Source organism: Notamacropus eugenii, chromosome 3 (assembly GCF_028372415.1).
Source record: "Notamacropus eugenii isolate mMacEug1 chromosome 3, mMacEug1.pri_v2, whole genome shotgun sequence".
NCBI classification, from domain to species: domain Eukaryota; kingdom Metazoa; phylum Chordata; class Mammalia; order Diprotodontia; family Macropodidae; genus Notamacropus; species Notamacropus eugenii.
The window spans coordinates 63,375,658-63,664,015 of record NC_092874.1 but is presented as its reverse complement, the minus strand read 5'-3'; the positions used below and the strand labels follow the sequence as shown (position 1 = coordinate 63,664,015).

At 37.8% G+C, this 288,358-nt stretch overlaps 1 protein-coding gene and 1 long non-coding RNA gene across 2 annotated transcripts; one reads left to right on the top strand and one right to left on the bottom strand.

Annotated features, from left to right (window-relative positions):
- Positions 1-73,542: 73,542 nt before the first annotated feature.
- Positions 73,543-76,296, bottom strand: LOC140532799 (uncharacterized). Its single transcript, XR_011976666.1, has 2 exons — positions 74,800-76,296; positions 73,543-74,010 (listed from the first exon to the last, which is right to left on the bottom strand). It is a non-coding gene; the product is annotated as an uncharacterized lncRNA (long non-coding RNA).
- A 421-nt stretch (positions 76,297-76,717) lies between these two features.
- Positions 76,718-282,376, top strand: PIP4K2A (phosphatidylinositol-5-phosphate 4-kinase type 2 alpha). Its single transcript, XM_072651701.1, has 10 exons — positions 76,718-76,946; positions 184,981-185,078; positions 186,387-186,483; positions 222,221-222,373; positions 245,639-245,785; positions 249,904-249,942; positions 264,478-264,591; positions 275,177-275,420; positions 277,165-277,268; positions 280,108-282,376. Exons 1-10 carry the CDS (start codon positions 76,803-76,805, stop codon positions 280,186-280,188), a joined length of 1,221 nt encoding a protein of 406 aa, XP_072507802.1. The 5' UTR covers positions 76,718-76,802; the 3' UTR covers positions 280,189-282,376.
- The last annotated feature ends 5,982 nt before the right edge of the window (positions 282,377-288,358 follow it).

The following is a 288,358-nucleotide window of genomic DNA, read 5'->3' as shown; positions in this document are numbered from 1 at the left end:
TATTTCCTCCAGTTTACTTTTTGACAACATACATGGAATCTGGGGTTGGATAAGGCAGTGAGGATGAAGTAGTGTTAATGTATAATTATGTAGACCTTCTGATTTACTCAACATCATATACAGAATTAGTGATGGAGCTAAGAAGAAAATGACTGACTCTTCTGATTCCAGATGAGTATTTTATCTATTAGACCTCCTCACTAATACGAAATTGGATAGAAATAGTTGACTTGCTAAGGAAGTCTAGCTGTTTTACTTGATATATAGACACTGGGGACACAAAGAAAAAGATCTTTTCCTTAAGGATCTTATGTCACAGCTGGGAAAACAACATGTACACATATTATTGTATTATAAGTAGAATCATATGGGTATATTTTTTTCCTGTTAGTAAGGTAACAGTAGTAACATTTCCAGTAACATCTGACTTTTGTAACAGGGCAGCAACTATTCCTCCCCAATTTTGTATATAGTAACAAACTCTAATGAAGAAAACATTCTTGGAGTTAGGAGACTAGGTAACGTGTGTGTGTGTGTGTGTGTGTGTGTGCATGCATGTGCATGCACTCTCACCTAATTCCACACCACAATATAAATCTTTTGAGGGCAGTGACAGTTTTGTCTTCATATCCGCAGTAGAATACTATAGAGGGCTCAGCAAAGGATATGACATATCCCTGATGCTTAATAAATACGTGCTGATTGCTTGGTCTTGGTATACGTTGCCCATTGTACTTATTAGGTTTCTTTTTCTCACACATACTCCCTTCTGAATATATCATTCTACAGGAATTATTTAGGCTTATTTAGTAACCTCTCAAACATTGACAGCAAAACTTAAAAACTACTTGCCTTCTCAAACTCAGGTTCTCAAAGAATTCAAATGAGTTAAGTGTGTAGGAAAAACATCTCAGCCCCAACAAACAATTCCCTAAAGAGGTAAAGTGGGGAATTACTAATCCAGGATAGGTGGATCAGCGATGCCCAGTGTAGGGCTTTGGTTATGTTTCCTTCTTCCAGATTCCATCCGTTGTTGAATTGAACTTTGATGTTAAGTAGAAGAGGAAGAACAGGATAATCTGCTGTTTTATTACCTAAGAGTTTCCAGTAAAATGAATTTAGCCTCAACCACAAAAGGTTAGGGGATAAACTAGAGATAAATACAAATGTAAAGTTAGGTATATAAAGAGTCCACCTACTGCCTGAATGTTGGGAATTTTCCTAACTAGGGTCTAGGAGCAATTATGACTGAACTCATCGTTCCTGATTTAAAATATGCTCCCTAAAGCCAAATAAAAAGGAACCATGTGGACCTTGAGAGCCAATATGTTGTCCCCAGGCCTAAAACAAACTATGTTGTTATTGTTGAGTTGTTTCATTCATGTCTAACTCTTCATGACCCCATTTGGGGTTTTCTTGGCAAAGATACTGGAATGGTTTGCATTTCCTTCTCTAACTCATTTTACAGATGAGGAAACTGAGGCAAACAAGTACAAGTGACTTGCCCAGGGTCATATAGCTAGTGAGTGTCTGAAGCCAGATTTGAACTTAGGAACATGAATCTTTCTGACTCCAAACCTGACACTCTACCCACTATGCTTCCTAGCTGCCCTAACAGGGTGTTCCACTTATTTCATTGGTTCTTATAACAATCTTAGAACTGAGACCTGGGAAACATCTTAATTTAAAAAGACCAAGATCACTCACCACATCCTGGGCCAGCACCAGTTGTCTTGACCTTTGTCTTGCCACTGGACTTTGATGACTCTGGAGGAGACAGTGAAACTGATGACCTTAGGCAACTCTGCCCCACTTGTCTCCAATTCACCCATAAGCCAAGACATCCCCCTCATGATGTCGTTGCGAATGAAGGGCCAACTACAGCAGTAGCAACAGCCAAGAAGATCAAAACCAAAAATATGACTATCCCATTTTATAAATAGGGGAAATGGAGCTTAGAATAATTAGGTGACTTGCCCCTGACCACCTAACCAGCAATTCCCTGAGGCATAATTCATATCTAGATCTCCATAATTCTAAGCCCAGCACTCTATACATTCTGTCTTGCTACTTTGAGCAAAAGAAAAGCATCTTTTCCTACCGTCAAACTCCCTTCCAACTTACATATTTCCCTTAATGACACCACAGTTCTTCCAATCCCCCAAGCTCGTAACTCCAGTGTTACCTTTGGCTCTTTCCTCTTCCACAATTGATTAACTGCTAGACCCTACTGAGTTCACATCCTCAGTACCTATTCTTGCTGTTATTCAATCATTTTTCAGTCATGTCCATCTCTTCAAGACCCCATTTGGGGTTTTCTTGGCAAAGATACTGGAGAGATTTGCCATTTTCTTCTCTAGGTCATTTTACAGGTGACGAAACTGAGGCAAACTGGGTCAAGTGAATTGCCCATGGTCACGCAGCTAGTAAATATCTGAGGTGACAGTTGAATTCATGAACATGTGTCTTCCTGACTCGAGACCCATGCCTCTATCCTCTGGGCCATCTAGTTATCCCTCAGTATCTCTTATATATTTCCAAAAAGAGAGTAAATATGTGTGTGTTGGGGGGGAAGGGAGAGGTTTGCTGCAAATATCTTGACAATTGAGATCTAGGTAACTGGGGGAATCAGATTATCCCTTTTTTCCCCTGGTTCTAATTTCTTCCTCAGTACTATACTAGAGTTTCAAAGCAATCTCTGGAATGAGGAAAATTTTGAAAAAGTCTAAAGGAAAGGATAAAAGTGTTAAATTACTTTGAATGAATTAGAAAAGGATTTAAAAAAGTGCTTGAAGCCAAGGCTGCAGTTGTAGGGTACATATAGTTGGATAGGATATGGAGAAAAAAATGCTTTTGTGATCCAAATCTGATGATTTGTCATGTGCTTATTATATATAGTCCGGAGGAAACTGAAGGAAGTGATGAAAAGGAAATTCCATTTCATTCTGACATTTGATTGTGATTACCATCTGTTCAACTATCTTACATTTTGTGGCAAACAACTAACAAACAACTTTTTTCTCTCCCAAGTTTATCCAGGCACTTTGTGCAAAACCAAAAAGACTGAGAATTTAAAACTCTGATCACAGACTGTTGGGCTGGCAGTATCTTCTAAAAAAGGGAGTGAAAGGCATAAAGAAGTAAATCATAAGGAGACTGAAATGAGGACTTTCCTAAAAGCAAAAATGAAATTTGTCCCTGTTTCAAAACCTGGTAAGATTTCATTTTGTGAACTTGATCATTATAGAATAACACTATAAAGAATCAGTAGAAATGTAAAGCTATTTGAGATCAGGGAACACCTCATTTTTGTCTGTATCCCTAGCAGCTAGGCTACTGTCTTATGCAGAATACAGACTTCCCAAATGTCTATTGAATTGAAGGAAGGAATGACTTTTGGAGATGTTATCCTTTTCATTTATCGATTAAAATACGTTAAATATGAAGTGATGAAGCAAGGCTGCTGACATATTGGGGACCAAAAATATATAAATCACAATTTTTGGTTTGGAGTGAATTGTTATCTTTTCAAATGTAATTTCAAATTCTATTTTCTCATTTTTTGAAATCTCCATATCCTCTGACACTTATCTGCCCTTCTCAAAATCATCTGTTGCAGTATAGACTAAATTTATTAGATGAACTTTGAGAATTTGTTCACTGTAGAAGTGCCAGTGTCTGACATACTACTTCCAATTATTTAAACAGGTTGGATTTTCTTTCAGATCATGGCTATAACTAGAGATTTTGGGTACCCAAACAAAAAATTCCAGAATGAGTTCCCTTATCTTATGCTAAATGAAAAATAAGATGATTTATCTGTGTTGGGATCATGTTTTTATTAATGTCCTCCTTTGATGCCTCATCGTGGCATGGTCATTCATGTGTGTCCTTGAAGGCTAACTGCAATGCAGTTCAAGCTCTAACTAGTTGTACCCAGGTTGGAAAGGTTTGACATACAGTTTGGCATCTCTCTTCTCTGAAGACCAGCCTACACAAGTTCTGTGCTATGAGAAATTTATCGTAAATGGTTCTGCTTTTTCCAAGTGACGAAATATTGAATGCGAGAATATTCATAACTTCACTTTCCCCCTTTTTAGAGGTCAGATTTCCACTAAATTTTAGTCATATAGGACAAAGTCATGACCCAAAGTAAGCAGAAGAGAAGGAAATAATCATAAAATTCATATACATTAAAGGAGACATGAAGGCATTATCAGGTTTAGACAACTGTGTATAAAAGAAGACTGTTAATTAGAAATGGAAAGTGGATAGCTGTGGGAAAGAACAGAACGATTACGTAAAAGGTTGAAGACATTTATTGTGAAGATAAATTGCAAGGGACACCTCTTGTCCCTGGGGACATCAAAGTGTACCACAGGAACGGGTCTAAAATGATGGCCCTTTTTCATAAAGAAAAAGCTTGAACTCTGTTTTGTATTAGTTTTTTAAGAAGGTAGCAAGATGTGAGAAATTTAAGAAAGACCCCATCAAGATAGAAAAATTAAAATTATTTCAATGTTTACAATGCTAAACTTTAGTTACTCAGAAAATTACCATGAGGAACACCTTATTCATCAATGAAGCTGAGAGGCATTATTGTATGCCATAATTAGTATAATAAATGAACATTCATTGAATTTTGTTTTTATAGCTCACCTTTCATTCAAAAACTTAAAGACCTTGCAAGACATCACCTAACACACCTATAAAGAAAGAAGAAGAAGCATTATTATTTCTCTCTTATTGATAGATAATTCTCTGACTGCTTAAAGTTAATGCCTTAAACTTAAGTCCACCAGACTTTTATGTCAGCTAGACAAATGTCAGTGACATATTAAAGATTTTGAAACTCAAGTATGCACCCCTTTCAGTTTTTTGTTTTGGCTTAAAATACCTTGAAATTTTGGGGCAGTGAGAATCATCATTATGACCCTGGCTATGTAATTCTTTTTTTCCTTCCTCAATTAGGTTGAGACTATCACATTTCAAAATTCTGAACATGAATTTATATGATACCTAAAGGTTATAGAAAATTTCCTTTGCTAATGGAGGTGGGTAGATTTCTTAAAAGAGAAAATTATCCTTCTTTTAAGGTATGAATAAAGGTCATTTCAGTAATTTCTGCATCCAAGTGTCTATTTTCTACATTTTTTGTGGGCATCAAAGTCCTTTTTTTCTTGGAGTGCTACTTGACAGTACACATTCTTAAATTCTTCTAAATGTCATTTCTACAGTTACTACTTTTGTTTGCAGTTTGATCTCTCAGTTTTAAGTTTTCCCAAACAAAAAAAAAAAATAAGTTTGAGGCAAGTTAAGGGAGAAAAGCTAGTATTAGACTTGTAAGAACTTGGAAAAGTGACAAAATAATTGAACAACTTAAATGAAAGTGAAATTATCTATCTTAAAAGCTATAGATTTTGGAAAATGAGTTCCTGCAAACCTAGAAATTGTACAATTAGTGTACAGAGGGTTGGCCCAGAAAATTAATGATGTTGCACAGAATGTTTAGAATGCTCTTCCATGTTAGGTTAATGTCTTAAATTTTTTTTCCCACTAGTGACTTCTGTCAAATAGGAGTTTGCAGTCAGAGAGGTTCTTGAAGAACTGGACCCAGCATGAAGACAAACTACTAAGATATTCTGCATCACTTAACAGGTTTGAAATTGCCTGGCCAGCCTTGTGAAAGGAGCTAATTAATTCTGACTAGACAATCTGCTTGCACTTTGGATGGCTGCCACCAGGGGATGCCTATTTTCAGATACATACGTCTGTGGTTAGGCTCTCCATCCTTAGACATAGAAAACCGAAAGAAGCAAACATGTATCTCCAAATCCACTCAAAGAATTACCTATAAAATATAACTATTAAACTATTATGGAGCACACATCTTTTGATTAAACTCTAACTTCTACCTTGCTAGAATATACAACTTAGAGCAAAGTACAAAATAATATAAAAATCTAAGCATATCTTAAGTATATCTGTCATTGAATGTTACTGTTCAACCTTCACTTGTATCCATTTTTATTTAAATGGCTTTTCTCACCTATTGGATTGTCACATAGCTCTTTCTTCCTCCTGGCTGCTTATCAGAGTATGGATGTTACTTGCCTCCTAAGGGTCTTCTCTAAACTCTGAGCAGCTCCTGCTTTATTTGCGTTGTCACAAACAGAATGCTTTCCTTTCCATTTTTCCTGGAGAAGGAAAGACTTTGAGTCTCTCACCTTTTCTGTGCTATCATGTTTAGTAACTCACCCAAGCAATTCCCTCAGGGGAGCCATTTCATATCTTTGCATCAAAGCTATGATTTCCCAGTATGATCAACAATTCTCTCAGCCTTTTATAACCTGCACCTGTGAATCTTAGGCAGCTACTTGACAGAAACATGGGACAAATAATTGAGAATCAGAAGGGATTTGAGAAGCCATTGGGTAATAAGATATATAAGAACTGAAAGTGACCAGAGTAGCGTAGAAAGTGACCAATCAGTGTAACGTTTGTTAAGCACCTAAGTGCTAGGCACTATGCTAAGTGCTAGGGAAACAAAGAAAGGTATGTGACAGTCCTTGCCTTCAAGGAGTTCACTACCTGATTAGGGAAGAAAATACATAAAAAAGAAGCAGCAAAGGAGGAGGAGGAGGATAACCATCTTGGGAGCATGGTAAAGTCCTGCAACCAGGGTGGGACATGATCTGAGGAGGTGTGAATTACAGAGATGTATATATAGCTTGCAGAATAATGAGTTTTTAGAGATCATGAAATCCAGGAGAGCAACTGGTAGGAAATGATGAGGTGAATTCCCTGAGAATCCTCCTTAAATGATGGAGGATCTGAGTTGAGCTCTCCAATGTCCTTCTTCTACTCTCACCAATTAGAAGGAGGGAGGACCCCAGAGGCAGAGGATGCTGAGGATGTTAATTTCATCTGCAAAATGCTGAGTTTCTCAAAATCGTGAAATCTAAAAACTGGAGCCAAGATAGGTTATGCCACAGAATCACAAGATTTCAGAACTAGAAGGGACCTCTGCCTAGCTCAAAGAATACCTGACTTAATGTTCCATCTACATATGGTCAAGAACAGCCTTTACTAAACACACTCTTGCAAGGGGCAGTGGGTGGAAAATTCTGCTATCTTGCAAGATAGTCAGCTGCATTTTTGGAAAGTTTAAGTAGTTAACTAATTAAGTAGTTAAGAATGTTTTCTTTTAAATCAGTCTAAAATCTGCTTCTGAACTTCAAATTCAATTCATATCTAAGTCTGAATTCATCATCTTCTACACTCTACCAAATCAAATCAGCTCCCCTTTCTGATCTGCCACTTCTGATAATGGCACAACCATTGTTTTGAAAACTTGTAATATCTTTGAAATATAATATTCCAAGGATGTTCATGTTTCCATGAAAGTATATACAAACAGAATTCTTACTCTCAAGTTATTTGTCAAAAATTAATACAGAATCATACAAATTTGACGTAAGAACCATAAAGATTGTCATTTTTCAAGTATTCTGTTTGTAAGAGTCTTTTTACTAGCCCTTCTGAAGGGTCATCCCACAGGGTGAGAAACAAAACTTTCTAATTCAAGAAAGAGCAGTATTACTGTTACATTGTTTTGAACTTCATAATAACACATATTTATAGAGCATGTTAAGATTTGCCAAATATTTATGTGCATTATTTCTTTTTAAACTCTCGTCAACTCTGTGAGGTAGAAACTACATCTATTAATATACACTCTTACAGAGAGGTAATGGAGATATGGTAAGGTTTAGTACCTTGCTCAAAGTCATGCAGCTAGTGGAGGTTGGATTCAAACCCATCTTAACTGACAGGACTAGTTTTATCACTAGAAGGGAACATAGACTCCTTCAAGGTGAACACCTTCAACTTACAGACAGGGAAACTGAGTCACAAAGAGATTAAGTGAATTGTCCAAGGTCACACAGATAGTATCCGAGTCAGAATTTGGAGGTCCTCTTGAATCCAAGTCCAGGCTACCTCACTAGCACTCTATCCATTATTATGTTATCATTCAACCTACATGGGAAAATGAGGAAAGCAGGAATATAATTTCCTCCACAGGAAAGCTGAAAAAATGAATTACAAATTCAATTCTTTTTTGTAGTTCTAAATCAATATGGAGATGCAGTTTTATTTCGTAGGTGCAATTATTTTACTTGCAATTTTCTCTACACTTACACTTTGGGGTCAGTCATATACAGAATCCTTTCAGTGTTCCTCTTTCATACTTCATTATATCTGTCAGTCAATAATCATTACTACAATTATTGAAGTTTTCCAGATTTTGTTGCTTTTATATTTATGATGGATCTGTGATTTCATCAATGTGGACATTCCCTCTGATTACAGATGGTAGGCTATCCATGATTTTGCATTCTGAGCAACTTTTGTCCACATTTTCCTAATAAAACTGTTATAAGCATGTAAACAATTTACTAAGAATATTTTTATTGATTTCTTGACAATTCCCATATACCAATAAAGCACCGATCAATCAGCACGCATTCATTAAATGTTTAGTATGTGGTAGATACAACACCGAACTTCCTCCCTTTCCCCCCGTCACACAAATTTGCCCTACTCTCAAGGAGTTGAACATGTGGGCTGTTCATCAATTTTCACTCAAGTTATTCCTCTTTTCCATCCTATTTTCCCCTTCAGCTTATCTGTGTCAATTGAGTGTTAATCATTAAAATCCTACTACAGGTTTTCTTATCAGTCTCATTATTGAAATAATAACTAGCTAATCACAGTTATAAAGATTTTGCTACTTAACTTGATGATTCAGTGTTGGCCTCGTGCTACTTATTTTAGATATCAAAAGCTCTCTTAAGATTTATTCTATCCTCCACAAATTGCTCAAACTCCCTTAAATGACTGTCTTGATTTCAGAAAGAATGCTGAGCTTTTCAGGAAAATAGATTTGAAGATGAAATTCTATGGGTATATAAAATGTGGATATACCATATTCCATCTTTTTAACAATAAAATCATCATGCAGTTTGAATTTATGTATCTTTTGAAAATATGTGCTGCTTTTTTCTTGAATAATAATCAACTATTTATCACTGAAGTCTTGAAGATAAACAAATGTATCTAGATGAATTGGATTTGTGATTCTTCTCTCTCAGCCTAATCATGTCACCCCTATCTTGTGCTCATGAATTTGATTTTTTAAAATCCAAATTTAAAATTTTACTGTCTTCCTTTTAAGTCTTTATATTTCATCTTTTTAAAATTCAGTCGAATATTTTAGCCTGTCAAGAGATCCTGAGATCCCAATTCCTTAATCCCTTCCACTTCACTTTATTATTAACTAATAAATCTTTAGCCTCTTTTCTAAGAGCCTAAAGAGTAGCAGAAACAATAGAGGTTAAGTGAGAAGAAATCCCTATTAACAACACCACATAACATAATGCAATACAATAAACATTATGCACTTACTATGATCCAGACCACTGTGTAAGAACTGGGGATACAAATAAGAAAAAAAAAAAGACAATCCCTAATCTCAAGAAGCTTGCAATATAATTGAGCTATCTAATAGGGAAAGACACACTAAAGTAAGTGATGTTCTCTGTCTGCTGTCTGCAGATTTGATTATTATGTCATCTATGCCTTTATCCAAGTCATTGGCCAAAAAAGATGTTAAGCAACTGAGGATCAAGGACAGGTCCATAGGGAATTCCACTAGGAATTCCCACTTGGAAATGCCTTTCCAAGTTAATATCAGACTATTAATGAGTTCTCTTTGGCTTCAGTCATTCAGCCAGTTCTGAATCTATCTAATCGTACTAATGTTTAGTCAACATCTCTCCACCTAATTGGTAATAATAACATCAGTACCTCTGTCAAATGCGTTGCTAAAATCTTGGTAACTTCCTTTCATGTCTATATTAAATTATTATCAATTTACCTTTGACTTCAGTCATTCAACCACTATGGAATCCACCTAACAGTACTAATGTCTGAACCAAATTTCTCCATGCCATCCATAAGAACAACAGAAAAATCTTTACCAAATGTTTGAAAATATTTGGATAAGTCATATATATTCTGTTCTACCTATCTGTTAATACTGTTATTAGAAAAGGACATCTGTTTAGTCTGGCATAACTTCATCTCCCTGAATCCATGTTGGCTCTTTGTGATCATGGCTTCCTTTGCTGGGTGTTCTCTAACCCCCTTTAATCCCACATTTCAGAATTTTTCCAGGAATTGAAATCATGTTTATGAACTATAGTTTTTACTCTATACCCTTCAATCTACAAACATTTACAAAATTTCAATGTTTTTCACTGCTCTCCTTTGTGTTACATTCTTTCATTAAAGTCATTGAGTATTAATGTATATGTCGGCTTTGTTTTGAAAGTCTTATAGAATTTCTCTACTTCACTCTCAGCTGCCTTAAGCTGCCACTTTCTGTGAATAGCTCACTATTGTGAATAGTTATTTGGCCTATTCTGGTCATGAGCAAGTTGACCAAGTCTCTCATGAGCTAATATTTCTTGTTGCTTGTACATGAAACTAACTCTCCCAATTCCTGTTCATCTCTCTGAAGAGAACTTTGAAGTTTCTCTTGTGGTTAACTGCAATTTCTTTATGCATTCCAATTTCAGGGGAAAAGTATAGTAGTAGTAGTAGTAGTAGTAGTAGTAGTAGTAGTAGTAGTAGTGGTAGTGGTAGTGGTAGTGGTAGTGGTAGTGGTAGTGGTAGTGGTAGTGGTAGTGGTAGTGGTAGTAGTAGTAGTAGTGAGCCTCTTTCCAAAAAACCTGAATAGTAGTGAAAGAAATAGAGGTGAATTGAGCAGAAATTCCTATTAATTTTATAATACAATACAATAAATACAACAAACATGTATTAAGCACCTACTGGGGAGTTTCCAGGGGCAGAGCCAAAATGGCAGAGTAAAGACAGCAGTCAGGTGAGCTCTCCCAAACATTCCCCTCCCAACAATTTAAAAATAATGTCTCAATTTGAATTCTGGAGAGGCAGAACCAACAAAAGGTTAGAGTGAGACACTTTTTAAACTCAAGACAAAATAGAAGATCAGAAAGAGAGTTCTGTGATATGTGAAACACCTGTGGTTGGACTCAGCAATGGTAATAGACACAGCAGCAGCTTCAAGAGCACTCAAGCTGGAGATGATAAGGGGACCTGACAAATGGTCAGAAAGACCACAGTACCCCTGTGATAGCACTGGATGCAAGATAAAATGCTGTTTGGCAATTCTTTTACCTGTATTCACTTCTGGGTCGTATTTCAAGTGTGGGGAGGAGCACTTTTGGTCAAGAGGGAGTAAAAACCCCTAGGGGCAGTATTGCTTCTGGTCCCAAGGGATTGGGGATCCTGAGAAACAGTATCATGTTTCGTTTAAGGGTGCAGGGGCTCTGAAGAGAAATATAAATTACAATCTCAAAGGATGAGGGGCCCTTCCAGGGTAAGGACCAGAGTGCAGAATAAGAGAGTAGTGACCACACCTCTCCTCAGATCACACCACAGTACCAAAAATTTCCATAACCCTAGAACTAGCTCTGAAAACAGCAGTGTGAAAAACCCTGAAGTTTGGGACAGGGTCCTTCCTATCCTCCCCCATGCTGAGAAAAAAATCCAACACAAATATGAAGTTCCAAATCAAGAAATAAGGTAGAAAACTGAGGAAATAACAAACAAACAAAAAAGAACTTGACCATAAAAAGCTACTATGGTGAAAGATCAAGATATAAATGCAGAAGACAAGGAAGTCAAAATAGCTGTAAGTAAGACCTCAAAGAAAAAAACATGTGAATTGGACAAAAGTATAACAAGAAATCTTGGAAGAGCTAAAAACATATTTTCAAAATCAAATAAGAAGAGTAGATGAAAAATAAGTAAAGAAATGAAAGCAAAGGAAGAAAATTAAAAAGACAACAGCTTGGTTGGCATAAAAACAGTTGTGAAAAAAATTACACCTTAAAAATATAATTGGTCAAATAGAAAAAAATGGAAAAGTTTACTGATGAAAATTACTTCTTTAAAAAACAAAAATGGCCATGCATAAAAAAGAGGTACAAAAGCTCACTGAAGAAAATAATTCCTTAAAAAATAGAACTGGGCAAGTGGAAGCTAATGATTCCATGAGACATCAAGAAACAATAAAACAAAGTCAAAAGAATGAAAAAAGGAAAAAAATTTGAAATACAGGAAAAACAACTGACCTGGAAAATAGATGGAAGAGAGATAGTTTAATAATTATTAATTACCTGAAAGTCATGATCAAAGAAAGAACCTAGACATCATATTTCAAAAAATTATCCAGGAAAACTGCAACAATATTTTAGAACCAGAGAGTAAAATAAAAATGGAAAGAATCCACTGACCACTTCCTGAAAGATATCCCAAAATGAAAACTCTCAGGAATATTATAGCCAAATTCCAGAGTTCCCAGATCAAAGAAAAAAATATTTCAAGCAGTCAGAAAGAAACCATTCAAATACTGTGGAGCCCTAGTCAGGATTACGCAAGATTTAGCAGCTACCACTCTAAAGGAGCAGTGGGTTTAGACTATGATATTCTGGAAGGCAAAAGAGCCAAGATTACAGCCAAGAATAATAAGATTTAATCTAATGCTAAGGAATGAGTGAGTCAAAGAATCATGGAAACAATAATTTTATGAAAGAAAGTAACAACAATGAGACCACATTCCAAAATTTGTGGGATGCAGCCAAAACAGTACTTAGGGGAAGATTTATATGTCTAAATGTGTATGTCAATAAAAAAGAAAGAGCAGATCAATGAATTGAGCAAGCAACTAAAAAGAAACTAGAAAAAGAACAAATTTGAAATAACCAATTAAATATCAAAACAAAAATCCTGAAAAATCAAAGGAGAGATTAATAAAATTGAAAGTTTAAAAACTGAACTAATAATTAAAACTCAAAATCAAAATTTTTATGAAAAATAAAATAGATTAGCCACTAGTTAATTTGATTTTTTAAAAAAAGGATAAAACCAAGTTATGAGTATCAAAAATGAAAATGGCAAATGTACCACCAATGTAACTGAAATTAAAGCAATTATTAGGAGGTATTTTGCCCAATAATATGCCAGTAAAATGAACAATCTAAGTTAAAAAGGTGAATATTTACAAAAATATAAACTGCTTAGATTAACAGAAGAGGAAATAAAATATGTAAATAACCCTGTCTTGGAAAAATAAATTGAGCAATCCATAAATGAGCTTTCTAAGTAAAAATCACCAAGATCAAATGAATTCGTTAATTCTACTAAACATTAAAGGAAGAATTAATCCCAATACTATATAAACTCTTTGAAAAAAAAAACAGGTAAAGGAGTTCTCCCAAATTCCTCTTATGACACAAATATGATTTTGATGCTTAACCCAGAGAGAGTAAATAACAGAGAAATAAAACTATAGACCAATTTCCTTGATGAATATTGAGGCAAAAATTTTAAATAAAATACTAGCAAGGTAAATATAGAAATATGTCACAAAGATCATACACTATGCCTAGGTGGAATTTATACCAGGACTGGTTCAATGTTAGGAAAAACTATCAGTATAATTGACCATAGCAATAGCAATAACTACAAAAATCACACGGTTATATTAATAGATGCACAAAAAGCCTTGACAAAACACTAAACACATTACTATTAAAAACAGCAGGAACCATAAGAATCAGTGGACCTTTCTGTAAAGGTCTGTAAAGTCCATAAATAGCATATCTAAAACCAGGAGCATTATCTGTAACAGGGATAAGCTTGAAGTTTTCCCAATAAAATCCGGAGTGAAGCAAGGATTTCTATTGTCATTACTATCATTCACTATTGTTCTAGAAATGTTAGCTATAGAAATAAGATGAGAAAAAGAAGTTGAAGAAATAAAAATAGGCAACGAGGAAACAAAACTATCACTCTTTGCAGATGATATAATGGTATACTTAGAAAACCCTGTAGAATCAACAAAAAAAACTAGTCAAAACAATGAACAACTTCAGCAAAGTTATCATAAGAAACCCATACCAATTATCAGCATTCCTATATACTACCCACAAAATCCAGCAAGAAAAGATAAATTCCATTTAAAATAACTGCAGATGGCATAAAATACTTGGGAGTCTACCTGCTAAGACAAACTTGGGGATTATAGGAACACAATTATGAAACACTTTTCACACAAAGGGAGATCTAAACTATTGAAAAAATATTAATTGTTTATGGGTAGACTGAGTCAATATAATAAATATTATTCTTCTACCTAACTCAGTTTACTTATTCAGTGCCATAATAATCAAACTAGGTAACTAAGTAGCACAGTGGATAGAATGCCAGTCTCGGAGTCAGAAGGACCTGAGTTCAAATCTAGCCTCAGACACGTAGAAGCTGTGTGAGGCTGGTCAAGTCCCTTCACCCTGTTTGCCTCAGTTTCCTCATCTATACAATGAACTAGATCAGAAAATGACAAATTTGTTATTTTTTCCAAGAAAACCTTAAACAGAGTCACAAGAGTAAGAAACAACTGAACAACAATAACAAAAATAAGAACAATAACAAAAATAAGAACCACAAAAAAATAGGTACCAGAGTTCTTTTAGAAAACTTTGTAACAAAATTCATCTGGAAGAACAAAAGATCAAGATTACCAGTCAAATCAAGGGAATAAAAAAAAAATAAAATCAAGGAAGGCAGCCAGTTCCGGATTTCAAACTATATTACAACATGGTAATTATCAAACCAACCTGATACTTGCTAAGAAATAGTGATGGATCAGTAGAATAAATTAGATATACAATACACAGCAGTAAAATAACCAAGGAAATGTAGTGTTTGATATGCTCAAAGATCCAGACTTTTAGGGTAAGAACTCAACATCTGATAAACATTTCTGGGAAAACTAGAAAGCAATCTGGCAGAAATGAGGCATAGCCCAACATCTCACACCATTTACCAAGAAAAGGTCAAAATGGACAAATGATTTAGACATGAAGGGTGACATCATAAATAAACTAGAGAAGCAAAGAAAAGTGTACATGTCACATCTATGGATAAGGAAAGAGTTTGTGACTCAAAAAGTGACAGAGGATTACAGGAAGTAAAATTGATTGATTTGATTCCATGCAATTAAGAAACTTTTGCACAAACAAAATTAATACAGCCAAAATTAGAAGGAAAACAAGAAACTGGGGGGAAATTTTTATAGCACGTTTCTCTGACAGATGCTTCATTTATTCAAATATAGTGAACTGAGCCAAATTTATAAAAGTAAGAGCTATTTCAGATTGATAAATGGTCAAAGGATATGAACAAACAGTTTTCAGAGGAAGAAATCAAAGCTATCAATGGTCACATGAAAAAATGCTCTGAATCACTATTTATTAGAGAAATGCAAATTAAAATGCCTCTGAGGTGCCACTTTATACTTTATTAGCTAACATAACAGTAAAGGAAAATGACAAATACTGGAGAGAATGTGAAAAATTGGAACAGTAATGTACTATTGGTGGAATTGTCAACTAGTCGAACTATTCTGGGGAACAATTTGGAACTATGCCCAAAGGCCTATAAAACTGTGTGCATAATTTGACCCAGCAATACCACTACTAGGTTTGTATCCTAAAGAGATTAAAAGGGTAAAGGACCTATGTGGACTTATACAAGCGTTTCTTGTGGTGGCAAAGAATTGAAAATCCAGAGGATGTCCATCAATTGGGGAATAGTGGAACAAACTGTGGCATATGATTTTATTTTATTTTATTTTTTGCTGGCAATTGGGGTTAAGTGACTTGCTCAGGGTTGCACAGCTAGTAAGTGTCAAATGTCTGAGGCCAAATTTGAACTCAAGTCCTACCGACTTCAGGGCCAGTGCTCTCTCTATCCATTGCACCACCTATCTCCTTCTGTGGCATATGTTTGTGATGGAATGTGTGTGTTCATCCTTCATTGCCAAAGAAGACCATGCCATCAGAGAAATAATGACATGACTATCACTTGGCTTTGTTTTGAGTGAAGAAGGGCTGTGCAGGTCACCAGTTTCACTTCTCCTCCAGAGCCATCTGAATCCAGTGACCAGATATTCATCAAGATGATTGGAGATGACCCAGGATAAGGCATTTGGGCTTAAGTGACTTGCCCAAGGTCACAAAGCTAGTGAGTGTCAAGTGTCTGAGGTGAGATTTGAACTCAGATCCTCCTGACTCTTGCACTGGTGCTCTATCCACTGTACCACCTAGCTGACCTTTGTGATGGAGTACTATTGTGCTAGAGGAAATAATGAGCAGGATAGTTTCAGAAAAGTCTGGGTAGACTTATAAGAACTCATGCAAAGTGAATTGAGCAGAACTGGGAGAACATTATATACAGTAGCAGTAGTATACTAAGGATGACGTAGCCACTCTGATTAAGACAGTGATCCAAGGCAATTCCAGAGAGAGAACTGATGAACTCTGAAGGCAGATTGAAGCATCTTTTTTTAAACTTTATTTTTGTTATTTTATTTTGTGTTTTCTTTTGCAACATGGCTAATATGAAAATGTTACATGCATAATCAGTATCAAAGGGTTTGCCTTCTCAAGAAGAGAGGAAGGGCTTTAGGGAGAGATAGAATTTGGAACATAAAATTTTAAAAATGATTGCCAAAAATTTTACACATAATTGGGAAATATTTAATGAAACAAAAATAATTTAAAATTTTTAAAGGCACCTATCAGTCAATTCCTGCCCTTAAAGAACTTATAGTCTAATAGGGGAAGACATTCAAAGGGAAGATCAATTAGTAGAGGGGAGAAGAAGGTACCTGACATAAGGGGATAATACCTAAATAGGGTAGCTGGCATGAAATGAAGAGTTGCTTGAGTTTCTGAGCCCTCATTAAATGGAGGCTTTGGGAGGAGTTTTTGCTCCAATTAAAGGAGCAAAGGCAATTCAGGCTACTGATGAGGTCTGGGTACATAAATAATGGTCTTATTACATTTAGGTAGGTTCGGGCATTCATTTATTCCTTTGGTAATATGGGCTGCATTTGTGAACTTGCCAATATTTCTATTTCTGTCCATGTCTCCTTTCTTCCCTTGGGGGAAACAGATCTACTCTTCTATGAGTCTGCATGTATCAGTAAAGTGACCCATGTTTCAAATGACACAGCACATTTTATCTGAAATCCAAATAAGAACCATTCATTTTCTACTTATATTCTCACATTTGATCTATGAATAACAAGAATTACTTGACTATTCCCACAGCTGTGGTGACTGGAGGTATCATAGAGTACATGTCACTGTTTTCATGGACCTATATATCAGATTGAGACAGGTAGGGACCACTTGCTGCTATCATAAAAAATAAAATGAAAAATGAAAAAGAAAATAAAGGCTGAGGTTTGAGAGACTAATGTCTTTAGACCATCAGCAGCCCACCCTTCTGGTGCTATCCATCCTGATCTCCTTATAGACTTCCCTTGCTTGAGAGCTCTACTCTCTAGTTGCCTGCTTTCTGCTTCTGTCTGGTTTCTTTGAATTGAACAGACCTGAGACACTCTGGGGGGCTGACCTTTTCTGCTCCTTCATTTGTGCTCACATTTTGAAGCCCTGTCACTCTTTCCCCAGGGCTTCTCCCTCAAACCTGGTGATTGCCCTAATGACTGGCCAATGTCAGCCACCCCCCATCTTAGTGAAATCTGACAGCACCAGGCAAGTGCTGGCACAGGAAAGGTCTAGTAATATTATGAAAGTGTATATTATAATATGTATATATAAAATTAATATATATAGTGATACATACATATGTATGTATCTGTATGTGTATGTGTGTATACACACACACACACATAAATACACTTATCAGCACTACCAGGAATGCAGGCCAAGAAGATAAAATTAAAGAGGCAAGTAGTCACCAGAGGAAAGTATCAGCAGTCAACCTTAAGCAAAAAGTCCCAAGTCCAGGTCAAGAAGCAAAGTCAGGTCAAGGTAGCAGGCCTCTAAGCATCGTGATCCAAATGCCAGTCTGCTTCATCAAGAGATTCCCTATGGAAAAGAGCTTTTACATTCACTGCAGAGACACCTTAAATAGCAGGACTTTTTGTCTTCCTGTTTTTGCTACATAATAAACAAAACTCAGAGTAGGGATATTGAAATAGAAAATACATTCGAAAGAGCCATTTCCTGCTACCCTTCAGCGGCTAGCGCTGCTCCCCCCATTATTTTACACACACACACACACACACACACACACACACACACACACCTATACATATGTATACACACATATATGTATATATATTGTATTTAAGTATACATATACATGTTCTTTCCCCCAACAGATTGCTTCTCTGCTCCTTAATAATAGATTCATTTTTGTCTTTGTATACCCAGAATCTAGCAGTATGCCTGTCAGTTGGGAGAAATTAGTTCCTAGGTAGGTCAGTGGATAGAGTACTATACCGAGAATAAGGAAGACCTGAGTTCAAATTCACCCTCAGACACTACATGTGTGACCTGGTGTGAGTCACTTAATTGCTATCTGTCTCAGTTTATTAAAACTGGGTGTTAAAATTATTTTTTACATGTAATTGGGAAAAAATCAAATATTAAATGTTTTAGCCTCATTTTCTAATCTGCAAAATGAGGGGGTTTTGCTCTCAAAGGTCTCTTCCAGCTCTAAAGCCAGGGTGTTATGACAACTTTGGGGCTGCTGGAAGCTCTAACCAGACCTCCAGAGCTAAGGAGGAAGGAAAAAGAAGCTTAAGTCTCTCAGAGGGTGATCAGAAAGGAAGACATGCTTAGCATAAGCACTAGCATCTTTTGAGTTAGTGAGGGAACATGGGCTACGAAGGGGCTTTGGTTCTGGAGGACGTCCTGTGATTACTGCTGAAAGGAAGAAAAACAGTCTTTATCTCAGGAAGTGAAAAACTGACATACTGTCTTGGCTTCCTTCCTGGGACATATGAAGAATCTGGCCTGGATTTTCTGGGCTCGTCTGTTGAAGTAGGGATTTTATGTGTGCCGAAAGTGTGTTCTTCCTCTGGGCCTGAGGTGACAGACAGTCATATCACATGCCATCTCTCTTTTCTTCTATCTGAGTTCCAAGCTGGCAACAAACGAAATCATCACCCAGTCTGTCTGAGCCATGTGGTTTCCTTAGCCAGCTGAACAAAATATTTTCAGAATGTGGAATGTAAACAAGGTTCCTACTGTTAGCAATCCCATGCAATTTACTTGTGGTTTATTTTATTTTACTTTAAGTCCAATTTAAATCCAAAAGATTGCCAGTCTGAATGTTGCATGTAAACAAATCAGAAATATAGATTAGAATTTGCAAGTGATTAGTTAGCTGTGAAAGCTTCTGTGTAAAGGCAAGGAAGGAAAACTATTATGCTCTTGGGATATTGCTTCCTCCAGGAAATTCAATTGTGAAGGTGGTTTTGAGAGCAACAGCTTTAGTCATTTCATGTTTTTGACACACTGGTTTCAAGAAATGGCCAAAAAGAATACTTGGGTAGATCCTCTGTTATTACTGAAAGGACAGTGCCTCACAAAGAGGCCACTACATGGTGAGAAATTCTTGGAAGAAAAAAATCCCTTCAAAAAGACATTAATCTGTAAGCACCAACGTATAGACTTGAAGGCATTGCAGTCCTTTTTAAAGACAACTACACAGTTTCCCATTTCCATCCCTTGCTGTTATTTGAAAGCGTCCACCCACAGGGTATGGTGCTGGGTGATCATAGTTGCCTGAATATCCAGGGTCCTTAGCTAAAACATCATCAATCAAATCAGGATCTGACTTTCTTTCTAAGTCATCTTGGAAGAAAAAAAACCATCCTGGCTCCCCACTGACAGAGAGCTGAATGAGGTATGACAATTCTCTCTTTTACTGACTGCCTAGTATTGCTACTGTTACTTGCGTAATGATAGGATGTTAACATTTCCTAAATTTTAATAGCTCTTTATTCTATCCCCACCTTTTTGTGCTGTCTGGAAAGTGATCACATTGGACTAAAATTACCACATTTCTTTGCATCTCTCTCTCTTTCTCTCTGTCTGTCTCTGTCAATGAAAAGTTCCTAGTGTTAGATACCAGACAACCAGAGGCAGATGTACACCTGTTAGCTGGTTTCATTCTGCCTAGAGTTGCGACTTCCTCCTTCATTCAAGAGTCCTTGGGTGCCAGATCAGCCAATTAGTCTCATCACACATTCTGAAGTGATACCAGCTGTATCTTAATTCAAGCAGGAATCTTCTTTAATAGAAACCCTATGGAATAATGCTCTATGCCCTGCTGGATTAGACACCTGGAGGATACGATGAACAATCATCTTGAACCACAAATCACTGAGTGATTTGGCAAAGGAAAAGCAATTTCTTCAACCTGATGAAACTTGAAAAAATAGTAATAAAAGAAGAAAGAAAAGAAGAAATAGATATCCTAAAAAAAAAATTTTAGGTCAAACTGTGGGTAGGGGAGGGAGGATAATCCATGTTTTGAGTTCAATTGAGTTTTAGGTTTATTCTACACCTATAAGCTTTGGATGAAGCATAACGAAATTTCATACCTAAAAATGCTGAGCCCCTTAAATTAGTCATAATATGGTCACTATGTGTACAAGTGGGAGTCTGCATCTTCTAATATCTTTGCATACCATTTTGTAATCACAATGATTATAAAATGTCCATTGAAAATGTTTGGGAAATGGATTTATGATCAGCTGAATTGTTGATGAAGTTTTTTTTTTAAAGGTTTCTCCTTTTTTCTATAGAATCTCAATTATCTGCTTTTGTCCTATCTGGTTTCCCACCCCCTCTCATATTATTCTACCTAATTTAGAGGTGGCAATGCTGGGTAGATAGAGGACTGGCCCTGGAATCAGGAAGAACTGGGTTCCAGGCCTGCGCCTGAGTGTGGTTTAGCCTGCTCAGATCTGCTCAGAAGAAGCATGTTCAATGTAAACAGATACCCTTGGAAATCAGCAAATGTTGCAAATCAGGACATGATTTACTGTTTTGTTGACTGTCAGGGATGTAGCCTCGAGGCCACATGTGGGTCTCTAGATCCTGAAGAGCCACACTCGAGGACCTAGAGGGCCACGTGTAGCCTCCAGGCTGCAGGTTCCCTTCCCCAGGTCTAGACTAGAGAGCATGATAGAGAAAATGTTAGTAACAGATTTAACTCAAAAGTTCTTTTGGCCATTTATTTCAATATCTAAATATGTGTGATATAAATTTCCTGGCTTCACATGAAAAGAATTTTTCCTTGTTCTATTCTTAGGGAAGAATTTTGCCTTTATACATATCCCTATGTGTAACTGAAAGCTATTTTGCTTTCTCCAAGACAAACAACGTCAGTGACTCAAGGATTTATTTCCCTTGGATCTTACTTTCTGACACTCTTAAGTGTCTTTAGCTTATCTCTGAGGTATTTGTAATTTCTAAAGCATGGACTTCAATACTAGACATTTGCAGTCCACAAAGATCTTAGTAATATAAAATAATTATTTATATTACATGATTAATACTTTCCTTTTATTGTATTTAAAAAACTACCGAGCGCTACAAAATTCTCCCCCTTCCCCATTCATCAGCTCATTGCACAGCAACCTACTCGTGTATTCTGCTGTCATCTACTTTCATACATTTTCTGGTGTAGCCAAGCTACATGGCTGCAAAGTAAACATACTGAGGACATTTCAGTATCCTAATAATCCCTTCTTGCCATTTACTGTTATAAGGATGACTCACAGGTCATAGTGCTGAAAATATGGAAGAAACCCTATTTGGTGTTTTTGGAGAGTCAAAATCTTACAACTCATAAAGACCATCATTGTACCCTACCATTGCTGTAGGTTTTTCATTCAGTTTTAGTCATGCTGACACCACATTCTATCAATTTCCTAAAAGAGATGCTGGTTTTCAAAATTTGGTTTTCAACTTCTTTTGCCCATTGACCAATTGGAAAGTGTGCTACTCAGGGAAAGTGGAAGAAATAAGTAGGGGTGTGAAAACTCTTTCAAATCCACAAGTTAAATAAGTTTACAATTGCAAAAATAAAAAGCAACTCATTTTGTGTTTCTTTTCCTTTGGGAAAGAGTCAGGGAGAAAAGCATTCTACTCATTAAATTTTAAATTTAAATTATGAATCATAAAACACTGTAATCAATAATACAACAAATAATTTTCCTTGAGAAAGATGCTCAGAGAAGGAGAAATGAAGAAGGAAAAGAATACAATAGAAAATGAAGAATGAAGGATACACAGGAAAAAATGGAGAGTGATCTACAGAGAAAACCAAATGTTCATGGACTAAAATCTCCATCCTATTGTCATTTAAAACATTGCTTCTAAAAACCTTTAAAATCATGTATCTTTGCAACTACAGACATAAATGGAGATTTGTCATTTGGTGATTTCTATACAAAGAGCTGTCCATTACCCTCTGAAACTTATTTTTAATTCCTTAGAGACTGTAAAGTTTTAGGACTTATAGAAATATACTGATAAGTAGAAAATTGGTTATAATTGGTGTTAAGATGAGCCATCATCTCAGGAAAAAGCTTATGATCATTAAAGGAGCTTTGTAATTTCCTGAAGGCAATTCAGTCCCCTCTGCCCTTCCTGTTTAGTTTTGGATCCAGATCATTGCTGATATATGATGCCTGTCCCAGGTGTTTGTACTGGAAGATAGATTCACTATCTTCTCCATCCAACTGCTTATCACAGTCTGGACCATAAATATTCTTTATCTACTTATTATTCTCTGTGTATCCAAGACAAATTTGGGTGTTGCTGGATCTGATTGGGAAAGATCTGTAATATTCCAGAGTTGGATGGAATGAACACAATGTTGTCCACAAACGTGAACATCAGGAAGATACTGGACTTCCTCTGCGTCCGTGGCAAATACCTTGGTGAATATCTATCCCCCTGTTGTTTTACATTACTTGATCATAGCAACCAGAAGATGTCAAGTGTTATTACATCTTCCAAGATCTATTACAATAGTTGATTCCTAACATATATCTCATGTTGTGAGTCGCCTTATGGGAATAGATACCCAAAGGTGGCATGTAGCTATAACATATTTGAACTATTTTTTAGTCAACAAACAGAAAATCTATTAGGATCTTTTGTTCTCCACATCTTTCAATTAATTGATTGCAAAGATGTTTTCTACTGTGGAATTAAAACTTGCAAGAAGACCTATGACATAGGTTATCAGAGGTGGAAGACACAGTTATATATATATATATATATATATATATGTATGTATGTATGTATATATATATATGCATGCATGCTTTTGCTAAAATTGATTTCATTCATTTTGAGGTCTTCAAACATCTCTGCTTTTTCGAATCTAATCATAGAGAAAGGAAATACCATCATGCAATTTTGAAAGGCCAGATTTATTCCCCTTCTATTCCTCCTTTTCTCCCTGTCTCCAATTTTCACAAGTCTCTCTCCACCTCTGAATGTTGTGTCTTGTCTCCTGGAAGTGGTAGCATTTCATTTTCAGAACTGATTTTTCTTAGAATATATATTAGATTTGGAAGGACTGCGAAGAAATGTCATTGCATGTACAAAGACCAACTCCAGAAGTGGAAGACCACTGTGCTCTGAGATTTTAGATCAAAAAGGGAACAGCATTAAGACATCCTCTAGTCCAGGGCACTCATTTCAGAGATGAGAACATTGAGGCGCCCAAAGATGTCATGACTTGTTCCAGGTTACACTAGTAACAAGCAGCAGACCTGGGATTCTAACCACAGTCTCCTGAGTGGAGATCCATCCAGCATTCTCTATCTTGCAACAAATGTTCCCTCTGTAATCCTTACACACTGCCCAAATGTTTTCCCATTTGTATTTTTGCATTTCTTCTCTAATTCACAAGTTAACAATAATCCAACTTAGGAAATTAGCCTAGACTCTCAAAATCAAGGCCTGAAAGAAACAAGACTGTGGATGAGTAATTTTTAAAAAAAGAAATGTGGACATAATCTCTAATTTCATAATTTGGTTTTGGTCAGCTCCTGACACTCACTTTATATCGCTTAGAAGACAGAGGCTGCTGAGCATTTTGAAGACAATAGATTTTTGGCAGGGCAGGAGACTTTCAAAAGCTCTTTGCCAGATTTAATTCAGTTTAGCCAACATTTTAAAGTGTCTTCTACATTCCAGGAAGGCTGAGGAAGCAAATCCAAAAATGGGACCATCATTGTTCCTTCCAGGACTGCACTTTCTATGAAGGGATAGTAAGAATTAATGGGAATTGATTAAATACTGTGTTACACACTAGGGATACAAATACAAAGAGACAATACCTGACCTCAAGGGGTATACAGTCTAACAGTGGGAAACAATACATATGGGAAGAGGAGGGATGACCAGGGAAGTGTATTTGGGGTCTGGGAAGTCACAGCAGGGTGTGGAGTTCTATGACATGCACACCAAGTGGCATGCGTTTTCCAGAAGCAACACTAGGGTTGATTTCACTATAGTCTTCTGAGAAAGAAGAAGAAAGCAAGGCATTGTGGGAGAATGCTGAGGATGGAAGCTCAATTCCATGTGGACAGTCTTGGGCGGGTAAAGGTGGGAACTTCTAAATCTTAGAGTTCTCACGAGACCCCCCAGGAAACGACTGGGAATCGAGGTGAACCGAGCTATCTCGTGTATTTCCGCCTCTTCCCGTGAGAAACGTGATGGGAGAGAGCTCTCCCCGCCCTCGAGATTGTCCCGGATCTGGGCACACCTAACAGGCATGGTATTCAGATGCAAACTATGCGGCTGGAGAGCTTAAGTAGGATCAGGAAAGCCTGAAAGTTCTCTTGGGCGGAGGGGCCACGTGTGAGGACAACAAGGCTCCGCTTTTCCTCTCTCCCCTCCCCCTCTCTCCCCACTTACACTTCTACTTCCAATCTCTTATTGTAAGATCTTTGCCTCCTTGGGAGATTCTTCGCTCCCTCCTAAGGAAGAATTCCCCTGCACTTGTAACTAGACCCTGAAATAAAGCTCAACCCTTGTTCGACTCTGGAACGTCCTTTCTCTCATACGAGCATCCGGTTTGGCCAGCCGAAGACCTCCGATAGAGGTAAGGGAAGACTCGGGTAGCCCACAGGCCTCTAGGCCTGGCAGGAGAAAGTGGTGGTGGTTATGAGTGTAATGACATGGTAGGAAGATGTCTGTGGAACAGGATTGGGTGGCTGGGCCAGCCAAAACATGGGGGATTCTCACCAATCCAGCAGGGTGATGTCAGGGGAGGAACCAAAAGTTGGGGTAGAGGGGAAGGGGCAAGGGGGGGATGGACAAGATAGGTATAGCAGTAGCACTGCTCATATTTATTCAGTAATTTGGAGTTTTGTAGTATTATAAGTAATATATATGTATATATATATATTTATAACTATATATAAGTAATATATATGATTATAAGAAATATATATAGTATTACTAGAAAGGTAAATAAACATTAACTTCTATTTGAAAAACTAAGGAAAGTAACAAATATTTTTTGAAAATGCTTTCTAGCAAACAAAAATTCCTGTGGTCTTGGGATTTGAATGTCTATCTGAAACACTTCTCCCACTTCTGTAATTACTGAAATCCTTTTCCTCCTTCAGGGAGGTATCACTTCCTTCATAATTCTTTCCCCAATTCCCTCCTCTCTATATACACACTAAAAGTTATTCTCCTGCCTTAATTTCTATTTGGCCTCTTTCATGTCCTTAATAATATTCTAGCATGTATTATGATTTTTAACATCCAGAGGTGTATTAATAAGTGTTTAACAATTGACTCTCCCTCTAGGAAAAAAATGAACAAATGATGCATTTTAAAATTTGGTCTGCTTTATCAACATTTTCTCTATCTCTTAAGTCTAGACAATCAGCAGAATAATAAATCAAGCCCTGATTTGTAGCATTTGCCAATTTCTAAAGTGTAAATGCTCACACTAAAAATTTAACAATCTGCTCCTCAGCCATTTGGAGCAGACTTCAGACTCCTATCTGTATCCATCCATCTCTTCACTGCCTAATAAATGGTCAGCCCTTTGAGAATAGATTATTTCACTTTCATCTTTGTCTCTCCCCCAGTGTCTAGCCTTACATATTGTGAGTCCTTAATAAGCATTTGTCATTCATTCTAATGTTCAGGAGAAAACTCTGAAAGTATTAGAACTGCAGCTTGTGGTCCCAGAAATGCATTACAAAGTACTGCTTGAAGACAGACAGACAGACACACACACACACACACACATGCATGCACACGCACGCACACGCATGCACACATGTACACACACACATCCTGTATCCAGAAGCTGAGAGTATAGCTACATGTGCCAAATGTGGATGATTTCCTTGATCCTCTTAAAATTCCCCAATTTAATCAATTAATCAGATCATGGAATGGCATTGTTACAGCTGACTTCCAAGAAACCTTTGGGGCTGATGGACCCAAAGCTAAAACATGGCCCCAGAAATCAATCTTTAAGTCACCATTTAGGACTCAGCTCACAGATCTTCATTCTCTATGTCACATGAGAAGAGACATGGACCACATTATTAGAAGCTTTGATGGTTCCATGAAACACTAACATTTGTGGGCAAGATTTACACTCACTGGAGTCAAAAGCCAGAAGACCTGACTCTGAAACCTGATTCTGCTAGTTGCTCCTGAATGACCCTGAGTCAATCGCTTAAGGTTTCCTCATCTGGAAAATGAGGGGATTGAACCAGATGACCTTTAAGGTTTCTTCCAGCTCTAAACATTCTTTACCCTTTAGTGCCTGGTATCCTGTTTATTAAAATTAAGTTTCTTTGGTTTTTAAAGAATAATTACTAATAAGGTTCATATTTGCATGGAGAAGTTGCAAATACTCTCTTTTTTCTTTCCATAGGTATAAACACTGTGAATTTGATCACATCTGACTTTTATTCCACATTCAGATTGCAAGGGTAGTAAAACTGTGTAATTAAACATAAGGTTAGATAGTTTGGAAGGCAGGGAAGGAGGAAGGGAGGAAAGAAGAAGAGAAGGAGGGAAGGAAAGAAGAAAGAATATAAGAGAAGGAAGGAAGGGACAGAGAAAGAAAGGAAGACAAAAGATAGAGAAAGAAAAAGGAGAGATATAAGGAAGGCAAGGAAGAAGGGAGGGAGGAAAGAAAATAAGGGAAAGAAGGAAAGAAAGAAAGAAAGAAAGAAAGAAAGAAAGAAAGAAAGAAAGAAAGAAAGAAAGAAAGAAAGAAAGAAAGAAGGAAGGAAGGAAGGAAGGAAGGAAGGAAGGAAGGAAGGAAGGAAGGAAGGAAGGAAGGAAGGAAGGAAGGAAGGAAGGAAGGAAGGAAGGAAGGAAGGAAGGAAGGAAGGAAGGAAGGAAGGAAGGAAGGAAGGAAGGAAGGAAGGAAGGAAGGAAGAAAGAAAGAAAGAAAGAAAGAAAGAAAGAAAGAAAGAAAGAAAGAAAGAAAGAAAGAAAGAAAGAAAGAAAGAAAGAAAGAAAGGAAGGAAGGAAGAAGGAAAGGAAGGAAGAAAAAATGAGGAATATAAAGAAGGAAGGGAAGGAGGGAGGAAATAAAAAATAAGAAAGCAGGGAGAAAAAGAAAGGAGAGAAAGGAAAGAAAAAAGGAAGGAAGGAAGGATTCACTGCCTGCCTTAAAGGGTTGTTGAAGTACTTGAGTAGTTTTGCAAACTAGAACATACTATGTAAATAGACACAATTTTGAGTTGTGGTGTTGTAATAAGGTGCGCAACATTCCATGTATAACACAAAATGTTAACTGAGTTCTGTGTGCTATTGTATTAATCTGAGTAACTGTTATATGGACTTTCATAAAATGGGATCGAGAGTAGCACTATTATAGTAGTCTGTCAGAAATGCTGGGTAATGTTTTTTATGGACCAATACTATTTCCACCTGTCTATTGCTTGAGCTCATGTCACACTATTATGGCATTTACCATCCAGTCTACGAATTCAATTAATATAATATTAGCAGTACTATGAAAGTAGAAGCAGAGTTGGTGTGTGTGTGTATGTAGGCATGTGTATGTATATGTGCATACAAACATGCATATAGAAACACATTCATTCTATATACATGTGACATATATACACATATATGTCACATGTATGTGTATGCATGTGATATTAGGGAATGTTTTATATTAAATAGATTATTTGGAAAAAAAGTATATCAGCTTTGAGGAAGCAAATAAATTGTGGTGCTCACTTTTCATATGAATTTATGTATAAATAATTTGTATATACCATGAAGCCATGCTAAAGGAATAGCTCTTACAAAACTGAGACTAGCTTTCAATCTTGGGTTCTTGGTGGCAATTATTTTTTCTGAAATGTTTTTCCCCAAAGTTGTCTGTGCCTATTTCAGGTCACTTTCAAGTTGCTGTAATACTTTTTTATATTTCACTGTAGCATTGCTTCAAAAGGATTGTTTAGTCAATTCAACCAATATTTAAGAAGCCTATTACATGGAAGGCACATTACACCAACAGGAAGACTACTAGCTGATGACCGTAGTCAAAGAGAGTGAAATGATGTCCACAAAAAGAGAACAGTCAAAAAACTCATTGTTTAAAGTTTCTCTTTACCTTACTATTGCCAAGGCTAACTTTTCGTTACTCTCTTCTGCCTTGATTGGAACTTTTAGTCCATGAATGTGATTTTGCTGACCCTAATTTTCTGGCATCAATTTTAAAACAAGAAATTCAAATGCATTTTTTAAAATGGAAATCATTCATTTTCTTTGGCCTCTATCCAAAGCAGAAGGCCTAGCTGTGGCAACAGAAAGCTAACTAGAAACACAATTCATGGTATTTCTAACTGTTTTGTCATCGTTAAAAATATTGGCTGACATTGCATCTTTATCAGAAGCATAGATGTGATATTTTTGAAGCAGTATAAACAAGAAAGCGCAGAACTGTATTACAAAATTTTACAAATTAGAATAGAAACTCTAAGTAGACAATTTAAGAAGAAACCATTCATGAGAGAGAATAAAATAGTCTGAATGGACTCATTCTTGATTTTAGGAAGCTAAAATAAAATGAGATTTATTAATTTATGAAAAATGAAAATATGAATTAAGAGTATTCTTTCAATCCAGCAAATATATGTATTCAGTCATTAGATATGAATTATATAAAATGAACAACTTAAAAAAACAAGCTTCTCCTTTCCCCTATTCTTTCTCCTTTCCTCTGTAAAGCAGAGGTTTCTAACTTGTGGGGACCACATGAAACCCACAAAGCCCCCAGTGTGGACTGAACCAGATTAAAATGTAATTGGGAAATATTTAACAAAATAAATTAAAATACAATAAAACATAGATAATGTTAACCTGTGGTTTTCTAAGCCAATATGTGTCCCACAGGAATCCATTGCTTTTTGATTTTAACCCCATTGAAATAAAGTATACACACACATACACATGTACATGAACATACACACACACATTAAATACATGCACATATACATGCATTAACTTTTAAGTGCTTATGTATATATTACATATGTGTGCATGCATACGTTATGCATGTACATATATGTATATATGAAATGTATGTGCATATGTTTCATCTCTACTCTTCCCTTTCATGTAGCTTAAGCTCCATTTTCTCCTTTAACAAACTTTTTTTTCTTTGGTATCTTTCTACATACATGTATGATTTTATAAGATAACTGGGGAATATGTGTTTAAAAATAATATTAGTTACTTACCTGCCCTTTTCTTTAGACTCAATTTACCCTATTCTACACTTCCATATCATAGTTTTTTTCAACAATTCCCCCAATTGATAGGCATGCACTTTTTTTTTTCTAATTCTTTGCTAAAACAAAGTGCACTGCTCTGAATATTGTACTATGTCATGGACCTTTGTTTCTGTCCCTGACTCTCCAGGGCATAAACCCAGCAGTGTGATTTTGTGGTCTAAAGGATGTTGACCACTGTCAATATGTTTCTTGTATAATTCCAAATTAATATTCTGAAGAATTGAACGCATTCACAACTTTCACAACAACTGTGTTGTAGGCTTTTCTTGCTAAGGTAACCTCCAACATTGATTGTTCCTGGCTTTTGCCATCTTTGTTAATTTTTAAGATATGATGTAAAACTTCTAAATCATTTTAGTTTCCATTTGTCTTACTTTTTTGTGATTTGAAGCATGTTTCCATATGTCCATCACTTATTTATAATTCTTCTTTTGAAAATAGTTTCTTCATTGTGTCATCTTTTTGATTTATGTTTTCAGAATCTAGAACAATGCCTGGTACATAGTAGGTGCTTGTTCATTAACTGATTCATTGATTCACATCCATTGGCTATATACATATACACATATAGACACATATGGTTAAAATATAGTGCAAGGTATTATGTATGGGTGTCAGTTCCCTATATTTCTTAGTTATCACATCAGTTTGATGCAAATATTTTATCTACTCTCCAAGTTAGCTGTTGTTTTCTTCATTAATTTTATCAATTCAAAATGTTTTCAATTTTATTTAAACAAAACTATGTATTCTATGCTTTATGATATTATCTAACCTCCATTTACTTAAAGATTTTCCTTCTAGCCAAAATTATGAAAGGTACCTCCTCTTGTTCTCTTTAAATTGTTTTTATAAAATAACCATCTATAGTTAGGTTGCAAATTCATTTTGAATTTGTTATAGTATTTGGTGTAAGATACCGGTATAAACATAATTTATGCCAAATTGCTTTTCAGTTTTCCTGGCAGTTCATGTCAGAAAGGGAGTCTTTAATAATTTATGTTCTTGGGTTTATAAAATATTAGGACATAGTTTCTTTAGTTTATTTCAGTTTCTATTCAATAAAAGATAGTTTTGACAATTAATGCTTTGTAATACAGCCTGAGGTCTGAAAATTCTTTATCACCTCCATTCATAAATTTTCTCACTATTTTTGCTAAGATTCTAGAACTTTTTATTCTTTGAAATAAATTTTATTGTTGTTTTTCCAAGTTCTATTGCATATTCCTCAGGTCAGAGTCCTTAACCTTTTATGCGTCATGAAACCTTTTGGTAGTCTGATGAAGTCAATGGATCCCTTCACAGAATGTTTTTAAATGCATAAAATAAAATGCATAGGATTAAAAAAGAGCCCAATTTTATTAAAATGTCATGAAAATTTTTTTTTAATTAGCTTATGGGTACACCAGGGTAAAAACCCTTTCCCTCAGTAATTCAATTGGTGGAACACTGAATATATTAGTTAATTTGGGGTGTGTTGTCATATTTTTATAATGATGTGTGGCCAGGCTATTTTTATTCATTTTTTAGAATTTTTATATGTTACTTGAAAATGACTCATGGTTGGAAAGAAGCTTGGGGACATATGTAGAATAGCATTCACTAAAGTACTTTGACAGATATATGATCTCCTCAATATGGCTACTCCTTCCACTAGTACAGATCCCAAATGAGCCATGACTTCTCATTCCATATGGTTCCTGCATCATTTTCTCAAAGATCCTTCATGGAGCATTCTGTATGTTCCACCCCACTCCTCTCCCCCAGCTACCACACACACACACATACAACATGCTAAGAGACTAATGAAATTCTCTGGCTATCTAACTCTTGTCCTTCACTCTCACTGCAAGACCAGGACATCTTCTTTTACAGTGATATATTTCCTTAAGGCATTGCTTATGCTATATCTTACATCATTGGAAATGTGTTGCAGGCTACTTGTTCTCACCAAATAAAAATACCATAATAATACTGGCAGAAATGCCAGAAAGAATAAATGATTATTTCACTGCTGCCATGCAGATATTAAGAGAATAAACACAAAAGAAAAAGTCCATTATGGCACTCTGGTCATCATGTCATGCTTCTGAAGTCCAGCTTCTGCTCTGGGTCTCTGAACTCTTTAGTGGTGAGATGTCACCCATCTAAGCATCCTCAGACCCACTACAATCCACTTCAATCATCTTCATGTAATGCTGCCCTATATACATCTCCCAGTCACTTCCACCTCCTGTTCTCAGAATAGTGATATACTCCATAATAACACACCTGAGAAGGGCATGTGAATCAAATGCCCTTTGACTCCATTCACCACCTCTGATACTTGCCCAGGTCAAATGGTTTCTCCTAGGCAACCTCTCCCACATATACCTCATCTTTGGTTAAAATGTAAGCTCCTTGAGCTGTTTTATAAAAAAAACAAAAAACAAAAAACAAATAAACAGACAAATAAACAATAAAAGAGGCAAACCACTGGTTAATTTGATTTGCTTTTTTAAAAAAAGAATAAAACTATGTTACCAGCATCAAAAATGAAATTCAGCACCAATGAAGAGGAAATTAAAATAATCTTTATGAGATATTGTGCTCAATTATATGTCAGTAAATTTGACAATCTAAATGATACACATGAATATTTGCAAAAATACAAGTTGCCCAGATTAACAGAAGAGGAAATGAAATACTTAAATAACCCTATTTTAGAAAAAAGAAATTAAACAAGCTCTCAGATGAGTTGCCTGAGAAAACCCCCCCAGGACCAAATGGATTCACTGCTGAATTCTACCACATATTTAAAGAACAATTAATTCCAACACTATGTAAAACTATTTGGGGAAAAATAGGCAAAGAAGGAATTCTTCCATATTCCCTTTACAACACAAATATTGTGTTGATACCTGAATGATGAAGAATGAAGACAGAGAAAATTATACTCCAATTTCCTTTATGAATATTGAAGCAAAAATTTTAAATAAAATACTAGCAAGGAGATTACAGTAATATATCACAAGGATCATACACTACAACCTGGTAGGATTTATATGAAGAATGTAGGACTGGTTTGATATCAGGAAAAATATCAGCATGATTGGCCATATCAATAACAAAACCAATAGAAATCATATGATTATATTAATAGATACAGAAAAACTTCAGACCAAGTATGACATCATTCCTATTAAAACCACTTAAGAGAATAGTAATAAATGCACTTTCCTTAAAATGATAAATAGTATCTATCTAAAACTACCCACAAGCATTATTTGTAACGGGAATAAGCTAAAAGCCTTCCCAATAAAATCACAGGTGAAGCAAGGATGCCCACTGTCACCTCTACTTTTCATTATTGTGTTAGAAATACTATTTATAGCAATGAAGAAAAAGAAATTGAAGAAATTAGAATAGGCAATGAGAAAACAAAACTGTCATTCTTTGTAGATGATATGATGGCATAATTATGAATTAACTTGAAAACTAGTTGAAATAATTAACAACTTAAGCAAAGTTGGAGGATATAAAATGAATCCACACAAATCATCAGTGTTTCTATATATTACCAAAAAGTCCAATAACAAGAGATGGAAAGAGAAATTTCATTTAAAATAACTATAGACAATGTAAAATATTTTTGAGTCCACCTTCCAAGATAGATCCAGGATCTATATGAACACAACTACACCATATTTTTCACCCAAATAAAGTCAGATCTAAACAATTGAAAAACAATCTAAATAATCGGTCATAGGTATGCCAAGCCAATATGACAATTCTACCTAAATTAATTTACTTTTTCAATGGCATATGAATCAGACTTTCCAAATATATTTTATAGAGCTAGAAAAAAATAAAAGTAATAAACGATCAAAGTAATCTAGTGTTTGATAAACCCAAAGACCCAAGTTAAAAACTAGGAAGCAGTTTGGCAGAAACTAGGTATGAATCAACATCTTACACTGTATGCCAAGATAAAGTCAAAAGGGGTACATGATTTAGACATAAAGGGTGATGCCATAAGCAAATTAGGGAAGCATTGAATAGTTTACCTGTCAGATCTATGAATAAGGAAAGAATTCATGACCAAACAAAAGATAGAGAGCATTTTGAGGTATAAAATGAATGATTGTGATTATATTAATTTAAAAGGTTTTGCATAAACAAAACCAATGCAGCCAATATTAGAAGGAAAGCAGAAAGTTGGGAAAATTTTTACAGAAAGTTTCTCTAATAAAGGCTTCACTTCTCAAATATATGGGGAACTGAGTTAAATTTTAAAAAGTAGAAATCATTCCCCAATTGATAAATGGTTAAAGGATATGAACAGAAGTTTTGGGATGAAGAAATCAAAGCTATCATCATGTGAAAAGTCTAAATCACCATTTATTAAAGAAGTGAAAATTAGAAAAAATTCTGAAGTTCCACCTCACACCTATCAGATTGGCTAATATGAGAGTTAAGGAAAATAACAAATGTTGGAGGGCATGTGGGAAAATTAGAACACTAATGCACTGTTAGTGGAGTGGCGGAGTTATGCTCTGATATAGATGGCAACCCACATATACCCCATCCTATGTTACTCTCATCCATGTTTTTCGATCAGTACTTTAAGGCGATCTGCCGAGTGGACTGGGATATCTCGACATTATGTTCATACCAGTACAATATAATGGCTGTTCATTTCTCATCCCCTGATGTCACTCTCTGACTGGACTTCCTCCTTTTCTAAATCCTTCCTAACTCCCAGACTGTTGCTCCCCAATTTCAAATGAAGGAGCAAAACATGGCAGGTTACGTGCCTTATTCTCAAGCAGAAAAGTTTCTTTGTACCTTTCTAAAGTATCACACATCTCTCCAGTCTGGGGCAGACATTTCAGATAAATATTGAGTTAAGCTGAAATTGAGAAGTCCTAGTAACCCTTTTAGTGCCACATATAGCCCTGTAGTCAATTGTGCCAAAGTCTAAAAAGGCTTTGCGTAGTTCCTTTCCTTAATTTGGTAAGATATCAACTGCCTGCACCCTAAATTGAACACGACATCCAATGGAAGAAGGGTTTTATTTTCCAAGGATTTAAAATGTATTGTGGCCTGAGCTTGTCTTGGATGCTCTTGAATCAAAATAATGAAATTTGCTGTCTCCTGCTCCCTGGCTTCTCATACAAAGTATGGGGCCCAACTTCATGATTGCAGAACTGTGCAAAAAGTCTTTTATTATTTAATGCAGCTACTGAAATTGTCTCTGCAGTAAAAATGTGCTTCCTCTTCAGGATGCAAATTTTGGCAACTGATCCTTTAACTTGTCTTAAAAGGGCAGCTTTGCAACAAGAGAAAAGGAAGTGGAGGTGGCAACCTTATCTTCATTTGTAGCAACACAGAAATATGCCAAGTGCAAGCTTAAAACTGGAATGGGGAGACAAGGTGGGTCTATTTTTATATTCTATCTTTGTTATTTGCTCTATCCAAATTTGTGTATTTATAAATTAATTCTCTTGCATATGTATACTAAGATGTTACAGCTGCAGACACTTTATGACACATGAGAGGGGAATTTTCTGGTACCTAAATATGTTCTCTATGTAAATTTTGTACTTCTCCCTAATCTTCTCATTGATTGTAAGCTTTGCAGTTACTTGGAATGTGACAACTAAAATGTGTACTTCATTGAAATAACATGTAAGCATTTCATAAATGAGTCCCAAGTATTCATGAGCTATTTTGAGTATGATATTTATGAGACTATTAACAATAACTCATTACTTTAGCAATTCCTCTCTTCAGGTGACAATTAAGCAGAGGTTATTTATATCAATGCCCTCAAGAAAGCAATAATTTTGGTTTGGAAAACATCTGCATTTAAGATATATCATGCAACTGGTATCACATTGGTGATTTTTTAAAAAAAATTATACTCTATTTCTATAACGTATGATTAGATCTAGTTCTATTAAAGAGCCATAATGAAGGAACATTATTAGGTTTGATTTGAGATGACTACTTAATATGTTTAAAGTATTAAAGAAACAACACAATGCCTATAGGAATTCTCCTTCCTATAGACATAGCATATGCTGTAATGGAAAGAACACAAGATTCAAGTATTGGCTTTGCCCCATGTCATCCCATCCAAGTCACTTCATGTCTCTGGAAATTTTCCTTCCTTTTCATCATCTATAAAACTAGGACAAAACTACTTAACATTCCAACTTTTGAATATGAGTGTGAGAAAATTGCTTTCTGAACTGGCAAATCTGAGAATTATTATTGTTAATACTATAATTGACAGCTATGGCTTCCATGCTAAAGGTCTAGTCAGACTGGGAAGGAAAAGGGTCCAGAATCAAACCTAGCTTGAGAATTCTTTATTCTATATGAGAGAGAAGAGGAGAGGGGAGGGAAAAGCAAAGCTGGTGACTGCACAGTCCTTCCTCGCTTAAATTCAATCCACTTGCATGTAACGGCATCATCATCTTGATGTCATGGTCGACTTCAAGGACAAAGGACAAACAACAATTCTACATGAGGCCTTGAAATCAGCCCCATTCTCCCCACCCCATCATTACAGATGAGAAAAATTGGCAAAAGGTTAGAATGAACAGGTCTTTAGCAGGCACAGACTTCTCTGTGCTATAGACCTAGTGAGAATCTTCCCAATTGCCCTAGCATTAGTAATTAATTAAAAGTTCTGCACCCATACTGTCCCTGCATTCTTCAAGGAAGGACAGAAAGGTCAAAGGTCAAATCAGCTTCAGATTTGGTACTTACACCTTGTCAATACCCCCAATTGCCTTTAACCCTCTGACTGGAGGGATGGAGGATGGGGAAAAACAAACACACTTCCTCCTAATGCCTCCCTTAAAACAGAGCCCAGAGGCTCAGCCAGCTTCTCATTTCCCACCAGCTGAAACCAGCTTGGTTCCCTCTCCACTATCACTATGGTCCCCCAGGATAAGTTCATCACCAGGAAATGCATCACCATAGAGATTGCTTCCCTGTAATCTCAGTGGCTTCTGTCCCACTAGTTGGAGAGCTGGAGGGTGAAGCAAAAACTGTTCCCAAAGCCTTCCTTAAAGAGGGCTCAGAAGCTCAGCCAATTCTTCACTTTCTACCAGGCACACTGGGAAATTTCAGCCCTACTATCATCATGGGTGGAGGAGGAGGAAAAGGAGTTGATGGGGAGTCTTCTCTCACCCCACTCCCCAGTTTCCTTTCAGCTTCTTTTTGTGTGTTGCCTTGCCTCATTAGATTGGAAGCTCCTTGAAAGCAGGGACAATCTTTTTCTTATTTGTATCCTCAGCTCTTCACACAATGCCTGGCACATAGTTGACTCCTAATAAGTCTTTATTATATTATACTGTATTCAAATCCAGCCTCAGATGTTTATTGGCTGTATGATCCATTTAATCTCTCTTTTCTTCCATATTCTCAAATGTAAAATGGTACCTACTTCTCAGATTTGTTGTGAAGATCAACTGGACCCAGATGGCTCAAGAGAAGAAAGTGAGATTGGTGACCTTGCACAGCCCTCCCTCACTAAAATCAAAGTCAACTGCAAGTCATGTCATCACCTTGATGTCATGGTCCTCTTTGAGAATGAAGAATAAACACAAGCACAGTGCTTAGTACATAGTAGGCACTTCTCCTTCAAGAAGCCCTTCCCAATCCCAGTGGGAAATCATCTTCCATCTACCCTGTGTATTTTATATGTATATATGTACGTAGTTTATATGTATGTAGTTTTTTGTGTGCTCTCTCCCCTATCAACTCCTTGAAAGCAAAGACTGTTTTTGCCTTTCTTTGTATCCCCAGAGCTTGGCACAGTGCCAGAAGCATAGAATGTACTTACTATTAAGTTTGTTGACTGATTGAATAACACTGCTTTCCATCAGTATGATTTGAAATGATGACCAAAAATTTGCTTTTGTTTTTCAGAAGCTCTTGGCCAATCCCCTTAAGACAACACTAATAACTCATCTGCACCTATCCAAGCATAAATACTCCCCCAGTACCTTTTTTGAACAATGGTACACATTTGTAAGAGCAGTGATAGGAGCCAAGACTGAATATAGACCATTAGCACAGCTTATACCATCAGCTGCTAGATTAAAAAAAAACAAACAACTAAAATTCTTCTGTCATTAAAATCTACGAAGAATAAATGACTTCTAAATGCTTAAGAAACCAAAGGAATTTTTAAGCTTTCAGAAAGGAGAATCTCCTAGCTGTGTTTCTCATTTTAAGATCCCATTTCCTGTGCTACAGTAAATCATTCCCGTAAGATCTTATAGTTCTTTTCAGGGCTAAGTGCTTCTGTAATTCCAGAATGATGACAAGATTGTACATTAGCTATCTAGGCAACTGCAAAAATAAAAGACTAGCACTTTCCCCAACAAACAAAAGGTTATAGAAGAGGCAGTGGGACATCATGCAGAAAGCACTGGACTTGGAGGCAGAAGACTTGGATTGGCAACTCAACTTAACTCTTTTTGGCTTTGTGGCTCCATAGACCAGCCATTTAATTGCTCTCTGCCTCAGTTTTCTTATCTGTTACATAAGGATAAAAATATTCACACTAGCTACTTCCATAGCTCCTTGTTAGTAGGCATCTAGTGGCTGGAGTTAGGAAGACAGGATTTCAGACCATTACTGGCTGTGTGACCCTGAACATGTCTCTTAATTTCATTTGAAGATTGAATGAGATAATACTTGTTAAAAGTGCCTTGCACAGGGCCTGGCATGTCATAAGCACTATTTAAATGCTTCTCCCTTTTGCTTATTTCTTTTTGTCATGAAAAAATATTTTGTAATCTTCAGAGCGCTGTATAGACTTGAGTTATTACTCTCTGCAGCAGAGATGCAGTGTGATGCAGAGAGTCAGGATTGGAGTCAGGAAGACCCGGGTTCAAATCTTGCCTCTGACGTATACTAGTAATAGGTCATAATCTCTCATAACCTCAGAGAACTCTTTAAAAATTTAAGTTCCACAGGAGAACATTGTGTACAGTAACAGCAAAATTGTGTGATGATTCACTGTGTTAGATTTAGCTCTTCTCATCAATACAATGATCCAAGACAATTCCAAAAGACTCATGATAGAAAACGCTATCCATATCCAGAGAAAGAACTGTAGAGTCTGAATGCAGATCAAACAATCCCATTTTCACTTTTTTGTAGAAATATATTTAATTGATTACACATGTATAACCTATATCAGATTGCTTGCTGTCTTGGGAGGGAGAGACAGGAGGGATGGAAGGAAAAAAATCTGGAATTCAAAATCTTGTAAAAAAATGAATGTTGATAACTATCTTTCCATACAATTGAAAAAAATAAAATACTATTTACCAAAAAAAAAAAAGACTTTAAGTTCCAGAATGGCTAAGTAAGTTATGATATAAGAATGATATGAATATGATGCCAAACTATTGTGCTATAAGAAATGATGGGACAGTTTCAGAGAAACCTGAGAAGATTTGTATGGACTGATGCAAAGTAAAGTGAGTAGAACTAGAAACATTTATACAATAACCATAATATTGTGGGGCAACTGGGTGGCGCAATGGATGAAGCACTGGCCCTGGGGTCAGGAGGACTTGAGTTTAAATCTAGCCTCAAACACTTACTAGTTGAGTGACCCTGGGCAAGTCACTTAACCCTGACCACCTCCAAAAAAACCCACCCCTCCAAAGATAATATTGTAAAGACAAACAACCTTGAAAGACTTAGGAACTTGAATTGATGCAATGACCAACTACCATTCCAAAGGATTCATAATAAAACCTGCTAACCCCACTGCTTGACAATGAGGTGATGGGCTAAAAGCGCAGATAGAGACATGGTTTATTTTGGACACAGCCAAAGCCCAAAACAAAGCAATTTGTTTTGCTTGACTATTCATGTGTTGTAACAGGGATTGTTTTTCTTTCTTTCTCAATGGATATAGGTAGGAGAGAAATAAAAGGGATTTCCATTGACTCAAAAAGTAAAGTTTAATTTAAAAATAAGCATTATTACCCTTCCCCAACTGAAAGACTACAAGTTTTTGAGGACATTCTGGTCCAAATTGACAGAAGGACTTTCACCAGAAATTTCATACATCAATGAGATCTTGGGTTCATTGCTAAACAAAAACTTATATGATTTATCTATGGTTATACCTACTTCAATGTAGTATGTTGAGGGCTGAACTTGGAGTCAAGAAGATCTAAGTTCAAATCTTACCTGTGTGATCCTGAGCAAGTAACTTATCGTCTCTCAGCCTCAATTTCCTATTCTGTACAATGTGGATAATAATAACACAGGAGTTATAATGAAGATCAAATACTTTGCAAACTTTGTGATTAAGGAAGCATACAAATGTTAGCTATCATTACCATTACTAACCATAACTAACCATAACATAACTACATACTTTTTAAAACTACACTAATAATAACAGTTAACATTTCTATAGTGTTTACTATGTGCCAGACACTGTGATGAGCACTTTTACAAATATTACCTCATTTGATGACTAATAGTTGGGAGTTCAATATCTTATCCTCTTTTTATTTGTATATTGGAATGTTAAGTTTGTTGATGTTCATAACAAAAAATAAGAAAAAAATTAAAAGCTCAAATGAAAGTTTAAATATTTTCTCAATCCTTACTGCCCTAGGGGCAGCTAGGAGGCACAGTGGATAGAGTGCCAGCCCTGGAGTCAAAGGGACTTGAGTTCAAATCTGGCCTCAGGTACTTACTAGCTGTCACTTAACCCTGTTTGCCTCAGTTTCCTCATTTGTAAAATTTCCTTCTCCAAGGAGAAGGAAATAGCAAACCACCCTGGTATCTTTGCCAAGAAAACCCCAAATGGGGTCATGAAGGGCTGGGCACAACTGAAACGACTCAACAATAACTATGTCCAAGGTATTGTGTTGCGTCCTGACTTGGGTTTCCAATATCTCCTCCCTGGATTTCTGCAACAACTTCCTACATGATTCCCCGATGATCCCTTTCCTCCACCCCACCCCCACCCCCATCTCAGAGACCTCTGCCCTTCAAAATCTCCTGCACACAGCTGCCAGAATAACTATCTTAAAGCACAGCTGTGATCATGTTATTTCTGTCATCCTTGTGTCAGTCTCTCACATGACACAAAGGGTTGTGAGATACTTTGGGAGAACTTCTCACCCCAGTAACTACTCACAGCCACCGCCCAGAAAACCTGGGAGTCTCCCGAGATGACCCAATGCCCTTTACAAGAACTCAGTTTGTGAAATTTAAATGAAAAAAGTTTTATCTTAGCACAGCACCTGGCACAAAGTAAATATTTAATAAATACTTGTTTCCTGCCTTCCTTTCTCTTTATAGGTTGCACAGAACAAATAGAATTCACTTCAGAAGCTATGGAAAAGAACATCTGCTAATGTACACCCCTAGGCCTGTTCAGCTTCAGTCATTGTCTTGCCGCTCTGGGTTAGGCTAGGGAGGGGTCCCAGTTGGTGATTCCTCCCACAGGTGCTCACAGGTGCCTCCTCTGGGCAGTCTCCAGCAGGTGATGGTGTTATTCTCCTGGATTCTTCTACTGACCACCTTTCTGTGTCTTGAACCAGAAGAAAACCTTTTGCTGTGCTGGTTCTGGTTCTGGTATTGCATGGGAAAATAGCCCCATGTTCCCCAGCCTTGACAGGAAATACGAGTTCCCACAAGTCACAACCTGAATCCATGGATACACAAGAGATTTGTGTTCTAGAGTGGTTCTCTTCTAATATGGTTCTTACCAAGCTCTGGTCTCACTGAAGTTTGCTCAGGGATTAAGAGCACACCACCCCTCTCAGCTCCTATCAAGGAGGAGATTCTGTCATGGTTGTTAGGTTCAGACTTGGTGACTCCAGACTTGATGTCTTCTCTCTCTCCAGCATTCGAGCTATAGGTTCTTCTCACTCTCCAATGAATGCTTCCCAAGAATTGTTGTTCCCGAGTTGTCTCTAGGACCTCCAAGAGTTTCCCTAGCTGCAAATGGGAGGGCTTATTCACCTCAGATGCTGGGGGGATGGGGGGAGCCATTCCCACCCACCCAACTGGAAGCTGGGTGAACATAGGCAGGAAAAGGACAGTCTATCTTCCTTTGACCAGAAATCTTCAAAGGTATTGACCCTTCCCCTCCCCCCCAAAAAAATGCAGATTAAGATAATTTTTGTCCTCATACTTTTTATCCAGTCTATACTCTTTTTGTTGTTGTTCAGTCATTTAAGTCATATCTGACTCTCTGTGATCCCATTTGGGGTTTTCTTGACAGAGATACTGGAGTAGTTTGCCATTTCCATCTCTAGCTCATTTTACAGATGAGGAAACTGAGGCAAACAGACTGAAGTGACTTGCCCAGGGTCACACAGCTAGTAAGTAAGGTCAAACTTGAACTCAGGTCTTCCTGACTCCAGGCTTGATGTTGTATCCACAGTGTGACCTAGCTACCCCAATCTATATCTTCATCCCCCACCCCCAAAGCCTAAATAACCAAATTAAATTATTTATATTTCCTTAAATGTGCTTTTCTACCTCCTTGTCTTAGATTTTTCCTCCATTGGCTTCCCTCCTTTTCTTTCCACCACATTTCTACCTTTTGACATCCTACCTGTTCTTTCTTAGCTGAAATTCTTCCTCCTGCATGTAGTCTTCTAGACGCCCTCTTCCCACGTTCCTGGCCACTCTGTTTGTACTTTTATGGAATTAGAGATGCCTTATAGTTATTTATTTAAATGCCCTACTGTCAGACTATATGCTCTCTGAGATTTTCATTCCTCTAAAATAAATAGCTAACATCTTAAAAGGTTGTAAGGCATTTTCCACTTCCCATCTCATTTGAGCCTCAGCAGCCCCATGAGATGGGGACTATAGGTGCTATTATTCCCCTTTTATAGATGGGGCCACCAAGTCTCAGAGACCTTCTAACCTCAGAGAAGCTAGTTCATATCAGAAGCAGAATTCAAAACCAACTCTCTTCTAACTCCAAGTTCAGCATTCTTTCCAAGCCACCATATTATCTCTTCCACCTCAGTGCCTAACATGTTGCCTTCCACATAATGAATGATGAATAAATAAATAATTGAATAATTATAAAACATAATTGAATTGTTTATAGAGTAGTCCCTTTAAAGAAAAATGTTACATTTCTCTAATCAAATCAGGGAAATTAAGTAGCTAAAAAGTTAGGCATCTAGAAGGCTGCCTTAGGAAAACACCTGCATGAAGAGGATAGTGAACTTAGACACTTCTAACTCCACTCATTCTTGCCTTACAAAGAGTACTGTATAAACTGGGAAAACCTGGTTTAGCATCCTACCTCCAGTATTTACTACCTAAATAACCCACGGCAAATCACACAGCATTTTTCTCAGAGTCAGTTTCTTCATGTGTAAATTGAGAATAATAATAGCACCCAGATCACGTAGGGTTATTCTAAGAATTAATTAAGATAATATATGCAAGGTGCTTTGTACATCTTAAGGCACCGTAAAAATGTTAGCTATTATTTTGATTATTTCCTCCTCCATCAGGGTCCCTAACTCTTCACAGGACTTGACTATGAACTTGGATCAAACCAATGAAAGAGCAAAGAAAACACAAGGTAGGGGAGCCCATCTGAGAGAGAAAGAGAGAACCACGCTGGTGCCCAGGGAAACCTCACAGCTCCAAGTCTCATGGTCAGGGTAAGAGGGGGAGCATTGGGCAGAGCCAGGAAGCCATTTAAGCATCTTTAGAGAGGAATGAGGGTGAAATTGCTTATTTATCCCGCAGTCCCAACCAACTCATCATTGCAAGTAGCTACCTGTTCTTGTCTACTCCCATCTCTACAACATTGTCATTATTTGGGGGAATGAATTTTGTTATAGAGAAAACATTGTTCCTAATTCTCCTCAAAATGTACAGGGTACATACATGTAAACAAGGAAATACGTAGGAAAGTATAGTCATGATCCACCCTAAAATACCCAGCTTGCTTCAGAGGAATAGAGAAAATCTGCTCGGTGATTCAGTTTAGGGTAAGGGCTGCTTTTAGAGAAGTGATAACATTGGGCGCCATGTTTTTCAAGCTTTACTGATCTCATGGCATCACTGCATCACTGGTGCATATTATATAATATAATGGCAGGTAGAAGGCCAGTCCTAGAGACAGGAAGGCCTGGGTTCAAGCCCTACCTCTGACACTTGCTGATTTTTTGTGATTTGGGGCAAGTCATTCAAATTCTCAGGGCCCCAGGTCACTCTCAAAGAATCTAAATTACAGAGAATTAGCAATATGCAAGTGTGGGGGGAGTTCCCACAGCATCCAAATCACGGGTTAGTACTAAAGTAAGGAAAATGAGAACCATTTTGGTGATTAATCACCAACACTTGTATCATACTCATTGTTGTTCAGTTGTTTTCATTTGTATCCAACTCTTCATGACCCCATTTGGGATTTTCTTGGCAAAGATACTAGACTGGTTTGCCATTTCCTTCTCCCACTCATTTTACAGATGAAGAAACTGAGGCAAGCAAGGTTAAGTGGATGGATCTTCCTGATTCTAGGACTGGCACTCTATCCACCAAGTCACCTAGATGCCTAGTTATACTGGGCATTAGTATTAGTGTTGAGCAAATTTACCAACACTAGATCTTTCTCCCTCTTCCCTTACTATCAATAATGCCTTCTTCCTGCTTACCATATCACTAGGCTCAGAAAATCATCTGTCCAGATCAGATAAAAGTGAAGTTCCCCCTACTAAGACAACGAGTTCTTATGAAAATCAAGCAAAAAGAATGAATTTCTCTGTTTCCCAGTCAACTGCCTGATTGCTCCTAGGGGAAGGTATTACATGTGGATTTTCATGGTTATAGAATATAATTACTATTAATGAACAGCAAGTGCTGCTTCATAAAGTGTTTAATTTGTCACTTGACAAACCTAAATCCTGTCACAGGAAGCTTTTAAGTAGAAGATCTATTAACCTCCTTTAAGAATTATTTAAATACCAAAGAGAGAAGTTTGGCATCAGGGACAGAGTTGTCCTCACAGCCAGGAAGATGTCAGCTCAAGTTCAGCCTCTGACACATAAAGGCTATATGGCCCTAAGCAAGTCATTTCCCAGCGTGCTAATCAAATCTAAGACTATAAATTGTACACGTTTGTTGGTTGATAAAGTGTCTCCATCTGTGATTTCTATATCCACTAATGAGATAACAGGTCGAGTCCCTATCCCTGTTACATACCAAAACTCAGATTTGTGACAGTTTCCTCATAACTCATAGTAGGATTTTATTAAGCAAAAGTGCAGTTAAAAACTCTTGGGCATATCGGTATGTAAGATCTCAAAACTGAAACGATGCCTTCTTCCTTAGTTTAAGGAAAGAAGTCTGATAAGACTATAAAAGTATATTTTAAAAATAATTGCTATTGTACCAGTTTTCTAAAAGAAGTGTTTAATAAAACAAACCTACATTTTATTAGCTAAAGAAATATAAAAATTCAGGTACAAAAACTAAAATAGGAATTCCTGAGTTAATCTCCAATAAATTTAATTTGTACGCTGTTTCTATGTTGTTCTCCCATGAATTCCTAGTGTTTCCCCTTATTAAAGAATTTTTAATATTTCTATTCTGTCTTCAATAAGTCTTGATATGTTGGTATAAATTTTTATATACCTGCACACAATTTTACAAATATTTATTGGACACCTATTATGTGCAAGAAAAGGTAACATTGTGGAAGTAAAACCAATGAGATTTGACAGTTTATTAAAGAGACAGAAAGAGACAGAGTAACTGTCACACAAGAGTATAGCAGTGTCAGTGCAAAGTTTTGTAGAAAAATACATGCATATTTTAGATGGAGTCAGTGTATGAGATATTAAAGATCTACAGAAGATGAGAGATGACCAATAGTGAAGGGTTCTACAAGAGGTAAAATGGGATAAAATCAAGAGCAGGTGTTACCCCCGGAAATGAAAAGGGAGATGTCCAGCCAAGATGCTTGTCTGAATGGGAGGCAAATCACCCAGCTCCCAAACACATACTCCACCAAAAAACATGAAACTCATACCAGACTAAAAAATTATCAAGAAAACCAATGAGAAATGAAAATGAACTGTATGAAACTTCAGGCAGAAGTCCATAGGCAATGGGAAAGAGGGCCACCAGCAAGACCAACTGTAGTGGAATGGGTCAGGGACACATAGAGCCTGCAAGACCCTCTGACAAGAGGCAGTAGTAATACTGGAAATCTTTTTCACAAATGCCCTTGGGGTGGTCACAAATCCTCAGGATAGACAGAAATTTGTAGCTTGAGTATCAATAGTTCTGTGCTTTATTTCTCACTGCTGCTGCTGGTGGCTTCCCAGGTCCCTGATATTCGTTAGTAGAATGGACTACTTTTAAGAATGTGTAATGAAAAGAGCAAAGCCAAGTAGGAATTTTAAAATACAAACACAAGAATTAAGAAAAACCTAGAAAAGTTGATGTCTTTGAGCAATTTAAAGGGGCTATATAAGAAAAGGAGAAATAAGTGCCCCATCAGAACCTAAAGATCTTCAAAACGTATGGAGAAAGTTAAAAGAGAAACAGAGAACCTGGGGATGGACTAGTTTTGAGGAGAGAGAGAAAGGAAGATAGAAGGAACACTCTGGTATAGATAGGCAAAAGGAAAGGTAGAGCTTGATATTTCTCATAATTGGCATGAAGTATGTTACCTCTCTCTTGACAGAGAGTTGGTGGATATAAGGGGTACATAAAGGGCATACATACTTGGACATGCCCATTCTGTAAAATCTTTTTGTGTGACTGTATATTGAGGGTTTTTTTTTCTCTTTGATTTTAAATAGAAGATTTTTGCAGAGAGGAGAGAAAGTTTAACAACAATGATGTTAGTTTAGAAAAAGAGCCATTGAAACATTTGCTTTAATACACAGGAGAGGATTCTGGGAAGATGGCAAAGCACATCAGAAAATTTTCAGTTCTCTAAATTTCCTCCACCAAAAAAGACAGAAAAACCCTCAGAGTAGCAGAAATAAACATGGGGTAAAGCAACTGTCCTCCTAAGACAATTTGAAAAGACCCCAGGAAAGACCCGACCTCCAGGGGTGGAGGTTTGGCTCAAGCGAGGTGCAAACAATTCTAGGCTTACTTTGCAGAATCAACAAACAACAAGTCCTGTGACAGCTGGATTGAGAGGCAGCCTCAGCCTTAGAAATTTTCTTTTCCAAGACAGTGAGGGACTCTGGCAGCTGAGTACGAGAAAATTGAAGGACCTTCCACACTGTTGAGGGACACCAAGCACAGCAGTGCTGAGCAGACATGACTCAGGCTATGGCTGCAGGGAGAAGGAGCTAGCACACACCTTCTAAGTACAGTAGTGGGACCCTGCTGGCTGTGGGCACTTGTAGGAGAACAGAGTCCCTGGTTTCAGTTCCCAGGAAGAGAGGAAAACTGTAGTTTGTAGCCACATGAGGGACTGCAGGGAGGAAGAACATTTGCAAGACTGTGTGGCTAGGGGCCCTAGCTGTGGTTTAGAAGTGGAGAGGAGAGCCCAAGGTTGGGCCCTGAGATAGATCTCAGAAAATAACAGTAAGAAGAACCTGAGACTTGGGGCATCATTCCCCATACCTCTGGACTACAACTTGATTACTTACACTAATAACTGCTAAAAAACAAAATAAAACAAAAATTAATAAATAAAGATGGGTAAGTAAAGGAGAAAGAACCCAACCACAAATAATTACTATGGGGATAGAGAAGATCTGAGTTTGTATTCAGGGGAAGGTAATGAAGCTAAAACAAAAAACCACTTCATTTTCACTAAGAACATCAAATGGTCCCAAGCACAAAAAGAATTCTTGGAAGAACTTAAAAAGGACTTTAAAAATAAAATGAGAGATCAAGGAAAAATTAGAAAAAAAAGAAGAGCAATCCAAGAAAATCAAGAAAATTATAAAAAGAAGTCAACCAACTGGAAACAGAGTATCAAAAGCCTAAGGAAGAAAATAATTCCTTAAAAACTAGAACTGGGTAATAGGAGGCTAATGACATTTTAAGAGACTAAGAAATCATAAAACAAAATCAAAAGAATGAAAAAATAGAAGAGAAAGTGAAACATCTCATCAGAAAGATAACCAGATAAAGGAGAAATAATATAAAAATAGTCAGACAACCTGAAATTTACTATTTAAAAAAAGATCTTGATACAATTTTACAAGAAATTATCAAGGATTCCCCAATTGATAAATAGTCAAAGGATATGAACAGGCAGTTTTCAGAGGAAGAAATTAAAACTATCTATAGTCATATGAAAAAATACTCTAAATCACTACTGATTAGAGAGATGCAAATCAAAACAATTCTGAAACATCACACCTATCAGATTGGCTAACATGACAAAACAGGATGATGATAAATATTGGAGAAGATGTGGGAGAGTTGGAACACTAATTTCATTGTTGGTAGAGCTGTGAGCTGATCCAGACATTTTGGAGAGAAATTTGGAACTATGCCCAATGGGCTACAAAAATGTACATACCCTTTGACCCAGCAATACTGCTTCTAGGACTGTATCCCCAAGAGATCATAAAAATGGGAAAGGGTCCCACATGTACAAAAATATTTATCGTTGCACTCTTTGTGGTGGCCAATAACTGGAAATCAAGGGGATGCCCATCAATTGGGAAATGGCTGAACAAATTGTGGTATATGAATGTAATGGAATGCTATTTTGCCATAAGAAATGATGAACAGGAAGACTTCAGAGAGACCTGAAAAGACTTACATGAACTGATGCTGAGTGAAAGGAGCAGAACCAGGAGAACTTTATACACAGCAACAACCACAGTGTGGGAGGACTTTTTTCTGATAGACTTAGAACTTCATTGCAATTCAAGGACTTAAAAAATTCCCAATGGTCTCTTAAGGTAAAATGCCTTCCACATCCAGAGAAAGAACTATGGAATTTGATTGCAGACTGTAGCAGATCATTTTTTTTTGTATTACACTTTGATTTGTTTGATGATTTCTCCCATTCATTTTAATTCTTCTTTGCAATATGACTAAGGTGAAAATGTATTTAATAGGAATGTATGTATAGAACCTATATAAAATTATATACCATCTCAGGGAGGGAGTAGGGAGGTAGGGAGCAAGGAAGGAGAAGGAGGGGAAAAAAATCTAAGATATATGGAAGTGATTGTAGGACATTGAAAACAAATAAAATTTAAAAAAAAAAAAAAGAAATATCAAGGAACATTGCCCTGAACTTGTAGAACAAGAAGGCAAAGTAGAAATAGAAAAAATCCACCAATCGCCTTTTTTAAGAGATCCCAGGAGGAAAAACTTACAGGAATATCATAGCCAAGTTTCAAAACTCTCAGGTTAAGGAGAAAATATTGGAAGCAACAAGAAACATAAAACAATTTGCATATCATGGAGCTACAATAAGGATTACATAAGACCTACTATGCTGAAGGACTACAGATTTTAGAATACTATATTCTGTAGAGCAAAAAAGCTTGGGATATGATCAAGGGTAACAACCTAATCTTAAATGAAAAAAAAAATGGATATTTAACGAACTTAAAGACTTCCAGGCTTTTGTAACAAAAACTCCAAAGCTTAAGGGAAAATTTGACTTATAATATCCAGAAGAAATATAAGCTAAACACTAAATACCAGTTATAAGGTCAAATTGTTTATTTTGTATATGTGAAAATATTGGCAGTACTCTCATAATGGTCATCATTATTTGGGTATTTTGAAAGAAAAGGTACGGGCCAAACTGAACACAATGGGGTGATTCTAAGAAATAAAACTGTATAGGGAGAGATAAAAAGGAGTAATTATCTCATACAAATGAAGTATAAAAGGAAAAATTGATACAGAAGAAGTTAGTAGGGGACAGTGGTTAGTGTTGGAACCTTACTCTTCTAGGGAATGGGTTAAAAAGGGAACTATATATATATAGATCTATATATATATATATAGAAAGAGAGATAGATATCTCTAGAAGGGTATGAAAGTCTTCTAAATTTAAAAAGAAATAAGAGGTCAAGGGAATAGTGTAGGTGGAGGGACTCTTAAAGGGGTGGGTAGCTTAAGGAATAGGAAGGCAAGGTAGAAGGCAGAAGTAAAGCAGAGGAGTAAGCAGGGATAGGATAAATAGGGTGAGAAGGATAGTAAGGAAAAATAGGAAGGAGGAAATAAACAATTTGTAATTGTAATTGTAGCTTAGAATGTGAATGGGATGAATTTACCCATAAAATGGAAACAGCAAATTAAAAATTTGAATTCAACATTATATCGATTTCAGGAAACATAAAAATGAGAGATACACACAAAGATAAAATAAAAGGCAAGAATAAAATTTAGTAGGTGAAAAAAGACAGAGATAGTAATCATGATCTCAGACAAAGTTCAATTTAAAATAGATTTAACCAAAAGTGAAAAAACAGAGAAACTACACTATGTGTTAGCACTATTAGTCAATTTTTTTTAGACCATTTAAAATGCATGAGTTATATACCTGAGCACATAATACCTCAGTACCTGCCAAAACAGACATAGGAAGTATATAAAAATAAACATAAAACACTTTTTATACAAAGAAACACAAATCTAGACAACTGAAGTAATATTTATTGTTTATAGGTAGGTAAAGTCAATATTTTTAAAATGACAGCTTTACTTATTTATTCAATGTCATCCCAATTAAATTACTAAAAAAAAATTACTGAGAGAAAAAGATAACAAAATTCATTTGGAAGAACAAAAGGTCAGGAACTTCAAAGGAATCAGGGGGAAAAGATGTAAAGGAAATAGATTCAACAGTATCAGACTTTAAACTGCATTATAAGATCAGAGCATTATTGAAGTGTAAAAAGGATAATTTTGATTATTTTAGATTTAAAATGACTCATATAAATAAAACATATGTAGCCAAGAATAGAAGGAGTGCAGAAAATTAAGCAGGGGGACCTTTCATGGACAATCTCTCAGGATGTGATTGAGTTGGAATATTGCTAAAGTGTAGGAAATGATGAATTGATTGATTTAGAAAAACATGGAAAGACAACTTATGAAGACACTATCCCCCTTTGGAGAAACAGATGAAAGGAGGAAACAAACATACTATAGTCTTACATATATGTGTATGAGGGTGTATGTGTATACATGTATATGTTTATAGATATCTATGTATATGTGTATATATCCACACTTAATTGTAGCCTTCTTTAACGTGGTAGAGGAGGGAGAAGAGAAAAACAAAGTGAAAAGTGCACTGCAGAAAACAAAAGAAAACAAATAAGGAAGCAAAGAAAAGCCTGGCAGCTTTGAAAACGATGCATAGTATTTATTATATAAGTTTTCTTGAAATGGAAATGTATTGCTTTATCTTGAATCCTCTCTTGTGGGCCGCTGTGCACATGACATTTTTTTCCTTTTCTCATTTTGTATTTAACTTTAAAATAAAAAATGACTTAAAATGCATAGAAGAGAATAGCAGGAAGTTCAGAAGGAAATACAGATAAGCAGGATATTTTTGAAAGCAATATGTGGAATTTGTGATATACTTTTAAAAAAAGAAAGTGGTATGAAATAGAAATTCATGGCTTCATATATAGTCTTTTATTCTACTGTAGATATGGAAATGCTTATTTTTTGGTATAAAATTAAATAAGAAATGTATAAATTAAGTAAAATTAAGAAAAGAGAAAGGATATGAGAGAGTAGGAAAGAAGTAAGGAAGATACGGACACATTTTGAGATGGAAAGGAGGGAAATTTATGGAGTTTCTACTTGATGATCAAGCTTGTGGTTTTTGAAAATTAAAGTAGGAGATTTTTCTACTCTTCTTTACAGAGATAGGGCATTATGGGTGCAGAACACTACATAGAATGTTGGACTTTGGTGATGTGCTGGCTAGTTTTATGGAATTGACTTTTTTCCTGTTTTTTTATTCTTTGTTACAAGGAAAAAATGTCTCTTTGTGAGTGAGAGGGAAGATGCACCCTAGATAATGTATATGATGTAAGAACAAAATATATCAATATTTTTTAAAAACAAAAATAATATAAAATAAGGGATAAAAATTTGGGAATAGCTGCTTCAAGAAATATGAAAAAGAGTTAGCTAGACATGAATCATAGTTAAGGCTATTCAAAATAATTGATATAATATTTTGTAAGTGATAATTTTCAGTTATAACACTAATTCTTAGAATGAATTACAAATGGTTGCAAAATGCACAGGTTTCCTTTATGTTTTGATACTATAGCTTAAAAATCTAACACACACAAAAACAATAACTGGAGTATAACTAAGCAAAGAGTACCATTATTAAAAAAAGTCAACTGACCTTTATCAAATACTTCCTGCAATATTCTGCAGCAAGATAAGGTTGTTTGATTCAATGGGAATGCTTCTTCTGTTGCTAGCACCAAGGCCAGGCACCTAAATGCTATGGCCATAGAAGCACCAGGAAGATCCCACCAGCTTGCCTGTCACTTGACATAACTGGGGCAAAAGAAATATTGCCAAGTAATTGAATTTTTTGAGGCATAATTCAGGTTTCAAAATTCTATTTTATTATAGGATTTCATTAATATTTTATGTGTACTTATCTTGAAATTTATTGCATTTTCCTAAAATATGACAAATGTCTTCATCTTATTACACAATTTTGATATTACAGGTTTTTTTAACTTTGTAGAATTCCTGATCATACCTGCTTTAAAAATTTCTTTAAAATATAAATGATGGCAAAAAATTCTGAATGTTCCATAAGTGAACCTGGAAAATGGGTAGTGGTATTATTACATGTATACACATACACACAAATACTCATATATACATACACATACATACATATATGTATATGTGTGTGAATATACACACATATGTATGTGTTTATATTTATGTATATACTTGCTATTATTTTACAGAGATTTTTTTCTAGTTTTACTTTTTTGAGGTATTGTTCAAGTGATTTATCAATCGGTAAATATACATTCAATACTTTCTATGTGGCAAGAACTGTGCTAAGTATGGGAGATTAAAAAGACATTAAGGAAACAGGCTCTGCATCCAAGGAGCTTACGTCTTATTAGGGGAGACAACAGACTTACATGTAAGCGTATGCCTATTTGTAAAATATGGACAAATTTCTCAATGAGATAATGAGTATTTTTCCAGGCTCTGCAAACTCTGGCAAAGAGACAGCATGATGTAGTGGATAGAGTGCTGAATTTGTAATCAGGAAGACTGAGAAAAACCAGTCTCACAACTTCTCTGAGCCTCAGTTTCCTCATCTGTAAAATGGGGGGGGGGGGGAACTGCTCTAGATGATCTTCCAACTCTAAATCTATGATGCTATGAAATCAGAGAGCTGGCTACAAGTGAGAATTTAGGGGGTCAAAATAACATTTATTTTGTCAAAATTAATAAGATTTTCTTCCCTGTCTTATGTCTCACTTTCTCACTAATATTTGCTGAGTATTCACAAAGAACACATAAGTACAGTGAGCATTTAATTTTTGGTTGAATTTTTTTTCTTAACCCAAAAAGATATGTAACATTCTACCACAAAGAGACTAATTACTTGATTAGTAGCAAAGAGTTTGCCTTTTTTCACAAGAATAGCCATGTGCTTAGACACTTTTAAATGTTGATACAACAATTTATGAGGTTAAATCTGATCAAAATTAAATTATCAGGTAACTGATCCAAAGAAACCTGGTGTTTTGTAGCTCTAGAGAAAAACTGCAGTGCACCACTTGGAGCATTCTATCTCTAGGGATGATTTTCTACTTGGTCAGTCATATGGGGGCAAGGTTCAAATCAAGGGCCTTGACTGTATTTGTGCCCACTTTTTATGACATCAGATTTTTTGGAAAGGAGGACATCACTGGACTGAAAGTGCCTTGTTCAGTGTTACCAAGGATTTCGTAGTTGCCATTTCTAGTGTCCTTTTCTCAGTCCTTATTCTCCTTGGCCTCTTTGCACTCTCTGCCACTATTGATCACTTTCTTCTCCTGGATACTACCTCCTCTCTGATCTTTGTGACTGTGGTGTCTAATTTCTCCTCTTTGTTTGACTGCTCTTTCTTAGGCTGCTTATCTAGCTTTTCTTCCACATCAAAGCCACTAACCACAAGTCTCTCCCAAGGCTATGCTCTGAGCCATCTTCTCTTTTACTTCTATACCAGGGATTCTTAACTCCTTTGTGTTTTCTGGACCCCTTTGGCAATCTGTTGAAACCTCTAGGTCTCTTTTCAGAATAATGTGTTTAAAAGCAAAAAATACATAGAATTACAAAGAAAATAAATTATATTGAAGTAAATTCATCAAAATATTTTTTTAAAAACTTCACACAACCCATGCGAAGAACCTCTACTCTATACTATCTCACTTGGTGATCTCATCAGCTCCCATGGGTGCAATAATAATCTTTAAGCAGGTGATTCCCAGAGGTACACGTCTAGCTCTCGTCTCTCTCCAGAAACAGTCCCATATCACCAACTGCCATCTGAGCATCTCAAAATGAACTAAACACATCCAAAAAAGAGCTCATTATCTTTACAACCCCCTCCAAAAAAAACCACTCTTCCTCTCTGCCTTCTCCTCTTTCCAATTACCATCAAAGGTACTGTCTTCATGTTACCCTCAACTCTTCACTTAGGTTCACCCTTCACATCCAACTTGCTTTCAGGTCTTGTCATTTCTACCTCCACATCATTTCCATGATCAGCCCCTCTTACTTCATATGGCTGCCCTCCTGATGCAGACCCTCATCAATGCTCAGCCAGACTATTGTAAGAGCCTTCTGGTTGGTTTCCATGCCTCAGACTCCAGTACATCCTGCACTCAGTTATTTAACTGCCAGAATGATCCGACTAAACTGTCGGTCTGTTCTTGTCAACCCCCACCCACCCTCCAATTCAAGTCAAATCTACATTCAGGAGTGCTTGTCCTCCATCCTTCATTCTTGAAAAGGATCAGTGATATCAGGAGCATGATGTCTTGGCTCCTGCGGGAGTTGGATTTGAGAGAAGCATTGTTAAGCATTGTTAAGTCATCAGCCTCCCTTTCTTTTTCCCATTCAGGTGTGCAGCCTGGAAAGAAGTGAAGACATTCCTGAGCTGGGTGTCTACCTTAAAAATCAATGTTCTGGGAAGGACTAGCCAATCAGAAGAAGAAGCTGAAGGGGCAGAGGCTACTTTCAGTGTAGGAAGTCCAGGGTGGAGTGAGCTTCTAGGGTAAAGAGGTTTCTCTAAGTTCCTTAAAGATACAAACTATCTTTTGCCTCTCCAGAGCTAAGTGTAGTGCCTGGTACACAATATGCACTTAATACATGCTTATTGATTGATTAGTAGAGAAAGTCCATGAGGAGTCAGGGGTACAGCCTGGAGATGAATGAAGGAGAGAATATTTAATTAACTCTAGTGATACCTTATTAGCTTCAAAATGAAATATAAACCCCTCCGTTTGGCATTTAAAAGTTTTCAAAATGCCACTCTCCTATTCTATAAACTCCAGTGGCTCCCTATTGCCTTTAGGACAAATATAAAATCCTCTGGCTTTTAAAGCCCTTTGTAACTTGGTCCCTTTCTCCCCTAAACCTTCCATCCCTCCATTTACTCAGAGATTCAGTGACCCTGTCTTCCCAACAGTTTCTCACACAGGACATCTCATCTCCCATGTCTACACATTTTCTCTGGGTGTCCTCAGGCCTGTAATTCTGTCCTCCTCACCTCCACCTCCTGCCTTCTCTACCTCCCTTCTAGTCTCAGATAAAGCCTCACCTTCTGCAAAAGGCCTTTGCTGGTTCTCCCAATACTAGGGCCTTCTCTCTAAGGTTATCTCTGATTTATCCTATATAGATCTTATTTGGACATGGTTGTTTGCTTGTCTCCCCAAATAGATGCTGAGTACCTTGAAGGCAGGGGGTGTTCTTACTTATCTTCATATCCCAGCACTAAGTGCAGTGCCTGAAACCTCATGGGTGCTTAATAAATGCTTGCTGAAGCCTCTAAATTTGGCTTATTCACAGCTTTTCATTATTCCTACACTTACTTGACTGTCCCCCAAGTCTGGAATGATCTGCCTCTCACCTCTGCCTCTTGAGTCCCTTCATTTCCTGGCATTGCATCTTCAGCAGAAGGGACTTTCCTGGGAGCTGCCACTGCCTTCCTTCTGAGATCACCTCCCACCTACTCTGTAGCTATCTAGTTATTAATATGTTGTCACACCCATTAAAATAGGAGCACCTTGAGGACAAGGACTGTTTTTGTCCCTCCATGTATCACCAGTGCAAGCATACAGGAAGCACTTCATAAATGTTTGTTGACTGATGGGCTGACAAGGGGATTTTTCTGTGGAGAGCGGCCCAGCATGGACAGACATGGATAAGTTTCAATCTATATCACAGACAGGAATAGTCACATCAAAAAGATTCCTACTCTGCTGGAGTGATTGATGTGTGAGCAAGGCTCAAGTCCCTTGTGCATGACTCCTCTTTGGTGGAGAATAAGAACTCAGTGCTCTGTGCCTGTGTGAGAGACAAAGTGGACCAGAGCTTAGGAGAGGAGAGATCCTAGTTCTTTGGCTTTAAGAGTCCCAGGTTCTCTTCAGGATGAGGTCCCTGGAAGGAAAGACTCTGAGAAGAAGCCAACATGGAGAGGAACTGGTACACAGATACACACTTGCCCGTTGAAAAAGGTAGCAGAGAACCAAAAGTGTTAGATAGCATTAAGGAACAGGCAATATAAATTAGAGGTGGATATGTTTGACAAAAGTTGAAGAAGTCCAAGAAGGTAGCAAAAAGAAACATCAAAAGTCATAATTCTCCTAAGTTGATGAGAATAGCTTTTGCTAGTACATTAGCTGCTTGGAAGTAGGGAGAAGGGGTAGGAAGAAGAGACAAGAGGAAATTCTTTTTGAATCTGAAAATTAAGAAACAATCATTGTGCAAGATTGACTGTTACCCATGTAAAGGCACCTTTACCTAGTAGTAACTTCATCAAATAGTGATAATAATAACAATCATAACTTGTATTAAGCTCTATTTTAAAAAGTACTTCCCTAAAAACAACCTTGTAAGAAAGGTAGCGAAAGTATAAAATCCCCAATTACCAGATGTGGAAACCGAACCCAGGGGTTAAGTGACTTGCCAAAGTTCACACAAATCCAACTGAATTGTAAGGGCTGCTTCACAAAAATGGTCAAGGATGACCTTTTGTTTAGCTGTAGCTAATAAACAGCTAATAAAATAAAATAAATAGTAAACCAACATTTCTTCATCTCTTTTGTGTATTACAAACTGTTTTGGAAATCTGAGGAAGCCTACAGACTACTTCTCAGTAAAATATTCTTGAATGCATAAAACATATCGATTTGCAAAGGAAACCAATTATATGGAAGTGGTTAAAAACAAGTTTACTAAGGGCCACAGTGGACAGAGCACTGGCCCTAAAGTCAGGAGGTTCTGAATTCAAATGTGACCTCAGACACAAGTTGTGGAACCCTGGGCAAGTCACTTAACTACAACTACCCCTCAAAACAAAACAAAAAACAAGTTCACAGACTCCAGATTATGAATCCCTGTAGGAACCCAGGGGAAAGAACATTCAGGCAGACTAGAGCATCTGACAAAGCCAGACATCATCCAATAAATGGAACAAAAAAACCCCCATAACAGCAACAACTCACCCAATTTGGTAGAGGCAGAAATTAGCTGGTCAATTCCATGTACCATATATGTGTGCATATATGTATATATGTGTATATACATACACATACATATGTATGTATGTGGATATTCATATATGTAAATGCATGTTAAACTTTTAGATGTTCTCAGATATTCTGGAAATGCATTCACTTGAGTTGAACAATTAGTGATTGCCTGGTTTGGAGGTGGAGAAGTCAATTTCAAGGGTAACACAGATCCATGCATAAATCTCCCAATATGAAAGGAAAAAGAGTTGAGAGGCAAGCCACATAAGGAAAGGGTATCAGTAACATCTGAACACAGTAAAAGCTTCCAAAAGAATCGCTAAGGCTCTAGTGACTCTAGAGAAGTTCCCCATTGGGATTCTATTTACAAATTTTGTGCGTACAACAGGCTAATTCCATTTTCACCATGTTTTAAGGCTAATTATAATGATATTTTATTTCAATTTCCACATGTTAGGGCAGGCACAGTAGCCTCCAAGTCCCACACTCACTTATCAAGAGCAGCCATGCTCTCCTACATTTAGAGGAAGGAAGTCTGAAGGAGGATAAGAATCTCTCAGAAAGGGGGAAGCAGAAAGATTCAGGGGAATAGGGAAGTGGTAAATTGAAGTGGTAAAATTCTCACAAAAGGAAGAGAAAAAAAGGCATACAAATAAGCACAAAATTAACTATAGACAGACATCTTTGGATTATAAGAATTTATAGTTTAAGAAAAAAGCAGACTTATAAAGGCAATTATAAATGTTCTTCAACTAAATTAGCCATTTTTGTCCATTCTTATCACCTGTGACTTTTAGATTTTTAAATTAAATTTTTAAATAGTACTACTGCTGCTACTACTAGTAACAGTTAGTGGGACATTTATGCAACACTTCACTCTGGTAAACCCAGAAAACAAAGTGCTTGCCTAGAGTGATATTGTGGAAAACGCATTGGATGCTGAGTCAAAAGGCCTGGGTCCTGGTCCTAGCCCTGCTATCCACAGTGTGACCGTGGGAAAGTCAATGAATTTTTGTGTTTCTCAGTTTCCTCATCAATAAATGAAGGGTTTACATGACATGATCTCTATTGCCCCTTTTAGTTTCAACATTCTATGAGCTTTTGAAGGAATCCAGATATGTGTATGGTTTACATTCCATTGATATAAGCAATGTAGGAGATGGGAAAGTTGTCACCATTGATTCTGCACTATTAAAGCTGGAGACAGTTTCTCCTCTGTTTGAGTTAAGAGGGTAATAGAACATTTATTTACTTGAAGTATGTGTGGGAAAGTATGTGCTAGACTTTTTTGTCTCTTCCTTCTTTTCTTTTTTTCTTTTCTACCTCTTACCCCCTTAAAATCGTTAAATGAGAAATAATATTTAAATATTGTGATATTTTATTTTATTTTGGAGGCACCAGGTGACTTGCCCAGGGATCACACAGCTAGTAAGTGTCTGAGGTAGGATTTGAACTCAGGTCCTTTTGACTTCAAGACCAGGGCTTTATTCACTGTGCTACCCAGCTACCCCATGGCAATATTTTAAAAATCAACCCATCCTCCCAGATTTGAGATCAATGACTACTCTAAAATTCAAAATTTGTTTTAGGAAATCAAAATAAGATACTCAGAGTATGGTTGTTAGATCCGACTAACTTTTATTTCTTTCCTGCTCATCCTGAAAAAGACAAAGGTGCCAAGACCTTGAAAAGAAGAAATAAGGAAGAGAGCTTCTTGTGTCCTGCTTGGTTGAGGATGGATTGTGGCTGCAAAAGATGGACCCTGGTGAGTTGGGGGAAAGTCTATATGCTGCAGCTGTGGGAAGGGCTTCCCTTTGTTTATTTTGTAAATGAGCCACTGTGTCATCCTGATCTTACTGCAGAAAAGGTTTATAGGTCATGAAAACAGGATCTGCAACTTTCCAGACCTTAAGTAAATCTTTTCAAGTGGATTGGACCCTGGGCCATGTCCTCAGTTACTTAATTTATATCTACTTTTATACTCCTTCAGAATACAATCGTGATCAAAATCTGAAGCGAACCTTGCATCTGTTTCACATATAACTACAAAGGTACAGGTCATCTTCTCTGATCAAATATAATCTCCTTGAAGGCAGAAATCATTGCATGTCTGTTTCAGTGTCCCTGGTGCCTAGTACAGTGCTCAGCACATGGGAAGTGCTTTATAAATGTTTGTTGAATTATGAAAGGACCGATTTTGTTAGACTTAGCTCTTCTGAGAAATACAATAATCTAAGACATTACCAAAAGACTCATGATGGAAAATACTGTGTACATCCAGAGAAAGAACTATGGCATCTGAATGCAGATTGAAGCATACTGTTTTCTCTTTTTTTTGTTTTTTCTTTCTCATGGATACTTCTTTCACAATGTAAGTAATATGGAAATATGTTTAATGTGATCATACATGTACAGCCTATGTCAGATTGCTTGCCATCTTGGGGAGGGGAAAGGGGAAGGAAGGGGGAAATTTTAGAACTCAAAATCTTATAAAAAGTTTATATTGAAAATGAAAAATAAATAAATTTTAAAAATAGATAAATATTTGTTGATTCATTGCCTTGATTTTGGTTTTCCTATGGAATTCCATACAAGATGGGAAAGAAAAAAGAAGTTGCATGGTGCCAGTGTACACAGAAGAGCAGTCAATGTCCAGTGAAGTTTGGAAACAGAAAGAAGGTTAAACACTGAGGCAAAATTAGGTGAGTTACCTTCTAAACTTGGGATGAAAACTCAGCCTGGGGTAGATATTTCCACAGGAAGGAACAAAAGGACCAATTACTGCCAAAATCACACTCTTGAAAGAATAAAAATTGCAACTTTGAAAGTCAACCCTACAATGCTATTTATACCAAATTCAAAAATCGTTACCTAAATTACTGTCAACAAAAAGTAAAAAGTATAAATTACTGTGTCTCACAATCTAAATTGAGTTCTTATTTATCAAACCAAAACAGCATTCCCCTTAGGGTTTAACAAAGGTTATCTTAGCAAAAGACCCTCACAAATAACTAACACACGTGCTTATAAATGCATGCATGCATCATACTCTGAAGCCCTGAGGGCTTAGGTTGGATTGTTCAGGAGTCAAATTGTTCCTTATAACTTCATGGAAAGTTTGAAGCCTGTCCTTAGGGTGATTCTGTAGAAGCTCCCTGAGGGCAGGGCCTACTTTTTATAACTTTGTATCTTCTGGTGATATTATGTATCTGTTAACCATAAAATAACAGTATTGCTAAGGAATCAAAATTGTCAGTCACCCAAAGGGTAATAGGCAGTGGGTATAAATAGTAACTAATGAAGAAACACATATACAGAATTGCATAGAAGATATCTGCAGAGAGATGGATGATTGGAAAAGGAAGGTCAGTCATGTAGCAATAGTGAGTGATGACAGATGGACAAGCTACATCCTGCATTGCTGCTGAAGTGAGATCCAGAGGTCTGGAGAAAGATCCCTATCAAAGGCCACCTGAGGGAGATTTGTGATACAGGATAGAAAGCAGTCACACAAGATGAGAAGGGGTAGACGGGTTATAACATGAACCTATGGAGGAAACTCACATTGATGAGATCGTAGAGAGATAAATACTACAATATCCATAGTACTTTGCATATGTTCTTTGGTCTAGATTGGTGATTAATAATTCCTCTGTAGCTTGTGATCTTTGAGAGTTACCAGGGACCACAGAAAAGTTCAATGATTCATTCATGGCCATACATCTAAGATGGGACAGAGGCAGAATTTGAACCTAGGACTTTCTGAATCTTAGGTTGCCCCTCTAGTCCCTACACTCCAGTGATTTTTGGAGAATAATAAGTATTGAATTGTCAAACCAAATTCTGTACTTGCATAGAAAAAAAAGAACTGCAGACTATGAAAACTATATTCTTACTGCATGTCTGACATAGCTTTTCTCCCATCCAGGGAGAGGATTGTGACATCATCAGAAAAACACGATTGTTTTGGCTTGGGAGGCAGCATGGCACTGTAGTGTTTAGTGGCCCAGGAATCAGAGGACATGAGTTCAAATCATCCTTCTGATGTTAAAGGCCTAGCTCAAGTTCTACCTCTTCCACAAAGCCTTCCCCCTACACCTGCATTGCCACACTGGGATGAGATTTTCCTTCATCTGATCTCACATAGTAATTTGTACCTCTCTCAAAGCTGAATTCTATTTGTCTGTTTTATAGCTATTGTACATTTCTTATATGTGTAATGCTTCCTCTGGGCCTGCTCCTCCCAGTCACACCAATGCTGGTGGGTTGGGTTCCCTAGAGGGCAATTATTACCTTGAGTTCTATATTATCCTGTGTGTGCCAACTCCCAACATTATATATTCTAGGCATCCATCAGTGAGCTTCCTCTTAAGAGTCAGCCAGTAGACATAACTACTGGATGACAAAGGCCATCGCTAATATGGTACAAGAAGAATAATAGTTATGAAATATAAACCTGAGGTACACTCTCCCACAATTATACACATTATCTTTGAGAAGAGTGGGCACAAACTTAGAGTGTAATAATATGGAAGCACACGTAGGGAATAAATTAGAGGCAGCTAGGGGTGCCACAAGGCATAAATCACTAAACCTGGAGTCAGAAAGATCTGAATTTAAATCCAGACTCAGACAGCTTAGTAGATGGAAAAGCCATTTAACTTCTGTTTGCCTCAGTTTCTTCAACTGTAGAATGGGGATAATAATAGTATCTACCTTCCAGGGTTATGGTTAAAAAGGATAAAATGAAATAATATTTATAAAGCATTTTGTACAGTGCCTGGCACATACTAGTTCCTGTATAAACACTATCTGATAATGATGATGATGATACGGCCAAGCCAACTCATAAGTCCACACATGGAGCACGTTGATATCTTTTCTTTGCCTATCAAGTCTTCATAAAGCTCACTTGTAAGGGCATCTTTCCTGGAAGGGCCACACACTGATGTATTTCCTGCTTGACTCGAGCTGCTGAGTCCATACTTGCCTCTCCTCTTTATATCTAGAATTCACATTCCTTGAAACAGTTTCGGGCCTTGAGTGACTGCTTCTCTGTATCTCTGCTTGCCTGGAGAATACAATTCTCTGCTCCTTCCATTGTGTCTCAAATTCCCTTAAACTGACTTTCCAGCTGTAGGATGGGCTGTTTCCTTCTGAGCTCAGGGCTACATACCATGGCCAGCGGGGGCAGTGTGGAATGAGAGAAAATTCCCAACCCATCCATACCACACGCTCTCCCCACCCCACCCAAGAGGTGAAAAGCTAAATTCTTCCCTGACTGCTGGCTCTTGACAAAACTGACTGGATTGTTTTCCAAAGGTCACCCCTGGGTATGGCCAATCATTGTATATCCTGTGGCTGTTCACTTTCTAACTCCCTCAAGGGACTTGTTCATACCTCATAAGAAGATCATCTGGTATGGCCTTATTTTTACAGTTGGTCAAATACTTCTCTGTCAGCTCCTTTTTGTGTTTAGGTTCTGGGCTTATGGAGAACAATTCCATTACATATGGTATTCAAAATGATGAAATCAAAGGTTCTGACAAAAATGGCATATTTATGCATATGACATACTCAATTAATGCCTAAACTATCCTTGTATAGTTTACATATACTGTTTTCATATACATATACATATGTAAACACCTGCATTCTGAGCAGTGAGGTCAGTGCTCTGTACATTTGTTGTTGTTCAGTCCTTTCAGTCATGTTTGACTCTTTGTGACCCCATTTGGGGTTTTCCTGGCAAAGATACTGGAATGGGTTCACCATTTTCTTCTCCTGCTCATTTTACAGATGAGGAAACTGGAGAAACAGGGTTAAGTGACTTCCCCAGGGTCATACAGCTAATAAGTATCTGAGGTCAGATTTGAACTCAGGTATTCCTGGCTCCAGGTCTGGTGTTCTATCCACTGAACCACCTATCTGAACCACTACTCTGTCAGTGCTTATTAAGTGGTGAAGAAAGATGGGAAGGAAGGAAGGAAGGATTATTCACTGGGTGTAATTATGAACAGTACCTGGCATATAGCAGGCACTTACTAAATTCTCACTGACTGATTTTGAAGTTACCCAATAACTGCATTTTTAAAATGGCATTAATGCTAAAAAGCTATTCAGAGAATCATACACTTAGAGCTACAAGGAACCTTTGAAGACTAGTTCAATCTCCTCTTTTTACAGATAAGAAACTGAAAGGCTTAGAGAAGTAAAGTAATTCCCCAAACATCACAAAAGAAGCAATATGGCAAAACCCAGAATCTGAACCCAGGTCCTTTGCTCCAAATCCATTCCTCTATTTTGGTGTGCCAGACTAAGCACCATGCCTTGTACCTGATAATTATACAATAAATATTTTATCAGTGAATGAAGGGTGTGCTTTGAAATGGACCAAAATCCCCATACACCTCAAACTATCACTGGTGCCTGAAATTTCTGTCTTTCTATTAACTCTTTGGGGTTAAGACACTAACCACTGGTGGAAAAACAAATATGAAGACAAAAGGACAGAGCACAGTAGTCAATGACATGTTAGCCCAGATGTTATTTTTTTTTCTGTTCAGCTTCCTAAAAAAGAGAGACCATGGGTCCAGGAGGCATTATTAATAGACTTTTGGGTAGTGGAAGGTTCAGAGTAGAAGCTCCTGCTTTGCCCAAAGAGACAACATGAGGGAAGACCCTGGAAAGGCCAAGGTTGACTTGAGGCATTGGATATCTGAGGCAGGAAGACTGGTACCTAACCCTTAGGAAGTGGGAGCACCAAAGACAAATTCCAACTCTGTCCCAATTTTACTGAATGTCTACATTCGTAAAGGCACTTTGGATTTTCCTGATGAGATATAACTGAAGTAAACTGGAGAAAAAAAGAATATGGATATATTTGAATCACATTTATGGTAATATAACTTCCTCTGTTAAATGCGTTGCAATGAGGGTGATTTCCTATTCTTGTCATTGTCCTGAATTGAATACAAGGTACTGGGGTGGGGGGTGGGGGTGGAGGTTAAGGGTGAAATCTTGAAAACTAAGAAAGTGCTTCTTTTGCTTATGGTAGCATATGGCTGAATAATATGGCCCATCCCTTAGCTGGGGAGCACTGTGTGCAAAGAGGAAGGAAAGAGGACAAGGGAGACTTCCACTGCTACCCAGGCTTTTCCCACTTCCTTCTCCTCCCTTTCAGTTCTTGAAACGTGCTATTGCAGCACTATTGTCAAACAGTTGTAGCTCTGGAGGATCCAGTATGGCCCACTGTAAAGATAATTCTAAACCCTGTTTTTGTGCCTCAGGGTTATACTCTGAAATGTATCATTCATTCAACAGACATTAAGTCAATGAACTGTTTGAGATGGTAAGGATGACAGGAAGATAATTCCGACATAGCCCCATCTTCAAGGAGTCTATGATCTAATTCAGAGATACAAGATACATACTGAATAAATATAAGACAAATTAATTAGAATATGATGAGGAATGGACACAAACATCTCCAACTCAACACATCCAGAACAGAACTCATTATATCCTTCCTTCAATCCTATCCTTCTTTTGAATTTCCCTATTATTTTTTAGAGTACTACCATCATTCCAGTGATACTTGATGGCAGTCTCAGTGCCATACTCAACTCCTCTTTCTTTCACTACCCAACATAAGCAAACAGTAGTCAAATCTTGTCATTTCATTCTCCCCAATACTTCTTGTATACACCATCATCTCCCCATTCCCATAGCCATTGTTGTACTTCAAGCCTTCATCACCTCTCACTAGAATTATCCCAATGGTCTCCCAAGTGGTCTCCCTGCCTCAAATCCTTCCCTACTCTCCTCTACTTTCCTCCATTCTCCATGTAGTTGCCAAAATTATTTTCTTAAAGTGTAAGTCTGACGATGTCACACTTCCCATCCCACCCCACCCCCACCTAATAAGCTCCAATGGTCCTCTTTCACCTCTTGGATCAAAGACCAATCACCAAGCATTTACTCAGTACCAGGCACAGTGCTAGGAACTGGGGAGACCAATACAAAGAATGAAATAATCCCTCTGCTTAAAGAACATACATTCTATCAATTCCAGTTTGGCATTCAAAGCTCCTGATAGCTTTACCCCCTTCTGCCTCTCTGACCTTCTTTCTCATGATTCCCTTCCACACACTGCACAATTCACACACACTGGCTCACTTGTTGTTCCTCACACACAATACATAATCTGTAATCTCCATTTTCATAATCTCTAATCTGTTCCTCATACACAACACATAATTTCTAACTTCTGTCTATTTTGCATATCATTTTTAAAATTTAATTTAATTTTAAATTGCTATTTATTTTACTTTTAATTTATGGAATGAAACAAGCACTTCCATAACATATTTTTTTAAAGATGATTGCACATGAAACTGCAAATTTATTATGTACAACTTGCTATTCCTTCTAAATATATAATAAAATTACAATGTAATTTTTTTCTTTTCTCTAGCTCTGCCCTAGACACGGCTACCCTTTAACATAAATATGTTATTTATATTAGATAATTCTATACATATTTCTATTTTTCAGTTCTTTCTCTGGATGTAGATGGCACCTTTCTTCATATATCCTTATATCCTAAATGTTCTCCCTCCTCACCTTTGCCTCTTGGAATCCTTAGTTCCTTTCAGGATTTGGCTCAAGACTTACTTTCTGCAGCAGACCTTTCCTGTTCCTGGTATTGGGGAGGGCCTTCTCACTAAGGCTACCTTGTCTCTACTTTCTATATATCTATTTACATATATAATGGCCTTGAAGGCAAGACCGGCTTCATCTTGTCTTTTTATCATCTAGCATGGTGCCTAGCATGTGGTAAACTCTTAGTAAGTGCTTGTCCATTGAGAATATAGTGTTAGATTAGAGAGAAATCCTCTAATTTTAGACATCTCCAGTGGGAGTCTCTATGTGCCTAAGGAGTTCATGTTCACTTGTTCATGTACCAAGCCCTAAAAATGATGGCCCTGACCTTGACTTTTCCTCTAACAATGATAACTCTCTAATAAAGTATTTGACAAGACAGTCTACAGTTCTGGCTCCTGCAGTCACAGCCCTTCCAGCGCTCTCAAGAAATGTCCATGTCAGAGTTGTCACATTACATCACTGTCTTTTCTGTCACTTCTAGACATGAATTAGTTGCCATATTCTCTTCTGTTGTGGTATAGTTGTAGGCACCTTAGGCTATGAGTTGTCCTTTTGGGACTTTCTTCCCTCCTCAAGGCCACTTTTGGTACCCATTTTAACCTGATTCCATTAGCATATAATCACTGTGGATTGTGGCTGGGGATGGGAACCACCACACACTACAATTTTCCCTGGGTTCTGACCTCTATTGTGTCAAGTGGGAAACTGTCCAACTTTTTCCATTTTACTGAAGAGAAAACTAGGGCTCAGAGAGGTAGCTGGCCTAAATTTGCACAGTAGCTTATCTGAATGTCTGGGATTAGAATCTCCCAGAGATAGTTCAGGGGATGGATGGTCTTTTGGAAGACAAAGATTATGAATTCTTGGAAAAGACAGGGTCCTCTCGGGCTGTTTGCAACATTGCAGAGAAGAGCCTGCTTGGGGTCAGTGTGAGATGGGGAGCATTCCTGAGAGCTAAAAAAGGGACATTTTGATCACTTCTCCTTTTGCACTGTCTGCTTTCCCCCTCATAAATGCAGTAGCCTAGGATGTTTTGAGCTGGTCCTGATGTTTCAGTTTCCCTACAATCTTACAGAAACTAAATTTCTTCCAGTGTTATTTCAGACCTTGGTATACTCTGTAGGATTTAAAGATCCACTTTAGTCTAGGATTTCTAGCACAAATTTAGACTGTATACATATAGATGTAAGGTATAAATTGAGGTAAAGTAAGGCCACATAAGAGTGAAACACCTTATATCAGCCTTAGAGCTAAACTTGGTTTCCTGAAGACCTAGAGCCAGAAATGGACCAGAGACGATTAGAACCATCTGGCCCACAAAACAGCTTCTTTGCTGAGACAGAAAAGGGCTATAAACTAAATTCATTCAATGTCAAAATCTATTTTTAAATCCAAGATTGCTTTCCTGCACTTATAAAACGGATGATAGAGTTTAGCCAAATGCAGACAAACATTCCAAAACAACTCCTACCATAAGCCTCTTTGTGTGTCACATGAGGGAATTGAAGTAGACCGTCAGTGAAACAGAGCTGAAGTTTGACTGATTTTACCTCCTCAACTGATGAATTACATATTTATCTGGGTAGGGGGCAGCTTGCTGGCACAGTAGCCATAATGCCAGGCCTGGAGGTGGAAGACTTGAGTTCGCATCTGGCCTCAGACACTTACTAACTTGTGACCCTGGGCAAGTCATTTAACCCTGTTTACCTCAGTTTCCTCAACTGTAAAATGAGCTGGAGAAGGAAATGGCAAATTACTCCAGTATCTCTGCCAAGAAATACCACCTCTCCTTACCAAAAGGGATCACAAAGAATTGAACAAGACTGAAATGACTAACAAATGGGTATGCTATATCCCTCAAGAGAATGAAGACTCCTTGCTGCCAAGTACCATTTTTCAGTTTGTCTTTGCATATCCCTAGCTCTTGGAATTTAGGGTTCTTTGAATATTGCTAGTACTTAACCAAATGTTTGTTGTATTGGATTGGAAGCTACCAGATGATGTGCAGGGTTAAGCCCCATCCTTCCTGCTATTATCCAGGGTCATCATTACTTCCCCGACTCTCCCCTTCCCACAAACAAATGTACAATTCTAGTCTCTTTTCCTAAGTGCAAAAATTACTAGGCATAGTCCCTTTCCTCAAGGAACTTACACTGTAGTGGGGGAGGAGGTTGGGGCAGATCAGGTAGCCAACGTCACATAAGAACTTGTTGGAAGTAATTGGGGATGTACAGTGTAGTCTTTAGAGAAAACTAAGGAATGAGATGATACCCATCTTCAATTACTTGAAGGAATGTCCTATGGGACAAGAGTTGAATTTGTTCTGTTGGGCTCCACAGGGCAGAAAGAAGAACAATGGGGACCTTGTAAAGAAGTGACTCTGGGTTGGATGTGAGGAAAGGTTTCTGAACAAGGAGGGCTGTCCCAAACCTATCTGAAAATGAGTGGTCAGAAAGGGAGATATTACTTGTAATACCTACCTCACAAGGTTGTGAGACATACATGAAATAATGTATTCCAAGTGTTTTGCAAACTTTAAAGAATATATAAATTGCAGACATTTTTATTATTATGCAATGAATACAATGACCTTCAAAACACTGATCATGGCTAAAGGAAGAAACAGAATGTGGATTGGGAAAGGGATCATCACAATATCCAGGGCACTGGATTCATCAGATGTTCATGTGGACAGAAAGGCTGTGTAACCCAACAGCAGAGGAGCCCTGACTCAGGTCATTTGTCCTAACACTTTATTTTCAATCCTATTGAACCTGAGGCTTCTAAAAGAGAATATTTACAGGATGATATAATTTGGGAACTTGCCTGCAAATGTTGGGAGTCCTTCCCTTATCCTCTGTCTGTGTTAGTCATTGTTGTTTGGAGGAATTTACCTTGACTCGGGGCCTGGAAGAAGAGTCTTTTCTTGGTGCTTTCTGAGGGAGCAAGCACCTGGACTGGGCCCCTGTTAATTGGATCCTTTCATGAGTAACTAGAGGAAATTGATTGTGGTTTATCAGTTTAGCAAGGGAAATCCACACTAAAAAGAATGGACCCAGAATGCTCTACTTTGTCCCTTGGCTGAAAGAACATTGATATGAAGTCAAGATATCACCCTGGTGATGTCATTGGTCCTCTTTGAGAACAAAGGGCAAACAGCCTTCCTCCAGGCATCCCCTATCTGTAGCATATTTTAGAGTAATCTGGGGAAGAAGTACCCTCTAAGAGAAGATCTATATAGATATCTTGCAGTTTCAAAATTCTATGATTCTCAGATAGTTAATTTATTCTGTTTTCTAAATTATTAACCAAAATTATGAATATCTGTTCCCCAAGTACCTTTTATTGAAGGGTTATTTTGGTTTATTCTGTTTTTGCTAAAGAGAACTTTGGATGCTTTTCTAGTCATAGTTTTCTGAGTAGCTCTAAATAATAATAAAAATACTGATCGATGATGATGATGATAAAAACCAGCATTCCCAAAGAGCATGAAGTTTTTAAAGGGGAAAAAATGACCAAGCCAAAGAGACTGATCTATACAAATGAAAGATTTTGCTCACTTATCTATTATCTGCTACTGAAGACTTACTATCACCTGAAAAACACATTCCTAATCAGCAGAACTGGCAACTGTCTAGGAATAAAGGATGCAAGAGTCAGATTGTAATGAATCTGCCCTTCTGTAAGGATAAGCACACACCAGCAGCTGGATGTGGAATGTCCACATACCTGGCCCCTACTGGATCCCTGATAATCAGACTCGTTAAATTTATAATGCATCTTAGAAACTAGTAACATGTGCCTGGCAAGCTTCGAGAGAACACTATCCGATCCAACCAAATAGCTCTTTTTGATTTGCCCACCTCTGCTCCTTTGTACTAGCTGTCCCCCATGCAACGAATGTCCTCTCACCTCAATGCTGCCTCTTACAATCATAAATCTAGAGCTGAAAGGCACCTCACAGGGCATTGAATCCAACTCCATTATTTGAGAAATGAGGAAACTGAGGCCCATTGAGGTGAAATGATTAGCTCAGAGCCACACAGGTAGTGTCTTAGGTCTAATTCAAATCCAGGTCCTCTGACTCCAGAGCCATTGCTTTTTTTTCTTCTTCTACAGTCTACCATGGGTGGCTAAGTGGTGCATTATCTAGAGTCAGAAATCTGGCCTCAGATACTTACTAGCTGCGTGACCCTGGGCAAGTCACTTAGCCTGCTTGCCTCAGTTTCCCCATTTGTTAAATAGGGATAATAATAGCACCTACCCACCAGGTTTTTTTTTTTTTGAGGATCGAATGAGATTAAAATTATAAAGTGCTTGGTGAAGTGCCTGGTGCATAGTAAATGATATACATTACATATACATATACTTACGTATATGTATATATAATTGTCTATTGTTATTATTGTGTCATGCTGCCTCTTAAAATCCCTTGTTTCATTCAGATCTCTAAGACATCACTCCCATGAAGCTTTTCCTAATTGTCTCCCTGCTGCTAATATTTTCCCTAGCTCCAAATTACCTCACATCTATTTTGTGTGCGTATACTTATTTGCATATGTATTGGTTCTCTCAATAGAATATAAACTCCTTGAGGGCAGTTTATTTTTGGCTTTATTTTTGTCTTTGTATTACCAGTGCCTAGTGCCACAGCATCTCTTAGATGCCTAATAAATACTTTTTGAATATGAGCCTGAAGAGTGCTTTATGATTCAAAAAGAGTTATGTTTACATTCATTCCTATGATTTGTACATTGACCACCTGATGAAGTGGGTCATTCAAGTATTTTTTGGCAGGGTCTACACGGGTGAGGACATCAGTACTGGACAATCTCTATGTGGCAACTCCTTCTACTTATCCAGATTGGCAACTCATCAGCAATTTATCATTTTAGAGACTTTAGTGCTGCATGGAGTGGGCAGTATTATATTATACTCAGATGTTGTGAATTAGAGGAACAACTGGAACCCTGTCCTACTGCCTCCTGCTACCTCCTTCTACCTCTGCATCCAAGTATTAGTATCCCATTTTACAGATGGGAAAGTTAGGGACTAGAGATTAAGATTACCTAGCACAAGGTCTCTCAGCTGGTAAGTGATAGAGTCCATTTTTTGTCATTTTAGAGCACTGCAGATATTAAGTAGGAATAGTCCATCGGGCTCATCTAATCCAGTCTTCTTGTTTTATAAATGATGAAGTGAGGAAAGGTAATTTGACCAAGGTCATTCAGGTAGTAAGAAGAGCTAATATTTGAGTCCAGATCGGGGAATTCTAGATGCCCAATTCTTTTCACCAAATCACATTGCCTTGGCAAGATAAGTTGGCCCTTCAAAATAGGTAGAAGGGGTAGGTTTCTATATATGTCATAACATACACATAGAGTGTTTATAAAATCTTGGTACAATTTGTACAATTTTAGTTATACATGTTAAAGCCAACTGCAAACAATGCCCTGAAGCATAATTTGTAACACTGGAACAGAATGAATTGCAGATTTCTAGGCTTTAACACAAACACCATCTTTTGGGAGCCATTTTTCAAGCTTGTTTCCAAGTCACTGGAATCATTTTTCAGTTACTGTTGAGCGATTTCATAAATTACATGCATACTCTTGAACCAACGTTGCTTCAAGTAATGTGGTTTTTAAAAGTAAACAGTATTAGCAGGACCCTCTAAAAGTAGTTCAATGGGATTTTGCCAAGGGAAAGTTTCACCGGGACTTTTAAAATACCCTATAAAAGGGGTTCAGAATTTTTTAGACCTGACAATTATTTGGTATGGATGGTAATTTCAAAATCTTTTAAGTGAATTTAGCAATCATGTTGCTTCAATGAGATTATTGATATACTTTTTTTAAAAAAAGCTGTACTAACTATATTATTGCATGTAATTGTATGTAATATATTGCATATAAAGAAATGACTTTAGATGACTGTTTTAGCCAGAAATAAGCATGGCTATATATATATATATATATGTATATGTATGTGTACATATATATGTACATTACATATATATGCATATATACATACACACATATTAATATTGATATATGATGAATGGAAAGGGACCATATAACTTATCAAAGCTTTTTTTCAGGTTAACCAAATGTTAGTTCTACACTATTCACTGTGTCTTTGTCTGAAGCATTTCTGTGAAACTATCAATTGCAGAACAGTTTTAGGTATGTATTGGCAGATACAGTTTTTTCACTGGAGTTCTCTATACCTACGAAATGACAGGCCCAGGTTAAAATGAATTAAAATAAAATTATAAGCAACAATAACATTTATTGGGTTTAATATTTTTCCTGTATAATTTGAGGTTTTAGATATAATAAAAGGAAAAGCCTTCTGTTGACTGATTAATGACATAATTAGGTTTTTTGGGAGCCTCTTTTTAAAGTTATCTTTGGTTTTCATAACACACACTCTCCACTTGTGGAAGATCGTCTGATGACATCGTGGTTTTAGTTATCCTCCATGCCTGGTATATGTGCCTTCTTCACCTCCCCTTCTTCCAATCCTTCATTTCCTTTGAAATTCAGCTCATGTGCTGCCTTCTACATGAAACCTTTTCTTTCTCTTCAGCTGCTTGTACCTTCCCCTCCAGAAATCACCTTGCATTAATTTCATATATATTTTGATTTCTTTATATATGTGCATATCATCCCTTGTGATAGAGTCAGGACCTGTTTCATCTTTATATTGGTTCTCCAGCACACAGCATAGTGTCTGTCCCATAGCTGCTGCTTAATAAATGTTTATGATTGGTTAATTAAACTCCTGGTCATAGGATCCAAGGAAAACCTGCTTTCTCTATAGTCTTCTCAGTAGGTAATAAAAAAAGTTTTGAGGTGGAGAGTTCAGCAATGTTAATGAACACTGTTCCTAAAGTCACAAGACCTAGACTGGAGTCAGGGCTGTGAAATTAACTCTGGAATCCTGAGCAAATCATTTAACTAGTCTCAATTTTCTTACCTGCAAAATGGAAAAAATAATATTTACACTATCTTCAGGACAGGGTTGTTTTGAGGAGGAATGTAATGTGCATACTGTAAAGTCACTTGATTAGATATTTGTAACATGAAAGAATGACTTCAGAATTCCAATATTACTTCTATAGCTATATGTAATGTACTCCTAAAATAGCAAGGCCAAAGGAAAGAAGAGAAGTATTATTTTTTTAATAATGTTAATTTAATTCAATAAACAAGGAGTCATGTAGTATCTGAAATCACAAGACCTAGTTTGAAGACCAGCTTTATTGCTTGCTATCTGTGTGACTTCAGGAGCATCATTTAACCTCTCAGAAACTCGGAGTCTTCTGAATGAATGACAGTTCCACCAAACTCTAAATCTATGATTTATTGAGTATGTACTATGTCCAAGGAGGAAACCAACTAGAACTTTCATGCTCTTCTGCCTCCTCCTCCTCCTAAAATAGTACAGTTTGGCCACCATGAGTTCACTACACTTTAAGTGGGATGATGCTAGTCATCTGGTTAATTTATGGAAAGAAAAAGAAAAACAGAAAATACTGAGTAACTTTCAACCATATAATATGGGGATCCCCATCTTTTCTTGGTGATGAGCTACTGGAGTATTGCTTGTAAGCTCGAGCACCCTGGGCATCCTTCTAGGGTGGCAGCATAACACACTTTATGCCAAGAGGTTCAATAGCAGGGGGTATAATGCCAGTCTTTTTTTGACTCATTTCCATATCCTTAGAGATCTCAGGCTCTCTTGTTCTATATTTTCTTCCTTTTGATTCTCTTTAAAGGAATCCCCTTCCCCCATTTCCTTTTCCATTGTGTCCTCCTAGAAGGAAAATTCAGAAACTTTTTTGATTATTGACAGTTCTATTGGCCAACCTTTACTTCTTCCATTGCTGGAATAAGTGCCTGTATTAGGGTCAGTTCACACGATTGATTTATCACTTCACACTCATAAAATATAGGTAAGAAAGCAGAGAAGGCAGTATAGTTCTGGCTGTCACTTAAAAGCTATACGATTTGGAACAACTCACATGGTCCACGTGAGCTTCATCTGTAAAATGAGGCTAATACTTAGACTATCTCCCTCCCCACTAGTTACAAAAGGCTTTGCAATCAGGAAGTACTAAGTTAATGTTAGTGATTGTGATGACTCAATAATTAAGCTTAATATATACAGAGTATCCAACCTTCCTGATAAGGTGTCAGACAAAAGAAACCTGAACCCAGTCTAAGTACCCAAGAAAAAATTTCTGAATTGATAACAGCTCACAAAATGTTTCCATGTGTAGAAAACCTATGTATGTTACATGAATTCAGGGATTCTTAACAAGGTGTCTGGGAACTTTTAAAAAATAGTTTAATAAAAGCATTTCATTATAATTTGTTTCCTTTGTAATCCTATGTGTTTAGTTTTATGCATTTAAAAACATTATTCTGAGAAAGGGTTCATATGCTTCATAAGACCTCCAAAGAGGTTCATGATACAGAAAGGTTAAGAAGTCCTATATTATCAGATTAGATGAGAAATAGTATGAAACAGTAATGTTGTTACACTGACAGTCTTGTTTTAAAGATGCTTTTGTTTCCGTTAACTTCTAAGGATGGTCCTCACCTTTCCCAGCCTCTGCACTAGCAAATGCTTTCTCTTCTCCTCACTCTCTGGATCAGAAGTGCAACTAGTAATTCTTGGACCTAGGGCAGAGGGTTTGAAAGAAAGGAACAGACTTTGACCACACCTATGTGTAAGTGAGAAACTGGAGACAGAGGTCATGGGAGTTGAGGGAGTGTGATACGGATGATAAGCTATCAAAGAATACTTAAGAGTGGTCAGACAGGTAAAAGATCCAGTACAGAACTGTGACATGAAAACAGAAAAAGCATCCAGCAGGGAAGGGCACTTGACAGTGTCAAATGCTGCAGAGAGATCAAGAATGACAACTGAGAAAAGATCAGATTTGTCAACTAAGAGATCATTGGTAACTTCATAGGGAGCAGTTTTAGTTGAGTGATGAGGTTGGAAGCCTGAATGCAAAAGGGCTGCAGAGTGAGTGAGACTAGAGGAAATGGAAGCACAGAACGTGTTAGCTTTTTCTAGTAGTTTGATTGTGAAAGAAAGGGGAGAGGAGAGCTCCTGAGAAGACGGTAAAGTCTGGTGAAAGTTTTTAAAGGACTAGATGGAAGGTTCAATACAGTAGGAGCTCTGGTGGTGGTCAGAAGTGGCTGCCCAGTCGGTAAGACTTAATGAGTTTTGAGATATGGTCTGTAAAGAAGTTTTTTAGAGTTATTTAAGACAATTCAACAAATATTTATGAAATGTCAACCGGGAATAACAAAGACAAAAACTGAGATGGTCGGTACTCTACCGAGTTTAGTGGATCCAACGATCATCCACAAATAGTACATATACTACCAAGTTAAAAGAAGCAGTAAGGCCTAGGGCACTCGACAGCACACTAATAAGTGGGGGGATTAAAGCTGTCTTTGAGATTGTGCCTGAAGCTAGGCTTTGAAGGAAGTTAGGAATTCTATCAGGCAGGAGGAGAGAGGAAGGAGTATAGCTTAAACATGGGGTATCATTTGTGCAAAAGCAAAAGAAGTGGGAGATGAACACTGTACTTGGTGAAGGGGGATGCGTAGGAGTCCGGATTGACTAGAACGTGGAAGCAGGTAAAAGGGAAGTAAAATTAAATAGACCGGAAAGGTCAGTGGGAGTCAGCCTGTCTTTGGTCCAGCCAGATGTCAGGAAAACCCCCTTTGCTCGTACTTGCAACGATCCTGGTCTTGGCCACTGTGACATCTTGTGAAGGAGGCAGTGAGGCTTATCTAAAAAGGCAGTGAACTTGGGGTCACGAAAGAGCTGGGCCCGACTCCTGCCTCTGAGCTTTCTCGCGTGTGAAGCGGAGAAGGATGCTCATGCTCATACCTGTGCCCTAGTCCTCAGAGATGGTGTCAAATAATTATGTAAAGCCCTATAATAAAAGTGCCGGCTGCGAGGCTTGCGCCCCGTTGCTTCTCCCCTCTCGGGCAGGCAGGCCCCTCTCTGGTGGCTTTTCTTTCCCGGACTTACCCGAGAGGTGGGGGTTTCCTTCTTGTTCCATCCCCCCTCCCCTCCAAGCCTCACACCCCAGCCCAGGGCCGCGCTCGCGCTCGCGCCCGCTCCTCTTCCCGCCCCGCCCCGCCCCGGGGGCGCGCCCCCAGCCAGGAGCGCCTCGGATCGGGCCCCCCCTCACTCCCCTCGGGCCCCCCCACCCCCCCACCCCGTAGCGGCCCCGCTTCCCGCCCGCCTCGTGCGTCATGACGCCAGCGCCCAACGCGGAAGCCGCTCTCGGCGCGCCTGGTCCAGCCGCGGGCTGAGAGAGGAGCGAGCGAGCGGGCGGGCGGCGGACGCGGCGGCGGCGACTCCTCCTCGGTGGCTGCGGGGCCCCCAGTGCGCGCGGACGCCCGGCGCGGGAGCCGGAGCGGGAGCGGGCGGAGGCGGCGGCCGTGGAGAGCGGCGGCGGGGCCGGGGCCGGCATGCGGCCGCGGCTCCCGGCCGGCGGCGTGTGAGCGAGGGCGGCTCCCCGGCCTCGGCGGTGCGGCGCGGCGCTGGAGGGGACCGAGGCGGCGGCGGCGGCCATGGCGACCCCCGGCAACCTGGTGTCCTCGGTCATGGCGAGCAAGACCAAGACCAAGAAGAAGCACTTCGTCGCGCAGAAAGTGAAGCTGTTCCGAGCCAGCGACCCGCTGCTCAGCGTCCTCATGTGGGGGGTGAACCACTCGGTAAGGGCTCCGGCCGCGGGGGCGGTGGCCGCCTCCCCCTCCTCTGTCCTCCCTCCGTCCTCCCTCCGGCCCCCGGCTGCAGGGGGACACCCTTTCCTCCTCTCCCCTCCCCCCGCCTGGCCCGCGCATCCCGGCCCCTGACGCGGCTGCAGATAACGGGGCCGGGAGGGCTGCGCCCGCCGCGCCGGACACGCACACTCCCCGGAGCCGGGGGGGCGCGCGGGGCTCCGTGGAAGTGGGACTAGGGGCTGCTTGGCACGGGGGAAGTTAGCGGGCGGCGCTTAACCCCCCCTCCAGTGTGCGTGTGCGCCCCCACCCAGCCACCCGAGGTGCGGGGGTGGGAGCTTGCGCCCACCCTGTGGGCACTGGTCCCCATACGGATGGAGAGGCGGCCAGCCTGGGCGCAGTGGAAGCTCCTCCAAGGGAAGATAGAGAGATACCTGTCATTGCGCTGGGTGCGCTCTGTGGCTTCCTTGCAAGTAGGAAATACCGAAGTCTAGGAAGACGGGGCTCGTTTCTTCAGTTTAAGGGCAGTACTGTTTAACATAATGCGGTTGGGGGAGGGGGAGTGCGGAGAAGTGAGGCAAAGAAAAAGACAGCATAGTTACGGCAACTGTGTTTTGAGACCCTTCCCATCCTCCACCGCCTCCCCAAATTACGTTATCCTGCTGTTGACCCAAGACATGCATAGCCAAGTATTCTCTCTCTCCCCAGACCCTTCCTCCTCTCTCTTCTCTCTCTCTTCCCTTTTTTCTCTTCCCTCTCTCATTTCCTCCTCTTTTTGGCCCCTCTGTTGCTCCCCCCTTTTTCTTTCCTTCTTTCCTCTTACCCTCTGACCTTCCTCAAATAACTGCACCTAAGTCACGAGTTACAGAAGATCAGTATTGGGGGGTAAGGGTCTTGAGGGAATGGCTCCGGACATAACCAGCATCCTGCTTGTTAAATATTTGTTAAATTTTATCCCTTCAGCAAAATGCTTTAATGTCTCACTTTAAGAGGTAGCCAAGAGAGTTGAAGATGCACTGCTGTGGGCTATGCGGACTGCGATTTGAGGGTCTGAAGTAAGCCTCATACTGATCTTAGAGTGTGAAACTCCTGCCGTTTTAATCTACTTAGAGTGGATCAGGAAACATGATAGTAGCTGTTGACAGAGCCAGGCAAGTTTAAATGTCTGAATTTTGTTCCTCAAATAATCATCTGAGGTGGAAAGTGAAAGAAAGCTCTCCAGAGTTTGAATTTGGGTTGATTTTATATGCATTCCCTTGAGTCTAAATGAAGGAAAAAGTAAACTTCTTTAGATTGAAAGTCTTTTTAAATGACCCCAAATTACTGAGTTTTTAACTTGCCTTTTTAAGTCGAGGATAGGGAAAGGTGGTTTTATGTGTACAGGTATAGGTCCTGAAGCATGTATGAATTAATTTCGTGAAATTTAGTGTTAAAGAGGTCAAGTAGAATAGTGACTTCTTTTTAGAAGCTGAAGATTTGAGATATGACTAAATCCATTTTAGCCTGACAACTTCTTTTGGTGTTACAGGTGCAAGGTGTCCTCGTTTAGGACAGAAAATACACTATTACACAAAAACTCTCAGGTTTCTTCGCGAAAAAGTTCCTCTGAGATGAATATAATTTTCTGGGATGATATATTTTTGGTGGCTGGTCCCTGAGTGCCGTAGGAGTATCTTGACGGCTATGTGGGACTGTGAAGTTTCTACTCATGAGTTTCTAGACTCTACACATAGACTATATTGTGGTTTCGGTTGTTTGTTGATAGATTTCTCTTTCACAAAGGTTCTATTTTTCTGGTTGAGATTGACAGTGTGAATTGGCTTGTTTAACATAGTAAAATGGTAGTAATTTTACTTTGTACTTTGAAGCAATGTTCTTTCATCTCTTGAGTCGCCTTTAATGGAAGGCAAGTATGCTAGGGAAACATTGTAACAATGGTCATAGCAAGTATGTTGTAACTATTTATATTGTTACTTTGTATTCATATGACTGCTACATTTATTTTGTGGTAAGAAATAAGCTTGAAAAAAATTGGACCAACTGGGTTTTTTGGGAAAATAATTTAGCCTTACGCATTTGATTTTAGGGATCAGATATATAGCATGACATAATTGAGGTATAGAAAAATTAATTTTGGCTATTCATTAAAAAGTCACATATTTGCATCTACTACATAAAAATGAAAAAAAATTGCTATGAATGCAAACATTTCTTCATATACAATGTCTTTGTTTTGAAAACTTGATATCAACCTAAGAAGAGTTCTTGTGTTTATTTGGTCTTAGTTTTTTTTTAGCAATGTCAGATGATTTTCTTTAATTGTATTAAAAAATAGATGAACACACATTTGAAATAGAACCACTCTAATGCCAATTTTATGTCAGTGGACAAAGGCCTGTACAATATTTTGTATTAAAAGTAATTAGTTTTTATAAGCTACTATGCATAAAATTGTGTAATGAGAACTAAATGGCAAAATGTCAACAGAATGAAAAAAAGAGTAAGAATAGCACTGTCAGTTCGTGAGGGATAATGACTAGAAAAAACAGAGCAGGGAAAGACGGGATGGTCTGAGCAGTCCCTTCTTTACTTTTCTAACATAATTGATATTGATAGAAAATATATTCACTTTAATTGTTTTAATCTGACTGTATATTTTAGCAGCCCTGATCCATGTTAATTTGGACTACTAAAGGAAAGTGCATGTTTGTTTTTCTGCTCTCATCAGGCATCAAGTTATAGTAAAAAGTTCAGTATACCTGAGCCTTTATGCAGTCTTTGCTAATTGGTTTTGCAAATGCCTGGGAAAGCCATTGTGCCTATCTACCCTCATTTATAAAAAAGAGGATTGAACTGGATTATTGATAAAGCCCTTTCCAGTTCTAAAATTCTTTGTATAATTTGATAGCCCTAGGTATATAGTAGTATACTAGAAGCCATAGACTACAGATCCCAATCTGTCCTGCTGTTTTGAAGTGTTGCTTGGTTATTTGATATTATCTTGCAACTACAGTATCTTTAGGAGAATTTGTAAGTCATTAAAAAAAGTTGAAGGAAAAGAAGGAAAAATTTGATAGACTGAGACAGAAGCAACATCCTAGCAGGACAGTGATAGTGTCTGTTGACTTAGAAACAATTTGAAATGTAAATTGAAATGTAAAAATTGAAATGCAAATTTATTTAAACTTCATTTACTAGCAAGAATAAATATTGTATTATATTCATTTTGTATGTAACTGCTTTCTAACTTAAAGTATCCGTCAGAGAAAAGATAAGTACCAACTTTTAAGTATTTCAAAATTTAAAGGAAAAGATAACTTGTGGTATTTGTTTTATTACATTTAATTTTGAATTAAACCAAAAATGATCTGAGAATTGAACTTTTGAAAACATTTTAGTAGTATGTGAAATGTGTGAATGCAGCAATAGGAATAAAATTTAAGAGCTGTCTTAAAAATAGAATTTAAATATTTGTATGCAAGGTAATCCAAGGTACTTAGAAATTGGAATTTTAATGAGATTCTTGGTGATTAAACACAGAGAAGAAATCCATTAACATGGTAGATATTTTAAAATGTTGACATACAACTTGAAACAAATATAAACAATGACAACATTTAGAAATGGTTAAATAAACGGAATTTTTATTTACTAATATTTGTTTAATTTTTATTGACTAACTTTTCTGTTAGGTCTATTACCTTGCATTGGGCACTGTAAAAGTATGAGCAGGGTGTGAAGATTTTATAGCATTATAATAACCATTTATTAGTTCATAGGAAAAAGAAAAACAACTAGTCATTATGTGAGAGATGGAAGGAAATACCCTGGGAAAAAATGACTTATAATGAAACATTTGGTCTGACTTAATAAAATCTTAACTGGAATCAGACTAACCAGGACCCTCAAATAGAACATTTCTGTACTCCATTTTCCCCCCTTTGGAAAAAGTGGCACAATACAAGAGAAGTTCTTATGATGGATTTAGTTTAAAAAATAAAATAAAATAAATGAGTATGCCCTGGTGTCATCACACACTTTTCTATATTAGCAATAGAGAAAGATGAAAATTGATGGTCTGAAATATTCTCATCAAATAATAATAATAGCTGGTTTGTACAGCACTTTATAAACATTATCTCATTTTATTCTCACAACATCCCTGCTTAGGTGCTGTTATTATTATCCTCATTTTGAGGGAAGACTGGATGAGCAAGTGAGGCAGACAGAGCTTACTTGCCCAAAATCATACAACTAGTAATGTCTGAGCTGGATTTGAACTCAGGTCTTCCTCTTTCCTAGAGGACTGCTTCATCTAAAGAAACTCTCATACAGGGTATTCATATGCTTAGATCAAGAAAAATCTGCTTAGCATTTTTCAATTATTGTCAGGCCTTCAGTTATTTTTGAAAATTCAACGAATCAGAATATCCTAAGCCAGACCTTTCACTTGACTGAAATTATCTGGCATGTAGTCATTTCCCTAACCACTCAGAATGCAAAGAAAAAAGAAAGATGATCACTGACAAGACTTTCCTTAGTTACTTCTCAAGGCAGAGTGCTTGCTGTAGTGGGAAGAAAACAGGATTTGTCATGAGGACCTGGATTGACATACTAGCTCTGCTGCTTGGTTACCTATGTGACCGCCCTTGAGCAAGTAAGGCACTTCATCTCTCTGAGCCTCTGGTTGCCTAATCTTTATTTATTTATTTTTTTTCTTTCTTCAGTTCATTTTATTTTTTTTTATTTTTTATTTTTTTTTTATTATTTTTTTAATGTTTAACAATCACTGCCATACACTTGCGATTTTATCCCTCCCCACCCACCCCCCTTTACCTCCCTCCCTCCCCACGACTGCATACAATTCTGTATAGATTCTACATATACTTTCCTATTGAGTATATTTTCACTATAGTCATGCTATGTAGTCAGACTAAGATAAATGAAAGAATCCGTATAACAAATCAGAGCATGATACACAAACAGGTACACATACACAAACATGATCTGCTACATTATGTGAGTGACTTCCATATTTCTCTCTCTGAGTGTGGAAGGCATTTTGCCTTGAGGTCCACCATTGGGATTTTTTTTTTTTTTCAGAAGTTCTTGTGTTATTACAAAAATCTAAGTCTACCAGAAAAAACTCTCACACACTGTGGTTGTTGCTGTGCATAAAGTTCTCCTGGTTCTGCTCCTTTCATTCAGCATCAGGTCATATAAGTCCTTCCAGGCCTCTCTGAAGTCTTCTTGTTCATCATTTCTTATGGCACAATAGTACTCCATTACATTCATATACCATAATTTATTCAGCCATTCCCCAATTGATGGACATCCCCCTGACTTCCAGTTTTTGGCAACTACATAGAGTGCTGCTATAAATATTTTTGTACATGTGGGACCCTTTCCCATTTTTATGATCTCTTGGGGATATAGTCCTAGTAGCGATATTGCTGGATCAAAGGGTATGCACATTTTTGTAGCCCTTTGGGCATAGTTCCAAATTGCTCTCCAGAATGGTTGGATGCGCTCACAGCTCCACCAACAATGAATTAGTGTTCCAACTCTCCCACATCCTCTCCAGCATTTATCATTTTCTTGTTCTGTCATGTTTGCCAATCTTATAGGTGTGATGTGGTACCTCAGAGTTGTTTTGATTTGCATCTCTCTAACCAATAGTGATTTAGAGCATTTTTTCATATGATTATAGATAGCTTTAATTTCTTCCTCTGAAAATTGCCTGTTCATATCCTTTGACCATTTATCAATTGGGGAATGACTTGTATGATTATACATTTGGGTCAGTTCTCTATATATTCTAGAAATGAGGCCTTTATCCCCGAGCTTAGCTGTAAAAATTTTTTCCCAATTTACTACATCCCTCCGAATTTTGGTTGCATTGGGTTTGGTTGTGCAAAAACTTCTCAGTTTAATGTAATCAAAGTTATCCATTTTGCATTTCATAATGCATTCTATCTCTCCTTTAGTAAAGAATTCTTCCCTTCTCCATAGATCTGATAAATACACTATTCCTTGCTTCTCCAGTTTATTCATGGTATCAATCTTTATACCTAAATCATGTACCCATTTGGACTTTATTCTTGTGTACGGTGTCAGGTATGGGTCTATGCCTAATTTCCGCCACACTGTTATCCAGTTTTCCCAGCAATTTTTATCAGACAATGAGTTCTTATCCCAGAAGCTGGGGTCCTTGGGTTTATCAAACAGAAGGTTGCTATATTCCTTGCCTACTGCATCTTGAGTGCCAAGTCTATTCCACTTGTCTACCTCTCTGTTTCTTAGCCAATACCAAGTGGTTTTGATAATTGCTGCTTTATAGTACAGTTTAAGGTCTGGTAGCGCTAGGCCACCTTCCCAGGCATTTCTTTTCATTAGTCCCTTTGATATTCTGGACCTTTTGTTTTTCCAAATGAATTTTGATATTATTTTATCCAGCTCTAGAAAGTAATTGTCTGATAGTTTAATTGGTATGGCACTAAATAAGTATATTAATTTGGGTAGAATTGTCATTTTTATTGTATTAGCATGGCCTACCCATGAGCAACTAATGTTTTTCCACTTACTTAAATCTGACTTTATTTGTGCAAAAAGTGTCTTGTAATTGTGTTCATATAGTCCCTGGGTTTGTTTTGGCAGGTAGACTCCTAAGTATTTTATACTGTCTACCCTAACTTTAAATGGGATTTCTCTTTCTATCTCTTGCTGTTGAACTTTGTTGCTAATATATAGGAATGCAGAAGATTTGTGTGGGTTTATTTTGTACCCTGCAACTTTGCCAAAGTTGTTCATTAATTCAAGTAATTTTTTACTTGAATCTCTGGGATTCTCTAGGTAAATCATCATATCATCTGCAAAGAGTGATATCTTAGTTTCTTCTTTGGCTATTCTAATTCCTTGAATATCTTTATCTTGTCTAATTGCTACAGCTAACATTTCTAGTACCATATTGAATAATAGTGATGATAATGGACAACCTTGTTTCACCCCTGATCTTATTGGGAATGCATCTAGCTTATCCCCATTGCATATAATGCTTGCTGAAGGTTTTAGATAGATACTGCTTATTATTTTATGGAAAGTTCCCTTTATTCCTACGTTCTCCAATGTTTTTAGTAGGAATGGATGTTGTATTTTGTCAAAAGCTTTTTCTGCATCTATTGAGATAATCATGTGGTTTTTGTTAGCTTTGTTGTTGATGTGATCGATAATGCTAATAGGAAAACTATTAGCATTATCGATCACATCAACAACAAAGCTAACAAAAACCACATGGTTGCCTAATCTTTAACATGAGGAGGCTGAACTACATGACTTACAAGGTCCTCTTCAGCTCAAAATACTATTAAAATTCATCAGATGTCATGCAGATTTGAGGCTGCTTAGTGAATTTGGGAAAAGACTGACATCTGAGTCCAAATTCTGATGTAGGACATATGATAGAACATTAACAATAATTTATTACAAGCTTATTAATGTGGTTGTGAATGATTTTGGCCTAGGACATTTAGTATACGTACAGAAATGGATGTTAGAACTTGAAATGGGGATGATAAGTTTAACCTGATGTAGTGGAAAAAGCATTGGAGTTGGAGTAAGATTATTTGAGTCCTTTCTCTGCCAGTTAGCTAATCTAATCTCTTCATTTTATAGATGATGAACCTTTAAATTATATCAAATCAGTATTTATATAGCACCACAAGTTTAATGGTGTTTTCTTTTGTGCAGGATTCAAAACCTGCCTGTAATACTTAGTACCTGTATGACCTTGGGCAGGTCATTTAACTTCTGTTTCTTAATTTCTCAGTCTCCTCAACTGCAAAATGAGAGGATTAAACTAGATATCTCTAAGGTCCTTTCTATCTTAGATCTGTGTAATTTGATTTATTTTAAATTGATATTATTGGGAAATGAGGGCAATTGATCAAAACTATATTAGGGTAACATGAAAAGTAGAACTTGTACTGAGAAAAGTAGTGTGGTGTAGTAGAAAGAGCCCTTGAAGACTCTGGAATGATAGGACCTGCATTCAGTTCCTGCCTCTGATATTTCCTATCTAGTGGGTGAGTTACCAAATCTACCAGGCCTCAATTTCATCATCTATAAAATGAAGAGATTAGATGTTTTTAGAAGTTCCTTCCAGTTCTATATCTATGATTTTATAATCCTATGAAGTTTGGCATTCATTCAACAAGTTTTTGTTGAAGGCTTATTATGTACAAGGTATTGATACTAGTGGCTGTGTTCAAGTTGCACAGAATTGATCATGGGGAGAATAGTAAGGAAGCAGGGACACTGGTATACTACTAATAATTTAGAGATGAAGTGTGAAGACCCCGAATTGGCATAGTAGTAATGGGGGAAGGCAAACGGATTTGAAAGAAATTCATAAGGAACAATTGACAGATCTGGGTAATTGGAAGAAGGGAGGAGAAGGCTTGAGAAGGCAAGCCATTTTCGTTTTGAATACCAGTGACTAGGAAATGGTGGTGTCATTAACAGAAGCAGGGAAGTCAGGAGAAGAAGCTGGCTTTAAGAGGAATGTGGTACTAAATGTTGTGTTTGAGGTCATGCTGCATTTGGTTGAAAGTGACTATTAATTGAGGGAAAGAAATCAGAGATGGAGATAAAAATTTAGAAATTCTCTGCATTAGTAGTAATATTTGAAGCTATTGGAGAAAGAAGACTGGAGATATTATGAACACTACTTTCACATTCTTTACCTTCACTTATAAATACTAGCACTACAGTATTTGGAGTCATCAGACTTGGGTTTGAATCCTCCAGCTCTGTCACTATTTTATCTATGTGAAAAATCACCTCACCTCTCCATCCTCTGTTTGCTAGAAGAGAGAGAGCTAGAGAGTGGAAAAGAGAAGAGTGGCAAACAAACAAACAAATGATATGTAGAAATTGAGCTATTACTACTTTGAATAGCTGGGAGAGGGAAAAAGAATGGAAAGTGGCATGGGGCATCTCCGCTATGACCTTCCAGCATTGCCAGTACAAAATTGAAAGCCTGTGTACCTTTCTCCACTGGGTTAGTCAAATCTACTAAAACTGTAATTAGTGTTACTTTTGCTAGTCTTTGTAGCCTGTTTCTTCTATTGTGAATTTGAATTGAATTTTCTGCATTTCAAGCTAAATACTAGATTTGAGGTTCATTGTTCCACCCCCCAACCCCCTCAAGAGAAAGGACAATTATTGAAACAGGAAGGTCCTGCTGTTTTAAAAGTTTGCTCAGTTTATGTTACATGGCTCATAGCTTCCTGTCTTCTTGACACATAGTAAGTACTTAAATGCTGTATATCTATCTTTAGAGGTGATTGGTGTGTGTGTGTGTGTGTGTGTGTGTGTGTGTGTGTGTGTGTGTGTGTGTGTGTGTGTATTATTATCCACCTATCTCCCCCATTCCGGATATCTAGAAGGTAAAAGAAGCATTTATTGATACTTAAAATATTAGGAACCTCTTAAGAGAATTCAAAGACTAAGCTTTAAGACACCCTTATATTTAGGGGGCAGGAGGAAGAAGAGAACGGAAGTAATCAGAAATGTGGCAGAAGACTCAGGATGGACATAATGGAGTTTTAAGAAAGAGTGAGAATAGAGGACTGACTATGCTCCAGAGAGCTGTGATGGATAAGGACTCTTGGGGAAGACCAGATGTTGTGAAGGGGTCATTGGTGACCTCTGAGAACAGTCTCTGGTGATCAGAGTGGAAGGGGTTAAGGAATTCTTGAGTGATGAGGAAGTAAGTATGATAAGGGGAGGAAGTGAATGCATAGGTGACTTGAACAAGCTTGACACGGAAGAGACAGAAAAGCAATAGGTCACAGGATAGCAAGTTTAAAGGAAGCTTTTGGTTGGTTTTAGTTTGAGGTGATCCTCAGTCCTTTCTAATGTATCAACACCAATATGCAAGCTCTGTTCCTAGACTAATGCAGTATTCTCCTAGCTGATTCTTTGCCTTCATTCTCTGTGTCCGTGCACAACCAACTCCATAACTTGTGGAGAAAAGGAGAATGAAGTTAGAAAAAATTGTGAATGCTTTCAACTTGAATTAGATTAACTCAGTGAGGTCAACTACATGTGTGAACTATTTTACCAGTATCCCCAAACTGCCCTATATTGTAATAAAATTCCATTGTGCATTTGACCACATATCCATGTCAGATTATAGTAGACAAAAGGATTATCATAAAAAGTAGGAGGAAAGACTGAGAATCTAGCCTAATCTTTGGGAGAAATCTATCCTAATAACTCTAAGCCCTGCCTTTTTAACCCTTAGATGGTGACAACACAAGGTCTTTCATGCTCAAAATAGTTCTGTGCCTAGTATTGTTAGAAATACTGAAGTAAAACTGAAGTTCTTTCTCCCTGAAATCTAAATGGTAACAACTATCATTGTTCTGATATTTTTCTTCCTTTGTTTGTAAGAACTGTGCTTAAGCAGACTATCTTTAATTAAAACAGAAGAAAAATAATGTTTGACCTACTGTTTTTCCCTTTCAACCTGGAGAAAAAACACATTCTCTGTTTTTAGTATATGTAGGAAGGAATTACAGAACTATATGATTCATTAATGAGAAGTGCTGTAGGGAGTTTAAAAACAACATTCTGTCATCCAGAAGGAGGTCTTTTAAACTCACATTAAAACTAGCAAAGTTTTCATTCATTTATGAGCTTACATGATCGACCTAACATACCTACAAATTACTAAACATAGGAAGTTAATTTATGTTCAGAATATTCAACATACCAAAAACCAAAATTACTAGTATTGTTATTTTTTACAGAGTTTAAGTTAGTCAGGCCACTACTATAGCTGCTATTCTTAAGTAGCATGAGTTAATTAGTTATCCAGGACCCTTCTTGCCTCTTTCCTCCCTCATTTTGTTCTTTTGTCTTTTGAACACATCTTTGACACCTGCACAAGTATATTGATTCAACTACTTCATTCGTTTCAGGTACTATCAGCATCATATGCTGATTCATGATTCCTTCATCATTCACAATTCTCACTAATCTACTTAGATTGTTGTAAAAATATTCCTTTGTTATTATCAATTCAACTTTAAAATGATTATAGTTTTAAAATAATTTAGAAAGCTATTTTAGAAGTTAGAATATTAGAATATTTAGAAAGCTATTAATGTATTCTTCAAATATGTACAGCTTAACTCCATTTAAGTGAATATTTCATATGCATGGTGCCCAGTTTGCAACTGTATATTTTAAAATAATTCAGAATATGACTTTGTTCTGTTGTTGAACCATATGGGACCACTTGGAGGTGGTGTATGTATGTATTTATGTATGTCATTTTATAGGACCTGGGTAACTTGAACCCAGGTCCTATAAAATGACATACATAAATACATATATTCTTCTTATTATTATTACATAAATACTACTTCTGTGACTTAATTTGGGCCTCAGTTTCCTTGCTTGTAAAATGAGGGAGTTGGTCTAGATAACTGAGTTCCCTTCTAACTCTAGGTCTGTACTCCTAATGCTTCTATAATAGGAGTCACTTTATAGTTATCCATTTTATTTTTGTTTGCTTTTATTCTAGACTTGGATTTCATTCACACAAGGAACTCCCATTTGGAAGTTTCCCTCTATTAACTTATAACTTATTGTCTAAGAAATGACTTACCCGTAATCATAATGCTAGTTTATAATCAGAGATGAGATTTGGTGAAATTCCACATAGCATATGTTGTCTGTTTTCAGAATAAGCTCCAGAAATGTGTTTTGCACACAACACATGAAATGTTCAGAGAATTGGTGAGTAACAACAAAATAATAGCCAAGAGAAAAGTTACAGGGTAGATAGAGATTTCTAACTTGGTGTATTTTCTCTCACAGTTTAATTTGTGTAATTCCAGAAATGGAGCACTGAATGTAGGGAACAGCAAGGAGACTGATGTCACTTGATTTTAGCATATATTTTGGGTCAGGGAAGTGAGGGTAGCAGGGTTGAAGAAAACTGGAACAATAGGAAGGAGCTGGGTTATGAAGGGCTCTCAGAGCCATACAGAGGATTTTATATTTGATCCTAGAGGCAATAAGGAGCCACTGGAGGCAACTGAATGTGGAAGTTTGAATGTAGTGACATGGGCAGATTTCCTCTGTAGTAAGATCAGTTTGACAGTTGAATTTGGAGGATAGAAAAGATGAGGGAGAGACTTGAGGTAGGGGGACCAACCAGTAGCTTTTGCCAGAGTCCAGGCATGAGGTGTTTGCTTGGACCATAGGGGTGACAGTGTTGAGGAGAAAAGGGAGCTTTTATGAGAGATATTGTGATGGTAGAATCAACAGGACAGAAGTTTGGGCTGGACAAATAGACGTGAGGAACATTTCCTTAGAGATGATCATTGAAATCAAACCGTGGGAGCACATGAAATCACCCAGCAAAATAGTAGAGAGGGAGGAAAGAAGAAGACCCAGAACAGAACCTTGGGGGATATACTCATAGCTATTGGGTGTGACCTGGATTAAGATCTAGCAAAGGAGATTGAGAAGAGGCAGCTGACACACAAGAGGAGAACTAAGCCTGGAAAAAGTAGTGTTACCACCTAGGAAGAGGAGAGTATCAAGGAGAAGGGTGATGGATCTTGTCAAAAGAAAGCTGCAGAGAGGAAAGAAGGATGAATATTGAGAAAAGGTCATAGGTCTGGTAATTAAAAGAGCTCTATTAACTTTGGAGAGAACAGTTTTAGTTGAATGATGAGATCAGAAGTCAGACTGTATAAAGAGTTAAGGGAATGAGAGAAAAGGAAAGTGGAAGCATTCATTGTAGGTGGTCTTAAGGAACTTAGCCACAAAAGGGAGGAGAAATATGGGATGATAACTAGCTTGGATGGAAGACAGCTCACATGGACAGACAGATCAAGGAAGGGTTTTTTTGGGGGTTTTTTTGGTTAGAATGGGGAGACTTGGGGATGTTTTGTAGACATTGGGAATGTAGCCAATAGATAGATTGAAGAAAAATATCAGAATGATAGAGGAGGCAGTTTGGTGGAAAAGATAGGATGGAATATGACTACTTGTGCAATTAAAGTATCTGCCTTGTCAAGGAGAAAGGCCACCCATCTCATTATATTGAGACAGCTTCTGGGGAGAAGAGGAAATGCTCCTCGAATGACCTCAGTTTTTTCAGTGAAATATGAGCCAGTGCTCTCAGCTGAGAGGGTTTCGTTGGGATTGCAAGATCTGGAGAAGTGGAATGACAACAGAATGTGAATAGTAAGGGAATATCAGGATTCATTTATATGGAAGTGCTGTTATTTTGAATAATTCTAATCATTATAATTTTTTTTCATTTATATCAAGCCTAATTCTTTCACCTAGTTCTCCTAGTTCTGCCCTCTGGGCCTATGCAGAATACTTTTAACTTGAAGAGTGTAATTTACAGGTCAGAAAGCACTTCCACAATGGGTTTAAAAAATTACATTTTTATTCTCCTTTATTGAGAATTGGTTGAATAAATTGAAACTTATTTGCTCTGTAACAAAACTATAGTTATTCTCTGAGAGATGTCAAATTATATGCTTCTTGGAAAGTATTCATATTATTAAATATTGAATAATAATGCATTGTCCTTATTTGTGTCACATGTTACCATAAAAAGATCATTCAGGTTTTATAGTAGGTAAGAATTTGCATTCCATCCATCCTTGCTTATCTAAATCCCAATGACGGCATGCTATATATGAGGAGTACATATATGCTATGCCAGTGGAACAAAGTGAGTTTAATTGACTGGGCTTCGTACAACCATTTTTAGTACCACACCATGACCAACTGCAACATTTCTGTTCTAGTGAACTCATAATATGATGTCTATGCATTTTCATTTGTCTCTGTCTTATGAATAGGAGATGGAAGGGAAAGCAGTTTAGATGAATTAATAATAGTTTAAATATTAAGTAATAAGAGACTGCCAATGGAAATGGGAAGGAATTGATGAAAAGGCTTTAAGCCTGCTAATTGACAGGTCTTGGTAATTGGAGGAGGGAAGGTGAAGACTGAGGAGTCAGAAGTCACTAAAGTTTCCAAACTTTAGAGACCAGGAAGTGGGTCAATCATTAACAGAAATAAGGAAGTCAGGAGGAGAAGCTGGTTTTAGTGGAAAGATTATTTTAGTTTAGGACATTTGATTTTGAAGAGACTGATAACAGTCAATTGGAAATGATTCTTGAGACCTGGAATTAAGTAGCCAAAGATCAGAGATGGAGATAAAGACTTGGGCATTTGCTACACAGTGGTAGTGGTGAAGGGTAGATGTGTTAGGAACATCTCCTTCATGTTCTTTGCCATCTCTTTAGACTATTTTTCACTAGAGTATTTGAAGTCATAAGGTCTGCATTTGAAAGTCAGCATTGCCCTGTTTGAACATGGGCAAGTAATCCCTCCAGGCTTCAGTTTAATCTCATCCGCTGTATGAGGGGATTAGATTAGATGAACTGTAATGCCCCTTCCAACCCTAAGACTCTGTGATCCCAATTCTGAAACAGAAGTTTTGTAGCCAGTTTTCTGGTGAAAGATATTGGACAATGTATGCCCAATTAAATGATAGTTAATGTGGTAGTTTGTTAAGAGGATCTTTGAAACGTTTGCTTTGGTTGACTCAATTTGTTTCACTGCACCTTGTAGTAGCAGTTTGGATAGCCTTCTGTGATGGAGTCTGCGTGCTAATCCAGCAAATAGAGTTGTACTACTGCAGAAATTGCTTCAAATGTGAATTGGTCTGTAGGGCTAGTCCTAGTATCAAATCTGTAAAGAAGAGGGATCACTGTTACCCTTCTAGGTAGAGCTTTATTTTGGTATGGTGTTCAGTGCTACATTGTCAGGCATTTTCTTGTACATGTAAAAAGAACAACCTTTTTAAAATAGTACCTCTGCGGTTGACTTTTTCAGGTTTTCTTTAAAATTGGGTACAGCTAGATATATTTTTTTGAAATTCAGTTGTTCCTGCCATACTTTTAGTACTTTCAATTTAATAAAAATATTTGTGTTTTCTCTGTGTAAGACACTGTGCTAGAAGCTGAAGGGGATACAAAGATAGACAAGACTCGGGCACTACAGTCAAGGACTTTATAACCTAGTAAGGAAGATAAAATAAGTACTCAGATGACTAGAGGGCAAAGCATAATATAGGTATGGAAGATATATACAGTGTTCTATGTGAGTTCAGAGAGGAAGGTACGGAAGTATGAATAGGTAATTTGGAGCATGGAAAACATTGGTGATTGTCCTTGGTTTTTGAAGAGGCCCAGTGACATCACGGGTGATGTCTTAACTTACGTATGGATTGGATTTGAGTGAGGCAGAGTTACACAGAGTTGTCAACCTCAGTCTCTCTTCAGAGTCCACTAGCAGGACAAAAGTCAAGATGACTGACTGGGGCCTGCAGTGCAGTGGATGACCTTGGCATCTTCAATTTCTGACCAAGGTCTAAGCCTTCTTCAGCCACCTTCATGGTAATTGGAACAAATTGTTCTCATTCACCCATACCAGGGGAAGTCTTCACATGCTTGGGGGTTTCCACCTTCACCTGAAATATTGGTAATGAGGTTCTGGAGAAGGGGGAAGATACTGCAGAACATACCTGTTTTAAAGTTTGACCTGTGAATGACCTATAAAACTAAGTAGCCTGAAAAATATTTTTAAATATTTCATATGGAAAATATGCAGCTTTTTTCATTTGAGAGGTCAAACATCTGCTAGGTTTCTGTGGTTCATGAGAAAACGTTATTTACAATAGTTTTTCCTTTAAGCAGGAATCAACGGAGGGATTTTTAGATATTCTTATAATGTAAATAAAAGTAATCATTTGTATAACCACTTTGAACTATTTTGTATGTTATAAAAACATGCAAGTTCTCATTCATCAAACAGTGTAACCATTACTTCTTAGCATTCTGGAGGAACCTTAAGAAACAACAGAAAAGGAGCCATAATCCTTTATGAAAATGAGAGAGAGCTTGCTGGTAATCCAAAGCTATCTGGCTGAATTTTTCTCCCCTTCTATGTGGAAGTATTTTATTGTGATGGAAGTAATTATGATTGCCAGTTTTTATAAGGCCCAAATTAGTGGTTATTTAAAATGAAGATGGGTTTTAAGTTAGTCACTTCTTCTTACTCTGAATAACTCTTGGTAGAATTGCAAGGCGTGTAGTTCTTCCTCTTTTCCATTGTGACCTTGGATCCAGGAAATTCACTGTCCAAAATTTTCCCTCCACCTTATAGGAGGCTAGTTATAGGTGTGTGATTCAAACTATCCCTTTTATCCCCATTTTTCTCTTGGAATAGGGTTGATCTACTACTGCCCAAGGGCCCAATCCAGTGGTTACTTCCCTTATATTTTTGTTTGTTTGTTTTTTTTCTTAACATCCAAACCCTTCTTAGCTTGGATTCTTGCTGTGCCCTTCCTTTCCTCAAAGAATGTTGAGTCTGGAACTCTAGTCATTTCTTCCATTGTATTCTGACTATTGTTAGTGCTTTGGTCCTGTAGTCCTCTCTTCTGAGGCCATATAGTTTCCCATTCCACAGATGGCCATATCCAGGACCTAGAGATTTCTACCACTGACTAATCCCCAAGCACTCTTCCTGCCCCACCTCTTTCTAGTTGCTGCCTTCTCTGTATCAGAGAGTCTCTGCCACAGTCTTTTCTACTGCTGCCATCTCTGGGGACCTGGTTGAGGTGAGTGCGAAGTGTTCTCTCCGGAGCTATGCTGTTGCACAGGCTTTATTCCTGGGGATCAAAGACTGCTCTCAAGATATATATACATTGATAGAACTCACATAAACAAAAGCTCTTTAGGGGGTGGGGTCTTAAGAGTATAAAGAGGTCCTGAGACTAAAAAAAAAAAATTGACAACCATTGGTCTAGTTCCTTTCATGTAGGTATTCTTAATTCTCTTGAAATGAGATTTTTTAATATCTTACCTTCCTCAGTCTTTTCCCAGTCTGAATTCTTCACTACTGTTTTTACGTACTCATACTTTTGCTGCCATGCATATAATCTTGAAATCAGCTTTAACTTTTCTCGCTTCCTCTGATTCTAACAATCTATTCATTGCTAAGTTTTGCCAGTTGTCTCCTTGTAACTTTGACCTTTTCCTTCCTTGGCATTTCCATATCTATTTCTCTAGTCTGGGTGTCATTGACTGTCTGGTGGCCCATCTTCTGTTTCCCATTCCTCCTAGTCTGCTTCAGACAGCACTTAGAATCAGCTGCCTCAGTTATGATTGCGGTTACGTTACTCCCAGCTTTGTAAAATCCTTCACTGGTTTCCACTTATGTCTTAAATCCAAATGCTGCAGGACATGCCATGGATGCCTTGTCTAACAACCTTTCACTCTCCTCAGAACTGGGGCTGTGGCATAGCAAACAGGGCTTTTCTCTAAGGCATTAAAATTTAAAGGGCAATGAGAGAGCACTTGTATTCCTTTGACTGGGAAAAACAAAGGAGTATAGTACCTGGTTAACCAAAATAGTTATGAAGGAAGTGGCAACTATTTTCTTTAGCATTGTCTTATCCTGGAGTTACCTTCTGAGGGCTTGTGTCACAAGATCTTGTCCCTGACTTAGCTTTGTGTCCGAGGTGTTGTACCCTTTGCCCCTATTTTCCCCCGGGAATTGTGTTTGCCATCAACTTTGCTAGTTCTGCATCTGTTTCTTATGTTCCGGTTCATGATTTCTGCTCTAGACTAGCCAACTGAATGGTTTGCTTCAAGAGGAGAATAGAAGAGTGTAGAGGTAAGAGTTACCTTCGAGCCTGTTGGGATGGTTGGGTGGGTGGGAGGAGGGCAGCAGCACTCCAGCAGGGGATGAATGTCTTCTAATCCCCTTCATTAAGGCCAGTTATGAAAAGTGGTTTGCTCTATTGGCCAAATTAAACAAATTCATTCTGGAGTTTTATAATCCCAACTTTCAGATTACCTTTTGTTTGGTTTTTGTTTTTTATTCCAAATTTAGCACCAGAAAAGAGCATTTCTAAATACAGTAGAACACAAAAAGAGGATGTTATATGAATCTCCACTCCATTTACTTTAAAAAAAAATGTCATAAATTCTACACATTCCTTTCAGAACCATCCTTCTCTGTGCTTCCTTGTCCTCTTTTGTGCATTTCAAAAAGTGTTTCATTGGTGTTTTTCTTTTCAATTTTTCATAATTATTGCTATTCTCACCTTAACCAAAACAAGTCCCTGCTTATAAACAGGTCCTTTTCTGAATAGTTGTAGTTAGTTTGGAACTTAGTATAATGCATTTTCCTATATTGATAATCTGGTGGCAGAGTTTCTAGGTCGTTCCTAAAGCCTATTTAACTCAAAATGAATTTGTTTACTATACCATATCTCATTTGAAACTCAGACTACCTTAGTAGGGCAGGTGGTACTATCAGACTTTTCAGATGAGGAAATTGAGGCTCAGGAATTTGTTGAAAGTCTCATAGTTGGTAAGTTGTAAGCTGAGTAAAGCTAAGGTTTTTACTGCTATTGCTGTATTCGGTGCTTTAATCATATAATGTAATTGTTAAGTTTGGTAATATTAGTATTAAATTTGGTATGATTAGCATACATGTAAACATATAAATATGTATAAATATATAGACATATAACAGTATTTCTGTGGGGAAAATGTGTTCAGAGTTCCCACTTGGGTTCATAGTAATAGAATGTTGGAACTAGAACAGGCATTAAAGACCATTATCTAAGTCAAACCAGTGACAAGCAGAATGACCAGTTATTTGCCACTAGTGAAAAAGTTGGGGCTAGAACCTAGGTCACTTGACCATTTTCAAATCACTGTGATCTTTCTTTTGTAATCTTTCAATCAGCAAGCAGTTACTAAGCCCTTCTATGTGCCAGACACTGTGCTAAGGGTTATGGGATATGAAAACCTTAAAAAACAAGGTGTCTGCCTCCAAGGGACTCACAGTCCTATTAGGGAGATAACCTGCAAACCACTGGGTACTTGATATGTAGAAATTGATAATGAGGGGTGGGGAGTGGGAACGGGCCTAGCTAGGAAGGGGCCTTTTACAGAACGAATTTTACAGAAAGTGGAATTTGAAGTCTGAAGGAATCCAAGAGAAAAAGGTGAGGAGGGAGAGAATTCCAGGCTTGGGACAGTCAGCCAGTGTGTAAAGGCATAGAGTGGGACAATGTGGGGGACTGGGAAGAAGGCTAGGGTAGAGTATGTAGAAGGGAGTAAAATGTAAGAAGACTGGAAAGATGGGAAGGGGCCAGATTGTGAATTGCTTTAATAGCTAAATAGAATTTTATATTTGATCTTGGAACAACTAGAGTTTGTTGGGGGTGGGTAGAATGTCACAGGGTCATACCTGTGCTGTATGGAGGAAGGATTGAAGTGGGGAAAAAATTGAGGCTTTGTGAATGGAGAAAAGGGGACATATATGAGACATGTTGTAAAAGCAGAAATGGCAAGACTTAGTAACAGATTAGAAAAAGTACTGGAGAGAAGTTGAGTATGACACCTAAATTCTGAGCCTGGATGACAGTGAGGATGATTGTAGCCTCAAGTAGTAATAGAAAAGTTGGGAAAAGGGAAGGTTTTGTGTGTGTGTGTGTGTGTGTGTGTGTGTGTGTGTGTGTGTGTGTGAAAGATGAGTTCCGTTTGGACATATTGAGTTTGAGTTATCTATGGGATATTCAATTTCAGATATTCAAGAAGCAGTTGGTAATGCTGGATACCTCAGAAGGGGTTAAGACTGGGTACATAGATCTGGGAATTACCTGCCTAGAGAATAGTGACCTGGTAAGATCATCAAGGGAGATAGTATAGGGTGGAGAGAGGCAAGAGGCCTGTTCTGAGCCTTGGGAAATAACCAAGGTTAGTGGGCATGACCTGGATTAAGAACCGTCAAAGGAGACTGAGGAGTGGTCAGACAGGTAGAAAAAGAACCCAGAAAGAACCTGAGAACCTAGAGGAGAGAGTGCCCAGGAGAAGAGGGTGATCAACAGGGATGAGAATGGAAAAAAGACAGTGTTTAGCTGTTAAGAGATCATTGGTGACTTTGGAGAGATCAATTTGACTTGAATGAGGAGAATGGAAGCCGGACTGCAGAAAATTTTAGAACTGAATGAGAAGAAAGGAAGTGGAGGGGCAAATGGCTTTCTTCTAGGAGTTCCACCCAAAGAGATGAGGAGACATACAGGATGATAGCTGCAGGAATGATTTTTTTTATCTTATGGACTCCTCAGGTAGTCTGATAAAACTTGTGTACTTAGAATGTCTTTAAATACATAGCATGCATGGAATTTCAAAGGAAACTAATTATACTAAAATATTTATCAAAATATTAAAAAATAAAAGCAAGTCTGTTGACCTCAGGTTAAGAATTCTTGCAATAGGATGAGATAAGAAGCAGCAAGGGTGAGAGTGGTAGGTAGATACAGAATAACTTGAAGGAAGGGAAGAGGAGTTGCTATGGTTTCCTGGCTGGGCAGCTGTTTACGTAAGAGAGATATATGTTAAAATGGAAAATATGAAAATTTACAGTATTGTCTATATCCATTTTTATTACTAATTGGGGAAATTTGGGACCCTGGAAAAAAGTGAAGTATATTTTAACATTTTTAAAACTATGAATGACACTTTCTAGCGAACTACTCAGAAACATCCAGTAAAGAGGCTATTTATTAATGTTTACTTTTTAGACAGCTATAAGCAGTTGCAGGTTAGTGTTCAAATGTGTGGGAATTTTTGTTTGTTTTGCAAAAGCCACCCCCACAAACTAAATTTTTTGGGATACTACTTTTTCATTATGTGCTATGTATTAAGAATATTGTAATAATAAAGTCAGCATGATTTTTTATGATTTAAGACAAATACTGTCACATTCCTAAAATATATTTAAAATGCATATATTTAAAATATTAGAAGAAAACTCAGCATGGCCTTAAGGCAAAAAAATTTAGCATGCTTTTTCTGGGCCTCAATTTCCTAACGTAAAATGAGAATGCTGGTCCAAATGATCTCCAAGATCCCTAAATTAGCTCTAAATCCAATGATCCTTATCTGATTATAAAATCTCACTACGAAGTTGAATTCTTGAAACATCTTGGAACCATAACAATATGTTTACATGTCTACATGAAAAAAAATTACCCTCTTCAATGCTAAAAAATAAAATTTACCAATTTCTTAAAAGTAATAACCGTGAGAAATTATCAGTATATAAAAAAGAGAAAATATTCATTGTGACCATTTAAAAGGATAATAAAAAATATAATTAGTCTTATGGAAGGTGAACATCCAACATATAGAATAATCTGTTTAAGTTGTGGAAGAGATGGACTTCATTTATTCGGCATATTTTCATGAAAAAAAAATTTAGATTAGGAAAATGGATTTCCCCCTAGGAATTAGCTGATATTTGCTCAGACTTTGGCATTATATTAACCATATGTTTTATTTTCCAAATCTAGAGGATAATCTGGTCTTTTATGTCCTGCCCTTGTTATTACCATGATTTCATATTATTTCCTAGTAAGACACAAGTCTCTGTATACAGATATTGAAAGGTCATTTGTTAATAAGTGTCATCTCTTGTTAGAAGAGCCTGACTTTTCTCATTGATTTCTTTACCTTGTTCATGAAGAAAATTTTTTGGAGTGATTCATTATTATGTTAACCTTTTCTGTCTTATTCATTACTGGTCTTGACATTTGCTGACCCTGATAAATAAGTGCATACCTATTGATAAAGAACTTCATCAGTTTTTACATGTTATTAAAGATAAAAGACTTTCAGAAAGAATTCTTTAAAAAAAACATAATAGAAATTTAACTCACATGTTATTTTTGTGGGTAGACAATTTTAACCCAATATCTTTTGGTAAAATATAAGTTGATCTTGATTTGTATTTCTTATTGGGTTTGCAAAATAGTTATGCATATAGCATACAATAAAAACTTTCTATTTTCTGTTTTTGTTCAGGCCTGTCATTTTATCAGTGGAGTTAACTTCTGGTGAGATACTTCTTCCATAAGTGCAAATCTGCATGTTTTCTGCATTTTATAGTCTTTTGAGGGTTACCTGGGAAATTGAACTAAAGTTAACTTGTTGAGGGTCAAATAGTATGTAGGGGAGGCTCAATCCCAGGTTTTCCTGACATGGAGGTCAGTTCTTGATCAACTATGCCACATTCCCTTTCCCTTTTCTACTCATACTTAAGAAATACAAAGGTGAACAAGTAGCACCAGGTTTTAATGTGATACTTTAAACAATAATAGGAGGAAATATGATGTGGTGAAAAGAATTGTGGGCTAGAAATGCTGAAGCTTGAATTGTAGTCCCAAACCTACCATTAACTAGCTGTGAGACTTTGGACAATATTTCCTCCAACTCTTCAGGCTTCGGTTTCCTCCCTATAAAATGAGGATATTGGCCTCAGCTGGAATTGATATTTCTTAACCCTACCCAATTTTGAAAGTTAAATACTTTATTTGTTATTATTCACCAGAGGCCTTGAGATTTCCATGTCACACATTCATTTCAGTTTATTCCAGAGTACCTGTGTGCCATGGAATGTTGATTTTTCTAGCATTAAACTTGTGTATTTAGAAAATGTCATGTTGAAAATCATCCCTTATCTTACCCTTTCTTTCCAGATCTTTCCAGAGTGTTTCCTAGCAGGTTGCTTACTTCCTATACTTGAAGTTCTGGTTGTGTTCAGAAATTTCTCTGTAGCCCTTTGGGTGGGGGAGAGAAAGAAAATTGTGCTGTAAATTAATTCAAGTAAATTCTTCCTTAAAGGTTGAATATCTAAACTTTATATGATCCAGATCTTTTATTTCTCTTGTTTCATTCCATGAAGAATTGGTTAATGGATTAAAGAAAGATCCAACTTAAACTATTACTAAAATTATATCTCTTTGGAAGGAGGGAAAAACATAAGGGTATGCTGAAAAATTATTCCTTACCACCCTGTTTTAGAGACAACTTTTAGACCCCAGAATTGAAATAGACTTTTCATGGACAAGTGGATTTCTTTCACCCTTTTCTCCCTTTCTGCCTTCCTTCTCCATCTATGGTTATACCTGCTCATTTGCCTGCAAGGCATGGTAATCCTCTACTCTGGGGTTCTTACCCTTTTTTGTGTTAGGAACCCCTTTCTCAGTCTAATGAACATGATTGTGCTTTTCTCAGAATAATGGTTTTAAATGCTCAGAATAAAGTACAGGTAAAATAAAGTTTAATGAAAATCAAGATGTAATTTTTTTTCCCATCCAGTTTCACAGCCCCCCTGAAATTGATCCGGGATGCTGCTTTTAAGAACCTCTGCTCTCCTCCTTGGGCTTTACCACTCCAACCTTGCCTCCCCTTGCTTTTGCGTTCTGACATTGTGTGTCTTGGAATAGACTTGAAAGTTGGGAGAAAGAGTAGTAGCCTGATCAAGGTGACTGTCTCCAAGTGGGAAGCAGAACTTTGGTGAGGTGGAGGAAAAACTGGGGACAGAATAAAAATACCTTGAGGAAAATAGATTGTTGAGGGCCCTTGCCTGTCACCTAGCCTTGGGATACAAAGCGGGAGGGAATTGATGAATTTGCGTCTTAGAGAATTTTGGGGAAGGAGTGGAAGTGAGTAAGGGCCATAGATTTAGAGATGGAAGGATTTTATCTCAGATATCATCTAGTATTCTAGTCTAGCTCTTTCATTTCATAGACTAGGAAATGGAGACCCCAGAGGTTAAGTGAATGTTTGGGATCACATAGGTAGTAAGTAGGAGAGTCAGGATTTGAAGCTAGGTCTCTTATGTTCGAGTCCAACACTCCACAGCAAGAACTTTACCATTGCATGTTAGGGAGAAGGTGTTGGCTTGCTGCTTAAAAGACCAGGTAGGCATGAGATAGGTCTTTGCTACTAAGCATGATCACAGGCCATATTAGATTTTATATAAAATTTGGGGAATGGAAGTGAAAGTGCAGCCTGTTAAAAGAGCTGGCAAAGATTTTTGTAGGTGTTTAAGTTGAAATGACCCTTACCTTATGTTAATCTGTGCTAATGAAGGTGAGAATTGACATAAATAATTAAAAATACATATTTCTGCTTAGCTGATCAAAGAACATGTCAAAAATTACATCTTGCCCTTTATAGCAGTAAAACTCAGAGGCATCAATCCACCCTGGGAACCAAAAATATATAGGGAACAGAGATATTTAAGATGGAGAGGGGTTCTCAGAAAATCTAGACTAGAGTTGGAGCTTTCTATGTCAAATTCATCTATCACTGAGAGCAGAGCAAGGTACTTGGCAGGGGACCACTTAAAAACTTTATTTTCAGTTAATGACAATTTATTTTTTCCCTATTTCCTTTCACCTTAGTGAAAAAAAAAAAGAATATTTCCCCCTCCACTCTTCCCCACTGAAATAAATAATCATAGCCACCCAAAACAAATTCCCATATTGTCCATGTCTAAAAAAGTGTGTCTCCTTCTGCTCATTTAGGCCCATCACCTCTTTGTCAGAGATGGATGGCGAGCTTGACCATGGGTCTTCTGGAATTATGGTTAGTCGCTATATTTGATCAGTCTTTCAAAATTGTTTGTTTCTACAATAATTATTACAATAGACATTATTCTCCTGCTTTTGCTTATTTCACTCTTCATTGATTCATATAAATTTCCCCTAGGTTTCTCTGTAATGATTCATTTCACTGTTTTTTAAACTTCAGAATAGTATTCCATGACATTCATGTACCATACTTTTTTCAGCTGTTCCCAAATTAATGACCCCTTGCCTCCATAGTTTCCAGTTCTTTATCATTACAAAAAGAGCTGTTATAAATATTTTTGTAAATATGTGCCCTTTCTCTTCTTTGATCCCCGTAAGATAATAGGACTCATGGTGGTTTAACTGGGTCAAAGGATATGGATGGTTTAGTAACTTTTTGGTTATAGTTTGAAATTATTTTCCTGGAAACTACTAATTCACAGCTCTATCAGTGTGATAATGTGGCTGTTTCTTCACAGGTTCTCCCAATGTTTGTTGTTTTTCTTTTTCTTTTTAGTCATCTTTGTCAGTTTGATAGGTGTGGGGTGGAACCTCAATTGCTTTAATGTCCATTTCTCTAATTATTTGCTGTTTGGAGCCATTTTCCGTATGGATATTAAATATACTTTGGATTTCTTTCATTGGAAGTGGATTCTTCATATGCTTTGAACATTTATCCATTGAGGAATCAGTCTTATTCTTAAAAGTTTGAATCATTTTCATATATATATATATATATATATATATATATATATATATATATATATATATATATATATATATATATATATATATATACACGAAAGAGGTATGGAAAAAATAAATATGAAAGAAAATGAAAAAGAATATGAAAGAGATATAAAGACAACTTCCTGAAAAGATTTTTTCCCCCAGATGTTTTCCTTCTCATATTGACTTTACTGATTTTGTTTTAAACAAAGGCTTCAGTTTTTTGTAATCAGAATTGTCAATTCTATCCACCTTGATCCTCTCTACTCTTATTTGGTCGGGAAACTTCCTCTATCCATAGACCTGAATGGTAATTTCTTCCTTGTTCCTCTAATTAGTTTATGATATGACCTTTTTATATTGTAAGTTAAAATTCATATTACATATTTGGAGCTTTTCTTGGTATATGGTGTGAGGTGTTTGGTCTACACCTGCCACAGTCTGGCAGGCTGCTTTTCAGTTGTCCCAGCAGTTTCTGTCAATTACTGAGTTCTTACCCAGGTAGATGAGATCTTTGGGTTTGTTGAACACTGGTCTGCAATTCTTGTTTGCTTCTCTATATTGTTTACTTAATCTATTAGGGGAAGACCCCTTAAAATACATAGATAATCTGCTATTAATACTTTGCATTTATACAGTGCCAATCTTCCTGAGAAGTCAGATTGCTTTCATGTATATTTTTTCAGCCTCAACATCTTTGTTTGATAGGAAAAGACAAATATCCCCATCTCCATCTTATACTTAGATACTAGTCTTTAGAAAACATATTGTTTTTATGTTAAAACAGAAAATACTGTCCCTAATTTTTTGTCATTTTTGAAGAAAAAACTTTATAGAATTAGATGGGGATTTTTTTCCTTTTTTTTATTCTTTGCCACAGTTGTAGGATAATCAGAAGTTTAACAGTTTTATTTAAAGAACTGTAAAATATTTAAAACAAAAGGATTGAGTACACTAATACATATTTTCAAAAATAGAATATTTGGACTATTTTTAATTGAGGGGGAAGAACTAATTAATTAAATATGATGTGCCATACTAAGGTGATATGAATAATTACAAAGTGAGACAAGCTTTACTATAAATTTAGAGTGATAGTATTATTAGGAGGGCTTAATTAAAAGATAATATTTTCTCATTAAGTGAATTAAAAGACATCACATCACTTTTTTTCTTTCTTCAGGGAATCAACTGTTTTTGAAAAGAGTAATAATAAGCAAATTCTGGCCTTATCAATTCAGTGATGTACTTATGGCGATCCTGCTTTTGTTCATCAGTCTCTCTTGACATGGAAATGATGTAAAAGAAACCTTAAGCATGAGCAGTCAGTGTAGCTGCAGCCAACAGTTCACAGTAATTTTTGTTTAATTAGCTCCTTATTTATTGTTATAGTTTTCCTAAGATACTTTAAAAATATTGTTTAAACTTCCCATATTGGAAGGTTTTTAGTGTTGTTTTCCCATCCAGAAACAGTTCTAGTATTTGCCCCCAAACCACTAAAGAAGAATCTTTTAAAGGGTCAGTATTTTAAAGTTAGAGATAAATGTATCCTTTAAAAAATGGTTATGTAATTTTCTGATCCAATTAATGGTTAGTGCCAACCATTTATTTAAAAAGTGTGGCAAATTGTAATTAAACTGGACTTTTTTATTCCAAGGTCAAAGTATTCAGATGTTGAAAAGGAAATTTCAGATAATGGAAACTCAACAGATTTTATAGCATTTAGTTATCAATCAGTTATCAGTTACCAGTCAGTTGCTATATTAACCTTATAGATAATTTGGATAGGGAGTCAGAAAATTTATTTTGTATTCTGTCAATAAGCATTTTTGCACCTACTGTGTCAGGTATTGTGCCAAATGCTGAAATCTGAAAAAAAGCATAAAACCAGTCACTGCTCTACAGAGGCCATATTCTAATGCACGACGTGAAACAACTATATACAAACTATGTATATAGTATGTGTATGTGGGTGTAGTACACACACATATGTATATGTGCATGATAAATTGGAGATAAACATCAGAGGGAAGCTACTAGTTTTAAGCAGAATTGGAAAAGTCTTCTTGTAGAGAAGTTGGGATTTTTCTGAGACTTGAAGAAACCCAGGGAATTGAGAAGGAAGAGAATTCCAGGCATGGAAGACAGTCAGTGAAAGTATATGGATTTGCAGGATGGAATGTCTTGTACAGGGAACAATAATGAAGCCAATGTCATTACATTACAAAGTACTTGGAGGTGAAAATAAGTTATGAGGATAATGGAAGTTAGGATGGGACAAAATGAAGAATGACTTTGAAAGGCAAACAGAAAATTTTATTTTTGTTCCTGGAAGTAATTGGGAGTCATTGGAGTTTACTGAATATGGGAGGAGGGGAGGAACGGGACATGACATGGTCCTTTCAGCGCTTTAGAAATACCGGTTTGGCAGCTGAGTGAAGATCGACTAAAGTGGGGAAGAGATTGGAGAGTAAGCAGTGAGGGAAAGTGAGAATTCCAGAAGGGAAAGATAATTTTAAAGCACTGAGAGTTTAGAGACTTAACATTATGGTAAATATTATAACTTCTGTGAATGAAACATGTCCCATTAGGATGTGGCTTTTTCACAGTGTGTTGTCATTAATAACTAAAGAAAAATGTGAGTAAATTCACCTGGGTTATTCTTGGTTATATGACAGATGTTTAAGTATTGTATTTTTGTACTGATTCGGTACAGTACTTCATTTTGGCTCTGTATAGTGTACTATATGCTATTACTATTGTGTTATGTTGACCAAATACTGAGGGATTGCTGATTATATGTTTCTATTTGTAGTGTCATTGTTTTCCGGCTCCAAAATATTTAATTTTTTAAAAATACTTTATACTATTTATGCATTTTGTGAATATTTTGTTAATTTCTAATAAAACATGAATATTAAATTGTTCTCAAGTTCATGTATTTTAAATCTTTGCTCAAAATTCAGATATCTTCTTTCCTAATATTTTTTTATAATAAAGATTTCCTGGGATTAGCATAGTCTGAGATCAGATCATCTGAAATGAAACTTCTCTTAGCCTTTTTATAGATTTGGACTGAGATTTCCACATCTATTTGAACCTTTTGATCAGCTAGGATATTATTATAGTGTTGATGAACTACTCAGGTATGTCCAGCAAGCTTTTCCTGGACCTCTCTATTTCAGGATACCCATGCCCTTTATCCCAGAATCTTAATTCTTCAAGTGATTACTTGATAGTCTTGTATAAAAAAGAAAAGCTAACAGCATGTGACTTCATAATTAATAACATTTTACGACATGAAGTCCCATTGAATCAACAGCTTGAGCTTATAAATGGTTACTCCACATTAATTCAACCTCATTATATATAAAGATTTTGTAACTATGTATTGTACCTATGCAGAGGTTTCCTAAACTATTCAATAATGTGGACTGTCACAGGATGATCTTAAAATTACTAAGGAGAACAAAGTTTTCCAATATTTTAAAAACCTTTGTTACATAAAATGATGCATTATTATAATAGATTTACCCCCTATCAGTAAGAAAACCCCTGAAGAACTACTGTTAGGTCACATTTGAAGAGTAACACATGACAGTAAGAAAACTGAATTTCTGTAACAATATTCTGCAATTCAACTTCGCCATGAAATTCTGGAAATAAGATAGTTTCAGAATTACATCTTTAAATAGAATACTTGTTCAGTAATATTTTAAAAATTTATGCAAATGGCAATTCACATTAATTTTGCATGTTTTAATAATATAGAGTGATCTTTTAAGTTGCCATATTATGTCTTGCCAAATGTAGGTTGGAATTGTATTATTCTCTTTTGTCATGAGTCTTTAAAATAGTTAAATATTAAATTGAGGTAGTCATTTAAATTACCATATTTTGTGTTGCAAAGTGTAGGTTAAAATTGTTCCTTTTGTCACGTGTCTTTAAACAGTTAAATGTAAAATTATAGAAACATTCTGGAAATTTTGAAGGTTTTCTTGATGAGTATTTCAGCAGATTCACTGTTGACATATAGTTGCTGTATTAATTAATTAGCATTTATTGGTGTATATTTTATGTATAAGAACATCTGCCACTTTCGAGTAAATGTGTAAAGGTCTTGGAAATCTTTGATAAATAAAATGATTAAGTTAGAAGTCTCCTAGCATCATTTGGTAATAAGCATGAAGAAGTTTTAAAATTAATCTTTCTGGTTCATGAGAAAGTGATATGGGTAATTATGATTTAGTATATTCTGTTGTATCATGACCTGTACTATTATTTTGGGAGCCCGAGATTTAACTTCCTTGAGGATAGTCACCAATTTTGTAATATACTCCTTGTTTTGTGTTAATCTTAATTCTGTATAAGACTTCTTCATTTGATTTATGTGAGGTTGTTCCATTTGCAAGGAAGCAGCGAGAAATAAGGTGGTGATGAAGAAGATGATGATAGCAGCTGACATTTTTATGGTGCTTTATGGCTTGAAAAGCACTTCATTTATATTACTTTAAATGATCCCCACAACACAACTGTGAAATAGGTGCTGCAGGGTTTATCTTTGTCTTGTGGATGAGGAAACTGAGGCTCAGGGAAGTTCAGTGATTGCCTTCAGTCATGGAACTAGGAAGCATAGGAGGCAGGGTTTGATGGAAGTCAATGTTTACTTCAAACCTATCTCTCTTTCCATTTGATCACCAAGTGATACATTTACTCATCACTAACCACAGCTACAGTAACTCTTTATAGGGATATTTCCCTCACCAATATTAAAGAACATCCACATCTTTACAACCATCCAGATTTATGACTACCCTTTCTCTTCCTTCCTTTTTAATCTCTTGTTATTAGTTTGCCTGTTTCTATAAACAGTGCCTTATTTCCCCCTATTCTTTCTTATCACTTTCTCCTTTCCTCATAGCTCTACTTTTGTTTTCTTTTGCTTTCCTCACAATATTTTAAAATGGAAGAAAACCATTAAAATAATCTCCTGTATCTTTCAGTTTCTCATCTACTTTGAACTCATTAGCTAAAGTTGGTTGCAAGCTGTATGGGACCAATTCAGTGTAAACCCATTTCATACAGCATAAAAATGTGCTTGTCTTAATTTTAATTTACATAAACCTAGTTCATCTGGTTGAGGAAAAGTAGTATAGGAAATGAAGGGGGCAAACAGAAGAAGGAAGGCAATTGGCATATTGTCAAGTAATGATAGTGATGGTGATGATGTCTGCTGTTTATATGGTGGTTTAAAGTGCTCAGTAAATACTTCTAGGTTCTCATCTCAACCTGTTTAGTTAGGCTCAGCTCAAGTCAGTTCAATATACTAAAAATGTTTCCTAGTTACTTTCCCATCAGCTTGTCAATATTATACTAATTTATAAATCTTATTATATTATTTCTCCAATAAATTCTACAATAAAGCCTCTTCCTTGCATGGAGATGACCCCCAGGTTCTCAAAGGCTATATTTTCTGTAGCTGGTAACAAGCTATATAGAGCTGGTTTGTTGTAACTCCATTTTATAGAGCACAAAAATGTGTTTGTCTTGTCTTTAATTTATATAAAGTAAGTTCATCTGTTACAGAGAAATAATATAAGAAATGAAGGAGGCAGACCGAAGTAAGGCAATTGCCATTAAATAATTAATTAGTAAGTCAGTGGAGCTTTGGCAAATCCAAATGGATTGTGAGTGAATTTAAAGCTTTTTATTTCTAACGGTTAGTTAAACTACATTTTTACTTAAAAAACCGAAGCTTATGTTTGTCATCAAAGATTAAGGATCAGCGGTTTCCTTAATGTGAATTCTCTCTCCATTAATGCAGAACACAGCTTCCTCATACCTCATCTAACCTTCTGGTGGTAAGTCTTTTAGTTGGTTTGGTTCTTGAATGACATGCATAATGTTCTTCCCTGGGCTTTGAGTTCATTCACAATCCATTAGTTTATGTAAATCAGTGACAGTAAAATCATTTTTAATTGAAATTATGCTGGAGGAGAGGAGGATCTGAAGTAATGTCAAGCTTAAAACAAAACCCTGAAACTTTATTTTTTAATAGCCTAAAGTATAGTCAGGGCTTATCTTTAAGACTAAAGTGAACAAGCGCTTGAGTGCCTGTTATATACATATATATACATATATGTATATATATATATAGAGAGAGAGAGAGAGAGTAATTCTTAGGTGATTGACACCCATCCATCAATCATGATGAAGTACTTCATCGATTCGCTAAGAGTTTATAATCTAATAGAAGGGAAGACCCATCCCAAAATACTAACTGAATATGGTGCCAAGGAGTAGAGTGGCTTGTCCTAGGTTAGGTCTCCTGATTTTGTCTAATGCTCTTTCCATCCATGGTATTTGGATGCCTATCCACATTGTCAAAATGAATTTTAGTATTTTATTTGTTCTAAACTAGTGCAAGAAACTCCTGGGTAAGGAAATTCCCTTTATCAGTGCAGTTGCCCTAGAGTACTGAGAGGTTATGTGACTTGTCTAAGGCAATAAACAGCCCATATGTATCAGAAGTGGGACTTGAACTCAGGTCCTCTTGGCTTTGAGGTCCCCTCTCTATTCACTACATTTCACTGGTTCTCTAGAAGATAGTGACATCTGAAAGGGTGAGACTGCACTGGTAATTTAGTTATGCCTGTAAAGATAATTATACCATTAACTGGGCTATAGAAATCATTTGGTTATTCTTATCCTTCATTTTTCCATACATTTATGAACCTCATCTTCAGTTATTTTAGTTGACTTTTGCTAAATATGAAATCTCAACTACATATACCTCTTCCAAAGTAATGATTCAGAATCGGTGCCCAGTTCATGTTTGATGTGAAAAGAAGTGGTGTATCTGAGATCTATTTGTCCATTTATTTCCACTGTGGCCTGGCAGTGAGCATTTTGTTATTCCTATTTGCACAATTTCTCCTCGTTGATGTGAAAAACATTCCCAGTGTCCTCCACTAATCCTCATCTTGATAGAAAAAAATTAGACAAAAGATATATTTAAATAGTAGGGAGTATCTGAGATAGCCTAGGTGGAAGAACAAGCTGAAATGCTATTATTATTTTGTAATGTGATACTGTAGATATCAGAATTTAGAACAGCTTCTTTAGTCATCTATGAGAAAGGTAGATTTATTACTTTAAATCAAATCAAAGCAATTTAAATCTTCACAAGGGAAACAGACATAATGTATTTGTTAGAATTATATTAATGTTAGGGAACTCGAACGGTTCATTATTAGTAGATAGATACTTGTAAATTTTAAAGTAGTGCTTTCTTTCATAATTGTACAGCTGCATCACAAAGCACAATTTTGATCCAGTTATTTTATTTACCAATTTAATTGAAATACACTGAGGCTTGTTGAATCATTAAGAGGTAAATTATCTCTAATTCAGTATGTTAATCTGCTTTTTGGGCAGCTCTCATTGAAAACAAAAGATACAGTTCATATATACAGGTTTCATCATAGTTGCTAGAGCCGTAACTAGCATTTTCCCCCTCTGGGAGGTATTGTTGCACAGCGAAAAGAACACTGGCTATGTAGGAAGAGAACTGGGGTTCAGCTCCCACTGGGGGTGCTTGCCCTGTAATCTTAGACAGGTCATTTAACATCCTTAGACTTCAGTTTCTATATTTGTAAAGTGAGAGAGTTGAACTAGATGGCCTCTGAAGATCATTTTAGCTTTTGGTCCATGATCCTTTGTATTCTGATTGTTTTTGGCCAACTACAAATATCTACTTCTTGGAGTATAGTAGTTAAGTATATTAAATTTTTTTACACTTAATTATAAATATGAAATTAAATATACATTTTAGCCAAATTTACATGATAAACTTAGAATATATAAGTATTTACCTAACTCAATCTTCAACTCCCATCGCCATTTATAGACTGGAATATAAAAATGAAATTTCTATTAAAATTCTCAAATGATTTCCCAATTTGTAATGAAACTTTTTTATTTTTAGAGAAGAAAATCATTCTTTCAACATATGTGTAAGTAACTACTGCTATTTTTACTTCTATCGTTTCTAACAAATTAAAGTTAATTCTGTCAGTTAATTGGTAAAACTTTGTTTAACGTTTCATTAGCAAACTTATTTCTTGACTGATTCATTTCCATCTGAAATTTTTTATTTTTTACAATTAGTATTAGACTGAAGGAGGAAGGTATTTGCCAGGGCCATAGTTAACTTTATATTTATTAGTTAAGGATTGGTCATGGTAAGAAGTATTAAGACTATTGGCCTTTAAAAATGAGGCAGAGTTTGTAAATAATTCGTAAAATGTTTCCAAACCCATGAATATAATCTCACAAGCATTCCTTGTGCTAAATGATAAATTACTTGAAGAGAGAAAATGTCTTACTCATTTCAGTGCTTATCACAGTACCTGATATTTAGTGCTATATAAATGTTTTTGTTATTTTTATTATCATTTCTGTATGCCTAAATTGCCTTGCACATAGTAGGCACTCAAATGTTTGTTGAATGAATATATGTGTTGTATATGTTATATGTGTCTGACTGTAAATTGTCATAGATCCAGCCTGGGAAGCAACATTCCTAGTATTTGGAAATTTTGTATTACTTACCTTTATCTCTTGCCTCTACCATTACTACTATTATCCCAAGTGCCTAATTCCTCTTACTTTGAGTATACTCAAATAATTAGTATTTTTGTTAGATCAGCAACCACTGATAGAATTAGTTAGATTAGCCAGCACACTGACTATCAAATAAATTGGTTGGGGATACAATGCTCACTACAGGCATGCTTTATAATTTTTTATGTTTATACATATTATTAGCCAGTTTTATGCAGTCCTAGTCAAAGTTTGGACATGATACCCCTTAGCTATATGTGTCTGATCTCCTGCCCAAGGACCATGTAACCAACTCTTATGTTATATTAATTCTATAGGTGTTAATGATAAAAATGTCTGAAAAGAGAGGTTCTAAGTTCAAGTAATGGCAAAAGTTTAACTAAAAGTTAAGATAATGAATTGCTTTTGATATAAAGGCAAACTTATAACAACGTGATGTTGAAAAACAGCTATGTTAAACTTTTAAATATTATTTCTTGTGTGGTAGAACATCTGTTAAATAGATGATCATACTGTACGTGATTAATGCTATATTATATATATTTTCACTTGAGGCTTTTTTCTTTTACCATTTACTTTGATTAAAACATAGGATTTATACTTTAGGTAGTTTTCCAGTTACATCAGGAAATTACCGTTTTCCCTTTTAAGAATGTAATTCGAAAAGTTGTTTCATCCTCAAGGTGATTTTATTTCACAAAAGAGATGACATTTTTTTAATAGGGTGGATCTCTGGTTTCATAATGGAAAAACATGGGGAAAACATTCAGTTTACATAAATTTGTTTTATAGGACATTTTGCACCTATACCATCAAAAAAGGGGTACTTTTATTATAAAGTTTTAGGTAGCCAAGGTGGAATTCATTACTATGGTGGAGAAAGGTGAGGAAAATCTACTAATCTTTGATAAAATAGTTTTCTTTCTTATCCATATACTATTTTTCTGAGTTTTTTTTAGTGTTTTTCAAGCACTTGTGTTTTTGTAAGGTTTATAGTCTGTTTCCCAAATGTAATGCAAAAGAGAGCAATTAAAAAAAAACTCAGAAAACATTTGAGCAGCAGAGTTGTTCTTAATACATATATTCAAATAAAAAAATTAAATTAAGCAATATTCATTTGGAATTGAGTGGTCAAATTTATTAAAATTCAGATAACCTAGATAAGCCGTTATATAGTCTCCAAGTCTAATGCAGTCCTATATGCTGGGGAATGATCAGAACATCTTTCTTTATTTAAAAGAGACTTCTCTCTTCAGTTCTCATTACGCTTAAACAGTTTGTCACATGAATTGAAATCTAAACACTATACCTCACTGCCCTGGAAAAAAAGTTATATGAATCCACAGGATAAGAGCCTTCAAATACAACAAAAGCTGTGCAGTAAGTAGCTTCCTATTATACACTTAGCCATCCAACAATTATACCAAGAGCAACGTGACTTAATCTTCTCAGCAATTTGTTTTCTTTGCCTTCTTTCAGGTGGAAGAATGAGAGGGCTCTATAGAAGAGGGAAGATTTGGGGATGGCTAGTTTTGAAGCTATAATAGTATTAGCTATTGTTCTGATAAAATTATGTTTAAAGTCTTATGATATGTATGTATCTATAATATGTATACATATGTACATATGCACACATATGTTTATGTACGTGTTTTTCCACTAATTTTTTTTTCTCTTATGGCATACATGTGACCCTGGGTTTTCAAAAGCTTATGTCATTAGAGTTTTTGCAGGTTCTCTTAACTGGAAAGACTGAGTTGGAGCCCAGTGATGGACCAACTGTGTGTGACCTGTCCGAGAACCAGTTCTAGCTAAGTTCAAATAGGTTCATCGCTAGATTGTCCATAATGTGATTAATAGTTTAGCATGCACGCACACACACACACGCACACACACACACGCACACACACACACACACACACACACACACACACACACACACACATCTCCACCTCCCCAAGTATTCTATGATCCAATGACACTGGCCTCCATGTTGTTACTTTGAACAAGACACTCCATCTCCAGACTTGGGGCATTTTTGGTGACTGTCCCCCTTTCCTGGAATGCTTTCCTTCATCTCTACTTCTTGACTTCCCTGGATTTCTTCAAGTCCCATCTGAAATCTTTCAACTACATGAAACCTTCCTGAGCCCTCAATTCTAGAGCCTTCCTTCTATGAATCATTTGCAGTTTATCCTGTATACATCTTGTTTGTACTTAAGTTGTTCATATGCTGTCTCCCCCTTTAGACTGTAAGGTCCCTGAGAGTCGGATCCCTAGGTTTACCGTAGTGCCTGGTGCATTGTACGCACTTGTTTATTAACTGACTTTTCTGATTTCCTTTCCCAGTGAAAAATCTTAGCTTCTGCAAGAATCCTCTCATCTCCCTTGGTACCAGTACCTTCCCACTTAAGATTATCTCCCTTTCATCCTCTGTAGATCTTTCTTGCACAAGCTGTCTCCCCATTAGATTGTGAGCTCTGTCAGGGCAGGGTCTGTGTTTTACCTCTCTGAGTCCACAGCCCTTACTTAGCATGGTAACTGGAATGCAACAGACATTCAATAAAGGCTTTTTGACTTGACTTCATAAGAAACTCAGTTTGCTATTAGGTGGTGCAGTGGATAGAATGCTGGATTTGAAGTCAGGAGGACATGTGTTCAAATTTTGCCTCACGCTTATTAGCTTTATGACCCTGGGCATGTCACTTAAGATTTGTCATCTATAAATGGGGCTAATAATAGCATCCACCTCCTCAGAGGGCTGTTATGAGGATCAGATGAGATAATATCTTTTACAGCACTTTGTACCTCTTCAAGCTCTACACGTTAGCTCTCATTATTAGAGCTGCTGGCCTCAAGAGTCATAATTGTGTGCATGTTTCATTTAAATTCCATTTATCCATGCAGTCAGAAAAAAGACTTCATTTGGAGAAAAACTATCTTGTACTTTTGTTATGTGAGGGTACAAAAGGCAAAAAAGTTGCATTGATATTTTGGACTTATGTAGTGTAACATTATATCATTATAAATATAATTATGATATAACATTATGATACAATAATATCATACCTAGCCATATCCTGCTACCAAAACATACTTTTAAGATAAATTTCTATTGATGTAAATGGAATTTAAAAAATCAGAAAAAAAGCCAACAGTGTTAGCAGTAGTCTGCAAAGACTAAGTAAGTCTTCACTGTCTCATACTTTTATTTTCAACTGTAATCATTGGCTACAGTAGATATGGCAGTCAAGGAATTTTGAATTAGCTTTTATCTGTTTTTTTCATAGAATTTTCCTCATGCCATAATCATTTATTGCCATTTGTTATTGTTTCGTCGTATCAGTTGTGTCCAATTCTATGTGACCCCATTTGGAGTTTTCTTGGCAGAGGTACTGGAGTGATTTATCATTTCCTTCTTTAGCTCACTTTACAGATGAGGAAACTGAGGCATACAGGGTGAAGTTATTAACTCTGAGTTATATGCTTAGTAATCTGAAGCCAGATTTGAACTCAGTTGAGTTTTCCTGACTCTAGACCCCATTCTCTATCCACTAAGAAAATTATCTTAAATTTTCATTTGGTAGTAGGGTATACCTAGGTATTGTATCATATCATAATTACATCTAAAAAGTAGCCTTGAAAAAGAGACATCCACTTCTTGAAGTTGTTCATTTTTCCTTAATGGATTGTTTGTATTATGATTTCTCATATCTTCTTACCTATGTTCCTTGTTTGTTCTCTAAGAGCAATGGTTTGGTGTGATAAACTGTTGACTGTAGTACCATGATAACAGAGAGGAGTTCCTTAGCTCACCAGTGTTAGTGTAGATGGCTTTCGCTGTACCTTTAGAAAGTCACCCAATCGTCATCACTACTGAAAAAGCAACACTTATTGAAAGTCATTCACTCAGTAGTTATTTAGTAATTATGAACTCTGTTCCAGTAGGCCCTGTATAAAACTCTGCCAGGATTCAAAGAAAAGGCAAAGCAATCCCTGCCTGCTCCCAAGGAACTTATGTTCTAATGGGGGAGACAACTTGTAAATACCTAGGTATATATAAGATATGCGCAGATAGAAAGTAATCTCAGAAGAGAATGTACTGATTTTGGGGGGTGGAGAGAACCAAGAAGGGCCTCTTGTAGAAAGTATACTTGAGCTGCCTTAAAAGAAGCCAGTGAAACCAAGGGGTGGAGATGAAGGGGCAGAACGTTCAATGCATAGAAAAAAGCCAGTGCAAAGCCTTGGAGAAGGAAGGTGGAATGTCATGTCCAGGAGCTGCAAGCAGACCATTGTAACTGGATGGTTGAGAATGTGCAGGGGGGCAAAGTATAAGAATACTGGAAGGGCAGAATAGTGTCAGGTTGTGGAGCTCTTTAAATGTCAAATGGAAGAATTTATATTTGATGCTGGAGGCAATAGCGAACCTATAACTCATTAAGCAGGATGCCACACCCCATATAATAAGGCAGCTTGATGAGTTGTCTTTTATTTCTTGATTTCCTTCTGATGACTCCTAAAACAAAAAATTGAGGTTGACATTAAAACACATACACAGAATTTCCAAGTAGTTAATATTTTTTAAAAGTTGGGGGAAAATATGTAGATGTAATGAGAAATTTGGAATTGTAAGGTTCAGAGTACTAATCTCCACTCACATAAGACACCAAATGAAAGCACTCTGGGGGTAATGCCAGTTTTAGAACACACTCTTCTTTCTCTGCTCATAAATACTCTCTGATAATCATGACTTTGTACTTAGTCTAGAGGAAGCCTGGTAGAGATAAGCCATGGGAACAATTATTTTGGAGAGATGCCATTAATAGACTGTGATGAAAAGAAAAGGCAACAAGGATCATTGGAAAGGAAGAATGGAAGATGGTGAGTCATTTGAACATTTATTGAACATTGATTGTATGTAAATCTATGTACTAGACCTGAACACTAAGGAGGCAGGAAGTAGAGAACAGTCTTTGTCCTTAAAGTATTGCCTGTTGGCAAACAGAATGGGTGGGTATATAAATACATGGGGGGTGGGGGGAAAGGGAAAGAGAACAAGGAAAGGAAAGATGGGATTGAGAAAATCTTGAGTGGTCAGATACAGAAGCCTCTTCATATTTTGAAAATTCTTGAAGAAAAATATGTTAGTATTTCAGTTGGTAAAATGACTTTTAATTTAGCTGTAATATCCCTTTGGGCTGGTTCTGTGAAATCAATAAAAACAAAGCTAAAGAAAAAGCTATTCTGTTTTAGGCAATATGTAATTAAGCCATAGAAATCAGTGCCATCCAAGAATATTACCACGCCCCAAAGGATTAAGTACTGGTATGAATAAAAATAGTACCGATTATTGTTCTTACTGGAGTGAAATTATAAGGATTGTCAATCATCCTCTTTCAGGGTAAAGTTGATTATTGGCTAGGTTCAGGAATATCTCTCCTCATTTTCTTATTGCATAAGATTAGAAGTTTTAGCTTTTTCTTTAAAGCTTGTGTTGGCCTGTAAGTCATGGCATTAGGTTTGTTCTGGTGTGGTGTTGCAGAATTTTAAATTAGTCAGCTAGCTAGCGTTTATTAAGTGCCTACTGTGTGCCAGGCACCGTGCCAAGCACTGTGGATACAAAGAAAGATAGAAGACAGCCCTTAATTTCGATGAACTTACAAATGAAATGAGGGAGAGCATGCACAAACATGATTTATATAGGTTAAATTGGAATTAATCATAGAAGAAAGGCACTGGAATTAAGGGGGATTCCTATAGAAGGTGAGGTTTTAGCTGGAAATTGAAAGAAGCTAGGAGGCACTGATGACATTTCAGATGTTAAGGGCTGTTAAGGGGTCCCCTGAACTTGTCTTTCACAGGCATTATGGACAGCCAGTGGAAATGCTCGGAATCTGGGGATGGAGGCCAGTGTCACTGAAAGAGAAGTATGTATAGGGGGTGGTTGGATGTAAGGTTTAACAAAACTGGAAAGGTAGGTGGGAGTGATGTTATGAATAGCTTCAAAAGCCATGCAAGGCATTTTAGATTGGATCTTGGAGGCAGTGGGGAGCCACTGGGGAGCCACTGGAGTGATTGAATGGGGCGATAGGGGTGCTTTTGACCTGGTCAGATCTGTGCTTTAGGAGCACCAATTTGATAGCTGATTGAAAAGATGGAGACTTGTTGGCAGGAAGACCAACTAGAAGATTATTGTGATAGTGATGGCTGTTTCTGCACCTCTGTACCTGCACTTCTACTTCTTGTGATTGATAAACTCACCATCTGTCTACAGCAATAAAAACCAACGTAATGGTATATGAAGATAAAGAGAATGAGTCATCAAGAAGGTCTGCTTGTTATGATGTAATATTGGTCTCCAGTGTTCTCACTGGCTTCAAAATATTAGACCCTCTTTACAAACCACAAGTAAAATGCTAAGAATTTTGGAACTTTGGCCATATTTGTCAGACACCACTTGGAAGTTCAGAACCTGTCACAGATGCTGTATGTAGAGAAGCAGTGCCTGCATAGTTTAGACAAACCACAGCATTGGGCTTGGATAAGCTGAAGAAAGTTGATGCGAAGCAAACAGTAAGATGGGGATGAATTGACTGCTTTGGCCTGTGTGCCTCCTTTGCCTTTTGGAGAAGAATTTTTATCTTTGCTATCTTTGAGTCTTCTTAAGTATTCAATCATATATTTACAGATTCATCAAGTTATCAAAACTGCCTTCTTAACCGTGCATGTCAAGGGATTCTTCTCTTGAGGAGAGGGTGTCATCAGTTGACAAAAAGAAGCATATAATGTCCTGAGTTTCTCTTCCCTCTTTGGTATATGTGCAAACAAACTTTTCAGCATTTTGAGTGACTGTCTCCAAAATAGCAGTCTGTAATCCATAAATTACAACGTGACTTAAAGAATTTTTGTGGGCCTCAATATTTATATTGCATTTTTATATCCCCTGGGAAATGATGGTGTGATAATATAAAGGGCAGTAGGTGAAGCATTTTCCGTATGTATTTTTTCTCCATATGTAATTTTAGACTAGCGATGAATATCACAGAGAGATGAATATTGTAAGTAGGGTGCAAATGACCTTTGCATTATGTCCATTTTTCATGCGCAGGGAGCCATCCCAGGGGTTTAAAGTCAGACAGGTAGATCTGCACCGTTGCAGACGTAACTTGTGAGAACCACTGCACACCCAGGACAGATGCAAAATTAGGTTGACTAGAGGGGATAGTGAGAGAGGAAAAGAAAAGGCAGTGTTTAGGGCACTGAATAGTCATTCTGCTGGCTACCTTTATGCTGGTAGATGTGCCAGAATATCACACTTGCTGGTGGAGTCTGGAAGGTTTTTAATTCACCCAAGAGGTCAACTAAATTTAGAGGCTCTTCTTATAGTGTCTAACTTTAATTGTACGTAAATGCACCTTTTAAACAGCTTCTTGTCAATCAGTCAGTAAACTTTATTAAGTGCCTACTATGTGCCAGGCATGGTGACAAGTACTAGGGATACAACAGGAAGCAAGGTACAGTCCTTGCCCTCATAGTCCTGGGGGTCTTCACTTTTTTGGTATTACAGACCCCTTTGACAATCTGTTGAAGCTTATGAATGTCTTCTCAGAATGCTTTTAAATGCATAAAATGAAATAAAGACATTACAGTAGAAACCACTTATTGAAATGTAGTTTTCAGAATATATTTCTTTTGAAAGTTCATAAACCCTAGGACTTAAGGGTGGGGAACCTCCAGCCTCTAGTCCATATATAACCTTATAGGTCCTTGGGTACAGTCTTTTGACCGAGTCCAAGTTTTACAGAATAAATCCTTTTTTAAAGGGGATTTGTTCAGTGAAGTTTGGATTCAATCAGAGGGCCACACTTGAGGACATAGGAGGCCATGAATTCCCCAACCTTGCCCTAGGCTAATCTTACCTCCTTTAATCTAAGGATACTCAATGGACTTTAGAAGGCAGTGTGATAAAAGTGTGTGGGACCTTAAACTTGGAATCTGGAAGACCCAGATTGATATTCCACCTTAGACACTTATTAGCTGTATGACCCTGTGCAAGAAACTTTCCCTCTGTTTGCCTCAGTTTCTTCACCTCTAAAATGAAAAGGTTGAGCTTGACGACCTCTAAGGTCCTTTCTGGCAACAAGTCCCTGATCCCTCGGATGAAGCAGGGGGCATAACATAACCACAAGGACTGAGTTCTTATACAAGTTATTGATTTTCTCTGAAGTCATTTCAGATGTGTCTATTAGTATGCACACAAATATGAAGTGAAATTACCTTAAAAATTCAATACAGGACAACACTCAAGAACTTGTTAGTCATGAAAAAATGTCAGGCACTGAAGAACTGTAGCAGGAACCCAGTGGCAGCCTTTCTGAGGAGAGGACTTCATTGACCATCTATTCTAATTGCATTATTGGACAGATGAGGGAAATGGAAAAGTTGGCAAATGACTGGACTTCTTTGTTCACAAAAGTCATAAGCAGCAGAAATTGGGAGTAAACTGTGGTTCTTTGGTCCCCTGATCCAACACTCCTTTGTGTTTTTGTCCTCCATATTCATAGCCATCCCATTTTGCTAATTTGGATTGGGATATGGGGAAAGGCTGTCACAAATGGGATAGGAGTTAGGTGAAGAAGGGTTCCTCTAGAGACTTCACAAAAATGAGTTGTAGCACAAGAAGAGAAAATGAGGAAGGTGTTCAACTACACCAGGTATGGTGATGCATGCTTGGTTAAGGAAGATAGGATGTAGACCCTCTCCTTTCCTGTCATACTCCCTTGCGCATAACTTGTTGAATAAGTGATTGATGAGTGAGGGAGTGAATGATCACTGTAGTCTGGAGCAATGAGCATTCTTGAGTATCTGTTTTCATGCTTTACATGTAGGCATTTCAGAAGTGGTTTTAATAGTTTCTAATAGGTTTTTATACCTGCTGTTTTTTCTCTAGGAACCAATTGGTGACCTATTTTGGTATCTAACTTAATTTTGTAGCATCCTCTCCAATCTTATGTACCTTTTGGTAACAAGATGACTTCTTTCTTCATCTCCTATCGACATTTCTTTTTTTTCCCCATGTTTTGAGCTCCAGTTGTTCTGCTTAGTTCCAGTCTTATACCCAGGCAGAACAAAAATCAGCTTATGGAATATGCTCCTTCCTGCTGAGACACCTTCAGTGGCTATCAGTTTCCTTTAGCTGACGTCTGAGTAAATGCTTTAAGGCCTCCTCAGTATTATCCCTTGATAAAGGTTTTCATTACTCTTAAGATTTGCTATCTCAGCCAAATAATATATTTTGTTGTTTTCTTCAAACCATCTTTCCCTTTTCGTGTTCAAGGTAGTAGTCTTAGAGATGATCTAGTTTTGCTCCCTTGTGTTTTAGAGGAAACTGAGGCTGATGAAATCACCCATTTACATAGATGATAGTAAGTGACCAGGTGGGAATCAGTTAAGCCATTTCTCCTTTATACAATGTCAAGGTCACATCTTCCTTGCCCACTCCCCACCCTCATGCTCCTTTCCACTTTAGGACCTAAACTCCAGGAGGAATTCTTCAGTGAACCCCACTCGTTGATTCTAGTTTTGCTAGTGAATCAATCTCATCTGTTTCTTTAAAAGGTTCATAAAATGTGCTTTTAAGAAGGCCTTGATATATGAAAATCTAAACTTGTAAATCAGATGAATTGCTCTTTTCTGAAGGGGGTGGAAGTCAGAGGAAACTGAATAAAAAAAAAGATCAGAAGACATAAGTGCTGTCTGCTCAAAAGCTGCATTTCTGAACTCATCAGACAAAAGAAAATACTTTAGAAGTCATTTTGAAATAGTTGATATATTAACTGCAGTCATCAAAGATCATAAAGCTTGGAATGTCACATCTTGTCCCAGCAGCTGTTTGCAAAAGCAGTTTGAAACACAGGTCCAACTTACATTGATTCTTCTGTAGTTGTTTTTTCATTGTGATTCTATGAGTTGGTTTTGTTGTTTTTTTACATAAATGCTTAAAAAACAAACAACATCACTACACAGGTGTTTAAGCACAGGGATTAGTAAAAACCTAAGAAATTATATCTGCATAATCCTATCTTCCTTAATTAAGCCTGTATTACTGTCCCTGAGTTTTTGCACTATGCAGTTGAACACCCTCCTCATTTTCTCTTCCTGTACTCCAACTCATTTTTGGTATGTTCCTAGAGGAATCCATCTTGACCTAAATCATATTCCTTTTGTGACAGAGTTTCTGCTTTCCTCCCTCTCCAACCCAAGTTAGCAAGCTGGGATGGCTATCAGCAATGTGAAGGGCAAAAAAAGAAAGGAATGTTGGGTCAGGGAATTAAAGAACCATGGTTCCATTCCCAAGTTCTGTTACTTATGATTTTGTGACTGGAGAAGTCCTGTCACTTCTCAACATTTCAGTTTCCTTCATTGTACTCATTTTCAGCCAAGAGAAAAAAAAATCCTTCCTGCTTTGGCAAGTGGCTTCTGCAAGAGATCACATCCTCTTGTGAACCTTTAGCAAGTTACCATTAACAAGTCTTTTTTTGCATGTTGTGTTTTTGCAACTACAGGCATGTATGTAGTTGTCAACGTTTAATGAAACAGAAACTAGTGTAGCAGAATATAATATATCCTGACCATGTTGATTGACTGAATCATTCTTCTTTTTAAAAGACTTTATTTTGCTTATAAAAATTACCCCAGGTTCCTTTAAATATGGATTTCCCAAGTCCACTGAGATAGTATAGTGTTAACAAGCAAGAGAGCATTAGAGCCATAGCATCTTAAAGTTAGGATGTTAGAAGATAATAATAACTAACACTTAAAGTGCTTTAAGATTTAGAAAACAAACACATTACATTTATTATCTCATTTGATCTTCACAAGAATCATGAGAAGTAGGTGCTATTATGATTACCATTTTGCAAATGAGGAAGGAGGAGTTTGCTCCAGGTGACACAATTATCTGAGGCAGGATTCAGTCTTGGGTCTTCCTAACTCCAAGTTCAGTGATCTGTCCCCAATTTATGCCACCTTTCTGTGATTAGATAAGGCATTTAGATAAAAGCATCTTGGACAAAAGCCAGGCAGATAATGATTCAATGAAGAAAATTTTGATTTACATGTCTTTAAGATATATTTCTTTATATGTAAGTGATGTCCCTTATACATGATATACACTTCATGTAAGGTCCAATGAAACTGTTTTCCTCAAGAGCAGAGTTCATAAACCCCCAAAGGATCTATTCTTTAATAGATTTATGGGATGAGAGGAGTGTCTTGAATGGGAAGAAATTATATTTTTATTTTCACTAAGCTCTAATTTAAAATGAACAGCTCCTTCAGTCATTGAAAAATGTGATTTGGAAAAGGGGTTCATAGGCTTCACCAGATTGCTGTAAGGTTCTGTTAGAGGATTTAACAAAAAATATTAAAAACCTCTGCTCTAAAGATACCTGTATGAAAAGCATAGTTTGCATTTTATTATTATCACAGTCATCATTATAACCAGTTATTAGTTCAGAGAGAAGTTCTCAGCAGAACTATGCCTTAGGCCTGTTATATTAAAGTTTATTCTTTTTTTGTCTATGTTACATATAGTGGTTTGGGGTCCTTATGATCTATCACAAATCTAGATGAATGGATTCAGGCACCTCATCTGGTTCTGTCATGGGAAAAAGAAAATGAGTTTGGAGAGCTACATAAAGCTGGATTTTCAGATTATGGTACCACTTTCATTAGGAAAGCCCTAAGTCAAGATATATTCTTTTGCCTGTGGGATCTTTGCTATCCAAATAGCTATAGCCCCAGCAGTCACAAAATAAGAAGCGTTTGCAAAAGGCTGGTGACATTACCAAACTTGTAGTTTCTTAAGTCTTTGGGATTTCATGCCTTTCTCTCCTGAATAGCTAGGCAGGGCACATCTCATTGTTGCCATGGCTGCATTTGAGTTCTGATATTCATCTCCCGTTAACTGCCTTTCTTGCTTTTGACAGCTTAAATTTATTACCCTTCTTAATTTTTCCATGTATTGACATCTGTTTCACACATGATATTAAAGAAAATGGCCTCAGATTTCTATGCTTCTAATTAAATCTGGTACCAGACCATGGCTGACTCACTGTTAGTGACTGTACTGGAGTTCATACTCCTGAGGCAGTCTGGTTATGTGAAATGGATCAACTCTTTCTAGGAAACCTTTACTTCCTGAATGCCAGGCTTTCCTTCCATTACAGTCTTAGCCAAAGCTGAGCACATTTGCTTCACTTTCCTTTTATGTGACAGTTGCTTTTTTTTAAAAGTCTAATTAGGATTTTTTTTCTTAAACGGTCTTGTATGGATTGTATGACATTTTGCTTGAATTCCTTTCATAACGCTTCCAAAATAGAGCAAACCCTTTGAAATGTGCACTCCCAAGTTCTGAAAAGATCAACAAGGAGGGAACAATTTTCATAAGATTATTTCCAAGGAAAGTGAAGGCTCCTTATACATTATTCATAAGAAATTACTTAGAAAAAAGTATATTTTTATTTTCCTTTCAGCATTTCTAGAAGTATTTTTGATGGTGGCTATTTCAAAAGACCTGTCACCAGGGCTTTGAATTGGAAGAAAAAGTTCTTAATATTCTAAATTTCAAGTCAGTTTGAGGATAACTTTCCTTAATGTCCACCCAAAACAACATTCAGTGAATCTCAAATTCTTCAGGATGCAGAATCGAGGCTAACCGTCGATTCTATCAGACATAACTATCAAATCTTCCCCCTCTTAACTGTCCCTGGGACAAGTGACACAAAATATGTCCCCAATTCAGTTTGAGATTTCCTAATTATTCTTGTTAATTAAATACTAAGCACAGTTGTTTCAGTGCTGTTATTGTGAAAGAGCTGTCAGAACCCCTTTAAATTTTAACACCCAGGGACTAAGCTCTGGCAACTCTCCCTAGTTAGGGCTTGATGGATTCTCTGACAGGACTGCCATTCACAGTCCATGGTGGGACTGATAAAAAACTATGTTCTTGTTGGAGGCAGTATGGTGTATAGCAGTGGTTCTTAAGACTTTTTGGTTACAGGATCCCTTTACTGTCTTAAAAGTCATTGAGGACTTCCCAAAGAGATTTTATTTCTCTGGGTTATTTCTATTGATATTTACCATATTAGAAATGAAAATGTTTCAGAATTATTATGAAAATAGTTTTGACTTCATGGAAACCCTGATAGGGACTTGGAGGGATCTGCAGGGGTCATTGGATCGCACTTTGAGGATTGTCTCTGTGCAGGAAAGAACTTGCCTGTGGGCCCAAGTATGGAAATCTTGCATTTGAATCTTGGGTCTGACCTTTCCTGTTTTGTGATCATGGGCCCTGAGTCTCTGTTTCTTGATTTGTGAAGTAGTGATAATAAATCTAACGCCCAGGATTGCTTATGGAAAGTGCTTTATAAAAATTGAAAGCACCATATTTGTGATGTCATTATCCCCGGTGGATCTGTGCTGTCATAGATGTGAATTTTGCCCTCAAAGATGCAGATCCCATTCCATCCATGCCTGCCCGTCCTGTGAAACTCTTCTCCGTGCCTCTCTATAACTTCATCATGGTATTTCTACATGATTTGCAGGAGACTTTTTGAGCTCAGCTGACATCAAGTGAACATCCGTTCAACACGTGGGCTGTCCACTAACTTATTCTTGCTTTTGTTTCTTGACTGGCCCACTTTTTTTTTTGCCTGGCAGTGTCTTCTTGATCACATCTTTTGCTCTTCCTGCTTAATTCTTTGTAATATATTGTTACACGCTTATGTCCACCATGTGCCTCTTCCTTGCCCTTTGATCCTTAACTTAATCTAAAGTTTAATCTTTTTAACCCTAGTTCTCTTCCAGAGATGGATGAATACAAGTCGCATATTGCTATATCCTCTGAAAATTTAAGTTCAATATTATTATTATTTTTAACTCTTTTCCATCCCAAGTGAAGTAATTAAATTACTTCGTTAGACACTGGAGTAAGACTGAGTTTAAGATTTTCAGGTGACCATTTCTCTAACAGAAAGGCTTTCCAGGATTCACATTCAATGAAAAATACATTTCCTGGATTCTCATTCTGAGCATTGTGTCTTTTCTTTGGCAGTATTCTCTTAGAAGTAATTCAAATTAGAAAAGCAAAACAAAATAAATGCAGATGCACAAATGCAATGTTTGCCTTTGTAGCTTTTAAATTTTACTTCAGTGGTTTCTACTGTCAAAGCAGAACCTTCCTTCCGGACCAGAGCAGGAAGGAAGATTAAAGTTATGCTACTCAGATCCTCCAGAAGAGAATAAAGCTGAAATTGATCTTCTAGCTTCATTGGCGAGTAATATGTAGCACTCAGGGTGACTGCTTCATGACCACTAAGGGGCTGTGTTTCTCCAAGCTAAAAAGCCCTTGAGAAGGTCTTTAAAAAAATTAAAAACCAATCTCTTAGACATCAGGGTATTGAAGGTAGTGATAAGGGGTAAGGTTTTGAACTTTATTTCCCAAAGCCATTATGGCATTACATGATTTTTTTCCCTAGATAGTCTGTCTATTAAATCACCCATGTTGAAGAAATATGAACTATTGGGTAAGAAGACACCGCAATTCCATTAGAAGTGCCTTGGCTAATGTGTGAAGGTGATGGTAATGAAGGTTATGATTGCTTTGAAATGCTACCAAATGATATTTCATTGCCTACATGGGAACCACTGGTTCAATTGGGGAGAACAGTAGAAAGATGAATAGATTTGGAATTAGAGAGACCTAATTAAAATCCTGCCACAGATATTTACTAGCCATGTGACCCTGAGCAAGTCACTTACACTCTGTGTCTCAGCTTCTTCATCTGTAAAATGAAGGGGTTGGACTCGACAGCTTCTAACACTCCTTCCAACTCTTAAGTCCATGATGTTGTGATAGATGATTGAATATGCATACTGTGTCTTGGAATGGACTCTTGGAGTCTGGAGGACCTGGATTTAAGTTTTGCCCTTCGAACACATTAATGTTTTAAATCACTCGGTGCCCCCAGGCAACCCTCTTAAGACTTAAAGTTATAGATGAGTTGTAGGTCTGTACCGGTGGAGAGACTTTCTATACCAGGCAATTCCTCACAGACAAATAATAGGTCCAGAGTTCTCCCTACTTCCCCAAATACTATGTTCTTGGTGCTGTTTTAGGTACTTGGGAGGATGCAAAAGAGCTATAATGCAACATCCTGTATGTTACAATATATTTTAGCAGCCAAGACTATTATTACCCAGGAGGCAACGAAGGAATAAAATATAAGTGCTTAATGGTATTTCTTGTTCATTCATTTCAGTCGTGTTTGACTCTCTGTGACCCCATTTGGAGTTTTCTTGGCAAAGACACTGGAGTGGCCTGCCATTTCCTTCTCCAGCTCATTTACAGATGAGAAAACTGAGGCAAACAGGGTTAAATGACTTGCCCATAGTCACATAGTTAGTGTCAGAGACTGGATTTGAGCTCAGGTCTTGACTGTGCTCTGTCCACTGCTCTACCTAGTTGCCCTACTTATTGTAGAGTAATGTGTAGTATAGTACAGCTAAAAAGTACTAGAAAGTTGCCAATAGAATATAAACTCCTTGAGGGCAGGGGACTATCATTTTTAACTCTTGTATTCTTAGCATAGATAGGTCTTGCACACTGCAGGTACCTAATGTTTGCTTAATTCATTTGAATTCAGCAGAAAGAGAAGTCTCTGCAGGATCAAGTGGTCCAGGAAAACTTTTTGGAGCTGTTGGACATAAATAGGATCTAAAGAATGCTTAGAACCTGTTTGACTATCCTTAGAGTGAACGAGTATCTAGCTGATTGTGTCAGATTTCCATCTGACCCATTGTGCTTTTCCAGTGGAATGCTATTAATGCTGTATAATAAGTATTGAGAATGCAACAATAGATGTGCAAGCTGAATTCTCTTCACCTGAACAGGTTGTTAATATCCTTCAAAACTGAAAAAAATGGCTTTTTGAGAATTACTGTAAGCTGATGACTTTGCTGTTTTACTTTTCAAACACGTGAATGTCAAAGCACTGCCAATTTAGCATTGTGGTCTGTTACTGAAATGGAAACAATGGAGATGGCATCTAGCCCTGTACTGGGGAAATGCTGCAGGTACCAAACTTTATCAGCAAAACAGAGCTAGAAGTTGTCACCCAAACTTCCTTCCTGAGGAACCTGCTCCTTCAGCTATATTAGAAAACTGAACCAAAGATAGCGTGTTCTTTGTCGGCATTCTTGTTCCTCTTCTGCCTGGTGATGTGCCACAAATGCTGTATCCGTTCTCGACAATTAAAGCCTGATAAACAGCAATAATGAGCACATTTGTGACTGGGCACCCTGGACCTACCACAGATGTCACATCTGACCGATTGCCTTCTCATCCAACCACGAAAGCAAAAAACTGACACTTTCAAATGCCTGGTTTTCCAAGCTACTGTATGATAGGAACTGTATAAAGAAGTGACATAGGTTCTGTTCTTATGCTTTTAAGTGATAATAAAGATAATCTCACTTTTACATGGTACTTTGAGGTTTGCAAAAAGCTTTCTTTGTTGCACCCTTGGAAATCAGTAATATTAAGTACAGGATGTCCCAATAGTCTTGGTGCAGTTTAAAGCTACTGATGCTTAAGACTTTTGGGATACCTTGTCTTATACACATTTTGTTTTATAAATGTCATTTTACAGCCAAATCAACTGAGGCTCAGCAAGTTTGAGTGACAACTAGTATGTAAGAGACCAGACTTGAACCAGTGGGTTTTTCTTCCCCTGCTATACCACACTGCTTTTTTTTTTTTTCCAACTTTTACTTTTGTATATGCCTATATTATTATACTTAATTTGGAATATACTTTTAGTACTAGAGAAGAAGCTTGCCACAGTGTACAGAACATTGGCTTTACAGCCAAAAGACAAGAATTCAAATCCCATTTTTGTCACTCGATCACTTTGGCAAACTTGGGCAAGTGATTTCACCTCCCTGAGTCTCAGTTTCCTCATTTGTAAAATGATGGAATTTTATTGTACGGCTTCCCCATCTCCTCCAGGTTGAAATCTATGGGCAGTAAGGGAATGATCATGATGATAACGGTAGCAGCTAGTACCTGTTACATGGGACCGATGTACTGGACACTCTACTAAGCACTTTACAAATATTGCATCTGAACATCACAGCAGCCCTGGGAGTTTAGGTGCTGTTATGATTCCTATTTTACAGTTGAGGAAATGGAAGCAAATTGAGGCTCAGTGACTCGCCCAGGGTCACACAGCTAGTAAAGTGTCTGACACCAGATCTGAACTCAGTTCTTTCTGACTCCAGGTTTAGCACTCTAGCCACTACTTTTCCATCTTCCTTCCGGATATAGAAAGATCTGTAACTTCAGCAGTATAGGACAGGCCTGGTGTGGAAATAGCCTCTACCAATATATATTGAACAACCTTCAAACAACAATTCGGAATCAGTAATTTTAATTACTGTTACCATGTTATGGTGAAAAAGGGGGTATTCGATATTAGAATGTGTTCTGTAACCTGAATAACCTGCCTCCTTGATGAATTCCTTCCCTCCCCTATGTTGGTGGTGACTCCCCATCCCTTTCAACCTGAGTTGGGAGTGTTCTGTTCCCTCTATAAATGATTTCAACCACCAGCTCCCTATCCAGAAGGCCAATATAGTCTCCAGTGGGAGGTGATATACCTTCCATTTCCAGATTTCAGTTTGGCAGTAGGATTAGAATGTGTCCCTTCCCTCAGCCAAGTTCCAGCTCTTAAGCTGCTCATGTTGAGAAGACTCAACTTTTAATCAAACTCCTCTCCACCAGGTTGATTTTGTTAAAAATAGCTCTGTATACCTAGAGGATCTGATAACCAGTGTATTACTATACTGTTTTGAGGGATTTTTTTTGTTTTAATTTTTGAAATTTCTCTCATTTCAATAGCAAATATTTTATTATGTATAGGAAAGAGTCCTGAATGTGCAATCAAGAGAATTTGTTTCAGGTCTAGGCTGTTGTACTGTAACACCTCAGAGCTATGTGACTATGAGAAAATAACTTAACATTTCTAGGCCTCAGGTTCCTGAACCATAAAATGAGGGTGATAAAAATAATTGTACTGTTTCTCTCGTGGGGTTGTTGTAAGGAAAATATTTTGGAAGGTTAAGTTAATTGATATGAATTGTTCAGTCATTACTGGTTTGTCCCTTCACTTCCCTTGGCTTGTATTATTTTCTTAAGGTTACTCAGTGAATCAATATTTGAGATGGGATTTGAGTCTGGGTTTTCCTGACTACATGTACATTGCTGAGCACTTCACATCCATTATCTTATCAAGCCTCCCAACCACCTTGTTGGATTATCATCCTTATTTTATATATGAGGAATCCAAGATGCGGAGGGATGAAACAATTTAGAGGAATGGTGTTTCTCACAGCTAGTAAGTATCAGAGGTCTTGCCAGTCAACCTACATTTTACAAGAATTCCTCATTATTCTGTATTTAAATATATAGAACAATTGTGTTTTGTTTTACCCACAGTAAAAACCATTGTGCTGAACCTTGAGGGGAATCTGTAACACCTGGTTTTATAGATCACTTGAAACACAGATCATACAATCATAGATCTCAGTTGGAAGAGACTGTAAAACAGAGTCCATGTATGTAAGGTGAATTTTAGTGTGTGTAAAGTGAATTTTTGTTATTATTTCTCAGAGTTCAGTTTCCCAGGGTCTATAACCGTAACAGTCTTCGGTTCCCAGGTACTAGATATGAGTTCCCACAATTATGGTTCAAAACATCTCCACCATGCTTGCGCATAGTTATATAATGGTATATTACATAAACATCTACTGTGGCTGCAGAGTGAGATATAAGGATGGGGTGATGTAAACTTGTGAGGCTATTGCTGGCAATATGCCTTCTTTGTCTGTTGGTCTATAAAACAGGTGGTTGTAGATAGTGAATAGGCAACCCTTAGGGTTGAATGCACAAATGGTGCGTGTGCCTCAACTGGCCCCCACTGAGGCTTGGGGATTTAGGGTAAGCACAAGTTGTGCCTGTCTCGACATAGGGGTAGTTGCCCCCCTGCCTCCTTCTGCCCCCCTTCTCACTGGTCCCTGTGAGAAGGGTGATTAGAGAATGCTGTAGGAGTTTGTGCTTTATCAACAACCTCTTCTGAGAGAACCAGACTAGAATAAAGTAAGATTGTTAACCCCCTTTTAATGTCTTTCCTGTCTGACCAAATCAGGAGTGAACCTGTGCTAGCAGCCCTCAAGTGTGCTGTGTTTTATCTGTCTTACAGTCCATCGTCCTCATTTTACAGGAAGCTGAGGGCCAGAGTGCTTAAAGTTTAAATACTTGTTTCTTAGTTACACAGCTAATGTGACTTAGGTTGGACTCAAACTCATTTTTAAATTCTGAGGCTGGCCCCCATACCCACTGCTTTTCCATTTCTTCTCTCTGCCTTATTTTATTTTTTTTTCACTTATATTCCTAAATAATAATTGCAATAATTATTTCTCCCCCAGTAGACCATCAACTCTTTGAAAGTTGAAGTCATTCCAAGATCTGAATTTTTCTTTTGTAGCTGCCTGTAGCATGCAGTACACACACGGTTGGAGTCCAGTAACTTTGAACTGATTGATCTGATTTGATCTGAATTGACTGACTGATTGATGGACCCTTAGACAAGAGCAGCCTCTGCCCCATTTTTTTCTTAGCATTTCTGCAAATAATTATGAAATGAAAGCTTCATGATCATGGAAGTGCCTGCTGTCCAAACCCAAGGTGGAAAACCTTCCCAGTATTAGATGGCTGCATGAAGCTGAAACCTGTTTCCCATTACCTCACCCTAACTTCAAAAATAGCAGAAGACTTTTTCCTATTCAGTGCTATTAACTGTGTCCACTGTAGAATACTGAGGTTTTTTGTTTCTCGCCAACAAATGTTGACTGATCCTCAGGGTCTCCGACTGTTTTATCATTTCTCTGTGACCCGGTCCATTAAGGGTTTTGTTTGGGTAATGCCATTACTTTCTGGCCTGGCAAATGTCCTGGATGCAGACAGACCTTTACCAAAGTTGATGCTAACTTTAGGACTGAATGATTGATAGGGCAATTTCAGAAATAGCAAGTCAGGGGCTCCCAGTATTATTCTTTAACTAAGCTGAAGAGAATCCTGCTAATGTATTATATTTTCACTCTGACAACTCTTGAATGAGAATCATTAATGAGAGTAATTACTGAGGAACATCAGTGACTGAGGACAGGCTGTGATGACTTAGTTGCTAGTGTCACTAGCAGTATGTGTTCCTGTAGTTAAAGTGGACTCTATGGAGTTTTGTGTTTTTAGACAGAAAAAAAAAGTTCCATTTTCCAAGGCTGTCGCAAACAAAGCTGTTTCTCAGGGTTGGTGGATAAGAGCAAGTGGTCCAGGTCTGGTGCTTCTGTACCCTCCTTCCCCTCCCCTCCCCTTTTCCTATTGCTGGGCAGTTACTCAAGGCAGCTGCAGAAAAAATAGCTGAAGATGACAGTTAAATAATAATGACAAAAACCATGGGTATGGGCAACCCTTCTCCTTCCCTTGCCCAAAGCAGAGAGATGGCACTGTCTCTCTTCTACCCACAACCTCCCTTGAAGACTGCCCTTTTGTTGCCTTTTAAAAATATCCTAGTTCCAGACTACTCTTGTTGTTCATTTTAAACCTGGTTTTGCACATGTACAAATGTTTGGGACTCCACACCCCTTCGGATAGCTATGCTTGAAAAGCAGGCTTTTCTCTTGAATACGGTAATAAGGCAAAGGCAGCAAGCATATGTTAAGTCTTTATGATGTGCCAGACTCTGCTAAGGAGGACACAAATCCAAACAAAAAGAAAGTTTTTGCCCTCATGAGGATGGGGGCAGATAACACAGAAGCTGTAGGAGGAGGGGGTGGGGTGGGGAAGAAGTGAAAATGTGTTGTCTTGTTCTGCTGACCCCTTCCTCCCAGTTCAGCTTTGAAGTCCAGGCAGTCAGGAGCATTGCTGTGGAGGGTGGCCAGCCTGGGTTCTTCTCCAAAATGGAAACCCCAGGAAGAAAGGGGTTACTGTGGTACACAGCCTGTGTTCCACTGGGAGAGGGCTAACTGCAGTGGATGACTGTTCCAGCGTGAGGAGGTTCCAGCATGAGACTGTAGCTGAGAATATGATATTGAAGTCAAGGATGTGGGAAACAGAATCAAGGGGTAGCATAAGATAATATGTATTTTGAGCCATTAAAGCTGATAACTGTATCAAGACTTTTGAGCCACCCTATATAAATCACTTAGCAGACAGGCAAGTGTTATATACAGGTTAGTGGTTAATATTATTATTATCAAATCAGTGTTGCAGTAGTGAAATGAACTAAAATTGGAATTTATAGGTATTCTATGCATTGTAAGAATATTTTCCTGATTTTTAATATCTTTCACCTTAGTTACCTATTGCATTGTAACTTATAAGAGTAGCTTATGAAATCAATATTCTGGAAAGCCCCTGTCATCAGTATTAACTCCCAGAAGAGAATTCACCACACAGTGAATAATGCTTTTTTAGTTTTAATTATATTTAGTGCACTATTTAATTGACTGTCTTTAAAATGAAATGTTACCCATTCTTCTCATATTTAGGCACAGTGATTTTTGTTGCAGGTGCACACAACTGTTCTAAGTTTTTAAATACAGAATAATAATTAATTCTTTAGTAAAATACAATGTTGGTTGGCATAAAAGATAGTAACCATAGAAACATAATGTTTTTAGGGAAGAAAACCCCCACAAAATAATATGATAATTTCAGTGGTCTGTGAGATATAATTACTCTAGCAGATTAGTCTAAAATGTTAGTTATGTTGTTAGTAGAACAGATGGCTACATTAAATGATACTTGCTTATATAACAGCGTCCTTTTTAAAAGTAGATATTGTACTGCTAAAATAGGGACGGGAGGAGTTGGGAAGATGATAGGGAAAATTATTGTTCTAGGTTCCAGTTGTCTTTTAAGCGAGTGAAAAAACCTGGAGCGCGTCTTTCTGTAACCAGCAAAAAATTCACTCACTGAGTTGACTTTCAAAGGCTAGTTCTTCCTAATTGACCCAGTTAACATCCCTTTAAAATTAAAAGAGAGTTTAGCTCTAAGAATCTTCTAGATTGGGATTCTTAACCTTTTTGTTCATGGACTCTTTTGGTAGTCTGGTAAAGTTTGTGAACCCCCTTGTTTTTAAAAGCATAATATACATAGAATTACAATCAAAATTGTTTAATCTGTCACTGAACTTATGTTAAGAACCTCTGCTCTAGATTCAATGATGATTAACTTTTGTGTTTTCTAGGTCCTTAGTTCAAAGTTATGTAGTAGTGATTTTTTTCCAAATACTTTGTAAGTGGAAATAAAAATAGTTAAATATTTGGTTTACTGATTTCTAACATGTTTCAGCCTTGACCAAATAAACCATCTTCATCATTTTTCAACTTGTACCCAAATCCCTGACACCCTGCTAACTTCATCTCCCAACCTAGGCAGCAGAATTTACTCTTTCACTAGATAATAACTGGCATTGAGTGGCAGTATAATGGTATGAAGCCATATTCATTCATATTCATACCTTATTCATTCAAAACCACTTGTAAACATTTGACTGCAAGTAGTTCCTCAGTCTTTCTGCAGTAAGATTCCTCTTCTGTAAAATTAGAGAATTGGACTCTGTGCACTCTAAGATCCGGCTCTAAATTCATGATCCTAAGTGTTGATAGATAGGCTGCTTACATAGTTAGTTCCTTCCCTCTGAGATTACCTCCAATTTACCCTGTATAACTCTTGTATGTACATAGTTGTTTTCTGTCTTCCTCCTTAGACTGTGAGCTCCTGGACGGCAAGGGTGGTTTTTGGCTTTTTTTATGACCCCAGACCTTAGCACTGTGCCTTGCACATAGGAAGTGCTTGATAAATGTTCCTTGAACTGACTATGGTCAACTAACTGTCAAACTATCTTCTTAATTGATCTGTTATGAAACTTGAAAAAAGAAAATTCTCTCAGAGAGGTATTAACACAGCTTAACCCACTGGTACCCTGATTAACTTGTTAGTAGGATTCATAGAACAGAAATGTTTGGGACTCCACACCCTCTCAGAATAGCTATGCTTGAAAAGCAGGCTTTTCTCTTAACAAGACGTTAAGAGAATGGTACATGGGAACCTTAGGTTGTTTCACTTTATTATATCTTTTAGAGATCGTGAAAGAATGGGTGGGAAATATCTAGAGTAAGCTAGCAAGATTTCACTAGCATGGATACTTCCTTCACCAGTGTAAACCAGCAACCTCTCCACATACCTTGGATGGTTTCAACAGTTGTTGGAACCAAAAAAGTTTTACCTCCCAGTGGCGAGCTTTCTAGCGATGACCTTCTTGAATGAAGCTTGCCTGGTCCTCAGACAACGGACGCAGAGCTATCAGGTCTGTACTCAGAGCCTTTCCAGCAATGCCCCAGGTTGTCCTCCATTAATAGAGCCTTTGAGAATTCCTGATCATCTTTGCACAGAAAACATTTGTGTGAAAATCCTTGTTGGTATGGGTATTTTCACCTTTGCTACTTCAAAATGTTAAGCTCTGGAGAATCAACCAACAAATACTTATTTAATCTGCAATGTGCTGGGCACTGTAAGTCTCCTCAGATTCAGAGACAAAAATTAAACAGTTACTGGCCTTAAGAAGTTTATATTCTATTAGAATAAAGACTATATCTCTATCACTCCACATATGTCCTATCAGCCGGGGATCCATGACTTAAAAATGTTTTTTTTGGCTGACTGTGTTTCAATGTAATTGTTTTCCTTTATAGTCCTATGAATTTTATTTTATGTTTTCAAACATATTATTCTGAGAAAGTTGAGGAGCTCTTGTGCTTCATCAAAACATACAAGGGGGTCCATGATACAATGACATCATTTAAAGAGTCCTTGCTATGTAGACTCTTGTATAGATAACCAGGTAATATTTAATAAATGATTTTGGATAGAAAAGAAATGGATCCTTGAGACATATTTTCACAGAGGCAGAGAGCTGCTAATTAGAGACCACCTACTCCAACTCTTTCATTATGAAGATGAGGAAACTCAGGCTTAGAGTTGTTAAGTGAATTGTCTAGGGTCATACAAACTAGTAGTAGAAATGAGATTTGAATGGACCATCTGACTCCAAATGCAATCCATTTTTGTATAATGGTTCTTCATTCTGTGTACTATCTTAGATTCGGAAGTGCATTGGTCCTTTTTGAGGGAGAAGATTAATTTGACAGCCATCAGTCAATATTAAGTAAGTGAGTTAAGTAATGTTAATTAAAGAAGTACATTAATGTGTGTTCATTTAGAATAATTTTTCTCATCTGTGAAAATCATAAACAAAGGATCACCAGCCTTAAATAGCTTGCAGACTGATTTGATGGTCAACGATATAGGGGAAAATGTTAAATAATTCAAAAGTTGTTTGATGGCTGCTTAGTGAATGTAAGATGGAACTTTTAGAACCTGGCAAAGACACTAAATAAAGGCCTGTATGATCATCTGGGAAGATTTCTGGAGAATGTTTCATCCTGACCAGATTTTAATGTAAAGCATAAATTCATATTGCATGGAAGTGAGGAGGGATTTGAGCTGCACTGACAAGATTATTGAACGCTTGTTCATAGGGTTTTTTACTTGTGAAAGTGGGATTTCAAAAAAAAAATAGAGGACCTATTTCTGAAAATAAGAGCTTGTTTATTAATCACTCTGTGTGCGTGTGTGTGTGTGTGTGTGTGTGTGCTCACACGCATCTTTAAGGTTGCTATGAAGAAATGTGAAAGAAAAGAAAGACCACCAAGTATAGCAAAGTTTTTCCCGATTGAACTGGAGACAGCTCTTTTGTTCACTCTGTGGTTGATCATTAAGAATATGGATATTTGGGAAAGACATTGATAACTTGGAGAGCATCCAGAGGAGGGCAGTCAGATTAGTGAAGCGCCTGGAGTTCCTGTCATGTAAACAGAAGAACTGGGGGTATTTGCCCTGGAGCGAAGACTTTGGGGGGCAGTACACTAGCTATCTTAAGGTATTTGAAGTCTGTCACTTGGAAGATTAGAGAATAGAACTGAAAGCAATGCTTGAATTTGCAAAAGGGGGGCAATTTTAATCTTGGTATTAAAAAAACTTTCTGTCAAATGGACCATCCAAAAATGAAAGGGAATGCCTTGAGTCATAGTGAGGATCCTCTCACTGATGTTGTAAAGCGGCCTCTTGCTTAGGTCCCTGTGCCTCTGCATTGCTGTGCTCCCCCATCAATCCCCCCAGATTTCATCCAGGACTCAGCTCAAGCACCCCCTCCCTCCTGAGGTCTTTTGTGGCGCCCTGAGCCTGTTCTACTGAGTCCCCCTCCCCCCATTACCCTGTCCTTCCTTTTCAGAAGAGTTGTACTTTGCATTACCCTTTGTTTCTTCTTCCTTATTAATGCATGGCATGTATCCATCTGTGATTTGTCAGCTCTTTGTGACATCCATTTATGAAATAGTTTCTGTTTTAGTGTTAGAATAAAGACATAATTAAGTGAGAAAGTCTGATCTTCAGCAGATTATCTAGGGTAAGGCAAAGAGAGCTCTGCTCCAGGGCAGTGATACCTGGGGACTGTGTTCTGTGCCATCCTCCTACCCTTTCCTACTTTCAGTTGATTTTACCCCTGGAGAAAAAAAAGTCTTGATTACAGTCCTACTGAACTTCAGTGTTTCTGTAGAACAATAGCAGTTGCTGGTGGTTGTCCTTGGGGGAAGGGAAAGGAAGAGAACACAGTGCTAATTTCCAGTCTTGATTCTACCCACTTCTTATTCCCTATCCCTCTTAAGCTTCTCCTTGGAATGCTTGTCAATAAAGGAGAAAAAGTGGGAGGCTAAATCTCTTTAACAAGCTGTTTGAAAAACCCTAGTCACTTCTTTCAATAACATTTTATTATGTTTTTGTTAAGTGGTACAATTCTTTAAGCACATCTCTCCCCTTTTTGAATTGTACCTTAAAAAAAAAACCATACACAAAAACGATTGTGCTCCCAAGGGACCACTTGGTAGATTTTTGCCTCCAGTGAAATCAGGCAAGGAGTAATAGTAATGAAAATAATCCTGCAGCCTTGCTTTTTCTCTGAGAGCAGTAAAAGCCTCTTTCAAAAGGCACTTTTGGATCCTTGCTTGAAAAGAGCTCTCCACTGTAAGTGCAAAATGTTATTTTTTTTTGAGAGAAAACAAACCAGGTCAGATGACTTTTACGCATGCATTGACTTCTGGATTTCATTAATTTTTATTTTACTCAGGAATGATGTCATGCAAAAACAAATTTCTCTCTAGAATGATGCCTCCAGACCACCTTTATGTTTCTTTAATAAGAAGGCATAAAACAGAAGACTTTAGATCAAACCTCCCTCTGCCTTGTATTTCCAGGAAGGGTTTAGCTGCCAGTGAATGTAAACAGAACATAGTCTGCACTGTGCAGATTGAAGTAGGACCCCCTGCTTACCCCTACTTAGGGTCAAGGGGGAAAGAGGAATTTCCTTCATGACTTATGAACACAGCTTATGTACTGCAGCTTTTGCTCCCTGATAAACAGAGCTGGGCATTCCAAACAGTTATTCTGAGAAGAAGTTAAGGGTGGTCTTGATACTTTGCCATCCACTCTAGTCTGCTTCCTGTCTCTTAGAGACTGAAACTATTTATAAGAAAAATGTGTGTGGTTAAAAAGAACAATTCCTTCTCCCTCAAAACTCACAGACACACACACAAACACACACATACCCCTACTAGATAAGTACAAGATAATATGCAGGAAAATAAAAAATAACCTTATTAGCAGGAGTCATTCTAACGTCTTTGTGTAGTAGTTCAGGGGGAAATAATTAATTAAGCAAACATTTGTTAAGTACCTACTATGTGCACGATAGTGTTTGGCACCGAGATACAAATACAAATATGGAAAAGTTTTTTGCTCAAGGAGATTATAGTCTCTGGAGTAAATGAAATAACATGTCTAGCTCCTTACTGACTTTAAAGTTCTATAAAATGCTAGATTATTATTTTCCTTTGGGATATAATATGTGTACAAATAAATATAAAAAGGATAATTTGAGAACTTTCTTATCACATTTTAAAAGTCCTCTTCATCTAGCCTCAGCCTACCTGTTTTTCACATTATTTCCCATCATATCAAATTGGACTAAAGTTCTTTGAACTTTGTATTCCATCTCTGGCCTATAGGCTTTCACACAAGTTGACTCTTCGTGCTGGAATGCATTCATTCCCTCCTTATCAGAAAGATAGTGTGGTATAGTGGAATGAGGATCCTCTCACTCCTAACAGCTGGAGATGCTGGGGAGCTTCCACTGGAGAAGGAATGAGGGAGAGAGGAAGGAAAGGAATGGAGGAAGGAAATAAATTTGAAGTGGAAGGCTCTTCGAAGTAATTTACTTTCAGCCCTTTTGTTTTGTTGCTGGCAAAGTGACTTCCTTAAGGTTACGGAGACAAAAGCAAGGATTTGAACTCAAATTCTTGGATTCCAAATCCAATATTCTTTTACTTGCACTGCCTTGAACTAGAACAATAATAATGATAATGTAATGCATGTTGGTTTATAGAGTGATTGATTTCACGGTCATCTTGTGAGCTGCTCCCTGTTTTATAGGTGAAGAAACTGTGGCTCTAGATCCTGTTCTGTGAAAGAGGAATGAGGAGGAGAAAGGAAAATTGGGATAATGGCTCCATTTTTGTGACCCTGAGGAAGTTAAGAGTAGGGCTCAAATGATAGGCTAGGACTAGATACGGAGATTTGCATAGAGATGATAACTTGACCCACTGGAGCTAATGAGGTTAAGTTGTGAAAAAGTGTTCAGAACTAAAAGATGACCCAGGACTCGAGCCCTGGGAGACTCTCAGTTAGGAGTGGCAGGGGGCATAAAATGGATGAAAATTCAGATGAGGTGGTGCTGAATTCTGGAGACCGAAAGCCCAGAAGATTGGGGTTTGGAGGGAGGTGGGGTGACAAGAGAGAACAGTCACAAAAATCCAGTGAGAAGAGAGTGTCCAAGAGAAAATGGTGGTGATAATTTTAATCATGTCAAACTATGCAGAGAAAAAGGGAGGCAGATTTAGAAAAGGCTATTATATTTGGTAAACTGATCATTGGTAGCTTTGTAGATAGTAGTTTCAGTGGAGTGATTGAGGTTCAGTGTCAGATTGCAGAGAGTTTAGATCAATGAGGGGAGAAGAAATAGAGGAGTCAATTGTAGACAGCTTTTTTCAAGAAATTTAGTTGAAAAGGAGAGGAGAGATACTGTATGACACCTAGTCAGTGCATGAAGAATGGTCATACTTTCTGCCTTATGTTGCAATTATTTGTGTACATGCCTTGTAACTGCAGAATGTAAGCTTCCTGAGGGTACAGAGCCTACTTCATTTTTGTCTTTGTTATCTTCAATGCCTAGAGTAGTGCCTACTATTTAGGATCATAGTTTAGCACCAGATTAGGGACCTTAGAGGTTATCTAGTCATGATTCCTCTTATTAGACGCAATAAATATTTGTCTAATTGGATCATTCTCCGTTAGACTGTAAGTTCCTTTAGAATTGGGTGTGTCTTATTTTATCCTTGTCTCCCCAGTGCCTAGCCTAGTCACTTAATAAATGTTTTTTAAATTGAATTATATTGAATGGAATTTTGACTCTGAGTCCTCTGCTTTTCTCACAATACGATGTCATGTTGTTTATCAGTTTTTCCACTAAAATTATCATTGAACTGCATTTGAACTTTAGAAAAGTGCTCATTAGATTTTGTTCTATAATGAAATTGTTAGTGTCCCAAACCAACATGAGATCCTCCCTCCACATATTTGCCAGGGAATTGGTGCTAACTGTTTACCAGAAATTGAGTTTACTCAAAGTATCTGATCCTTGTCTGTATTCTTTTCCCTGAATATAATTTGTTTTTGATTAGTTGCTTTTAAAATAATGAATTGACTAGTATATGTTGTTTTTCTGATCTCCATTTATTCCATAAAAAATGCTTGCCCTTTTATTTCTGCTTAGAATTTCTTTGGCCTCTATAAAAGCTGTTTATGCAATATAAAGCCCAAGTAAATAATTTTCCTTCACTTTTGTGAATTTTACATTTAAATATTACTACATAAGGTAAATGCCAGCCAGTTGTGGTGACCTGATTCCATCACATATGATGCACCCTTTTTATTATTTCCATGAGGGGGCAAAAAAGGATGAGTGAGCAAGTGAGCCCCCTTTAAACATGGGTTACATAATACTTTATAGGTTTGGGTTTGCAAAGACAGCCCTCAAGAGCCCGCTTATTTCTTCCTATAAATTTTGCCTGCAATTAAAGTAAACTGCCGCCAGATGAACAGTGGTAACTTGATTTGGGATTTGTGGTTGGAGCCATTGGCTTGGTTAACAGAAGCAGATTGTTACATTTTCCCACCCAATTATCCTTTTCTAAAATTAAGAATTATTTTTTTATTATGATAGCTAAGCATAAACAATAAAGAATGAAGTAGATAGTGTTATAGAAGAGAATTTTGAATTTGGGAACATTACTTACAGTTTGTTATCTCTATTTCATATAGTGGTTAGAGTATTGGACTTTCGGAGTCAGGAAGATCAGGGTTTGAATGCTGCCTCACATTTAATAGCTGAGAAAATTTCTTAGGTACTTAACCATTCTCTACCTCAGTTTCACCATTTATAGAATGGGGAACATAGCACCTATCTTTCAGAAAACTGTTGTGTGGATCAGACAGGATAATATATGTCATTCTACAAACCATAAAATATTTGTGTGAATTTTTCCTTCCTGATAAAAACTGAACAGTTATCAATCTGTATAAGCCTGCTTTCGCCCCACCCCCACCTGAGTTCTAAGTATAATGAATTCACCCTCAGTCTCTTGATTTAAAACCCCACTGCTCTTCCAAGGGCATATGCATGGGTCTGTGACTGTGTGGGGCCAAAAGGCCTTGCTTCTCTGACTAGGATCCATCCTAGTAATTCTTCACATTTCAGATCCCTTCTTTTCAGAGCTCATCTTTTTCCCTCCAAGGAGGGTGATTATAAAACAATAGCACAGTCACCATAAATCTCAGTGACTGGTCAAACCAGTCAGAAAGTTTCTCTCCCACTTTAGAAATTTTAGTAGCCCCTTCTTTTAATATTATCACAGGAACACAGCTCTGGAGCTAGAAGGAGCTCAGAAATCTAGCCTACTAATAACCTCTCCCGTTTTACAGATGAGGAAACTAAGGTGCAGGGAGATTTTTGTGACATACCTTAGGACTTAACATCAGAGGTGGAATTTGAACTCAGATCTATTGATTCTAGTTACTGTTTCTGCACTGTAGCCAGACTACTAGATTGTAAACTGAGTGAAGGCAAGTATATACCTCTGATGGAGTACAGTACTTTGCATCCAGTAGGTACTTAATAAATATAATGGCTGAATCATTGAGTGAATGAACAATTTACCAGTTGTTACATACACATTGCTTGAATTTAGCTGCCAAAGTACTATGTAGTTAGACTATTCATTAATTACTCTTTTGGACAAATTTGGTTTTGGATACACACTGACTTCTGATATGGAGCAAGTTACAAAAATCTTAGTTTAAACTAGAATTTAATGAATTGATAACTTTTGTTTTTTTGTCACCAAACATTATCACATTTCCAAATATTTCCATCCTCCATATGCTATATGTTGAACCGTCCCTTGTAACAAAGAAGAAAAAATAAAGGAGGAAAAGGCAGTCAGCTAAACTCATCAGCTCATCCACGAAGTCTGACAGTGTCTAGAATGTCCGGTACTTGATGTGTCCCTCCCTCTGCAGTGAAGGGAGGGAAGTGCATTTCTCAACTCTTTGGGGACAAGCTTCTTCATTATAATTACACAATGTTTTATTTATTGATTTTGCAGATGTATCTTTTAACAACATCTCTAAATAGTTTGATAAGGATTTTTACTGAAGATAGAGTGATTTCCCCGGAGTTGAAGATTCCTTATGTGATTTCATTGATTACTCTGAAATTTAGAAGCCATCACATAAAGGTGGCTTCTAAATTCCAAGTCTGGCACAAAATTTCCAGGTCTGTTCCCAACTCTCATTTCTTAGGCTGTGATGTTTCAGTGCTGGTCAATTCCCATTCTCCTGCCACAGTATCATATCTGGTAAAGATTATTTAGGTGAGAGAAAGAGGGAGATACAAAAAAGACTTCAAATCTATAAAGGAATTTATATATATATAGGATGGTGACTGGCTGTTCTCCTTCCACATGGAGGATAGAAAAGAGGAAATGTGTTTAAGCTGCAGGCTGAGGCATTTGGGCAACATAAAAGTGGGAGGAAAAAGAAGTTTCTTGCTCATGACAGCTAAACACAGGCATGAGTTGTCAAGGGAAGCCTTGGGATAAGGGAATTTTTCAAAGGACAATTCAAATTCTCTTTCTAACGATGTTGGTAGATAGTAGAGTGGATTGCATGATATTATAGGTCCAGGAAGATCTATTTGTCTCCCCAATAAAATGCTAACTCTTTAAAAAACTACAACTATTTATTGTATGTATCCAGAACAGGGCAAGTACACTGAGAAGCAGAAAACATTATCTGGAAATAAAATTGAGTTTCTATAAATTAAAAGTTGTAAAATTGCATGCCTATTGTCACAAACAGCTATGTGACTGTCTTCACAGGTCTTCACTTTCATGAACCTCAGTTTCCTTATCTGAAAAATAAGGGAGTTGGAATAGAAGCCTTTTTAAGGTACCTTCCACTTTGAGATCTGTGATCCTATATCTCAGTTCCTGACCAGCTTTAACACACTCACATTCTTCTTTGATTTTACATACTTTCACTGTAAATTATATAACATGCTTCAAATTCAGAAGGCAAAGGATTTATGGTCGTTTTTTAATTGGACAAAAATTTTGTGAAAATGCTGTTGGTTGTAGATAACATTTAACAATATATCTTAAAATATCTGTTTGAGATATAGAAACACATGGGGCATTTATGAAATTATCCATTTTCTAACTGTGTTCTGGCTCCCTTAGGATCCCAAGCATCCCTTACTCAGCTTAATCACTTATTCCCCCAGACCTCATTATGCAGCCCTTGCTCCTGTGTTAGAATTTTAAAGATTCTTCTTTCTTCCCAATAAGAGGGTACATTTTCTGTCTCGGCTATACACTGGCCACATCAGGGAATGCTAAAGAAAGTGGGTGTGGCCAGCTGTTTCCTAGCCATCGCTGGAATCCAGACCTCTGGAGAGTGAGGGAGTGAGGGAGAAAATAAACACACTGAATCCAGCCAGAAGCTTGTGTTTGAGGATGGCCTTGGAATTGTTTCTTTCAGCCAGATTCCCGTGAAGAGGGCAGCAAATCCCTAAGGTGTGGCATAGGTCACTCCATTATTAGAACCCATAAGCAACTCATGTAACATTTCATTTCTGGGAACATTATCTGCAAGAAGGCCAACTCTCTTTTGTGCAATGAAACCCTGATTTCGCATTTCTATAGTAAAATGCTTTCCCTTCTACCACACAAAGAAACACCACAGACAATATGTTGTTTGTTTATAGAGTACTTCATTCTTGCCAAGGTGTGTGGAGTCTTGGTTGTTTTTTTTGTTTTGTTTTTTAGTAAAAAATGACGTGATGCACAGTAGAGGAGGATATTTAGGATGTGAATTTCCCAGGTGCATCTTAGGTACCCTTAGTTCTGTGGTCCTGAGTCCCCATTATGTTAAGCTAAATAAACATTTTCTTTCAGTATTCTAGAATTAATCAGAGATCCGGTGAACATCATGTCAAGGATTGTGTTTTAATAAAAGTGGTAATTCAAAACACCTGTTTCACTCCCAGCTTTCCATTCCAATCAAAGCCATGATAATCCTTTATTCAGGACATCCTGAATATTTTTAGAGAAAGGGGAAAAAGGAGAGGAAAGACAACATACCCATTTGATTGAAATTTGATTCTTCTGATGTGAAACTGCCAGTTTTAATTAAATTTGAAAATTGAAATGAGGCTGGGAATTGGAAGAAAGCTTAAGAATTTTCTTCACACATTCTGCACAAGGACCTGGGAATTATGCAAATGAAGTCATTCATAGTATTTTAATAGTTCCCACTTCTATGAATTTAGCAGAACTTCCTGGTTTTAACCTTTATAAGAACCCTTTTCTGTTTATTGTTAAAGGATCACCCATAAGTATTTATAAATTTGAATCTAGCACTCTGCCTGGCACATAGTAGACCTTTAATTAATGCTTGTTCACCTGACTTATGTATTAAGCACTTGTGTGTACAAGATGCTAATTATACAAATACAAACAGCAACACAATGCCTGCCCTGAACAAGCTTACAGTCTAACAGGGAAAGATCCATATGTAGGGGAATGGGAGTATGTATTTTAGTCCCAAGAATTCACTGGCATGGAGAGTGAAGTCACTCACTGATGTCTATAAGCATTTTTTTAGTGCTTACTATACGCCCAGGCACTCTGCTAACAAGCTGGGTAACACCAAGAAGGACCAAAAAAAACTCCCCAAACTCACTCTGCTTTCAAGGAGTATTCCTTCTAATGGCATTTGACATATCCTTTCCAAGGAATCAGTATTGATTTGATTATTTTTGTCAGACCTTATATTTGGGTATAATTCAGAGATCTAGAGCTTGCAAGAACCTCAGAGGCTACCTTATTAGTCCAATACCCTCATTTTACAAATGAGGAAACTGAGGCACAGAGAGTTTAAGTGGTTTGCCTAAGGTCAGTATCAGGATCAGAGATGGCACTATAATTCAGGTCCTTTGATTCCATATCCATGCTTTATTGGAATAGGGAGAGTATGAGATCATGGTCTATTGAAGGTTCACTTTAATAAAAAATTTCTTTTCCCATTTATAAACTTCTATCTTATATAGTTATCATAGGTTAAATAAACTATCTGCAGAGGGCCTGGAATCCGATTTATAGTTCTGCCTCCAGTAGAACCTTGAGCCCCCTTCTTTCTCAGAATTACATATAGCAAATTTGCAACTTGAATTATAAAGGTGGGTTGAAATTTGAATCAGAAAGATCATTCAGTCCTATCTTTGCAAGACCTCCCACCTCCAAAAAAAAATTCTTTTAAAAATAAGCAAATTTTGCTGTTAGTAGCCTTTTAGGAACCCTGCAATAAATATCCTTAGGCAGTGAGAGCCACAGATTTCTTCATACTGTGATTTTCTAGCTCCCACATCCCCCACAGACAAAACAAAACCAAAAAGTCCCTCTTTGCCAGGATGTTCCATGCTGTGGAGCACAGAAACAAATTGAAGCACTTTGTACCTTTTTGGAAGTGTCCAGAGTCTCATCTGTATAAAGATCCTTGTCACTAGGAACTAAGAGCATAGATGAAATGAGGGAGCAAGATACAAACTGTTCCAAAGAGTTGGTGGTCTTTTTTGCTGGGGGCTTGAGTGGAAATGAAAGGTGGAAATAGGAATGAGAAAGAGGGGTTATATTTTTTCTTTGGTTTCTTGCCTGGCTTGGGGCAAAGGGCTGTTGGAGGAAGGGTTGATTGGAGGAAGAGAGGACCCTCACAGCGTTAGGGAAAGCAGTTTCTTGAACCCAGTACACTTTCTCCAATTCCCATTGACTGGAATGCTTCTTATCTCTACCTTTCAGAATCTTCTATCTAGTCTTAGTTTAGGGATGCCATCTACTCTGTGTATTCTGTTCCCCATTTCCTGTTCTCTTCCCCCTCCCTCAAATTAGCAAATTCTTTAGCCCCCCTATAAACTCCATACTTTGTATATTTATTCTTTTATGTGTCGAATCCCACTATTGGATGTAAATTCATAGAGTATAGAGATTGTGTCCTATCTTATATTTTACCTTGGTATCTCCAGTGCCTATCAGAGTGACATGTACACCGAGGTGCTTAATAGATACTGGAGAAACGACTGCAATAGTGTAGGAAATTCCAAGGAAGGAGATGATGAAAAGGAGAGGACTGGCATCCTATACACCCTGTTGCTTCTAGGTTAAAAAACAAATTCCTTTGGCCTTTAAAGACCTTCACAGTTTCACTCCTTGCAAGACTTTCTGGCTGTTTCTAGATTGGCCTCCCAGTACCCTTGCTCACACAGTCTACATTCCAGCCAAGCATCCTACTTGTTCTCGATACAATGCATCCTATTTCTGGGACTGTTCAGGCTGTTTGTTGTCTCCCATGCCCGGAATGCCTTCCCTCCTCACACTGACTCTTGGAATCCCTAGCTTCCTTCAAGGAATAGTTCAAGGGCCACATGAGGCTTTTCCTAGTTCCCCAAGTTGTTTGTGTCATCACCCTAATTACTTGATACTTACTTTATCTGCATTTTGTAAAAGCTTCTGTCTAAATGTTCTTTCTCTCCATAGAATGTAAGATCCTTGCAAGCAGAGACTGTTTTATTTTTCTCATTGTATCAACTTTAGACACCTATTAGGTACTTAATAACTCTTTGAAGAAGAGAGTGGTAACTCGTGTTAATGAGCCACTCCTAACTTTTCCTCTTCCCAAAATATAGTTTAAATATATTCATTTATTTTGAGCAAGTACAGACAATCAGGAAGTAGAACCCAGCTTTAAAGAGATTATTATCCAAAATGCAATTCTGTAGGCAGTCCCACTGGGGATCATTAGCAGAAATTCCACTGTAGGTCTTCATTGCTGGGAGGGTGCCCGGGGAGAGGGGTGATCTGAAAGTAAGCAAACCAAAACACAGAACAGAGGCCTCAGTGAGCCAAATTATCCAGAGATTGTGTCCATTTATAGACCTTGCCTGTTTTACTTATTTTCAAATTATCCATTTATGAAACCATTATGCAATGTGAAAAAATGCCTCTCAACTATATGGGAGGCATGGTAAATAAATAGTTCCTGTGGTGCTGTAGGTGGAGCCTGGGCATCCTTTTTTCATATTGTGCTCTTTACCCTTCCCTAGGCTACGTTATTCATCATCTCACAGGCCACTCTTAGCTGACCACCAGCATACGCTGACCTGGTGGTTTAAAGTGAGGGACTGACCCTCTTGATAGGCCTTACCTTACCATGTTGTGCTTTTAGAGCTAACCTTTCTGGTACATTCGGCATTTTAGCAGTTCAGGACAAAGGGTTGCACTGGGGCATAAAATGCATGCTTATTCCTTAGCATGAAGAAAAGCAAGGCTCTAGAAATGGTCATTGTAGTTGTTAGAATGCAGCATTGCACACTGGACAACTTGGAAAACCACTCTCCTAAAGTCAGAAGCAATGGGACAGGATCGATGGAGAGCACTGGGATGTGGGAGACCTGCATATTAGTCCAGTATCTGCTTTATTTACCTAGCTGAGTGATCTTTGCATGAGCACTTCTGTTTTCTCACCTGTAAAATGAGGGACTTGGTGGCTGGTTTAAAAAAGCCCTGGGATTTAAAAATATATCCTGCGATCACAGATCTCAAGCTGAAACAACCTTTAGAGATCGTCGAATAGGTGGTACCATGCATAGGGTGCCAAGCCTGCAGTCTGGAAGATCTGAGTTCAAATATAGACAAAGGTACTTACTAGCTATGTGACGTTGGGCAAGCCACTTAACCTCTAAAATGGGGATAATAATAGCTCTGCCTCCTAGGGTTTTTGTGAGGATAAAATGAAATAATCACTTTAGCTTAGCACAGTGTAAGCACTGTATACACGTTCATTATTACCATTTTACAGATGAGGAAACTGAGACTCAGAGGATATTTGACTTACCTAATGTAACAAGGAGTAGAGAGGCAGAGGCAGAATTTTAATTTATTTCTTTTGATCTAAACTAAGCACTTTACATTCAGATTTCTTACTGTGGCCTTCCACTATGCTAATTTGAATAACTGGCATTTGCAAAGCACAGCACAGTTGGCAAAGTGCTTCGTGTATGTTTATTTCATTCTAGCCGCACATCAGTCTTTCAAGGTAGGCACTACGGACATTAACTATCCTCATTTTACAGCTGAGGAAACTGAGGCTGAATGGTTCTGAGGTTTATAGATTTAGAGTTGAGAGGGATTTTAGAGGTCATCCAGTAGAACCTTTTCATTTTACAGCTGGGGATGCTGAGGCCCATGCAATTTTAAATGACTTGCTAAGAGTCACACACATAGTAAGTAGCAAAGCCAGCACCCCAGGTCCAGTGGTTCCTAGGCATTGTCTCGTAATATCTCCAAATGGTTTGTCCATTCTCATACAGCTTGTTTCAGAGGCTGGATTTGGATTCCTGTGTCTTCTGCTTCCTCTGTACATGCTATGTGATAACAGATAAATACCTTGAGCACACAACTTAGGTTTTTCATTCCCCACATTTCCTCAGATCTAAGGATTTGGTGCTGAGCAAGTCCTTAGTTCTCATCTAGGTTTAAGGAGGAAACTGAGCCCCAAAGGAGTAGAGAAACTGTCCAAAGGGAGTAAGCATGAATTTGAACCCACACCCCTCTGTCTACAAATCCAAGGCTCTTTCTACTAAGCACCCACCATGAGTACTGGGATTACATAGAACTCTAAAATCAAACCCTGTGCATTGAGCATTGAGCATAGATAGGAGAGAATGATACACTGTGTATAGAAATGTTAACTGTTCCCAACAGGGAAGAATAATAAAAGCATAAAAAAATAAAACCTAGCAACCTGAATAGGGAGGAGCAGTGTAACATACAGACTCACCTTGATTGCCCTGAAACTCCCTTGGCCCCAAGACTCTGGGACCTTCCCCCTCCTAGTTTTTTATTATAGCCTGTGAGTGTCCACAACAGACTCCCACATCTACTCACAATAGTGCCCATTCAGAGCTACACCTGGTCCAGACTCTTCATCTTACAGAGGAGTAGCTGAAGTGATTTTTCTGTGATCACACAGCCAATATGAATCCAGCACTTAGCAGAGTGCCTGGCACGTGGTAGACTCTTAGTAAATATTAATTGCTTGAACCCATGAGGTGAGATTTGAACCCATGTTCTCTGCCTCCAGTCAGTACTCCTTCCCTCTCTTCCTGATATAGTCTTCTTCAAATAACTGTTTTCCCCTGTTGCCCCTGACATGCATTTACTTTCAACTTATATTTTTAATGAACTTTTCATTTTTGTGACATGGTTTAATGTTTGCATTCTATGCCCTATACATAAGTGCCCATCTGTGTACAGCAGTGATGTAGTGGAAAGATGACTTGGTGTTGGGAGCCCTGGGTTTGATGCTTCTATCTCATGCTACCTGTGTGATCACAGTGAATTACTGAAGCCTCAGTTTTCTCATCTGGAAAATGGAGATAATGCTCCTACACATATTTAACTTACAGTACTGTTATGAGGAAAGCATCTTGTAAATAAATCCTACATTGTGATGCAAATTAAAAGTTTCTAGAGGGAAGGAACTCATCCGATTTTGTCTTCTTTATATGTGCTCATAGCACCATACGTGTGTGTGCATGTTTGCACTCCTCCCTACCCCCCACAAGCACAAAGTACTTTAATAATATTTAGAGGTAATTTTCTGCCCATTCCTACCACTGTGAAGTTTGACAGAAAGGGACAGAGCCTCTTCCTTCCCATCTCCTTTAAGCCAGTGAATGCTTAGTAAATACTGCTGGTTGACAATGATCTCAGAGAAGCAAACCCCATAATTGCAAGGAACTTCAGAACCAGTCCACCATGAATTTGAACAGGAATCCTGGTTAAGTCATCACCCCACCAGTGTGTAGACAACAAGGGCAGCTAGGTGGTGCAGTGGATAGAGCACCAGTGCAGGAGTCAGGAGGACCTGAGTTCAAATCTTACCTCAGACACTTGGTGACCTTGGACAAGTCACTTAATCCCAATTGCCTCATCCTGGGTCATCTCCAGTCATCCTGATGAATATCTGGTCACTGGATTCAGATGGCTCTGGAGAAGTGAGGCTGGTGACCTGTACAGCCCTCCCTCACTCAAAACAAAGTCAAATTTTGTCGTTATTGCTCTTATGGCATGGTCTTCTTTGGCAATGAAGGATGAACACACATGTATACAACATGTACAAATAGGCATTTTCAAGAAATAAATACACCAAGCAAAATGATAGGAAAACTTTGAAATTAAAGTGAACCACTGTGGCTGTTATTAACACTTAATGATTGGAATGGAAATACTTAAAATGACAAGTGAAAATTTAAATTTCACTTCAGAGCACAAATTGTTCGTGCAGATGGGTCACAGAAATGGTAATAACTTGGTAGATCAGAGACCCTCAATTGTATAAGAAACATGAGACCTTTTTCTCAGTTAATTTAACTTCATAGTTTCCTAACCAACCTAACAAATGTGTCACAATGTGGGACTTTAAGAATGTACATTACATTTTCAAAGATCAAAGAAAATGTAGATCTAATGAAATGATTGTGCCCGTGAGGCATTAAATCATTTTATTAACCAGAAATAATAGAACTAAAAAAAGTCTGCCTTTACTCAGTGTGGGGGTAATGATTTCCTTCCATGGAAGTTCAAAGTTTCACAGAAAGCTTGAAAAGTACTTTCTTTTAGAACTGATGATCACTTTTAGGACTTGTCCTAGAACTTCTTGATGCGTTTGAACTTTGGGAATTATGAGTGTCAGTGTTCAGAGTACTGGATGGTTCTTAGGTGCTAAAATTACAGGCCTCTCTTATTTCATGCAGGAAATGTGTGTGTTCCTTAAAAGCAACGTTTAGAAGCTGAAACATATAAAATGCCCTAGGGAATCAGACTTTTTTAAATATCTTTTTTTTTTAAGTCTAAAGTGAAATTAAAAAAAATTATTTATGTGAGTAATCACTCTTTAATTTGTCTTGTGAATTCAGATTTACTTTTTTAAACATCTTTTTTTAAGTCTAAAGTGAAATTTAAAAAAATTATTTATGTGAGTAATTACTCTCTAATTTGTCTTGTGAATTCAGATTTTCATTTATCAGTGTTTTATTGTTTCCTTTCTGTGTTATTATTTTAACCAAAATGGGCATAAACCTAATAATTGTACGTTTAAAGTATGTACCTTACATGAATTATATCAATGGTGATGTGGGGGAAGGGGAAGATCCTAGCCCTAGAGTAGGAAGAGACTTCTTGAAGGAGTCAAGAGCTATCTAGTTCATACCTCTCATGTTACATATGAGGAAACTGAGGCCCAATCTGTGACTTGTCTAAGGCCACACAAGGAGTAAGGGTCATAGGTGGGATTAAAACCCAGGCTCTCCTGCTGCAGAGCCAGTGCGTGACTTTGAGAAATTTCTTTATTTTTCTGGGCCTCAAGTTTCTTCTTCTGGAAAATGAGGATGGTCCAGAAAACCAGGATTCAACAAGCTTCCAAAGAATTATTTTAGCGGAATGGATTAAAAATCAGATTCCAACAATGTTGTTTACAAGAAACACATTTGAGAATGAGAGATACGCACAGAGTTTAAAATGGAGGGTTGGAATAGAGTTTATTATGCTTCAATTGATGCAAAAAGAAGTATTTTATAGAGCTAGAAAAAAATAATAACAAATCATCTGGAAGAACAAAGGTCAGGAATATCAAGGGAATCCATTTTTTTTTTTTAAATGTGAAGGCAGGTGGCCCAGCAGTTCCAGATTTCAGATGATATTACAAAGTGATAATCATTGAAACAAACTGGTGCTGGCTGAGAAACAGAGTGGTGGGTGAGTAGAATAAATTGGGTACATAATACATAGTAGGAAATGAGTATAGTAATCTAGTGTCTGATAAACCCAAAGATCCAAGCTTTGGGGGTAAGAACTTACTATTTGATAAAAATTGCAGGGAAAACTGCTCGTTTGGCAGAAACTAGGTATAGATGAAATCTTTACTATATACCAAGAAAAGGTCAAAATGGGTACATGATTTAGACATAAGGGGATATATAATAAGCAAATTAGGGGAACATTGAAAACTTGTGGAGACTTGTGGCTGAGGGAAGCATTTACGAACAAACAAGTGACAGATCCTGGGAAGTAAAATGGATGATTTTGATTACATTGAATTAAAAAGGGTTTGCATAAACAAAACCAAATGCAGCCAAGATTAGAAGGAAAGTAGGAACCTAGGGAAACCATTTTATAAGTTTCTCTGATAAAGGCCTCATTTCTCAAATATATAGGGAACGTGGTAAAATTCATAAAAATAAGAGCCATTAATAATAAGAGTTGATAAATGGTCAAAGTGTATGAACAGGTAGTTTCAGAAGAAGAAATCAAAAGTATCAATGGGCACACTAAAAATGCTCTAAATCACTATTGACTAAAAAATGTAAATTAAAATAACTCTGAGGTACTATCTTATACCTATCAGGTTGGCCAATGATACAGAAAATGAAAATGATAAAATACTGGAGGAGATATGGAAAAAATTGGGACACTAATGCACTATTGATGGAGTTGTGAACTGATCCAACCATTCTGGAGCACAATTTGGAACTATGCCCAAAGTGCTATAAAACTGTGATCTAGGAATACTCATAGTAAGTCTGTATCCCAAAGAGATCAAAGAAAAAGGAAAAGAACCTACTTGCATAAAAATATTTATAGCAGCTCTTTTTGAAGTGTAGAAGAATTGGAAATTGAGGAGGATGCCCATTAATTGAGGAATGACTGAACAAGTGGTGGTATATGATTGTGATGAAATGTAAGAAATGATGAACAAGATATTTTCAGAAAAGTCTGCAAAGACTTACATGAGATGATTCAAAGTGACGTGAGCAGAACCAGGAGAACATTGTACACAGTAATAGCAGTATTATAATGATGATTGACTATGAAAGACTCAGCTACTCTGATCAATAGAATGATCCAATACTGTTCCAAAAGACCCATGATAAAACATGCTATCTGCCTCTAGCCTCTAGATCCTTTTCAGCTCCAATTCTATTATCACATGACTCTCTCTGAGCCTCAGTTTCCTCAACTGCAAAATGGGGATAAAGCTGACTTAGCCCTTAAGGTGGCTTTGAGAACAATCATGAGAGAAAATAGACAAAGCATTTTGCAAGCCTGAAAGTGCTTTATAATATATATGCTAGTTGTTAAAACCAAAGCAGTGTAGGAAAAACAATGAACTTGGAGTCCCCAGTAGCAAATTCAAATTCTGCTTCTTTTAGCCTGGTAATATAATTCTCATTGGCTGGATAAAATGGTGAGGTCTCATTTAGCCAACAAAGTGCAATGAGCATTATGAACTGCACTGCAAGAACGTTCTAGAGTCATGGTTCCCAACCTTTGTGCTGGAGGCAATGGAATTATTGCAATGCATCCTCCATAAATAAATCAATCCATGGGCCCTCCATGCTTTGTCAGTTTGATTAGTATTGAGCACCAACAAAGTGGTTCCCTTGTGCAAGAGGAAGATCTATGAATTCGGAGTCAGGGGAGCTCATTTCAGTCCCTGGCTCTGCTACTTATGGTGTGACCTTGGGTCTTTTTTTCTTCATTTTTAAAATGACAGGATTGGGCAAGATGGCTTCTGATGTCTTTTTCTTTTCAATCAATTCTTCATTCATTCATTTATTTATCTTTTAACATTCATTTTAAAAAATTTTGTGTACCAAATTCTCTTGTTCTCTCCCACCCTTTGCCTACCTATTAAGAAGTCAAGCAATATGATATCAGTTATACATGTGAAGTTGTGAGAAACATTTCTGTATTAACCATGTTGCCCACCCCCACCCCCCCAAAAAAATCCAAGAAAAATAAAGTAAAATATGTGTGTCAGTTTACACGTAGAATTCATCAATTTTCTCTCTGGAGGTGACTAGCATTTTTCATCATGTGTCCTTTGGAATTGTATTGATCAGATTAGCTAAGTCTTCCACAGTCAATCGTTATTATTATAATATTTCTGTTACTGTGTACAGTGATCTCCTGGTTCTGCCCACTTCATTTTGAATCAGCCCATATAAGTCCTTCTAGGTGTTTCTGAAAGCATCCTGCTCATCATTTCTTATAGCACAGTAATATATTCCATCGCAATCATATATCATATCTTGTTCAACCATTCCGCAATTGATGGGCATCCCCTCAATTTCCAATTCTTCTCTACCACCAAAAGAGCTGTTGTAAATATTTTTGTACATATTTGTCTTTTTCCCTTTTCTTTGATCTCTTTGGGATACAGACTTATTAAGAGTATTCCTGGATCAAAGCATATACACAGTTTTATACCTCTTAGGACATAGTTCCAAATTGTTCTCTAGAGTATTAGGAACTGTTCATAGTTTTTAACTCCACCAGCAGTGCATTAGTACCCTATTTTTCCACATTCCCATCCAATATTTATTTTCTTTTTCTATCCTGTTAGCCAGCCTGATAGGAGTAAGGTGTCACCTCAGAGTTGTTTTAATTTACGCTTCTCCAATCAGTAGTGATTTAGAGCATTTTTCATGTGCCCATTGATAGCTTTGATTTCTTCTTCTGATGACTTCCTGTTAATGTACTTTGACCATTTATCAATTGGAGAATGGCTCTTAATTAAATATAAATTTGACTTTGATTTCTTTTTCTGAAAACTTTTTCTGTTCATATCCTGATATATTTTTGAAGTCAAAATCTATGATTATATGAACCTTACTGAATCATGGAGTAGCTTTTTTGTTTTATGTTTTCTTAGTCAGGAGATATTATTATTGTCTCAGACAGAGATGTCAGACATGCTGCCTGCTAACCACAATGGCCAGCAAAATTCTCAAATGTGGCCAGATCTAGAATAAAATATAATTGGGAAATGTTAACAAAATAAGTAAAAATGCAATGCAATTTTTATATTGTGCTTTTCCTTTCTTGATGCTAGAACAGTGAATATGTCTAAGTATCTACATGATGGAGATCAGTAGAGAAGGAATTCTAGTGCCTCCCATCTATTGATTATCTCTAATTTATCCTAACTATATCTTGTATGTATAGTTCTTTGCATGGTGTCTTCCTCATTAGACCATGAGCTCTCTGAAAACAGAAATGTTTTCTGCCCCTTTTTTGTATCTCCAATGGTTAACACATTGCCCAGAACATAGTAAGTACTTAATAAGTGTCTTTTACATTGCTTAGAATACAATAGGTGCTTTATACGTGTTTTTTTGACTGACTCTAAAAGAATGGGAAGAAGAAACTAGGAGTTTAAAAGGACAGTTGATATGGGAGTTAGATAAATTGCAATTTCCATTAATGGTGGACATAATGAACTGCTCTAGTCCTGACCCATGCTAATAGTACTGAAGGAATTGAGGAACTGGGAATCCCCCATGATGATGCCAGTTCTGCTTTATCCCATTGGTTGAGTTCTGTGAAGCCCTGTGGTTCCACAGAGGTTAGGTTTATAAACCACAAATGTAGAGAACCACTCACTTCGGTGTAAATTTGATAATTTCTCATTTTTCTTTCAACTCTAAGATTCTCTGAGTCCCTAAGATCGGAATCTAAGAAGGATTTCTGAAGTGCTGTTCTCATGGTTCATCTGGCTGTACATTCAACCAAGTCTTATGGAGGGTATGATTGTGGAGGGTATGGTTGTCTACTCTGACCATAGTCTCTAATGCTAGGGTTGTGTTCCATACCATCCCAGTTTCCCTTAGTAACAAGTTATGAGTTTATCATACTTGAATTCATCAAAACCTTTTGTGAAGCTAGTTATAGGCTGGGTTGTTTTGTTTTGTTTTTTTTTTTGGTCCTGCCACTTGAGTCAACAAGCGCCACAAATTTTCTATTCATTTTTATTTTTCTTAAAAATCATCTCTTTCAAGCATCAAAGGGTCTTGTTGAGATCCAAAAAACTGGAAATTGCCAAACAAGATATCCCCATCCCCTCATTTTAGATTTCTTTTTAAAAAAAAAAATCTAGATATGCTTAGCTTATATTTAAATGAACAAATTAGAAGTTTTAGCAATTTTTGTATAAGAAGAGTTAGAAATACCTTTCTTGACTGTTTTTTAATGTATTGATTTTGTTTTACCCAAGTAGCTTCTTTTATGTGTATGTAAACTTTCTAGTATTTAACTATGCCAGTGTCCTACAGTTTCTTAGTTGTATTTTTAATGCCCAGAAAAAAGGGCTATGAAAATTTACAGAGGTTTTTTTTTTTAACTTGATTTTAGAATTAAGATTCCTCTTTACATTTTTTTTTTTTTTGAAAAACCTCTGAAAATTATTCTTGTAATTTGGTAAGCTTCCCAGGACAGGGCAAGTACCTTTGTCCCCAAATTCAAAGATTATTAAACAGATTAGTTCAAATTCCATTCAATTCAGCAGGCATATGTTAAGTACATTCTTACCATGTGCCAGCCACCTGCTGTCATAGGTGCAGGAGATACAAACTTAAATGTGAAAATGATCCATTTGCTCAAGGGACTTTTCTGCTGTGGAAAAACACATAGACATAGAGAAGTGAAGACAAAATTCTATAGAAAATGGTATCAGGGAGGCAGGAATGCATTGGGATGGATTGAGAAATTCCTTCTGTAGTGAGGAGAACTTGAACAATGCCAGGAATTAAGGGAACATACATTTATTATACACTTACCATGTGCCCAGCACTGTGCTAATACTTTACAAATATTAACTCATATGATCCTTACAACCACCCTGGGATGCAGGTGCTATTGCCACCCCCATTTTACAGAGGAGAAAACTGAGACAGGCAGAGGTTAATTGAATTTTCAAGAGACTCACGGTTAATAAGTTGTTTTAGGATGTATTTGAACACAGGTCTCCCTGAGTCCAGGTCCAGTACCCTTTCTATGGTGCCACTTACCTCCTTTAATTAAAGATCCCAAGTTTGAAAGTTTACTTGTACAAAAACAGGGAGGGGGAGATTAGAATTTCCTATGTGAGAGCCAAGCATCATTTACTGCTCTTTCCTGGCCTGGCCCATAACCCATCCATCGGAGGCTGCCAGTAAGCCCTTCCCCTTGATAACTCCCCTCCTGGCCACAACCAATTCAAGCACCTATGACATTTCCCCACCCCATAATTTAGTAGTATTTACTGTACTTTAGTAAGTAGGCAAACAGGTCATCACTTCTCAGAGCAGATAAATTCTTGGAATTAGTGGCCATGGACATTGAGAGGACTCAAGAATATCTAAGAAACACCACTTCACCCAGTTTCTGGGGCTACTTTATGAAGGCTGAGTAGTACCTAAAAGTAACATACACATAGATACATTTCATTGCCCTTGTACTTCAGGTGACTCTTGTGGGCCATGGAAAGAAGTCTTTTATTCTAGAGGATTTCCCATTGCCCATTCTGGTGTTGTGTGTGTGTGTGTGTGTGTGTGTGTGTGTGGGAATACTCATTCATATCTGATTACAGACTCATATTTAGAGCTGGAAGGAAGCTTAGGGGTCTTCTGGTCCATCCGTTTTTCAGATGAGGAAACTGAAGCCCAGAGAGATAAAGAACTTGCCCAAAGTCAGGACAGCAAAGCAATGTCTTTGGGGCCAGAGTACCTGGGTTCAGATCCCAGCTCGTGATATTCTTGATGTTGGACAAGGAAAATATTGGACCTCATTTCCCTCATTTGTAAAAATGAAGAGGGCTAGATTAGAAGACCTCAGCATTCCTTCCTGGGTAGCTAGGTGGTACCCTAGATGAAGCACCAGAGTTCAAATCCAGCGTCAGGCATTTACTAGCTGTTACCCGGGGCAAGTCACTTAGCCTCAGTTTGCTAATCTTTAAAATGGGGATCATAACAGCACCTACCTCCCAGCGTTCTAGCGATGAGCAAATGAGATAATAATTGTGAAGCCATTAGCACTGTGCCTGGCACATGGTATTATATAAACTTAGCGTTGTTGTCATTGTTGCAGTTCTACGTCTCATACTTTTCTCTAGTATGCCAGACTGTGGTATTCTAAAGGAAAACCAGTAAGGTTATTTCTGTGCAGTACTGAAGGAATGTACAATCTGGTTGGAGTCCTGGCTTGATATCTTCAAACTGACAGGTGAAAGCAATTCCATTGGCCAAGTGTTGTAAATATATATATATATATACTGTTCCAGATTTAAAAGCCATTTAATAATTACCTTTATTTTGAAAGTTGAATCCCCTGTACTGAATGCAGATGCTCTGTGGCTACACCAGTGGGCCCAGGTAGCTGCTTCTTAACAGCCAGGTAATTTACTGGAAACCCTGTCAGTAGCCTCAGGGCCATGGGATCATAGGCTAGAGAATGAATGACATGATACAAGGAATCATAATAAAGAAGCCAAGTGTAAATCAAGCTGAAAATAGAAACCCAAGAGGAGAAACATTATAATACCATCAGCATGGTCACCTCAAACGCGAAGGGACATACTGCAACCTGTATTTGACCCCTGTTTCAGATGTCCAAATGGATATTGCCCAGGTGCAGAGAATCATTTAGGAATCTTCCAAATCACTGATGTGTCAGATTTAGGAAGGGGAGCTAGACAAATGCAAATGCCCCCAAATGCCTCTTTTATCACCTAATTAAGATAAATTGCATTTCTCTTTTAGCTCTCTGAGAAAAGATTATTTTTCTTAAAAATGGAGAGATACTGAAGTACACAGAAGACTGTATTTGACAGCAGGAAGGAGATCTATTTCTTATAGTGAATGGCTATAGTTTTCCATTAGCTGGTGTAAACACTAGGCTCTGAAGGCTTTGATTACTTCTGAAGTAATGATTTCTCAAGGGAGTATGTTCCCTTTAGTCCATTAAAAAGACTTGAGAAAATGAATGTCTAGATGTGTTAACACACTATGAAAATGATGTACATTTTAAAAAGCCATTATGGTCTAAATTCAGGGGCCATTTTCTCAGCAGTTATACCATCCTATACATACTTACGTGCATACGTGCACGCATACACACATACATACATGCTTACATATTTTTTTTACTATCCTGCCCTGGATATTTTTAATATTTACTTTTGAAAAATTTCTTTTCATCTTAAATACCCTCAGAAGAGTTATTTTAAATTCACTGTTTGGAATGCATGCTTCCAGGACTTCAAGTCTGATAGAGGACTAGTTCAATGTAAATTTGTTTAGTATATACTCAGACAGAAGTCAACCACTTAATTTAATTCAGCAAACAATTTATTAAGTCTGAGTATGAGGGAATAGTAACTGGGGCTTTGTCCTTCAGCCTGAAATTCAGAAGGTATAAAAATTTTACAATGATCAAGTCCTTTAGTAACATAGCACCTAATTTTATTGTAGAATCATAGAATTTAGCACTAACAAGGATCTTAGGGGATCTTCTGGTGTGAATCTTCTCTCTCCCCCCTTTACACATGAGGAAACTGAGGTTCCAGGAAGGAACAGCTATATAACAGAGCTAGTATTATATCCTCAGCTATTTTATTCTAACTTTGGAGCTCTTTCCCCTTTACCATCTACTTAGGGTTTTTGCCATAACCTCTTTCAAAAAAAAAATTATAGGGAAAATATTTTTTTGTAATTTATTTCAAGAACTATATGCTAATAGAAGTGAATAAATTTCCTGAGAGTATGAGAAACTTTTACTTATTTGGAGAACTAGGTTATTTATTTTGTGAATTCCACGCATGTGTGTGTGTGTCCACCCATGTGCATGTGCATGTATGTAATGATGATATTATATAATACCATATATGTCATATATTATCATAATTACATTTATATGGTGATTTTAGATTTACAAAGTGTTTTCCAAATATTACCTCCTTTTATTACTGCATTTTATCCTCACAACAACTCTAGGCAGGTGTTTTTATTATCCCTATTTTACAAATGAGGAAACTGAGTTAAGCAGGTTAAATAACTTGCCTAGAGTCACCCAACTAGCTAGTAAGTGTCCAAGGTTTATTTGAACTGATTTGAACTCAACTCTTTCTGACTCTAAATCCATCCCGCACGGCATCCTTTAAAAATTACTAATGCCCAGCTGCAATCTCACCTTGAAATATCCTTCTACCGTGCTATCCCTGGTGTCCCATTGGTGAATTCCTCTTAGTGCCTCCATTTTGGGGACTGGCCAACCTTCATTCCCCTCTCAGAAGTCCTTGTGACTTTCTGGCGTTCAGCCCCAGGCTCCCCTTCTTGCCTGTTCCCACTTTCCCTCCCTCCCTCTCCTATCCCTCCCTCCTCCACCCCTAATTGATTTCTCTTTTGTGTATTGTCTTTCCCCATTAAAGTGTAATCTCCTCAGAAGCAAGAACTCTTTTTGTTTTATGTGTGCAAGCCCAGCACTTATCATAGTGCCTGGTATACAGTAAGTACACTCAGTAAATGGTTTTGTTTTTTTTTTTTATCTTGATACCATGAAATAGATCCACTAAACAGGGTTGATTTACCAAAGGAACTTGTTCAGGTGGGAGGATTTGGCTCCCTCTATTTACAGAATATTTTGTTCTCTCTATTAGTCAGTGTGACTTAGAGGATAGTATACAGAATTTGGATTCAGGAAGAGCTGGTTACCAGGGCCATTTCTCATTCGTATTATCCTTATGAATGGTTAAGTTGCTTAACCTCCCTTGAGCCTCAGGCTATTCTCTCAAGAGCAAGGGCATCTGAGGATATTATCACCAACAAGAACAGGATCCTGTAGGATCTCTGGCCAGGCATTAAGTATTTCTGGGGCCAGTGTAGACCTTGGGTGAGATGACCTTGAGACCACAGAGGGAGAAACAAGGAGATTGGTGACCATAAAGACATATTAAGACTCAGGTTAACCCAGAGCCAGATCCCTCTTCCTAGTTCCCATACAAGGGTCAGTTCTGTAAAACAGGAATCCTCAGGATGTGGAAGAGGACCAGGTAGGTGTTTTATAAGGAATAAAGGGGTCTCCTTCAGATGTCTCTAATTAATTTTTTACCTTCTATACCATAGAAACATGTAAAGTAAGGAGGTTAGCTTGGCGATTTCTGTTCAGTTCTACAAAGTTTCATCTAGCATAGAAAGTTACAGGAAAATGATCAGTGTGGAAGTACCAAACACATAGCCTATCACTGAAAACAACATAGGTTTTTTTGGATTACCACATCATTCTAGTATTAATTTAACTATTGAGTAACCTAACAAAGTAGAATAATGATTAATCCTCCTGAATGATTTATATAAATACCAGGATTTATCTTTGTTAGCCAAATGAACAAATGAATTTGTTCAGGATTTATCTTCCCATGCACTGTTCATTCAGCTAACATTCATTCGGTATCTGTGTTGTGAAAGACCTTATTTATAGGATCTTTAATAGGTTTTTATTAGTATCTTTCTTTAAATTGTTGCCTAGATTCCCTCTATCACCCCCTTTCTCTGAGAGACATCCTTTATAACAAAGACTGATTCAGAAGAGGAAAAGGAGAGGGAAAAGAAAATCAGTAAAAGTGAAGTTCAGAGATTTAGAGTTGTAGGAAACTTAGAGGCTACCTAGGCCAACCACTTTATTTTCAGATGAAGAAACTGAGGCCCAGAGAAACTAAAAAACTTGCCCAAGATCTCAGAGGTAGTAAATGGCAGACACAGGATTTGAATCCAGGAACTCTGATTTCAGATTTTTTTCTCTTTCCCCCATACCATATTGGATCTGTTATGGGATATGGGATAGGGGGGAGTTGTATAGAGAAGTATAAAAGTGTAATCCCTTCCCTCACAGAACTTCCAGTCTGATAGAGGCAAATAAGTGCAAAAAAAATAACCCGATACAGGCTTCAGTTTTTTCCTTCTTTTAATATATAGATATTTGTGTCCTCAGAAAAGAAGAAAGGGAGCTTAAAAAAAAAATCCACATACTCCTGGAAAACACAGGAGGGATTTCCAATGAAAAGATAGCTGCCCATAGTGAAAGACCAGAATACTTTAAAAGTTTTTGCTTTATTTTGTTCCTTTAAAGACTGCGTTCAAGTAAATTGTAAAATGTAAATGACTTCCCTCATCTGTCTTTATTTGAGATTTTGGTTGTGATTTCAGTGATATTCTTTAGTTTTAGATACACTCACTGCTGTCTTCATCCTTGATTAGCAGGAGAAGACACTTCTGCTGTAACAAGCTATTGTCTGTCTCTGTTGTGCCAGCACAGGTATTTTTTAATGCTGAGTTGGTGAGGTTAAAGCTCTTGGAAGGTTTCCCTCTTTCTTTGGAAAAACACAAGTAATTACTGAAAATTGTAATCTTCTCCTGGGATTAAGCAAGGGGGGAAAATGATATTACTAAAAATATCCTAGGATCATTTCGAGATGTAAAATTGAAGAGGTTTTAGTGTTGGAAGAATAAAAGTAACTGGTTTTAATTTTGCCAAGAATTCCAACAAACAGGATGTTCTAACAAACATGACTTTGACGGTTTTCAAATGGCATCCATGTCAATTTCAAATATTCTTTCTAATTTCAAATTACAGATTACAAAAAAAATTTTCATAGGTTTCCTAGAACAATGTTTATCAAAGGGAAGTCGCAGCCTAACTTGTTCCTCAGCTTCCATTAATGTAGCCTGTGTGACAGGAGGTGAAAAGTGTCTGAAAAGAAAAGAAAAACTGGAATTAATGTGAAAAGAAACTTTCAGCAGAAAGCTTTTAATTCTAGAAAGTGTCCTCTAATTTATTAATAAGCCTAAATGCAGAATCACTAAAGTGATCATATGAGTTTCTGGCTTCATTAGTTAAGATACCATATGTCACTATATTATATAACTTTCACTTCATCTGTGAAAAATCCTTTCACCAACCAACTTGTCTAGAACTGTTAGCCTTTGAAGATAAATGATTCCCCCAAAAGAGCATTTGCCATGGAGTTTAAGGGACCTGGCTTCCATTTTTCCTTTGGTGTTTACTACTGTGACACCCTGGGTAAGTTACTTAACAACCACTGGGCCTCAGTTTCCTCCTTGCAAAATGAAAGGGTTAGATTAGGTGGCTGATTTCCCAGGGCCCTTTCAGTCCTCAAGCAAAAACCTTATGATCTTATTGCTTCCTGAATATTGCTTCATGGGAGATACTCGATATTAGCTGACTTGTTACCTCCCCTTTAATGAATCTGAAACCGGATTTATTATAGAGAAGAGGGGAAAGAGTTGGGCATTTTCTTTTGTTTGGGCAGTTTAGATGTGTAAAGATTCTGCTTATAAATTTCAGTTCAAACAGCATTTATTATTAAGCTTTTTCTGTGCTGTGAGAGGTACAAGGTTTGAACAATAAAATGTCCCTACCCTCGTAGATTTCACAATGTAGCAATTTATAGCTAGGTATGAAATACACACAAAGAGTAAAAAAATACCCTCTTAAAATACCAAAAAGGGAGGAAATACCTATTAAAAACAACTATGCTTGCCTTTTAAAAAAACTATGCCTTGCTTTTAAAAAACAATATAAATTTGTCTCTTAAGGAAAGCATCTGAACACAGTAAAATGTGATGGAAATGTAGATTTGTTTTAATCTGTAGAGAAATGTCAGAATCTTCCTGAATTTTATAGTAATCTGTAACTTTTTGGAACTTTTTCCAGTTAAAAAGGAAAGCAGAAAGAATGTAGTCTGGTATGTCTTATAAACAAGATCCCTTTGTTCTGAATAAATTAGCTTTGAACTGTTGTTTGCTAAACAGTTCTGCTTTAGACAGAGTTTAATTTGCTTGTATTAAAAAAAAATGTCCATTAACTGGCTTTGTATGGTCTTTTCAACTGTACTTTTTAATTCCTAAGGTATAGATGGTTCTAATGGAGATGAGTGAGTCAGATGGGCCATAGGTATAGATAGGACTATGTCATCCCATGTTTCTTCATAGAGTTGATGTTAGACTTTGAAAAAAAGAACTACTGCATAAGTTGGAGGCCAAGAGGAGCAGTGCAACCCCTTAAATGGGCTTACCAACTGTTGTCTGTACAAGACATTTCATCTCTTGCCTTTTGCACAAGCAGTCTCCCTGGTTTGAAACGGACTTCCTTCTCACCTGCCTCTGAATTCTTCCTTTTCCTCAAAGCACCGTTCTGTAGCCCTCTTCTGCACCAGACCTTCTTGAGTCCTCGCCTCCTTCAGGTGGTATTAGCACCCCTCTCCTTTTGAAATGACTTTGTGTGACTTTATACTATGTATTTGTGTGCAGATTGTAGCCCCCACCCCTGTACACTGTAAGGTTCTCAAGGGGCAGAGGACTATGTTTTATTCTTCCTCCACTCTCCTCCCTCCTCTCTCCTTCTTGTTCCTAATACCTCTCTACACGTAACAGGCACTTAACTATTCCTTGAATTTAATTTAATTCTTAATAAACAAGAGATTAAGCTTCACCTGTCAGTGGCATATTTGAATTCTGTAGTCCTAAGCAAAACTGACTCATCCCCCAGCTCTACATTCTTCCGAAATCCCTTCACCATGCCTCTTGAAAGTTCTTCTCCTTTGCTCTCCCTGGACCCCTCATCTTTGGTTGCTGTGTCTTTTATTTTGTCCTCGTCCGTGAGAACTTAATTCTAGGACTGGGAATCTTTGAAGGGTACCTCAAGTTGTATACACATATATGTGGCATAGACACCATCATTTAATGCCATGGTAATCTTTTCTTTGTTCTACCCCTAATTAACTGTGTGACTATTAGGAAAGTTGGCTAAGCCCCCTGTACTACTTAACTTCAGTTCTGTTAACTCTTCAGTAAATCAGCAAACATTTATCACTACATGCCAACATTCTGCTAAGCACTGGCCATACAAAGGCAAAACACAATCCTTGCTCTCAGGGGACTCGCATTCTAATGGGGAAGACAACATGCAAACAACCTTGTACAAACAAACTATATAAGATCAACTGGAAATAATTAGCAGAGGAAAGCACTAGAATTAGGGGTGAATGGGATTTTAGCTGGGATGTGGAAGAAGCCTGGCTTTGCCTTCCCACTGGATCATTGGGAAGGAAGATTGACATTACTAGCTGGGTTCAAAACCAGGTTCTTCTGCTTATTATTTCTGATGTTTTATTTCCCTTCTCTGGGCCTCATTTTCTTTATAAAGTGAAGGAGCTGGACTAGATTGCATTAGTCTAGGTTGTTGTTGGGCATATATTTGAAAGAAGGGTGTGTGTGTGTGTGTGTGTGTATGTGTGTGTGTGTATTTTAAAGTTTAAAGAAAGTCCTTATCTCCACCACTTATCTTGCTGTTTGAACTTCTCTGCTTTTTCATTCATTCAAAAGCAACAGAAATATCAGTTAACATTAAACTTGAACTGCTTGTGTCAGTGTTCAGTCTATACTCTTCTTGTGAATTCCATCTCTCTAAGTTCTAACTAGTTACTGATGCCTCAAGTTTCTTGACTTCGAGCCAACAGCTGAGGATGTCAGATGACACCTCATAAAATTCCGTGGCCAGGTCCATATGGATTATGAACAGCTTTCCTAGTAAGCAGAATTCTGAGTTGCTTGAAGCGTATTACTTGTTCTGAGCAATGGCTTTTGGCCAAAGATAAAGGATCCTAACATATAATTTGACTTTTTGAAACAGAAAAAAAAAAAAAATAACATTCAAGCCAATCCAAGTTGAATCAAACTCTCAATGAGCCAAGCAGTAATACTTGGCTGTACCTGAAGGAGCCTTCCCCATCCAGAGGAACTAGGCATAAAGGTGGTGCAGTGGATAGAGCACCGGGGCCTGAGTTCATTTCTCACCTCTGATATTTACTAGCAGCTGACTCTGGATATATCTCTTAACTGCTTTCTGCTTGAGTTTCCTCAACTATAAAATAGTGCTAATGAAAGCACCTACTTTACAAGGTGTTATTTCAAGCAATATTATAGTTATACCATGCTTACTTAGTACAGTGCCTGGTACTTAGTTGGCTCTTAATAAATACTTATGCTCTTCCTCTTTTTCCTTCCCCTGATCCAACCTATAGGAAGTCATCTTTGACAGAAGTCACTAAAGGCTAAAGCAGGGTCACCCTTAACAAAATGCCTTTTAATATTTGGCTGGTGACATCCAGAATGAATACTGTACTTCAATCCCCATACCTGATACAGATGGCAGGCTGTAGAAAACTAGCTTGTGCTCCCCTAGTACCTTGTATTAACAATGTCAGTCGTGTTCTGCTGGAAACAATGGAAAACAAAGACCACATTCTTCCAGGGGGAAGTTGACCCATGAAATACTTAAGCTGAAAAATGTCCTCACATTGGAGTGAGGAAAACTTGGATTCCAATCTTGCTTCAAACACTTTCTAGCTCTGAGATCCTGGAAAAGTCATGTATCTCAGCCTTAGTTTGCTCTTCTGTAAAATGGAGATAGTAGTAGTAATGATGATAAACATTCACATGACACCTTAATATTTACTAAATTTGACTTGATCCTAACAGTAAGTTTGTGAGTTAGAGTCTGTGAGTGCTATCTGTTACCCTTGTTTTTATAGATGAGTAAACAGGAGCTAAGTTAGGTATCTTACCCCCACAGCTTGAATGTTTTTGGGGCTCGGTTTGTACTCATATCTTTCTAGTTCCAGATTCAGCATTCTATCTATTCTTTCACCTCTCAGGAAGATCAATTGAAAATTATATGTAAAACATTTTGTAAACTTTAAAGTTGTACGTACACAATGGAGCTGTACTTTCATCCAGATGGAACTCCATTGTGGGGGAACTCTCTCTACCACAGTTGGTAGCAGCTGGCATTCATTTAACAGTTCAGTAATAAGGCATTCCACAAGATACATAGAGTTTCAGTGACTTGTCCAGGGTCACACAGCTACTAAATGTCAGCGGTGGAATTTGAACCAAGGGCTTTCTAGATTCAGTGGCCTCAAAGCCAAAGGGCCTCTAAGCACTTGACAACTTAGAGGGCCACATGTGGCCTCGAAGCTGCAGGTTCCCCACTCCCTGCTTAAGCTCAGCACTGTCTGCTGCACACAGCTGTCTCTATAATGCTCTTTGTAAATTCCAGCTGCTGGTATTACAGTTTAAAAAAAGCACAATAAGAGTTATTGCATTAGGGAATCTAGTTTTAATCATGAATTAATACAGCCTTATCAAGAATTATTTTAAGAAATCATATACCAGTTTTTTTGTTTTTAATGAAAAGTTCTAATTATTTCTCACCATTAAAAAAAAGCTATGAACACCACTTAAAATGTTACAAGATATTATTTGTGAATGATTCCTTTTGATTGTTGGTTTCATGTCAGATTTTTTGGCTCACTGAACATTTTAAAAAATATTGCTCATTTTCCATTTGATTTTGATGAGGTGTAGTGTAGTCTAATGAGGCAATATATTGCATTAAAAATCACAACTAACGTGATCACTTGAGCTTCTCAATACTGAGACTGACAAATATTTTGTCATGACATTTGTATCCACGTTGGAAATTAAAATACGACTTGAAATGGGAGTTGAAACATTTCCAATAACACATTTGTTTTTGTTAGTCATTAATTTAAAGATTGACTAAATGGTACTCATTCAACAAAAGAGTCCCTTTAAGTGTATTAATTTGGCCTTTGAATTTATAGTTGCTGAAGTGTAAAACATTTATTGCTTTTCACACAAATCTTACCCTGCTCTGCGTACAGAATAATTACCACTCCATTTGTCCATTCAGAAGAATAATTCAGATGATCCAGGATTTTTTTCCTTAGGTATTTTGAATTCATTCATTACAGGAAAAGGTGGTTACTTGAATATACGTATATATTTTTTATTAAAGGATGTTAACTATGCTGGATACTATGAAGTTGATGTTTTGCCTTGAAACCATTGAAAATAGATTTTTAAAACACTTTTAACCACTACTTTCTCCTACCTCTGTGACTGCTTCTTATTTGCTCTGCCTCCCCTACCTAATCCAAACCTCAAAGCCTTCCTAATTGCCATTCCATTTACAGCATAAGTTATATTGAAAGACCCACCATTTTAATGGTCTAGCTGCAGACTTCTGGGACATCTGGGAGTGGACTTCTATGAACTTTTCTTTCCTTGTGTGCTTTAACCAATCTTCATTATTATTTGAAATGAAATGAAATACCATAAAATTGCCCCCAAACAGGAACAGGGTCCCTAAATTACTGATTTTTAAAATGAGTTTAGAATATTTCAAATGGGTAACATATGGAAGCATTATCAACCACATTTGAAAAGAAATCTTATGCCTAGAATTACTCTTTCTCAACTTGCTAAAGACATCTAGGAAGAAGCAAGATATAGCGGTCCATGTGCGAGGCATTTTCTATAATGCTTTTCTCCAAAGAGCTTCAAGTACTTTCCCAACATTATCTCTTTAGTGTGTAGGACCTCCCTTCAAATAAAGAAACAGAGTGATGATAAAATGACCTGCTCAAGTCACAAATCACTGACAACTCCAGGAGGGCAGACTACATTTCAGATGCTCAATTCACTGGTCTATCCGTTAGAGCTTTTTCAGCCTTTATAATTGTTTGAAACATGGAGCACTCCCAAGGACATTTGCATCTAATTTGGACCTTTCTGTGTAATCTGGGTGGTCTCTCCTTTGACAATTTTTATAATTAAGATGTTAATTCTTATTATTATCATAATACGTCAGGTTGTTGTATGTCTCTTTAAATTCTGTTTCTCCTCAGCCATCTCTTAGACTTGCTCTCCCACCAGAATGTGGCGAGGGAACTAAGAGAATCAGGTTCAAAGTAAACGTGAAAAAGAATGTGAAGTTTTAGGGAATTTTGCTTAGTGACCCCTTAGAGGCTGTCTATTCCTTTATTTGAGTTGTGGTGTACACTATTGGAAGGAAGGCCTATAAAAGTTGAGATGCCCTTTGGAATGGCCTTACATCTGTGAGACAGGCTGATCAGGTTGGCACTTCTAATTCAATCCTGTAGTAAACCTGCACATTCACAATCTACTAGAAGGAACCTAACAGCCCCCTCTTCTAAGTTGCTTTTCCCCTGCATCCCTAAATCTAGTGAATCTTGAGGTTGAAAATATTTCAAGCATCTTTTTTGGCATATGCATTTTATCTCTTAATTAATAAGTCATTTTACCTTCTCAGCATTAATCCCCAAATTGTTTAGGACTGCACATTTTGTATAGTGTTTTGTACTTTACAACACAGTTAACATCAGCCCTGTGAAGCAGGTAGTATGTTATCCCCATTTTACAGATAAGAATCAATTCAATTCCAAAAGCACTTATTTGTAAGATATCTATTATATTCTAGGCCCTGTGGCAAGTACTGGGAATATTGATATAAAAAAAGAAAGGATAGCATAGGAGAATTCATATAAAGAGCAGTAGAGTCACAAAGGGAATAGGCATGTGTGGCCTCCTTTGCCCTTGGCTGAGCATAACAGCACACATTGTGGAGTTGCTTCCATGGGACAGACCATGCTAGCCCTCCTCTGGAAGGCCCCAGATCCTTCAGGGCTCATACTTAACAGAGTTTTGGACTTCCTGGAACCAGCGTGGCATCAGTAGGAGACTGCTTTTTCATCCACAAGACAAGATAGCGGGACCAGTGAAGCAAGAGTATTTTTCTAAAATAAACAAAGAAATTTTTACTTTTACCATTAGACAGTAGAGAACCAGTGAAGATTTTTTGAGTAGGGGATAATCCTCAGATCTCTTAGCTCTGTGGTAGCTGTGTGGAAGATAGATTGGAGTAGAGGGAATTGAGAGGCAAAGAGATTCAGTATGAGGTTAATGCAATCATCAAAAGGGCTAGACCTGAGGCAGAATGTGTAAGTAAAGAGATGAGAAGAAATGTAAGAGTATTGTGGAGCCATTATGAATAAAGCTTGTCAGCTAATTGGATATAGATAACAGATATAGGAGAAGAAAGAGCTATGGTTGACTCTTAAGATGACAAATGTGGGGGACTAAAAGAGTGGTGAAGTTTGGAAGCAAGTTGACTTTGGGAAAAGTGTCATGACATTTTTGGTCATACCAAGTTTAAAATATCTCAAAGACAAGGATGGGGAACCTGCCGCCTCAAGGCCTTGGGTGCAGCCTTTTGACTGAATCCAGGTTTTATAGAGCAAATCCTTTCATTAAGGTGATTTGTTCTGTGAAGGAAGGGCTACACTTGAGGATCTAGAAGGCCATATGTGGCCTCGAGGCTGCAGGTTTTCTACCCTTACTCTGAGATATTCAGGAGAAGATCTACTTTAGTGTGTGTCTGGAGGGCTCAATTGATGGATTTTGGAGTTGTTACATACTGATTGGATCCATGGGAACTAATGAAATTGTGGCACACCCTTACTTATTAGTAGGTAGGTGGATGATGATGATGATTGATGATGATGATCTAGAGCAAGGGAGTGGTTAGGCTATCCAGAGGATAACCAAGAGAGAAGAGTGTGACACAGAAGCCTTAGCATAGGTCAGTGTTCCCGGACAGGGAGTTATAGACCAGTGGTACTCAAGCAGAAAGGGGGCCATTAAATCATACATAAGGACCCTTGGGCCCCATATTGATTTAGAAAACCACATATTAATACTAGCTACATTATATTGTATTTTAATTTATTTTGTTCAGTATTTCTCAATTGCATTTTAGTCTGTCTCCCAGGCACTCAGCAGTGCTGTGGGTCTTGTGACTGACCTCTGTATTTTAGACAGTATCAAAAAAGTATGGATAATTCAAGTAGAATAAGGCCTGAGAATAGAATAAGCCTTTGGATTCAGCAGTTGTAAAGATCACTGAAGAAGGTAATTTCAGTCAGCTCGTAAACTTTGGTGTCGGATTTTTAATGTCTGAGAAGTGAGTAGGAGCTGAGAGGAGTTTCAGTGAGGTTCTTCGCCTTTGCTCACAATCACATAGCCGGTAGCATTACCATAGTGCTTTAAGGTTTGTAGAGTGCTTTACAATTATTATCTTACTTGGTCCTAACAACAACACTGGGAGGGAGCTGTTATTATTACCTCCATTTTACAGATGAGGAAACTGAGGTAAACAGATTAAGTGACTTGCCCTGGGTGACACAACAACTCAGTCAGAGGGCAGACTTGAACTTGGGTCTTCCTGACACCACTGCTGTATCCACTGCACCACCTAGCTAGCAAGGAATCGGAATACAGGTCTTCTGGACCCTGTTTGATGTCCTTTCCACAGTGCTAGGCTGCCCTTCTCAAACAGTATCCATGCAGATATTCCTGGAGAAAACTAGTTATTTCACAGTAAGGGCCTGGAGAAAGGGAGAAAATGTTATATATGCTTAAGATTTAGCTCATGAGGTAAAGATCTTTGATGAATCTGGAAATAGAATTGTAAAAGATGTAGAAGGAAGGCTGATGAGTCATATTTGAATAAAAAAGCAGTAGTAGAAACTTAAAGGAAATTGGTTTGGCATTAGTCATTCCAAATGGTACAAAGTCTTTCATTTTTGATTCCCATGAGAGTTGGATTAAAATCATATATGAAAACATTCATTTAGGAACCACATCTCACCATCCATGGTGGTGAGGTTTTGGCCCATTCTCCCCACTCCCCTTCTAGGCCTGCCTTCATGCAGGGTCCCCCCTTTGGTTCATCATTCTGCAGCTCACCCCTTGTATTTGTTTGTTGTCAAGTTACTTGTTTTAAGCAAGGTCAGGTTGAATGGCCAGATGGCCATGGCTGGGGCCATTGTTTAAAAGATAACTAAGAATCAGCCCTCCTCAGTCTGTTTCTTGTGATGATGAGAAGGTCTGAATGGGGCCCTCAACGCATTGCTCTTCCCTGGCTTCTTGTGTCTGACCCCAAATGCAGCCATACCTGCTGTGACAAAAACAGCTTCTGGCCATGCCCGCACAGAGGGATCAGACGAAGGCCTTGCTTTCTGTGCCCAGCCCCCACATCCTGCAGCCTCCCATCCTGCCCACTTTGTGTTCCATCTCAATATGTCATAATTTGTAGTAAATTGTCTTTATTGTAATCAGATTAAATGTCTCAGTGTCTACGTGTGAGGCTTTTTTTCTTTCTTACATTCTGACAGAATGAAAATTAATGGCTAATTATACATTAGCCTGGTAATACAGTGTTTAGGGTGAATATATCTGAATTAAATAAGTGTCATTAATAATGCCTTGCAATTTATGAGTGTATTCATTGCTTGGCTTAAAATCATATAAATTAGTGAGGTTTATTTAAAAATGTCACAGTGCAAAATGGCTTGGTGAGGACCCCTCTGTGCGCTTTCATTTCTGAGCCCGTTACCAGCTGGGTCTCACTTATTTATTCCTTGTCCAGTAGTCATTTATTGTTCCCATTTTTTCCCTCAGCTTAATTGCAACCTCTGTTTTCTAGCCAGTGTGAGCTCAGTCTTAAATCTGCAGGAGTAATATGAGTTGCAATCAGCAAATCGTACCCACAAAAAACAAACATATGTTTTACAGAGTTGGAGGTAACTTGATTGTAACGTAAATTTGAAGATTAAAACTACAGCTTTGGAACAAACATATCAACTGTGAGTTGGCCTTAACTTTTTATTTAAAAAAAAAATCAAAATCAGGCTGTCGTCACAAGTTTGATTGGAAGGAGGCCTAATCATATGTTTACAGACTTCAAATTCTGAACTATTTGTTTTAATAAATACTTCTACTAGAGACTATATGTAATGTTCTCCAAGGACACTGATTGTGAATTTCTTGGATTTATGACAAGTTTGGGGCTTGTTCTTGGGATCATGGATTTAGAACTAACAGAAACCTGAGAGGTCTCCAAGGCCATCCCTATTCCTTTATTAATGATGAAACTGAGGCCTAAAGAGGATAACTGATTTAGTGAAACAATGATTTAGTGGTAGTAAGTTCCAGAGCCCAGATCTGAAACCAGGTCAACTGAATACAAATCCCATGTTCTTTCCCTTGTATCATGACCTCTTTGGACCAGTTTTAATTAGAAGGCAGTAGAGAAGAAAGCATTTTTCAACAAAGTAGGCCTCCCTAATTTTAATGTTTTAAATTAAACTTAGTTGTATCTATCAATCTGTTGGTGGTAGCTCTAGTGATATCCCCATATAGTATTGATCTTATTTACCTCATTTTAGAATGGTGTTATTAATACATCATAATTAAACCCACCATTACAGAACTCAGCTATAATGTCAGCTGTTACTAGGAATTTTTGCACCTGGGGAAGCAACACAAAAAGCTAGCTTAGATGAGAGAGAAGGTGTACGTTGTCACAAGGTGGTAAGATCTTTGGGCATTGGTGGCAAGTTCCTGGACAGGCAGCTGAAGGGAGAATGAGGACAGAGCAACATGGGTAAGGAGCTTGTTGTAGTGTCCCAGAGCACTGCATGTCCTGTTATCAGTGTCCTTTAAATTTTGTGCTCTGGATCAAAGCTCCAGTTCCCAACCCTAGTTATGCTTTTGTATAATATCATTTGGCCTTTCACCTGAGATATAAATCAGATAGATTAGCTATGGATATCATTGTCTCCTTTAAAGTTGTCTTGTTAGTGGATTATACCTTTGTTTCTTTTAATTCATTTCATACTATGTGAAAATGAATTCTTGCATAGCTTCTGCCTTTTGTAATACAGTGAACATTACATGAAGTTGTTAAGAAATATATATATATATATAGCTAGATCAATCAGATTAATCCCAATTCCATAATAATAGTAAATGATAAAAATACTTTCAGTGAATCTACAGATGAACTTATATATTACAAAAGTAATTTTATCTACCTATAAAGCAAGATAAAAGACTTAACAGCAGTATAATGCTTGTACTCAGATTGTTTCCTACTAAAGTGCTGAGGTTTAGGGATACAAATACAAAAAAGAAGACAATCCCTGCTCTCAAGGTGTTTATCTTCTCTTAAGGGAAGACCACACAGAAAGTGGAGCTGTAAAGAGGAGGAAAGCAGAAAATGGTGGACAGGGAAATGGTGTGGAAGCCTGACTCCAGCCAAGGAGTCTGCCTGTCGTCCGCCTCCAGCCGATGTCCCACCCATCATAGACTCAGAGTGGTCCTGGATTCTAAAGGGTGGGGATGAGAAGAGATGCCAGAGGGCACACAGCATAGTTGACAAGTGGAGTCGTTCTCCTAATTCAGAATGTCGTGTTCTTTTTACTGTCTACTCCAAAAATGTAATCCGTGGGAAAGGACAAACATATGTTTTAGTTTTTTTCCTCTTTTCTCTTTGTTTCTTAAAAAAATTGAATGAAAAAGAGCAAAGGAAAACTGATGCACACCCCTCATACTTCTTTGAAACCCATTCACCTTCAAGAGAGCATTCTAGTGGAGATTTCCTAACACATTGGGTGGACCCCAGCGGATACTTTATGGGATGACATGAATGAGAGTTGTACAGAAGGGACAGGCTAGATGGATTGCTATCTGAATCATTGGAAGGAGTACTCACTCACTGAGGTCACAGATCCCAAAGTATCAAAATGCCAAAGTTAATTCTGTTTTATCTAGTGATGATAATAATAATATATTAAGTATTTGTTGTTGTTGAATCGTTTCAGTTGTATCCGACTTTTCATGACCTCGTTTAGGGTTTTCTTGGCAGAGATACTGGAGTGGTTTGCCATTTCCTTTTCCAGCTCATTTTATAGATGAGGAAACTGAGGCAAACAGGGTTAAGTCACTTGCCCAAGGCCAGGCAGCTAGTAAGTGTCTGAGGCCTAGTTTGAACTCAGGAAGATGAGTTTTCCTAATTCTAAACCCAGTGCTCTATATACTATACCACCTAGCTGCCCCTGTGATAAGCATGTTTATTAATTATAATAAATTTGTTAGTTTTTTTATACTAGTATAATATAGTTGCACTAAACTTATAATTTATAAAAATATGTGTTATAATACTATCTGATGATGATCGCTAACATTTACATAGTGCCTACTATTTGCCAGGCACTGTGCCAAGCACTGTACAAATATTATTTTGTTTGATCCTCGCAACAACTTTGGGAGGTAGGTACTATTATTATCATCCCCATTTTGCAGTTGAGGAAACTGAAGCAGATTGGAGGTTAAGTGACTTGCCCAGGGGTCACACAAAACTAGTCTGAAACTGGATTTGAACTTAGGTCTTTACATTGACTCCAGGCCTAGTGCTACCTAGCTCTGTGCACATCTGTCTGTCCATCTGTCTCTCTGTCTGTCTGTCTATCTATCTTATACCTTTATTTCTAGCTAATTGTAGTTTCTACTTATTTTCATAATACTTTGATGTTTACAAAGCTCTTTCCCGTAAACATGCCTATGAGGTAACTAGTAACGTTATTCCTATTTTAGAGATTAGTAGGGAATGAGTTAAGTGATTTTCCCATGGACACAACTAGTAGGTACGAAAGTCAAGATCTGAATCCAGTTCTCCCCTAACTCCAAGACTTCTTACCTTTATTCCATCAGAGTGTTTGTCAGTTCTTAGTCTGTTTTTTAGTTATAGACTTTTATTTCTTACACACTTAGCAAAGCTTGGACTACATTTTTTCAGAAACAATTAAGTGCATTGTCAGTTTTTTGGGTTTTTTTGTCCAGCTTGGTATGTTTGAGTTTTGACAACAAAGCTTCTTTATTTTCCGTCCTTTTTTGGGTACCAGCTACATCACTGTCAACGCTGATGTAAGGATTGTACTTACCCCAGTGAAACAAACAGAAGGTCTTGCTTTGCACTGTAGTGACTGACACCATATTCTTGAGAAAAGAGAGGGAGCCTTCATGGAATGTTCTGATAAGTAAGCAGCCTTTCAGTATCTCATGGGGCAGTGGATGTCAGGGCTTCTGTCAGGTTCTATACGTGGTTTATTTTTTCTCTTTATTTGAGGTTGACATGAATATATCAATTCATATACCTTTTAGATTTTTTTTTTTTTACCATGGCAGGTTATTAAGTCATTGCTTTGGGAAGAATTAATCAATGTGGAGTTATAGTCTTTGTGTTTTATAAGTAATATATTTGCTTACTTTCTTCCTACTGTAATAAGGATTTTAACAGATTCCTAAGATACATTTACCATTTTTTATAGGTTACCAAGGTGTTTGCCTTCGTCAGTTATAGTCATTTTATATTCTATACACACACACACACACAGACATATGTGATAACTCCTCCTTTGTGGTCAAATTAAGATCTTACTCTTGCAGGGTTTAAAAATATACACAATGAACACAGATGGTCTCTGTGTATATTACTTACATACCACATAGAAAAATTACGTAGCTTTGCAATTGAAAGAGTTCTTAAAGATCATATAAGGTTATTAACTCTTTCATTTCATATGTGAGTAAAGGAGGCAGAGCGATAGGAAATTTTTTGCCCAAGGTCTGAAAGGTTAAATGTGGAAACTAGGTGGCAAAGTGAATAGATTGCTGGACTTGAAGTCGGGAAGACCTGATTTCAAATCTAGTCTCAGACGCTAGCTGTGTGACTGTGGGCAAGTCACTTAATCTCTGACTGCCTCAGTTTCTCAACTGTAAGATGGGGATAACAGAAGCATCCCCCACCTAGAGCTGATGTAAGAATCTAATGAGTTAATATTTGTAAAGCACTTAGCACAGTGCCTGGAACAATAGGTATTTTAATAAATGCATGCGTGCATGTGTGCGTGCATGCGTGTATGTGTGTGTGTGATTTTCTTTAAGTAACTGGCAGATCTGGGCTTCCCTAGATCCTCTAGTTCCAAATCCATCAGTCTTTCTGCTCTATCCTGATAACTGGTATACATTTTTCATGATATAAAGAAAAGCACATGTGCCTTAATGAAAAACATTGTAGGCAGGGGGTAAATGCTAACAGTCACAAGGGTAAAATGGGCCAGAAATAATCTGCCACCCTGTTTGGGAGTAGGATGTATTAATAGGTTGGGTCAGGTAGAAAGCCATACCATGAAATTAAAATTCTACCATAATAAATGAGGGACCTGAATACCTAACCTAAAAAGGCTTCTGCCGTGTCCTGAGGGTTATCAAGCCCCAGAGCTCTCTCAAAACCAAAAATGAACAGAGAAATGGGGAAGAGAAATTCAGAAACCTAAAGCTAAAATGTTTTTCTGTTAGCCACAATGAATAGTCAGTCAAAATTAATTTTAGAAGCACAAAGGAAATTCGTAGGAAATTTTTAGTTATTTTATAAAGATTTGATTTACGCATGACTTTTCAGGAGCATATCTGTGATGTAGCTTAAGGTGTTCATGTAATTATCTCTTAGAAAAATAAATTCAGCAACCCATATGAAATACATGCCTGTGTCTTAGAAGAGTCTGATTTACATAGAAGAAGGTTTAATAACAGTAATTAAGAAGGTTCTTACAGGGTTGACTACATCGTGAAGATTAATCACTTAGCAAATCATCCTGAAAGGGCTCCTTCATTGAACCTTACAGGGAGTGAGATGATTTCTGAAAAATTCACTCACATTTATGGAGACAGCTCGGTGGTTCAAGAGATAGAACGCCAGTCCTAGAGTCAGGAAGACCTGAGTTCAAATATGGCCTCAGATACTCATTCGCTATGTGACTGTGGGCAAGTCACATAACCTCTGTTTGCCTTAATCCACTGAAGAAGAAAATGGTAAAACCACTCTATTGTTTTTGCCAAAAAAAAGCCCATATGGGGTTATGATGGATGTTGGACACAACTGAACCACTGAGCATTAGCAGTAGCATTAATGAGAAGTCATTTAATGAGTTTCAAGTTGTTGTTGTTGAATCATTATCAGTTGTGTCCAACTCTTTGTGACCCCATTTGGGGTTGGCAAAGATAGTGGAGTGGTTTGCCATTTCCTTCTCCAGCTTATTTTACAGATAAGGAAACTGAGGCAAATGGAGTGAAGTGACTTGCTCAGGGTAACATAACTAATAAGTATCTGAGGCCAGATTTGAACTCAGGAAGATGAGTCTTCTTAATTCCATGCCCAGTTGGGCTTAGGTCTGACCAGGTTACCATCCTGCTCAGTGAGTTCTAGTGGCTTCTTCTAATCTTTAGGATCAAATATAAACTATCCCATAGCCTTGCCCCTTCTTACCTTTCCAGTCATCTTACACTTTTGGCCTAGTGACCATTCCTTTACTATGACCTGGCATCTCCCTCTTCTATGCCTTTGAATCGGTAATCCCCTGTGCATTGAATATTTCCCCCTCCCATCCCCACCTTAGTTTCTCTGACGTTCTTCAGCATTTAGCTGGAGGCCCACTTTCTGCAGGAGAATTTTCTTGTTCCCCTAGTGATTTCCCCTCTCAGGTCATCTTCTGTTTACTTTGCCTATGGCTTGTATGTTCCTAACTATTTGCATGTTCTTTCCTTCATTCAGAGAGCAGGGACTGTTTTTGTTTCCTTTGTATCACCAGCATTTAGCATAGTGTCTGCCTGCCACATAGTCAATAATTAAGAAGTATTTGTTGACTAACTACCCTTTGTGGTTGGAAATGTTATTACAGACTACTCATATCCACCATGTGTCTCTCCATTGCCCATTTTCAACTTTTGGAGACTATGGTATTCTGTAACTTTCACTTATACAGTGTCAGTGAAAGAATATTTTTCTTAGAAAGATGGTGCTTTGTTTCAAAGGTAAGCTTGGAGTAGATAACAACACAGTTCAGTATGTAAAGCTAAACCAGCCTGTTCTCTGCCTGATCAGTTCTGGACTAAGGTTCATTGTCAACTATAGATGACAATGATAAAGGAACTGAAGAACTTATTTATATGTAATGATATATGTATGTATATATATACATATATATATAAAATGTTATTGATGTATAATATAATGCTTGATGCATATACATACACACACATCTATATGATCTAGAGGATCTCTGCATATAGAGGTAATCCTTTTCCTGTTTGAATTCTGAGCTGGACATCCTCCATGTTTATTAACTATTGTTTTTCCTTTGCAAAGAATCTTGTATGATTCTGACATTAGATCTATGCTTATTTACCCAAAGGGATTTAATATTCACTCATCCACCTGAAAATATCATATTGTATGTAATTATGTATGTATATTTGAATGTATTATCCAAACAACTCCATATCTCAATGTGGACAACAGACATCCTTCGTTCATTGGGTTTTTCCTCTGTGGGTAGTCAGGCCAAACTCTTCTGAGTGACTGATTCTTTTTTAGGATATGTGTTCTGATGTATTTTCCCGTATTATAGGGGGAAAGGCCTTAATGACACAAAGATGAACTTCTGAAAGTTTTTTGTTAGCTCTTTCACATCCTTGCAAAGATACTCAGATCCTTCAGTAGACATTGCTAATGTGAAATTGGCTTAATTTTTTAGTTATCTGTGTGTATTTTGTATTTGCCAGCGGTGTCTCTGTGAGTCAAGAAAAGTATTTACTTTGTATGTATTTGCTTATTCCATTTCTTGACCTTTTGAAGTCTTAACCTGGTATTGACTTCTTATCAAGTTAGGTGGTTCTGTAGAAACCAAGTGCAGACTGTTGTTGCTATCCTTTTTTGAAGAGGACCGATGACATCATAGGATGATGTCTTGACTGGAACATGTATTGGGTTTAAGTGAAGCAAAGTTGTACAGAGTTGTTAGCCTCACTCTGTCTTTCAGAGTCATCAAACTCCAGTAGCAAGACAAAAATCAAGACAATTAGTGATGGCCCGGGATGTAGTGGATGACCTTGGTGTCTTTGATATCTGACCAAGCTGTTAAGTTCTCCACAGTGCTTCTTTCACCTGCCTTCATGGTTGTTGGAATAAATTGTTCTCATCCTCTCATTCTGCTGAGAGAAGTCTTCACATACTTGGGGTAGACATCCCCCTAACTCACCAATGGATTTGAGGCCTGTCAGTTGCCCTCAACCTGGTTTAACCCATCTACCAAGAGTTTTTTCAGGGTGTGCTGCAGCTTCTTGAAGCCACAGGTGAGAGTTGGGTGACAGGTGGCTACTGAAGGTGGATGAGAAGCCCTGAAATAGGCTCAGCAAACCCTCACACCAGAGGTGCTAGTCCTCCCTGAACATCCCATATACCCCAGATGCAGATGAAATACTTTTGAATGATGGAGGTTTTCTTCCCCACTTACCACCTGCAAAACTTTATCAAGAATGAGTTTAATGTAATTGGAATGCTTGAGCTGGTTCCAGAGTAGAGACAGGATGGAAACTAGACTTGTGGTTTCATTGATGTGAGGAATACTTGGATGAAGGAACTCTCTCTACTAGTACAGATTGGCACCTTTCCTGAAACTTAGAGACATAAGAGCAGAGGTTCTGAACATTTTGGGGGAGTCATGGATCCATTTGGCAGCCTAGTAAAGCCTTTCCCAGAATAATACTTTTAAGTGTATAAAATACCTAGGAATTATAAAGGGAATCAATTGAAATATAGTTATCAAAATATTAAAAAAAAAACCCAAGGTAAGAATTCTTGTCTTAAAGACTTGCTTAGAAGTTAAGGAACTTGCCTAAGGTCATATAGCCATTTTGTATTAGAGACAGAACTTGAACTCAGGTCTTCCTAGCTCCAAGACCATCTGTCTTCACTCCTGAAGTGGAATGAGTGCTGAATGTGGAGTCACAGGACCTGGGTTACAGTCCTAACTGCCATTTCCAATCTGTGTGGCCTGGTGCAAGTCCTCTATGGGTCTCAGTTTCCTCAAATGTAAAATGATTCAATTGGACTAGATGATCTTTAAGATGACTTCCAGCTGTGAAGGCCTTCCAGATTCAAACCAGAGAATTGAATAAAAAGGAAGAATTAGAAAATAGGAAATGAAACCAAACTGGCCTGATTTATGGTGGTTCATATATTAAAGGCTTGAATATTTCCTCAGTCATGAACCTGAATATATCAGTGCTGATCCCTGTGCCATATGGTGGAAAGAGCTGGATTGGGGTTCAGAGAGATGGATCACAGTCTTACTTCTGTACCAACCAACTAACTCTCTCAGCTCAGGCATTTCATTTAAGTGTTCTGAACATCAGCTTCCTCATCTGTAAAATTAGGGAGATAGACAAGAACATCTTTTATATCCAGGAAGGAAGAAAGAAAAGAAAGGAGAAAGAAAAATGGAAAGGATGGAAGGAAAGGAAGAAAGGAAGGACTTTATGAAGTGCCTGCTGTGTACCAGACATTGTGCTAAGCTCATTGCCAATATTATCTCATTTGATTCTTACAACCACCCTGGGAGATAGGTGCTATTATTATCCCTATTTTACAGTTGAGCAAACTGAGGCAGACAGAGGTTAAATGACTTGCCCAGGGTCACATAGCTAGTGAGTGTCTGAGATCAGATTTGAATTCAGGTCTTCCTGACTACAGACCTAGTGCTCTCTCTTAGCTACCTGTTATTGACATATATAGATATGGATATGAATATATGTGGATACACATACACACATACGTGCCCTGTTTCCTCCACAAGATTTTAAACTCCCAGAAAGCAAGGATCATGGCCTTTGTAACCCCAGCATTTAGCACAATGCTTTGTATATAGCGTAAGCTCAGTGAATTCAGGAGCATAACTTTCGTTGTAAAAGAAACCAGCTCCCTCATTTTAAAGTTGAGGAATCTTAGACCCAAGTAAATTAAGTGACTTGCGTAGGGTCCCACAAGTAATTCAAACCAGTATTCAAACCCAGTGAAATTCACAGATTTATTCCTGAACCATATTTAAACCAATACCTTTTAAATCTTATCCCCTGGATACTTCACAGAGTCGTCACTAAATAGAAAAAAAATTATACTATGTTTTTACTATTTCAGCATAGGATGACAGAAAGAGTCCTGTATTTGAGGTCAAAGAACTTGTGTTCAAATCCCAGATCTACCAGTTTTTACCCAGGTGACCTTGGACCCTATTACTTAATGTCTGGATATTAGCTCTTCTGTAAAACAAAGGGGGTGGACTAGGTCACCACTTCCAGGTCTAAATCTTTAATCCTGTGGTCCTTGCTCATCCTCTGGTGGAGATGCTAATGAAAATAGAGGGGGGAATTAGCTGGGGGAAGGAAGCAGGGGACCACAGCAAAGCAGAATGGGTAGTCCCTGAATTACCAAGATTTAATTCCACTTTGAAATTGGGGAAGACATCATTAATCCCACAGAGCATAATTGTGATCGAAGATATGACTGTTAGGAGAGGCACCAGTAAGACTTTCCTGTCATAGGATGATAGATTTTGAGCTGGAAAGGGTAACACTGTCATTTTACAGGTGAGTAAACCTGTATTTACCCAAAGATGGTAAATGACTTGGCTAAGATTGTATGGGTTCTAAGTGATCAAACCAAGATCAGCTCCCAGGTCATCTGGCTCCACATGTAGAGCTTAGAGCTCTTGTCTATAGTCTGTGGCCACCCTAGGTATATGGTGTCTTTGTTTTGACACCTTTACTTCCCTTATTTTTATAAGTCCTCCTTTCCAGATCCCCAAACTACTTAAATAATTATCTCTGTAACAGTCTCTTTAATTATAAAGTATATTTTAATTATCTGGCCCCAGGATTTATGTTAACAATTAGTGAGTTCTAATTATGGTTCTTGCGTTGATTTTTTTTTTTAATGTAATCCTTCAAGCTTTTACAGTAAAATGTATCTGGAGCAGTGTCTATCTGTCTCACAAATTTGCTCTGAGAATTACCCTGTACTGGTATGGTACTTAAAAGAACAGTGAATGAATCAAAATAGTTATATAATTTTATATTATTGTTCCAGTTTTTATAAATAGCATCTTTGTGTATGTAAAATGCAAGGGAGACTCTGGAGATGCTGCATGCAGGCCAAACTTGTACAGTCTCCAGGTGATGCTGGATTAACTTCCTTCTTTGACTTGTGCTGTGATGTTATTTTGGCTTGGGAAGGAGCTGTTGGCACCAGTGAAAGGATCCTCAGAGTAATTTATGGCAGTGAAAAACCAGAGAGCTAATTGTATAGAAAGGTTTTATAAATCAGCAGTCTGTGCAGTGCAAGAATTAATTGGAGAGTTGGCGGTTGTAATTAAGATTGTTTGGGATTGATTTAAGGTTCTATACAGGCCATCTCCCATTACAATGAAACCCACAGCACTATTCTCATTCTTTTGTTATACTAGATTTTGGTTGTCCCAAATATTGCCTTGACTAGGTCACTGCTGAAGGCTTGGCAGTCTTTATGTTTACATATACATACCTTCCTAAAGCTTCTTTGTTAGACTTGTACTTCTTTCAAATGAGTTTGACCCTGCCTAATGTTTCAAGCAGCTATATCTTCAATACTCAGTGCTGAAATGCTTTATAATATGATTTTAAAGCTTATTGGGGCAAACAAACTCAAAATTTTTCTTAAATTCTTTACTTCTATCCTTTAAGGATTTGTGATTTCATTGGCATGACTCTTTTCGACACCAATTAATAAATGGCCTAATAAGTTGCTAGGGTCAAAAAAAAATTATCCCCTGGTGACTAACCTTCTGGTGATGAGACCTTCTGCACTTAACTCTTCTACAAGTAAGGTGTCCTCCTATTAAGCCTTCCTGGCCCCTTAGTAGTTAGTACTTTTTCTTCTCTATTTTACTTATTTATATGTGTGCATGTTTTTACCCCTCTTACAGCTTTTAAAGTTCTTCACCAAGTGGCTTCTTCCTTAATTTCCATTCTGCTTGTATACATTATTCCCCTCTATGTTCTCTGTAGTCCAATCCTAGTGACCTCTTGGTTGTTTCTCTCCCAATATGTTTTACTTTCTATCACCATACCTTTGTATTGGTCTTTTACCACCTTTGCCCCCAGGAATCCCTTGATTCCTTGGAGACTCTTTAAAAGTGACATCTATTTGGGGAAATTTTTCCTGGTGCCCTCAGCTTGTATTTGATTTGTACATGTCTTAAAGATGCCTATACTTGCCCATGTTGTCTCCCCTGTTAGAATGTAAGCTCCCTCAGGTTAGGGACTATTGCATTTTTGTGTTTGCATCTCCAGTGCTTAGCACAATATCTAACACAGAGTAGGCACTACCTAAGTGTTTGATGATTGATTGAGGTCAGGAACCAAGTAGTTCTGTTGACTTAGTGTCCCTCCTACCTATATACATATGTACCTTGTATACAAGGACCGTGTACCTTTTACATAATATATCCTTGTAGAATTAAATTGCAAGGGTCTATTGTATATTTTAGAGGAAAGCCCAAGTTTTCTTCCACCATCTCCTTTTGTTACTAAAGAAATCTTTCCTTTTCATTTTGTTTCAGGAGAGAGGGTTGGCATGAGGGTGAAGAGTAGCCTGTACCTTGTAGAAAGGGGAATGGTAAGGATATTCAGGGTGGAGAGAGCTAAAATATTGTGAATCAAACCAGTCAAATAGTGGGGCGTGGAAAGGAGGGAGGGAGGGGAAAAGTGGAATTCTAACTCCCTAGTGAGGAATGGAGCCCACTTAAGCAGGTAATTAGGGGCAATTAACAGAAAGAACTCTTCTGGTTTTGCAAATTCTGATTCTAGAGATTGAACTGAAGGTGCTTCTGACTCAAGCCAGGGTTCAAAGGGTAACTGAATCCCAGGGACTAGGCAGAATTTAGCCAGGGTGTTCTTAACAGTCCTCCAAACTGAGGAAGTCAAGCCTAGAGCATGTTGGGGAGAGTGAACACATTCCACAAATCCGAAAGGGATCCTGGGTGTCAGCCAAACAATTCTTGCACCTGAGACTGTGGCTTGTTTGTTTAAGAATGTTAATTCCTTGAAAGGAGAGGTTGTTTCATTTTTTGTTTTTGTATTGTCAGTGCCTAGCACAGTGCTCTGCCTGACATGTAATAGGAAGTTAATACTTTTTTGATTGATTGGTTAAATAGTGATAACATGCTAGACTTTCCTCCTCATTCTGCCAAAGGGACGATGCCAGGGGTAGCTATTGCAGGGTGATTTGCCATCTTTTTTTTTCCTTCCATTGTCATTTGCCACTACCAGACCTGTCACCATATCCTGGCACTGGTGAGAGAGGGAAGAATCAAGGATCTGGTTTGAGGAGTGTTAATGTATGGGGCCCAGGAAGCAGCTGTGGGTATGGATTGTGGCAGTGGGAAAGGAGACAAGGGAGGAAAACCAAACCCTGAGAATGGCAGCAGGAGGAGGAGGAAAATTCCTAAAGCCCCCTGGCCGGTGAGGGACATGCGTGAGGAGGAAATGGGAAAGGGCTTTCTAAGCAGGGATAACCACTGTGGAATGTTTATTTTGTCCCTTCTAGATCAATGAACTGAGCCATGTCCAAATCCCTGTAATGCTCATGCCAGACGATTTCAAAGCATATTCCAAGATAAAGGTGGACAATCACCTTTTTAACAAGTAAGTTCAATTACTACCTTTCTCTTGTCCTAATAGAGTGCCTGGGAGTTTAGTTTTTATGAAGTTTTAAAAACTCCATTATTTTTCAATGGGTAGGAGTAAAGTTTTGCTGATTAAGTTAATCTTGTGATAAACACAACCATCTGTTCTGTTCAAAAAAGTAACAGCAGGGCCTACTGGGTAGTATCCTTTCGCCATATGGCATATTGTTCTCTGTGAATATCTTACATGTTAAAAGTGAAATTCTCATTATAATGGGAATTTTTAAAAAAAATGTAAATTATTTGGATTTTGGAAGAAATATAAACTTACATTCTATAATGTGCATCCTTAAAAGGGATTCATTTTGGGCAAAAATCAAGAGGATTTATTTTGTTCTATGAATAAAAGATGACATGCATTTTTTGTAAAACTTAATAGGAGGCCATAGAAAGAGCTGAAAATTTTACTCCTGTCTGTTAATTTAAATGAAAGACTTTCTAAATAAAACCAATGTCTTGGGTGAAACAGGTGAGTCAGTCCTTATAATATAATTTGAAGGCAGGACTTTCAAGAATTAGAAGGGTGAAAGAAAATCTTAGTTCATTGTTTTGTTATCTGAATTGAATTTGGAAAGTAGTAAAAAAAAAAAAAATAAGTAGCATATTCAATATTTGAAGTTAGTGTGGGAGGATAGTCTTATTGTTTGTTTGGAGGGCTATAATTCAGTCCTACCACTTATGAATAACTGAAAATGGTCCAAGAATGTCCTTCACACCTTCCTTTCCTGCTGTCCTCTACTTTTCTTCTCCTGTGTGTGTTCTCTTCCCCTTTCCGTCCCCTTCACCTCTTCTTTCTCTCCTACTCATTGTCTCCAGTTTCTAACGCATGAACCCAAAAACTGTTGGATGGGTATGGTAGAGATAAGGAAGGTCTGCACTGTCAGGGTGGTGCAGGAAAACTATTACCGTTTGTCTCTAATTACGACATGTAAAATATGTGCTAAAACGACCCATCAGGAAATTTTAGTATGATTGGGAGAAGCAGTGGAAAGAGCATTGGATTTATAGTTAAGACCTAAATCAGAATGTCAACTCTGATACTTAGCACTTGTGTCTCCTTGGGTAAATTATCCAGCCTCTCAGAGCCTCAGTTTCTTTAACTACAAAATAAAGCTAATGATACTTCTAGTGTCCATCTCATAAAACTGATGGCACTATCAAGTGGGATGAATGTGTTTGTAATATGCCTTACAGACTGTAAAAAGCTATATAAGCATTAGCTGTTGTATGTGCCTTTGCTTCTCATTTTATGGTATTACAATTTCAGAGAAAATATGCCGAGTCATTTCAAATTTAAGGAATATTGCCCAATGGTTTTCCGCAACCTGAGAGAAAGGTTTGGGATTGATGATCAGGATTTTCAGGTGAGTGGTAACACTTTTAACATTTTTGGGGAATGGTTATTCTCAAGTCCCCTGGAGCCCTGAGGAGGAAGGAAAAGGTCCTATTTTAAAACATGTTTATGATTTAGCTCTGGTTCATACCCAGTTGTTAGTTATTAACTGTAGAGAAAGACCTAGCATATACCAGAGATCCAGACCCATTTGTTTAAATAATTGAGTTTGAAGGAGGTGAAGCTGCCACAACAGAAACACTGAGTTTTAGGTACCAGCCACCCCTGGAAATTGCTATCCAGCATGGTGATATCCAACTCAGATAGAAACCAAACTGTATGGATCCCTGTGGGCCACATGTTGTCTTAGAAATCCAGATTATTAACATCATCTGTGTTCTATTGTATTTTTTATGTATTTTCTGAAGTATTTACTTCCAAATTACATTTTAATCTGGTTCAGGCCACAATCAAGTAGGCCTTGGATTTGACAGCTCTGGTCCAGCACACTAGTTGAAGACTCTGTCACAAAACCAGGTTCTGCTGGTACCTCAGTGTTCTTATGTGTAAAATGGGTTAGATTGTCCGGCCTTCCAGGTCTGTCCCAGTTCTAGATGTGATCCTGTAATCCCCTGTTTATAAAATGGCAATAACAGAACCATCTCATTAGGTTCTTTTGATCAAATCAGTTTATAACCTATAAAGCTCCATATGAGAAGCCTTGTGGAATAGTGAGTAGGGAGCTGTCTTTAAAGTCAAGAAGTCTTGATTTCTAGTCCTGCTTGGTGACGAGTCATTTGAATTCTTGGTGCCCCAGATAACTTTAAAAGCTTTGGAGAGGGAATTTCTTCATTGTCACCCCCTTGTTGTCATTGTTCATTCTTGTCCTATTCTCCGGGACCCCATTTCAGGTTTTCTTGGAAGACATACTGGTGTGGTTTGCCATTTCCTTCTCCAGCTCATTTTACAAATGAGGAAATTGAGGCAAACATCAAACAGCTAGTAAGTGACTGATGCCAGATTTGAACTCAGGAAGATGGGTCTTCCTGACTCCAGGCCCACATAGCTGCCCCAAGCCCCTTTTCCCCTCCTCAAATCACTGTATACATGTGAACTTACTACTTTCATAAGAGAAAGTAGAAAGAGGGAGCATGGTAGAGTGCCATTCTTGGAGGCAGGAAGTCCTCAAGTTGTGCTGGTGACACACATACTGCTAATTAAACTTCCCATTAAGAGGCTTCATGATACATTGGAAGGAGCAACAGGTCAAGTCAAAAGACCCACATTCATACCCTACCTCTGCCATTTACCTTGTGTGACCTTGAGCAGCAGAGGGAACCTCTCTGGGCCTGTGCTTCTCATCTGTAAAATGAAGGCATGACCTAGAGGGCCTCTGAAGTTCTGAGTCTGAAAGCCATGACCCCCATGATCAGTGCGCCAGACCACTCTCAAGAACCGTAACCTGAAGACACATTACCCGATCAGATCAGAGGAGGGAATGTTCCTCCATCTGGGCATTAAATCAGAGGCCAGGACTCTGCCTCCTCTCCCTCTCCCCTCAGCAGAGGAAGGAACACAAAGACTTTAGTATTATTTAATTTCATTCATAAAGAAGTCATCTCTTCCTTTGAAATAACGCACTTGAAGAAATAGATGTAATCTAATCACATAGCATTAAAGAATCATGATGTAATGGAGCCAGGTCAATGTCTTAGATATTAAAAAGGTTTCCCTCAGGTGTCAGAAGGGAAGCCATTAGACCCATTCAGCTGCTCTCGCTTCAGCCTGGTGTCACTCTACTGTCCCTATGAAGAGTCCTAGAAATAACCAACACTTTGGCTGCCTTGCCAGCAGCTGGCTTATTTTTATTCAGGTGATATGGGGAATGGTCAATAGGTGAGCACTGACCCTGGAAGGGAGTTAGGTCAGTGACTGATTCCACAGCCCTGGTGTCTGGGACTTGCATCCAGTCCTGAGACTTTAAATAATAGAATAGTCCCTTCACCATTAGCAAACTGGAAATGCAAAAAGAAGATGTCCCAAATGGCATTGAAGAATGTTTGTTTCCAGGACATTGACAGATATTTAAATTTCCATTCTAATCTAATTTTGTGAGTAGATATTTTTGTAGCTACAAGGAATAATGTGAAGTTAATTATCGCTCTATACACAAGACCTTTGAGGGTTCTCTCAATTTTGTACGTGTCATACACACTGGCTTCACTGTAGAGATCAGTTAGGAAATGAGTGTTTTCTTTTTGGAGAGAGAGAAAAAAATGAAAGGAAATAAAAGAATAAACTGTCATGCTGCTTCTTGGACAAATGAACCTTACTTCCTTAATAAGCACAGTCACATTTAGATCTCTGCCTTAAGTGTCATCCGTAACTTGTTTGGTTATTTATTGTCCTTTTAGCTGCATATTTTCCTTTTATTGAGAACAGCCATTTAGAATTTGCAATGCTATTTTTTCTTTGCTGATTTGCTGTTTTCCCATTTGTCAAGCACTTACATTTCTCCCAGTGTTTCTAAGAAAGTGAAGATGCTTTACTTTGTTGATTGAGGTATTTGTTTGCTGGAGAGTCAGCAGTAAAAAGAGAAGACTCTTGGGCATGGGACTCTCTCCTTGGTCCTAGGTATATCACAATAAAATAGGTGCTCTTCCACCATGTGTAGCTGGATTTGTCATTAGAAGGCCTGAATCCTGATACCAGCTCTGTGATCTGTCTACTGCATCATCTTGGTTAAAGTGCGTTAACCTTCTGGAGTTATGGTTTCCTCATCTGTAAAATGTAAACAGTCACATTGGAAAGGACCTTCTTTCCCAGGGTAGTTATGAGTGAAAATGTCCTTTGCAAATTTTGGTGTTATATAAATGTGAGTTCTTATTACTCATTTATAGTACTGGGGTCCTGGGTGGAGAGTTTCTAAAAGGTGATCATGTTCTATCCCCAGGCTTGAGTGATGGTTGTTTTTTTCCTGATGAAGGGGCCTGGCATTGATTACCACTTTCTCATACTGCCAGCCAAATTCATAAAATTGCTTAAAAGCCAAGTACTTGGGATTACTGTGGAAGCCAAACACCAGACACATTGTCTGCAAGGAAAGTGGCTGGCTGAAGGCATAAAGTCCTTTAGATCTCATCAGGAGCTTTGCAACTTGAAGCAAAGTTCCTGGATTTCATTGATGTAGGCATTCCCTTCACCAACAGAGGTCCAAACCTCTCAGGTGCCTTTCTTAGTGGTCATTCTGACTTGGGTAGCCTCCCAGAGTTATGTCCTGGTGTCTGTCCTGGTAATAAGCCTCTGTGATTTTAGCTAAGCCAGGCCCTTGGTGATGGGCCATCCTGGCCCTTCACCCTTACTTGAAATCTTTCCAGTTAGGTAGAACCTGCCAGAGCTTTTGGGGGCCTGGGGTCACCGAATTGCCATGATGGAAAAGGAAGGAAAAGATTTTTCTAATATATCCCAAGTGGAAAAGTCTGTTTCATCTGAATTTCCTCTCTCTGGTCAATGAACAGGACTCATTAAATACCTTTATTTTGTGCCAGAGACTATGCTAGATGCTGAAATAATAAAATTAAAAGTAACCCATTCCCTGCCATGGAGCTTACTTTTGGGAGAACAGGGGTAAAGGAGGATGAGAAAATAATGTGTTCAGAGATGAATAAATACAGATATATGCAAAACAAATACATCTGTAATGATTGGGGTAACACTAACAATTGGGAAAAGAGGAAGGGCCTCTTGAGGGTGGAGATAACATGACCTAAGGCTTGAAGGAAAAAAGGACTTTCAAGAGATAGATGAGAGAGAGCATTCCACTAATGCAGGTGCAGCCTATACAAAGGTACAGAGGTGGGAGATTATTCCATTCTCTGATCTTCTATGGCCAGTGGACCCTTCTCGTTTATGCTTATTCACTCAGCTTCCTCCTTCCCTCCTTACTATCACATTCTCTGGCTTTGTGAATAGGACCAGGAATCATGCTTCCCCAGGGCTGGGTTAATTGCTAGCAGCCTAGCCACACTAGGAGGAGAATATGCCACCTACCAACATTATCCAGTGATGTTTCTGAAGCAGACCCCTTGAATGAAAAGCTGGTTTTCTTCTCCTTGCCTTAGTGTCAAACTTTATTCAAATTCTTTAGAAACTGACTCTTAAATCTCCCATAACTGTAAAAACAAAAGCAACCATGATAAACATAAGGTTTATACTTTACCTTCAGGCCAGCAAACACAGTTCATTAAGTACCTACTGTGTGCAGAGCATCATGTGGGCAGAGATTCAATGCTTAGAATCTTGTAGACAATTAACACAGACAGAAGTTACAAAAAAAGGACTCAGAGATGTCAAAGGAAGTCAGTCATGAAGCCTTTCTAAGCTCTTAAAAGGTGCCATTTATTATTAAGCACTGATATAAAAAAGGGCAAAACCAGCCCCTGACCATGCTGGCTACAAAATTAGGTAAGGCATTGTGGAGGAAGTAGGGCGTGAGTTGTGCGGCTTGGCTCTAGGGGACAGAGCGAGGTGCTGAGGGTATAAGTTGCCAAGAGACTTATTGGAAAGAAAGACTCCTCCACAATGAGAGCTTCCTAAAAGTGGAATAGACTGCCATGGGAGCTATTGGGTGTCCCTCTCTTTGGAGTTTTTCAAGGGTTCTTTTTGGCTTTGTTGTAGACGTCTTCTTGTCTAGATGTGGGTGGGAGACTGCCTCAGGTCTCTACCAGCTTTGATCCTGATTCATGGAAGGATGGGTAGTAACTTAACTAATTGAAAGAAGGGAGGGCCTTCCAGGGTTGGGGAATTGGAAGCAAAGGCATGGAGACAGGTAAGCACAAGATGTGTATAGGAGAAGGCAAGTAATTCAGTTTTGTGGTAGCACATGGAGAAGGCAGAGCTTCCAACTTCCAGGTTATGAAAGTGGAGGTAGCTACTTTGTTTTTTCCAGAAACTGAAAGAGAAGCAGTAGAAAGGGAGTAATCTCAGGAGAAGATAGTAGTGCTGGAAAAGTTGAACTGTGCCAGATTATTCTAGGATAAGAAGTTTGAACTTTACTCAGTAGGCACTGGGGAGCCATGAAAAGATTTAGGTGCAGGAAAACGACAAGACCAGATCTGCAGATCTTCAAGATAGTCTAGTTCTAGTGTTTTAGTTTGTTTTTGCTTGTTTGTTCATTTGTTTGTTTTTTTATAATGGGCATATAGGGAAGTTTTAAAAAGTGAACCAATGAAATCTTAACTTTTTCTGAACTGTGAGGTTAAATATAGTGACCATCAGGCACTCACTGGCATCTGATAGACTCACTTAGGCATTGGAAACGGCTGTCTTGTTGAAATAAGGAATTGTTGGCCAAGTTGCCCAGATATCCTATGCTTCATGGACTGGTACCATGATTTTCACTTAATGCCTCTAGCTTGAATGTGTATCATTTAATGTCTCCACAGATGTTTTGCTTCTGTACACTGATGGAGGGTAAAAGGAAGTGTGCACTCATGAGGATGTGGGCATGTTGGCTTTCTTTCTTCAAGTCTGCAAGAGAGCCAACATTGAGGTTTGGATTCCTTGCTCAAAAGAAAACTTTGATCAGAATTTTGAGCTTGAAATTTGCAAGGGGGGAGGGGAAAATTTCCACCCAAACCTTTGAAGTAAAGCATTCCTGAAACAATTGAAAAAGAAAGATTTGCAGGAAGTTGGAAAGAATGGCCTCTCTCTTATCCAAACACTTTAATTGCATGTGAGATGTTTTATGAAAATGGCCTCTATGGCTTAAAAAGGAGAAACAGAATAAGCAGAAAATGTCTTTGAACTCTGCACAGAAATCTATTTGCCTTTTTAAAGGAAATCAGCTTCTCCTCTGCTCACCACCACCACCCACACATTTTCCTCCTAAGCCTCCACAGCCACTGGTTTTAAAAGAAATTAGAGTCCCATTTTAACACTGTCTTTTGAGCTCTTGTTGCTCTCAACCTGGTTATAAATAATTAAAATAAAGTCCTTTCTATACTTCTAATAATAACTGCTCTTATGGGGATCAAGATCAGATACTACATAGCTGAATTTCCTAAAATTGCTCAAATTGATTAGTGAAATAATGAGGTAAAATTCAATTTCCCCTATTTTTACTAAAAATAAAACTATAGAAATTATATTTAAGTAAGAAGTGCAAACTGCTGACTAAAAACTTTGGAGACAAATTAGACAAATAGAAGAATGATTCACCAGAAACTAATTGGCTTTTCTGTTGAACTTTTAGTATGAGAGATCAGTATAAGTAGAGTTGAGCTGAAGTGTAATTAATCATTTGTACACCACTCTCATCCTCCGCTAGCTCTGACTAGTGCTTTTGGCATTTAAATTGCTGCCTCTCCTTGGAGACTGATTTTTCTATTGTAAAAAAGCACTTAAAGAACTCACTAAGCAGAGATATTTCAGGACCTTTCCCTTCAGTCCACCCCATTATCTATTTTCTTTGGGCAGTAAGCACAAAAGTTGAGCATATATTGAAAAGAGCCCCTGCATGGTCCAGGACAAGATGGTGTCTATAAACCTTCAACCCATGATGATAAGGATGGAGGGTAGAAATAGGTGGAAGGCAAAGAGGAGGATCTATAGTTCTCTATAGACATGTGTGCACAGAGGCTAATGCTAATGTAAAATAAAAACAAGGATACTCCCACTCTCTGTAAAGAGCCAGCCCCACCTCCCATTAGATGTGCCTCCTTAATATGAATCAGTCTGAATTTCTTCTTTAGGCCTTGCCTCACAAAATGACAGTTATGTTCACCAGTGTTTTTGGTCCATGTCAAGACCATGAGCTTCTCAAATATAGGGTCCCTGTCTAACTCAAACTCTGGAGTACCCTGAAAGGCACTTAAATGTTTTTTGTAATAACCCAGCACCAAAACAACCAGCCAACTCATTTATAGTCAGTTGGTCACCTTTGGAAGGTGGAGGTGTGGGGAGGAGGAGGGGAAAGGAACCAGTTAAAGGAACAATTTGACAAATTAACTGGATGTCAGATGGAAATGACTGGTCCAGTTCCATGACAGTGATGAGTCCACAGGAGCAAAGTGGAATGACATTCAAGAAGGAATTTAAAGCAGACCCGTGTGTGTGTGTGCGCGCGCGTGCATGTGTAAACACATACATACACACATACGTATATTATTAGGAAACTTTGACACTTCCATTTTGGGTTATTTGTGAATGACAACAACAATGATAACTGTAGCTTTGAAGGGTGGCAAAACCTGGAGATAAAGTGGGTACCCATCAATTAGTGAATGACTGATCAAATTATGATGTATTCATGTAGTGAAATACTATTGTTCTATAAAATAAAGATGAGGAATTCTGAGAAACATAAGACTTGTATGAATTGGTAAGCAGAACCAGGAAATAATACACAGGATAATAAAAATAATGTAAACAGGAACATTAAGAGGCAGAAAAAGTGAGTGATTAATTGTAACGATCAATCTCTCTGAGTGATGATAATCTAGGAGATTACTAATGCAGAATGTTTTATATGCCCTAAGATATGGTGACTGTTGGCTGTTTTTGCTCAAGTTACCTTGTTCCAAGGGGATTGAGGGGCATATTGAGAAATGATTGGAAAAGGCATCAATAAAACTCTAAAAAAACCAGCTTATTAAAAATATACTTACATTGTCTCCTTTGAGCCATACAACCTGGGAGGGGGGATAGATGCCCTGGATATTATTCTGATTTTATAAAGGAAGACATCCATGCTCAGGAGGTTAGGGGAAAATGAGTGACTTATCTATGTTCATATAATCGATAATTGTCAACTGATACATGAGAAGTGATTCCTACGTTCAGTGCTTTTCCCACTATACCAGGCTATCTCTCACATGACAATTCTTTGATCTCACTACCATTTCTGAGTGAGGGAGAAAAATCACAGTACTGTGTTGGCTGGATTCAATACGAACTGGTCACCCACCTCAACTGGGCCCTCACTGCTAAAAGGCAATCTTATTGCCCACCTCTAATCATCTTATTAACCCACCAACACTCACCACAGCAGCTGTTCCAGACCTTTTCTTCTCCTTTGACACCTCCTATTGTTACCCCTCTCCTTCATGTCTCAGCTGAGAACTTTTATTTTTTTTTTTACTGAAACTTCTTATATTTGATTGAGAACATTGAAGACATTTACCACAAGCTCCTCCCTTTTCTCCACTCCTCCTTACTTCATCTCACTCAAATATGGTCCATTACTATCTGCTCCTTCACCTCTATGTCATATAAAGGAATGGTCCTTCTCTTTGCCAAGGCAAACCTCTTTAAATTCATAAGTGATCCCGTTTCATCTTGTCTTCTTGAGCAGATTGCCCCATCTATTGTCCCCATTCTGTCACTTATCTTCTATCTCTCCCTGCTTACTGCTTTCCTACTTTACTTCCCTGCTGCTACAAACATGCCCATGTCTCCTCATCCTCAAAAAACCCTCACTTGATACATGTATTCCCCCTAGGCATCATCCCATATCTCTCTTCCCTTTAGTGACTCAACTTCTTGAGAAAGGCTATCTGCAGTAGGTCCCTGCACTTCCTCTTCCCATTCTCTGAACTCTCTACAGTCTAAGTATCTTTCATCATTCAAATGAAATCACTATATCCAAAGATATCAATGATCTCTTATTTACCAAGTCTAATGACTTTTCTCTCAATTCTTTTCATTCTTGACTTCTCTGCAGCCTTTGACATTGTTGATGACCATCTTCTTCCTAGGTTTCCATAACACTACTCTCTCCTGGTTCTCCTATCAGCTTCTTCTTGGTTTGCTTTGCTGGACAGTCATCTAGATCACTCTTTCTAATTGTGGGTGAGCCACAAGGTTCTGATCTGTATCCTCTCCTCTTTTTCCTCTGAATTATTTCACTTGATGGCCAGCTGTCTTGAATTATGTCTTTCCACTGGGCTCCAGTGACTGGAGAAGAGAGTGAGGCTAATGACTTTGCACAGCGCTGCCTCACTTAAATCCAGGTCACTTGCAAGTCAAGACATCACCCTCCTGATAGTTTCGGTCCACTTCAAGAATGAAAGATAAACAACAAACAATTTTGCTTGATGATTTCATCACCTGCTATATATTCAATTATCATCTCTATGCTGATGATTGTCAAATCTACTTATTGAGCCCTAACCTCTGTTGACCTTCATTCTCACATTTCCACCTGCCTATTAGACATTGACCTGGATGTTCCATAGACAACTTAAACTCAACATGTCCAAAAGTGAGCTGATTGTTTCCCCCCCAAATACACCTTCTTCCTAACTTCCTACTTAACTGTTAAGAGAACCACAATCTCCCAGTCACCTAGACATATAGCCTAAGTGTCACCCTCAGCTCCTCCCTCTCTCTCATCCCTTCATATCCAATTTGTTATCAAGACTTGAGTTTGCCTTTGTAATATCTCTTGCATATGCCACCCTTCTCTCTTCTGCCACCATCATCACTCTGGTGACGATCACTTCCTACCTTTAGTTGCAGTTGCCTTCTGTTTGATCTTCCTACCTGAATTCTCTCCCCACTGTAACCTTTCCTCTACTCAGCTGTCAAAACGATTTTCCAAAAGTTCTGACCTCATCACCCAGCCCCTCAAACTCCACTGGCTGCCTACCACTTGGCAGGATCAAATTTAAAACCCACTTGTTTGCATTCAAAGCCTGTCCCTCCCCTTACTTTTCCAGTCTCCTTACAAATCCCCCCTACCCCTTACCTGGGCCATGTACTCTGTGATCTCCTTGCTTTTCCTCTCAACTCACCTTTTTCACTGGCTAACTCCCATAGCTGGGATGCTCTCTCACGTTTTCTCTACCTCCTGACTTCTCTGGCTTCCTTAAAGTCCCAGCTAAAATCCCACCTTTTGCAGGAAACCTTTCCCCCTTGACTATACCCTATTTATCATGTGTATGTACATATGTGTGTGTGTGTGTATATATATATATATATACACACACACACACACACACACACACACACACAATATACACACTGTAAAATATATGTGCATACATGTAGATATATAGATATATACATTTTATATTATATATACATATATGTGTACATGCGTGTGTGTGTGTGTTTATTACAGGAGAGGAGAGAGTTGTTGTTTGTTTTTTACCAAGTTGTTTGCATTTTTTCTCCCTCTTTAAACTGAGTTCCTTGTGTCAGGGATTCCTTTTGCCTTCCATTATTAGCACAGTACCTAGTACGTAGTAGACACTTAATACATGGTTATTGACAGGTTGTGACTGGTTTATACACATGAATCACCTGTTTAATAAATCATACATTTAAGTGATCAAATCAGTTCTAAACTCTCCAGCCTAAGTTGCTTTTTTTCCATCAGATTGTGAAAATTAGAGTAACTGGATTGGAGCCTTCTGTCCATCTGGGGAGGTGTTTAGATTCATGAAGAAGATTGCTTTGTTTTACTGTGTAGTTTTTTAAAAAGTGTTTTTTCTTTGTGACTTGGGGAAGTGGGGGGTGGGGCAGGGCGTTGTAAATCAATCTGTGGATAAAGTCATTCTCCCACCCAGTTTATTTATTATTCAGACCTTTTTACATTGTTAAAAGGATAAATGGTCCTGATTCTTATTGTTTTTGTTAATGCCTTTTGCTTTACCTGAAAGGAGTCTATATCGATCCATGGAGACCACTCCAATAAAAGTAGAACATGGTAATTAGCCCATATAATTGACCTTTATCAGAATAAAGAAACAGTGAATTTAATCAGGCCTCTTAGGCCAAAGCCTACTTCCTGCCCCACTCAGAGTGTTTGTGGTTCTTCTCTGATAGCTTTTCTCACTAATCTTCTAACCGCTTAGATCAGATCTCTTTTTTCTCTTCTCTCTGTCACAGAAAAGCTTTTAAAGGCAAATTGAGGCATCAGCTTATCAGCTACTGAGAATTCAGCTTTAAAAACTTCCTCCTAAGGATTGTTATCTGCAAAGTGGGTGTCTTTCCTCTTCCCTTTCCAACCCTGCTCTGTACTCTCTGAAGTGTGGGGCTAAGACCCTGCCATCCAGGCAGCCCTCCAGTGTTTGTGAGGCTGCTGCTTCTACTCCTGCCCTAGACGCTGTTGCTTCAGGATTACAGACTAAAGTCGTTCCCATCCAACTTCATTTCTTCACAGATGTATTCAATACGGAGCCCTGTGCCAGGACAAAGACAAAACAAAACAAAAGGCGTTTCCATTCTGCCTTACTTCAAATTGTGGACATTAATGTCGTTGGACATACACCTTTACTTAGCACCTGTTGTAATCAGTACTGGTCACTGGAGGAAAGGACTTTAGATTAGACATACTTTCATGGAATTTATACTGTAACAGGAAGATGACACATACACTGAAAATAATGCCCATTGAGACAATGAGTACAATTAGAGAAAGGAAAACAAAATACATTTTCAGGTCCAGGACAAGAAAGATCATTACCAGGAGGAAGGATCATGGAAAATTTCCTGGGAAAGGTGATATTAGTTGAGTTTTTAAAGAATGAGTAGGAATGGAATAGGTTTCCTTCCTTTATAGTCACATTGTGTGGTAACTCTGGTCTGAGTTTCTAGAGGATCATAGTATAATAGATTTAGATCTAGAAGGACCTTGGAGGTGTTTTTTTTTTTTGGTTGTTGTTCAATCATGTCTGACTCTTCATGACACCATTTGGGGTTTCCTTGGCAAAGATACTCGAGTGGTACGTCATTTCTTTCTCCAGCTCATTTTACAGGTGAGGAAACTGAGGAAAACAGTTAAGTGCTAAGGTCACACAGCTGGTACATTTGAGGCTGGATTTGAACTCAAAAAGATTAGTGTTCCTGACTCCGGGCTGGTGCTCTATCTAACGTATCACCTAGTTGCCCCTAGATGTGGTAAATAGTCCAGTATCCTTATTTTACACATGAGTAAACTGATGCTTAGAAGTTATATGACTTGCCCAGAGTCATAAAGGTGGTATCAAAGGTGGGATTTGAACAGGAGTTCTTAGCATTTTTTTCTTTCATGAACCCTGTGATCATAAAGAAAACCTGAAGGGACTGGACTTAAAGATTCTTCTCTTCCTGTCTAAAACATATACTGAATACTGAAATCTAGTTGTCAGAATGTTAACACCAAAAGAAAAGTCCAAGGTCCCTGAAATGTGAGTTAAAGATCTTCCTCCACCCATTAATAGGCCTCAGGTGGAACCCAGTGGGGGAAACTTGATTGGTAGGATGCTTGTATGAAGGCTTACACCTTTTGTTAATTGTTACTGAGGCCAAGGGTCCCTGCAACTCAGAAAAGTGTACATATACTACAAGGTGAGGTTTTCTTTGGGGCTTACTCTTTGGAAGAAGGTTCATGTGCCAGATGAGACTGTGATTAGCCATTAAGGCTCCCCCTGGCTTTGAAAACCCAAATGCTAGTGCTTTTCTTGCTGGTAAAAATGTATGTATGCAGTGGTCAGATAGTTGGACTTGTCTGTTGATCTGTGATGTATGTAGTGCTTAAGGTCAGACAGAAGCCCTGTCTGTTGGTCTTTATGTCTCTGCTTGTATTTTCTCTGTTGATATATGTGATTAAAGAAGATTGTTGACCCCTCAAAAGTTGCTTTCCTTTTAGAAAAGGAGATCTAAAAACCTGTGGTAGCAGGCCATCCTGGATGTGTCAGGGTGCTTGCTGCTACAGTTGCCTATATTCTAGAACCTTTCCAGTGTGCCACTCTGTAACATAACTGTTTTTGGGTTTTTTTTGTTCTACTGAGGGGTTTTTCTTTTAAGTTATCTCCACTATATCATCTCTAAGGGGTGTGTGTGTGTGTGTGTGTGTGTGTGTGTGTGTGTGTGTGTGTGTATGAGAGATTACTGAATTATTACTCAAAAGAGTATATATGTATATGTATACATATACATACATATGTTATAATTTATTTTCAGTTCTTAACATTTACTTCCATAAGAATTTGAGTTCAAAATTTTCTCCCCATCTCTCCCCACCCCAGGACAGCATGCACCCCATCTACCCCTTCTTCTACTCTGTCCTCCCTTCTATTACCCTCCCTTCTTCCATCCCCCTTCCCCTCTATTTTCCTGTAGGGCAGAATAGATTTCTATACTCCATTGCCTGTATAGCTTAATTTCCAGTTGCATGCTAAAACAATTTTTAATATTCATTCTTAAAGCTTTGAGTTCCATATTCTCTCCCTTCCCACCCTCATTGAGAAATAAGCAATTCAATATAGGTCAAACATGTGTAACAATGCAAAGTACTTTCATAATAGTTATGTTGTAAAAGACTAACCATATTTCCGTCTGTCCTATCCTACCCTTCATTTATTCCATTCTCTCCCTTGACCTATCCTCCCACAACAGTGTTTGCTTCTGATTATCCTTTTCCCCAATTTACTGGCCCTTCTATTATCTTCCCTCTCTTATCCCATTTCCCCTTGCCTTCCTGCAGGTTAAAATAGATTTCTATATCCAATTGAGTGTGTTATTCGCTCCATAAGCCAAATTCCATGAGAGTTCTCAATTATTTCCTTTCATTTCCCCCCTCTTTCCCTCCATTGTAAAAGCTCTTTCTTCCCTCTTTTATGTGAGATGATTTGCTATGTTCTACCTCTCCCTTTCTTACTCCTAGTACATTCCATTCAACAGTAAATTTTATTTTTTTAGGTATTCTCCCTTCATGTTCAGCTCTCCCTGTGCCCTCTGTCTATGTGTATATGTGTGTCTGTCACATATATACATAAACACATATACCCATGTACATATACATACCTGTACACATATAATATACACATACACATATACCCACATATATATATATATATATATATATTTCCTCTCACTACCCTAATACTGAAAAAGATCTCATGAGTTACAAATAACATCTTTCCATGTAGGAATGTAAACAGTTCAACTTTAATGAATTCCTTAAGACTTCTTTTTCCTGTTTGCCTTTTTATGTTTCTCTTGATTCTTGGATTTGAAAGTCAAATTTTCTATTCAGCTCTGGTCTTTTCAACAGGAATGCTTGGAAGTCCTCTGTTTCATTAAAGTTCCATTTTTTCCCCTGAAGAATTATACTCAGTTTTGCTGAGTAGGTGATTCTTGGTTTTTATCTTAGCTCCTTTGACCTCTGGAATATCATATTCCAAGCCCTTCTATCCCTTGGTATAGAAGCTGCTAAATCCTGTATTACCCTGATTGTATTTCTACAATACTTGAATTGTTTCTTTCTCACTGCTTGTAATATTTTCTCCTTGACCTGGGAACTCTGGAATTTGACTACAATATTCCTAGGAGTTTTTCTTTTGGGATGTCTTTCAGGAGGTGATCAATGAATTCTTGCCATTTCTATTTTACCCTCTGGTTCTAGAATATCAGGGCAGTTTTCCTTGATAATTTCTTGGAAGATGATGTCTAGGCTCTTTTTTTGATAATCGTTTTCAGATAGCCCCATAATTTTTAAATGATCTCTCCTGGGTCTATTTTCCAGGTCAGTTGTTTTTCCAGTGAGATATTTCACATTATCTTCCATTTTTTCCTTCTTTTGGTTTTGTTTTGTAATTTCTTGGTTTCTCATAAAGTCGTTAGCTTCCATCTGCTCCATTCTAATTTTTAAAGAACTATTTTCTTCAGTGAGCTTTTGAACCTCCTTTTCCATTTGGCTAATTCTGCTTTTCAAAGCATTCTTCTCCTCATTGGCTTTTTGAACCTCTTTTGCCAGTTGAGTTAGCCTGTTTTTAAAGGTGTTATTTTCTTCAGCATTCTTTGGGTCTCCTTTAGCAAGCTGTTGACTCACTTTTCATGATTTTCTTGCATCTCTCTCATTTCTCTTCCCAGTTTTTCCTCCACCTCTCTAACTTGATTTTCAAAATCCTTTTTGAACTTTTCCATGGCCTGAGATGATTGCATATTTATTTTGGAGATTTTGGATGTAGAAGCCTTGATTTAAATGTCTTCCTCTGATGGAAAGTATTGTTCTTCCTCATCAGAAAGGAAGGGAGGAATTATCTGTTCACCAAGAAAGTAACCTTTTATAGTCTTATTTTTTTTCCCTTTTCGGGGCATTTTCCCTGCCAGTTACTTGACTTTTGAGTCCTTTGTCAAGAGGAGGGTATACTCTAGGGACCTGTAAATTCTCAGTTCGTCCAAGGTGGTACAATCAAGGGAGAGGAGTTTACTCCTCTCCTGGCCTGTGCTCTGGTCTGTGAGCAACCACAAGCACTCTTTTGTGGCCTGGAACTGCTGCTGTGGACTGGACCTCGCTCCCCTCTTACCCAGGTGAAAGAGCTTTCTCACTGACCTTTGAAGCTGTCTTTGGTGTTTGTTGGTTGAGAAATCTAGGAACCACAGATGCTGCCCATGATTCCGTGCCCTGAAGCCTGTTCCAGTCCTGTCCCTGCTGGGCCAAGGCTGGGCTGTGCTCTGCTCCGAGCCTGGTGAGGTAGACCTTTCCTGTCTGCCTTCCAGGTTGTCTTGTGCTGGAAATCTCTCTCACTCTGTTGTTTTGTGGCTTCTGCTGCTCCAGAATTTGTTTAGAGTCATTTTTTACAAGTATTTTATGGGCTATGGGGGTAGAGCTAGAACAAGTCTGTCCTTCTGCTCTGCTATCTTGACTCTGCCCCTCAAGCGTATATATTTTAGACAGAGGAGAAGAATCTTTAATTCCAGTCCTCTCTATTACAGATGAGAAAGCTAACCCTAAATGACTTGCCTGTGGTCAGACAAAGATGAAGAGGTAGGAAGCAACAGAGTAGGAATCTGAACCCAAGTCTTGGAATATCAGATCATGGTCTCTTCCTGCTCTGCCACATTGCTTCTCAAGGTCACAGTCTCTTTGTTGAACATAGACCAGAGTATAGCACTCAGCCTGGTCCTTAGGAGAGCCTTTTCTAAAGTAGTAATAAACTCCTCCCCCAATTAATGGCCTGATCAGCAGCCAAGGACAAGGGACATTAATTAGTAATGCTCTCATGCTTCTCCCTGTTTCTCCCGCTCCCTCTTCCCTCCAGACTGGAAGTGCCGATGGGCAGGTGGCCCTTTCATCTCTAGGCCATCTCCAGCTTACCACTTCTAAAAATAAGCTGCACAGAATTCCTACAAGTTTGGACTGGTCTGGGTATGCATGAAACTGCAACCATTCTTGGAATGGTCAGAGTACTTGTTTTAGGGGAGGAAGATGTGGAAACTGTCAGTGAATGGCAATTATCCTAGGTCCCAGAGACATATGTGGTGCATGGACTGTATGAGCCTCTGGGTATCCCCTTCATACAGAAATAATACTGTCAGCTTGGCGCGGTAGCTGAGGCCCTGACTTTGGATTCACAGAATCTGTAAATCAAATTCTGACCACTGCAGGAGACTTGGGGCACTTGAGCAAATCATTTCAGGTTTATGGGCCTCAGTTTCCTCATTTCTAAAATTGAGGACTCTGGACTAGACAACCTCTGAGGGTACAATCTAGCTCAAATTCCCATCTTCTGGGTTCCCTGAATTTGCCCTTTATGTATCTTCCTGCTTCTTTGTCTTATCAAAATACCTACAGTTGAAACTTATACCTTGTTAGTTTTATGTATATTGAACTACAGTATCTCTCTCTCTCTCTGTCTCTCCCTCTCCCTCACCGTCTCCGTCTCCCTCTCCCTTTCTCTCTTTCTGTCTCTCCCTCCTAAGCTAGGTTAACTTGGAGCCCCGTAAAGTCCACAGAAATCTCCTTTGTCCCTTGATCCTGTTCTCTGCTGAGATTCCCTCTCATTGTCTTTGTAGTTTTAGGTGAAGCCCCTCCCATCCTGCTTGCATTGGCTGGTTGCTACTTGTCTAGCTTCCCCAAGCTTGTTCAGCTCCCCTTTTCCCCTCCCCCTCCAGCTATCACTCAGAACCCACACTTCCTGGACAGTTAAGTTCCCCAGCTGCTACCACACTCATCTGACCTAGAAAGTTTGGGCTGTAGTACTCATGTTTCCCAAACAAGGGCAGGCAGTTGTCCTTGCTATACAGCCCTACAGTCAGGTTGTATGCTGCTTTGCCTAAAGAAAGCTGACTCCTCTGAACTCTAGTAATAATATTCAATGTAAGTGATGTAACATAATGCTAGACTCACTTCTGAGGTTTCATTCCTCCTCCCCCAATACGCTTTGTGATACTGTCAGGTCTTCCTTATTCACAGATCTGAGCATGTCACTCATGCTCCAAACCTCTCTGTGGGTCCCTTTTGCCTTCGGAATAAAGTCCAGAAGTCTTAACTGCCATCTGAACTAGTTGACTAGTTGTGTGACACCTCCCCCCCCCAAGTCATTTCACTTCTGTCTGCTTCAGTTTCCAGAGCTGTAAAATAGGGATCAAAATAGCACCTACCTCTCAGGGTTATTATGAGAATGAAAAGAGATAATATTTGTAAAGTGCGTGTGGTCAGTGTATTCTGTCTTCTCCTTGTCTTGAAAGCCATTCAATAGATAGACATTCCCTGACATTCTGCAAGTGCCCAGTAAAATGTTGTGAATTTAGTGGGTGCTTGATAATATACTTGCTTTTTCTACTTCCACTCACCAACCAATCTAAAAGACCACATGTGCTCTCTTAAAGTAGAATATTTGGTCATCTATTTTAAAGCTGGAAGGCATCTTCGATGGTGTCATCTTAAATACCCTCATTTTATAGAAGAGGAAACTGAGACTGAAAGAATTTAAGTAATTTGCCCAGGATCACAGTTTGTAAGTGTCTAAGGCTGGGTTAGAACTCAGGTTTTAGCCCTGTAGCCACTACACAACCTAGCCCCCTACAAAGAAATTTGAATGAAAACATTAATATTCTGTTATAATCATGGGCATATAGATCCAGAGTTGGAAAAGGAACCCCTCATAGAGCCAGAGGCATGAAATAATTCTCCCAAAGTCACACAGGGAGTATATGACAGAGTTAGGATTTGAACCCAAGTCTTCCAATTCCAAATCTAATACATTTCAGACAGGTTAATCTTCTGGAAAGAGCAGTTAGCACCTGGGTTCTAGTCTTGGTTTTTCTCCTTACTGACTGTATGGTTGTTGGGCAACTCTGAGACCCTCAGTTTCTTCATTTGTAAAGCTTCAATATTCTCTGATTCCATGGCCAAATGCAGAGGAGCGACATTTAGATCCTTACTTACAATAAGGACACCTGTGTTTTCCCCCTCCCCAGGCATTTGAAGGAATTATTACTATTATTCTATCAAAGCAGAATCTAAAGACCTTTTCTTTTATAAGTTGACTCCAGTTAGCAATACTGGAAGCTGTGCAGAAAGGGAGGTTTATTAGAGCAGAGCTTTCTCTACTGAGTCTCCCCCCCACTACCCCCCAAGGATAGTTTTCCATGTAGCTAAAAAATTATGTATTAAAATAGGTGACCAGAATTACTTGGATGGAGAAAACATATGTCTATTAAACATTCAGTATACTTAAGTGTTCAAAATGATTGGATATTAAAAATGGGGTGGGGATGAGGGAGTAACAGTCACTAAATTGTGACATTTTTATGTGATAGATAAAAGATTAGTGATGAGAATGAGCTAATTAAATTGACCTTTAAAATTTCCCCACCCTCCTGGAGTCTCAGCCTAATCTCGGACCTCCCACTGTGGAGATAAACATTCTCAGTATAGACTTAGAGAAGAGAGAGGAAGGATGGCACCATTAATCTCTTTCTTTGAGAAAAAGGTAATAAATTTCCAATTATAAATGTATAAAGACCATCAAAGAGCAAACCTGGTCTCTCATTCTAAACTGTCATTGGCTGACATGGCCCCTGGACTCCAAAGGTCACATCTGGAATTTGAGGATGCATCTGGAAGATCAGCAGTATGTCAGGTTATGAAAATGAGGCTGTGAGACTAGTCCTTTACAGACCAAACTTTAAGAATGGGGCCAGAATGAATTGGAATAAGCCACACTATGTTCCTGCCAATTCCATCATTTTTCAGCTTTGTCCTGGAACCTCAACTTTTGATCCACTCCATTCCTCTCTCTTGCCCCTTCATATCTTCTTTGCATGTATATTAAAGGTGAACTCTCATTGTCCTCCAACATATCAGGATTCCGTTAAGGGGAATCTCAAACAGACTTCTAAAGTGCAACCAGAGGAGCCCCAGGAACGTTGAGATTAATTTTGAGCACCATAGTTTCTAAGAAAAATTCCTTTTGGTTCCTCAGATATACATTAAAACTTTGAGGAATTCTGGCGCCTGAGAGACAGCATGGGTGATACGTAGCTTGCTGTACTTGCAGTTAGGAAGCCTGAATCCAAATCCCATCTCTGCCATTTCCTAGCTATGTGACCATGGGCACTCAGTTTCTCTGAGTGCCAGTAGTCTCCTCAGTAAAGAGGGGATAATTATGCCTGTTGTAACTCTCTACCTCACAGGGTTGTTGAGGAAAACAACTGAAATGAGATAATCAAAGTCAAATGTTAGCAGTTCAGGAAAGAATTCAGAATTCTGAGAGTAGCTTTTTTTGTTGTTTTTTGTTTAACAGTATTTTATTTTTTCCCCCAATTACATGTCAAGACAATTTTTATCATTGAGTTTTATGAGATTTTGAGTTCCAAAGTTTTCTTCTTCCCTTCCTCCCCTCCCCTCTTCTGAAAATAGTAGGCAATTTGATGTAGGTTATACATGTGCTATCATGTAAAATGTATTTCCATTAGTCACAGCTGTGAAAGAAGCAGCAGATCAAAAGAAAAGAAAGACGAAGAAAGAATAAAGTAAAAAAGTGTGCTTCAATCTGTATTTAAGGTCCATCAGTTCTTTGTCTGGATTGTGGATTACATTTTCTTTTGTGAGTCCCTTGTACTTTTCTTGGATCACTGTGTTGATGAGAAGAGCTGAGTTGTCAGAGTTGATCAGCACATGATGCTGCTGATACCATGTACAATATTTTCCTGGTTCTGCTCATTTCATTTTGTATCAGTTCATACAAGTCTTTCCAGGTTTTTCTGAAATTTGTCTGTTCATCATTTCTTATTGCACCATAGTATTCCATTACATTCATGTATCACAACGTATTTAGCTATTCCTCAATTTATGGTCTTCCTCTCAGTTTCTAATATTTTGCCAACATGAAAAGGGCTGCTATAAATATTTTTGCACATGCAGGTCCTTTTCCCATTTCTTGTGATCTCTTTGGGATACAGACCTTTATCTGGTATTGCTGGATCAAAGGCTATGCAGTTTAGTTGCCTTTAGTGCATAGTTCCAAATTGCTGTCCATAATGTTTAGGTCAGTTCACTACTCTACCAACTGTGTGTTAGCATCCCAATTTTCCAACATCCTCTCCAAGATTTATCATTTTCTTTTTTTTGTCCTGTTAGTCAGTCTGATAGGTTAGATGATAGGTAATATCTGAGTTGTTTTTATTTGCATTTCTCTAATCAAAAATGATTTAAAGTACTTATTCATATTCCTATAGGTAGCTTTGATCTCAATATTAAAAATGCCTATTCGTATCCTTTGACTGTCATTTGGGGAATGGCCTATATTATTATAAAATCAATTCAGTTCTCTATATATTTGAGAAATGAGGCCCCCATCAGAGACACTTGTTACATTGTTTCCCATCTTTCTGCTTCCTTCTAGTCTTGTCTACAGTGGTTTTGTTTGTGCAAAAGTTTTTAATGTAATATAATAAAAAAAAACTTTCCATTTTACTTTCTGCACTGCTTTCTAACTCTTATTTGGTCATGAACACGTAACTCACTTAACTTCTCTTTTAAGAATTTGGATGCTTTACCACTTGGTTCATATGTGTTTAGTATTAATATCACTTCATTGTCTATCATACCTTTTCACAAGATATAGTTTGTCTTCTTATCTCTTTTAATTAGGTCTGGTTTTTTTTTGCTTTTGCTTTGTCTGAGATCAGTATTGCTACTCTTGCTTTCTTTTTTACTTCAACTGAAGCATAATGGATTTTGGTCCAGCCCCTTACCTTTACTCTGTGTGTCTCTGCTTCAAGTGTGTTTCTTCTAAACAGCATATTGTAGGATTCTGTTTTTTTATCCATTCTGCTAGCCATTTCTTTTTTAAAGGAAAGTTCATGCTATTCACATTCACAGTTATAATTACTGGCTGTGTATTTCCCTCCATCCTATTTTTTCTCCTGTTTGTCCTCTCTCTCTTTTTATTTCCGGAATACCCTCTCTACTGTCAGTTCCCCTCCATTCGCCTGCCTTTATTTCCTCTACTCCCTTTCTATTTTCCTATCTGGTAAGATAGATTACTATAGTCAACTGATTGTGTATATTATTTCCTCTTCAAGCCAATACTGATGAGAATAAGGTTCAAGCAGTGCCCTTGTCACCACTCTCCTATCTTCCCCTCTACTGTAATAGGTCTTTTGTGCCTCTTCATGTGAAATAATTTACCCCATTTTACCTCTCCCTTCCTTCTGCACCCATTGTATTCCTCTTTGTCATCCTTTAATTATGTTTTTTGTCATTCCCTCAAATTCACCTTATGTCTGTACCTTCTGTATGTGTGTATTCCTTTGAGCTGTACCTATTAGTGGTACAATTTTTAAGAATCACAAGCATCATCTTCCCAAGTAGGGATGTAAACAGTTCAGCTCCATTGAATCCCTTATGTTTTCTTTTCCCTTTTTATATGTCTCTTAGGTCTTGATACTGGAGACCAGGGGTTTTTTTGCTCAAATTTGATCTTCTCTTTATAAAAGCTTGAAATCCTCTATTTCATTGAATGATCGTTTTTTTTTCCCCTTGGAGTATTATGCTTAATTTCACCAGGTAAGGTCAGCTCTTTTTAAGTAGTTCCTTTCTTTTTTACCACTTTGATTTTTAACTGCTCATCAGTCATGTCATGTCCTGTTGTGCCTAAGCAGTCACTTCATTTCCTTGTAAGTCTTGTGTTTTTGTTTGCCCAACTTTCTCAGCATAAAGACTTTATTTCACCCTGATCGTAATTATGAGCCTCAACTAAAGCAAGATACAAATGGACTCTGCTGGAGGACTCAGGCAGAATTCTCATTTTTTTTTTTTTTGCTTGAAAAGAGAATATTCTCTTTTAAAACAAATTAGTCTAAGAGATTACCCAGTTCAGTGGAATTACTGGCTGTGTTTTATCCTGACTTGCAGAGGTCTTTTAATTTATCTCCACATGCTGTGATCCACATGCACCTTATTTCTTTATCTGTCCAAACCTGTTGCTTAGAATTTCCCTGAGGAAACAGCCAGGTATTATCACTTGAGAAACTCACAAGTATGTCCACTTCTTTCCATGGAGACTTTGGATACAGTTTGTTTTTGTTTTTAGCAGTTTTCAAGGTAAAAAGATCAGTAGCCCTGAGGAGAATAATCTTTTTTTTTTTCTTGCTTTGCATCTGCTCAAACTAATGGTATCTAGTTAGCTAGATACCATTGAAGGAGGCATTAAACTTAAAAATTAAAAAAAAAAAGACACGTCAAGGCTAAACCTAAAATAGCCCCCTGATTCATTTGATGGCTGCTAGTAATTGACATGTGTGTATTATTTGTGAACTAGATTCTGGACTCAGCAAGCCTTGTAACAAGTATCTTATATCTGAACTTTTATTACATGAGAATTTGAAAAATACACCATTTAGCAGGCTGGTAACACACAAAACTAGAAGGCATTTGAGGAGAGTCTATAGTCCCTAGTGATTTTCCATTAAGGAATCTGCATGTTTGAATGAATCTAACTTATGAGGAGACAACATGAGGAATCTTGCCTTGTACAAGACAAAGCACACAAATTAGTGCTTTGTACCTACTCCTACTGCAAGTAAATGGACAAGGGTGGTCATCCATCTTAAGCACTAGGAAACCACCTACGGCAAAGAAATGCAGGTGGATGGGGACTTTCTGGAGAACTGAGGACAAAAAGGAAGAACACATCCTAAAGATACTGATCTTTTCCCCCCTCGATTAAATTTCCTGTGGTTGTCAATCTTGTGATCCATTTCCTGTCTGTACTTTACCACAGATGGCTTCAGTTTCTTTTAGATGTGAACTCATTTTCCATAGTTAACCCAAGCTTTAGCATCCCTATTAGAAAGATTGGCCTTAGACCTTTCATTTCCATGTGCAAAGGGAGCTCTTGGATTGGGAAAGGTGAAGTGCCTTGCCTGTGGTTCAACATATGTGTGTATATGATAAAGAACTTGAGTTCAGGTATTGCTGGCTCCAAGGCCCATTCTCTTTGCACTAGGCTGTGATGCTTCTCCTGCTAAGGAGAATCCCTTTTGGATCATATCAATACTTGTGTCAGTCGGCTTAACCGCCAGCCTGAAAAATCTCCAAACAACACTGAGATAGAAAAACTACTTCCTGTGCCTCAAAACCCATACAGTGCATCTATCAACTTGATATCTGGGTTAGGTGTAAAGAATCTCAAACCTGGAAAAGGTTTCTGCTCCCTCTGATTTCTGGTTTAAAATCACCTCGAGGCACCATCTTCTGTATCCCAGCCTGGTCACCAGATAATGCATCTAGCACTTGGTTTTCTAAATTTCCCAAACGGCTTGCCCAGTTGCACATAACATTCAGCCTCCCCCTATTTCATGGACTTTTGAGAATTTGAGTTCAAACTTTCATGGTAGCTCCACAGAGAGCCTTAGTTCCTCCCAAGCTTTAGGCACTGTTTCCTGATATGATAGTGCCACTTAATTCTAAAGGTGTATTTGATATGGGTACCTTCTATGCCTCTCATAAAGCAAAGAATGCAGAGATGAATAAGATGCAGTTTTTGCCTTTATGAAGCTTGCAATCTAATGGGGGGATAGGTCACAGATGCAATATCAGATCTTAACTATAAGATAACTGTTTAATAGAATGCAAAATTGAATAAAAAAAGAGCAAAAAAACAGGTACAAAATACTATTCAAGGTTAGAGGGAAAGGAAGATCACTTCCAACCAAGAGGATTAAGAAAAGTTTTTGGGGAAGAAAGTATTTTAGTTTGGTCTTGAAGGATGGGTGTTATTTCAAAAGACATAGCTAGGAGAAAAGGATTCTAGGATGTCTTCCTGCTATCTTGGGCTCTAGATTCCTCCAGATATTGCCTTGGTTCATTCCATGGATTTCATCTTAGAGCTTTCCTATTAAGACAGTTATGTAGATAAACAGGATGTAGAATTTGTCAAAGAAAAGTGTCTGGAAAAGTATTTTCCCATTTGGAAATGGGCACTTTAATAAATCCTGTTTCTTTTTTAGTAGTTTGAGGTATTTTGTTTATTATATCACCAGACTTTCTCTATCCCTTTTCCTTTCTTTTCTCAGAGGGGAAATATGTGTGTGTACACATACACATATAGTTATATATAGAAGAAACACATATACTTACATATACAACACTATACATACATATATAACTATTTTTAAAGGAAAAAAGATGAAAAACCATAAAATTGAAGTCATATTTGCATTTATGTAATATATGCAGTGTACTAGATCTCTAGCATCTAAAATGGAATAGGCCAGTGTATTTTCTCATTTCTCTTCTTTGGGATAATGAATTTTGATCCTAAAATGACAAATATCAAGGCTTGAAAATGTCAGGATCTTAAACGTTTTACCTTATTGTTCATTCTCTGGGAGAAACTATAAAATGATGCCTTTAAACAAGGACATATAAGGAAATAGGTCCAAGTCCTTTCTGACAGAGAGGTCTTGATTGTATTCTAACTTATTTTAAAAAATTTTATTGATAATTTGGTTTATCACCTTTATTTGAAAACCTACTTTTGTCCTTTCCCCTACCCAGACAGCTATCTGTTTTAAGAAGAAATAAAAATTAAAGGAGAGAGGAGGCAGTTCAGCAAAATTAGCCAACACATTAAACAAGTTTAAAAGTATACACAGTAGTGTTGCTCACCCATGGTCTCCCACTTCTGTAAGAGAAAAGACCTGCATTCTTATATATCTTCTTCATAGAAAAGGCTGGTCATTTCTAAATACACTGTGCTCAGTTCCTCTTCTTTTCTTTTTATTTACATCATTTTAGTCACTGTATATATTGTTTTCAAAATTCTGCTTGCCTGATTTTGAATCATTTCATCATCTTTCTCAGTATTGTTAATATTCATTTTTCCTTAATATGCACTAACATTCCATTACATTCATATATCAGAGTTTTTCTAGCCATTCCCCAATTTAAGATCATTTATTCTGACTTCTTTGTCTTCTATTATTTTAGCTTTTCAATATCACGGAGAGTGACCAGAAGAGCATCATCCCTAGGATTCAAGATGGTGCCTAACCTTAGCTATACCTCTTAGAGGTGCAGGTCCACGTTTCTCTTCTCCACCATTATCTCCTTATGCAGAGAAGGCATGGGTGTGGGTAGTTGTCTACAGGGAGAAGATGGTGACCCTAGGGAAATGGAAATCTTCTGCTAGACCCTCTGCATGTGAATTCATCAAAAGAGATACAGAGCAGTGTGCTGCATTAACCTGGTGATATATGATGTGGTCTTGGTGCTGAAACTTGTGGCTGCCTTCTAGAGGACCCTTGGGAAAATTGGAAGCCTAGGGAATCCTATAGCCTTACCTATGCTGCATATGAATCCTGTGAATCTAAACCACAGCGCAGCTACATATGGTTGTTTCTCTAAACCCCTGCCCCACAAACACACATCTGTTTCAGCCATATCTTCAAGGGATGACAACTTCCCTCTCCCTTCCCTCCCTTACAGATGAATGAAGAAAAGTAATGAGCACGCTTAAAATGATTCACCGATTTATTTGTATACATGTAAATAAAAACGTAAATAAAGGAAGGATTCTGTATTTCATTAGCTTTGCTGCCGCCACTGTTATTGTGAATGTTTCTCTGTATGCTTTATTCATTTTGCAGACATCAAGGTTTGGTTCTCAGCCAGCTGGCAGCTTATCTAAATTGTTATTAAGATGTGTTTGTTGTAACAGAGAAAAAGAAAATCTGTATTTAAAAGCCATTGTACATATGAAGACAGACAGGGCTATGGAATACATATTTATTTACCTGTGAAAGACCTCCATGGAGGCCACTTCTTGACTTTATTTCTGCCAAGCATCTTGCCTAAGACTTCCCTCTTCTCCCCCACCCCCATCCAACCAACCTTGCTTTAATACTGTGATTCATGTTTGGCACATAGGAAATGCTTAATAAGTGATTGTTGAACGTCTTTTTCTTTGTGAGACAACAGCAGGCAGCCTTGTGAAATTAAGCCCTCTGGTCTCACTGGAGAGTAGGTCCTTCTAAGGATGTTCACTAGGTGATCATGACATACCCTTCTTCCTACAATTTTAAATAGTTCTTTTTCTTTTTCGCTGCTGTTGTGCTGAACCCATCTGGAATCTATGAAATGCCATTTTCATTCTGACTTACGAACTCTTGTCATCTCTCCTCAATTCTGACTCCAAATGCCCTAAGTCATCACTCTTGCCCCTACTGAGAGGATAGTTAGGTTGTCCTCTGACAAACAGCCTGTGGAAGAAATTTTTTCATTAGCCTTCTCTTGGGAGTGTATTTCACTGGTTGCTGAGGCCAACATGAGATGTCTTGGGAGGACAGAATTTTAGGGTTTGAAAGGACTTTAGGCGTGAATAACTTCAACAGTCTCCTTTTACAAAGAAGGAAACAGAGGCTAAATGTTTTGCCAATGATTATACTGACATTGCCATGTCTGGGTCTTTGGGCTCTGGGTCTTCTGCCATACCACAGTCTGCCGTGTCTTGCTGTCTCCTACTCAATTAATGATACCACCTTATTTCAAAAGGTCATATTCTAGGATATATGTATTAATGATTATGATTCTGACTGACAGCAAACATCTTGATCTTATTTTGTAAATTGTCCCTTTGTGATGGGCTGGATGGCAGGGGCTTTGCCTAAGAGATAGGGTACCTCAGGACTGTTTAATCAACACTGATCGTCACTTTGGGCAAATCTCTCGGTTTCTCTGTGCTTTCCTTATTCTTCAACTACAAAAGAGGCATAATAACACATGCCCCTTCCTTTCTTATAGGGAACTCATAAAGATCACAATTAAGACATTTTCCCGTGTGTGTATGTGTGTGTGTGTGTGTGTGTGTGTGTGTTTGGAAAATCACACTCATTCTTCCAGGAAACTTTTTAATAAATCAAATGTTTTAGAGCTGAGAATATCTCCAAAAAGTCCTACTCTGGTGCCTGATCATGGCTTGAATGTGTCCATGAGTTCTGGAAGACTGTGTTTGTGGAGCGCAACCTCTTGTAGGTAGATTTAACCATACTGGAAATCCTTGGACTACAGTCCTGGTGATGGACTGTTTTCTGAGGTGAGTCTAGGTCGCTAGGAGTGACCCATGTGGTGATTCATTTTTTTGTCCACAGAAATCCATAAAACAAGCAAGTGAAAAGTGTGAAATGGCACCCAGCCCTTTCTACAGTGAGGCTGTTAGAGTGTTAAAAAGCTAGGAAGAATTTGCTAAGAATTATACACTTTTTAGACTATCCATAAAACTACCCTCAGAAATGAATCATCTCAGAAGATCATAGATTTAGAATTAGAAGGGTCCTTAATTTGGAGTCTCCTCATTTTTATAGATGGGGAAACTTAAGTTCCAAATTTAAGCACCTTATCTAACTAGAGTCTAGAGCAGTGGACTTGAATTCAGGAAGACTTGGGTTTAGATCCCACCTCAGATGCTTAGTAGTTATGTGACCCTGAGTAAGTCACTTAACCCTTGTTTGCCTTAGTTTCCTTAGCTGTAAAATGGGCATAAATAATATTATAATTGTAAAACATTTAGCACAGTGCCTGACACATGGCTAGTGTTCTGTAAATGTTAGTTATTATTATCCCTCAGATTCTGACTTAAAATCTAATACTCTTTCTTCTGCATAATGATCCTTACATTTTCACTATGAATAAAACCAGAAATCAAACAGAAATTGAAGGTTGATAGAAGGATGGCTCAGGGTTTTTCTTTGGGAAGGTCAATAAAGGAGTTGGTTTCTCCATGTCCAAAAGGAAGCAGGAAGCATTGATGGAACAGGGCACTTGCTCAGTGCTCAGGGCAAGTATTTGCAAGTAGACCCAGTGATGAGGACGTAACTGAGAGTATTTGTTATAGAGGGTTTTTTAGAAGATGACTTTGAAACATTGAACCTAGGGGACAGAAAGAATAGTGGTGACTTCAATGAAAATAGGGAAGCTTACAGTTAGGAAAGTTAGAAGATAAGAGAATGAATTCTGTTAGAGACATATTGAATTGGAAACGTGTGTCTAAAGTTCAGTAGAGAGATCTGTAAGTCATCTGCATAGAGATGATAATTCATGGCAGCTGGTGTGCTCACTAAGAGAAAAGATATAGAAAGGAAAGAGCCAGGAGAGAGCCCTGGGAGATGTCCCAGTTAGGGAGATTGTGTCATGGATTATGATCCAACAAAGAGGTTGGAGGACTGGTCAGACGAGTAGCAGGAGAACCAGTAGAAAACTGTGAGGAAAACTCAGGGAGGGGGATGGTGTTGTTAACCATAAACATCGGGGACCCCTTAACAGTATCCATGGTCAGCAATGTCACTTGCTGCCCAGAATCACTATCACCAACTCAAGCCTCAGTTTCCTTAACTGTAAAATGAGACTTAGCTCATAGGGTTGTTATGAAGACAAGTAGTTGGTAAGCCTTCAAGCAGCGTGTGTCTGTAAGCCATAATAATAATTATAAAGTAAGAGTCTGAGAAGTAACTAGGCAGCTAAGTGGTACCATAGTGCACTCATCTTTCTGAGTTCAAATCTGCCCTCACATATTTATTGCCTGTGTGACCTTGGGCAAGTCACTTAACCTTGTTTGCCTTAGTATCCTTATATATAAAATGAACTGGAGAAGGAAATGGCAAACCACTCCAGTATCTCTGCCAAGAAAACCCCAAATGGCGGTTATGAAGAATCAGTCATGATTGAAATGACTGAACCACAAAGAAAAGTATCTGAACTTAAAGGAAACATGCGTACCTGCTTCAGGAAGGCTTTTCATCTTTGTAGCACTTGCTGTGCTTGCAAAAGGCATTCTCTGTTGTATTGTCCCTAACAACAGGGGCTTCAAACTCTGTACACCTCTAAAACGATTACGAAATGTTTCAGAATGATGGCCAGCACCCAGAGACAGCCGTAATTGAAAGATGTGCCCACAGCTCCTCTGCTGAAGCTTTGAGCCACTCGTAAAAAAAAAGAGGCCATGTGACTGCCCTCAATTGTTAATGAATTGCATCTGGCTTGTTTCCTCCAGTGGGTGTTTGCTCATAGGCAAACAAAATGAGATTGCTGTCACTCATTTCCCATTCCATGCCGTTCTGGTCATAAGAAGAATTTGAAAAAAGAAAATGGTGCTTCTCACTTATTGGTTCAGTGGGTTAATGCAGAGGGTAGTGTTTTGTGTGTATCTGAGGTTGCGTCTTTGAGAAAGGAACTGAATGTTATGGGCATTTTAAATACTGTTCTCCTTGATCAGCAAGGATTGTTCAGCATCCCTGCAGATACGTTTACAGTCACAGCTACCTGCTTCAAAACCGCCTTGGAACGGGGACAGTTTTTTGGATTTAGAAATTAATCTGAATGAGAAAACATTTTGTCTAATACTGACAGATCTACAAATCACCTTTGGGAAAATGTGCCTTTGTGCTCCACATTTGAGGAGTCACATGCTTTTCTCTTACTGACATAAAAGCAGTTTTCAAATGCAGGCAAAAGAGAGGCTCACTGGGAATTTCCCATCACCATGTACTATGTAATCTTCTGTTAACTGTTCTTTCTTTCCTTCCCCTCCTTCTCTTGCTGCCCCCCTGCCCCCCCCCAAGACCAATTTCTAAGCCCTTACCTTGGCATACTTAGCATACCTTCAGCAATCCACAGTTCTTCAAAGGTGTTATCTCACTTCTCTGGCTTTTTTGTCCCCCAAAGACATACATAAATATTAGTAATTTCATCAGTTCTTCCCAGATGCATCTTTTTGTCCCTATAGTGTTGAGCAAGCCTAAAGGAGAATAAATAAAACATTTATGGTCAAAAGAGCAGTTACCTATACATGTCATATTGAAATTTGCACATGCATTTGTTAGTCAACAAACTTACCATATGCCAAGCAATTTATAATGCTACTGCCTCCATATTAGATCTGTTGGCATGATGGTAATTTTTTTCTTGGATTTAGGAAAAGAATTGAGTTTGCCAATTGTTTTTTATAAAACAAAATTGTTTTTTTATAAAATAAAATTGTTTTTATAAATTTTATAAAATAAATTGTTTTTATAAAAATCCTCTAATATATCAGTAGTAATAGATAAATTACCTGTTTCTGTAGATAGTTAGACAAGTAATCACAAACTTCTGAAATAACCCCATTGATGAATTTAAAAATTTTTTAAAAATTTTAAAAAAAGAGTGTATTAATATTAAATACAATTAGTAGTTGCCTAGTCTTTAACAATTAGTATCAGGAATGTCTCTGATGCTGTGGGATCCAATCCTAACTGCTTGTCTTTGCCCATTTGAGTTTACCTGTAGATCATAGGTGAATTAGTTAAAAGTGATTAGATTTCTGAGCATGCTGCTGATGAAACCTCTACCCAGAAATAGAGATTTCATCAATGTCACCTGATGTCTGAATATGCATCTAAGGCTCCCCCAGTTCTATCATCAAGTAATAATGCCCAAGGGAACAAAATTTTGTTTTAATACGTAGAACATATACTTTGTGTCCTAATTCCATATTTACCAGTCCTGAAGTAATTTCATTTCGCATTCACATCTGCAGCATACTTTCATCAACAATTTTTTTCCAAGTAGAATTTTGCTCAATTGTATTTACTAAAAGGAATAAGAAACCACGTGTCACTACTGACACTGGAAGCTATTTATTTATGATCCCTCAAGGAACTATGACCAAATACATCTGTAGAACAGAAGCTCATAGATATCTAGGAATTTGGTACATTCAACAATTTTGTTAGATTACATAGATTTTTCTGAATCTGCTCTGAAACATATCTGATCATCTTTCCCATTGCTGACCATTTTTTTGTCTTATTTCATGAATATTGCTGTACAGATACTTTTTGATGAACAATATTGTACAAATAATTTCTTTTGAGATGAAAATTTTAAAACCACAGTTTGCAAAGAATAGTTCACATTATTCCTTTAGAACGCTTTGGCAAAGGTAACTCAAAACTCTTATTATTTGATATAGAGTACTCCAATAATATCCACCGTGCTACTACTGATTCTTGAACATTGTTCTAAGATACCAACTTAATATTTGTAGTATTTAAAAAGATGGATGGATGGAATGTGTAACACCAAGGATTTAGGTATAGTTTGTAGACGTTTACTGTGAACCAGCCAAGAAGAGACTGTCTTTGTCCAGTCCACTGCTTATATCTGACTGTAAAAGAGAACACTGTAGTATTAGGCCACACTCTCTCTTTTCCATCAATATCACTGCCTAACTGAGCTGTCAGTCAGCATTGGGCCTGCCAACTTCAGTGTACGTTTGTTGTTATAGTGTAGTAGACTGATAGATACTCAGTGATAGAGAATATGTTAATTTTAAACGATGCCAGTCATTATTCTTGCTCTGAAGAAGAGACTAGACCAAAGCAGACTTTTCAGAATCTTCAGAGCACAGCTTTACTTGTCTTCATTGCCTCATAACTAATTAGAATGGGAATAGATTTCTAGTTGGGACCAAAAAACCTCCAAATGGGGAAATAGCTTAGTTTGATCAGTGCCATGGCAGTAAACATTTTACTATTCAAAATTTTTGCTTCATTTCTGTCACAGATCCATAATGTTGGAAACCATTATGTTATAACTTTCAGTATATATGGTATAAATTATGTATTACATAAGGAATTATTTATTATATGCGGTATTATAGTTGGGAAATAATAATTCAATACCTCTATGTTAGGAAAGGCAAACTTCAATACAGTAGAACTGATGACACTCCATATAGTTACTCCATGTTATTTTTCCAAGAAGTTGGTCTTTTAGATAGTCATGTTTGCAAGTTTTTCATTCTGGTTCATATGGTTTTTATAATTTGATTGTTCAAGGTTTTAGCTTTCATTTTACAGTTCTTAAATTTCTTCAGCAGATTAATATTTGCAAAAATAAGACCAAGTATTTTCATGATTCTTTTAACAAAGGCCAATAATTTTGCTAGCTTTTAAATCCCAGTAAATGAATTAAAATATACACTTTGTCTTCTTTCATTTTGCGTGCACAGGATACAGTGTAAAGGAGATTTACTGAGATAACCAATATAATTGAAAATTAATCCTCTATTAATATCACCTTTTTTTTTATAGAGGTATACACTACCCAGTTGAGTGGATGAATTCCATCTGCCTTGAAAATAATTTTAAAGTCAGTGGTAATTACATTGATTTTTCCCCCTTTCTCAAGTTTTGTAATGTGTTAAAGAAAAGCAACAGATAATATAATTTCTCAGAATTTAACAGGTGTGTCTTTCGGTGTTGAAATTTGGAGTCTGTATTTCATAATTGAATTATAATGCTATTTCTGCCGCAGTATTTGTCTGAAAGAAAATGGTAGTAATTCATTAGTAAGTGCCAAGCCTCTCATAGCTAAGCTACTGCCCTTTTCTCTTACATGACAAGCTTGTATCCTGTTGATGATATCAGGGAAGGAAGGAGAATAATTATGAGGATAGAGACTAACATGTAATAAAGAAGAAAAAAATGATAGTTTATTTAAAAGATTTATTATAAAAGAATTCTTCCTGGTGAGAGAGCTTGTCCACAATGTACCTGATTCTTTAAGGCTTTGTAAGTCAACATTTAATTCAAGTACCCATTTAGCCCATGGTATCCTGCAATGTAATATGAGGCGTGGTAGAGCAGTAGTAAAAAACATTGAAAGAAGGCCTGCCCTTGAGGGGCATAAGGACCAGAAAGGACAAAATGAATTCAAATACTCTACAGCAGTAGTGTCAAACTCAAATAGAAAGGGGGCCACTAAAGTGTGGGCCACATATTAACTTATAAAACCGTGTATTAACAGCTATATCCTATTGTATTTTTATTTATTTTGCTAAATATTCTCCAGTCACATTTTTAATGGGGTTCAGGCTCACCGGAACAGCATTTGATACTTCTGCTGTGGAGTACCAGCTTAAGGTAGTTTAATACACACCTAACCCTAAATGCCAAGAGACTATAGAGCCAGACTTGGTAACCAGAATAAGGTGGCAAGGGTGGTTTCATGTAAAATTCAGGCTACTTGGAGGTGACATAGGTAGTTACATACTAGAGGGTGGACAGAATGGTAAAGTTCATTCAGAGGACTTGAATTCAAATCCATGCCAGACGTTTTCTGTATGTATAAGTGGGTGAATCATTTAATCTTTTGGGGCTTTAAATTGTTCATCTGTAAAAATCAGGTTGGACTTAATGACCTCGGAAGTCTCTTTCAGCTCAGGGTCAATGATCCGTTAAATTCTGTCTTCATAGAGTTAAGGATTGTGAGTTGGGTTTTGCCACAAAATGGGGCAAAAGGAAACTCTGGGCTTCCAGTATGTTCGCGGATGGTTCTCAGGGCAACCACTAGGGGCATCAGAAGGAATAAGATGGCTCTCATCTGTAAAATGAGGTCTGAAGTCTCTTCCAACTCTTGGTTTATGATCTTTTAAGTTCTGTCTTCGTAGAGTTAAGAAGGATTATGAGTTGGGTTTTGCCATAAAATGAGGCAAAGGGAAACCTTGGAGTTCTCTCTTCTAGTATCTTCTAGGATGGTTCTTAGTGCAGCCACTAGGGAAATCAAAAGGGATAAGGTCTCTCTCATCTCTTGGTCCTGCCCTTATTTCCTCCATCATTTTTCCTTCCCTTATGGTACTGACTGTCATTTTGACCACTGCAGTTCAGCACATACAGGCAGGTCAGTGTGTGGTTAAACTCTGCTGCAATGTGAGGGAATGTCAGAATACAAATTATGTCAATTTGAAGGCTATATTATCAGCCCAATTTCATGAGATTCAATCCACTTAACTTGTGTTTGAAAGCAATCAGTTGCCTCACTACCAAAGCAGATGGCAGTCTGTTTAGGTTAATGTGTACTGCCGTTTCTTCTCGATGCTGCCTGTTCTTGCCTCTTGTGAAGTCCTTGAGATCCTTTCTCACCTGTGACCATTGGCCCCTTTTCAAGTTGTCTCATGCTTCCCATGTTCCACCTTCTCCCTTATATCTGCCATGGGCACTCTTCTTTTCCTCATCCGTTTCTTGCTCTTTTCTCTTATTAATCATAATAATTCATATGTATAATAGCTCACTTTTTACAGCACTTTCAAGTTTTCAAAGTACTTTCCTTCTAGTATCCTATGATGAAGCTAGTATAATTACAGTGCCTGTTTTTGATTGGGCTCAAGGTTACAGAGCTGAGGAATCAAAGAATCAGAATTCAAACCCAGGGCTTCTGACTTGAAGTGATGCCCTCTTTTCCTCTACATTGTTTTTCTCCCATTCCCTATGTCATCAAATCCTGGTTCTGGCATTTAGCATGTAAAATATTAGCACTTTGAGAGTAGGAACTATTTCATTTTCCCTTGTATCCCTCCACACTTAGCACAGTGCCTACCACCCAGTAGGCACTAAAATAAATACTTGTTGACTGATTGCTGCCTTGGAACCTCATGAAGTGCTGCATAATAAATATGCAGCACTTGGTGTCAGGAAGACCTGTCTTTGAATCCTGTCTTGGACATTTACTGGCTGTTGACATTGGACAAGTAATTTAACCCTTCTCTGCCTCAGCATCCTCATCTATAAAATAATGATCTTAAGGTCTCTTTTAGACCAAATCTTTTAACCTTTTAAATTCTGTAGTTTCTCAGAACTTCAGGTTCCTCCTCTGTAAATTGAGGGGATTAGATTTGATGGTCTCCAAATCTGTAACCACTAAAGCATGATGCCTAACCAAGCTACTGATCGTTCTGTAAGCATTTATTAAACACCTACAACATGCAAGATGCTATGCTAGGTACTGGGGACATCAGTCATCTAGCAGTGAGTTAGAATGTATGTTAATTATTTTCCTTTTGACAGAATTTTTCACAGAAAAAAAAGAATGGAAAAAAAGAAAAATGTTAAAACTCTCTAAAAAATAATTTGTAATCAGAACTAGAATTTTGAACTCCAATAATAATTCTACTTTTTATGATGTGTTTGGGCCTCTCTGTCATAGCCTCTGGAGGATGCTGTTAAATTGTAAACTCTTAAAGAACCATGAAAAGAGTTGGACCTGATGACCTCTAGGATTGTGACTAGTTGTTTTTCTGTGAACTTTGTATTTAATACAATCATCATCATCCTTTGAAAATTGTTAAGATATTCCATTTTCAAAATATATTACAGTTTTATATAGTCATCCCCTCTCTGAAAAAATATCCCACTTAGTAGCATTAGCCTCCATTTTGCAAGTGGTGAAGCAGAATCAGAGCAGAAAAGTGGCTTCTTCCAAGTTGTAACAGAGCCAGTGCTTTTTTTTTTTTTTTTAAAGTATCTGCTTTGGAGGTTTCCATCTGCTGTCTAGACCATAGAATCGTGCTATCTATCGGGCATAAGCACCAAGCCATTGCTCAGTGATCAGTATGTAAAAAAGCCAATATTGAGAGAGGAAAGCATCAATCATAATTGTTTTGAATACAAATGGAAATTTCAGTAGAACCAATGAATCTGACCCAGTTTTTCTTCTTTGTCATTGTGAACAGAATTCCTTGACAAGAAGTGCACCACTTCCGAACGACTCCCAAGCACGCAGTGGAGCACGATTTCATACTTCCTATGACAAAAGATACATCATCAAAACGATCACAAGTGAAGATGTGGCTGAAATGCATAACATCCTCAAGAAATACCACCAGGTAATTTTCCCTTTCTCTCCCTGTCTTTATGTGGAAATCCGAGGGTGGTTATAAATGATGGCTAACTATTATTAAAGCTGAAAGCTTAATTATATATAAATATATGTAGCCAGAAAATGATTGTGTAAGGACAGATGTGACATATAAATCTCCTTCCATCAGAAAGTGAATAGGTTTCTTAAGATTCATGTTAACTTGCCTCTATTACTGGCATCTAATATGTGGGATTACTTATACCATAAAAGAGTAGTGTTTTACAGCCTTCAACTGAGTTTCTGTTATACTTTTCAAATGTCAATAAGACTTTAGCAGTTTTACAATCACCTCCACTCAAACCAAAGGGCTTCTGAATAATTAAGAGAGCTTCTGCCAGGGTGCTCTATCTCTTTCATTTTCGTTGGAATATTCTCCGTATGTGTCATACATTCCTTAGTTCTTGTCCTCAGGGTGAAATGATCATCCTGAGCTTACATCATTCCTGCTTCAGACTCAGAAAAGGCTCCCAAAGGTTAATTACTGTTGCCAGAAGTTGAGTTAGCATTTGCAAAATATTTTCTTCCACTTATTCTCCAAATCTCATTTCTTCTCCCTTCCCAGTCTTCTCCTATCCCTAAACCTCAAGAAGTATAACTAATTTCTCGCTGGAGAGGTTTTTGGGGTGGGGAAAGTAAACCTGAGCATCAATTTTTGTTTCCTGTCCCTTTGAATTTCCAGTGTCCCCATCCCATCCCTCAATGACTCCTCTCTGAAAGAACCTAGGAATGAAGCTACACACATACATCAACTCATCTCTGCTTCTCTGGACACAAACAAAATATGGTAGATTGCACAAAACCATTGAACAGGTTCTGCAAGATAGAATTTCAGTTACCAGGCTCTGATTTGAGAAGTGTCTATCTTTTACAGATAAAGCCCTTAACACCCTTCAAGTGAAACTTGGCTCAAGGCTTAAACATTAACATCTTGGTGACACTTTGAGTTCAAAACCTTTTCTCCTTGTGATTTTCATAGTACTATAGCTTTCTCTGATTCATGACATCTAAGTATAAAAGACTTTCTCTTAAAATTCCTATAAATTCTAGTGAACAAGGTTTTGTCTATACAATATCAAAACAGTAGTTGAAGAGGGAAAATTTGGGTCAGTCATTCAGTTTTGCCCACAGCCTTTCTGGTGACTTTTCCCCCTGAATTGATTGATTTTTTTTTGTACTTAATTGAATGAATCCCCTGGATGCTTTGGTGTCATGTAAACACAAGCTTTATTAAGGGCCACTAAAAGCAGTGTCAATAAGAACTTGAAAGCATATTTTTGAGGGCAAGTCACAGTATGCATAATCAAGAGTTGACTATATTTTGAAACCATTTTTTAAAAAAAAATTTTCATATAAGTTTTATTAAGTTTAAATCTTAAATGTGCCCATCCTTTCAGAGTTTTCAAGTTGACAAGACTCTTCTTTAACATAAAAATCTTTTCTCATTCTAAGTTATTTTTCTGGGAGGTAAATAATGTTTTGACTGTCCTTTGAATCTAGAAAGTAGAATTTTCTTTTGAAAAAAATATGAGTTAATACACCACTCTTTGAACATAGACCTTTAATAAGAATACAACATGATACACCACAATAGATATTTTTCAAGAGTCTACTCTTGGACAAACACTCCAGTAATATAAAGACAAAACAAGAGTCCCTGCCTTCACAGAGCTCATAGTCTCCTGGAGGGATGCAGTATTCATAAATAAACACTTTAGGGGAGAAAGGATCTAGACCTTGTTATAAAGAATTCCTTGTAAGCAAACTCAGTCTTCCAATGCAAATCCATCCCCATTCTGTAACTTAAAGTCCTAGAGAATTGCCTGGGACACTGAGACATGAAGCAATTTCTCTGGGTCACAAGTTTGTGTCTGGAATGGGACCAGAATCCAGGCCTCCCTGACTGAGGCCAGGTCTCCATCTAGTATGCCACACTGCCTCTCACAGTGAATCTATTCATGTGGAAACTCCCTCCACTTGTAAAAGATTTTAGTCTATCTGTGCCTTCTCATCCTTTGAGACTATTGTCTATTTCAGAGATGCTTCACAGAGCATCCAAAAAGCTGGAAACCTTTTTCTAGAGCTCTTACATTTCATGCCTGTCAGTACAACATTGTGATTGCCTTTGTGCTCTCCCAGACTCTCACCTAGGACTAATCTTTATCCATTTTCCAATCACATTTCCTCAGTGATATCCCCTATATCACTCCTTGTGGGCAAGTCATCCCTGGGAGTTGATTAGTCAGCTTGTACTCACCAGTCATCCCTTCATTGCCCTTTGACTGACACACAACTTTGATTGCTCATTGATCATGAAACTTGAGAATTCACATCCATATGGTATCACTGAGATGATATTTACGTTGAAAACAATGAGTTTCTGTGATAGGTCTCAGCCCAAGTTTATTAAAAATATTGTGTAATTTCTATAATGCAGTCCAAATTTTTTTTCTATATATTAGTCCTTGTGGCAAAAACTTTCATGAGTTTCCATGAGCCTTCCTAGGCCACACCAGGCCCAGTGAGAGCCTCCCTCCATCTTCAGCCAAAGTAGGCATCTGTAAGGTGAGGCCATCCTACTCTCAGATATCTGAGGACCCAAGAGGATGCATAGGAGGGGCCTAGTAGACTTCGGAGGAGCTAATGAAGGGAGACTTCAATGAAAGTTGATAGCATTTGGGTTGATCTGGGGCAGGAAGAAGTAGGAATCCAAGAGGAGTCTAACAGACCCATAGGATGGCCTCTGACATCTCTTTTAGCTCTCTTCCTGCATTTCAGTTCTGGCTTAGCCTATGGTCTATCTGCAGGGGTTATCTCAGATATATGTATGGGACCTTTTTTTGTCATAGCCAAGGCAACATCTTTTCATCAGTTTACCCTTTGGATTGTTAGAATGATCTCTTTTGAATTGAGTGTAGATTTCATTAAGGATCTCAACTGACAATCCCTCACTCTCAAGATGTGACCATCCTAGGGTTTCATGTCATCAATACAATATACTGACCAAATGGGATTTTTGGAATACCTTAACCTCAGTAGGGAATCCTTAGACACAGCATGGTAGAATGGGGAAAGCTCTGCTTATGTATTCAAAGGATCCTGCCTCTGATCTTTGTTATGTGCGTGACTTTACTCAAGTCACTTAACTTCTGGGTGTCAGCATTCACCTCTGTAAAGTGAGGGGATGGTGCTAGATGGCTTCTGAAGTCCCTTAGAGCTCTCTGTCTTTAATCCTGTAAGTTATAGGGAAGTATGATACTTAATAGGAGACATACTCAGGGAAAGTGGTGGATGCCTTTGGGAAGCACATTTCTCCTTGTTTGAGTCCTTGCTTAGTGTGAATAATCAGTCATTGAAAAAAATTACATATGATTATATTTATCAAGGGATTTTATTTGATCCAAATATTTGCATGACAGATTTCTTATTGAAGGAGAGCCTTTACAGCTGGCTTTTGGTCTAATGTAGTGCTGAACACCTGTAATCCCTGCTTCCAGGGAAGCTAAGGCTGCTGTATCCCTTGAGCTTGGTAGCGCTGAGCTGTAGCAGGCTAAGCCAATCAGTCAGATGTCTGTAGTAAAGTACTAAGTTCAGCAGTAATATTGTGAACCCCTAGGATTGGATGGTTATCAGGCTGCCTAAAAAGATGTTAAAACACCCAAGTTGGAAGCAGAGCAGGTCAAAGCTTCCATGCTGGTTAATAGAGTCAGCATTGTGAGTGGCCATTGTACTTCCAGCCTGGGCAAGTCTCAAAAAAGAAAAAGTGAAATAAAATAAGATAAAACTGGCCTAGACTACAGAGCCTGTTTTGAAAAAGTAAACTCAAAACCCAATAAATACGACAAGATCTTGTGATCACTGTCACTTTCAGCATTTACATTATTTTTAAAAACTTTTAGATATTAAAATTTTTTAAAAAAATATTTCTATTTACTTTATTAAATATTTCCCAATTAGATGTAAAAAATTTTAACTATCATTTTTTAAACTTTTGAGTTCCATATTTTCTCACTGCCTCCTGCTCCTTCCCCCCTCCTTGAAAAGGCAAGCACTTTGATTTCAGTTATACATGTGAGGTCATGCAAAATATATTTCCATATTAACCATGTTGTAGAAGAAAACACAAACAAAATAAACCAGTAAGAATTAAGTTTTTTAAAAAGTATGTTTCAATCTGCATTCAGAGTTCATCAGTTCTCCTGGAAATGAATAGCATTTTTCTTCATGGGTCCTTCAGAATTGTCTTGGATCATTATCTTGATCAGAGGTCTTTCACAATTGGTCATCTTTTCAGTATTGCTACTATTATGTACAATGTTCTTTCTCATGGTTCTGTTCACTTCACTTTGCATGAGTTTGTATAAGTCTTCCCAGGTTTTTCTGAAACCATCCTCCTCATCATTTCTAACGCAATTAGTATTCCGTCATAATCATATATAACAACTTGATCAACCATTCCCCAATTGATGGACATCCCCTCTATTTCGAATTATTTGCCACCAAAAAGAGAGTTGCTATAAATATTTTTGTATACATAGATCCTTTCCCATTTTTTTAAATCTCTTTAGGATACAGACCTAGTAGTGGTATTCTAGATCAAAGGGTATGCAAAGTTTTATAGCCTGTTGGGCATAGTTTGAAATTGTTCTCTAGAATGGTTGAACTAGTTCACAACTCTACCAGCAATGCACTAGTGTTCCAATTTTTCCACATCCCCTCTAGCATTTGTCATTTCCTTTTCTGTCATATTAGCCAATCTGTTAGATGTGAAGTAGTATCTCAGAGCTGTTTTAATTAGCATTTCTCTAATAAGTAGTGATTTAGAACATTTTCTCACATGGCTGTTGGTAGCTTTGATTTCTTTTCTGAAAACTGCCTGTTCATATCCTTTGACCATTTATCAACTGGGGAATGACTCTTCTTTTCATATATTTGGCTCAGTTCTCTATGTATTTGACAAATGTGGCAAAAATTTTTTCTTCTTTTCCTTCTATTTTTGACTGCCTTAGTTTTGTTTGGGCAAAAGCTTTTTAATTCCATGTAATCATAATTATTTATTTTGCTTCCTGTAATCTCTTCTTTTTTTTTTTTTGGTCATAAACTCTTCCCTTATCCATAGATCTTACAGGAGCATTTTTCTATGCTCTTTTATTTGCTTGTGATATTACTCTTTATGTCTAAATCATTTATCCATTTTGATCTTATCTTGGTATATGATGTGAGATAGCCAAGCATGTTACTATAAAAATATAATCTGCTGTGAAAAATTGTTTGCCAAAGTTTGCTTGTTTCCTTGTTGTATTTTCATCAAAAATACCCTCAATACTCACATAGATCATTTTCAGATTTTATAAAGATGAGGAAGTAGACATGAGTAGTTTTTTTATATTCTTTGTCACTTTTCTTGTGCATTAATAATACCCATGATTTTTTTTTTATTATTTGAGTATTTTCCCCTCTCTCAAATATTTTACTTTTTTTCTGATTCATGAAAAAGGAGATCTTATCCTGGAATCTGAGTTTTCTTTTTATTTTGATAACTGGATTTAAGTGTAATTGGTTTCTTTTTTGTCCTGTTTATTTTACTCTATTCTTTTAAAAACATTATTCTGAAAAGGGGTCCTGAGGCTTCACTAAGATTACCAAGGAGATCATGATACAAAAGAAGATTAAGAACCCCTGATATAAAGCAATCTCAGGGCTTTCAAGATTTTGTTGACCCAGCCTGGTTTTCCTCAGCATGTACTTGTTTTACTCCAGCTATTCTTATTAATGTTATCTTCCTAAGTTTCAGTTTTACTTCTTTTTACATAGCACATCAAGGACTGGCTTGTTAGGATTCACATGTTGCTACTAATGAAAGAAAAGTTGTAATAGGAATGCTGGTAGATTTATTAGATTTTACATCTTTCCCTGTAGCCACCTTAGCCTTTAATATCTAAAGTTACTAAGCAGCATAGTATATTTTGACTTGGTTTTGAATACATTGCTAGTTTCTTTGTAGAAGTCCTCTCCATCTTCTACAACAGGTATTTGCATATAAACTGCAGTTCTCTCCATAGTGGTCTTTTTGCTTGGATTCAATAAAATCAAGTCTCAAGAAGCAATCTGGTTGAGAGGATAGAAGACAGCTTTGGAGTCAGGAAGATTTGGGTTCACGTTTCCCTTCTGATAACTTTTGGCTACTTTAGAAAAGCTTGAGATGTTTTTCGAGACATTGCCACTCCAAATGTTCATATGGACTATCTGTGCCCAACCTGTGGTAGAGTCTCCTGAGCTCATGTCTGTCTGATCAGCCACAAGATACAGTCACTGTACCTTGACACCAATGTAGTGATGTCATTTTGGTTCTCTTCAAGCATGAAGGACAACATAAGCACGTAACTCTGGGCAAAACACATATAATCCTCCAGTGCCCTAAGCCTAGTTTGTCAAATTTAAATAGAAATGGGGAACACCAATCAGTACATAAAGATCCTAGTAAACTGTATATTGCTTAGTTTTCAAATACAGTTATTATCTGTGTTTCGTTGTATTTATTTATTTATTTTGTGAAATATTTCCCAGTTACTTTTTAATCTGTATCAGGTTGTACTAGGGATTGTTACCAATCTAGGCAATGTTAGAACTATTAAGTTGTAGAAAAGGTACTACCCTGCATTGGTACAGGAAGTTTCCTTACCCAGAAACTCACTATACAGATAAAATCATAGGTCCAGGCCCTAAGCCCTGTCTCTGTCAACAGGAACACTATAACACACAATGATTGTGTCCCATGAAATGTGACATCTTGTTTCCTTTGGGTGCCCGATGAAACCAATTCTGCCTACTCCCTTGTTTTCCTCCTTACAGGAGAAAGCCTTCCATTTAACCTCACTTTCCTTTTTGTCTTCTGGGTCTGTTCTAAGTATTAATATAGTTCAGGTCTTCTAGTAGTATGCCAGTTCACTCATAATTGTATAAAAAGACCTCACACTTAGATTGTCTAGAGTTAAATATATAGGTAGACTAAAAACTTGAATTCTTGGTAACCTCTGATCCTTTTTCAGTCACTCCATCACAAACACTATGGAACACCAAAGAACACATGGAATCATGGAACATTTTGTATTTCTATTTGTTTCATGGGTTTCCCTTGAGACAATGGGTCATAGTGGCCTGAGAATGTGTCTTAGAGTCACCAAGACCTGGGTTCACATACTACCTATGCCATATACTAGCTGCGTGCCCCATGAGCAAGTAACTTTACCATTCCATGCTCAAAGCAGCTTTCTAAAATCATGAGTTGCAGAAGTATCACCCTACATTGGTAGAGGGACTTTCCTCATCTGAGAGTTCCCTATGCCAATGAAATCACAGATCCATCACTGTCTCTGTCATGGGTTGCCATGGCCAAAGACGTCTTCACCTAGGGACCAAAGTTTTGAAAATGTGTCTCTCTGTGCTAAGACCACCATGAAGATAATCACAGCTCCTGCAAGCAACTGTTTCAGAGGCTAAGGAGGTAGAGAAAACTGATAAAGAATTCAACAATACCCTTTCAAATTAAATCTCTGTAAGAGTTAATCAAACACTTAGGAATGTCAATGCAAAGATGATCATAGCGAGGACAGTGAAAAATATATCAGACAATATGCTTCAAGAGTAAGAAATGAGAGACTGCAGAAGTCTTAGACATATGTATATCAAAAGTATTTTCTCCATATGTAAAGAATTTAACTGGCCGTGCATCAAAATTGGGAGAATGCCAATGGGCAGCTCATAATGCTTTTTTGGAATTCACACAGTGCCAAGAAGAAAGCCCTCAGGATTGATGAGATTACAGAACCATAGGGGTGTGTGTGTGTGTGTGTGTGTGTGTGTGTGTGTGTGTGTGTGTGTGTGTGTGTGTGTGTGTGTGTGTGTGTGTGTGCGCATGTGTGTGTGAGAGACTGTCTTCATGTACACAAACGTGTATGTATGTATACATATGTTTGTTCATATACTCACACACACATATTTTTAAGCTACTGAAGTTTAAAACTCCACTAAGGTTATTGAAACACCCTGTGTTCTCCTTCCCTCTATAGAACAGGTATTAGTTTTTTAAGTAAAATTAGCTAAAAATCATTTTTAGGTTATACACCCCTTTGGCAGTTTGTTGAAGCCTATAAAGCCCTTCTCAAAATAATGTCTTTAAATGCGTAAAAGAAAATACATGGAATTACAAACGAAATCAATTGTATTTAAATATAGTTATAAAATATTTTTAAAGATCAGGTTCACAGGCCCCCAAGTTAAGAACTCCTGATCTGAAAAAAAGTTTTTTTTAAGATCTTCGGCTCTAGAATTTTTGGTGAAAGGAACGTTTTGACTGCTCTTTGAAGCCTGATCTTTGGTGACTTACTTTGTAATTTACTTTGTCACACTATGTAGGAATAGCCTGGCACAGTGGATAGAGAACCAGAAAGACCTGGATTCAGGTCTCTGATTTACTGGTCATATGACTCTAGGCAAGTCCTTCAACCTGTCCATGCCCTAAGCAACCTTCTAAGACTAAGTTTCAGAAAAGTTGCTGACCTACTTTGGTAGAGAACCTTTCTTAATAAGAACACTTTATACCAATGAAATCGCAGATCTTACCTCTATTTTTACCATGGAAGTCCTCCCACAAAAGATAGTGAGGTAACAAATTGAGATGCGAAAAATGAAAAGGTGAATTTATACTGAGCTTTGTTCTGTTGCTAAATCCTCCAGCCATCTTTTTAGAGTTGAGAACAGATCAACTTCTTATGTCAGAAAGGTTTTTGATATAGGAGATATCCCAATTCTTAGTGCAGCTTGAAACTTTAATAACTTTTAAATTATCTGATAGCTATTAAAATTTACAGCCACACTAAGACTTTTGGAACACCCTGCATAGTAGAGGAAATTAGCAAAACCAGAAGTGCTGAATGCCCTTTATAGTCTTCAGTACAGGATCAAAAGAGTATCTGGACCTAGAGATACAGATGTATTGTGGGTTCAGATATTCAGTAGAGCCATCCTGAGGCATATAATCACAGTATGCACTTCATAACAAGCAATATGAGGAAGTCAGACAGGTATTTGGCATCGGGAAGGTCAGGTAGTAGAAGACAGGTGGATATCTCAGTGAGAGGGAACCAGACAGAAAGCAACAGATGGAGACCTAACAGCGGGTAGTAAGGATCTAGTTACGGGGACTGGGCAGGGAACCAAGGCAAGAGCTTGGACACAGAAAACAGAAGAGGGACTTGGTTACTGGGACTGCATTACAGGGCAGGTGTATGGTCACAAGAAACAAGGTAAGACACCAATGACTAGAACTGTGATAAAACCTAAGGGCCAAAACAGCAACAAAGCAGACTTGTTCCTTGTATCATCACACTTCCTCTGCCTGGGAGATATATCCCAAAGCCTGAGCCAGAAAGGAGGTAAAAAAGGCGTATGATGAGTGGCACAATGTGGAAAAATGGAAGGAACACAGTATTTGGAGTCCAAAGACCTTTATTCCAGTTCAGCAAATGCTACAAGCTTTGTGAATTTAGACTGATCACAGCTTTCTGGAGTATAACGAGTAACTAGACTTAGAATCCAGAGGGACCTGGAGTTTTCATTCTTACTGTAGTACTTACTTGGTCTGTGATTATCAGCAAGGCATTTAGCCTCTCTTGGTTTGATTCCTCATCTGTAAAATGGGGATAACATAACCTTACAAAGTTGTTGAGAATCTGGTGAGATAAAGTATATGAAGTATGCTATAAACTTCAAAACCCTATGTAAGTGTCATCTATTCTTGTTATTTTTTTTATTTTACTATTTTATGTAAAATGAGGGGTTTGAGATTAGATCATCTTTAAGGACCTTTCCCATTCTTAAGTTCTAAGATCCTATAAATTATCTCAGTTTGGGGCATTGGAGGGATTCTAGCCAAGTTGGTCCTTCACAGAAGTAAAAAGGAAAAGTAGAAAAACAAACCCATAAAACCATTTACCTGGAAAAAAGATTTGGAAGTATTGCAGACAGAAGTGACAGATCTGAAGGAATGAGCAAGGAAAGACTATTTAAGAATTATTGGGCTTCCAAAATGTAGTGAAGAAGAAAAGACACTGACTGCTGTATTTCAGGAAATAGCAAAAAATACCTTTTTCAGTTATATCGAAAATGAGAAACAAAGTACAAATTGACCAAACTGACTGGATGTCAGAAGGAGTGAGCACAAAATTTAACTCACTCAGACAACGACAAGGAAATTGATTTCTCATCTCTATAGACAATGGACCTGATCTCTCCCAGTCTTTATGCCATCACCAAATATCTATTGAACATCTCCACCTAGATGTTCCATTGGCATCCCAAATTTAACACATTCAAAATAAAACTCATTCTCTTCCATTCTAAACCTGTTGTCCCTTTTTCAAACTTCCTCATTTCTTTTGAAGTCATCACCATGCTTCTAGTCAGCCAGCTGTACAACCTCAGTCATCCTTGATAACTCTGTTGTTGTGGTGGTAGTGCTGGTGGTGTCATTTCAGTTTTGTCCAATTTTTTGTGACTCCTTTTGGGATTTTCTTGGCTATTGAAGTGGTTTGCCATTTCCTTCTCCAGCTCACTTTACAGATGAGGAAACTGAAGCAAACAGGGTTAAGTCACTTGCCATGAGTCACACAACTAGTAAGTGTCTGCAGCCAGATCTGAACTCTTGACACCAGAGCTGAAGCTCTTCCACTGTACTCCCTAGTTCCCTATGACAACTCTACCATTTCTACCTTGAGAAAAATCACTTAATCTCTCTGGGCCTCAGCTTTCTCAGCTGTAAAATAACCAGGTTCAACTTAGTTACCTTGAAGGTCCCTTCCACTTCAAAACCTATGATCTTATAAGTCTGTGACCAACATACTCAATCACTCGTGAAGTTTTATTTATTCTCTCATGACAATATCTCTCCCATCTGTTCTCTTTCTAATCTTATTTTTAAAAATTGTTCCCATTATATCAAAGTAATTGTATAATATGTCTCCCTACCTTATTAAATCTTTCCTGTAATAAGGGGGAAAAAGGTAAACATAACCAGCAAAGGAACTCAATATGACTAACCTTATTATAATCTGTTCCCGTGTCCTCCAGTTATCTTCCAAAAGGAGAAATGTGTTACCTCATCTGGTTCTCTGAACCAGTGAAATCACAAATCACCTTTTATTTACATTTTCATGTACATCCTTGTAGGAGTCAGTGTTTATACTGGCTTTTTGGATTTGCTTTATTTGTTCTCCATAAAAATCTTCCTGTTTCTCTCAAATACACACACACACACACACACACACACACATATTTCCCTTAAGGCATAGTGATCATCTATTACCTTCAACTACACAGTTTCATTAGCCCTTCCCAAATTGATAGGCACTCTATTTGTTTCTAGCTTTTTTCCCATCCCAAAGGTTTTGTTATATGTGGTGCCTTTCTTTCAATGAGCAAAAATGCACATTAGGCTTCACCTTTATTCCAATGGCCTTCACCCTAGTATAGACTCTATATCACCTTTCTTGTCAAATGATCTCCCAATTGGTTTCCCTCCTTCCGGTCTTTCTTCTCTATTCCATCCTCCATGTAACTGCCAACATTTTCTTTCCAAGATAAAAGTCTTCCTTGGGCAACTCAGTGAATTCCCTATTATCTCTAAGATAAAATGCAAATTCCTCTGTCAAGTACTTAAGATGTTCTACAATCTAGCTTCATTTTAGGTTTGTTTTATATGAATCCCCTTCAGAATCCATGTTCCCACCCAGAATGGATTGCTAGCAGTGTCCTGAACTTGGCATCCCATCTCCTGATTCCCTGCATTTACACAAGCTACATTACATGCCCAGAATGCATTACTTTCTTATCCTCACCTCTCAGAATCCTTATAGTTCTTTAAAATTCAGCTGGATGAACACCTTAGTTTCTTCCCTCACACACACATATACATACACCTACTTGTTCATATTCTCTACCTTTCTTTGTGTTTATCTGTACATGTGCACACACCACTCCACTTCCACTCCTTCTACTTCACACACACACACACACACACACACACACACTTCAAGTTTCTTAAGAGCAGAAACTGTCTAGCACCATACTTTCAGTATAGTTGGTGTCTAATAGACGTTGAGTGAATTGAATTACAAGCAGCCCAGGACAAAGGCATCACTGTCCAAAAATGGATTCCAGTTTTACAAGATTTTTCTATAAAAACAAGAAAGGGCAGAAGAAGCTGGAATGTGATATAATAGAAAGAACATTGTTAGCTGGGAACAGTTTTTTTGTACTAATTCCTTATCTATTTCCATTGGTTTTTAAAGAACCCCTCTGAAGGATCCTGTCTCTTATACACTTAAATATAGACTTTCTATGGAATTCTTCCATAGCCCAGCGTAACACTATAATTTTCTTTATCTTTGCTATTGTTTATTATTATTATAAACATATCATGTTGACATGATGTATAAGCTTATATATAATAATAATAACATGTAGTGCATTTAAATTTGTAACGTACTATGTGTACTTTGGGTTTTTTTGCAACAAACCTGGAAGTTAGATGTTTCAAGTATTATCATTACTGTTTTAAATATGAAGAAACTGAGATTCACAGGTTAAATAATTTGCTCGTGGTCATGCAGCTAGTAGACAAGTTCCTGACAAAGGCAGAATTTGAACTCAAGTCTTTCTGACTCAGTCTGGTACTTTATCTACTACACCAGAGGTGTCAGATAGCCCACAACCCCCTCCCCCCCCACACACCCCAGCTGTGGCCTGAAGCATACCTTCAGTTTGGTAAGCAGCACAGTATCACCTGTTATCTCCCATACTTTCCTTCAGAGCCTCCCAAACACTCAGTTACCTCTGTCAGTATATGCATCAACCTCATCATCTGTGCATACATCCTTAAAAAGTATAGCCAAGGTAAGTGAACTTATGTACATCAATCACTGTTTCTGCTTTTGCTGTAACCAATGGTTCCACATATGGATGGTGTGGAGACCCTGTGCTTGCTTGGTCTTAACTATTAGGCCAAAATTAGCACAAGCAGCAGAGAATTGATCCATAGTTTGTTGCTTCTCTGCCTCAGAGACTGCACTAAGTGCACAGTCATCAGCAAACAACATATCATGCATCAACTCTCCCTCCACTTTAGTCTTGGCTTGTAGCCTTTTCAAGCTAAATAATTTACTGTCAGTCCAGTAGTTGACCTTCATGCTCTTCTTGTCCTAGTTGAAGGTGCTAACAACATTGCTGAAAACATCATGCTAAAAATTTAGTATGGGAGCAAGCACAAGGTCTTGCTTCACTCCGTTGGTGACAGGGAAAACTTCAGAGCATTGTCCATTATCCAGAACTCAGGAAAGCGTGCAATTGTGAAACTTATAGGCTTGTGTAGACTACTTGGCAAGCTACCAAAGTCAACCCTCCTGACAACTGGACTGGGTGCAGAGAGAAGCTGACTTCGGACTAGCTCCTCTACAGCCTTTTTTCTGAATCATCAGGAGGGCTCTGCAGGGTAGAAAAGAGCTTTGTAAACCAAATCAGTAAAGCACTGTCACTCTTGGTCATGCTACAGACATGGGAGGGAAATAGCCTAGTTGTTATACTGTTTTCTTCCTTATGATACAGAATCGTAAAAGGGATCCTGATTTAGGGATTAGGGACCAGCCTTGCAGTTAGTAAGATCTGAGTAAGTCCTACCTCAGACATGTACTAACTGTGTGACTTCATATGACCGAATTATTTAACCTTAAATAGATTAGAATGCTGGGCCTGGGGAGGGAAAAATCCAAGATCAAATCTGGTCACAGACACTTACTAGCTGTGTGATCTAGGGCAAGTCACTTATCCTCTGTCTGCTTCAGTTTTTTCAGCTATAAAAGGAAGATAATATTAGTACTTACCTCCTTTATTATGAGGATCAAATGAAATGGTGTTTGTCAAGTTCTTAGCACAGTACCTTCTACACAGCAGGCACTTAATAAATTCTTCTTTCTTTGCATTCAGTAACCTTGGGCAACTCTCTAATACTGTTACTTACAGGACAGTACCAATCTGCATTAGTTGTGGGAGTTTTCACACAGAACTCCGCATGGATGATATTGAAGATGTGGACTACCCACCATGAACCTCCCCCACTCTTACAAGACATTGTATCTCCTTGTTCATCTATTTACATGGCTGATGCAATATTATCTAGGTAAAGATAGATACAATTTAATTAAAATTATTTCCTTAAACTGTTTTTAAGGTTCTGTTAGGAGTAAGAATCTTTGCATGCCATGGGATTCTACAACTTCATTTTACATTTTAATTGTAGGTGAATAAATGCCATTTGCATTTATTAAAAACCTTATTTTAAACCAAATCAACTCTTTTTTTTTTAAACGAAAATGATGTTTATTTGGCCTCATCAGAATTTATTTGGCCTTGTAGAATTAGCTTAGTCTCTAGTTTCATTTGGAGAATCATAAGCATTTTATGGCATCCTGGTGCAATTGAAAGATCTCTGAGTCTGGAGTCAGAGGACCTGGGAATTCTGTTGCCATCTTTATCACTTTGCAGTCTCTGACACCTTGGGCAAATCACTTAACTTGCTTGAATCTCAGTTTCTTCATCTGTAAAACAGAAGGGTTGGACTAGATGACTTTTAATATCCCTCCCAACTCTAGATTGATGATCCCATGATTATCTTAGCCCCAGCATTTGTTGATAATTACATGGAATGTACATCTCAAGCCTGATTTCATTAAGCTGAAGAAAAAGAATAAATTGTTCTATAAATATCAGGCTGAGCAAAAGTTTTCTAAGTATGCTAATAACTCTTAATTAGCTTCAGAAATGTTCGAGATAAATGTTGAGTGCTTTTAGACCTTACAGTAAAGACTTGTGTATTCTGTGACTCCATTATGCCAAAAAACCTCATTGATAGAGCATCAGTAAATCCAGCATGGGTTTGCTAGGTGGGGAGGGGAAAGAGAAAGAAGAGGAATCAAATTGGAGCAATTAAAAGTGATGATGATGTGTAGACACAGAGCCAATGAGTCATTCTAAACATTGAAGGTGATTTAATCTTTTGAAAAAATTAAATGAAGCACACATAGGAAGTGTTAACTGGACATGATTTTCCAATAACCTAAATGGACTACGCATGAGAACAATAATTGCCTATTAGCCAAAAGCCAGATTCATAATATCACAGAGAACTATTGATATTACATTTTGGTGTATCGTTTAAAGTTGGCCTCAATTTAAAGTTCATTTGGCTTTGAATCTTTGCAAGGCCACATTTCATTTTTGGCTTGAGATAAATAGCAAGTTATGAATTTGTAATGTTGGTCCTTTTTGAGTGACTGTGGACTGAGGAGCAAAAGGAAACTGAAGTCTTAAAACATTGCAGTTTATCTACTTAGACCAGTAAGGTACTTAATAAATGTTTATTGATTATTGATTAAATTGTGGCATTGACCCTCCACCCAACTAATTTCTTGCTGCTTTGGTGTCCTAACAGGGAAAACATTCCCCCTGAGACCCTTGAAGAAATAAAATCTGCTTTTCTTGATGATTATGAAATCACAAATGAGTTTTTAAAAGAATAAAACAAATGCAGAAAATATTACTATTGGATATTCAGAGATCTACATCAATTACTACAGAAAAATATTAGGGTGCTCATGCTGGAGAATAGTACAGAAAGGTACAAACAAATCAAAGAAAAGGATCCTGGGATTGTTGAGCTGGAGGGCATCATAGAAATCATGCCAGCCAACCTTCTTGTTTTATAGATGAGGAAACTAAGACTCTGGAAGGTAAAGTAGCATTTGACAGAATTAAGATTTGAATTCAAGTCTTCTAACTTCAAATCTAAACACTTCCTCACCTGCTACTGTATGATAGTCTAGGAAGATGCAAAAACACATCATGTATTACTGAGAAGTGTCATTTATGGAAGCAGACCAAGGAATTATTTGCAATTTATTTGACTCAAGGTATAATAAATGTAGTGAGAAATAAGTAAGGATAAATTCCATTTGAAATAGGAGTTGAGTTTTCTAAAATGTGCCTACTCAAACCCTGCTCAGAGGCTTTAATGATGGAAGAAAATGTTAATTCCTGTTGAGTAGTAACCACCTGAAAATCAGGATCACATATACCAAGTGAAGGAATTTGGCTATAGGTCATTCACTGAGCCTGTGGAAGGTAGAAGTAACAAGCAAGCACTGAACTATGAGTGGAAATGTCCTGTATTGTAAAAAATGTGGTTTTTCAATGGTTCTCCCTCTATTAAAAAAAAAAACAAAACACAAACCTGTTATGTTTTGTCCATATGCCGTGTTTGCTCTCCAGAGAGACTGATTTATCATGGCTGATTTGTGACCCAGAGTTCTGGGCCCTGTTCTCGTCTAGACGATGGACTTTTCCTGTGCATTTGGTCCATTTGCTTCCCAGGCTCCTGTGGGACCACCAAGCAGCAATGAACATGATCCAGCAGACTTGTCTGGGGTCCAGGAAGGAGTCTGCTAGACTGCATTCTGTCACTGCACCTGTTAAGTCTTTAAACTGAGATGTTAATAGAGCACTGCTTTGCTTCCAACGCCTGCCATCATGGAATTCATTTGGAAAGAAGCAGCTGGGGAATGCTTGTGATGGCTCTGTCCTCACCGCCGACTATAAAGGATTGCTCTGTGGCCAAGTTCGGACACTAGCCCAAAGTGGATGTAATATTTGCACTGTTCCTGCAGACCAAAATCCAGGAGGTGACACAAGGGAATGAGTATTGTCCTTTTGTGCACTGCCATTCAGAAATAAATCTCAGCTAGTGGAAGAAAGTTCCTTAGATTGCATGTTCTGAGGCTACATCAACTGTTTGGGACTGGATCTGTGATTTATCAACCTGCTGTGGGAACCTCCACCTTCCCCCTTCTGTGACTTCATAGATAAGACCTAGAGAGCTGTCTCTAGGCATATAGAAGTTAAGTAACTTGGCCAGGGTCATACAATAAATGTCAGAAGCTAGATTTGAACATAGATCTTTCTGACTGAATGCACAGCAGCACCTCTTCCATTAAGCCAAGGGTCTTTTCATTGACTGTCCTGTAGGCATAAAATGCTCTCCTCTTCATCTTCCCCTCTGCCCTTTAGTCCCTGCTAAAACCCCACCTTCTACAAGAAGCCTTTCTCAATCCCATGTGCCCTCCTTCTGTTGGTCATCTCCTATTTATCTTGTATATAGCTTGTTGATGTGTGGTTGTTTGCATGTGAGATCTCCCAGCGAACTCCTTGAGGGCAGGGAATGTCTTTTGCCATTCTTTGTATCCCTAGCACTTAGCACTGTTGTGATACATAGAAGCCACTTTTTAAAAAAATTGATTGACTATCTCAGTCTTTTAAAATAAAATTGCCTAGGGTATTTTAAAATAATGGACTGTAGTGATATAAATTGTTATGTACAGAATGACTTCATCAGTTTTCTCATCTGTAAAATGGAAGGGTTGATTCATCAAGGTTCTTAGCCTGAGATCTGTGAATTTAAAAAAAAATCAATAGCTGTACTTCATTTTATTTAGTTTACTTTGAAATCCAATTTTATTTTATATAATTAAAAAATATTATTCTGAGAAGAAATCCATAGGCTTCACTAGACAGCAGCTTCCAGAAAGGCCTATGACCCAACAAGTTTAAGAACCTTTGAACTTTATGATCTCTGGAATTTCTTATAGTTCTAAACGCTGTGAGTATATGATTTTATGACTCATTTTCTAAACTTCATCCTGTTACATCTGGAAACCATTTATTCATAAGTTGATTCTTAATTTGACTTCATTACTTCTGTGTTTGTTTAAGTATATGGGAGAAGGTAGACATCATTAGATCTTACAAGCCATGTAAACCAAAAAGGATTTAGTATATTTAGCTGCACAATTGAATGGGATCCCATGTTTGGTGTCAGTGTGACTTCCTTAAGAAAATCAAGCATATGAAAATTCAAAGTTTTGCCATAAATAAACTAGGAAGTTGTTCTTGACATTATAGAAGGGCATTGCAAAACTATTGACATCGATTGCATGAAGTGAAGCATACCTCACTTCATGTGTGAGTATATGGGATCAGGATTTAGAAGGGTTTGGGCAAGTTTGAGAACTGACGAAAAACAAGTAGAATGAAGTTTAATAAAAATTCGACAGTGGAGGGTGGGGGATGACTGTGCAAATGGAACCTGGCATTCTAAAATACAGCTACAAAAATTATAAGAGGAATAGTGCCTAACAAAGTAAGCCCAAGTCAGCCAAGGTAGCACTGAAATATACCAAGCAAACACAACGTGGGGAAGTATGCATGTGAGTGTGTAGCACTGAGATTTACCAAGCAAACACAGTGGAGGTAGGAGTTGGGGAAATCTGTCCATACACCAAGGAGATAGCAAATCGTATTCAGCACTGCTTAGATCCTGCCTCTGAGGACTGTGTTCGGTTCTAGACTCCACAACTAAATTAAATAATTAATTTGTCTAGCAGTGGGAATACAAAAACAAAAATGAAACAATTCTCTCAGGGAGTGAGATGATGATCATTCCATTTTGTGCATGTTGAACACCTACTATATGTCTTGCAATGGGAATGCAGTGACAAAAATGAAACAGTTCCTTCCCCTCAACAAACTTATATTATTTTGGGAAGACAACATATGTAGATTTTTTTGAAAAATCAAAAATTATTTGAGGAGTTAACGAGTAGCGGCGGTGGGTGAGGGTGGGGTGGATAAGGAAAGTCCTCATGTAGGAGGTGGCACTAGTTAACAGGGTAACCAGATGGAAACATCCAGCAGGCAAATGATAATGTGAAATAGGAGCTCCAAGAGTGATTAAAGCTGTAGGGGATGGGGGTGGGGAGGGGAGGAAGAGAGAAGGAGGGAAGGAGGGAGGAAAGGAGGGGGAGAGAGAAAGACAGAGAGACAGACAGACATATAGCTGTATGTAGTGGAAATAATTGAATATGTGGCAGTTAAGTTAATGAGATCATTTTAGGAGAGAGAGTATAGAGAATAGAAGAGGATGTACAGACATATAGTTGGGAGTTAAGAATTGAATGATAAATCATCCAAGGAAACTGAGGACTCTCTAGATGGGCCAGAGAAACAACAAAGAACCAAGGTCAGAGGAGCCAAGGGAGGAGAAAATATGTAGGAGGAAGAAGGTGGTCAATAGGAGCTCAAAGAAGGATGAGGACTCAGAAAATGACATTGGATAGATCAGTTAAACTTTGGAGGAGCAATTTCATTAGGGTTGTAGAATAGAAAGCCAGACCGCAAGGAGCTGAGAAGTGAATTATGCCAAAGAAATGGAAACAGAAGAGTGCATGACTCTTTCCAGGGACCTGGGAATGAAACAATAATAGCAAGCATTTATTTGAAAGTGTGAGAAGACGTCTTGGAAAGGGATGGCAGGAGTAATGGTTTTTAGGTCTTTGAGAGGGGATGATATTTAGGAAGGACCTGCTTACCTCTTCAACTAGACGCCCAAGTGATTGTGTTAGGCTGCCTATCCCCAATGACTCCTCTCCTTCATAGACCCTGTGGTGTGATCAAACTGGGCTTCTCATTGCTCATAAAATAACTCGTTCTTCTATATTAATGTCTTGGCTTCTCCCATTCTTCATGCTTAGAATCCCTGCCTGTCCCTTGCCCTCATTGAAATCTCTACCAGCTTGAATACCAGCTCTGCAAATACCCTTCCTGATCCCCCTAGTCAGAAATTCTTTATTGTCTTGGACTCAGCCATGGTCTGTCTTTCTTTGGCGCCCATGTTTTACTTTGTATTTTAATGATTTGTTTACATGTTTCTGTAATCTCCTTTAAGTCACAGACTATGTCTTAACTTTGTATCCTCAGTACCTAGTATAGGGCTTTGCATACCAGATACTTAATAAATGTGTGTTGAAAATATTATTGATGAATAATTCTCAGCATGGGACCTTCTCTGCTCTAATATTCATTTGGTTTCCTGGTTTATATTCTAAAAACTGCATACTTGCTAAGCAATGACTTGCTTAATAATAGAGTGAAAAAGTTGGTCACCATTTATCTGTTTTATGAGCACAAGTACACGTTTTGACTTTAGAGTTTAGGAGCAAAATCAAATTTAGAGCTAATTGCTCAATTTGGATGAATTTTAAATCCCTTTTAGAGAGACAATGCTTCTCCCAACCTTTTCTCTCTCTCCCACCCCCACTGTCACCATCACCACTCCCTTGCCCAACTGTTACCTCGTTCCAAAGTAGTATTTTGAATAGTTTAACTTTTTATACCTTACAATATAATTTTTATATGCTGGGGGAAAAGTAATTTCAAGACAAGTCACATAGATTAATCATTTTAGTATATTTGTATAAAATTTACCCAGATTTGTCTGGTATTCTAGCTTCATTTAAAAGTAGGAAAATGTCTTAAAAATACAACTTCCAGAATGTTTAAAATAAGCTAAATCTTTTCAGCACTCCCTAAATTGACCTTAACTTCACCACACCATTAGCAGCAATTTTTCTAACAGAAATAGGCATTCAACAATCATTTCACTGTAGTAAATTTTTCTTTTTTTTCCCCTGATGGCAGATATATATGTCATCTTTTTTACTTCCATAAATATTCTGCATTTATTATGACCAGCATGAGAAAAATATCTTAGCCTTCTTTTTCATATAAATCATGTAGATTTCCATTTTTTTCTTCCCTTAAGAAGCCAGAATTATCATATTTAAAGCACCTGGAGGCTCTAGGCATTCGCTGACAGTGGTACTTGAAGAAGTAGGTGGCCATGGAGTATATTTCGAAATATACATTAAAGATGTGTGGAGGGGGGTTGGGGGTTTGAAAATCTCCACCTGGGCCTTAAAGCACAGGCAAAATATAACATGTGATGACATCTAAGAGGATCTACTCACATTAGAACAGAACATATTTAAGCAGATAAATGAAGCTGCTTGACATGTTACAAGTGTAATGACTTACTTGGTGACTTACACGTGACATAGCTCAGTTCACTTTTTAAATATTGTTTTGTTTTAAGCTGTGATATACAATCAGTGAGTTTTAAGTGTGTTGTGTTACTGTTCTCTGAAAAAAATTAACAGGCTGGTTGTTTTTCATACAATTTTTGGAGGTTTTCTCCATTGTCATCATCCATAACTAATTTTCATTGAATGTCCATTCTGTGGGATGTTGTACAGAATGTGCTTAAAAAATGGAATTCAGTAAAAAGAATCTTTCTGTAGTGTCAGGGAGTTTGGTTCTAACATGAATAACGCATTGTTTAGGAAACACTGATTGGAGCTGCCCAACTAGAAATTCGACGTTTTGTTCAAACATGAGATGGTTAACTCTAACATTTGCAGTTTTAAGAGTTTTGTGTGTGTGAGAGGAGAGCCTGCAATTGTTATTACTTTAATGGGTTCCTACACATATCTATGGCCAATGCATTCTTTATATCTTTAGTGGGTAGATGAGAAACTTTTTTTTTCCCAAGAGAGAGACTCTGCTAATAGAAAAAAAAATAAAGCCCACATCAAACAAAATTCAATTTAATTTGCCTTTTTCTTTTGAGAGAAAATGTCCTACTTGCCTGCTTTATAAATTTATAAATTAGATTGTTCAATAAATGCTTCTTGCTTTACTATCTCAAGGATATATTTTTTTTCATTTCATTACTTCCTATGCCCACACAGACTCAAATCATCCATGCTTAGTTGAGGAACCTTGTGAGTTCTTATGACCTAAAAAATACATCACTTTGTAACCAACTTTCTGGTGATGTCTCTCTGAACTTGCTGAGCTGATCCTTGGATGACAGATTCTGTATGGTCTGTTGCCAGAATCCTGCTCAAAACCTTTATCACATGGTAGGATCTACCAGAGCTTGACATATCCTTCAGGAATGCAAGGTTCATTTCACAATACAGTGAGGCATCAGAGTAGGGTTTTAAGAAAAGTTTCAATAAATTACAAATTTGTTAAAAATTCAGTCCTGTATTATGGCCACTTAAGGGATAAACAGAGACAGAGCTTCAGTGTTTGCTAAAGATCTAAGAGGGTGAGAGAGATCAAAGTCATTCTATTTTAGGGGATGGGTGGAGAGCGGAAAAGAGGAATAAAGACTAAAGATTTCTTAAGTGGCTAAACACTGACAGCATTTGCTGTTCATAAAATTTAAAGCAGCTTTATTCTTGAAGTCTTTTCCTCATTTTCAGTTGAGGTAAAAACCCCCAAAACAACCAATGTCTCTATTCCAGGGAATGTAGCAGTTCACTTTGCAGCAGAAAAGATCCAATTTCATAGGGTAGTATCTCTGTCTTAGGGTCTTTTAGGATTTTGTCAATAAAAAAATTTTAGTTATTGGGGTTGGGGAGGGGCAACTGTTTGCATAATTTGAATCATCTCTTGATATTTGTTCTAAGGACTGGATGAAATGAAATAAAAGGCTGGAGATTCCGTTCTCCTGCTTTGATTTAGGTTGAGAAGAAAGAAGAAATGGTAGAAAAGGAACTGATTCTATCCTCTACCTCAAAGAAATTCTGTCTTTGGCTTTTTACCATCTAGAACCAGCGTATATCAATAGTATTTCTTTCTATTTTTAATAGTATTTCTAAGAGTTAGCTACCTTTCCCAGTTTGACCAAGCTCAGAAGGTAGAACCACAAGTGAGTCTTCTTAGTGTCAAGTTATAGACTCTTTCCACAGTGACCTTCATTTTCACCTACTTTAGTTATTGAACTAGGTATCACTGAAAGCCTCTTAGCTCAGTTTTTAGTGGCATGGTTAAAGTTAATATCTAGTTTAGAGTTGGCACATGGAGACAGCAAGTAAAAGGGAATTACTTTAAAAGAATTATGAGGAAGACATGATCATTTATGTGTTTGGGTAGTTACCTTGTCTTCTGTACAAGATTTGTAACTCTACAAAGCAATTTGGACATTTTCCACTAAGATAAAACTTCTCTGTGTGGGTGAAAAGAAGTGTCACTTATTATGTGCTTGTTGTGTATTTCACAAATTTAACCTAGACCTGGTTTTCAGTAACCTAAATATCTCTATATTCTGTAAAAAAGCTTTTTCTGTATACACACATCAGATGAAAGGTGTTGAACCTTTGATCTTCATGACTGTCTGCTGCTTGAATAATTTCTCTCCACTCTCTCTTCTTTTTCTCCAACACAGTACATTGTGGAATGCCATGGGGTTACCCTCCTTCCTCAGTTTTTGGGCATGTACCGGCTTAATGTTGATGGAGTGGAAATATACGTGATCGTTACAAGAAATGTGTTCAGCCACCGCTTATCTGTTTATAGGAAATATGATTTAAAGGTGAGAACCATCTTATGATTCAAAGGTAGTCATCATTCACTGCTATTCAATTTAACATTTATTAGACACTTGCATGTATGTATTAGATACATGTATAAGTCACGGTGCCAATCTCTGGGGATGCAAAAACAAGACCAGTTTTTGCTCTTGTCCTCAAAAGGATTATATTCTTCATCACCTCATCTCATGTTCCTCAGTCCAGATTGTCAAAATCAATAGTAAGTCAGCAAACATTTATTAAACACCTGTTCTGTCAAAGCACTGTGCTCAGTATTAGGTGATATAAAGAAAAGGAAACATTCAAACAACCATGTACAAACAAAATATATGCAGGATAATTTGGAGCTAATGTCAGAGTGAAGCTATTATCCAATGTTTAGGTTGGAGACAGAGGAGTCCTTCCAAATGCAGAACAAAAACTAGAATAACTAATCTTTGTGGGCTCTACCTAAAAACATTTCTACAAGTTATTCACGTATGAGCAAAGGGCAGTATTGATTGGAAAGGGAAGGCAGCATTTATTAAGCGTCACTGTACTGAGCACTTTACAGATATTATCTCATTTGATCCAACAATCTGAGGAGGCAGGTGCTATTATTATCCTCATTTTACAGTTGAAGAAACTGAGGCAGATAAATGTTAAATGACTTACCACGGACCACACAACTATTAAGTTTCTACCACTGGATTTGAATTCACATTTTGTTACCTCCAGGCCCAGCAGTCTATCTGTCTGCTAGAACACCTAGCTGCGTGGATGGGGAAAAAAGATGCTTGCTAAATTAGAGTAAATGCTAATGGAGAGAAATGAAACCACATCTAAATTTTTTTTAAAAATGAACATTTCATTAAGGTTAGAGGATGGCAGGAAATAGGGGCTTAATTCTTAGTCTTTTAGAAGGTACCATGGAAAGCCAGGTGGCACAGTGGATAGAATACAAGGCATGGAGTCAGGAAGACTCATCTTCCTGAGTTCAAATGTTTCTTTTAGATACTTACTAGCTGTGCGACTCTGGGCAAATCACTTAACCCTGTTTCCCTCAGTTTCCTCATCTGTAAAATGAGCTGGAGAAGGAAATGGTAAACCGTTTCAGTATCTTTGCCAAGAAAACCCCAAATGTAGGATCATGAAGAGTGAAATCCAGCTGAACAACATCAACCAATGGAAAGCTAGTGTCCATTTTTACTGGCTTCTTGCTATATATATAGATTTTTTAAGAAAGATTTAAAATTCCCAGTTCCAGTATCACTTTTTAATAGGTAGAATAGCTGTATTATTTATATAGGGAATATTTAAGTCTGGCCAAGTTTTCTTAAATGGAATAGAGTTCCCCCAGCTTCTGCCATTTTCATGATCCAGACATATGATGAAAACCTTTAATTTTACTTGTTTCCTTTCATCATTTTTCATTGTATATTCGTTAAAACTTGGCAGAGTTGTTTTCCAAGCACATGATTTACAGTTTCTTGGAAATAAGGTTTCAGTGAGAATCAAAAGCTGGGTATATCTAACCAAAAACATTTGGTTAGATAGCTTGGGATATAGAGTGTAATAAAACATTTTCCCCTGTGCCTAATATTATCATCTTTGTTCAGCTGTTAAAAGCACCCATTAAAAATGTTCGGCTTAGAAATATTAATTGTTGGAAATTAGAGTGTAAAAGGAGACATTCATGTCATATGTAGAAATCTCTAAAGGGAAAAGAAGTGCTCCACCATGGCATCTGGATTTTTGGCTGTGTGTGGAAAGGCAGCCTGATATTGTAGTAGTTGCATTTGCTGCCAGGCATTCTTTATATTTCCCCTCTCTCCTCCCTCTTCTTCCCTGCATAAACATCAGACCCTTGGACCATTTCATGGTTCTTTCAGATGACTAGTGGTCTCAGGAAGCTAAGAATCACTGGGCTAGAGAGTTCATAGTTAAGAGCTTCATAGTCACATGGCTTCAGTCTACTCTTATGTGAGTTATGATGGGCTTCCTTATCTGAAACAGAACACAAAACACTTTACTCCTTTCTTGTCAGGTGGGCTCAACTGTTTAAATGGTAGCTGGTATTTATGTGACCATTTAAATTAATCTGAAAAATCATCGTGGGTTAGTGGAGAGAGAGATGGCTCCCATAGTCAGGAAAAACTGAGTCTAAGTCCTGTCTGAAATAAACAAGCTGTGTGTCACTTGACAAGTTATTGCAGCTTATTAATGCTCCAGGCAGTTTCCAGTGGAAGAATGAGTTTTTAATTTGCTTCTCTACAAAATGTGGTGTGAGCGCTGATCTTCATGGAAATCACAGGTCACGTTAAAAACAAAAGAGGCCCAAACTGGAACCCTACTTTGTTATCTCCCATATTGAAAACAAAACTTCTTGAACAATAATGAAGTTTTCCATGGCCACAAGTTTAGAATTAAGAGAAAGGTAAGAAATCAACTCTTTTCCCCAATATAGTGGATATCTTCTAGCTGTCCAGGGATATTTAGCAAGTGAAATGACATCACCGTAATTAGCATTTCCGTAGGGCATTAAGGTTTACAAAGCACTTTACCTATGTAGTTTCACTTGATTCTCACAGCCACCCTGGAAGATGGGTGTATTATTACCCCCATTCTACAGATGAGGAAAAGATTTAAACTCAAGTTTTCCTGTCTCCAGGTCCAGCAATCTATCCACTGCTGTCCTTAGCTGCCTTTTCTCTATCAGGTTTTGAGATTGTTTCCTCCAGTCTTCCTAGATAATCTCAAGCCCAGCCTTTTCTTATCAGGAAATAGCCTGGTGGTCCAAACTCGTCCTAGCTGCATCCTTTCCTTTTCATGGCCCAGTAGTCCCTTTGAAAGAAACGACAGCTATTGGGAGTGAGGGAAGTGTCTTCTGAGCATGCACTAGTTTTCTCCAGCTCCATAGAGCTGCTTAGAAACAAAAGCACAGTCAATGCCAATTGCAGTAAAAATAAATGAGGGGCTGAGCTACTTTTATCAGAGACAAGGAAGAAAAACTAGCAGGTGCTTTTGACTGACCTGAAAAGAAAGAAAGATCAGAGGAAGATAAGGGATAAGCCCAAGTAAGGGAGGTTGGTGGTAGATGTGAGTGGATGACCACGAATGCCAGGCCTTTCTGAAAATTGGTCCATATATGAGGCTTGGAATTCTAGGGGAAAGCTTCATGACAGAGTATTGTTGTTTTGCAGTCGTATCCAACTCTCTGTGACCCCATTTGGGGGGAATAGTAGAGTATTTTGCCATTGTGTTCTCCAGCTACTTTACAGATAAAGAAACTGAGGCAAACAGGGTGAAGTGACTTACCCAAGGTCACACAGGTGATAAGTGTCTGAGGCCAGATTTGAACTCTCGAGGATGAGTCTTCCTGACTGCAGGTCCAGTGTTCTGTGCACTATGGTGCCACCCAGATGCCCCTCATGGCAGAGTATTCAAGCAGTAATTCAGAATCCCTCAGAACCCACCTGCTGTGCCTGGTGCATTTTATATAAGGTAGACCAGACAGCACTGTCTCTGGAGTCCTCTGATGTTACTATCTCTGTAACCTGGAGCAAGTCACTTAACTGCCACAATTTCCTCACCTGCAGAATGAACGGTTTGAAGGAAAGGGCCTCTGATATCCCTTCTGAATTTGTGGGCCTCTGACACATGGCATCCGGGGTCCTTAGAGAATTCAGTGATTGATTCAAGTCCACAGAGACAGTGACATATTGGAGACTTAAAATCAAGTCTCCCAATTCCCAATCCATTCTTCTCTCCACCGCACCCACTGAACAGATGTCCAAGACATGAGAAGAAGAGCCAGCAGGAATTAGAAAATGCTTGCACATCAGCTCAGGTTTTCCTCTGGCTCAAGGTCAGAAGTGAGGTCAGAGAAGAGTTAGTATGGACCAGGCCCTTTCAACTGGCCAGCGAACTGTCTTTCATCCCGTTTCAGTTCTCAGAGGTGGGTGAGGTCATTTCGTGCCTCACCCACACCGAGATTTCCCTCTAGATTTCCTTTGTGCCTTGCTTGGCCCATGGAAAAATTTTTCTTCTACCATAATGATGTCAGGGAATATTAACCCTGTTTTAAAATGTGGACATCGTTTCCCATTGTACGTATTTTCATATAATCTTTCTTTTTCAGGGGTCTACTGTGGCTAGAGAAGCTAGTGACAAAGAAAAGGTACAGTAATGTTATAGTTTTTTTCTTCCCGTTCCTACCTGGTAGTGTGTCTGAAATTGGATGAAGTTGTTCATTATAGTCACTGGCCAGTTTCCTTCAATTCCCTTAGCCTTTGCCCTTTCTCTCTCTTTTTTCCTTCCCCTTTTCCCGTTCTTTCTCTTCCTTCCTCTTTCTCTTTATCTCTTTCCTCCCTACTTTCCTTCTTTTCTTCTTTGCCTCTCTTCCTCTTTCCCTTCTTCCTCTTTCCTTCCTTCCTTCCTTTTTCTTTTTTCTTTCTCTCCCTGTCTCTTCTTTCTTCTCTTTCTCTTCCATCATCAGACTTTTTCTTCTTCCCCTTCAGCTGTCAGTACTGAAAACCATATTGTGGAACTGTGCTGGTATCCCATTATATCACTGCATTACTGAGTAATAAAATTGGTATTAACTTTACGGTACTGGAAAAGTAGGACTTCATATTCAACATGCAAGGTGCTGATGAAAGCATAGTCCCTCCTCACTAGATTCGGAAACCTCATGGAAGTCACAACCCAGTAGAATATGATGGAGCGACCATTAGATGAAGACTCAGATGCCCAGAAGTCCAGTCTTAACACCTCTGTTATCTAGCAATGTGACCTCAGGCAAACTCCTTCTCTCTGGGTTTCATTTTTCTCTCCTGTAAAATCAAAATAAATGCCTTTTTGTTTGTTTAAAAAATTGGATGGATGCAGTCATCTTTTTTTTGGTTTTTGCCAGAGCATTTGCTATTAGGTAACCTAATAATACCTGTGTTAGGCCCTGTACTAAGAGCTTTACAATTATTATCTCATTTTATCCTTACACTATCCCTAGAAGGTGGGTGCTGTTATTATCCCTATTTTACAAATGAGATTAGGTGACTTAGTCAAGGTCATATAGCTAGTAAGTGTCTGAGGATGGATTTGAATGGGTTTTCCTGACTCTTCACTGAACCACTTAATTGCCTTCTACCATTTTCATTTTGGGTTATGTTGCAGCACCATCTTTTCAGTACTTCATACAAATGCTAGGCATAAAGTCGTGTTTTCTTTAATAAATTCGCTTTGATGAATGTCAGTCATCCATGATCTTAGAGTCTAAGTTCAGCATTCCTGTGACTTTCCAGTAGGGGTCCCTCTTTGGTATTGTGTTTCAGTGAGTGCCTTTGCCACTCTGTCTTTGCCCTTGAATATTCCTGCGTAAATCATATTGACAGCCCTGATGTGCCCAAGAGAGACAAATTTGATTGACCACAGGCTCCCATACTCCTCTGAACAAATGCTGATTACAGTCCCCTCCTGACTCAAGATTTTGATTTTAAATCCATAATATATCCAGATTGGGGGGTGGGAGGGGGTTTTACCTGCTCCCGGGAGGAACTGCCCGGACAGTTAAGATCCACCAACACTTTTCAACCTTCTGACAAAATAACCTGACTGGCAGCTCCCTAAGAAGAATTGGGTCCATTGTGATACCTGATTGTCTGCATCATTTCCCCTCTTTTTGTACAATTTATCAAGTCCCTCAAGACCACAGCTGGAACTGCCATCACGTGTCTCTCACCCATTCGTTTTGATTTCTTAGGTTCTATTAACAGAGAAATGGTCTCTCAAACTACGGGGAGTGGTGCTCCATTGTTTTGGAAGAGGAAGCAGATGCTGGGGAAAGAAAGTTAACTTGATAATTAATATGAAAGTTAAAACCTAATGAATAACATGAAGTAGTAGAGGAGAAAAAGGAGCAAGCATTTGCCTTTTAGCATATTTAAAATTTTCATCTAAAGCAGAATGTTCAAAGATACAATTACCACTTTGTAGGTCAGGAGGTTTTATAAGTCCTAATGCTATATGTGTGCTGTGAGTGGGAGAGGGGAACAGGTGGAACATTGAGTAGTGTGATTAGAAAACTAGCCTTAGAGTTAAGTAGTAGGGCTCAAATCTTGCCTCTACTTGTTATGTGACCCCTGGCAAGTCACTTAACTTCCCCTGCTTAATACTAAAAATTACAGAGCAGAGGTCCGGGAATTTTCTTTGTCAATAAAATCACAGAGCTGATCCACAATACAAATCCAGCAGGTGTTCAGAAGTAGCACCATTCACATGTGAAATTATGAAGACTACAGCTCTCTTCCTTGTACTATTTATTATTGTAAACTTTTAAAAGTTCTGAATCTGTAGAATTCATGCATTAGTGCATAAAGTCACTGGGGGAAAAGATTTCTTGTCTCCATAGAGAGTAAAGGATAATTTCTAAGATTTTCCCAAGAAAAATCCCAGACTTTTAGGAATTAGCTCCAATTCCACCATCTTGGTGCCTCTGTTTTATGGTGGCTAAATTTATCAAAAGGACTGCCTTTTAGGTTTTGAGATCACCACCACTGACCTGGCAGCAGGCATTAAGATTTCAGAGTACAGATGTCAGAAGATACGTAGTCTTGAGATTATCCTTCTGTCCTTCTCTGGCTTAGAAAGCATCAAAACCTTCCCTCTAGGACCTCTGATGCTGGACTGCTGTTTCTCAGTGTTCTTCCAAGAACTGAAGGGAGATTCCTAGTCTGACCATCCTCTCCTAAGGCTCACCCAAAAGGAGAATGGCTGATGGGAGTTATGCTTTTTGGGGCTGGGACTCCATCTTTAGTCAGCCAAGAACCAAAGTCTCTTTATAGCCTTCTGTTCCAGTGTGATCTGAATTGAACTACATGTATATGCCAGGATATCCTAGGACTAGCCTCCATTGTAGTACCCTCCTTACCAGACATTCTGGCATCCTCTTAAGAGAACATGTCCGATTTTATGGAGTTCCATAACAGTTCACTTTGCAGCCAACTCTGCTAGAAATTTTGCATGCTCTAAATGAGGACAGCTAGGCTAAGACATCCTTCTTTGGCTATTTTCATTACATAACTAATCTATCTCTCTAAATTAACCTCTCCATGTAATTTATTATTAAACTCTTTTGTGATGGCTATTTGTGTACATGTCTTATCTCCCTGACTACTCTGTAGTCTCCGTGAGAGCAGTACCAGGTGTATTCTGTTCACTTTGTGTCTCCCACAGCCTCTAATATTGTACCTGGAACCTGCCTGACACTGACAGTTCTTTGAATGAAATCTTAATCTTAGAGAACCTCAGAAACCATCTGCTAATTTTTATGTGTGTATGTGTGTGTGTGTGTTTTGTTTTAAACAGATAAGCTCCTTTTTTACAGATGAAGAAACGGAGGTCCAAAAGTTTCAATAGTATTTTGTCCAGTGTAAAAAAACTATTGTTTTTGAATGTTTGGGCCATACTTACATTATTGAAAATACGTTTATTACAATATTGAACATGTCAATAAAGATTACATGATTTATCATTTTCAGATTTGCCAAGTGCTTTCCAAATAGTCTCATTTAGGTGCTATTATACCTATTTTACACATGGGGAAACTGAGGCAGGTAGCAATTAAATGCCCAGCTTCACACATGTAGCATATAATAATAGCAGTAGGTAGTAGAAGCAACAGCAGCAGTAGTAATAGTAGCATTGATATAGCAGTTTAAAGGTTTCAAAAGCAATTTGCATAAATGAACTCATTTGATCCTCCCAAGAAGTCCATGAGGCAGATACTAGGAAACTGAAGCTGAGAGAGGTTAAGTGATATGTCCAGAATTACAAAGTTAGTAATGATAGGGCTGAAACCTTACTTTAATTTGGTTTTTTCTTTTTAAGATTTAGTTGCAGATAATGGAAAATACACTGAAAAAACTTTTTTAAAGTAGTCAAAATAGTGAAATGGTTTATCAAAAAGCTGTAAACATTACAAATTTGAAAATAAATGAAAAATGTTTTGTGCCAGAAATGTCACTGGCTTAGTGAGAACAATGACCCCCCCCCCCCCCCCCAAAAAAGGAAAGGAAAAACACCCAGGGAAAGAAGGTTAATCAATTCAAACTTGTTTTAGAAAAATATCTTTAAATTTCATATGGTTTTTAATAGTTAACCAGCATTTTGGTATTATGTAGGGAAAATAGCTGATTTATTGATTTTTTTCTAATTGAAAATTTTTTATCCACACATTAATATGGATGTTACTTTGTACATGCAAAAATTCTAAATTTGGAAAGCAGAGGATAAATGTTTTGAAGATCACAAGTATAGAACTTTTTTCCTTTTTTATTAACGGAATTTGATAAGATAGAGCAATGTGTGCTTTGGTAATAAAGCCATATTATTTTAATGATATAGTCACTTGCATTCTTGAAATATAAACATTTCTTTGATAATGCAAGTACAACCAAAATACTTAAAAGCAGCAGCTGAACCATTCTTGATACTAAATGATTAACAGTGATATTGAGAAAATATGAGCCTTTATGTTTTAAATTACTTTTGAAAACTATTGATGTCTTTTACTTTCCATGCTAATTTTCAGGTTCATCTAGCAGTTATTCATTCAAGTGCATTTATGAAGCACCTACTTTATGTTCAGTGTTATGGTTAGGGAGACACAAAGATTAATGAAATACTGGCATTCTGTTCTTCGCTCCTGGTCAATATTCTTCACCCCTAAAGCATCATCATGTTCTCTGTCCCCATAAATAAGATAGAAAACTCACCAAAATGTCCAATGAGTGGGATTTGTTTGTCTGAATCATCTTTTCCGTTTTTGCTTTGGGGCTGCTTGCAAACACAATAAAACTCTACTCAAGAAAATCAGACTCCGTTTTAATTACTGTCCCACTGTATACTCTACCGAATTTATTGTCATGAATTTTTCATGGCAAGCCTCCGTGGCAGTGACTTAATTAGTCCTTGGAATTCTCCTTGGTTCTCATTTCTTTCCAATCATTACAACTGTTTCATGACCCAGTACTTTTAACTTGTTGATGACAAGTTCTGAAACTGTCATCTCAAATATTTGGTGATACTGGTGCAGACAAGCCCCATCCCAGCCATTTCCACTTGACACGTCATTAGTGTGATTTGCATTAGCATAATAATAAAAGGGAAGCTGATGAAAATGAAGAAGTGATATTTCAACAATGCAGGGATCACTTTCATGGCAACAAGTATCAGAACTTGCATGTACAGATGTCTTGTATTAAAATTTTTTTTAAAAGCAAGTGTAGGGTATTTTTTTTTAACAGTTGTCAAATTCTGACAGCTGCTTTGACTTGTTTTATTCTTTTTAATTCTTTTCTTTTTAATGGAAGGGCATCTTCCATTCATGGCTCCAGCAGTTCAGCCCCCTCTAAATGAGACAGGGAAATGCGTTGCTCCCCGGTGGTCGATCTTTTCACAGTTGTGCTGCCATTCCAATGTGACATCAAATTAGTAATTATAGCTGAGCGGACTTCTTTTTACAAATGACAGTCTTAGCGTGCTGCCAGCCAGCTAGCAGCTCAGCAGGGGAGCCAGGCAAGTAAAAAAGAAAACATAACTGGACTCACTTGATTTCTAGGAGATTTGACCTGCCGCTTTAAAAAAAAAAAAAAGCCATGTTCTCAGGGCTTTAGACAAACAAGCTTTCTCTTCACCCTCTACTGTGGCTTTTCTCAAAATAATATCCGATTTTATTAGGTAAAATAAAAGCCATAATAAAACCCTAGGGTCACATTAAGAAAGTTCTTTTGAACGGATAACCAACCACCTAGAACCCATTTGAAAGAAACCAGCTGCCCTGAAATTGGCATATATCAGCAATAATCATTGTTGACACTTTACGAATAGGTTTAAAAAATGCCTCGTCGATTCTTATGCATTGTAAATTGTGCCAGCGATTAAAGGACTGTCACAGTCTCTGACACTTTACCTATTACTGTCTGAAGGTTACAGGAGAATTAGTGGCTAATAGCATTACAGCTAACAACACTTTCCTAAACCAGTTTTCAGCATTTCTTTTGTGCTCCTTAAATTGTAACAAATTATAATTAATTACTACCTTTATCTGATTCTTTGGAGTGCCACTGAAGCCAAGGTAACAAGGATAGCAGTCTCCAGGGCACAATAGCACAGCAGTGGATCCTTGGGATCTTTTTTTCTCTATCAGTTAAAAAGCATTTCACATTTCCCTGTCAGTAGATGATTAGTTAAAGGGAAACTGTCAAGTTTCATAGTCCTAAATCCAACCTAAACCTTTTTTTTCCTCCTCATTCTCTGACATTACATTCCTGCAAAGATAGAACTTCTTGCCAGCTGGTCAATAAAAGCATCTATCTTGCTACTTGCTCAGAGTTCTCAGAAACCCTTCCCAGAATTCCCTGCCTAACCCAGTCATTCATTCCCCAAAGATTAGTTAAGCTTCTGTTATGAACGAGACACCGTGTGAGGGAGAGACGATATGAAGGCAAAAATAATGGGAAAAGTCCCTACCCTCAAGGAGTTTAAATTTTGTAAGAATCATGAACCACCCCGTCTGTCTTGCTGTCACTAAGTTGGAGACAAATACTAGTAATACTTGTCAGGAGCTCAAGACTGTTAAAATTCAGTTCATATTTTCAAAGGGCAATTCCTGGAAGGCTGCTATTAATTGGAGGGGGGAGGTGGAATGGTAAGGAGTGGAGAGGCCCTTTATCAACACTCTAGTCCATGATGAACTTCATTGACAAAGGAGAGTTGACATATAATTAATCAATCCACAAGCATTTACTGAATGCTTACTATGTAGACACAAAGAAATTATCAGAAGGTGAGAAGAAACACTCTGGTCTTCCATTTTCATATTTTCAAGACTGGCTTCCAGAATGTTTATTTACGTAACACAGAGGGCCAGAATGAGGAGCGAAGTGTAAAGAATGTTGGATGTATCTCCTAGCTTTGTGTTCAGATGGTACCACATCTAAACAGCATTCATCAAACCAGCCAGCATCGTTGTGGGGTCCCATTGCTAAACTGGAAAACGGTTGTCATTAAGAACTTACACAACTAGAAGTATCCTACACTTGATGACTTTACAGCTCATAATAACTAAACCTGATAAATCTGTTTTCTAATTCCTCCTTATTGTCCCTAAAAGAAATCAAGTTAATAATATAGAAGTGTGTCCTCTCAGACTGGTTGGATTAAAGCTGGGCCTACTTTACATACTGCTTATCACATCATAGACATTTAACAAATGTTGATTGGTTGATAGATTGGTACTTAATTTGCTACCCAATCATACCCGTCCAGGGAGCTGGTCAGGCTGATTCATATGGACTACCCCAGGCTGTATCCAACATTTGACAGTGGCATCCAGTACAGTGAAATTGCCACTTGCCACAGGCACTGGTGTGGGTGTGGGTGTGGGTGTGTGTGCGTGCGCTGTTTAAAACCTGACCCCTTTCACAGACTTCTTCCAGCAGTAGCAAGGATAGAAAAGTTATCGAGGAGTACAGGGTACCAAGGACCAAAATTATTTTTAGAAATGTTGGCTAAGCCCTTATAGACCATTGTTGTCTCTTTTTCTTCTCCTTCACAAATTTAGGATTAACCCATGATCCATAAGGCAGCAACAGAAGCAGACTTCCATAGTTATCAGGCGTGGTGTTGCCTAGGTTTTCTTTCTGTGCACAAATATAACAAGAAATCTTCAGAAATGATAACAAGAAACCTATTTTGCTTGTTTTAGTTACAGCTCAACTTGTCCCAAGAAAAGCTTGTCCAAGGAGCCCTAATGAAGTCAGCTCTTAGAATGTTAAGACAGTCATCTTAAAATCCTAACAGTGTTGGGATGGAATGCTGTTAATTATTAATGTGCTAATCACCGTCATTGGCGTTTCTGTAGTGCTTTAAGTTTTGCAGAGTACTTTATGTACATTATCTCAGCAATAGCCCCATTAATTGTTATTATTGTCCCCATTTTTCTTATTGAGGTAAGTGAAGCAACTCACCCAAGCTCCAAGTGTTTGAAGCAGGATTCAAACCCAACTCTGCTGGACTCCAAACCTAGCATTCGATCTACCATGCCATACTGCCTCTCATTGTTACATTCATTAGGAATGATAAGGAGCTTACGTAGAGTTCCACCAGATGTAACTGTAACAAGTTGTAAAATTATAGGAAACCATCAGCTGTTTTGTGCTTCTTAATGTTGGAGCCACGTTTAGGAGGGGGTTTACTTTATTTCTGCAGTCTCTTCTTTGAAGAGACTTAGGAAAGACCTGAATTAACAGACTCTGGATCCTTGATGCAAGTCAACAAAGGGCATACAGTTATTCTTCTGTGGAAATCAGGATGAATTAATGAACTGTCAGACTGTTGCCCAAGTCATCATTTCGCCTGTTCAGGCATGCTTTGCTTCTATTGTGAAAGGAGGGTGTCATGAGCGTTTTCTTTGGGGAAACACCTGTTATCCCTAGTGCTTCAGTATGAACTTCCGCTTTGCCGATTTCCTACTTTCTGGACTAGACTTGTGACTGGGATTTTTTTTTTTTTTTGGAGCAACAGAGCTCATTTATTGTAAACCTTCAGCAATCCATATTGCCTTCCAATGACCCCATGTGCATGATCAGATCCCCTTTGTACCAGGTCCAGGATAAGTTACCTAAATGTGCTTCATTATGTGAATAATTCCACATTATATTTTTAAGTGCAGCAGATTCTGATTTTTATAAAGACTCTTGGCAAGCCCTCTGAATGGCTGCATTCCAATTTCACATTTGATTTATCCTCTTTTATAAGTTTATTTTCATTTGAGTGAGCTTGGGAAAACACTTAGATCAGGAACATGGGCCATACCTAACATCAGACAATAATTAGCACATATTTTATATGTTGTGCATGCAGCTTGATCTGTCACAGTAACAGCCCATCAAAAGGGACACTAACCAGTGATCTTTGACATCGTGGCTTACAATGAGACTTTTCAGAAATGGCTTGCCAAGTGAACACATGGTACAAAAATTCAGTTCTTTCTGAAATCTGAGTCTTTTAATCACAATGCATAGTGTTATCTATTATCCTTTGCATTGAAACCTTCTGGTGGCAAAATCTTGTTTGCATTAAACACTTGAGTGTGACAAGAACGAGGCTCATTTTCCATTTAAGATTCCCTTCCCAACTGCTGCCCAACTAGGCTTTGCATTCTAGGGTTATGTGCATGTCACAAACACATCCTTATACATTTTTCAAACTGATTTTTTCCCCTGCTAGTCCTTTAGCATTTTTCAGCATATTAAAGTAGTGAAAATTAAAAATTAAGTCAATTATTGATTTAATAGAGTGCTGATATGTTTGGATTTTCTGATGCTTTTCAATGATAAAAAGCTTTGCACTTATACGATTGGAATATTCTCATTCTATACTGAGAATTTTGCTATTTTAAAATATTTGGGACTTATCTAGAAGTCAGTAGCCTTTCCAAATTTGGATCCTTTTATAATTTGTTATTGATCTTTTTCTTTATTCTAAACTGAACCTTAAAATCTACAGCATAAATTCAGTGCAAATAGGTGCTTAGGTAATACATACCAATTAATAGTAATTTAAAGTTTTAAAATTTTATTTTCTTAAAATCTCAAATAAACTGGTTCCTATAACTAAACACATTTGTTACCTTTTTTCCCACTAATAATTTCAGTGGTAGTTATTTTTGAGCATATCAACAGTGGAATGACAATGATAATTAGTATACTCAATATAGGAAGGAAGGATACATTTTTAACACACATTTTCTTTCATCTTACTGCTTTTCAAATAGACAGACTATGGGGTTCTCCTGTCTCTTCTGGAAACAGCCCACTCAGTGGATTCCATGACTTTTGCTTGGCAACTGTCTTCTTTCCACATGCCCTGCTCTGCTGATTCAGCCCACAGAGCTGCATGGTCATTTCAGAAATGAGAGCAATAAATTTCACAGCTGTTCCTTTGGAGAGAGAGAGAGAGAGAGAGAGAGAGAGAGAGAGAGAGAGAGAGATTGTGTGTGTGTGTGTGTGTGTGTGTGTGTGTGTGTGTGTCTCTTGTTCTATCCCAAGCCTGGTCCTCTATATAATTTCTATCTGCTGTTGAGTTCAAGGAAGCAATCATCCAGTGCCTGACTGTACCCAGAAACATTTTACCTCTCTTTACATCATCCTCATTAGTTTTCTTCAGGCCCTGAGACAGTTTGTTTAGAATCCAATATCCAGTTTTCTGAGGAAGCTGTATCTGTATTCACTTGTGCCCCATCACATGTGTCTGAGATTCTCCTTAAGCCATGATCAGCAGTTTCGTGTGGGTTTCAGTTTAATAATGACAAGACGTAAAGTGCTTTCAGGCTTACAAAACACTTTTCATAAATATCTCCTCAGTCCTGGCAGCCCCTGGACATGGCAGGAGGGGAAGGAGGTAGGCAGGAAGGGTGTAGGGAAGAGTATTACAGGTGTTAGTGTAGATGTTGTGGCCACCGCCACCATTTACAGAAAAAGAAACTAGGGCTTAAAGAAGGTGTAGTGATTGTCACAGTCACATAGCTAGTTAGTGTTGAAGGTGTGGTTTGAACCTAGTAGTCTAGTACTTCTTCCATCATACAAACCCCTTCTCCCCATTTCCCATGTGATATGAACAGTGGCATTCTTTAGTACTTGAAAATGTGTCTCCATCCTTTGCCTCATTTCTTACCTGGCCTGCACGAGCATTGCCTCAGGCAAACTGAGACCTGGGAAAGACCTTAGCTTAAGAAGGTCAAGGCCTCCCACTACATTCAGCTGTCCCAATTTGTCCTGAGTATGAGGTTGGTGGCTTTGCACAGCCCTGCCTCACTTAAATCCAATTCACTTGCAAGTCAACGCATCACTTTCCTGATGTCACTGGACCTCTTAGAGGACAAAAGACCAACAGCAACAATCTTGGAGATAGTTGAGGTAAAGATAAATATGATAGTAATATAAAACATAAAAAACTGCAGTAATACAAAAGTAACAATTTCACCTTGCATTTGTTTGGTACCTTCACTTTTTAAAAGCATTTTCACTCTCATTAGCTCATTTTATTCTCACAACTGCCCTCTAAAATGATAGGATAGACAGTTTTCCCATCTTACGAGCGAAGAAACAAAGCCATGTGTCCTTAGCTCATAAGTAAAGTAAATTGTATTCAAAGTATGATAACATATAAAGCAGAAATTTTGTGTGATGAATGTTGATTGGTTTGTCAAACCAGAAAACGAAGAAAAACTAGAAAGGTGAATTGGGTTCTGGATATTCTGGTTTAAAAAAAAAAAAACATTTTATTGGGGAGGATGACCAAAATTTGAAGTAATTCACTTTAATCTAATCCAGGTGATTAAATTCAAGGAAACTTTATCACCACATGTAATATTAATATGTGCGTTAATAAGCTGACAGTATGGCCCAGGGATTGATGGTTATGTTTTTTGGTCCATCAATATCCTGTTCGCTTTTCAGAGCACATACAGTCTGTGGACTAAAGGATGAAGGAATCAGCTAAGCATGTTGCTTAAACCAACCTACACATCCCAAGGGGCACAAAGTCTCAATCTATTCAGTACACTAAGAATTATGCTTAGTTGCTTCTTTCATTCTCCTATAGAGGAATATAGGATTTTAGAGCCAAACGGGAGAAAACCAAAACCCAGAAAAGTTTAGCTTGCCCAAGATTGAAAGGATCCAGTGGGTGGTATGTGGCAGAACCAAAATTTGAACCCAGATCTTCTGATCTTGAACTTATTGTTCTTCCCATTGTGGCCTTGGAATAACACATGCTAAGGAGGGGATGAAAAGTTTTCTTTTCCCTTTTTTGCTTGTCTCTCCCCAGGAGCAGATCAACCCATTTTCCAGATCCTATATATTTTTTTCTCTTCCAGTAAAGTCCTACACCAATGCCTTATCATGGCTTGCAGGTGCCCTTGGATTATTAACAGCTATGCCAGTTGATCACAAGGTCTGATGGGCCTAACCAAATTGTAAAGGCTTTCAGTACGTACCTGGCCATGGACTCTCTCTGTTTTTCATATGATGAGCCAACTTGGAGAAGCCCATTACCAGAAGGGTGATGACCATGTAGATTTATTTCCAGTTCTAACAACTAATGATGATCAACTACTAAGGCTTGGAGGGTATGCCCTCACAGATGAGATCACCAATTCTTCTAGTATTGTCTTCTCCAGAGAAATATAAGCATATTATATTTCAATTCCCCTGTCTCTAGAGTTTCTCACCTAGCTGCCAACTCTTAGAAACCTAAGGAAACCCAGAATTTGCCCTACATTTACTTTGTACATAATTTATGTCTACTTTGATGTGTGTTTGTTGTTTCCCCCTTTTGCATGAAGTACTTCTGCTGGTCTAGCGCCCCAAATGGCATTGGTTTAATCTTTATGAATTTGAATTAATTGTATTGCAAAGACAGATCCAATTTGTAACTAGCCGTCTGTCTTCCCTCGTTCCCAGAATTCCTATTTCCAGATTTCTTTAGCTGACCAAAAACCAGATTCATTTCCTTCCACTTTCCCTACTCAATGGCATATTTTCTTATGCAGACAACATAAAAGGGAAAATTGCAGCAATTTTCCCAATAATTCAAGTCCCACCTGCCCCTTTCCCCCTCTTCCCTTCACAAAGAATCACTTGAATAGAAGGGTCTAAATTATCTGGACTAAGAACAATCTCACTTCATTCCTCTTTCTGAGTGCTCGTGTGTTTGTAAACATAGCTTTGGGGCTTTCTAATGAGTTTATTCTCATTTTTAATTTTTTTGTTTGTCATCTTTTGGGTCCTTTCAGGTTGCTTTCCTTAAATTTCAAATACTGTACTCCATTCATTGTAAATCTTCACAAGATTGTTGATTTAGACTTGGGAAGGAGTTTAACAGTCTTCTAGTGCAAGTACTTTATGGGTGAGAAAACTGAGATACCAAAAGTGAATCATTCACTGTTTGCAGTTCTTTTAAAAGCGCGCACACACACACACACACACACACACACACACACACACACACACACACGAAAAAACCTCATGTTTTTCTAGTAAAATTGGCTCTTAACCACTGTGAGCTTAGTCATTCTCAGACTGTTTAAATTATGTTTATCTTCTCCGCATAGTTTTACAAGTATTCATGGTCAAAATTTAGAGGTTAAGTTGTCCTGGCCCACCTTCACATTGTGCCTCTAGTATTTCCCCATTTCTCTCCTTTCTTTCCTGCGTCTCTGACACTTCATAAATGTGTTTCAGAAGCAGGTCTATGTTGTTTTATTTCTCATCAAAATCTCCCTATTATCCATCTTTGAATGTTCCTGGCTTTTCAAGGATAATTATTTTGGCAAGATCTTTAATATAATCAAGAATATAACACCATTTCAGACTTTTCTTCTCAGTAAATTTAAACCCAATTAGTAGGGTTTACCAAGAGTCAGAAGTGTATTTTTTTTTTAATTAGCAGCCCAGGATTTAGAGAAATGATTCAGTGAATCCATCCAGTGAGTTTCCTTTTATCACTTTCAATACTTGTATTTATTAATTTATTTTTTAGTTTGATGTAGCTTTCTTGGAGAAGGGAATCTTTTCAGGAGCAATTGTTTTCCTTCAATTTATGTGTCTGAAAAAAGAACAATGTTCAAGGGTTCCTTAACAATACCATCCAAGGTCACAGACAGTGTATTGAGTTGGATTCCTTCCAACTAGAGGGAACAGATGATGGCCAGCTAAGTTGTTTGAGATTTTTATTTATTTATTTTTTACTGTTTCACTCCCCTGGAATGCTTGGTTACATTCAGGGAAATGGAATACTCCAAACAGGTGTTTTAAAAGATAGGACTGTTGCACAATGCTTTCGTACATGTGCACGTGCTCATCATTAATTATTCTGCTTGCCATTAGCCTTACTTTTCCAAGCAGGTTATGACAGTCATCCATAGCCATGCATTAGTTTGCTTGAGTGGAATCGAATTGCATTCTGAATTCTTTATTTATTTGTGGGTCTGGACTTTTGCCATCTTGAAATGTTTCCATCTTTCAAAAGATGCCGTTTTCTCGAACACTGTCCAAATCGAATTAAAATTGCCTTCTGGGTGAGTTCTACCAAGACCTGTAAGAGTTGTGTAAATCATCCCAAACTGTGCATGTTGGCTCTGACCCAGGCAGCTGATTTTTGGCACCGGGCATAATGCTGTGGATGAGTTTGTTGTAGCTGTTACTCATTTCTTGCACATAGAAACATGTTTGTGAGATGTACCCAGCGAGAGGGAGTGAGGTAATAGAACATTTCTGGGGCGCTGCTTTGGTGCCAATAAGAAAACGTGATGATTCCAGACGTCCCAACGCTCCTCCAGCTAGAAGGCTACCCTGGCAACTGGAAAGGAACGTAGGACAACAATCGGCTCCATTTCTGTGAAAAAGTTAGCAATGAGGAGGGGATATTTTCATGATGCTCATTATATAGTGGGGCTTGTCCTCCATTCCAAGAGGTTCTGCTTCCAGTCCTTGTAGCTCACTGGTGCCCCCTTGCGGTCTCCAAGACACTTTGCTACCTTTGTGTTCTGCTATCAGGAGGATGAGCTTAATATTTCTGTAGAATCTAATCAAGGAAGAATGCACTTGCTTTTTTAAAGGCCCTGACCCATATTTTTGCTTCTTTGTCTTAGGCCAAAGAACTTCCAACTTTAAAGGACAATGATTTCATCAATGATGGCCAAAAGATATATATCGATGACAACAATAAAAAGATGTTTCTTGAGAAACTTAAAAAGGATGTGGAGGTAAGAGGAATTAGCCTTGTAGGTGGCTTATTTTATTAGCAGGAACATTGCTGGACTCTGCAAGAACTTTTTTAACTCTCTGGAACAAAGCCTGACTAAATAGTATGATTTACCTTTACCAGAAGCGTATGCTTTGCAGCTTCATGGAAAGTGAAACACGCTGCTGGTTTTGTGCTCATGAAATTAGATAACCAGCAACAATTAGGAACTAAAAGAAAACATCCTCCCTCTGACACTTAGAACCTGCATAACTGTAGCATCTACTTTGGTCTCAGTTTCCTTATCTATAAAATGAAAATGTTAAACCAGATGGTTTCTGAAATCTGGAAGTAAGATCCTATGAATTGCCTTATCTCAGTTAAGGAGATTTATCAAGATGACATTCCCTACCCTCTTTTGCATGTATATTATTTATTATTTTAGGAGGATGGCCAACTAGTATGTCAGGGTTTCTGAACCATTTTTGTAACATAGATTTCCTTGGGCAATATGATGAAGCCCAGGGATGCTTTATTGGAATAATGTTTTTAAACACACAAAATAAAATGCAAACAAATACAAAGGAAACCAATTTTATTGAACTACAGTTAGCAAAAAACATTTAAGTTCACAGAAGCCAGGTTATGAATTCCTGTATTAAGGATAAATGAGGCTAGCTCTACTCACAGAAGCCAGTGTGTACGGTTGAGGAAGGGAAATTGATTGATTTCAGTCAAAACAATTGTTTCAAAAAGAAATGATTAGCTACTTCTTCGAATCAATTCTGCCTTTGTTTTGTTTTGTTTGCTCAGCCAAGTGTTGTAAAATTTGGCATTTAAGTGACCTCAGTGTATACTTCTGTTCCCTTAATTCCAATATACTCAGTTCCCTAAATAGTCCAGGCAAGCAAGCCTCAAGTATATTTTTCATTCGAGTCCATGTGGGCTGCCTGAGAGAAATCTGCAGAGGAAAACAAAGGACATTTTGGAAACCAGGGAAAAGGGAGGCCAGGAAGGGACAGCATATCAAAATGGGGTCATTTTTTATTTGTCTGCTTTTATTTGAGTATGGAATAGATATGGCAAACCTTCAGACTGCCAGACTGAGAGAGAAAATGTCCAAGTGTTAAGGCAGAAATCTCTTTCCAAAGAGAGTTGGGGTTAGTTTTTTGGTTTGGAGTTTTTTTTCTTTTCTGCCCTTTCCCTTCTTTAGCCCCACTCCCAAGCTGTCCCTACTACATCTGACAGTTAATACATGCTTGAAGAATCTTCTTTCAAAACCTTCCTTCTTTTCAAGGAAACTGAAAAGGGTTTGTTTACTTGTTGTGGGGGGGGGGCGGGGATATTGTAACTTCTCTTTTCTACTCCCTTTTGAGAAAATATGTGCAAAATATTTAAGAACTAAATTGGGACATTGTTCAGAGCATGGATTTTCTTCTATTTTGATGTGTTCCAGGATAATTCAGAGAGTTCCAGTTGAGACAATCATTATGCCAAGTTGTCCTCAGCTGGGTTTACATATTCTATTAAACAACTTTTTGGAATAATCTTTGGTTTTGAAATAATCTTTCTTATACCAGAAAGCATAGTTGTATTTAGAGGTAGGTAAGTCTAATTTAAGCTCTGCTTTTGAAGGTCTAATTGGTAGCTTGCATTCCATTTCTTAAGAGATATAGATAGATAGACAGATATCTCTATATATGTACACATACGTTGACATACATACGTCTATGTATATACATATACACATACTTCCTCCAAGCAAACAAACCAAGAAATAATAAAACCAGATTCTTTTAAACCCAGAGAAGGAAACAGAGGCAAACAGAGAGGAAGTAACTACCAATTCAGGATCACAGACCTAAGTGACTGAGGCAGAATTAGAACTCAAATCTTCCTGTCTCCAGATCCAGTGCTCTCTCTCTCTCCACTGGGCAACCTTGCTGTTGAAAACTTAATTGTCAGTTATTGGTGAAGGGCAAATGTGTTTACTTAAAAAAAAATTGAATGCTCTATGTTTTCTCATCTTATCATTAGGGAAAATCAATCTTCTTCGTGTTTTCAATGGCTTATCATATCAATTGTTTCTATCTAATTATATGTCATTTTCAAATATATATCTTCTGCTATGATAATGATCAACTTTCCCTGAGAGAGGCAGAAAGGCATGTTAGACAAAATGCTGAATGATCTTAGAACCAAGAAATGGGCATAACCTCTCTTGGCCTCAGTTTCTTCCTCTGTAAAATTCAATTAATAATCCACCATCTACCTCACAAAATTGTTGTGAGGATCAAATGAGGCTATGTAAAGTACTTTGAAAACCTTAAAATAAGCTATTATTCATATGCTGTTTGTTTATAAAAAAAATTCACACACATTATCTCATTATTTTCCTGTGATTGGCAGAGAACTAAGAACTTTGACGATAAAATGATCTTTTTCTTTTTTTGGCTGAGTTTATGGCAAACTTTTGGATCTCCCATATAAGTTTCTTGCCAAATGAAATTGTTTCCTTTTTTCCCTTAATAGACTAACAACAATTAAAAAAATGGTAATAATAATAATAATGCTCTTGTATTTACAAAGAATTTTATGGTTTACAAAGTACTTTGTGTCCATCTTTTCTTTTGATCCTAACAAAAATCCCATAAGGTATTTACCATAAGGTAAATGAGTGTAGATATTATCCCCATTTTACAGATTAAGGAAACTGAAGCTTAGAGAGAAAAGGACTTACCCAAGGTCTCTGGGCTAGCAAATATCAAAATAAGGGTTTAAACCCAGGACTTGTGGCAATACCAGTGCCTATTCTCTCATGCTGTCCAGCCCCTCTGTTAGAATAAATTTGTAGTTTAATTTCATAATATCTTTTGATACTTTGCGCAGTATTTAGCTCTGTATTCGGTTGTTAGAGTTGGGTATTTTTTAATACAAAATATGACTTCCGTATCATTGTTAAAAATGGAGGCCAGGTTTATAAAGAGTTACGTCAAAAACATCCTAAAGTGACAAAGCATCTACTGGGTTTTGAAATTCATAGGGAAGAAACGTTAAATTTGTATGCGGACATTTACAGCAAAAGAGTCTGGTGTTTAATCCTGTTAATGAGAGGTTAAAATTTAAGGTTCATGTAAGAAGGAGAAGTTCTTACACTAGGGGCCATGAACTTTAAAATACGCACACATACATACATACATTATTTCACTAAAATTTGTTTTCCTTTGTAATCTCTGTATTTTTTTTAATTTGATTAAAAGCATTTTTGTGAGGAATCCATAGGCTTCACCAGACTGTTTCCAAAGGATGATAAAGAAAAGGATAAGAACTCCTGCTCTAGAAAAAAATATAACAGTAATGTAAAAAGTAATAATATTTGAAATTACTTCAGTGATAACTTTTACTCCATTTTAAGAACAAATAAATTCTACTAACATGTGTTAGATATGTATTAAATATCTGTTATATACAAGGTTCTGTGCTAAATGTATAGACAGTCATTAAAAAACAAAGAAAGCCTAGGCATTAAATTTAAAAAAAAAAAACAGCCTGTAGTATAAAAGGACAACATGCACAGTGAAAACTGGAGTGCATGGTCTGGTGTAGAAAAGGCTCAGGGACTGGAGGGTCTGGGAGCTGGAGGTCACAGTCAAATCTCTATTTTTTCAGGTAAATTTCTAAAGGATGGTTATTTTAATTTTTAGCAAATATCAATCAGGTTGATTGCCGTTTTCATTTCATACCTCAGATGTGCTTCCATGAAGGCAATACAAAGAAACATTTTAAATCCCATAAACTTTCAAATTAAGTCTCTTCTAAAAGGTCATCTTTCAGCTGCTCTCCTGCCTTGTGCTGCTCTGCCCAATCTCCTTAAATGAGCCCTGCTGGGATTCAACTGTGATCTTTAGGACTGGGCCTTCTAGGAGATTTGGGGTTAAAAGGAATTGGAGTAGGGGGTCCATAAACTTTTTTCTTATTTTAATAAGCATGTTTCAATAAAAATGGTTTCCTTTGTAATCCTATGTATTTTATTTTATGCATTTTGAGAACATTATTCTGCGCAGTGCATAACCTTCACCAGATTCCAAAAGGGGTCCACAGCATACCAAAAAAGTTAAATACCCCAGGACTAGGCCGGGTAGTAAGAAGGAAAGACTTGACAAATAATTATTTAGAAGTCAAAGAAGGGGAAAGAAAAACTAGGAAATTCTGAAAGAAAACTGCAACCCCCAACTCTTGTATCTTTAAAAACAAACAAAAAGAGTCCATAAAGTCAAGCCCATTGCTTCAAGGGGTCAGCTGAAAAACAGAAATCAATAGACACTCCTGACTAGAAGTAAACCTCCATGGGCAGCATCGCGGCCCTTGTAAGCTGTCTTTGTCCTGCCTTTCTTCCATGGCTCCTCCCAAGCTCAAGCTTTCAATGTGCTGTGGTTTGGGGATACCAAAGTTATAACTGAAATCTTCAATTTACTAACAGCGTATTCATTTTAATGAGATCCAGAAGGGATTTTGTTGTTTTTTTTTTTAAGTTGACAGGAAAAGAGCTATCTAGCCAACCCCCTTGGCTATGTGCTGCTTCCTATACCTTCAGTTTAACGTTTTAAATGCAGATGTTTGTTGTCACATAGAGCCTCCTTTGGAGTGAGGAGACCTGGAACCCCTTCCTGCTTCAGACACTTCTTGACTTTGTGGCCCTGAACAAGTCTTAATTTCTCAGTCTCACTACCTCCGTCACTTTTTCATAGGCTCATAGCTATTTCCAAAGGGGACTATGCCACACCAAAAGATTAAATACCCCTGAATTAGAGGGTCATAGGGACTAGCTGGAAGGAAACCTAGCAGCCATCTAGACCAAACCTCTCATTTTACAGATGAGGAAACTGAGTCCCAGGTAGGTTAAGTGATTATTTGAAGGAAAGCACTTCTCAGAACCTTAAAGGGACCTTTATATAAATGGGAGTTGTTGTTATCATTTCTGTCCAAATGATGGGTAAAAAAGAGCTCGCATGTTTACACTTGTATGTTTTATTGCTGTTTTCCTTATGACCATATTGGAAAAAATGTTTTACCCACTTGAGAACAAGGAAATACTGAATTTTCCACCTATCCGACTGATAGGAGAGGTGGATCATAGGGTCCCATAGAGAGTTAGAAGGGACTTCAAAGGGCTGATAATGATAATGTCATCCAGTTTAACGCCTTCATTTCACAAGTAAGGAAACTAAGGCCAAGAGAGATTAATGACTTGCCCAGAGTTACACAAATAGTAAGTGATTATGGTGTGGTTTAATCCAGGTCTTCTAACACGAAATCCATTGCTTTTTCTACTCTGCTAAAAGTGTTTTTCATTCCTTTAGTGGTTAGTGGGTGTGCCTAGGAAGTAACTACACTTTTATTAATTAGGTCATATTTGTTACTGAAAGAGGCTGTCCAGCAGTGGTCTAAGCACCAGCCTGAAAGCCAGGAATGCAATTTCCAATCACACTGTTCTAAAGTCAAGTTACAGATTTTTCTGTTCTTAGCACCACAGAGTGACACCACAAGGCCCTGTTGGTGTGTGAGCCCACTCTCAGACATACTGCCCTGAAAGGGGCTACAGGCAAAGTGGGCCATGGATGACTAATAATTACAACAACAGCTACCTGGAACTCTCTGGTTGACAAAGCGTCTCCCATATATTATCTCAGTTAATCCTCACAACCATCCTGCAAGGCAGGTGCTATTATTACGGGCAACTGTTGTCTTATTTACAGAGTGGATTCTAAAATGCCCCCCTTTCCTTTTAAGGCAACTCTTTGAAGGCAGAGTTGTGTCCTCTGTTTCTGAGTAGTTGGCACTGTTTAGCATTGTATAGACTTCATGGTTCATAGCAAGATGAAAGAGGTTCCTTGATTTAATGCTAGAATCCAGCTTGTCCAGTTCTCGTTGTAAGAGGCCCATGGAGGTCAAATTATTTGTCCAGTGTTATACAAGTAATTTAGTAATTAACAGAGCCAGAATTTGGATCAATTTGGACTCTGTTTTCAAACCCAGTGTTCTCTCTACCACATCATTTTGCCTTTACTGTAGAGCAAAGGTTCTTAACCTCTTTGAAGTTTGGGGGGGAGGGGGGGGGGCGTTGTACACCTTGGCTAGTTTGGTAAAACTTGTAGACTCCTCAGAATATTTTTAAGTGCATAAAGCACAGTACATAGCATTACCAAAGAAACCAGTTACTTTGAAATAAGATATCAAAACATTTCTTAAAAAGTTAAGTCTACAGATCCCAGGTTAAGAACCCTGTGTTTTGACATGGAATGCCTCATCTACTGCTGATGAGCAATACAGTCTTGGGCAAACCTCCCTGAGCCTGTTTCCTCATCACATTATAAAATCAAGGCATCCCAGGGTTGGAAGGGGTCTCAGAGGTTTAGCCCAACTCATGCCTAACCAAGAATCCCCTCTATGAGAGGATCCACCTCTACATCCCCAACCAGCCATCCTGCAGTCATCATTTGAAGATCTCTGGTATTGGAGAGCTCATACCTGCCAGATTCATCCACCCCATTTTTGTTGATAAAAAATTATATTGATCTGAAATCTGTAGCTTCAATAAATGGTTATTAAGTGCTCCTTGTGTCCATTTACACTTAGTTCTGCCCTCTGACTAAACAAGTGTAATCCCCACAAGCAAAACAAGTGTAGTCACTTTTCCACATGACAGCCCTTCATATACCTAAAGGCAGCAATTATGTCCTCAGTGAATGATTCTTTCAACCAGTGCTTACATAGCATCCTTTCAGGTGCCCTCTCCATCTGGCCTTCCCCTAGACTTGCTCAAGATTTTGCCTTTCTAGAATGGCCTCCCCAGAGGTGGTAGGAACGTGGCACAGTACAAAGACTCTATCACCTCCCCATCATTATGGACATTATGCCTCCGTCAGTATAGTTAATTATAGTGCTGGCATGATCTACTTCACATGAGTTGTTGTAATCATTGAATGAGATAATATCTGTAAAGCACTTTGTTAACCTTCAAGTACTTAGTAAATGGCAGTGATGACGAGGATTATGATGATAATTAATTTTCTGCTTTTCAGGGGGATATGTTAGCTTTGTTTAGACCCAAACCTAGATTTTTCATCAGGCTGGGTCGCTGTGCCTGCTCCATCTTGGACGAGGCAGTCGGCAGAGATATGTGCAGAGGGCACATGAAGGACCTCTGATTTCATCAGTGGGGTCAAGAATAAGTTCTTTAACTCCGGGGAAGCTGTCTGAAGACAGTGGTGTCAAATCGCAATAGAAATGGGAGCCACCACATCACACACGAGGATCTCCATGGGCCACATATTGACTTAGAAAAGCCACATGTTGTGTTTTCTTTATGTTAAATATTTCCCAATTACATTCTAATCTGGTTGTGCTGCACTTCCCTGAATTCAGGACATCTCTGGTTTAAGCCATGTAGAAAGATTGACTTTCCCAGGGTCTCACCGCTAGTGAGCATCAGGTTTACCTGACTCCAAGTCCAGCACAGTACAACACAAATATATGTATTCCTAAATTGATCCCACAGCGGGTCATGCTCTTTAGATTTTGTAGCAAAGTGGATAGAGCACTGGTCCTGAAGTCAGGAAGATATGAATTCATATACGACCTGAGATAACTTCCCAGCTGTATGACCCTGGGCGAGTCACTTAAGTTCTGTCTGCCTCAGTTTCCTCAACTGTAAAATGGGTATCATAGTAGCACCTACCTCCCAGGGTAGTTGTGAGGATGAAATGAGATAACCGTTGTAGAGTGCTTAGCATGGTCCCTGGAATGGTGTTGTTCAGCTGTGTCTGACTCTTCCTGACCGCATAGACCATAGCATACCAATGCTGGAGTGATGTGCCGTTTCCTTTTCCAGTGGATTAAGGCAAACAAGCTAGTAAATGGCTGAGCCTGGATTTGAACTAGGGTCTTCCTGACTCTTCCTAGCACTCTGTGCACTATGGCACCACTAGCTACCTGACACATAAAAGGTGCTATATAAGGGCCTATTCTCTCCCTTTCCTACTGCCACCCCCTGTTTCATTGAAGAGTAAATCAGATGAACTGGGTTCAGATTCCAGCTTCACTACTTGTTATCACTGAGACCTTGGACGCATCACTTAACCTCAGGATCTTCATCCATAAAATGAGAGGATTATACTGGGTGATCTCTAAGATCCCAAATCTATGATTTTATGAATTTAAAAAAGTTAACCAATAAAAATATTGGGTAAGGGAAAAGGAGATCATTAGAGCACAGGTATAGAACCGAACATGGTACTTCTTATAATTCTGTTAACGTTGTTGTTCAGTCATTTTCAGACATGTCCAACTCTTCATGCATCCATTTGGGGTTTTCATGGCAGAGATACTACTGGTTTGCCATTTTCTTCTCCAGTTCATTTTACAGGAGTGGAAACTGAGGCAAACGGGATTAACTGATTTGCCCAGGGTCACCTCACACAGCTAGTAAGTGTCTGAGGCCAGCACTCTATCTACTGTACCCCGTAGCTCCCCGATCTGCAAATGTGGTAGCCTGGAAAAGATGAAGGGAAGTGAAGCCAACTTCATCTATTCTTAAGGGAAAGAAAACTGACAAATTTGTGTGGGTCTTTGCTGAATATACTTTATCTGTTTCATCATGTTAAATAGCCTCCATTCTTGGTAATGTATAAATGCTTTTATCTGTTGAAAAATAGACTTCCACTTGGTTTCAATTAATCACTTTTATAAAATCTATATACTCTATTTATCTCCCTCCTCCCGAAAGCATTTAGAATGATAATGTGGGATTTCATGGTTGAGGGGCAAAAGTATTAATAGAAACTAAAATAAAAATTAAGAGAAGAGAGAACAGGAAAGGCTTTTTAAGAACAATTTGTGGGATCAATTCTTTCTTCTAAGGATGAGGAAAGAAGATGAGAAGACATACGGCCTTAAGAGTTCCCTTCTTAACCTTCTTAGGTTAGGCTACTAGTTTAGGTGGGAGTGGGTAAGAGCATCTCACTTGGAGTCGGAAAGAAGAGGGCAAATCCTGCCTTACCCTCTCTCAACCTCTGTGTCCTTCTTTGTAAAATGAGGATAATAATAGCACCTACCTCACAGAGTTGTTTTGAGGATCAAATGAGATAACACATGGAAGCCCTTTGCAAATTTTACAGCACTAAATAAATGTTAACTCTTATTATTAGCTTTTATTATCTTTAGAGTATAAGATGGATCTTGCTTTCAATTCCAAGGCTGAGCTTCTTCAGTATTAAGGGAATTGCCAAAAATAAAAATACCCAATAAATGAAAGTGTTTATTCTTTGTCTCCTCTTAGCTTTCTCCCAGAGTCCCAACTCTTGAAAGCTCAGCCCTGTACCTTTACTAAGAAAGCCAATTTTATTTTTCAACTCCTAACAGTAGAAACCTGAGGAAAGTCAGCTATTGTGTGTCAGCCTAATGGGGTGAACAGTCAGTTCTTCACAGTCTGGGTCAAGTCCTGTGTAGGGCCATGTGCATAATGGTCAGAAGCTGAGTTGGAACCTGTAAGCAGCCAGCCCCCAGAGGATAGAGCAGAAGCTTGAGTGATGTAGCCTAGATGTTCACCTTCAACCAGCAGGTAGGCAGCTGTACCTTTTTTTGTTCAGTGTTATTTTTTAGAATTATAAACCTATGCTTAAGGTCAAGTACATCTACCAGAACAAGTAATGTAGTTCCAGCAAATTCAGATGAATTAAATAGCAAGGACTCAGATCTTTCCCCAAAGTGACTTCCATTTCCCTCCATTCACCACATTTGGCCTTTCTCAGATTACTGGATGGGGAGTGGACTGGGAGGGAAGGAAAGGATATTGTAGAGCTGAAGTCCTCAGAGAAAGCAAACCACTTTCAAATCTGAAGGGAAACCATCAGAATAACTGCTTAAAACCACATGTTTGCACTATAATTTGGGACACTTGGGCTTTTACTTATTTGCAGGGGCTAGGAGGGAGGACCTTAACCAGCGACATAAGGATCTGCCCTCACTGGGGTTTGTGATTGAGATTAAAAGTAGTTTCAAGTGTAAATGGTGCAAACCATATCAAGAGACTCCTGGCCCAAGCTTCTTGGGAGGTCCAAGTTCAGTGGCCGTTAGTAATTCTTCAGTAAGAAGGAGGGGGAAGAAATCTCATGGTGGCAGGGGGAGAGAAGCCATCTCTTAATGTTTCTTCTGTGCCATCGTGGCCTACTGGGCTTCATTGTAATCCAGACTAGATGTGGCAAATATATACATTGCAGTGCCCAGGTTTGCATTTTGGAGGAAAAAACACCAGCTCTGAGCCAGCCAGAAGCGTGAGGCCACATTCTTGGCCAGTGAGACAACCTCAGAAGCTAAGGGCTCTCATAAATCAAAACCTGCTCAGAGGCTACTCACCGCCTTCTAGGGAAACGCTCGTCTTGCCTCAGGAACCACTGTATTCTCACCTACTCCCACCCTCTTTAAAGTGTTTTTCCTCAGCTATTGGGTTTTGTTTTGTTTTCAATCTTGATTTTTTAAGTTTTTAAAAGCCTTTTTCTTCACACTTGGGTAACTCACAGTGGATTAACATTGCCTTTCACTCCTTTTAGTTTCTTGCCCAGCTCAAACTCATGGACTACAGCTTGCTGGTTGGAATCCATGATGTTGAGAGGGCAGAACAGGAAGAGGTAGAGTGTGAGGAAAATGATGGTGAAGAGGAAGGGGAAAGTGATGGGACGCACCCTATTGGAACCCCTCCAGACAGTCCAGGAAATACACTCAACAGCTCACCGCCCTTGGCTCCTGGGGAGTTTGATCCAAACATTGATGTCTATGGAATAAAATGTCATGAAAGTAAGCTGAATTCAAAAAATAAATTTATTTTGCATGTGAAATGTGATTCTTACAGGTAATTTTTAAAAAATCTTGAAATTGACTAAATAAATATGAATTACACACTTTATCATATTCTTCAGAGGTTTGAACAAGTTGATTCCAGGACAAGGGAATGTTGAAAGTGCCTGCAATTCCAGGTTTTTTAATTTAACAGGTTGAATTTTTTGGCTATCATGAAGCCTGGGAATAGAATGACACCACAGCTTGTTTAATGGGCTGATTTATGCTGCCAATACCATGGGATTCAAAGATGCTTCATGATGACTTTATAACTTTTCTACTTCCCACCTTATCCCAGAGATACTAAGGATGCAGTCAGTTCTGATGAGAACTTTTACTAAAAATCTCCTTGGAAGACCCAAGGCTGTTATGTATAACTTAGTAGCAGATTCTCTTTCCTTCATATGAGTATTGAAAGGTTTGAAAGACTATTGTAGCAAATGTCTATATTTTAGGTGATTTTTTTTTTAATAGAATCCCAATGCACTTTTCTTTAGGATAGTGTTAATGAATCCAGCATATTGGTGAATTTGATCTTGGCTAATCCCAGCTTTTCCAGCTGACTATGGTCTTCCTTGCTTCCCAGTCTCAAAAGTTTGATAAGTTTGCCAACAGATACTAAAATGATTCTATTTACTCTCTCAGAGGTAGTATATCTAACATTACACAAATGTATCTGTATTCTCATTGAGTGTGGGTTTTTCTCTCCCACAATGCAGATTGCACTCCGTTCCTTCCCATCCTGTGGGACTCTTGTCCTTAATACGTTCTCGGTCATTACAATGTTGGCTTAGTGTGGTCTGTTTTAGGAATCTTTCAGATAAAATACAAAATCATGGTCTAGCTTGATTCATTGGTTTTTGAAAAATTATCATTTTAGCTTCACTTAAATTATGTGAAACAAGTCAGAAGTATTTTCCAAAGTCCAGCAAAAGTAAAATCTCTTCTTTTGCCTCAGATTGTTGTAAAAATCACTTCTGAATGGACATATCAAAGCAAGTTGGCTTTGTTTTGATTCTGTTTGTCAAGTTGCTTTAGTAACAGAAAACTGCATGTGGCCAAATACTCCTTTTCTTCATTAGTGAAACAATTTCATTTGAGACTATGAATTGAAAATAGGCATCATCTAGGTTGGTTCCCTTGTCTATTCTTTTATAATGTTATTTCTTTGAGGTTGTTGATAAATCAGAATGAATCTCTTGATATGCAGATTCCAAAAAGCATAATTACTTAACATTTACTTAAGAGAATTTAAATTTTTCATCACTGATGTAATATATTTAGAATAGTATTGGGCATGAATTTGGACTTCTTATTAGGATATAAATGTACCCGTGTGTGTACATGTACACATTTATATAAGCACACATACATCTATATGTATGTGCATACATGTATGTTATTGGAAATTAAAAATGTACACACATATTTATAGTGGTAGTTTAAACTTTTTTTTTTTTAAAGCTAAACCTCTGTTTTCTGACCCCTTCCAATGTTTCTATTCCATTAAGATGTTTTATATGTCACTTTACTCTCTGTCCCTCTCAACCAGTCTCTTTTTTTCTGCAATTTTTCCCCCTAAAAACATCCACTCTTTTGTGAGAAGCTCTACTTTTCATTAACTGCTCTGCACTATGGAAGGGCTATTGCTTAAAGCTCATGTGATAATAATTCTTGGTACCATTTTGTCATTCTTCTTCAGATGCACCTAGGAAAGAGGTCTATTTTATGGCTATTATTGACATTCTTACTCATTATGATGCAAAAAAGAAAGCTGCCCACGCTGCAAAAACTGTTAAACATGGCGTAAGTCTCTTTTTTTCTTTGTCATCTCTTCTGATCTTGTGGAATTGCTTATACCTTGACAAAAAGTGATCTCCTCCAGGTAGTCTTCCTTTTATGGAGATGTAAAGCAGTGTAGTGATGTTGATTGCCAGTAAGAGCTTACATTCTGAGCACCCTATTATGAACCAACAAGTACCTTTTTCTAATATCCCCTTTTGGTAAGTCACTTAAACTCCCTGCCTTAAACTGTTCAATCTGTAGACTGGGTCTATTAATAGGTATATGTATTACTAGGACATTATATGAATTCATTAACTCCTATTGGAGAAATGCTTTAAAAATGAAAAATGCTAAGAATGTGTTAAGAATTCTATTATTAATTGTTCAGAATTAAGGTGCTGTTGCATTCTTAATTACGGTATTCCTTGGCCAAGACTGTGCTAACATGTGTGGTAGTGTTTTTCTTACTTTTCAGGGAATTTCATTGTGATGAAGCTTTTTAAAGTGCTAGGCCAATAGGTCACTGTGTGATGAAATTCCTCTTCATAATTTGACAGTTATTGAATGATGCTTGCATTACAGAACCCCCTTTTTGGCACTGTGGGTGAACTAAAAAGTCACACAGCCCAACCCATGTAGATGAACTTAAGTGTAGCAATACCCACAAAGAGCAGGAGTGTTTTACCTGGAGTCTGTAAACTTGGTTTGTTGGTTGTTGTTGTTTTTAATTTGGAGAACTGTATTTTGATATAATTTGTTTCCTTTGCAGTCCTATGTATTTTATTTTATTCATTTAAAAACATGATTCTGAGAAAGGGATCACAGGTTTCACCAACCTGCCAAAGCAGTCCACAACACACAAAAAGTTAAGAACCCCTGAGCTATAAAAGTAGGTGTTTTCTCAGTAGAGTATGAGGATACAGCCAGATTAACCAGAACCATCAAATGTTAAAGATCCCATTTCCTTCCCTGAGAGAACAGACTGGCATTCCCAAAACAGATTTATCCTAAGTCAGTATTCTTTTCACCAAAGAAATTCTTTCATTCATTCATTCATTCATCCATCCATCCATCTGTTCATTCAACAAATATTTATTGTGTGTCCATTATGTAGGGAAGGAGCTGACCAGGAAATCACCTACCCCAAAGAAATGCATTTGAAATTCCACATGAGCACAGAGGACTGTTGTAAATTTTTAATAGCAAATGCATTCTAAACCCCATTCATCACTTCCAGTTTCCAATAGAGTTCTTATGACACATATTCTATTTTTTTCTCCCCAGCCAACCACCCGTTCAGCTTTATCAGAGGATCATAAATTTAGAACTAGAAGGAGCCCTACATATCATCCAATCCAAGCCCTTCATTATACATATTGGGAAACTGAGGACCCAAGAGACTATTATTCACCCATTGTCACAGAGAGAACATGTGGCAGAAAGAGAATTCAAGCCTAGGTCATAAAATCATCTAACTAAAGGTGGAAGGGACCCCAGAGACCCTGTCATCCAAACCCTTGATCTAGACAGTGGGGGAAACTGAGACCCAGAAAAGTTGAGTGACTTCTTGAAATCACACAGATAGTGACCACCAGAGCAAGGCTTTGAAACCAGATCCTTTAACTTGAAATCCAGTGCCCTTTCCACTCTGCCACCACGTAATATAATATTATGTTATATAACGTAGCCTAAAAATCCTTGCATTTTGCAAAACATTGAATTTAATGGCACCACTGGTTTGGGGCTCTACTGGGAACTTCTACCCTTTGTCTTAATCCTTGAACTTCTGAGAAAAAGCATAGCATATTAAGCCAGATATGAGAAATAACAGGTTACTCAGTCAATATAGGTGACTAAAAATATCATTTGGTGACTCACTCAAAGCCAGGAGTTATCCTTTACAGATAGGAAATTAATGAGCTCGCCAGTAGTTCTTTGACAACTGATTAGCAGCACTATAGACCTAAAAATAGAGACCCCCATCTGATCCCCTGGCTCTCGGCACAGCTTGAGAAGGGCACTGGCGAATGCATCCCCTCTCCTCCCCCATGACCTGCTGCTGAGGAAATCCAGTCCCCTCTGGTTCTGATGGGGTTAGCCCAGAGCGAGAAGGAGCAAACATGATAGTTAGGAGTTCATTTCTACAAAGCCATATGAAGCATCTACTTTTTAGCAAATCACTGCTCTGGGCAACAACCCAGACCCTTCTTTCAAGGAAATTAGAGACAGAGAGAGAGAGATACAGAAAGACACACGGAGAGAGAGGGGTAAGAGGCTAAAGAAGAGTCTGGGAAAATGCTATGAGAAATCTGAGGAAGAAAAGCTCGAAAGAGAGAAACTGATCTGGAGCTACCCCAGAATGTGTTCTAACTGGCTTCATTAGGCCAGCTGGTCTTTGAATCCACTGCTGCGTCTATTGTCTGTCCCTATTGTAGAGGACTCAGCCACTTAAGCCACTCATATGCTAAGAGGGCCATGGACAATTAAGGCAGTCCTTATGCAATCATCTGGCCGAAGTGTTATTCTGCCAGATGTTTGGCAGTGTCCATTCTTCTCAACACACTACACTTAGATTTAATCCAAATGTAGCTGATTTCTTTCTCCCAAGTTACCAAAAATCGCATTACTGTCCATTGTTTTCCATCATCACTAGAAAGACTTTGATTATTCGAACAGTCCTGCTAACATATTAATAAGTGGGACAGTAAAGTGGAGGACTTGAAATAGCTACAGCAATTGAGGAGGTGTGATTACAGTTGGAAGTAGCCATTGCATGGTGTAGGTTGGGTTTAGAAATTAAAAGAATCGTAGCGATATCCATTTCCCCATCCTTATTTTTTTTTCTTTTAAATTGGCACAGGCTGGTGCAGAGATCTCAACCGTGAACCCTGAACAGTATTCAAAGCGCTTCTTGGACTTTATCGGCCACATTTTGACGTAACCTCCCATATTGCCCAGAGGATGGACAGACAGGGAACACAGCAGAGCTGGCTTCAGTTAAAGAAAACAGAAAAGGAAATGGAACTCAGTGACATGCTTTTCTTGCAGAAAAGCAAGCCTCCTCACGTTTACCTCCTCAGGCCAAGATGGTAGACTAGGGGGCAATTTGCTCTAACAGCTACCTGATATTTCCCAGCATAGCTCTAGCTACTTCTGACTTTTTTTGTGTGTGTGTGTGTGTGCATTAAAAAAAATTAAAATATAATTAATTAATTAAAATAGATTAGCTTTACTCAGAGTAGGTCGCAGTAGCACCTCTCTGATACAGCTAGCTGTGGTGGAGTGAGTGAATGAATGAACAAGTTGGGGTGGGAAGGGGAGAATCAGATGCATGTCATACCAGCCATGTAAACTGTGGATCAGTTTATTTTTTGAGTTGAAAGACATGAGACAGTATTCATAATAATAATGATGATGATGACAATTTAAAAAACAAACATACCGCAAATGTTACACTTCTATTCCGCACGCTGGCGCACTCCTTAATAACTGTAACATTAACCCCTTGGTACCAGACGGTGGCTTAGCATCCCCCGTCTTTGCCTTTGCACTGTTTTTGCCTCCAGCACATCATGTCAGAACTTCCAGCATCAAGGAGTTACTTTCTGTCTTCTAACAGGAGGCTGATGTTGTAGTGGCTCTGTCAGTTACATTTTCACCTCAGTAAATTATGTCAAGGAAAAAAATGCTTATTCTCTTTTATTGCCTGGAGCTTGTCCATTGTTACACTCCTCTATTGCAACATAGGAATTAATGCTACATGGAAAAAAATAGCTTGGGGGGGGGGGACTGCATAGTTTTGGGCAATAGTATCATCTTCCACCTTGAGGGGATGAGCAAAGTGATAGAAATCTCAATTCTGCTACAGAAGGAAAAGAAATCTGAAATTTTAAAATGCTTCTCTTTTTGACCACTGTTTAAGCAGCGGTATTTTGTTATAAATTATCCCTTTCACGGAAACCTTCGATTTTACTGTTTACATTATTAGGAAAACAGGGATACTTTTGAATCTAAAATTTTATGTACAGTATGTGATTTTTTGAAGTTTACATGTAAAGTTACTTTGCAGCATAGATGAAACAATGTTTGCATTTCTTGAGGCGTATCATGCCGCAATGTACCAGAATGGATACTTCTTTACTTCTTCCGAGTCCACGGTAGATAAGTCTTTTACAATAAACTAAAAAAGGCCATTCTGTTTTTGTTTCCTCTCCAAATGTTCTTTTATCAACTGAATGAGTTTTTTTCTCAAATGTTTATCCCAGATCTAGTTGTACAAGTTCATTGCCTAAAACTGTGCTGATTGCATTTAATCATGTTAAAAAATGTTCAACATTGATCATGTTTCTACCAGCTTCCCTGCATCCCCTGAAAGGCGCCAAGCCGAAAAGAATTAGGTTTGCTTAGAGTATGTAATTAACTCATACACTGTGTTGAAGCTGTGCCTTTAAAACTCTTTGTTTAAGTCATGAGATGATTTTTTTTCAGGCATTTGCAGGAGGGAAAAAAATCACACTCTCCCATGATTACTTAGAGCGAAAATAAACCCCAGTGTGACAGCCCGTTAACATCAGCGCTGTTCAGACCGCAACTGGGCATGGTGTGTGTAGGGGTTACTTCAGAGAAACACCATACAGGCAGAAATCACAGTATCTTCAAGAGCCAAAGGCTGCATCATCCCCATTGCTGTGTACTGATTTTTACATAGTTTCGTTACCCTTGATGAAGGAAGTTAACACCACTGTAATATAATTGTACAAATCTGTATTTTATGTATTTAAATGAATGGATACTGTGATTAGATTCTTAATCTCGCATCATACCCGTTTCATTTTTTTTAGCCTGTTGTGGTTTGTAGGAGACTACAAAGAGAGAAACCCTGAAGTTTAGATGTGGTACCTGGATATCATTTGAATAGCTTTTCTTCGTTGTGGCCAATATGTTTATGCTTTTTAGAAATTTACAAAAATGCTTTTTTTTGGTCTATAACAGTCTTTGTCCTTCATTGCTGTCAATAAACTGTTTATTTGGACAGGGGAAGGAAGTGCACATTGTATCTTCTAGTGCTAAAACTCCACTTCAGACATGAGCAAGGCTTTATATAATAAAGCACTTTGATGACTCCCAAAGTAAAGCCTCTGCCCCCTCTGTTCCAACTGGGCTTCTCTCCTCTGCAGATGAATTTGCAAATGTGGTTGGACTGGAAACCTTTGGGGACCCTTCCCACTCAGCATCTGTGGTTGTGTGAAGCTCCATAAATAAATAAGCCTTAAACACTGAAGAAGCAAAATCAAATGAAATCGAGCATTTTCTTTTCCTGGAACATTTTGTTTAACCTGTGCTGAAAAATGGGTTTTCGGTGGAGAAATATTTGTAAGTGACTGAAACTCCCACAACAAAGTTAACTTAACGAAAGATGAGCAAAGCAAAAGGGAAACCCATTGATATTCATGTATAGCAAGGGAAAGAAATAAGAATTTCTATAATTTCCATGTTCCAGCAATGTAGTTCACTGATAATTCCTATAGAAAAAAAAGACTTTTCCTTTCTGTGGTACAGTATTCTGAAAATTTCTAGAGATAGGAATCCTAGTCATAAGAAAGAATGTAAAATTGTAGAGTATTACACAGGATAGCAAATGATTACAGGTCCGGTTGCAGTTTTCTTTCTAGTACATTTGGATCTAAATATCTACTTTGCCCTCATCGATTTTACACTGTTCTGATTTGCATTCACAGTGGTCCCAGAATCAAGGCAGTGTTTCTGAATATTTTCAGACCTCAAATGTAGCCAGAAGAGGAATAGTGTGAATTAGTGGGTAGAGTCAAAGCAGGAAGATGAGCATGATTCCCGCCTTTTACTCAGATTGAATGTGTGACCCTGAGCAAGTCACTGTCAGTGTCCCAGGCAACTTTCTAAGCAGTTAATGATGGTGAGAGGAAATTAACCCTTGCCCCAGGAGTTCCCTCACAGATGAAATCATAGATCCAGACAAAAAAGTAAAGTAGCAGCAACAATTAAACATTTGTTAAAACACTAGTAGGAATCAGATGTCTTAAACACTAATATGGAGATACAGTTCTTCACTTAATTGACTGGCATTTATTAAGTTCCCAGTATGTAGCAGGCATGAAGGATAATGACAAAAGTCAAAATATTCTTATATTTTCAGGGGAGAAGATAGAGGTGATATTTTGGTAAGGAAGGGGACTAGTTGCTGATAATTGAGAAGACAGTAAATAATAGTGGAAAACAAGAAAAAGAGGCAGAAAAGGGACATAGAACAAAATTATTTTTTCCAGAGATCTCTTTTGAGTAGGCATTCCTTCCATACATTTCCTTTCATTTACGTTGACTTCTTGTTGGTAAAAGTGTGACCATCTAGAAGCCATTACATGGGGAGCAGTTCAGGAGTCTTTTTCTTCAAAGCTCTCAAGATGGCAATTCCATTTTTCGTAGGTAGCACTCCCTCCTCTCTTCCGCCTTGAACAGAGCATAAAGGCTTGGTTCAGCAAACCATTTAGTGGTAGAAGCTGCCATACTTAATTTAATTCAAGCATTTGCCAAGCTTGGCACTGTGTTGGGCATTGGGGATACACAGACAAGATGAACACTTTAGAAAATCATTACTCAAACAACAAACATTTATTAAATGTCTGTTAAATTCCAGGTACTTTGGACTAAGGATATGAAGGCGAAAGTGAGATAGTCCCTGCCCTCAAGGACCTTCCATTCTGTATTCAAAATATAGACAAAATGAATACAGGGTGGTTGAGAGAGAACTCTAGCTGCTGATTATAGATAATAAAGCAATATATAATAGAGAAAACAAGTATGTAAACAAGTAAATATAAAATATGAGGACTGATGATTAGCTCTGTTTTCCTTAGTTTTAGCAGAAAATGTGATTGGAGCTGAAATCTTCTAAGATCTGTCATTCCCTTCGATTAGATTGATCTGCAGGATAAAATCCATCTGCCCAATGTGCTCTCCCTCCTCCAGCCACTTTCCCAATACTCAGAACTGATGTTTTTTTAAATGACATTACATCGTATTGTAAAGTGGTCGAGAACACCAACTGAGAATGATGGGAAAGGAAGGAAGAGCAATTAATGAATTACCTAGGGAGATGGTAGAAGCTGCTTTTCTAGAGCCCTTGAAGAATGGGATGAATACCCATTTGACCTGAAAACGCTTAAGTGAATGCACCCTAAAGGACTCACTGACCTTCTTTGTTTATAATTTAGTAAAAACTCTGAGGGGAAGGTGAAAAAGCGTTGTAGTTTCCCTCTTCCCCTCACACACTTTTAAACACTTGAATTCAATGTGTTTGAATATCAATGGTGAGAATGAGTTAGGTTATCTCAAAGTAAACATAGCTATAGTGCACTTAGGCAGATAAATCCCGTAGGTGTAAATGAAATGGATTTTTAAAATCTAAGACACAGCTAATGTGTGTGTCAGAAATACATGTGTATGTATATACACAATTAAAAAATATGGGGTTTCAGGTAAAAGAGCCGTTTGTGACAAAATACTCATGATTTTTTTCTTGTGAACTCTAATTTTCAACTCAAGACCCACCTCCTATCACTTTATGATTAGCATCTCTAGAGACAGAAGGGAGGGTGCTAGGAGATTTAGAGCCACTGCTAGTCAAAAAAGGGGAAGTCAAAAAGGGGGAAGGCCGGTGTGGGGGGGAGTGTGGAATTCATGAATATGACTGGAACTCAGGCTAGCAGAGGAATCTTACAAAATGAGATGGTCTTACAGCAGGTCCCTGGTTGTAGAATCCCAGGACTGGAAGACAAGTGGTGTAGAAGTTAACCTTGAGTGATTGGTGAAAATATTTGTAGGAGAAAAAAGGTAGTGAGTGTCTGTGCAGAATCCTAGATGTACATGTACACATATACGCACAATATATATTAAACCTATCCTTTCATTGTAATATGACAAATATATAAAATGTAATGTATATGTATGTATTTTCACTTCACAGTCTTGGAAAGTTGCCTAGATCATTGCAAGATTAAGTAACTTACCCAGCATCACACAGCTAGGATGTATCGGAGACACACTTGAACCCACATCTTCCTAATTTGCAAAGGTTTTGTGTCAGCACTGCACAGAGGAGGCATTGTGGTATAGTGGATAGTGAGTTGGCATCGGAATCAGGAAAACCAGCATTCAAGATTTCCTCTGATACACAGAGATTCCTCTGTGTGACCCTAGACAAGTTGCTTAACTTCTTAGGACAGATTCTTAGTTACGGAGAAGGTGCAGAACTGCACTGATATTGGGAAATTCTCCTCTTTGAGAACTCCCTATGCCAATGAAGTCAAAAGTCTCTATTTGTAATTAAAAAGGATGCAGGCTCTCTCTGTCTCTGTCTCTCTACCTCTCTTCCCCCTCCCTTGATAAATATAGATGTATATATGCAGATACATATATATTTATGCATATTACATGTGTATGCATAAACACAAAGGAGAAATATGCATATACCTATTTTCAGTATACACACACATTTCTGTGTATATATGTACCCTTGTGGGAATAGATGTACAACTTTTCCAAGGAGAGGACAATATTAATATCTTTTGGAAAGAAATTATTTTCGGTCATTTGACCACCTGCAAAGAGCCAAATAGAATTCTATTCTCTTTATATATTTTCCTAGCAAAGTCTTTGGCCAGTGCAGTCTCAAAGAGGCTTCTCCCCTTCTTGAAAAATTACCATAAATTCATTTGCTCCTTTTGGGGAAAGAAAACCTGTATCATCTCTCTGGAGCTTCTTTAATCCTCTGACTTTTCAGAAGTAATTAATGATTGCAAAAAAAAAAATGGATTAGCTAATTGCCTTGGTACCCAAAGATGCAGAATGTCCAGGCACACAGATTAATTAATAGATTAATATTTTCAAGTATTCTGTTAGCAATTATTCACTTTGGTAATTAATACTTCTCTGTACTGTTCATTGCCTTCTAATTATTCCCACTCGTGGAATGGAGCTGGGGACCCCTGCTCCAACCCTGACATTATAAGGCCCACCTTGTATTTTCTTCACTCTTGCTTAGAGCAAAATGTGATCAAGATCAACTGAGGTAACCCTTTTAGACCCTCAAAAGGGACAGCATCATTTCAAGGTCTTATGATCCTGAAAATACTGTTCCCAAAGGAGAAAAAAACAGTGGCACTCTAGCTTTGCTATATTCAAATTATTATTAATTCACTTTCATTTTGCATGCATTAATCTTTTTTTTTTTTGGTTGAACAAGCTTTTTCATCTTATCATGAATGTTAGTCCTTTTTCACTGATTTTTTTTTGGCCTGGGCAAATTTTACATATCTCTACATAAGATTATACACACACACCCGCTCACGCTGTACACGTGTGTGGCTGTCTTTTATTTTCCCTACAAGCCTCATCCTACCAGATCTATATTTATTTTCCTCTTAATTATCTATATAGACTGCCATCTTTAGCCTTGGGTTTTTATTCTGATGGTATTACCTATGTGTTCAATTAGATTATTCAATCTCTTTTTCTTAAGTAGTTGCTAGCTCCTAGTGGGAAGGGACACTGCTGTAATCCTTTCTGTAGTACCGTCCTAAGTACCCAATGTGCTCCTGGAATAGTGCAGGCTCCCTAAATACTTATGGACTCATTGGCTAATTGTTTGAAGGCTTTACTCAATAATAATAACATATATTTACATAGCACTACTAGTACTCTCATGCATATTATCTCAGTCCAACAACTATATAAGGAAGGAAATACAATTATCATTACCCTCACCTTATGGATCAGGAAGCTGGACAGTTAATAAAATGGACAAGGCATGATTTGAACCCAGGCCTTCTAACTCCAAGTCAAGGACATTTTCCAGTACATGTTATTCGTGGGAATCAATAGTCTTTCCCAATATTTCTTAAATTTATCCTGTTTCCATGATAAATACATAAATTCTATGAAAGTATTTTTTGAGGTAAATACATTTGATTTTGTTTTAAAGGATTAATTACACCAACTCCTCATTACAAATCTATTAAAACTTTCCCATGAATCTCTTGTTTCCATCTTCTCTCCCATCAGGTTTGGTCTAATAGAGTCTTCCTAGGGAGAGTTTCTCTTTGGAACATTTACTAATTTCTTTTTCTTGCACTATTGCAAGACAGTGACCAATGACCAAGAAGACTTAAGGCAACTGTTACCACGGTTTGTTTTTTTTTAAGTAGTCCTTTTTAGTGATGTTGCAAAATAACTCAAGTTTAACCCTGTAATGGCTCCACTTGCCTGAAATGGCTCTACTTGCTGCCTAGAAAGTTTTCTTTGAAACAGTCAAGAAGAAAGCAAGGATATCCATTGTCTCCATTTCTATTTCATGTAGTACTAGAAATGTTGGCCACAGCCATAAGATAAGAAAAAAATGAAGAAATAAGCATAGGTAAAGAAGAAACAAAATTATCATGTTTTCCAGATGATTTGATGATATACTTAAAGAATTCCAGGAAGTCAACTGAAAAATTAATTGAAATAATTCCCTCCCAGCTTGATTTACTTATTTTTTTTCTTTTGCTCATTTAAGGGGCCCTTCCCTGATTACTTCTTAAAGAGACCTATTCACTGAATGGGTGTCATCTCACTCTAAGAGAGTAACTGAGGCAAAAAAGGCAGAGGTCTCCCATTGCATCCTGGGCCATCTCCAGTCATCCTAATGAATTTCTGGTCACTGGATCCAGATAGAAGTGAGGCTGGTTACCTGCACAGCCCTCTCTCACTCAAAACAAAGTCAAGTGCAAGTCATGTCATCATTTCTCCGATGCCATGGTCTTCTTTAGCAACAAAGGATGAACACAACAAAAACAATTGGAATAATTAATAAGCAGTAAAATTGTAGGATAAGAAACTGATACAAACAAACCTAAGCATTTCTATGTAAAACCACTTGGCGAATCCTGAAGTCCTAGGCTGGACTAAGTAAGTAACTCTAATGGAAGTTACTAATGTGTCAAAGACAGAGGGAACATGTCACAATAGATTAAATACTGGGCTTTGAGGCAGAAAGACTCGGATTCAGATCTCTCTTGTAACGATACATATCACTTTAT

Bases quoted from the DNA above. Each gene is read 5' to 3' on its own strand.
- PIP4K2A (XM_072651701.1), top strand. From the start codon at position 76,803: ATGGCGACCCCCGGCAACCTGGTGTCCTCGGTCATGGCGAGCAAGACC. The intron at 186,484-222,220 runs GTGAGTGGTAAC...CATTGTGAACAG, and splicing joins TTGATGATCAGGATTTTCAG to AATTCCTTGACAAGAAGTGC. The intron at 264,592-275,176 runs GTAAGAGGAATT...CACTCCTTTTAG, and splicing joins AACTTAAAAAGGATGTGGAG to TTTCTTGCCCAGCTCAAACT.